The following is a 277,207-nucleotide window of genomic DNA, read 5'->3' on the forward strand; positions in this document are numbered from 1 at the left end:
GCCACCCCCCGCTGGGCCCACGCCACAGGGCTCATGCAAGAAAGGGGGGAGGAGGAGAGAGATGGGGAGGGGAGAGGGAAAGGGGGATTATCTCTAGTGAGATTGCAAAATGAAGGTAGGTCAAGTCAAGTCAAGTTTATTTGTCACATACACATACGAGATGTGCAGTGAAATGAAAGTGGCAATGCTCGCGGAACAACAAAACAACCAAACAAATTATAAACACAATCATAACACACATATTATTTTACGTAATAAATAATAGAAGGAAAAACGTTCTGTACAGTTAGTCCCTGGTGAGAAAGGCGTTTACAGTCCGAATTGCCTCTGGGAAGAAACTCCTTCTCAGCCTCTCCGTTCTCACTGCATGGCAACGGAGGCGTTTGCCTGACCGTAGCGGCTGGAACAGTCTGTTGCAGGGGCGGAAGAGGTCTCTCATAATTTTGTTTGCTCTGGAGTTGCACCTCTTGTTGTATAGTTCCTGCAGGGGGGTGAGTGAAGTTCCCATAGTGCGTTCGGCCGAACGCACTACTCTCTGCAGAGCCTTCTTGTCCTTGGCAGAGCAATTCCCGAACCAGATGGTAATGTTCCCGGACAAGATGCTTTCCACCGCTGCTGCGTAGAAGCACTGGAGGATCCTCAGAGACACTCTGAATTTCCGCAATTGCCTGAGTTTTAGAGCTATTATATTTTCTCCTCCATATGAATAATATTAAATAAGAGAGTCAAGAGTAAGAGAGAGTCAAGAGTATATTTAATTGTCATTTGGACCCCTGGAGGTCCAAATGAAATGCCGTTTCTGCAGCCATACATTACACACAAATAGACCCCAGACACAACATAATTACATTTTACATAAACATCCATCACATAGCTGTGATGGAAGGCCAAATAAACTTATCTCTCCACTGCACTCTCTCCCCCCCGATGTCAGAGTCAAAGTCAAAGCCCCCGGCTGGCGATGGCGATTGTCCCGCGGCCATTAAAGCCACGCCGGGTGGTGCGAGGTCGCACACCGGGTCTTGATGTTGGAGCCCCCGGCGTGCGCTCGCAAAGTCCCGCATTCCAAGCCGCGCGGGGCAGTGATGTCAGGCCCCGCTCCAGGAGCTCTTCGACCCCGCAACTCCTGCAACGGCGGGAGAAGTCGCCGTTGCAGGAGCCCCGAAAAGCGGTCTCCCTCCAGGGACCCGCGGGCTCCCGGTGCCGCCGTCCGCAGACCCGCAGCAGCAGCCTCCGACTCAGCAGCAGCAGCGGCGGCAGCAGCAGCAGCAGCAGCAGCAGCGGCAGCGGCAACACTCCTCCACCGCTCCACCCGCTCCGGTCTCGGCCAGCTCCGCGACGGTGAGGTGAGTCGGCACCTGAGTCCCCGGCTTCTTCCTGTTGGAGGCCGCTCCTCGTTGCGGCCCCAACGACAGCTGAGACCCGACGAGAAAAGGTCGGGTCTCCAGTGCAGGGAGAGATTCAGATAATATCAAACAATTGGAACTGCTTTCGTTTCCTTGATAACAATACTGAAAAATATGAATTCCATAGTTTGTGACATAAAGACACATTTTAATGGGATCATTATATACAGATGTAACATTTCCATTTCGAGATCGGGGGGTTGGGGGCAAATATGCGTCAAGCCGATAGCCTAATCATTAAAAGAGTTAAAAGATAGTCTAATCGATAAAGAGCTGAGAAGAGGAATCGGAGCTGCCAAGGAAAGGTACTCTGAGAAGTTGAGGAGCAAGTTCTCAGCTAATGACTCTTCTTCAGTTTGGAAGGGCATGCAAGAAATCACCAGCTATAAGAGGAAAGCCCCCCCGCGCTCTTTGGACAATCGTCAGCAGACGAACGACCTGAATGAGTTTTACTGCAGGTTTGAAAATCAGAAACGTAACCCTGGTACCCCTTCCCCAACAAACACAGCCAGACCCCAATCTGCAAAGAATGGACCCTGCACCCTCTCCTTCCCATTCACCTACTTAAGGCAAGACTCCAGCATGAAAAGAGTGGACCCTTTCCCACCCCAACCAACACTTCACACCCACTCACAGCCTGACCTCAGTCTGCAAAGACTGGGCCCTTCTACACCCACCCCACTCCAATCACCACTTCACACCCAATTACTCATTTTTAACCAGTCCCTGCAAAGATGTACTGTCCCTGCCTGCTTCAAAGTCTCCACTATTGTCCCTGTAACCAAAAAGATAAGGATTACTGGTCTTAATGACTACAGGCTTGTCGCATTGTCATGAAGACCGTTGAAAGGCTTGTGCTGGCCAAGCTGAAAAATATCACAATCCCTCTGCTGGACCATCTGCATTTTGCATATTGGGCCAATAGATCTGTGATGACGCAGTCAATCTGGGCCTGCACTTCATCCTCCAGCACCTAGACCGCCAGGGGACCTATGCGAGGATTTTGTTATTATTGATTTTAGCTCTGCATTCAACACCTTTGTGCCAGAGCTCCTACGCTCCAAACTTTCTGAGTTGACTGTGCCTGAACCCCACTGTCGGTGGATCACCAGCTTTCTGACAGTCAAGAAGCAGCATGTGAGGCGGGAAAGCACATCTCGGACCCGCAAACACTCAGCATAGGAGCACCGCAAGATGCGTACTCTCCCCTCTCCTCTACTCTCGCCACACCAATGACTGCACCTCCACAGACACCTCTGTCAAGCCTCTCAAGTTTGCAGATGACACAACCCTGATTGGACTGATCCAGGATGGATCTGTACTCTGTACTCTTTTCAGTTTGACATCTTTCCTATAGAAACATAGAAATTAGGTGCAGGAGTAGGTCATTCGGCCCTTCGAGCCTGCACCGCCATTCAATATGATCATGGCTGATCATCCAACTCAGTATCCCGTACCTGCCTTCTCTCCATACCCCCTGATCCCTTTAGCCACAAGGGCCACATCTAACTCATCTAACATACATCTATAACATGGTGCCCAGAACTGAACACAATATTCTAAATGTGGTCTCACCAACGTCTTATGCAACTGCAACATGACCTCCCAACTTCTATACTCAATACTCTGACTGATGAAGGCCAAAGTGCTAAAATACTTTTTGACCACCTGATATACCAGCGACACGACCTTCAAGGAACCATGCAACCATTCCTCTGCCCATCTGGCTAATTGATCCAGATCCTGCTGCAATCTTTCACAACCACCTTCACTATCTGCAAAACCACTCACTTCTGTATCATCAGCAAACGTGCTAACCTTGCCCTGTTCTGTGATGTTTCACAGAGTGCTGGAGTAACTCAGCGGGTCAGGCTGAGTATAGAAGTTGGGAGGTCATGTTGCAGTTGCATAAGAAGCTGCCAGAGGAGGTAGTTGAGGCAGGGACTATCGCAACATTTAAGAAACAGAGGTACATGGATCGGACAGGTTTGGAGGGATATGGATCAAACGTGGGCAGCTGGGACTAGTACAGATGGGACATGCTGGGCCGAAGGGCCTGTTTCCACACTGTATCACTCTATGACTTTATCTTTCTCTCTCAAACCCATTCTCCTGCCTTCTCCCCATTACCTCTGACACCCATATCAATCAAGAATCTATCAATCTCCTCCTGAAAAATGTTCATTGACTTGGCCTCCACAGCTGTCTGTGACAATGAATTCCACAGTTCACCACCCTCTGACTTAAGAAATTCCTACTCATCGCCTTCCTAAAGGAATGTCTTTTAATTCTGAGGCTATGGCCACTGGCCCTAAACTCTCCCACTAGTGGAAACATTCTCTCCAAATCCACTCCATCCAGGTTTTTACCAGGCTGGGACAGACGGCAACAGCTTCACACCGTGTCCCAAAGCCTTGTGTCCTGTCCTGCATCACCCAAGGCAGCAGAGATGTTATAGGAGAGGGCAAGCACCATAACAAAGTAGCTCACGATGGTTTGAGTAACATTCAGGAATGTCTATGCATGTCACATCATGAATATTACTGAAGAACGGTCTTGACCCGAAATATAATCTATACCTTTTCTCCAGAGATGTTGCCTGACCCACTGAGTTACTCCAGCACTCTGTGACATGTCACCTATCCATGTTCTCCACAGATGCTGCCTGACTCGCTGAGTTACTCCAGCACTCTGTGAAACGTCACCTATTCATATTCTCCGCAGATGCTGCCTGACCCACTGAGTTACTCCAGCACTTTGTGACTATTTTCCCTTCACCCATCTGCCCAAGACCACTATCTCCCCTCCTTTCCTATGTTCCTTTCCACCCATAAACCTCTCTCTACCTTTACATTTCACTCCTCTTTCAAATCTGCTCTACTTATCTACATGCATTTTAATTCTTCACTTTTTAGTCATAGAATGATGCAGTGCGGAAACAGGCCCTTCAGCCCAACTTGCCCACACCGACCGACATGTCCCATCTAAACTAGTCCCACTCACATGCGTTTGGCCCATAGCCATCTAAATCTGTCCTATCCATGTACGTGTCCAAATGTCTTTTAAACATTAGGATAGTCCCAGCTTTAACTACCTCCTCTGGCAGCTCGTTACATACACCCAGCGCCCTTTGTGTGAAAAAGCTACCTCTCAGATTCCTGTTAATTTCTGAAATATTGGTCATAAATTTGGTGCAGAAATGCTCCAAATTGAGGCTCAGAATGCATCTTGTACCTGCCACAACTACTTCCTCTGGCAGCAAATTCCATACACCTACCACCTTTTGCGTGAAAAAGTTATCCCTGTGGCGGGGGCTCACAGGAGTCCAGCCAAAAGCTAGTCAGACACGGGTTGTGTGCACTAGACGTGTTTATTCGCTCCTTACCCCTCTCCGGACACGGGCGTTGCCCGGCCTTAAATACCAACTCAGGTATCGACCTCGTGACTAGCGCCTCCCACACCAAGACGCCGCCCTATAGAGCCGATGGTTCGTTGTACCCTTGGGCTTCCACCAGGTGCCGCCACATGGCCCCCCCAGAACCAGAGGCACCGAACCGGACGGGACGCTGCACAATGCGGCCCGAATGCGTAGATGCAATCCCGCGCCCCGGGTGCTTGCTCGATTCGGAAGAATCTCCGAGAGCCCGGGCCGGCGGACGCCCGCGACGGTGAGGTTGAACCAAATAGACTGGCTCGCTCAGGTCCAAGTGGGCCAGTTTCAAACGAGCCACAGACAGTTTCACGCCTGCCTCCCATGTCTAAATCAAATGTAGTGGGCCCGTGCTGCAGCACGTGAAATGGACCTTCATACGGGTGCTACAAGGGTGACCTGTGGGAGTCGTGGCGAAGTAAAACGTATGGGCAGCCCATCAGCGGCAGTTGCACATGGGAAGGGGCCACTCCATTACGTGATGTTGGGATGGGAGACAGAGCGCCAACCCTCTCCCGCAAGCGGATCAGCACCGATGACGGGGGTTCCTGGGACCCATCAGTAGCAGGGACAAACCCGGGGACGGTGAGCGGAGCACCATATACCAACTCCACGGAGGACAATGACAGATCCTCCTTGGGGGCTGTCCGAATCCCCAACAGGACCCATGGCAACCCATCGTATCCACCCAGGGCCTGTGAGATGAGCCTTCAGGGCTGCCTTCACGCAGCGATGGAACCGCTCCACCAACCCACTTGACTGGGGATGGTACGCTGTCGCGTGGTGGAGCTGCGTCCCCAACAGTCAGGCCATTTGGAACAGTCGTTTCAAAACGCCGCCGACGGCAGAGTCCGAGGCATCCACGGTAAGGGCTGTGGGGGCATCGGCAGACGGATGCATGAGCATAGTTGCCCGAGCTAAGGCCTCCTTCGCCCCTTCAAACGGCGCCATGGCGACAGCGTCCCACTGTATCTGCCGCTGCTTGCCCATCAGCAACTGGAAAAGCGGCAGCAAAAGTTTGGCAGCCGCCGGAACGAACCGGTGATAAAATGTGACCATCCCTACGAACTCCCTGAGGCCACGTACCGTAGCAGGCCGCAGGAACTGGCGGATTGCGTCAACCCTGTCCAGCAGAGGCAGCGCTGCTCCGTGCCCTGTCACCTGATGCCCCAGGAAGTTGATGGACCGAAGGCCAAATTGGCACTTGCCAGAATTAATTACGAGGCCATGGTCACTGAGGCGCTGGAAGAGTAGACGCAGGTGGGCGCAGTGTTCCTCACGCGAGTGACTTGCCACGAGGATGTCGTCCAAGTAGACAAACAGGAAGTCAAGCCCGCGCACCACTGTGTCCATCAGGTGCTGAAAGGCCTGGGTGGCGTTCTTAAGACCGAAGGGCATCCGCAGGAACTCGAACAATCCGAACGGGGTGATAATTGCCGTCTTGGGGACATCCTCCGATCGCACAGGCATCTGGTGATATCCCTGGACTAGGTCGATCATGGAGAAGAACTTAGCCACTGCCCAGAAGTCCTGAAAGTCCTGTATGTAGGGAATAGCGTAACGGTCAGCGGTCGTGGCCTCGTTAAGGCAGCGGTAGTCCCCACACGGCCTCCAGCCGCCAGACACCTTCGGTAGCATGTGCAGCGGGGAGGCCCATGGGCTGTTGGAGTGTTGAACGATGCCCATGGCCTCCATACTCTGAAACTCCGCCTTTGCTATGAGGAGCTTGTCAGGAGCGAGCCTACGGGCGCGGGCGTGGAGCGATGGACCCGATATCAGAACATGGTACATGACACCGTGCCTCAGGCTGGCTGAGCCAAAATTGGGGGTGACAATGTCCAGAAACTCAGCCAGTACCTGGGCGTAGACATTGTCCACTGTCGCAATGGGGTTGCTGACCGGTGCAGTGGGTGCAGTGGAGCGCAAGGAGATCTTCAGGTATTCCGCCTGCTGCTGATCGGAGAGCCACAGCTGATCAGCGTGGCCGCTAGCTGGTTGGGATCTTCAAAACTCTCTCACGTGGGCATCCGGTCGCCGAGCCCGTCCATGTTAAGGACCTGACAGGCGCGCTGCATTTGGCTCGGCCGTAGATCCGGAGCAGCAGCTCCCTGAGCCCTGTGTATTTACCCACGACCAGCCTGTTATCCAGGTAAGGAATTACCCGTCCGGCCGTCTGCTGGTCAAGGAAGCTTACCACATAATGATAACGAGTCTCATCGGCTGTAACACCGCGGATGTAAAATTGGGATTCGGCCTGTCGAAACCAAACCCCCGGCTGCAAGGTCCAAAATGTAGGTAGCTTTAGGGAGACTGCATCGAGTCCGGTCTCGGCGGTGGCAGCGGCAGAATGCACTTTTGAAATTTACACTCCTGGGCATCGGGGTCACCAGTGTAACGGGGACTCGCAGGAGTCCAGCCAAAAACTAGTGGGACACGAGTTGTGTGCACTAGATGTGTTTATTCTCTCCAATACAGCTCCCTACTCCTCTCCGGACATGGGCGTTGCCCGGCCTTGAATACCAACTCGGGTACCGACCCCGTGACTAACGCCTCCCACACCAAGGCGCCGCCCTCTAGAGGCGATGGTTCGTTGTGCCCTTGGGTTCCCACCAGTGCCGCCACACCCCCTAGATTCTTATTATATCTTTCCCTCCCTCACAAACCTATATCCTATTGTTATCGATTCCCCCTACTCTGGGCAAGAGGCTCTGTGCATCAACCCGATTTATTCCTCTCATGATTTTATACACCTCTGTAAGGTTACCCCTCATCCTCCTGCGTTCCAAGGAATAGCTCAACCTTGCTCAACCTAACCTCGAGTTCTGGCAACATCCTTATAAATCTTCTCTGCACCTTATCCAGCGTGACAATATCTTTGCAATAACATGGTGCCCAAAACTGAACACAATACTCGAAATGCGGCCTCACCAACATCTTATATAACTACAACATGACCTCCCAACTTCTATACTCGATGCTCTGACTGATGAAAGCCAATGTGCCATAAGCCTTTTTGACCACCCAATCTAATTTCAAGTAACCCTTGGATCACCCTCTCTCTCCATTCCACCCCCACCCTCGTCATCCATGTAGTTTCACTCTCTGGGAAGGAACAGCAGATGCTGATTTAAAACGAAGATAGACACAAAAAGCTGGAGTAACTCAACAGAGTGTCTCCAGAGATGCTGCCTGACCCGCTACTGCAGCATTTTGTGACTATCATCTAGTTTCATTGTTTGTATCCATTCATTATCACTTCCACAGCCACAATGGACCATTGTGTACACCATCTTTCCTTGAATAGTTTAGTTTATTTTAGTTTAGAGATACAGCGTAGAAACAGGCACTTCAACCCACCGGGTCCGCGCCGAATAACGATTCCTGCACACTGACACTATCCTGCCCACACTAGGGACAATTTACAATTTTACCAAAGCCAATTAGCCTAGAAACCTGTACATCTTTGGAATGTGGGCGAAAATTGGAGCGCCCGGAAATACCAACGCAGGTCATGGGGAGAACGTACAAACTCCATACAGACAGTACACGCAGTCAGGATCAAACCCGGGTCTCTGAGGCTGCAAGGCAGCAACTCTAACCCTGTGCTACTGTGCCACCTAACAATCAACGTTGCTGGCATTGATTTGTCCTTTTCATACCTTTCGCTCTTTTGTTCTTTGTACCTATTAAAATTTCTCCAGTTTCCTTCTGCCCCGACACTGACTGAAGAACGGTCTAGACCCAACAGGTCACCTATTCCTTTTCTACAGAAATGCTGCCTGACCCGCTGTTTATCCAGCATTTTGTGTCCATCTTCTGTTAATGGGACGTTGACCAGGCCAGCCACCCAGTCCAACCTCCTCCCTCCGGGGCAGTCTGCAGCCGATACCCAATGCCAGGTGTCCTCAGGCAATGCCAACGTGATCGAAGAAAAGTAGCTGCTATGTTTTAACCTATTTTTATATTTCATATGATATGCTCTGATATCAGTTTAGTTTAATATTGCCACTTGCACCAAGGTAAAGTGAAAAGCTTTTTGTTGTGTGCTGTCCTGTCAAAGATATAAACCATTTAATTAGATATTTTTTATATTTTATGATATGCTCTGATATTAGTTGGTCAATTTATTATTGGCATGTGTACCAAGGTCGTTTTTTGTTGCTTGCAATCCAATCAGTCTATTTAATTATATGTTTCATATGATATGCTCTGATATTAGTTTAGTTAGATATTGACAAGTGCACCCAGGTATAGTGAAAAGCTTTTTGTTGCATGCATTGTAGTCAAAGAGTCAAAGATATAATCTATTTCATTTTATTGTTTTATATTTCACACAATATGCTCTGATATAATCTATTTAATTTTATATTTTATATATGTTCTGATATCATCTATCTAGTCTAAAGTGACCTTTCCATCCCAAGGTAGAATTCCACTGTCAAGTAAGCCTGCAGGTTGAAACTGAATTGAAGTGTAAAATTATCCTATAGTCCTTGCATTTCTGGTGAACAGAGGGGGAGATGTTATGTGGAATCTTACAGACGTTCAATTTACTTCAGCACTGTGCGTCTTTTATTTGTAAACCAGCGCCTGCACTTGCTTTAATCTATTATCTGGCATTGTTGGTTAAACTGTTGACCGTTTGGTCTGAGCCCAGATATACATCACATTTGACCTATTGGTTGACATGACTGTCAATAAAGGTTTTGTTTTACAAAACCAGGATCTGCAGTTATCCAAAGGCTTTGGTTTAAGAGGGTTCCGTCAGCACTATTATAGACATGGTTCTCAAACTCACCCTCAACCTAATACTTCCAAATCAGTCCCCACCCCAGCTTCTAAACAAATATCATTGCTGAAGAAAGGTTCCGACCCAAACCATTGCCTATCCATGCCTATCCATGCCCTCCGGAGATACTGCCTGACACTGTTATTTCAGCACTTTGTGTCTTTGTTTGTAAAGCAGCACCTGTAATTCCATGTTACCGCCACTCTGTTCTCTTTCAAAGCGCAGGCAATGGTCCTTGAGCCCAGAGTATTTGTGTGCGAGGTATTCCTTCATCAATGGTGAACCCATTCTGCGTTCTTCACAGTGATTCACCATTGCAAGCTAAAATAAAACCGTATAAATCTTACTGCCTTATAATTCTTACATATATGCATCATGTATCCTCAGCCAATTGTCCCAGACACTTTGCTTAATGACTATTGACTTTCTAACGAATTTAACTACATTTTACAACTTTGATGCAATCATATAAACCAAATTCGTTTTTTTTGAAACGATGCTTTTTGAGCTGCATCTCTACAGAGCTTTTTACAACCTGAGAAAATCCCGACCATTAAATAATAAAATACTTTATCATAATGATCAAATCATTAGTTGAGTAATCCACAACTGCTTAGCCAGCGGGAAAAATGTGGTAACAGGAAAATTTAATAAATTCAGTTAATAATTAAATCTGGAATGAAAAGTCAGCATCTATTTTGGTGACCTTTAAGCCTTCCCGACAATTGTAAGAGATGTTTATCATACTAATGTTTATTTTAATCACAGGAAAAAAAGGCATTTGTTCCTTGAAGACTACTCCACCATTCAATACAGTCATGCTCCCAATACCACGGTCCTGTCCTCTCCCCTTCCCTCACCAAGGCTTTTCCATTGCAAAATCCAGCTAACGTGCTTGAATATATTCAATTGCTTGGAAATAATTCCACAGGTTCACAACCCATTCCATGAAAAGATTTCTCATCTCAGTCCTGCCTTAAAACTAAATTGGTCACACCCGCCCCCACCCCTTTCATAGACCTCTAGGAAGAGTAGACATTCTCCCTGTAATCATCTGTCTAACCCAGTCAGAATTTTACATGTTTCTGAGAACACCTCTTTCATTCCAAAATGCTCTAGTAATCGCAGCTCAATAGGACCCAATCTCTGCTCACACTTCAGCTGTGCCTTTTCTTCCACAGGTCCTGCTTGACACGTTGAGGTCCTTCAGCAGCTCTCCCTCTTATGTTCCAGGTTGCGGAATCTGCAAATTCTTGTGCCTTGTTAGAAATATTTTAATTTGATTAAGTCAACCAAACCAAGTCAAGTCGAGTTTAGTCAAGTCAAGTCAAGTTTATTTGTCACATACACATACGAGATGTGCAGTGAAATGTCAGTGTCAGTGTCAGGTGCACAAGTACGGTGCGGTGAAGATACAACATAACACCTGCTTGCAGTGGCATAACAGGCGCACAAACTCCGACAACACACAAAAATATAAATTCTGTAGAACAGTGAAAAGTAAAACATGCAAAATATAGACATTCACGTAATGATACACAAACAGAAAACAAGTCTACGGTAGTGCAGGAGGTGGTCCACAGAGTTCTGTTACTGAGGTATGTTTGTGCATGTGTAAGAAGGAACTGCAGATGCTGTTGTTATATCGAAAATAGACACTAAATGCTGGAGTAGCTCAGTGGGTCAGGCAGCATCTCTGGAGAAAAGGAATAGGTGACGTTTCAGGTTGGAACGCTTCTTCAGTATCGGGAAAGAATGGGGCCTCGCTTTGACAGTGGAGACCTTGGACAGAAAGATCGGTAAAGGAATGTATGAGAAGGAGAGTTATCAACTAGGAGATCCAGCAAGCCTTGCGAAAGTGTTTGATGGAACAGACACTGAGTCCACGCTTGGTCTCGCCGATGTAAAGGAGACCACATCAGGAGCATCGAATACAGTACATGAGGTTAGAGGAGGTGCATGCTGTCTCATGCACCTCCTCTAATAGTAGTATATGCTGACATGCCATAATTAAACATTGGCTTATTATTGTGAGTAGCTGGCCTCTTATTCTACATACTACCTTGAAGACCTGGTTATTCCTACTGATTCCTGTCTATCAACTAATTTAGATGTATGTGAGTTTATTACTCTGAAAGCTGCACACAATGATTCTGCACTTACCTCCTATGTTGTACTTCATCAAAGGTCTTCCTTAGCTATTTGACCAGTTATAACCTCAAAACCTTCAATGTGTTCATTATGTTCAAGAAGGAACTGCAGATGCTGGAAGATCGAAGGTACACAAAATTGCTGGAGAAACTCAGCGGGTGCAGCAGCATCTATGGAGCGAAGGATATAGGCGACGTTTCGGGCCGAAACCCTTCTTCAGACTCATAATGTGTTCATTATGTTGGTTTTCCCTTTCTTAACTCCATATAAACTTTGCCTAATCGTGTAGGTATTTTCCAAGTGGCCCATTATCACATCCTTTAAAATTAAATCCATTATTTTTATCCATCTCTGAAGTTAGGCCAAAAGGTAAATATTTCACTATTCTCTCTCTCCCTCCTTACTTTTCCCACTCCTCAATCTGCAGGAGCTATTCCATAACCTATTAAATTTGGAGAATAGTGACTAATGTCTCCACTGTTTCCATGGTTACCTCTTTTGGTGAAAAAATAAAGTGCTAGAGGAGCTTGATGAGTCAGGCAGCATCTGTGGAAGGATTGGACAGGCAAAGTTTCATGTCAGGCCCTTCTTCAGACTCTCTTAGTACTTAGACATGCAGATTATCAAGCATGGGGATTTATTTGCTTTCAGTTCCATTGATTTCTCTAGCACTTCATTTTTTAAATCTACACCAGTAGTAATTTCTTCCAATTCATCCTTTCCATTATTCACCCAGATCCCTAGCATTATGGTGAAGTCATTTTGTATTCTCTTACTTGAAGATAGAACCAAAATACTTTATCTCAACTTTCTTTTAACTTTTCTGCTGTTTCTTTGTTCCCTGTTATAACGTCTCCTGTTCCTAGTTTGGGTGTCAGCGGTTATGGGGAAAAGGCAGAAGAATGGGGTTAGGAGGGTTATCAGCCCTGATAGAATGGAAAAGTAGACATGATGGGCTGAATGGCCCAATTCTGCTCCTATAACTGTAATGGGCTAAATGAGATAATTTGCCATATTTACCAGTCTGGTCTTATATGCGGATACAGACCAATAACTGTGCTGTTGATTTTCAATTGCCTCTCTGTAATGCCCTTACAATTCGGTCACTTCAAAGTCAATTAATGATAGTTATCATATTAATAATTGGTATAATTTAATTGCCACACAACCAAGGTCGGTGGAATTTGGGTTGCCAGTAGCGGTACAGTAATAAAGAACACACAACCATATCTCCACATCTTATTGATTGAATACATAAAAACAGTATTCACTGTTGTAATGTTGCCAAGCTGTTAAACTGTACATCATGTTCCCTTGCAATGATAAGAACCAAAATCTCTTTTAGCAATATCAAATGAATGATAAATATTGACCACAACATTGCACTTTGATGGAGCATTAAGGGCTTTTCTTCTCCCCTCCCCCCCCCCCCCTCCCCTCCAATGGTGGAGTAATTCAGCATTTCAACCTGAAGTAAGCACTTGAGTCTATACATTAAGCTTGCACTATGGAATGGTTTAGCACTGATACCACCATCAATTGAGCATTTTATTAATAACAGCAATGTTGATGTTAAAAAAAACAACTATGGTTACAAAAGGGGACATTTATCCAGCCATTGGGACATCTCAAAATGGCCACATTCAAGGAACTGTATCCATTTTGTATCCTGTGATTGATTAGCTGGTTAATTAGTCTTCCCATCTGACCAAATTAAATCCAGTGATCAATGATAAATTCAGATTCAGATTCAGATTCAATTTTAATTGTCATTGTCAGTGTACAGTACAGAGACAACGAAATGCATAAAAATGGGTGAATAGCCTTTGATCGGTGTATTCATAATGCCATTAACACCTGGAAAGTCACGAGATCAGGGCCAGTGACTCACCTCCAGGCAAATGCAAAGAAACATGTCTTCAGCTGTACTGAGGCCTCATCATGTCTAGAAATGTATTCAGTCGGAAACACCTCGCTACAGACTGGTGTGCAATGATTCACCAGAATAAATCTAGGACTTTAAAGATGAAACTTGGAAGACAGCTGTGTTCCTGGAGTTTAGGAGATTGAAACATGATTTAGTAAGCATGTCCAAATTGTGAAATTATTTGATACATAAGGACCAGAGAAATGATTGAGTCTCACGGGGGAATTACAGAACAAGGGCTGGCGTGTCATACAGCATGGAAACAGGATCTTCAGCCCAACTTGCCTATGCTAACCACAATGTCCCATCTATACTAGTTCCACCAGCCTGCATTTGGCCCATCTCACTCTAAACCTATCACATCCATGTGCCTGTCCAAATGTTTCATAAGTGGGACCATTCAAGAAAAAAAAAAATCAAAGTTACAACTGAAATATTTATGTTGTCAAGTCAACCCAACCCATCCAAGTTGTAATTTGCCAAAGTAGGGTGGGGTGCTGGTACAATTAAAATGTTGCACCAGCTTCACAGGCACAAACCCAGACACAAATCATACATAAATTACATACAAATTCTATAGGACACGTAAAAGACTGCAAGACATTAATAGAATAATACAAATCAGAAACAATACCATGATAGTGCAAGTGGTGGCCCATAGTGTTCTGTTGTCAAGGTAGGATTAGGGTTGTGCAGGTTAGTTCAAGATTCTGATGGTGGTAGGAATGTAGCTTTTCCAGAACCTGGTGTGGGGCCTCAGGCTTATGTACCTTCCATCCAATAATGGTAGTGAGAAAAGGGCATGGCCCAAACAGGGCCTGATACGCAATGATGCAACAAGTGCATCGGTAGAAATTTGTCAGAGCATTCAGTGCCATGCCAAATCTCTTTAAAATCAATAGATAGCTTAAATAGAATTGACATGTGGATCAACCATGATCTGATTGAATAATGGATGAGACTTGACGGCCTGACTGTCTTTTTCTTATCCAATGTTAAAAGCCACCTAAGATGGAGAAAATAAATCCCAAATAGTTTGGAAGTGAATTGCTGTCATGAGCACAGATTCATAAGATCATGTGATAGGAACAGAATTAGGCCATTCAGCCCGTCAAGTCTACTCCGCCATTCAGTCATGGCTGATCTATCTCTCCTTCCTAATCCCATTCTCCTGCCTTCTCCCCATAACCCCGGACACCCGTACCAATCAAGAATCTATCTTTGCCTTAAAAATATCCATTGACTTGGCCGAAACAACCTTCTGTGGCAAAGAATTCCAGATTCACCACCCTCCTCACCTCCTTCCCAAAGGAATGTCCTTTAATTCTGAGGCTTTGACCTCTAGTCGTAGACTCTCGCCCTAGACTCTCCCACTAGTGGAAACATCCTCTCCACATCCACACTATCCAAGCCTTTCACTATTTGGTACGTTTCAATGAGGTCCTCCCTCAATCTTCGAAACTTCAGCGAGTACCGGCCCTGTGCCGTCAAACCCTCATCATCTGACTTTTCTTCCCCGCACATGCAATAGTGTAGGATTTTATAAAAAAATGGATTAACGAGAGCTTAAACACAGTCCATTCAAGAGAGACTTAGTTATGTTGGGAGAAATGTAACAATATTGTTATTGTGGCTGGGTAAAATGAGCTGGAAGAATTTCTTTATCCTAACCCACTAGCGGAACAGAATACAAATCCAAACTCTGAGCATCTTTAAGAATGAAGCTATTGAAGTTGGTGGAGACCGTTTAATGACCAGAAAATATTGCCCAATTGACAGGCAATAGTAAATCTTCCTCTCCTACTGCTGCTCCAGACTAGTGCAAGCATAGTACTACGGTGATATCACTGGACTAGTCACACAGAGACTCAAATGAATAACCCTGAGGTGTTAATTCAAATCCAAAAAGTTACTTAAATAATAAAGGCAAAATAAAAGCCAGCAGCAACACTGGCATCCATAAAACTACTGGATTGAATTGTGATAGATGGACTTTCATAAATGGCATTTAGGGGAGAAAACCAGGCTATATGTCTTCACCTTGAGTGGCTTAACTGGCCTCAAAGCAATCCACTTATTGTATGGGCTGTTACAGATTCTATCTGAAGATGCGCTCAATGGCAACAGGCAATGGCATGGAAGATAGGTCAGAAACAGTATCGTTTTCTGAATTTTCCATTACATTTTCCTCTCCAATGCTATGACAAAAAGACTTCTGGAGGCATTTAAGGTTTCTGTTCAAATTGAAATAGCTGTTGGAAAGAATAGAATAGAATAGAATAGTTTCTTTATTGTCATTGTAACATGAACCATGTACAACGAAATTAAAAAATGTCAGCCAGTCAGTGCACCATTCAAACATTTCTAAAAGCTAACGATACATACAACGTAAAATATTAAAAGATAAACAACTAAAATAAATATCACGAAAATATCACGCATAAACACCCAACCCTCCATCCTTCTGCCAATTCCACAGTGTACCACAGTCCCTTAGTATGTCTCGCCCCTGCGTTCCTTGGCAGCTACATTTAGTGCTTTTATAGCAGTGGGGTAAAAACTGTTTTTTAGTCTGTTCGTCCTTGTCCTTGTAGATCTGTACCGTCTGCCTGACGGCAACAGTTCAAGCAGGGAGTCTCCGGGGTGGGAAATGTCCTTTATGATACTCTGGGATTTTTTGGTGCAGCGGGAACTGTGTAAGTCCTCCAAGGTAAGGAGAGGGCAGCCGACAATCCTCTGGGCGTTGTCAATGGCCCTCTGGAGCGCTTTGCTCTGAGCCGCTGTGCAGCTGGTGTACCACCCGCATATACAGTATGTTAGTATGCTCTCAATGGAGCACCGATAAAAGTCAGCAGCAGTCTCTGAGTGATGTTATTCTTCCTGAGCACCCTCAGGAAGTGCAGTCTCTGCTGGACCTTTTTCAGCAGCACAGTGGTGTTCACACTCCACGTCAGGTCCTCCTCAATATGGATTCCCAGGAAGCGGAAATCCGCCACCCTCTCCACACAGTCCCCTCTGATAATCAATGGTACCATGTCCGTTTTGTTCTTCCTGAAGTCTATTATTAATTCCTTTGTCTTTAAGGTGTTGAGGAGCAGGTTATTTTCTTCACACCACACTGTCAGCTGCTCCACCTCATCCCGGTAGGCGTACTCGTCCCCCCTGGAGATGAGTCCCACCACCGTAGTGTAATTCGCAAATTTGACAATGGTGTTGCTGTGGTGGGCGGGGGTGCAGTCATGTGTGTAGATGGTGTAGAGCAGGGGGCTCAGTACGCAGCCCTGTGGAGAGCCGGTACTGAGGCTGAGGGCCGTGGATGTATGATGGCCCACTCTGACTCTCTGGCTGCGACCCGACAGGAAGCTATTTATCCACGTGCAGGTGGAGTGTGGAAGTCCCAAGTCCCCCAGTTTGTCCACCAGTTTGTGGGGAAGGATAGTATTAAAAGCAGAGGTGTAGTCCACAAAGAGCATCCGCACGTAGCTCCCCCGCTGCTCCAGGTGAGACAGTGCAGCATGGAGAGCTGTGGCTACAGCGTCCTCTGTAGATCTATTTGCTCTGTACGCAAACTGGTGGGGGTCAAAGCTTCGGGGCAGGAGTGATGTGATATGACCCCGGACCAGTTTTTCAAAACACTTCATCACCACTGGTGTGAGTGCGACTGGCCGGTAGTCGTTGAGGCTGGAGATGTTGTTTTTTTTGGGCAAAGGGACTATGGTGGAGGACTTCAGACAGGGTGGAACAGTGGACTGGGCCAGAGACTGGTTAAAAATCCTCGTACAGACTCCAGCCAGCTGGTCTGCGCAGTCCTTCAACACGCGTCCAGAGACGCCGTCAGGTCCAGTAGCCTTCCTTGGATTGATGGCCCGCAGCGTGCGCCTCACCTCATGCTCCTCTATCTTGAGGGTTAGGCTGCTGTGGACCATGTGCTGTGATGTGGCTGTCTCGGGTGGCTCCACTTCAAAGCGAGCAAAGAAGTGGTTCAGCTCCTCTGCCAGCGAGGCGTCACCTTCAACAGCTCCAAGGTTGGTCTTATAGTTGGTGAGATACTGGATCCCCTGCCACACCTGCCTGCTGTTATTACTGTCCAGGTGGTCCTCTATCTTCCTCCTGTAGTTTGATTTGGCCTCTCTGATGCCTCTCTTCAGGTTAGCTCGGGCCGTGCTGTATAAAGCCCTATCGCCAGACCTAAAAGCGGTGTTCCTCTCTTTCAACAGACTGACATTAAATGAGAGTAATGTCTTTTTAATTACAGTGCAGGAAATATTCAGCAGGTTGGGCAACATCTGTTGAGAGGGAAACAATGTTAATGGTTGCAGTCAATTATCTTTTCTCAGTGCTTTGCATCAGAGCAGGGTTTGCCCTGAAGAGACAACGTACTGAAATGTTAACTCGGTTTCTCTCTCCACAAACCACTCTGTGAAAGGGCAAAATGGCACTGTGGTAGAGTTGCTGCCTTACAGAACCTGGTCAATGTCATTGTAGAATAATTGTTCAATAATTTAAATCAAATTTGGATATATAGTTGAAAAGGAAAATTGTGCACGAAAATGAGGAAAACACAGGGAAAAGGGAATTAATTATGCAAAGAATTATAGCAATTCAGCATAGAAACAGGCAACCAAATTGACCCTGACCATCCATTTATACTAATCCTAGTTTAATCTAATTTTTATTCTCCCTTCTTACCCATCCACTTCCCTAAACTCTACCCCACTTACCTACTTAACTAGGGTCATGTTACAGTGGTCAATTAACCTACTGACCTGCATGTCCTTGGGATGTTCAAGTTCAAGTGAGTTTATTGTCATGTGTCCCTGTATAGGACAATGAAATTCTTGCTTTGCTTAAGAACACAGAAAAAAAAATAGTAGGCATTTACTACAAAACAGATAAATGTGTCCATATACCATGATATAAATATATACACACATGAATAAATAAACTGGTAAAGAGCAAATAACAAAAAGTGGTTATTAATAATCAGAGTTTTGTCCAAGCCAGGTTTAATAGCCTGATGGCTGAGGGGAAGTAGCTATTCCTGAACCTGGTTGTTGCAGTCTTCAGGCTCCTGTACCTTCTACCTGAAGGTAGCAGGGAGATGAGTGTGTGGCCAGGATGGTGTGGGTCTTTGATGATACTGCCAGCCTTTTTGAGGCAGCAACTGCGATAAATCCCCTCGATGGAAGGAAGGTCAGAGCCGATGATGGACTGGGCAGTGTTTACTACTTTTTGTAGTCTTTTCCTCTCCAGGGCGCTCAAATTGCCGAACCAAGCCACGATGCAACTGGTCAGCATGCTCTCGACTGTGCACCTGTAGAAGTTAGAGAGAGTCCTCCTTGACAATCCGAGAGGCGCTGATGAGCTTTTTTGAATGTGGGAGGCAGGTGGAGCACCTAGGAAGCCAGGGGGCAGTCATGGGGGAAAAGAGACACTAACTCCATACAGACAGCACCTGAGGTCAGGATTGAACACAGATCACTGGAGCTTGGCAGCAGTAGCTCTGCCTGCTCCACCACCGTAGCAGCACAGATGCGCTGCAGTAGAATTGCTGCATTAGAGTCAGGGCCGGCCCTAGGCCGATTGGACAGATTTTTCCAAATTGGGCCCCGTGTCCAAGGGGGGCTCCGCGTCAATTTTCCGTATTTCATATGGAAATACAAGTTCGCTTTGTTAAATAAAGATGAAAATAATACATTTGCCATACGGATTTTGTTACTTGTGTTAACAAGTCGTTATCCAATGCGTCATCAATGCATGGATCCACACTTCTCAGTAAATGTGTAATTGTGTTTTAGAAGAAGTATTAATGACGCTGCGTTCCTTTGAATACAATTCACGCGGCGTCTTTAACCCTTCTTCAAAACATAATTACATTTTACTGAGGAACGTAGATTGATGCATTAATGACACATTGAATTTCTTAAAACTCATCATCATGAGCAAAGATCTTATAGCTCCGCTATAAGATCTTTGATCATGAGTGAGCACTTCCTCTTGGTCTGCAGCAGGTTAATCGTTCAATTTACCTACAGACCCACGTTGTGTCTCTGTTTTTCACTCTCTCCCTCCCTCTATCTCTCCCGTGCGCTCTATCTCTCTCTCCCGTTCCCCACCTCTCTCTCTTGCTCTCTCGGCATTCCCGGAATCATTGACGTTTTGCGGTAGACAAAAATGCTGGAGAAACTTAGCGGGCGAGGCAGCATCTATGTAGTGAAGGAAATATGCAACATTTCGGGTCGAAACCCTTCTTCAGACCCGGCTATTTCCTTCGCTCCATAGATGCTGCCTTACACCCGCTGAGTTTCTCCAGCATTTTTGTCTACCTTCGATTTTCCAGCATCTACAGTTCTTTCTTCGACGTTTTGCGGTGGTGGCTGCATCTGCGGTTCCTTTCTGTTGGGGGGGGGAAGAGAGTCTTGGCCCGTGGCGGCTCCTGATAAGTGATATGTTCCCTCCGCAGGTGCTGCCTTGCCCGCTGAGTTTCTCCAGCGTTCTGTATTTTTTGTTTGGCTCTGAAGTTGAAGGTGGACCCCCCATGTTTACCTTCAACTCCCTGTCTGTGGTGGCTCAGCGGGACGGGCAGGGGCACTGGGGAGAGGGTTGCGTTTTTCTGGTCGAGACCCTTCTTCAGACAATCACAAGTACTCTCACCGACGAGAGTTCAGTTCAGTCCGAAGAGAGGTCTTCTCTCCAGAGTCGCTGCGCTGCCTGCCCTGCTGAGCTACTCCAGCTTTTGTCTATCTTCAATTTCAGAGTTAGATAACATTGCAGACTTGATTTTTTAAATTTCAAAATGTTGTAACATTGCTGGAAAATGTACCTGCATCTTGGAGGCTGAAGGTTAGGTTGTTAGCCAAGAAGGATGGACTTCGTTATCCCTCAGTACAGCACCATCAAGAGCGATGTTGCTGTACTGAGGTATAGCCAAGTCTACCCCTCATTGCTAGCAGCTGATGGGAAGCGGCCACAATGCGGTGGCGCCCGCAGCAGTGAGTGAGTGTTACTGGCATGAACCCGACCCCCTCCTTATCAACGCTCATTCCCTCCCCGTAACTTTACCCCTGGCCAGACTCCCCACACGCTGTGAAAAGAACTCTCCCCCAAATTGTCATGTTACTCACGACACGCGACTCATTTATAATTATTTTAAATATTTCAACGGAAAACAATTCCCAATTGGGCCCCGCACCTCCTAAGGCCGGCCCTGATTACAGTGCCAGAGACCTGGGTTCGTTCCTGACTCTGGGTGCTTGTCTGTACAAAGTTTGGACGTTCTCCCCGTGACCTGTGTGGGTTTTCTCCGGGATCTCCAGTTTCCTCCCCTACTGCAAAGTTGTACAGGTTTATAGGTTAATCGGCTTGGTATAATTGTAAATTGTCCCTTGTGTATAGGATAGTAATAGTGTGGGAGGATCGCTGATCGGCATGGACTCGGTGAGCCAAAGCGTCTGTTTTGTGCTGTATCATTAAACTAAACACTGTGCTGCCTAAATAATCAGCACAAGACCAGTGGACCAATTTGCCTCTTTCTTTCTGCAAAACGTTTTGTTCCCCACGTCTGAGAAGAAAAGAAAATGACTACAATAGTCTGGCTGTTTCAAGAACATATGTGAAGCTGGTAAATCAGGCCCTCGAGGGTAGCTTCACATATGTTTTTAGGACAGCTAGAAGCAACAGCAGCACCATTTTCCATTACGTTTACCATGGGAGTAGCTGAAAGACACAAACCAAGCATTTCAGCACTAACTTTGTACAGTCTTTCTGAGATAAGACACAAAGCATCACTGGAAAACATGGATAGGTGATGTTTCGGGTTGGGAACCTACTTCAGACTGGGGTCCTGACCCAAAACATCACCTACCCATGTTCTCCAGTGATGCTGCCTGACCCGCTGAGCTACAAAAGCACTTTGTGTCTTTTTTTGGAAACCAGTATCTGCATTCGCTTGTTTCTAGTCTTTGTGAGATGCTGTGTTACACATCATGGAGTCCATCAGTCAAAACTATTCGCCACAAGCAACCCTAATTTAATTTTGTACATTCCAGTCTCAAAATGAGATGTGCAGCAAGCACTTATCTTTAATATTTCTTTCAATTGCTCAAACACTGGCAAACCGATGGATTCTGTGTGACATTTAATCACATTACAGGGTCATTACTGTGGCAGTAAATCTGGCATGGATATATTATAGAATGTGGATAGCAAGCTCATGTGACCATCTCTGAAGCAACAACCGTTGCCTACTTATTTGTAAGGGGGAGGATAAGAACTTTTATACTCTACTTCAGAGCAATTGCATTTGAAAATTGTGCTTTACTGTTATTTTTCCCCAATGCATCCCCAGGAATGCTTTGCACATTTTCAAAAAAATAATTGTTTAAAGTTACTGCCCTTTGTTTCTTCAAAGCATAAATTGATGTAGGAATTCAGCAGGTCTAGCAGCATCTGGGAATGGAATGGATAGGCGATGTTTTGGGACGAGACCCAACTTCAAATGCTTTTCTTGCGTTGCCCTCGTGCTGGATTCATTAATAATGCACTACATTACACCACAAGGCTTGGAGTCTTCTCAAGCTTTTCATTTTATCTTTGTGCAATAGTGTTTGCAAAGTCAACTTCCTTCCAAAACACTCACACTAGAATTAAACAGAACAGTCAGGGTGGCACAGAGGTAGAGCCGCTGGCTTACAGACCCAGAGATCCGGTTTCGATCCCGGCTACAGATGCTGGTTGTACGGAGTTTGTATGTTCTCTCTGTGACCCGTGTGGGTTTTCTCCGGGTGCTCCGGTTTCTATTCACATTCCATAAATGTGCAGGTTTGTAGGTTAATTGGCTTCTATAAATTGTCCCTAGGGTGTAGGATAGAATTGGTGGACGGATGATCATTGGACAGCGTGGATTTGGTAAGCTGAAAGGCCTGTTTCCACGCTGTATCTCTAAAATGAAAGCTAAAAACTAATGTCATTTCTACCTCTAAACCCTCGAGTCTGCAGAGTTAGAGGGAAGTTACCCACCTTCACCAGCCAGGGTCTCGGGTACCCTTATGCTCCATTAACCCAGTCTATCACACAGCCCAATCCATCACACAAGCCAGCCTTTCCCTCATCGACTCCATCTATAGTTCATGCTGCCTCATAAAATAAACCAACTTAATCAAGGACCATTTACACCCCTGTCATTCCCTCTACTCCCCTCTCCCATTGGGCAGAGGTTACAAAAGCTTGAAAACATGCACTAACAGATTCAAGAACAACTTCTTCCCCACTCATAGCAGACTACTGAACTGGGGTTAAGAGGGAAAGATAGATCAGCCATGGTTGAATGGTGGAGTAGACTTGATGAGCCGAATGGCCTTTTTCTGTTCCTGTCACTAATGAACTTATGTCATATGCTGAGAGAATGGAGCAGTTAGGCTTGTATACTTTGGAGTTTAGAAGGATGAGAGGGAATCTTATTGAAACATATAAGATTATTTCAAGTTATAAGGGTTTGGACACGCTAGAGGCAGGAATCATGTTTCCGATGTTGGGGGAGTCCAGAGCCAGGGGCCACAGTTTAAGTATAAGGGGCAAGCCATTTAGAACGGAGATGAGGAAACACTTTTTCACACAGAGAGTTGTGAGTCTGTGGAATTCTCTGCCTCAGAGGGCGGTGGAGGCAGGTTCTCTGGATACTTTCAAGAGAGAGCTAGATAGGGCTCTTAAAGATAGCGGAGTCAGGGGATATGGGGTGAAGGCAGGAACGGGGTACTGATTGGGGATGATCAACCATGATCACATTGAATGGCGGTGCTGGCTCGAAGGGCCGAATGGCCTACTCCTGCACCTATTGTCGGAACATGGCTACTCGGTGCACTGTTCCAGAAGATGATCTGCTCACAATCAGTACACTCTTACTTGTGTAAGAGTGTGCTGTTATATAGAGTACGATTTGAATGGGTTGCAAGCTTTTTACTGTATCTCCATACACAGGACAATAATAAGCTAAACCATAACAGCCTCCTAGTGGTCACTGTGCAGAATGTCACAGACTGGTGGTTACTTTTTGCCTACAGATGTTTACATTTGCTGTATAGCCATTAATTCTTACCCACTTCACCTTCTTCATAACCTGTTAAAACAAAAACTTGCAACAAAAATACATCAAATACCCAAATGGTTCAATTATTTATTTCATACAATTCATTTCTGTACAGCACTATATCCCTCCACACAAAAAACACATTCATTTTTTTTAAAACGTGAAATGTTCAAACTATTCCTGGCAATTTGGCATGCATTAGGCTCAACTTTATTGAGCATAGTAAAATTAATGAAGCAAGCATCATTTTTTCATAATTTTGCTACATGTTCAACATTCATCTTGTTTTTATAAAATATCCATAAAAAGTGCAAATTTGTTCTTGGAAGTCATTTCCAGCTCAAATTCTCATCCATAGGATAAGACACGAGAACTGCAGTCTTTGAGAAAGTTTCCTTTATTCATTAACAGGTTGGTCAGCTCGACACCCATTTCAGTTTCAACTGTCAGAACTATATGTGAACTTGGCCAACAATCTCTTTCCACTGAAGATCAGTTCTTGACAATGCGTTTTGTACAGTAAAGCCGCTGATGGAATGACAGAGAATTAAACAGGTCATGAGAAATCCTGATAGTTTCTCTGAAATACCAGGATCTCTTTTCTCCAGTTCAATGAATCTTGAATTAACATTTTAAACTACAGCAAGCCTCCAATAATGGAGCAATACAATAAAATATTGACCTATTGTTATTTTAAAAATATATGTATATGAAATTTACAAGCTTTAAACTTTGTGAAGACTGTTCCCATCTACTGAATTTTACAATTAGAAGTCAAGTTACTGTATCAAGTGCATTTCATTATTGCTTAAAGTAAAAAGCGATGTCTTTTATTTAGGGGAAAAAAGTAATTTTGTTTGTCTGCTTTTCAACATACATGATGAAACATATGTACCTACACAAGGGGAGCCAGACATTGGGAGTAATATTGCATAGTTAAATGAAGCACACAGACATATAGCAGGAGCACATAGGTTAAGTGGGTGCATTTTGTGCATTGAAGATCAAGCTTGTGCACATTGTCACACTGCTTTTGGGCAGGTTTATGGTCCAGCCTCTGAAAGTAGCACTGAAGCTAAATTGCTCATCAATAAACCAACAGAGCTGATGAATAAGTGACCAACACCCCCACCTTCTAATTCCTTGAACCAAGAAATAGGGAGATGTACTGAAACACAACTCCTTTGAACAGATTTATACCCAGTGGGCTCCAATGAACAAGATGCTGTGTGTCTTAACATTTTAATTCGTCTCAATTACATACTGGTGACTAGGCTTGGTGGCTCGCATGCCAAGCTGGAACTGGAGCATGATTATTCTTAATTGAACTCACTTTATTGTGAACACGTATAAATTATTGGTTTTCAGCATTTCCGTGGCAATGGATGGAGATCACTTTTGGACTGATCATGATTCTAAATCATACCCTTCACTGAGTTATGAAATGGACAAATTAAATTGAGAAATTAATCTGAGTGAGATTGCTCCACGGGCAATAGTTAAGCTACCAATTTGAATGAAAATGGATGGACTGTTGTAGAGTGGAGGAATGAAGACAAGTCCCATACTTATGCACCTGGTCATCTGATGGACTGCACGGGAAAAAGACAGATGAAACAGAAGGTCAGTTTTGTTTAAATTGGAACAGCTACCACTTTCTATTATGTTCTTACTGGAACCAAGAAGCAAGGTACAAGTCAAATCAAAAAAGGAAAAGATTTAATCTTGTTCCAGAACACAAACCAATTTCAAAATTGACTTCTAAATGGTGGATTCTCTTAAACTTCCAAAAAGGTAACATTGCTTGCATTGTTCCAGATGACCCTGTTCCAATATGCAACATCAACACACATTCAAATGATGGTCCTGACCACAAGGCAGAAGGTTATTAGCCACGAGGTCTCAAGGTATCAGCATCTCAATTTCTGTCCTGCAATTACCATCTAGGGAACACTACTCCTCTCAATCCACAGTTAGTTTTCAGCAGCCACGCTCACAAGACACATCGTTTGAATGAAGTTCTGCTTATTCTGGCTGGCAGAAGTTCTGCCATCTTTTAAAAGTAATAATTAAATGATGGGAGCTTTGGAATGCTCATTGTTTATGTTGGCAAAGCAGAACAGCTGGTAGCACAAGCAGGTTGGAGGTAAATGCCAGCAAGTGTTATTGGACTTCTGGCAATAGAGGAAACCTCGTAATCTGGAGTCAATTGGGAAGGCCGGGTTTGATGGGATTAAAGATTAATTGCAAGCATGTGTCTGGCAATAACTGTATGGGATGCCTAGTGGTGCAGGTTTGAACATGAAGCCAGACTAGCTTCTAATTAGTTTGTTAGTCATGTGAAGCTCTGCTCACATCAGTTAATGAGAAAATGAGAGGCAACAGCCAAGTAAGTGCATGCCTACTTCCTCAACCTGCTTTTATTCCCGACAGTTGCCAAAGATCCATTTTGCATCCCCCACACATTTCTCCTTTACCACGCTAATTGCCGTTACTTCAATTTCTCCTCAATCATTCCTCATTTTCAACACCAGTCTGAAAGCTTGGGGCTAAAATAAGGCCCGAATAAACTGTCCAAGCACTTTGTGTAACTGGATAACTTCTACTTTCAGTCTTGGGGGCTGGGGCTGGCGAGGATCAGTCATTTGGATTGCTTTCTCCCCACCAGCCCATCACCCACACCCACACACAAACAGTGCCCCTGAGAGAGAGAGAGAGAGAGATGGTGAACGCATGATAATTACACTAGAGGGGGCAATAACCATTCTTGGCCAAAACCCGCAGCGAACACCACCACCATTCATTCCCACCTCAATAAGAACAGGTCACCCACGACTCCCACTGCATTTGCACTGTGATTGTGTATTTTCTTCTGCCAGTGATTCCCTATAGGTACAAAAGTAAACATTTACTTGCATTGTTTTGTTTGATAAACTCGGATCTTCCCTGAACCTAGATACTATTTTAACACTACGACTCGGGTCAGGGAGTGCAATCAGAGAGATCTATCAGAGCTGAGTTTAATACGTTATAGTTTCCCTTTGCTCTTTTCCCCAGATAAAGGCCAGCGACATCGGACCATTCTGCCCACTAGGCAAAGCTGCTGGAACTGAGGCACTGAAACTTGTCGCGCAGAGTCTGCACAATGTTCTGCTGACTGGGGGAGGGTTCCCGCCAGAGGTAGTGGCTCAGCTGGTCGGGCTCGCCCAGTGCAGACAGGGAGCCGGGAACACCCTCTCCCCCTCCCCCTCCCCCTCCCCCTTCCCCGCTCAACAGCGGGGTGCAAGGCTGGGGCTCCGACGTGCCGCTGTTTCGCAAGATGGTGGTGGCGGCTTCAGCTGCCAGGCTGCTCTCGTCCAGGTCTTCGTAGTCCTCATCCTCGGAGCGGATCTCCACATAGTCCTCGTCATCCTCGTCGGCATCGTTGAAGTTGGCGAGGTAGTTGCGTGCGGCCGAGCGTGCGTCGAGGGCTGGGGTCCCGCCCGCCAGCACCACCTGCCGCGGGTCCCGCAGGGTCAGCTCGGGCCGCGGCACTTCGACGGAGTGGCCGACCGCCACGGAGGGGGAGGACAGCGACACTCCCCGTGCCCCGCCCTCACTAGCCAGCCGCCCCAACGTGCCGCAGCCCCGCATCGGCGAGTAGCTCGGCACGTTGGGTGGCATCACCAGGGCGCTCCAGCGCTGCTCCGGGGGGCGGCTGGTGGCTAATGTAGGGGACGGGCTGGCCAGCCCAACCCTGGCCTACAGCCGCGCCCTCATCTCCGGTGAGGTGTACTTGGTCGCCAGCTCGTGGATGTCCGGCCAGGCCACAAAATCGGCCAGCTCCCCGTTACTGTAGGTGGAGTGCAGCAGCCAGTCCTCAGAGTCCAGGCTGTGCCCGTGGGAGCTGCAGGAGGACAGCAGCCCTTGGGGAGTGCTCCTCGCCCACACCTCACTGTCTGTCGATGCCGTGGATAACCTTGGGGGAGTTTCTCGGAACAAGAGCTGGTCGTACAGCTGGGAGTATTCAGCGATGCGGGCACCTGAGAAAGCAGAAAAGGGAATGTTAGATCATTAAACAGATTGCTCTACCTATTGTATGTAATTGCATTGTATTATCTGATCTGATTAAACAGCATACAACACAAAGCCTACTGTACCTCGGTACAAATGACAATAATAAACCTAATTCTAAATCACACTAAAATTGAAATGACAAAATATGACCGTTTGCCAAGACTCTTTGACAAACTCCATGTATCTCTTCAATAAACTCATTCACGTTTGTGTGAAATTACCTTCTGCAGACAAAACCATGTCTGCCGTCTGCCTTCTTACCTTCCACCACCTGCAACCTCCGGCAACCACCTTTAACTATCACCGCAACTGGCTTTGACTAAAAAATGCCCGATTTTTAAAATGGCAACCTGTTTTTAGTTGCGGCCGGCTTTGAACTTTTTGAAATAATCGCCGGAACATAGAAGAAGCGGAAAGCACTTTCGACCATTAGGGAGACTGACAAAAACCTCCAGGAACTGCGTGGAAACCTTGGGTGGGGCGCAAAGTCTCCAGAGGTTTCCGTTCAGGTTTCCTAAGTGGGACAGAGGCATTATACTCAAATAACAACTGCGCACAATTTACTCTCCCTCGCTTCTGCCTAATAATACTGTCATCTGCTTTACCCCAATTTAGTATTTTCCCCAGATTTATCCTTGCTGAAAATAATCTTAACCCATATGGAGTTGTGATCATCGTTTCCAAAATGCTCTTCCATTGGTACACCAGTCACCCGGCCAGGCTAGTTTCCGAATACAATGTTCGGCACGGTCCTTTGCCGAGTTCCAACACACTCCTCAACTTCCCTATATTAAACCATCTACCAAACTCTTGTCTCAAACAATGAGTGGATTTAGAACTTCTCCCCTAAACCATGTGCTAATCTGGGTTTAGAGAAACAGGATAAGTAGAATTTAAGGCACATGCACAGTTTTTTTAAAAGAAATCTGAAGAAGGGTCTTGACCCGAAACGTCAACCATTCCTTCTTTCCAAAGATGCTACCTGTAACTCCAACATTTTGTGTCTGTCTTCATTTTAAACCAGCATTTGCAATTGCTTCCTATACAGTTTAAAAAAAAAATTATATTTAGGACTGTAATCAAATTACTTCTCGATTGGAACTATATTTTATTCCACGGGCCAGTTTGATTCACAATCAGTCGCAAGAGTTCATGCCTTCTAAAAATAAACTGTACATTCTCTCCTTATACCTCTCCTGTCCCGCCTGCAACTGGTCCAAAACGCCGCAGCGAGACTCCTGACAGGCACCCGAAAAAGGGACCACATCACCCCGATCCTGGCCTCTCTCCACTGGCTCCCTGTGCGGTTCCGTATAAACTTCAAGATACTCCTCCATGTCTACAAAGCCCTCAATGGGCTTGCCCCCACCTACATAAAAAGTCTTCTCACATTTCTCGCATTTGCGGTTGCAGCCCCTAGGCTGTGGAACAGCATCCCCTTTCCCATCAGAACTGCCCCCTCCATCGACTCTTTTAAGTCAAGACTAAAGACTTATCTATACTCCCAAGCCTTTCCTGACGTCCTCTGAGTGAGGGCTACATGTATATATGTATGTAGTCTGTTTTGTTGTGCTATTTTTATAACAAATGTAAAGCACTTTGGCCAACGAGAGTTGTTTTTTAAACGTGTTATATAAATAAATGTGACTTGACTTGACTTATACAGCCCAAATCTGCACTGGAGTGATAACATCATCACTGCCCAAGCTCATTAAAACAGGAACAATGAAGAGATGACATTATAGCCTAAATTACCAAGAAATGCAATGGGATTAACCACTCCTTAATGCGAGGAAACCTGACAAAGCCCATGCAAGAACAGGGTGCTGCTGCAAAAGATCACCTATGATCGTTCTGAATGACAGAGCAGGCTTAAAGGGCCAAATTGCCTATTCTTGCTTCTATTTCTTTAGTTCAAAAGTCTCAAGATAAATAAATTATGTCATAAAGAGTTTATTGTTGATTAGCTCATTTAAGACGTCAGTAATTTTCAATATTGCTAGATTTTTTTCACACATATTGTCTGCCTTTCGTGACAAGTCTCACCAAGCATTCTGGATTAGGGCAGGGTGTATCTCTAGGCTCACAAATCAATTTTACAACTAGCAACAGATAAAAGAGCTCCAGAAGAAATCAAACAACCTCTCCTAATCTAAACAGACTAATCATGTCATAGATAGAGCATAGAAACATAGAAACATAGAAATTAGGTGCAGGAGTAGGCCATTCGGCCCTTCGAGCCTGCACCGCCATTTAATATGATCATGGCTGATCATCCAACTCAGTATCCCGTACCTGCCTTTTCTCCATACCCTCTGATCCCCTTGGCCACAAGGGCCACATCTAACTCCCTCTTAAATATAGCCAATGAACTGGCCTCAAATACCCTCTGTGGCAGAGAGTTCCAGAGATTCACCACTCTCTGTGTGAAAAAAAGTTCTCCTCATCTCGGTTTTAAAGGATTTCCCCCTTATCCTTAAGCTGTGACCCCTTGTCCTGGACTTCCCCAACATCGGAAACAATCTTCCTGCATCTAGCCTGTCCAACCCCTTAAGAATTTTGTAAGTTTCTATAAGATCCCCTCTCAATCTCCTAAACTCTAGAGAGTATAAACCAAGTCTATCCAGTCTTTCTTCATAAGACAGTCCTGACATCCCAGGAATCAGTCTGGTGAACCTTCTCTGCACTCCCTCTATGGCAATAATGTCCTTCCTCAGATTTGGAGACCAAAACTGCACGCAATACTCCAGGTGTGGTCTCACCAAGACCCTATACAACTGCAGTAGAACCTCCCTGCTCCTATACTCAAATCCTCTTGCTATGAAAGCCAACATGCCATTCGCTTTCTTTACTGCCTGCTGCACCTGCATGCCTACCTTCAATGACTGGTGTACCATGACACCCAGGTCTCGCTGCATCTCCCCCTTTCCCAATCGGCCACCGTTTAGATAATAATCTGCTTTCCCGTTTTTGCCACCAAAATGGATAACCTCACATTTATCCACATTAAACTGCATCTGCCAAACATTTGCCCACTCACCCAGCCTATCCAAGTCACCTTGCAGTCTCCTAGCATCCTCCTCACACCTAACACTGCCCCCCAGCTTAGTGTCATCCGCAAACTTGGAGATATTGCCTTCAATTCCCTCATCCAGATCATTAATATATATTGTAAATAGCTGGGGTCCCAGTACTGAGCCTTGCGGTACCCCACTAGTCACTGCCTGCCATTGTGAAAAGGACCCGTTTACTCCTACTCTTTGCTTCCTGTTTGCCAGCCAGTTCTCTATCCACATCAATACTGAACCCCCAATGCCATGTGCTTTAAGTTTGTGTACTAATCTCTTATGTGGGACCTTGTCGAAAGCCTTCTGGAAGTCCAGATACACCACATCCACTGGTTCTCCCCTATCCACGCTACTAGTTACATCCTCGAAAAATTCTATAAGATTCGTCAGACATGATTTACCTTTCGTAAATCCATGCTGACTTTGTCCAATGATTTCACCACTTTCTAAATGTGCTGCTATCCCATCTTTAATAACTGACTCTAGCAGTTTCCCCACTACCGATGTTAGGCTAACTGGTCTGTAATTCCCCGTTTTCTCTCTCCCTCCCTTCTTAAAAAGTGGGGTTACGTTTGCTACCCGCCAATCCTCTGGAACTACTCCAGAATCTAAGGAGTTTTGAAAGATTATTACTAATGCATCCACTATTTCTGGAGCTACTTCCTTAAGTACTCTGGGATGCAGCCTATCTGGCCCTGGGGATTTATCGGCCTTTAATCCATTCAATTTACCCAACACCACTTCCCGACTAACCTGGATTTCACTCAATTCCTCCACCTCCTTTGACCCGCGGGCCCCTGCTATTTCCGGCAGATCATTTATGTCTTCCTTAGTGAAGACGGAACCAAAGTAGTTATTCAATTGGTCCGCCATATCCTGGTTCCCCATGATCAACTCACCTGTTTCTGACTGCAAGGGACCTACATTTGTTTTAACTAATCTCTTTCTTTTCACATATCTATATGTGAAGGGTCTTCCCAACCTGTCCTTATCCACCAAATTGGATTCTGGCCTAGTCCTAATTTCCACCAAATTGGATTCTGGACTAATCCTAATTTCTCTAAACCAATCCTATAGGAAGGAACTGCAGATGTTTGTTTAAATCGATGATAGATACAAAATGCCGGAGTAACTCAGCAGGACAGGCAGCATCTCTGAAGAGAACGAATGGGTGACATTCCGGTGGAGACCCTTCTTCTGATTAATCAGGGGAAAGGGAAACGAGAGATATAGACAGTGATGTAGAGAGATAAAGAACAAATGAATGAAAGATACGCAAAAAAGTAACAATGATAAAGGAAACAGGCCATTGTTAGCTAACAAGAGCATAACTTCTTTAAACTAATTGAATTGTGGTCACTGGTCCCAAAGTGCTCCCCCTTTGACATATCAGTCACTTCCCCAACCTTGTTCCCCAAGAGGAGGTCCAGTGTTTCACCCTCTCCAGTCAGGTTCCTTTTACATAGATTAAGGAAGCTTGGATACATTAAACAGTCCATCCTGTCCAAACCCTTTATACTATACACTATGGGAGACTTGGTCAATATCAGGGAAGTTGAAATCTCCCACCAATACTACCCTATTATTCTTACAGCTATTTTCAATAGAAATACATCAAATGAATTTAAAGATACAAAGGTATTTTATTGGGATATTTAAACTGAGTTACTAACATCTACACATTCAGCAGGCTTGATTAGTCATTGTTTTATCTAATTGTGTCTCTTATTCTTGGAATAGCCTTGTCAGCATATGCTTTTTTTCCCCTCTCTGGAGAATTGTGAGATTAGATGTACAACTGGTGCCCTGGACCACAATGTGCTGTTGGAGCGTCTCAGATCTGATAGTCTATTCGCTAAAACCCTTCTTTTCCTAATTACATAGAACTGGGAGTGGTGGGAGAGAGGAGACTGGCAAGGCGAACTGAAGAAAATTGAAGGTCCAGACAATAATACGAGATAACAAAATAAAACTACATTTTTAAACACCACTGTCAGGGTAGCATTTTCAATACAAGATGATATACTCTAATTAGTCAGACCAGGGAAAGATGGTATAATGACAAAAAATGAAGATTGTATTTGGATGAACACAGCATTCATAACAAGAGATAGAAACATAGAAACATAGAAAATAGGTGGAGTAGGCCATTCGGCCCTTCGAGCCTGCACCGCCATTCAATATGATCATGGCTGATCATCCAACTCAGTATCCTGTACTGCCTTCTCTCCATAACCCCTGATCCCTTTAGCCACAAGGGCCACATCTAACTCCCTCTTAAATATTGCCAATGAACTGGCCTCAACTACCTTCTGTGGCAGAGAATTCCAGAGATTCACCACTCTCTGTGTGAAAAATGTTTTCCTCATCTCGGTCCTAAAAGATTTCCCCCTTATCCTTAAACTGTGACCCCTTGTTCTGGACTTCCCCAACATCGGTAACAATCTTCCTGCATCTAGCCTGTCCAACCTCTTAAAAATTTTGTAAGTTTCTATAAGATCCCCCCTCAATCTTCTAAATTCTAGCGAGTACAAACCGAGTCTATCCAGTCTTTCTTCATATGAAAGTCCAGACATCCCAGGAATCAGTCTGGTGAATCTTCTCTGAACTCCCTCTATGGCAAGAATGTCTTTCCTCAGATTAGGAGACCAAAACTGTACGCAATACTCCAGGTGTGGTCTCACCAAGACCCTGTACAACTGCAGTAGAACCTCCCTGCTCCTATACTCAAATCCTTTTGCTATGAATGCTAACATACCATTCGCCTTCTTCACTGCCTGCTGCACCTGCATGCCTACTTTCAATGACTGGTGTACCACATGACACCCAGGTCTCATTGCATCTCCCCTTTTCCTAATCGGCCACCATTCAGATAATAGTCTACTTTCCTGTTTTTGCCACCAAAGTGGATAACCTCACATTTATCCACATTATACTGCATCTGACATGCATTTTCCCACTCGCCCAGCCTATCCAAGTCACCTTGCAGCCTCCTAGCATCCTCCTCACAGCTAACACTGCCCCCCAGCTTCGTGTCATCTGCAAACTTGGAGATGTTGCAATTCCCTCGTCCAAATCATTAATATATATCGTAAATAGCTGGGGTCCCAGCACTGAGCCTTGCGGTACCCCACTAGTCACTGCCTGCCATTCTGAAAAGGACCCGTTTACTCCTTTCTTTGCTTCCTGTCTGCCAGCCAGTTCTCTATCCACATCAATACTGAACCCCGAATACCATGTGCTTTAAGTTTGTATACTAATCTCTTATGTGGGACCTTGTCGAAAGCCTTCTGAAAGTCCAGATATAACGCATCCACTGGTTCTCCCTTATCCACTCTACTAGTTACATCCTCAAAAAATTCTATAAGATTCGTCAGACATGATTTACCTTTCATAAATCCATGCTGACTTTGTCCAATGATTTCACCACTTTCCAAATGTGCTGCTATCCCATCTTTAATAACTGATTCTAGCAGTTTCCCCACTACCGATGTTAGACTAACTGGTCTGTAATTCCCCGTTTTCTCTCTCCCTCCCTTTTTAAAAAGTGGGGTTACATTGACTACCCTCCAATCCTCAGGAACTACTCCAGAATCTAGAGAGTTTAAAAAAATTATCACTAACGCATCCACTATTTCTGGGGGTACTTCCTTAAGTACTCTGTGATGCAGCCTATCTGGCCCTGGGGATTTATCGGCCTTTAATCCATTCAATTTACCTCCCGGCTAACCTGGATTTCACTCAATTCCTCCATCTCATTTGACCCCCGGTCCCCTGCTATTTCTGGCAGGGGACCAGGGGACCAAGGGACAGATGAATTGATCACACAGATGTAAATGGGAATGATTTAATTGTCTTGCCAGATTCATGCCTAGTTTGGAATTATTCTGGGTTATTTAATGAAGAGATGAACAAAATAAGAAAAAGAGGGGTGGACCTGATAAAGAGCGTGGGCAGGCAAGGTGATAAAAACACGCCCAGCTCTGAAAATTGCAAGTACTTCAAGAAATGGAAAGGTACACAGTATAGACACAAACTGCTGGAGTAACTCAGCGGGCAGACAGCATCTCTGGAGAGAAGGAATGGTACACAGTATGTTGGCTTTCATTGTAAGTTGACCTGAATGTAAGGTGACCTACTAATGCTGTTATTTTCTGGTGCTTTGTGCATGTTCAAGATAGAATTTGATACATCTCTGGATATATATGGTATATATAGAGGATAGAAAAACAGTATAGTAAAGTACCATAGGGGAAAAAGATAAGCCACAATTTTGTTGCACTGTGGAATGGCCGGGTAACCAACTACTTTAATGTTTTACATTCTTGAGGTGAGCTGTTGTTATTTGAGACCAGTGAAGCACAACTAAGGGTCAGAGAGAGATTCTACGCACCAATGGCAGAGCCTCCTTGCTTCTTTTCCTCCAGAATAGCTGCCAGGTCCTTACACTTCCTCTTGGGCTGATCAGACGGCGTCTGTTCTCCCGCATTCTTCATCTTCAGGAGCTGGTTGGCCTTCTTGATCTTCTGGCTGTACTGCCGTGCCATATAGTAGACCTTGCGCTTGGTGCGGTCCACGATGTCCAGCTCCTGCGGACCCACCGCCTCCGTGCTGCCCAGAGGGCTGTCCGCCTCCAGCCCCTTGTCCTCGGGGAAGGCGGCAGCTCCGGCGCCCAACGGCGAGGCCAGCTCGCTCGGCTCGCCGCTATCAGTCTCGATGTTGGTGGTGCTCATCCTGCCGAGCCTGCTCTCCTCCACTTGGAGGGACACCGGCCACTCGGAGAGCGGGCGAGCAGAGGGCCTGAGCCTCCGGCGGGCCAACGCTCCCAGGTCGTCCTGGCTGACTGGGAAGGCGGCCGGCAGCCGGTCACGCCGGGTCTCCTCGCTCCTCCTGATGTAGTCCTCCAGGTCGTTCCAGATCTCGTCCACCTCCTCCGACAGTCGGTCAGGCACCGACTCGCGCGACGCCGAGTTGGAATTGGAGGAGCTGCCGGTCCAGGCCGGCCCGCTCTTGGCCGGCGACCGGCTGCGATCCGAGGCCTCGTCGCCGCTGCACCGCAGGCTCTCCTCGGAGGGGAAGTTGCCCAGGCCTCGGCAGGCCGTCTCGGCGTCCAGGCCCTCCCAGTCGTTCTTCAGCTTCTTGTGGGCCGTCTGGGACGGGGCTGGCCTCCGGTCCACCACTGGCAGCTCCCGCTTGGGCGACGCCGCGGTGCCCGACAGCGCCGGCATCCCAACTTGTGTGCGTTCTCGCTCTGGGCCAACTGGGCCAGGGCCTGACCGGGGCTGCGCTCTGCCGGTTGCCGGTATTACCGACCCTTCGGCCCGCTGCAGGCCCGTCGCCGGGCGCCCCCTGTCGCCCTGGGCCGCCGGTCGGTACGTCGAGCGGTTCTCTCCGGCGCTGCTGGCCCGCCTGACCACCCTGCGGTCCGGTCCCACGGCCTGATGCTCCCGGACCCCCGGGAGACGGCGACCACAGGCCCCTCGGGACGGGCTAACCGGCGTGGAGTGAAGCTCGGGGGCAGAGGCGGCCGGAACAAAGACCCGCCGATCGCTCTTCTCCAGCATCCTGCCGGGTAACAAGGCCCGTCCTGCAGTGGGCTGGAAACGCTCGCTTCTCTCCACTCCGCCGCCTGGGGCCACCGTTACATCCTCGTCCCATCCCGCAGGTCGGCCCACCGAGTGAATGGAGAAACGTTGGCTTTCCTGCTGCACCAGAGATGTGCACGCTACCTAAAAGAGCAGAAACAAAAACCCATGGGTTACAACATAGAACAGTATCTCTCAGGAATGGCCTTTTGGCCCACAATGTCTGTACTGAACATGGTGCCAAGTTGATCTAATCTTCTCTGCCTACACATGCTCTATCTCCCTCCATTCCCTGCATATTCTTGTGCCTAACTAAAAGCCTCTTAAATGTCACTATTGTACCTGCTACCTCCACTACCCCATGCAGCACATTCCACGCACCCACCACTCGCTGTGTAAAACCACACTTGCCTGGCACATCTCTTTCAAACTTCACCCCCCCCCCCCCCCCACCTTAAACCTATAGCTTCCAGTACTTTACATTTTTCACCATGAGAAAGAGGTTCTGACTGTCTACCCTATCAATGCCTCTCATAATTTTATATATTTCTGATGGAAGTCTCCCCTCTGCCTCCATCGCTCTACAGAAAACAATCCAAGATTGTCCAACCTCTCCTTTTAGCTATTACCCTCTAATCCAGGCAGCATTCCGGTAAACATCTTCTGCAACCTTGGAAGGGGTCAGCGGAGATTCTGCAGTTAAAATTCCCCAGTGAGGGAACAGAGGCTTGAAGGCCAGGTCGCGTATTGTAGGTAGAGGCATGTAGGGGGGAAAGCCAGGAGTACGTCAATGAAGGATTTAAAGACAGGGAAGGAGGGAGGCATGTCTTTTATCTTAAATTGGGGGTGGGGTGGGGGCGGTGGAGGACTCAGAGCAACAACAGTTCTGAGTCACTTGGTGAGTGACACAATTCTGGATCTGCTCAGGTTTGCAAGGACGTTAATTAGTCAAGTTAATAAATCTTGCAAACCAGCCTCCTCTCCCAACCCACCCTTCAATCAACTCCATCTGCACGTCACCCTACCTTGGGAAAGTAGCCATGGTCCATTTATACCCAGGCCATTTCCTCTTCATATGATCATTTAGATGAGAGAGCTGTTTTGGGAGGATCTGATAGTGCTCAATACAGTCAAGCCATACAAGGCAATAATTGATCAATTATTCACCTTAAGTATATTTAGTTTGCATTATTTGATTTAAAGGACGATTGGGGATCTGCCTGTGGATATTACAGGAGAATGGTAAAGACAAGCAGTTTTATTGATGCAGGCAAAGTGAACAAGGTGAAATGAAGGTGTGATTGAGTTTCCTCCATGGCATAACTGATAGCAAACAATTCCTCCTCATCCCATACTCTTCTACCAATGAAAGTAACAGTGGAATGGGAAGTGGCATTGGGTGGGAATGGAGCAGCCATGCGATGGCAAGGTTGCGAGGAATTTCTAGGGATATAGGAAGGAGGATTGATATTCATGGAGATTTAGGCGGAATGGAAGTGCAGGGAATTCATGAAGGAGCAAAACTCAAAAGGGAATCAGAAACATACAATGTGTTATCGAAGAGAACATGTTTTGGACTTGGTAGGGTGGGGGGGGGGAGGGTGGGTAGAATAATTTTTAAATTGTCAGATCACACAAAAGGGTATTAGGATGAGCAATACAGGGGATAATGAAAGATTGGAGAAATATATAAATAGGCTTTTGGAATGACAGATTAAGTTTAATGATTTGCATTCTGGTAAGAAGAATGAGAAACAATATAGGATAAGGGATCTAGGAGGATGTGTCATTCATTTGAAGCAGCAGGGCAGATTGAGTAGGTGGATAAAAAGATGCACAAGTTCTGAGCAACCGACAGAGGGATAGAGTACAAAAATCAGGGAAGTCATGCCAGACCTTTAAAAAACAATGACTCAACCTCAACTGGTTTATTCTAGTCTATTTAGACTTTAGAGATGCATGCAGAAGAAGGCACTTCGGCCCACAGAGTCCGTGTTGACCAGCGATCACCCTGCACACTAAATTCACTGAATTCTAAGTTATGTTGTAATCTGAAGAAAAATATTGCCCAGTGTTTCACCAGACTTTTACTGCAGTGGGGTTTCAACCACTAGGTGTCACCAATGCACTAAATTCAGTGAACTGTACTTTGTATTAGAGAACCAACTCAGTAAGAGCAAGAGGTTTGTGATGCGTTCAGTTAATGAGGGGGATGACATGTTTTGTGCCTTCGGGCGATGCTGTGGTGTAAGGGCAACACAATGGCGCAGGGGCTAGAGCTGCAGCCTTCCTGCTTCAGGAACCCATGTTTGTTTCTGACCTCAACACTTGTCTGTGTGGAGTTTGCACGTACTCCCTCTGATAGTGTGGGTTTCCTTCAGGAGCTCTGGTTTCCTCCCACATCCCATAGACATGCAGGCCTGTCCCACTTTCACGACCTAATTCACGGCCTTTTTTACTCGTGGACATTTTTCATCATGCTAGAAAACGCCACGACCTACTTGATGCCACGAGTACCTACGACCTACCTACGACCTATCTCCTGATGACCTCGTGACAACCATGCAGCGAGTACGAGTCAAGGGCAAACTCGGCAGAGGTCGTGAATTAGGTTGTGGAAGTGGAACAGGGGCTTTAATTGGCTGCTGTAAATTAGCCCTAGAATATGGATGATGGGTGGAGTTGACAGGAATGTGGGGAGAATAAAATAGGATTAAACGATGGTCAGCACGAATTGGATGGGCCAAAGGGCCCGCTTCCATGATGTCTCTTTTTGTAAATACTTCAATCAAAGAAGACATAACAAAGAGAGCAAAACTTCAACGTGGACATTCTCACTCACTTTTCCCAATTCATTTTCATCCCTGCCCGACTCCTACAGCATTCCTCCAGTTCTGAGCAATCCTGATTATTATCGTCCCACTATTTGCAGCTCTGCCTTCAGCTGTTTAAGCCTCAAACTGTCAAATTCCCTCCCTAAACCCTTCTCTCCTTTAACTTAAAGCCACTGCTTTGATCGAGCCTTTGTGTCTCAGTGTAAAACTGTTGTGGAACAGGTCTGCGTAGCACCTTGGTATATTTGACTGCAACTCATAATAGGAGAGGGTCTGCGTGCACACATTCATCCTTGGGTGATATCGCTAAATGCAGTACATTGTAGCAGCTGCACATTCTACTTGCGAAGTTCGGCCCCAGCAGCTGTTGGATAGCACATTTAGCACCAGCAAACTAGGATGAAGTTCTCAGCACGCAAGCAGACAAAGCATGGTCTATTTATAGCCAACAGGATGTTTAACAGCAATTTGTAAACAATAAATTACTCAAACAAGGAAATACGGCAATCAATTTCAATGCAAGTCCTCGTGTTTTTTTTGGTTCTGTTGGTATTGGTAGACAATAGACAATAGGTGCAGGAGTAGGCCCTTCGGCCCTTCGAGCCAGCACCGCCATTCACTGTGATCATGGCAGATCATTCACAATCAGTACCCCGTTCCTGCCTTCTCCCCATATCCCTTGACTCCGATATCTTTAAGAGCTCTATCTAACTCTATCTTTAAATCATTCAGCGAATTGGCCTCCACTGCCTTCTGAGGCAGAGGATTCCACAGATTCCCAACTCTCTGGGCGAAAATGCTTTTCCTCATCTCCGTTGTAAATGGCCTACCCCTTATTCTTAAACTGTGGGCCCCTGGTTATGGACTCCCCCAACATTGGCAACATGTTTCCTGCCTCTAGCGTGTCCAATCCATTAATAATCTTATATGTTTCAATAAGATTCCCTCTCATCCTTCTAAATTCCAACGTATACAAACCCAGTCGCTCCATTCTTTCAACGTATGACAGTCCCGCCATCCCGGGAATTAACCTCTTAAGGACTGAGCATTGGCTCTGACACAGGGGCACTTCAACCACTCTTCCTTGACCTTGGATCTGTTGTGGTTCAACTAGGGGAGAAGATAACATCTCCATTTATAGTGTAACCTCGTCTAATGTGTTGATCCAACAAGACAGCATTCCCTCAATATAACCCAGGGAGTGCAAGGGGGATGGCACGGTGGCGCAACTGGTAGAGTTGGTGCATCACAGCGCCAGAGACCCGGGTTCAATCCTGACCTCAGGCACTTCTGGGTGGAGTTTGCACGTTCTCCCTGTGACCCCGTGGGTTTCCTCCTGGTGTTCTGCAACCACATCCCAAAGACATCCCTTTGTAGGTTACTCCTGGTGGGTTTCCTCCTGATGAGAAAGTGAGATAAAATAGGAGCGGTTTGAACCACAGGACTCCCACAGTCCCAAACAAAATAGACATAGAGCAAGTTAAGGGGGGACCTGTAGGTTCTTTTAATTGGAGAGGGTAAACAGAGTGCTCCTGGTGCTTTTCCCTTTGAGAATAGGGCAGAGTGAAACAAGACGACATGACTTCAGAATTAAGGGACAGAAGTTTGGGGGTAACATGAGGGGGAACGTCTTTACTCAGAGAGTGGTAGCGGTGTGGAATGAGCTTCCAGTGGAAGTGGTGGAGGCTGGTTCATTGGTATCATTTAAAAATAAATTGGATAGGCATATGGATGAGAATGGAATGGAAGGTTATGTTACGAGTGCAGGCAGGTGGGACTAAGGTGAAAAAAATTTGTTCGGCATGGACTTGTAGGGCCGAGATGGCCTGTTTCCGTGCTGTAATTGTTATATGGTTATATGGTTATATAGGACAGCTCGAGGAGAATGCTTGGATATTATCAGGTATGTGTTGGAAGGAACTGCAGATGCTGCTTTACACCGGAGATAGACACAAAATGCTGGAGTAAATATCTGGATATTATCAACAATAAAGCCGTTCTTAACCTGTTCAACTTCCTCTTCATCGTCAGCGTCAGTCTGGTCCAAGGTGCGTAGATGGAGGCTTTCTTCGAGGTCGCTTGGATAGGCCGGCTCCAACGACTCCTGTGATTGGCTGACACTGTCTTCACGGGAGAGGGCATTGACTTCGCTCTTGCAGTCAGGTGTAGTTTCATTGGATAATGATTCCACAGGAGAAAGGAGTGATCCTTCAACGCTTGCACGCTGTCAGGGGGGAAGGAAATATCCATCACACACTGTTCAAACATTCATTGTACATTTACACCAGAGAGAATGAACAAGATCTCATGTCGAGCATTCAATTTCCAAATAGAGGAACAATTCGTAAAAGCAAGTTACTTCTTTGAATATCTCCAAGTTGAAACGTGGAGAAAATAATTATATAAATGCTGAATATTTTTTAAAAGAATAGCTAGTTCTGAACACAGATTTATCTGACAATTCAGCATGGATGGATAACCATGACTGGGACCATCTTAATAACATCATTTCCTCTTTTCTCATATCCTAAAAAGTTTAAGTATTTTGCTCTATAACGTCACTATCACCAAGTTGGTGTGCACTAGGTTATTTAATAAATAATGCCAACTTCAAATGGTAGCATTTATGACACAAGAAAGCCACAAAATATCACACCACAAAGCCTGTATCCGAGTCACCCATACTGTTTGTACTTTACTCATAAAAGAGGTGTGGTTGGCACAAAACGCCACAGGAGATCTGTACAACTCCTCCCCCTTCTGTCGTGGGGTAGGCTGACTCCCCCCACCACCCCCCCCCCTAATAAATCTTTGCACATCCCCAATCCTGGGTTTTCCACTCATCACTTTAATTTCATGTCTCAAGTATCTTGTTGTATTTTATGACCAATTTCCCTCCTGGGACAAATAAAGTTCTATCGTATCGTATTAGATACTCCAGAAAACTTCAACTTTCTTCTCAGATCGGGTGAGTAAAATCCAAACGAAAATTTATTTCTGGAAAATTATTTATATGGATTATTTCTTATAGGAACATATAAAATTCTTAAAGGATTGGACAGGCTAGATGCAGGAAAAATGTTCCCGATTTTGGGGGAGTCCAGAACCAGGGGGTCACAGTTTAAGAATAAGGGGTAGGACATTTAGGACTGATGAGGAAAAGCTTTTTCACCCAGAGAGTTGTGAATCTGTGGAATTCTTGCCATAGAAGACAGTAGAGGCAAGAGATAGGAAGGGGAGGAGACAGCAAGGGCTAACCAAATTGGGAGAACATTGAATTCTTCCAATTTTGTTAGCCCTTGCTGTGTCCTCCCCTTCCTAACTCTCCCTCTGTCTCGGGATCCTCCTCCTCCGGGCTCCTCCTCCTCCCTTTTTCCTTTCTTCTCCCCCCCACCCTCCATCAGTCTGAAGAAGGGTTTTGGCCCGAAACGTTGCCTATTTCCTTCGCTCCATAGATGCTGCTGCACCCGCTGAGTTTCTCCAGCATTTTTGTGTAAACTACTGATTTTAGATGAACAGCCATGATCATATTGAATGGCGGTTCTGGTTCTAAGGGCCAAATGGCCTACCCCTGCACATCTATCTATATTACTAAAAGTCTGATCTTGACCGCTTTTAGCCGACTGTGCTGCGATTTCCAAGAAAACTCCGCCACCTACGGCCGTCATTTTTGGCCACCTCGTTCAGAGCCCCCCTCCGTCTTCCGGGACCAGAGGATTTTTCCCATGGACGAAACATCAGAGAGATGTTAATGTTTTTTAAACAATTGCCATTCTCCCTGCTACCCCTGCTGGAGGGAGGGTGAGGGACTATAAAACCAGGAAGTGGTGTGCCTCACTCAGTCTCTGCAAGATGGAGGAAGCCATCTCTCTAAGCTCTGAATAACACTGAACACATGTCTACTCAACTGTGAGTGCCCTTAATGTGGTTTGAAAATGAAAATATGGTTGGTTTGAAATAAAAAGGCACTGCCTGCAAATGGTTGTTTGGGGGGTTTGGGTTGAAGTAAAAAGGCACTGGCTGCAAATGGTTGTTTGGGGGGTTTGGGTTGAAGTAAAAAGGCACTGCCTGCAAATAGTTGTTTGGGGGGTTTGGGTTGAAGTGAAAAGGCACTGCCTGCAAATGGTTGTTTGGGGGGTTTGGGTTGAAGTAAAAAGGCACTGCCTGCAAATAGTTGTTTGGGGGGTTTGGGTTGAAGTGAAAAGGCACTGCCTGCAAATGGTTGTTTGGGGGGTTTGGGTTGAAGTGAAAAGGCACTGCCTGCAAATGGTTGTTTGTCTAAACTTGACAACTTCCTGTTTGCACTATATTGATTTTAGATAAAACGCTACCACTTACGGCTGTGATTTTTGGCCATCTTACTCAGTTCCCCTCCTCTCATCAGGTGCAGAGAGGGTTTTCCCATCAATGAAAAACAAAAGTGTTATTAGTGTTTAAAAAATGTTGAGAATCTCTCTCCTGTCAATCACGCCATGAAGGCCACACCTTTTCCGGTGGGAGGGATTATAAAACCCGGAAGTGTGGGTGTGGCTCAGTCTCTGCATGATGGGGGAGGGAGAGGTCACAACTCTGTCTGAGCTGTGAATCAACTGAAGACACCGAATGTCTACTGTGTGGTTTTATGGTGGTTTCACCCTGCTTGAAATAGTATGAAACTGCATTTGAATGTGGTGGCCTTGCACGAAATGGTAGGAAACTGCATTTGAATGTGGTGTCGTTGCACCCTGCATGAAATGGTATGAAACTGCATTTGAATTTGGTGGCCTTGCATCATCCTTGAAATGGTATGAAACTGCACTTGAATTTGGTGGCCTTGCACCCTGCTTGAAGTGGTAGGAAACTGAACCTGAATTTGGTGGCCTTGCACCTGCTTGAAGTGGTATGAAACTGCACTTGAATTTGGTGGCCTTGCACCCTGCTTGAAATGATAGGAAAATGGATTTGAAGTTGGTGGCCTAGCACTTTGCTTGAAATGGAAATTCAAGGAATAGCCGTGAGTCAACTGCCAGCCCACCAGCCGTGAGTGAGCTGCCAGCACATCAGGCTTGAGGGACTGAGCTGCCGCCTCAAGAATCCATTTGGCCCACAATGTTCACACTAGCCCTCTGGAGACCCCCCCACCCCCCCCAATATTGGTCGCCAGTCACTCTGGCCACCAATATTGGAATTGATGGAGAGATGGAATATTGCGTCGAGGGACCAGCCCTCCTGTGTGAACATGGGACCCAACGGGTCCCACTTAGTCTATTTTTTGCTATAAATGAGCAATATTTATTATTCAGCTATCTTTGAAGCACATTATCTGGCTATTATCACATTGCCGCCTCTAAAACCCTGCTGTGTGAATATGGGTGTGGTGTTTCCTGCAACAGCGATCACAGTTCAAAATAGTCCATTGACTAAAACACTGACGTTTGAAGGTCATCAAGATAGTGAACGGGTAAATACAAATAATTTTATTTTCTCAACTACATTATACCACCTTCCTGCTTCCTTTGCAAGCCGCACCCCTCATGCCCCCAAGGCTGTGGGAAGACAGAGTGTATGGAGTGATCAAAGTGTTGAGAGCAGTATAAAGTCAAGCAAGTGAGCGCTGTACAGCAAGACAGAGGCAGTGAATAAAAGAACAACGGTGGAAGGGAGGAGGAATGGAGAATGAGGAAAGAAATGAGAAACTGTCACAGGACAGTACAAATTTTGGCATGAAAATATCTTCACACAAAATCAACGATTTTACAATCTCTAAGGGATTGCGGGGCGGCTCAATACCAATATGGAATGCTCATTAATTTCTAAAATAAATGCAGCTGCACCCATTAAATTTTAGTCCCAACTTGCTTTCAATATCGTGTTTAAGAAGGAACTGCAGATGCTGGAAAATCGAAGGTACACAAAAGTGCTGAAGAAACTCAGCGTGTGCAGCAGCATCTATGGAGCGAAGGAAATAGGCAAGGTTTCGGGCCAAAACCCTTCTTCAGTCTGAAGAAAGGTTTTGGCCTGAAAAGTTGTCTATTTCCTTCACTCCATGATGCTGCCGCACCCGCTGAGTTTCTCCAGCATTTTTGTGTACCTTTGCTTTCAATATCGGCAACTCAAAATGTCCAGGTGGGGTTCTTGCATTATTATGAGTTTTTAGCACAGCTGGAAGGTATGAAAAGTTCCACATTGCACAATAGTGCAGTGGTAGAGTTGCTAACTTACAGCGACAGAGACCCGGGTTCGATCCTGACTATGGGTGCTGTTTGTACGGAGTTTGTACGTTCTCCGTGTGACCATGGGTTTTCTCCGGGTGCTCCGGTTTCCTCCCACACTCCACAGACATACAGATTTGTAGGTTAATTGGCTTCGGCAAAATTGTAAATTGTCCCTCGTCTGTGGGAAAGTGCTAGTGTATGGGGTAATTGCTGCTCGGCACAAACTCAGTGGGCTGAAGGACCTGTTTTTGTGCTGCATCTCTAAAGTAAAGTCCAAATGCAAATCATCTTTATTTTTCCGACTACTTTCTACTATTTGAATAATAGGAATTGTCTTGAATCAAACAATCTTAACTGAAATGTCAGAATTCAAATATGCATCTTTTGAAAATACTTTGTATTATGGCATAAAAAAATTCCTAAACCTCCCCAGTTTACCATCTTTTTAAAGAAAAGATTCAATAAATCAGTAAACACAGGCCTACCTTGTCTTGTCTTGTTGCTGAATTAGGAAAAGGGCAATAAGAAAAAGAAGAATTGTTAGAAGGCCCAACTTAATATGTGCAAGCATTTAACTGCTTACAAGTGTAAACTTGTTTAGCAGAAGGTACTGTAGATTACAATATAACAAACAAATTAGAAGTTTTGTTACTGACCCGCTTGTTTGGGAGTTTTCATTCTTGCTGATGGTTCTGCAAAGAAAGAAAATTAGGATCAATAGAGGTATTTGCATTCAACTTAATGCACCGGCTCCAGTACGCATCCACTTCTGCAGTCAACTGTAGCATGTTCCCAGTCACGTACAGCTGTTTCTACGGTCATATACTTTCATTGGGAGTATTTATACGTCTTTTTTTTTTAATGCACTCCAGGGACGTGGCATCATTGGCAGACTGTTAATTACTGCCCATTCCTATATACATTCATTCTGGTGGAAAGACACTTTTGTCAACTGCTGACAATTGCAAATGCTGTTGCATGCAATAGGTTACTAGGGAGCTCCAGGAGATTGGCCCAGCAATAATAAAGAGATTGACAAATTGTCTTGTCTGGTTTCTGGGCAGGTAGGGATTTTCTAATGCCATAATGCAAAGTATTTTTAAATGATACATCTTTGAATTCTAAAATTCCAGTTAAAATTATTTGATTCAAGACAGTTGATAAAATCAAGATGCTGTCTGTTGAATCTGTGGTGAATCTGTACAATTCATTGCCACAGAAGACTGTGGAGACCAAGTCAATTGATATTTTTACGGCAGAGATAGTTAGATTCTTGACTAGTATGGGTGTCAGGGGTCATGGAAAGAAGGAAGGAGAATGGGGTGAGAGGGAAAGATCGATCAGCCAGGATTGAATGGCAGAGTAGACTTGATGGGCTGAATGGTCTAATTCTGCTCCAACCACGAGCTTATGCTGCAAATTTGAGAGTACAGTACTTTTTATCTTTACTCACCCAATTGATGGAGTTCATGAGTTTGGGGCAGTACCTTGATACTATGGTGACTGCCATGGCTCTACACATCATTTTCAACCATTTGACAGTACAGAGCAAAGATCCTATAGCGGAGCAAGATAGAGCACTCCTGCTAAATGCAATGGACTGATGTGTAGTATGCAACGGAACGGAACGTGGCCCTTTTTTATGATCCATTTCCGTAACCGGACCGGACCGGACCCGACCCGACTCGCAGTTTAATCAATGTTGCGGGGGAACAGTTTGTGTTAATAAGTTAAAATTCTGAAAATGAGGGGAAGATTTTTACCAAATAATTTTTATTTTTACGAGGATGTTTCTGTAACCGGCTTCCGTCAATGCATTAGTATCCTATGGGATCTTTGGTGCGGAGACGGAAGTCGGTTACGGAAATGGGGCCTTAAATTACCCATGAATCTGCCCATGACCGTACTATGTCTTTTTCGTCGAGTGGACCATCTTGCTCGCTATAGGACCTTTGGTACAGAGGGCAGTACTACTGCCCAGTACCTCTTAAGTCTCACCAGAATCAACTTTAAGCTGAGACCCATTCCAGACACAAATCATTGGAAATCCCATTCCTGCCTTTGGGGAACTAGTACACAAGTGAGTCACATGCCTCAGCACACGGGTGGCAAGGCATCTCAGGTTAACTATGTAAACAACAGATGCAAGCCACCCCAAACACTCATTATTTTGTGCAAGATTTCAGTGTTATACCGGACTTCCTTCGGACTCTGCGAGGCGTGATTTTATCCTCCATGTCTGCCTTCCTCTCGCCCTCTGGACTGTAGTGGAAACCAGGGTGATCTGCAATAGAAATAATATTGTGATGAATACATTTACTCCTGATTTCTTCCTTCCAGTTTTACTCATGTACCAAGCTGGACCCCACCACAGGTTTTTTTTATAACTTAAGAGGAGGAGGATGCAGGGAAAAAAAAAAAGTGTAGTAACGTTTAAACAGAGTTAAAGGAAAGATGTTTGGAAATAGTGATTTCACAAACTGGATGGAAATTGGTGCTGTAAGTTTGTAACTTTCCTTTCTCCTCCCCAAATGGAAGCTACTAACCAAAGTGAGAGACACTTTCATAGTTCCCTCTTCTTTTCAGGGGTCCTGTGTGTGGGTCCCTCGAAAGTGAGTTGCAGATTGCAGTTGTACCTGGTGCTGTTCTTATCCTGCAACCAACTCACCGCACTTTCTACCCGTGGCTGAATCATGATCAGAAGAAGAGCCCAGGATCGCTTAATCTTTAGTCGCCTGCTACTGGTTAAAAAACCAACTAAACTCCACTGGATTAGAAGTAGACAGCATCAAGTGATTCGTGAAAATTTAAGTAGTAATATTAACCATGCAGGAAATTGATATAAGGTATAACAATGTGTGCACGGAAACAGGCCATCTCGGCCCTGTGTGTGTGTCCGTGTGTGAACACATTTTTGTGTGTGTGTGTGTCCCACCTGCCTGCACTTAAATCATACCATAACCCTCCATTATGTATTGATCATCCATCATGCCATCAATTCATTTTTTATGTATGCATATGCAGGAAATTGATTTGTAGATTGTGTGTGTGAGAGAAACAAATGTGTGTGAATCCATGTGTGTGTGTGTGTTTTTTTGTGTTTGTGTGTGTGTGGTAATCAACATTAGACAGCACTCTGATTTTATAATTCTTGCTCTCTTGTGACCATAATATTTTGATGATGATGGTTATCTGTAATCTAATGGTTCAATGGTAACTATATGCTCCTATATATTATTTTCATATTTTATATTATGTATTGGGCAGATAATTGATCAATGGGAGAAACATCCAATTGATTTGATATGTATAGCATATGCACATGTTATATATATTTGATGTAGAAAGCAGGCTTGAGAGAAACAAATGACTTTGAATCCATGTTCTACCATTGTTTTTTTTAATTTTCAGCGTCTGGTAATCAAGATGGATTAGTCAGCAACTCTGATGTTGTCCTAATTCTTGCTCTCTTGTGACCATAATATTTTGGTGATGATGGTTATCTGTAATCTAATGGTTCAATGGTAACTAGTTGCTCCTATATAATTATTTTCATATCATAAAGTGAATCCGAGTTAGGAAACACCATTATCATACCGCAGGGCAGATATGTATTGAAGCCACCCCAGTCCTGGATGAAACAGATAATCAGCTTTGAATTGTTCTGACAAAAAACAAAATCAAGGTAGTAGGTCAACTGACCCCCATATCATGCAAAGTCCGCTGCGGCTGTTGCTCTGCGGAACAAAAAGACCCACCAAGTGGCCTGGCCTCTTTCCATACAGCTGGAAGCAAATTGTCCAGACTGCTTGCCCTTAACACTTTATAATTCAGTTTCCTTCTTGATAATCCCTTAAGAATAGAATAAAAAATCTCATTCTAGTCCTCTTGCTTAGGTCAGTTCATTCCTCCCCTTCCAACAACCCCTGACAAAAAAGGTACTAACGCCTTCCGATTCTTATATCCTATATGCTTTCCTCCAACTCTTGACTCTAATGCCGCCACCTTTTTGCCCAATCACTGGCGACTGTCACTTCAGTGGAAGACTACACACCAAACCACATAACCTCAACTCCTATTTGGCCAAGTCCTCTTGAGAATCTGCTGTGTCTCCCCCTCCCAATATTCTCTTCTGCAATCTGCCAACTACATGGGAAAATGTTATTGAGATTAAATAAATAAATAAATAAAAAGCAGGTTTTAGTCATGTTGCGTCCGTTGCAGCTAAAATTGGTTCCCACAAATGTGAAAGGAACAATGTAATACCTAGAACCAGATAAACTCACAAGGGTCTACTGACTGATTGTGAGACAAACAGATAAACACTCGTACAGAGTCACAAGAAACTCCAGATGCTGGAATCTGGAGCAAAACACAAAAGTGTTGGAGGAACTGAATGGTCATGCAGTGTCTGCGGGTTAAGCAGCATCTCTTGAGAACATCACCCATAACTTCTCTCCAAAGATGCTGCTGTCCCCCTGAGTTATTCCAGCATTTTGTGTCCACCCTTGAATGTAACGTAAATATTCGTCTAACTGTTCTCATTAGGCAATTACCATCTATTCATGTACCTTATTTGGTATTAAAATAAAATAATTAACCATTTTATAATAGAATATGGCATGCGATTTATGAAGTGCAAGGTTTGAGGTTATAACTTCTTCAAATTGATTTATTCTGTGGGTCTGCACTTAAATCAACATGGAAAAAAAAGCTTAATTGTAATCTGTTGCTATATTTACAACATTTTCTTATGTTAGCAAAGTGGTACTGAGTGTTTTGATAAGTTGGCTTTGCCGAGGATAATCACTTTATGCTTGGTGTGGGGAGTTACTGAATAAGGATTTAAGAGAGATTTAGATAGAGCTCTAGGGGCTGGTGGAATCAAGGGATATGGGGAGAAGGCAGGCACGGGTTATTGATTGGGGACGATCAGTCATGATCACAATGAATGGTGGTGCTGGCTCGAAGGGCCGAATGGCCTCCTCCTGCACCTATTGTCTATCTGTGATGGGAATGGACAGACGACATTTTGGTTTGGGACCCTTCATCGGTTTAAGGGAGGGTTCCAACCTGAAACCATCTGTCCATTCCTTCCACAGATGCCGTCTGACCCACTGAGTTCCTCCAGCATTTTGTGCTTAACATTCAAATATATGGACCACCCAATTGACATGGTTATTCTTTTTCTGCAGCTAGATCTCAACCAAGCATAATAACTAAGGCTTATTCCGAAGGAGAATGTTTCCCCAAGAGTGCGTTGCTGTGTATTCTGGGAATTGGGTATTGCAGTCAGGCTGTGTGACAGTTCAGATGTGACTCTGACGTAATATAAACAGGGACTTGTTCACCTTCAATGCATAAACTAGGTCAACATTAATATCCAGTTAAAGTACAAGCCAACCAATAATTTAGCAGCACCCGTTAAACAAATCGATTCAAACAATACTTACGGATGGCGTCCATCTCCAGAATTGCTTGTTTAGCCTGTAAATAAAAACATTCATTATTTAGCCACTAAACAAAACTGAGCCAACTATCAACTGCAAGTTGCTGACGTCAGAAACAGGAGCAGCTGAAAGCAGCCGTATAGTTACATTTGTGCAGATCCCACCCTTCGGAAACATACAAGAGACGCAAGGGTTTGAAGTGAGTAAACAGAGCTCAGGAAACAAGGCCAGACTTGAATGGAAACAAAGCTTAAAAAGGCGAACAATTCCAAAAACCATTAAGAGGTATCAGCAACAACCTTGATTATTTTGTCTATCCACGGCAGACACTGAGCCAGCAATATGGAATTAAAAATAAATCAAGTTAGTGACAAAAATAATTACTAGATAAACTATAACCAGAGGTTATAGCCAGGTGGATGCGGCAAACACATAATCCTACGTGGAACAAAGGTCTCCTAAATAATTTGCCTTTGGCTGCGCAATTAGCAGCCATCATTTCACAAATTGGAATAACAAGCTAAGACTCCAGACACCATGTTCTGCCTGTGTTCATGCCAGAGCTTGTGGTCTTGGTGCATAGTAGATTTATTTCACTCCTACAGCATAACTAGTCTACGTGCAAACTCAATCTGCGGTTCCCACCAGGTTCAAGGCAAGGATTCCAGAAAGACTTAATCTGGATCAACCTGTCATTTGCAAGCCAGGTAATAACATTTCCACACGATTGATTAATAGCTGCCAGTGACATCTGCAAGAGAACAGATGCAATTGTTGTAAAGACTGTGGAATTTTAAGTGTGAGTGAGGCAAGGCCACACACCATACACCAGTGTTCCCTTTGCTATTTTATATTGGTACAAAAGGTCCTTCGCAAAGGCAGGTTCTGCACACAAAAAAACTGGCCACATCTTCTAATGGCCAGTATCAAGTAATTTCAGCCAGAATTATTCACCATATTGGGTGTATTCTTGGTTCTTAGATACACAGGTATTCATGGCTCACATAAAGAACGTGGTACGTGCATCTCAATGAGGACTAGCAGTTGAAGTCTGACCCAAGTCATTTGCTTCTCATACAGTTGTACAGCGTGGCAACAGGCCTTTCGGCCCAACTTTCCTACAACGGCCATCATGCCCCATCTACACTCGTCCAAACTTCCTACGTTTGGCTCATATCCCTCTAAACCTGTCCTATCCATGTACCTGCCAAATGTTGTTTAAACATTGTGATATTGTGATCGCACCTGCCTCAACTACCTCTTCCGGCAGCTCATTCCATATACCTACCATCCTTTGTGTAAAAATGTTGCCCCTCAGGTTCGTATTAAATCTTTCCCCCTTCACCTTAAACCTATGTCCTCTAGTTGTCAATTCCCCTACTCTTCCATTTACTCTTTCTATTCCTCACATGGCCTATAAGAACACCCCTCTTCCTCCTGTGCTCCAAGTAATAAAGTCATAGCCTGCTCAACCTCTTCCTGTAGCTCAGGCTTTCTAGTCCTGGCAATATCTCGTAAATATTCTCCGCATCCTTTACAACTTAACATAGAAACATAGAAACATAGAAATTAGGTGCAGGAGTAGGCCATTCGGACCTTCGAGCCTGCACCGCCATTCAATATGATCATGGCTGATCATCCAACTCAGTATCCCGTACCTGCCTTCTCTCCATACTCACTGATCCCCTTAGCCACAAGGGCCACATCCAACTCCCTCTTAAATATAGCCAATGAACTGGCCTCAACTACCCTCTGTGGCAGAGAGTTCCAGAGATTCACCACTCTCTGTGTGAAAAAAGTTCCTCATCTCGGTTTTAAAGAATTTCCCCCTTATCCTTAAGCTGTGACCCCTTGTCCTGGACTTCCCCAACATCGGGAGCAATCTTCCTGCATCTAGCGTCTTTCCTATAACAGGGTGACCAAAACTGAACACAATACTCCAAATTTGGTCTCACCAATGCCTTGTACAATTGTACCATGACCTCCCAACTTCTACACTCAATACTCTGACTGACGAAGGCCAATGTGCCTCCCTATCTACCTGTGATGCCATTTTAAAGGAACTGTGCACCTGCACTCGTAGATCCCTCCATTGCCATTGCCATTCGCTGTCATTCAAATGCAACACTTCTCTGTATTAAACTCCATCAACTATTCCTCAGCCCACCTGTCCAATTGATCAAGATCCTGCTGCAATTTTTAACAACCATCTCCACTATCTACAATTACACCTGCTTTAGTATAATTTACAAACTTAATGATCATGCCTGGTATGTTCTCATCCAAAACATTGATATAGATGACAAACAGCAATGGGTTAGCACTCAACCCTGAGGAACACCACGTCATAGGCCTCCAGTCTGAAAAACAACCTTCCACCTTCACCCTCTGTTTCCTTCCATGAAGCCAATTTTCTATCCAGCCGGCTAGCTCGCCTTGGATCCAATGCAATCTAACATTCCAGAGCCTACCATGCTGAACCTTGTCAAAATTACTCTGTCCTACAGCTGAAATTAATTTGGATTCAGTTTAAAGGTGTCAAATTTCACTGGGTTACTGTAGAACACTACCCAAACCAGCTGCCTCATCTGAGCATAGGTCAGAGCCAGTATATATCAAACAGTAATTAACTACCATTTACAGTAATTAGAGGATTGTTTTACGCTAAGCTTGCAAAGAACCAAAGTGAATCTCTATTTCAGAAAACATGTGCGGCACAGTGGAGCAGCTGGTGGAGCTGCTGCCTCGCAGCGCCAGACACCCAGATTCAATCCTGGCCGACAGTGCTACCTGTGTGGAGTTTGCACGTTCTCCCTTTAACCACATGGCTTTCCTCTGGATGCTTCCCACATCCCAAAAATGTGCGGGTCTCTTGATTAATCGGCTTCCGTAAATTGCCCCTACCTAATGTGTAGGGTGTGATGTGAAAGTGGTCTAACATAGAACTAGTGTGAACGGGTAATCGATGGTCCGTGGAGGCCTGGTGGTCTGAAGGGCCGGTTTCCGTGCTGTATCTATAAAATTTAACTAAACCTTATTGTCAACACAACTCAGGCACATTTTCACATTCAGACTCTTTGATGCATTTGGTGCCAGAACAGATTAGTAACTTTAAAATGAGTATAAAAGGTCCCTAAAGAATATGAGAACCTAGGATTATCCTACTTCACACCTTGGCAGGGATCTTGGCTGGATGATTTTCAAGAATAAGCCTCTTCAGGTGAAGAATCCAAAGCCTCTTGTCCTGCATTGACTTGGCCTGCAAGAAAATATGACAAGCATGAAGAGAATTTGGGATGACTTGATATCATATAGAAACACCTTCAGAAAGTATTTTTTGAAAAACTTAATCCATAATTCCACATCACATTTTGTCAGAACTAAGGGACTCTTCAACTGGCCCTTTCCTCATACTTACCAATCATAACCCCACACAAAAGTTTAAGACATAGATTTGTATATTTTTGATATTACAAGCATACCAAGGATACAAAGCGCTGGACTTTGCAGCAGATTGGGCAGCATCTCTGGAGAACATGGATAGGTGACGTTTCAGGTTTGAACTTTGTGTCCTTTTATATAAAGCAACTTCTACAGTTCCTTGTTTCCACAAGTATACCAAGGGATTGTAGATAAAAGGGAAGGCAATTGGATTTGGGAAACAGATCAACCACCATCTAATCAATGCTAGGTCACGTCTAAGGGAATAAATACCCTGTTCTTACTCTTATGCAAATGTGATTTCAATTTTGGAGACGCAAGGAACTGCAGATGTTGGAATCTTAAGCAAAAAAAAAGAGCTGGAGAAATTTAACAATTCAGGCAGCATCTGTGGAGGGAAACGGACAGACGGTATTTCGGGTCAAGGCTCTTTTTCAGACTGAATATTTCTTTTTCGTCTGGACATCATCTGTCCAGTTCCCTCCACAGTTAACCCACCGAGTTCCCCCAGCTTATGATTTGAATTATTATTATAAAATATATACATTCAAGTAAATGCCTGGCCTATTTCTGGAACCCAATCAGGACTTCCTTTTCCACTTCATGAAGCACTGGTAGCTGAATCTTCGTACTTTAACCCATATAAGAGGCCAGACAGTCCTTTTTGTGGAATAACTTGCATACATTAGAAAAATTACAAAAAAATGTCAAAATGTGACCACTAAATCAGAAAAAAGATTGGAGAAACAAGCTGAAATGCTGAGTGAAGGAACTTATTATGCATGCTTCAGGGTGAGTAATTTAAGCTTTCCAATATTGGTATTGGTTCTTTACTGTCTCATGTAATGAGATACAATGTACACCTGATTTGCGTGCAAGATCAAGTGAGTGAATAATTCATGAGTGACTCATCATCTGATGAGTACATTAGGTAGTGCAAAAGATATTAAAAAAATTTAAAATAGTTCAGAATATCTAATTACAAGCCACACAGAAAGTGCAGTAGAAAGAAGAACAAGAGTCACAATGCGATAGATTGGGAGCTCAGGATAACAGCCTGAGCATGGGGGGTCCTGTCAATAGTCTGATAACAGCGGGAAAGAGCTTTTCATCTATCTGATAATTCATGCTTTCATGCTTTGTATCTTCTGCCCGATGAGAGTAAGAAGAGGTAATGGCTGGGGGGTGAGGTAAGTGATCTGTGATTATGTTGGCTGCTCTCCTGGGGAATCGTGAAATGTAGATGGTTTTGAGGGGGTGGGTGGCTGCATACTCTGCAACTTCTTGCATTCTTGGGCAGAGCAGATGCCAAACCAAGTTGTGATGCATCCCGATAGGATGCTTTCTGCAGCACGTCAGTAGAAATTGGTAAGAGGCATTGGAGACATGCCAAATTTCCCTAATCTTCTGATGAAGAAGTGGCGTTGGTATGCTTTCTTGGCTGTCGCGTCAATGTTTGTATAGCACATCTACAGCTGCTGCCAGGAAACACCTTCTCATCTCCTGCCTGCTGTTTATTCATGAAGCCATGCCACGCTTACCCTGTAGAACACAACGCGAGGTTGTCCTACCTGAACTGTATGCTGCATTTTGGGATTCTTGTAGTGGAAAACACTGAAACCAAGATGCTCCTTCGGTATAACCTCCACCAGCATCAAGTTACAACACTGGAAAGGGAGAGAACATGACAACTTTAATTCAACCAGAGCTCAATATTTTATTTACACATATTATTAGCTACCCCCCCCCCCCCCCCCCCCACACACACATACACATCTCAACTGGAACTGGAAGTTGAGAAAAAAAATCCAACAAGTAGCATAAAATCGGAGCATCAAGGTCAAAAGTATTGGTTTTACATTGTGCATTTACATATCCCAGCGTGTCCTTAGGAGGAACACTCAGACCAAAGTCATCTCAAAGCCACATTAGACTACGTGACCTGCCATGGCCTTTGTAGATTTTGTTTTTGGGGGAAGGAAGGAGAGGTAGGATTCCAGGGGGAAAGTGCAGATGGCTAATAGCATGGCTGCCAGTGGTGGCATATAAAGTTGTGGGTTTAGAAGAGTCCAAAATCGCAGAACATTTCAGGCCTCACATGTTATTTCAGATATAAGCCATTGATGGTGCAATAAGCATTTGAGCAAAGGATGAAAATCTTAAATTTGGGGTGACTGGGCTGGGCAGCAAAGTAGCACAGCTAGCAGACGGTCATGGTGGCGCAGGGGTAGAGCTGCTGTCTTGGATCGAATGCAGCACCGGAGACCCAGGTTCGATCCTGACTACGGGTGCTGTCTGGACGGAGTTTGTACGTTCTCCCCGTCACCTGCATGGGTTTTCTCCGAGGTCTTCAGTTTACTTCCACACTCCAAGGACGTACAGGTTTGTAGGTTAATTGGCTTGGTAAATGTAAAAATCTCCCCTAGAGTGTGGAGATAGTGTTAGTGTGCGGGGATTGCTGGTCAGCGCGGACTCGGTGGGCCGAAGGGCCTGTTTGCGCACTGTATCTCTAAATTAAACTAAAAACCTGCTGTCTCGCAGCTCCAAAGCCGTGTGTGTGGTGTTTGCACTCTCCCACTGGAACCATTACGCTTCATCTGGATGTTCCAGTGTTTTCCCACATCCCAAAAGATGTGTGGATTGGTGGGATAATTGGCCGCTGCATATCCCCCCATGGGGAATGGGTGCGGATGTGAGGAGAATAGGTTATATGTAAATTTGGAATAGCATCACAGGTCCTCCCCAGTGTACAACAGGATTCCATTCCTGAGAGCTCTTTGTAATCCAAGTCGGAGATGCAGTCACAAACTGTGTCCCCACGTGGCTGAAGATGTCTGCAAGCATAAAGCAGCCAGTAATCCATCCATCCCATGGTCTCTCAAAACTTTGTTCATATGTATAGGCTATACACAAGATGTGCATTTGTAACCTGGATAGTGCCTGTACTGTATAAGCTAGCATGGATTCATTGGGCTCCCCCGATATCGTATCCAGATATTGTGTGTGGGCATTCAGTTACCAGAAGCTGGTGAATTATCTATTGTTTAAATGGATAATGTGGGATGAAAGAATAAATATGAGGGTGGAACTCTGCTTACTGATGTTGTAGATGACTGCAAAGCAAGCCTTTCAGGGGAACATTTCAGGATAGTACTTCCAAAAGCAAACCATCGAACTTTCAGGTAAAAAGTAAAGGACCCATATTAAAATAAAACAGTTCTTACCAAAATATGAGCTTTATAAGCATAAGTTTCTTCCCTTTTTTTAGTGATGAGAAGAAGTTTATCTAAAAGAAACAAAGTGCGTTCATTTTTGGCCCGCTGAAAGCGGAATGTTCCCTCTAAGACCAGCTCTCCATAGCTGGTCAAGTCTGGACCTTTCCAATTTGTCAGCAGGCTTTGTATCTCCTTAACAAGAACACAGATAAATAATCAAACAACAGCAGTAATAAAACAGATCATCTAATGCAATCAAAACACTGCAACTGGAGTAACCCTTCCCAACCAGCAGACCTTTGTCAGTCAGAATTGGTCATAACATTTCCTCTATGCAGGTGCCTCTCAGGATTGTGTGCCCAGTCCCTTGCTCAACTCCCTGCACACCACCAACTTTAGTGTGGCCAAGTACAATGCCAACTTTATCTTTAAATGCACCTATGATACCACTATTGTCTGCCAGATCAACAATAACAATGAAAGAAAAGTACAGGAAGAACCTTGTGCCTTAGTGTCAGGCCGACAACCCAACCCTTAATGTAAGCAAGACAAAAGAGTTTGTTGGTGACCCGAGGAAATGAGGGGGTGAACCTCTCGTCATCAGCGGAGCTGCTGTAGCGATGGACAACAGTTTCAAGTTCTTCAGGAACCATATAACTGGTAACATAATATGGTCTGTTCACAATGATGCGGTGATCAAGAAAGAGCATCATCGTATTTACTTCCTTAGGCATCGGAGAAGATTCAACGTGTTCACAAGAATACTCTCGAACCGCTTGATGTTTTGTAAAAAGTATTCGGTCGGGATATCCCTCAGCCTCAATAGCAACTGCTCTGTTCCTGACTGTCCGAACCTACAGAGAGGCAAATACAGCCCAGCCCAGCACGTTTACATCACTTCCTTCCATCCAGTCTCTCTTCACGGTGCATTGTTTCAGGAAGGTTGGTCATAGGGCAAGGATTCCCACGACCGCAGCCATTCCACTTTCTCACTTCTACTTTGTGGGAGACGTACAGGAGCTTGAATGCTCAGTGTAGCTTCTTCACCACCGCTATCAAATACGGAACTTTTAGTTTAATTTAGTTTAGAGATGGCCCTTCAGCCCACCATGTCCACGCCAACAGTGATCACCCATACGCTGTAATTCTATCTAGACACTATGGAAAATTTACAGAAGGCAATTAACCTGCACATCTTTGGAATGTGGGGAAACCCATGCGGTCACAGAAAGAATATACAAACTCCATACGGGTAGTAGCCGTAGTCAGGATTAAAGCTCGGTCTCTGGCCCAGTAAGGCAGCAACACTGCCACTGCGCCACCGTCCTGCCCCACCATCTTTCACCAGTTTGCACTTGTTATTTTATCTATTGCTCTACCTTTCATTTCTCTGCAGGTTTCGTGTGAAGTCGGAATTTCATTGCACTGTGGTTTATATGACAATCAACTAATCTGAATCTAATCTGAATCAGAGGCCCATTCCATCGTTTAGTAAGATCAAGACCAAACTACATCTTCAAGTGAATTACTTTCCTTGATTTTAGATTCCTTAAATATATTATATATTATCCTACTAAAATCTAATGTTCTCAGTTTTGAAATCTGCAAAACATTTAAGCAGCTAATCTATTACCCAGTGCTTAATTTTTCCTTTTGGAACTGGGAGAATGTTTATGTGTGGCTTTTTATTATTGTCAGAGGTTATGGGGAAAAAGCAGGAGAATGGGGTTTGGAGGGAGAGATATTTCAGCCATGATTGAATGGCAGAGTAGACGTGAAGGGCCGAAGGGCCTAATTCTGCTCCTATCACTTACGTATGATCTTTTGATTTTGATGGCATTCACTGGTGCATTGAGTGAAATAGCACACACAGGACTCCACATTTTGGTGGAATCAGCTCCCAAACCATGGAACATACCAACCTGCCCATAAAGGAGCAAGACTGACTGAACTTCATTGCCTTCCATCACAGTGATCACTGTGGTGGATGTTTATGTTAAGTTCCATCATTCTTTTTAGTTGTATTGTGTTCTTTTAATTGCATGGCTGCATGGTAACTCAAATATCACTGGACCTCAATTGGTGCATGTAACAATAAATGTGAATCTGGATCTGAAGATCCACTGCAGCCAGGATCTTATTCCTCTGCTAGGCTTTGCAGGAAGCCACCGAGCAGATTAATCACAGTACAAGGCTTTTTATGACCCATGAACGGAAAATGTGTCGGTTTGAAGCTGGACATATTATTTACATTTAGGGGTTGCCAAATTCATATTTTAAGTTTCCATCCACTTATTCTGGACTCTAGAGAAAAGTGTGTCAATTCTTCAAACACTTTTAACGCATCCTTAATACTGGCCCTTAAAATCTATGCTCAAGGTAATGCAAGTTTAGTTTGTACTCAGCTGTACTCAGTCTCTTTTAGATCCAATCTAGCGTACATTATGACAATCTGCACTGCCCGTGGTATCCTTCCCACCATGTCTAGCACTGAACACTTATTCCAACTAGGATTTAACCAGAACTCCTATTAACAATAATAAAGGAGAAATGAAGTCCACATTCTCATTGTATTTTGGGAATTACACACAAACCCATCTCGTCTCACCTGTTATTAATTTGCAATTTATTCTTGCAGTTTAACTGCACCGTGGTTTCTCAAGCTGTTTGATGAATCCTATGACATCTCTCTACTAGTTATTGCAATGACCCATAAGATGGGTTACATGTTACCATGTTTACATATTGTGTTGTGCTACTGCAAGTAAAAGTTTCATTGTTCAGTCTGGGACATATGACAATAAAAAAAATTTTGACCCTTGACTTGACAGGCACTCAATGAAAAGTGTCCTTCCTAGATTATCCCCATTGCTGCTCTCTATTACTCACATTAAATGGATGGATCCTTGAGACAAGACATTTTTGGATGGACAGGCTTACTGTGTTTTTTCAGCTAAATATTAATCTCTCAGATAATTGCCACTCTGAGACATTTCGGCAAAACGACAACGTCTTTCGGAGAGGAGGTTGTCTCTGGTTGATTTAATTTCCCCCCAATCCCTAAGGCCACTGAGGCTCATCGAAGATAAGTATCTTCCAACCCTGAACTAGAAACTGGGAACTTAATCTTCACCTGTTGGTAAATTAACAACTGGCTCCTGGGGCATGGGTACGGGCAATAAACTCTGTCTGCAGCATTATCCCCTCACATTGAATGTATTCTTTAAATCCTGTTGGCGATTACCTGCAGTCTTACTGCATGCTCGTGTTTCCTCTTCATGTCATTAATGTGCCAAGCCACCCTCTGCATTGTGTCAATGGCATCCTGCACCACATCATAACACTCTGTATCCTTCTCCAGATGACTAACTATTTCCTGTAAACAATAGCCAAAGGATAAAACAGACCATTAAAGAAACATCACAACATAGAACTGAAATCAATGACGACCAGTTCTCAGACAATTTATCATAGTGTGTGTGTTGGTCCAGTGATGACTTACACTATTGAGGGTGCCCAATGAGCAATGACATTTACTTCACGTTCAAAGGGAAATAAGCTTGTTGCAGATAAACAAGAAATAGGTTTTGATTGGAGATGGAATCTGGAGAGAGGTGGGGGGGGGGGGGGGGGGGGGGGGGGGGGGGGGGGGTCTGTGCCAGGAGTGGTGTTTGGTGGGGGGGGGGTGTGTAGGCGGATGCAGAGAAAAAATAACAGGCCAGCAGAACTCTGGAGCCAACTTGCATTTGGAGAAAAAGGATCATTGTCTGACAAAATCTGGAATCTGGCAAAAGGTAATATATATGCTTTCAAAAAAGATTATGTGGATGTGTAGACATTTTTTATATCAAATAAATGTCTTCCCTTTACAGCACCATACACAAATAAATCAATTTCCTCTTTGGTGATTAATTGTTTTTCTACTTCAAAAGCAAGGAAACCAAAATACTTCCCCTTCTCCATGAAGGCAATATGACCCTGTTACAAACTGTCATACTAATCTTCAAGGGTAACTAATTATCTCCACATTTATGACATTGGTTCAGGCGTCAGAAGCCATAGACAGTTGATGAAGGGCATCAAATGATACGGTGAGAAGGCAGGAGAATGGGGTTGAGGGGAAAAAATAGATGAGCCATGATTGAATAGCAGAGCAGACTCGATGGTCGAATCCCCTCACTCTGCTCCCATGTCTTATGGTCGTATGAAGATATTTTTTATGAAGCCGTTACTAAGCATTTCAATAAGTAACACAAATAGCATTTTGGATTTTACATTCTTGCTGTCGACAGACTGATTCATGTTTAGGATATGTACCGACATGTCATATTGAACATTTGTACACATAGTGATAAATACCCAGATTATGATTGAAACCTCTAAAAGATGAAAGCTCGAGAGACATTCAAGGATAAATGAGGTAAATTAAGTTAGGCTGTGTTGATCGCTTGTACTATTAACATTGCTGTACCCCTACAAATGCTGTATGTTAAAAGGGGACGAAGAGGTAGACATTTATTAATTTGGGCCTGTTCCTCATACGCTTCTAATGACAAGATAACTTATAAATGAAAGGCAGCATCAATTGCCACTAAAGTCATTGCAAAGTGTTGGACATGGAGAAAAAACAGCAGGTAACCACATACATGCAAGAGAAGATGATACTTTAGGATACGTTGCACAGGCTTGAGAAGGTAGGATCCCAATGGGAGTGAGTGTTTCAAGGTCTCCTGTCGCTCTCTGAAGAATTTGGCAAGCACTTTGTTCCTCATGCATTCCGTTAACACAGCTACGGACCTGCAAGTAACATAAAATGATCAGAGGCTCTGGTAAAACCTTGGTTCTTGTACAAGACATCTGGACTAATCTTCATCTTGAATGTCATAATGATTCCTAATGATTGCGTACAGTTTTGGTCTCTAAATCTGAGGAAAGACATTCTTGCCATAGAGGGAGTACAGAGAAGGTTCACCAGACTGATTCCTGGGATGTCAGGACTTTCATATAAAGAAAGACTGGATAGACTCGGCTTGTACTCGCTAGAATTTAGGAGATTGAGGGGGCATCTTATAGAAACTTACAAAATTCTTAAGGGGTTGGACAGGCTAGATGCAGGAAGATTGTTCCCGATGTTGGGGAAGTCTAGGACAAGGGGTCACAGTTTATGGATAAAGGGGAAATCCTTTAAGACCGAGATGAGAAGAACTTTTTTCACACAGAGAGTGGCGAATCTCTGGAACTCTCTGCCACAGAAGGTAGTTGAGGCCAGTTCATTGGCTATATTTAAGAGGGAGTTAGATGTGGCCCTTGTGGCTAAAGGGATCATGGGGTATGGAGAGAAAGCAGGTACGGGATACTGATTAGCCTTGATCATATTGAATGGCTTGGATGATTAGCCTTGATCATATTGAATGGCGGCGCAGGCTCGAAGGGCCGAATGGCCTACTCCTGCACCCATTTTCTATGTTTCTGTGATGGCTACTCTCCAGAGACGCTGTTTAGTTGTTTTCCTTCTTTCGATATTTTGCTTTGTCGCTGGGACATGGAACACCAGATATAAATATATTAAATGATATAAGCAGTATCATTGCTGCTCATGGGCAAGGAGAACACCGGATCTCTTGTGCCACTGTTTCCCTCAAGAGCTGCAGAACATCAAGTTCCAAATCAGGCGAAATCCATGACAGGGTGCACATTCTAAACTCTGAGTACACAATTAAAGACCTTGATAGATCTGCATATTAATCATTTATCCAAATATTTTCCACCATTTATTTAACAAACATCATGCTGTATCAGTTGTTTTGTTTTTAAAAATTAGAAATTCTGGGCACCATGTTATAGGATAGATGTTGTCAAGTTGGAAAGGGTACAGATAAGATTTACAGGATGCGGTCAGGACCCGAGGGTCGGAACTATAGCGAGCAGGTTGTGACTATTCCCTAAAGCGTAGCGGGATGAGGGGTGATGTCATAGAGGTGTACAAAATCATGAGAGGAATAGACTGGGTAGACACACAGAGTCTCTTCCCCAGAGTAGGGGAATCAAAAACAAGAGGGCATAGGGTTAAGGTGAAGGGGAGAATATTTTTATCGGAATGGGAGGGGTAGCTTTTTCACACAAAGGGTGGCGAGGAGTAAGTAGTTGAGGCAGGTATTATCGCATGTTTAAGAAACATTTAGACAGGTACCTCGATAGGACATGTTTAGAGGGATATGGGCCAAGCGCACATGTGTGGGTAGGTGGGACATGTTGGTTTGTGTGGGCTAGTTGGGTCGCAAGGCCTGTTTCCACACAGTATGACACTATAAATTAGACAATAGCCAACCAACCATATAATCATTGCACAGTGGTACAGCAGTTAGTGAGCATTGTTCAATCTATTCTTCTATATCAGGTGCTGTCTGCGTTGAGTTCTCGTTGTGAACGTGTAGTACTCCTCCACCCATCCGCGCACACCACAAAGGCATGATGGTAGTTTTTTGGCCGCTGTTAATTACCCCTAATGTAAGTGAGCGTCAAGTGAATAAAGGGTGGAGTTGACGGGCATGCAAGAAAGAAGTTACAAAGGAAAGAGTGCAGGAATGGGGATGTGTGATTGCTCCCAGTCAACACCGTCTCAGTGGGCCAAATGGCCTCCTCCCATGTTTGAGAATATGAAATCAAACTGTTCCAGAATCTATCATTATTCCATCAGCTGAGTGTCACGTTTAGCCCCAGTGCAGCACTGAGAGAATGGAAAGGATGCAGGATAAATTATGGCACAGCTCCCATGGACAAATTCACTATTTCTTCAAAAGGAACCGATGCACAGCTCAAATTACAGAATGCCTCCTTGATACTTTGGGGGCAATTTTAATCTAATTGAATAGCTGGGAAACACAAGATTGGTTTTGACCCAGGTTGAAACAATAATACTCATCATTAAATTAAAACTAGGTGGAATATTAAAACCAGCATCCACTGATGCAGCAGCTTCCTTATGTTGCAATTTCCCTACAAACTAGCAACAACCTCAGTACTATCTGATGATTTCAAAGCTTTAGTGCAACGCATGTTTGGCCTTCACACTTGTGATGCTGACCTACCTGGGGTAGTTTGTGCAGTATTGTGTATAAATGTGGAACTCTTCACTCTGAAAATCAGGAAAAAAACACAAACACATCAGACCCTATTCATTTATCAAAAGCTCCACTAGTTCGATTCGTTTTGGCAGATCGGTAATGACAGGTTTTAAACAAACTACTGCCAGTGAAGACTTGGTCACATCAAGATTAGACGGCCAGGATTTCAGTTAGTTCAACTATACTGGACTAGCAACAGGCTAGATAGAATAGGCTTCAACATTAAACTGATGTGCCTAAGGTGGTTAACGCAATCCCATTGGGGTGGGGAGAAAATACTATCTCCTTTGGTAGGCAAATTCAGAACACAGGCACATTATTTATGATTTAGAGATAGGATGTTGAGGGGTAATATCAGTAAACATTTCCACCTAAAGTATGGGAAAATACTCTTCCAAACACCTTGAGGGGAGGGATCTATGAGAAATGGGTATCAGGGGTGACGAGGAGAAAGCAGGATAATGGGGTTGAGAAGGAAAGATAGATCAGCCATGATTGAATGGCTGAGTAGACTTGTTGGGCCAAAAGGCCTAATTCTGCTCCAATCATTTATGAACTTATGAATAATAAGTTGCAGAGCTACAAGAAACTGAGATGGGAAATGAGAACGATGGGATTGTCTCTTTTGGAAACAGCAGGAACACATTGGATCAATAATCTTCTTCTCTGTTGTTATATGGTAGCAAAATGCATGTAGTAAGCAAAGGAATTAACCCTTACGGCAGTCTTGCGCTCACACATAATTTAAAGTGAACCTGAAAGTAGGGTTTGTTGTTCTTTCCGGCTTGCACACTGAATCTGAAGGCACGGTGACATTTACCTTCGCTACAAAACATTCCGCAATTCCAACTGGGTCACTGCCGCAGCTCTCCAGATCTCGAAGCAGTTCACTGTAAATAGAAAGCAAAGCCAAGTTTTAAATGAATACCCACAGATCTTGCAGGTGGCTCCTGATCAGCAGTCTGGAGCTCGGTACTGAATCAGATGCTTGAAGCACCATCTTAAAAATACGACGACTGCGCTTTTCATAACCTCAAGGAAGCCATTGGTCTTTGTGATCCCGAAATATTTTGAAACTACAGACGTGTTATAATGCTGCCAATTTGCAGGCCACAAGTTTCACAAACATCAAGCATTTCACAACCATTTGGTTGAGAGAAATGTTGACCAGTAGATAGGAGGGAATGTGCTTGCTAAATATTAGATCACTCAAGATTGCATAATGTGAGCGGTAATAACTATCTCCAACAAGAGTTCCATCACACTTACCCTGGACGACAATGGCATCACCACAGTTCTCAACACCAACAACCTGGTGGGGGGGGTTCAACATTGACCAAAAAACACAATGGGTCAGTCACATGTACAGTTATATTACAATGCAGTCAGTGAGAAAACTTTGAGGTTGATTCATATCAGATGTGGTCTTACCTCAAAACTTCGAGGAAAGACCACATCTGGAGTATTGTGTACAGTTTTGGTCTCCTAATTTGAGGAAGGACATCCTTGCGATTGAGGCAGTGCAGCGTAGGTTCACAAGATTGATCCCTGGGATGGCGGGACTGTCATATGAGGAAAGATTGAAAAGACTAGGCTTGTATTCACTGGAGTTTAGAAGGATGAGGGGGGGTCCTATAGAAACATATAAAATTATAAAAGGACTGGACAAGCTAGATGCAGGAACAATGTTCCCAATGTTGGGCGAGTCCAGAACCAGGGGCCACAGTCTTAGAATAAAGGGGAGGCCATTCAAGACTGAGGTGAGAAAAAACTTTTTCACCCAGAGAGTTGTGAATTTGTGGAATTCCCTGCCGCAGAGGGCAATGGAGGCCAAGTCATTGGATGGATTTAAGAGAGAGAGAGAGATAGATAGAGCTCGAGGAGCTAGTGGAATGTAGGGATATGGGGAGAAGGCAGGCACGGGTTATTGATTGGGGCCAATCAGCCATGATCACAATGAATGGCGTGCTGGCGTGCCTGCACCGCCATTCAATATGATCATGGCTGATTATCCAACTCAGTATCGGCAGCTGGGTTCTCTATCACATCACCCTTGACCATCCAAAGGCCCCAATTAGCAGCATGAAAGACCTCGCCCACAACTCCAGCATGGGCCACATTGAAACTCCCTCTTAAATATAGAGCCAAGTGAACTGGCCTCGACAGACCCTCTGTGGCAGAGATGAAATGTTTTAGTCCAGAGATCTCACCACTTTCTGTGTGAAAAAAATCTTCTCATCTCAGTTTTAAAGGATTTCCCCCTTATCCTTAAGCTGTGACCCCTTGTCCTGGACTGTACTCCTATTCCTTATGACCTTAATTCCAGGATCACACAAGACAAACACCCCATTTTGTTTCCCATCCACCAGCCTCTCCACCACCAGTGAACTACGACAGTAGACTGCACCATCTGCAAAACATAGAAATTAAGTGCAGGAGTAGGCCATTCGGCCCTTCGAGCCTGCACCGCCATTCAATATGATCATGGCGGGTCATCCAACTCAGTAACCCACACCTGCCTTCTCTCCATACCCCCTGATCCCCTTAGCCACAAGGGCCACATCTATCCAGTCTTTAGATAGCCAGATAGATAGCCTTTGTATTGTCATTCAGACTTAGTCTGAAAGAAATTGCAGCAGTCATTACTGTGACCCCTTATCCTGGACTTCCCCATAATAAGAATACAATAAGACATGAAGAAATCAGTCTGGTGAACCTTCTCTGCACTCCCTCTATGGCAATAATGTCCTTCCTCAGATTTGGAGACCAAAACTGTACGCAATACTCCAGGTGTGGTCTCACCAAAACCCTGTACAACTGCAGTAGAACCTCCCTGCTCCTATACTCAAATCCTTTTGCTATGAAAGCTAACATACCATTCGCTTTCTTCACTGCCTGCTGCACCTGCATGCCTACTTTCAATGACTGGTGTACCATGACACCCAGGTCTCGCTGCATCTCCCCCTTTCCCAATCGGCCACCATTTAGATAATAGTCTGCTTTCCTGTTTTTGCCACCAAAATGGATAACCTCACATTTATCCACATTATACTGCATCTGCCAAACATTTGCCCACTTACCCGGCCTATCCAAGTCACCTTGCAGTCTCCTAGCATCCTCCTCACAGCTAACACTGCCCCCCAGCTTAGTGTCATCCGCAAACTTGGAGATATTGCCTTCAATGCCCTCATCCAGATGCACTAGTGTTATTTGTCCAAGCACCATCTATTGACAGCACTTCCCAAACCCATAAACCCGACCGTCAATGAGGACAGGATAGCAGGAGGAAAGGAATACCACACCACCTGTGCTCCCTTCTAAATTACACGTCATCCCAAATTGAATATAATTGCCCGTTCTTTTGTCACTGCTGGGTTTAAACCATGGGACACCACATCAAATAGCATTCTTGCAGCATCCTCACCAAAAGGACCACAACAGTATAAAGCAGAAGGTCACTACCAGTTTCTCAAGATCAATTATGATTCAGCAAAATGAAGGTAGCCTTTGGAGTAATTCCCACATTAATTTCCCTGAAAAATGAATAAATCCCTTTCCAATGGCGAATATTCACAATTAAATACTATTTACCTTCACGAGCTAACTCAATCAATATTTGGCACAAAGTGATGGATTAGCAAGTTGTGAGAAGAAACAAAGAACTTGCAAAAAGGGATGTTGGTTTGTTAAGTGGATCCCGAAGCACTCATCCATCTCCACTTTGGCACCATTGACACTGAAGGAAGCACGTGCACCACCTCACTGCCAGACGTCAATAGCTAGCTCCTTCTTCACAGCGCAAATGATTCTTAGGAATCGCTCAAAACACAGGTGTTCAGGAAGGCACTGCTGTGAAGCTGCACCTCGGGCAGAGCTCCACATTCAGTCATTTCAGAACTGAGCACTGGAGTGGAAATCAGCCAACTTCAGCTCCAAAGCATCTGCCCATAAAGAATGTGTCTGGTTATATTTTTCTGCATGCACAAATTTGTAGCACTGCTTTGTTACTTTCTTTGCCCATTACGTTAACTACTGAACAGCCATTGTTGTGATGTCGGCATTTCCATTCTTTTGTTTATGTCACTTGAGAAAAGCGTGAAAACCTGAGGCCCCAGCACAGATGTTTGTGGTACCTCGTGTAATTGGCGAATTAACCTATTAAAGCCAACTCATAAGTTTCCACCCCACCCAGTGTTATTCTTCAGGGAGACATGGTTCCAGCTGAGGTGCTGTTACTATTACACAGGTTTTGCAGACTGCAGAAAACTTTAATAAAAGGTTTGGTCGAAGTGCAACTGTAAACAGATCGTGAAAGAACCCAAACTGCCACCATTAAAACGGCACAGCTGTAAATGGGTTTGCTTTCCAAGCAGTGCTCAGATTTCAATTAATTATAACAGTTTATACTGGTGGAATCAGGTGCCTCTCAGTCTGTTATTTAGACTGTAGAATCAACCAATCCCCGTCTACTAATACTCTCCGGAGCTGGTCCTTACCCTTAATACCTTTTTTTGATTCCTCCCATTTCCTCCAAATACAAGGCGTAGCAATGCCTGCCTCTTTGTAGGGTATGTCGAACAATCCTTGTTCGAGACGAACCGTGGCCCTATCCCCGAACTCTACCTCTGCTACAACGATAACTGCATTGGTGCTACCTCCTGCACCCACACACAACTCACTGACTTCATCCATTTCACTATTAACTTCCATCCGGCACTCAAATACACCTGGACCATTTCTGACATTTCCCTACCATTTCTTGACCTCACTATCTCCATTGCAGGTGATAGACTTCCGACCGACATCCACTATAAACCCACTGACTCCCATGGCTATCTGGACTACACTTCTTCCCACCCAGCTTCCTGTAAGGACTCCATCCCCTACTCCCAATTCCTCCATCTACACCGCATCTGCTCCCAGGATGAGGTGTTCCATACCAGGGCATGGGAGATGTCCTCATTCTTCAGGGAACGGGGGTTCCCCTCTTCTACTATAGATGAGGCTCTCACCAGGGTCTCTTCTATACCCAGTGATTCTGCTCTCACTCCCCATCCCCCCCCCCACTCGTAACAAGGGCAGAATCCCCCTTGTCCTCACCTTCCATTCCACCAGCCGTCACATACAACAAATAATCCTCCGACATTTTCGCCACCTCCAACGTGATCCCACCACTTGCCACATCTTCCCATCTCCTCCCCTGTCTGCTTTCCGCAGAGACCGTTCCCTCCGTAACTCCCTGGTCAATTCATCCCTTCCCACCCGAACCACTCCAGGCACTTTCCCTTGCAATGCTAAACTTGTCGCTTTACCTCCTTCCTTGACTCCATTCAAGGACCCAAGCAGTTTTTCCAGGTGCGGCAGAGGGTCACCTGCACCTCCACCAACCTCATCTATTGCATCTGCTGCTCTAGGTGTCGGTTGCTCTACATCGGTGAGACCAAGCGTAGGCTTGGCGTTCGCTTTGCCGAACACCTCCGCTCAGTTCGCAATAACCAACCTGATCTCCCGGTGGCTCAGCACTTCAACTCCCCCTCCCATTCCGAATCAGACCTTTCTGTCCTGGGCCTCCTCCATGGCCAGAGTGAGGACCACCGTAAATTGGAGGAGCAGCACCTCATATTTTGCTTGAGCAGTTTTCACCCCAGCGGTATGAACATTGACTTCTCTAATTTCAGATAGTCCTTGCTTTCTCCTCCCCTTCTCAACTCCCCCTCAGCCCACTCTTCCTTTCTTCCCGCCTCCCCACCCCCCCACCCCCCCCCCCCCCCACCCTCACATCAATCTGAAGAAGGGTCTCGACCCGAAACGTTGCCTATTTCCTTCGCTCCATAGATGCTGCATCACCTGCTGAGTTTCTCCAGCATTTTTGTCTACCTGTTATTTAATGTTCCAGTCTTCCAGCTCTCCACATGTATCAACATGTTCAAAACAACAATCTGTTTTATATTTTCAACGTCAGCTTTGCCCCACTCTCCCACCCAAATCACAAAATTGAAAATTCAATCCTTATTCCATTAGTCTTGTACGCTTGATTCCACATGTTCGTGTAGTGGTGAGAAAGTTCTGCGGGAGCAGGAGGAGGAGTCTTCCTAAAAAGACCTTAATCTGGAACGTAACTGTTCTATGTTCGATAGGCAGGTGGGATTAGTTTGGCATCTTGATTGGCAAAGGCATCATGAGCCGAAGGGTCTGTGTGATGCGTTGTTCCATGTTCAAGCAGATGTGGAAGATAACTATGCATCTTCAACTATTTAATCACCTGCTGTTCCATTTGTGCTTGGAGCACAATACTTCAATGTACCTTACATTCAGAGAGATTCTTCCCAGAGAATCTAATGGAAGATTCTTCCCCCCGGTCTCCTCCTCAATATCTGCTTGTGCTGCATAAATACTCTTTTTTAAAATCTCCTTGTGGCTCAATCAAAGTCACAGCATAGAGCACAACTATAAATGATCATTTAAGTTCTCAGCAAGTTATAACAATCTGGCAGTCATTACGGGAAGTGTGTCAGAAGCAAATTAAAAGTAGATTTGCTAAAATGGATTGTACAAAGCTCAAAAGAACAATGAGCAGGGAGCATGTGGCAAAGACAGTGGAGGGGATTACCTCCACAGAACCAACATCAGTCTGCATGGCTCTCTCTATATCAGATTCAATAAAATGTCAGGTGTCAGAAGTTATGGGGAAAAGGCAGGAGAATGGGGTTGGGATGGAGAGATAGATCAGCTATGATTGAATGGTGGAGTAGACTTGATGGGTCAAATGGCCTAATAATACTCCTATCCCATGACCTTATGGAACAGTTGTTGCAATGAAGTTGAATCTACAATCGCCGCTGTTTCAAAGAATTAAAAGAAACACAAAATAAAAGGGGCTACAGATAGTTAGAAATGCTGTTGTTTGAAAAGAGGTTTCAAAGAGTGGAGCGATTGCAATGAGTAATTGCACATCCACCTCGGACCAGCATGAAGAGAGTCAATAGACAATAGGTGCAGGAGTAGGCCATTCGGCCCTTCGAGCCAGCACCGCCATTCAATGTGATCATGGCAGATCATCCCCAATCAGTACCACGTTCCAGCCTTCTCCCCATATCCCCTGACTCCGCTATCTTTAAGAGTCCTATCGCGCTCTCTCTTGAAGGTATCCAGAGAACTGGCCTCCACCGCCCTCCGAGGCAGAGAATTCCACAGACTCACAACTGTGAGAAAAAGTGTTTTGTTGTCTCCGTTCTAAATGGCTTACCCCTTATTCTTAAGTCGCCAGGCTTGGGTGCCATTTTTGAATCCCAGGCTTGGGTTGCCTGCCATTGCATCTCATTTGGTTGGGGAATAGTAGAAACATCAATTGGGATTACTTAAGCCCTTGAGCAGATTCATAAAAAGCACTGAAGCGGATTGTTAAATTGGGAATAGCTTACCTGTTGAAACGATAGATGTCCCCAATGTTCCCAAACAAGGCCAAGCGGTCTTCTATCCCCAGGGGGAGCCTTGACTGTTCCGTGATGCAGTCTAGATAGTCCTAAAGAACACAAGAACAGGGTATTACGACAAAACAAGATACAGACCATGACACTACCCAGGCCCAACCTAACAATGCTATCTTCCCAAAGACAGACACAAAAAGCTGGAGTAACTCAGTGGGTCAGGCAGCATCTCTGGAGAAAAAGGAATAGGTGACGTTTCGAGTCAAGACCCTTCTTCAGACTGGAACGAATGACCCTGGTTTCTTCCAAATTGCATTCTCCCATCACTGTCCCCTGACAAATGGGTAATTAGTTCTTCAAACTTTCTTCTATTTCCCCTCACCCCCTCCCTTCTCTAACAGTGTTTTTATCCTTCTACCCAACTAGAACCAATGTCAAACATCAATTAAAGAGATTAAGTCCATCCTGAACTTGCAGTATTGCAGAATTTATTCTGAAGAAATTGGCTATTTAACCAACAGGTCGATCAATTTTTAAGTTCAGACCAGCAATCTCCCATTCTTTGTCTGCACACCCTTCTATTTCTTTGTTCCACACACTTGCCCACGTTCTTCAATAATGGATCAATACTATTTGCCTCAGTTAAAAATGAACAACTTTTACATTCCCCATTCGGAATTCAGGAGCTTCTCCTGCATCTAATTTTAGCAATACTTTTCAATTTACTTGAGGAATTTAATGTCCATTCAAACAAATCCTTTCATAATTTAAAAATTCTTTAGATAACCTTTAAAAGAAAATCCAGAGAAACAAAGGCCCAGCGTGTTCAGTGCTGTCTGCTGGAATCAAGAAGTTACAAGCCGCCTGGCCCTTGTGAATCAACTTCCTTTTGCTTCTATATCCTTTATTAAATCTGCAGACCAGAACTATGCAGAGTATTCAAGAGCTCGCCAAGGTTCAATGTTTGCTTCCAGATGACACAGCTGGGTTTCATTTACTGGATCAACCCAAAATAGAATTGCGAGAAAAGGAGAAAGTCAATCAGGCCGTCAAGTCTGTGTTGGCTCTCTGAAGAGCAATCCAATGAGTTGTCTGGTGGAAGTAGGTAGCTGCCAAGATGGAAATAAAGGCCAATCAGTCCAGAAAGGAGCAAGCAATGATGAAGTGTATCAGGCCTGCACACAACAATAGGGGTTCTTGCACGGCCCAGAGCCAAGGGCTGAGGATTGGTATGGAGTGGAGTCGAAATACACAATTTTATTGTGCACCCCATTATTCAATTCAATTATACTTTATTATGCAATGCTTTGTTTTGCATACAACCCAGTAAAATCATATAGCAGACCTCACCTAGGCAGTACGCGAGTGTTGCCACGTTTCTGGCGGTGACAAAGTTACAAAAATTCACCGAACATTCTCCCTGCATTCTCGGTGCCCAACCCGGGTTCATTATGCACTCATGAGCAAGCATCACGCAGCGTTAGGGATGTCCGTTTTTGGTAAGAATCTCCCCCCCTCCATGGATCCAGGATCTCCCTCGATACAGTTCAAAGTCCTCTCACCAATTTATTATCATTTAACCGACACTTGATCTGGGCACCATCTTGCCTTAGTTTGGAAAGCGAGCTGCGTACAAATTAGTTTCCTTCCTAAAAACAGCGAGTACACTTCAAAGTACTTCATTGGCGGTGAAGCACTCTGGGATTACCATGAAAGGCACTGCGCAGGACACAAGGCTTTAAGTCTGCTTTACTGTTTCAGAGATGACAGCCTCGCAGTCTGTTCTGATAACAAATTGTTCCTTCCAACTTATTTCGTCTAGGATTTATAATTACTTCCACATCTTTTACAGGCGTTCTTCTACATCAAGTTTACTTGTAATGTACAAGATCTTTCATGCATCAACATTAAGTTTAGTTTATCATTTGCAAACTTTGTCTAGACTCCTCGGTGGCTTCTGAGTATTGAACCTGGGACTTTGATTAACAATTCAACATCAATCATGCCACATTGTTCCTTTCTCAGTTTTTTGCCAAACTTCTTTTGTCCAATTGATTTTCCTCATGTTCTTTATAACCATTTTCTGTTTAAAAAGAAAGAGCAGTTCCTGGTTTATAAAGTGTCAATCCTCAAAAGAGTTGGAGACCTGGATTGATTACTGCTTTGGTTATGGGTGTGGAGTTGGCAGTAAATAGAAAAGAGGAACTAAAGAAGATGATGCATTCCGATTTGAGTTCATTACAACTACCAAGGGCAATTTCTGACAACTTTTATAACTGTGTGGTCTACATTGCAGTAAGCATTTTAGAATATGACCCACAACATGCAGTCAATTGCAGTGTGATAATTCACAAGGAATTTATGCAACTTTTTGCTTTGGCTTTAATTCTACACTGATCAAAACCAACTATGCCGATGACATTGACCCCATTTGTTGACACATATGCTGCTTCATTGAACAATGCACAAGAGCACATTTTAATTTGATTTGCAACCAATTTTCAAAAGATTTTGAGAAAGAGTCAAAGTCATCTGGAAAAAATAACCTAAAATGCTGGAGTAATTCAGTGGGTCAGACAGTATCTCTGGAGTACATGAAAAGTGACGTTCCAGGTCGGGCCCCTTCTTCAGATTGGACCACCAAGGTTAAGGGACAATGAAAAGATTTTGTTGCGTGCTAACCACCCAACGGAAAGACTATACATAATTACAATCAAGACATCTGTGCACCATTTCAATGTGCAGACACATGATAAAGGAAATAACGTCTAGTGCAAAATAAAGTCCTTTTAAGTCTGATTACTGATACTCTGAGGATCTCCAATGAGGTAGATAGTAGCTCAGGAGCACTCTTGAGTTGTTGATAGGGCAGTTCAGTTGCCCGATTAGTGCTGGGAAGAAACTGTCCCTGGATCTGGAGATGTGCATTTTCATACTTCAGGGCTCTCAACTAACTTTTTTTCAGCCGGGCAACCTAGGCAGCTTTTTAGGTTGCCAAATGGCAGTTTAAGTGGTTATTTAAGACTGCTTGTATGACACGTGCGATAATGTTCTCGGACGAAGTGCGTAGTTACCAGTTGGAATTATGCTCAATGAAGCATTCACATATTATTTCTGCTTCAAATAAAGTCACAATCTAAACATATTCACCAAACAAGACATGATAAATGACATGCAGCAAAATTACAAAACAGTATCGCAACTCTTTTTACACGTTGCAATGAATGCAATTTTTATTATTTCTTTCCACTTCCAAACAAAAATGTGGTTGGATTATTCAGCGTGTGATCAAGCTCGGTCGGTGAGACCAAGCACAAGCTTGGCAATCGCTTTGCACAACACCTCCACTCAGTTCGCAATAACCAACCTGATCTCCCGGTGGCTCAGCACTTCAACTCCCCCTCCCATTCTTAATCCGACCTTTCTGTCCTGGGCCTCCTCCATGGCCAGATTGAGGCCCACCGTAAATTGGAGGAACAGCACCTCATATTTTGCTTGGGTAGTTTACACCCCAGCGGTATGAACATTGGCTTCTCCAATTTCAGGTAGTCCATGCTTTCTCCCTCCTTCCCCTCCCATTCCCAGCTCTCCCTCAGCCTACTGTGTCCACCTCTTCCTTTCTTTTTCCCGCCACCCCCCCCCCATCCCAACATCAGTCTGAAGAAGGGTCTCAACCCAAAACGTCACCTATTCCTTCGCTCCATAGATGCTACCTCACCCGTTGATTTTCTCCAGCTTTTTTACCTACCACCCATTCACACAAGTTCTGTTATCCCACTTTCCTCACCCACTCCCTACACATTAGGGGCAATTATACAGAGACAAGTTAACCTACAAAGCCAATGCATCTTTGGGATGTGGGAGGAAACCTACACGCTTTCAGAGAGAATATGCAAATTCAACACAGACAGTGCTGGAGAACAGGATCGAACACAGATCTCTGGCATGTGAGGCAGCAAGTCTACCAGCTATGCCACTATATTTTGTTTTCCAACACACAAACAATTATATGTTGATAATTTTGGTTACTAAAAAGAATAAACTATCTATTTTCAGTCTTAAATCTCTAAGACACTTTATGTCCCCCTTTATAGCTACTGTGGGGTTTAATTCAGTTCAAGACTATGGGGCAGTACATTGGCCATAAAGTTGCTGCCTAAAAGTGTCAGAGACCCGGAATTGATCCTGAATATGGGTGATGTCTGTATGGAGTTTGCTCCTTTTCCCTTTGATCGTATGGGTTTTCTCCGGGTGCTCTGGTTTCCTTCCACATTCCAAAGGTGTGCAGGAACCCATTTCAGACCCAACCCAAAACGTAATATGTTCCTTTTGTCCAGAGATTCTGTCTGACCTGTTGAGTTACTCCAGCTTTTTGTGTCTATCTTCAGTTTAAACCAGCATCTGCAGTTCCTTCCTACACACACAATACTATACGATAGAACTTTATTAATCCCAGGAGGGAAATTGTGTGTGTGTGTGTGTGTGTGTGTGTGTGTGTGTGTGTGTGTGTGTGTGTGTGTGTGTGTGTGTGTGTGTCCACACACACAGTTTTATATAATAATAATATATGTATATATATTTATATAGTTATATATTCATATATAAATATACACTGTTTTGTTTTCTCGTTTATAGCATTGTTCACAGAGTACGATGTTTACATATTCTGTTGTGCTGCTGCAAGTAAGGATTTCATTGTTCTAACTGGGATGTGAGAGAATAAAACACTCTTGACTCTCGTCGCTAATGTGTGGGATAGAACTAGTGTACGGGTGATCAGTGGTCGGCGTGGACTCGGTGGGTCAAAGGGCCTGTTTCCACGCTGTATCTTTAAATTAAACTAAAAACACTAAAACCAGAGGGAGTCTAAAGAAGGGTCTCTACCCGAAACGTCACCCAATTTCTTCTATCCAGAGATGCTGGCTGTTCCATGGAGTTCCCCTGCACAATTAAAGCATGGAATAGTCTTTACCCTACCATAGTTACCCAACCAGACGCAACTAAATTTAAGGTAGCTCTTTTTTCCCCAAGAACCCTTTTTTGCTTAAGTCTAAGTCAAGAGTGTTTTATTGTCATGTGTCCCAGATAGGACAATGAAATTCTTGCTTGCTGCAGCACAACATAATATGTAAACATAATACAGAACAGGAGATAAAACTTCAGTGTGTCTATATACCATTTCCCATATATATATACACAATAAATAAACTGATAAAGTACAATAGGCTGTTATTGTTCAGAGTTTGGAGTTTGGTGGTGGACCCTCCACCACCTCCAGTTTAAATTCCATTTGGAATATTTTTGGAGGACCAGGAAACCAAGATGCAAGTGTTACTCCAGGGAGTTACTCCAACTCCAGGGAGTGAATCTGCGTTGGGTTTCAGCGATCGCGGTGAGGCGGCGACCGGACAGCAATGGCGACCAGATCTCCCACAATGCAAAGGGAGGGAGAAAGTGCCCGGCGCCGACCAGTTGCCGTGGCAATGCGCATGTGCAGGGCGGCTGATGATGTGCTGGCCGTGGCAGTGCGCATGTGCAAGGCGGCCGGCCGTGCCGGCGGATGAGGAGAGGCCGGAGTGCGGACACTCGGTGGCCCGGACATGGATGGCGGGCGGACGGAGAGTGACAAAGAGAGAGAGAGAGAGAGAGAGATAGAGAGGGGGGCCCGCTCAGAGTCTATCGATAGGTGTCCCGAGTGCTTGCCAAGCCGGACAAAATAACACGGCTTTTAGGTTGCCCGGCGGGACTTCAGGTGGCCATTGGCACCCGGGCAACCGTTAATTTAGAGCCCTGTACTACTCTACTTCTTGTCTGATGGGACAGGAGATAAGTGGGTGTGACTCAGCCTTGATTATGCTGGTTGCCTTGCCGAAGTGCAAATGGAATAAATGGAAAGAAGGTTCGTTTGTGTGAAGGTCTGGGCTGTGTCCACAATTCTCTTGAATTTCTTGCAGTCTTGGATAGCGCTGTTCCCAAACCAAACTGTGTTGCAGCCCAATAAAATGCTTTCAACGTTAAATCGCTACAAGAAGTTGGTGGGAGTTGTTGGGGATATGCCAAACTTCCGAAGGAAGCAAAGGTGTTGGTGTGCCCTATTAACCATTTGTTTTGTGGAGCTTGAAGCCATGATATTCTGGGCATAGAGCTGCCCACTGAACTAAATATCAAATAATGGTGCAATGGAGTACAGGAAGGGGAATGAGAACTTTGTGACCTGGTGTCGAGACAACAACCTTTCTCTCAATATAAACAAGACAAAGGAGATGGTGATCGACTTCAGAAAGCCAAACGGTGCACACACTCCAGTTTGCATTGATGGTACCGAAGTAGAGATGGTCGAAAAATACAAATTTCTCTGAGTTAATATCACCAACAACTTCTCCTGGACCACTCCAATTTGAAGCAATGATCAAGAAGGCACACCAACACCTACTTCCTTAGACGGCTTAGGAAGTTTGGCATGTCCCTTACAACTCTCACAAACGTCTACAGATGCACTATAGAAAGCATTTTATCAGGATGCATAACAGCTTGGTTTGGGAACAGCTCCATCCAGGACCGTAAGAAACTGCAGCGAATTGTGGACACAGCACATGTCATCACACAAACCAACCTCCTATCTATTGATTCCATTTATAACTCATGCTGCCTCTGCAAGGCCAGCAGCATAATCAAGGACGAATCACACCCTGGCCACTCCCTCTTCTCCCCTCTCACATCTGGCAAAAGATGAAAAAACACACACCACCAGATTCAGGAATGGTTTCTTCCCAGCTGTTATCAGGCAGCTGAATCATCCGACCACAACCAGAGAGCAGTGCTGAATTATTATCTACCTCTTTGATGTCCCACGGACGATCCTTGATCGGACTTTGTTGGCTTTACCTTGCACGAAAAGTTATTCCCTTATCATGTATCTACACTCTGTAAATGAATTGATTGTAATCATGTATTGTCTTTCTGCTGACTGGTTAACACGCAACAAAAGCTTTTCACTGTACCTTGGTACACGTGACAATAAATTAAACTGAACTGAAACGTGCCAACACTAAAATTCAGCCATCCAAAGACTACATAAATACCCCAGTTGCCGCTCTGGTGAGCATTAACATGCACTATGCAGTCTGAAAGCTCCACTTTAGATGTCGCTCATTAACAGTTTGCAGTATCCAGTAAAGTGTCCTTAATTAAGGGGTTAAAATGCCATAGCTGTGTAATGAAAACATTGGATTCAATCTGTCTATGGTGCCAAAACAAAAGCATTTATGTCAAACATTCCAACTGACATCTATTCCAGGCAAGGAGCCAACTAAAAAAAATAGAACAGCTGTATAGATGGATTCTCTCAGAATTAGTGCACCCTGTATTCTGATATCACACCATGCCACCGACCCATTCTCCTCCCATCCCTGATCCTCGCTAGCTAACCTGCACAAACTTCAGATCTAGTAAGGCCCAGCTTACAAGTCAAGACATAAAGGATGTGGAAGCTCCCACAACACTATTGAAGAGCGGCATGGTGGTGCAGCGGTAGAGTTGCTGCATTACAGCGCCAGAGATTTGGGTTAGATCCTGACAAAATATATACTTTTCGAGACCCACTCAGTATAATCTCCAAATTCAAAGTACATTGAGTTTATATATATTTTAAACAGAAATACACCAATAAATGACTAACTACAGTTTCAATGGCTCTAATTGTCTACTAGGCTTTAACATTTTGATTGTAGACAAGTAAACTTCATAGAAAGTACATATTTACAATGGGAGTATATTGCAGCTGCCAAGCTGCCTCTGAATATCCAAAACCTTTGCTGGACAAAGTGATTCATATGGATGGTCTCAAGGCTTCTAAGGGCAGAGAATCCAGTCACCCAAAATTAGGGCCGACTCTCTTGAGTACACAAATACCCCATCGATTGGTATGCCCATGACATTGAGGCGGCATGGTGGCACAGCAGTAGAGTTGCTGCCTTGCAGTGCCAGAGACCCGGATTCTATCCTGACTAAGGGTGCTGTCTATGCGGAGTTTGCATGTTCTCTCCGTAATAGCCATCAGGCTATTAAACCTGGCTCGGACAATTTTCTGATTATTGTGAACCCATTTTCTGTTATTTGCACTTTATCAGTTTATTTATTCATGTGTGTATATATTTATATTATGGTATATGGACACACTTATCTGTTTTGTAGTAAATGCCTACTATGTTCTGTGTCCTTAAGCAAAGCATGAATTTCATTGTCCTATACAGGGACACATGACAGTAAACTCACTTGAACGTGAACTTGAACTTGGCCGCGTCGGCTTTCTCCTTAATTAGTCGGTGCTCTGGTTACTTCCCACACACCAAAGATGTACAGCATTGGAGGTTAATTAGCTTAGGTAATCCCCAGTGTAGGATAGTGCTAGTGGACTGGGATCGCAAGTCGGCGTGGACTCAGCGGACGGAAAGGCCTGTTTCCACATTTCTAAACTTAACTCCCATTCTAAAGAGAGCCACATGCACACAGTAATGCAGTTCCAACATTGCCCCTCACGTTATTCCCTTTATCATGTATCTGTACACTGTGGATGGCTCGATTGTAATCATGTGTTTTCTTTCTGCTAACTAGTTAGCACACAACAAAATCTTTTCACTGTACCTTGGTAAATGCAACATTAAACTAAACCAAAGTTTGTGATATTAGCACAACAACCTACAACTCCAGTTTACAGGAGTGCTACAACTGATCCACAGCAGATAACCAGTCTGGGATTTTAATTCACAATTTTAATCCACACGTATAAGAATGGAAAGTATGTTGAATGTATAGAAAACATTGGTGAATGCTCTATTGGAATATTGCATGCCATTTTGAGCATACAATTATAGGTGGATGGGCATGAGAAAGAGGGGGAGGGGTGGGGGATTCAAACAAGCAGGAGCGAGTCAAATGAAGGGGCAACAGAAAGCTCAGAACTGGGAGACAACAGAAAGCTTGGGACTAGGGTATGAAAACAAACCCTAGTCCCAAGTTTTCAAATGGAGAATTGTTTTCCATGGGCAAGTATTACCACCTTCATTAGAGGTCAGAAGAAAATGTTTGCACATAGTTATTAATTAGTCACTGTAGAATTACCCTGAAACATAGGTGAGTAAGAGCATTTGGGTTGGAGAGGTAGAGATGATGAGAATGTGGGGTGAACCAAAATGGGATTAATGTAGGATTACTGTAAATGATTAGCACAGCCACGGTAACCAAAAAGACCCGTTTCCGTGCTGCATGTCTCCATGACACGGAGTGCATTAACAGATAGTTCTGGCATGTAATCTAAAAAGGAATTAGCCAAACACTTAACCATTGAGATCCAAGCCAAGGCAATGGAATTAGGAACAGGATCTGGAGCATAAAGGTTTTAGCAGAGGATTAAGCACTAACACAGGTGTGGTGGGTCCATTACAAGTTTGAATCATTGCCTGGGATATTAGAAGTACTGCTGTTTTGGACCTCCTTTTGTGCTGAGCAAGTTGGATCAAAGATTGTGCCAACATTACCCAACAGCAAACCTTGCTAATTTTGAAACTCAGGCATGTAACAGTTGAACTTATTTGAACTGGTAGTTCATCAGCTTTGCATGTAATGTGGTGGTTTTCAGACACTAACTAACACCTCACCGATATCCAACCATGCTGATAAACCACTGGGTGCTAAAACTCTATGCAGCTCAAACCAACAGGCTTGCACTGAGTGATTTGCGGGGAGGAAACAAGGAGAATGGAATTCAAGAGCATTCCCAGCTTCCACTGATTTCAATCTGGCTAATGTCAAAGCCAGATACAGAGGGGAGGAACAGGATTTCTGTTTATTTCTCCACTAATGATGGCTTTGATAGCGTAGACAAAGCAAACTCTCGGTGGCAGGAAACTCAGTAAAGATCAGACAGATTAGAAAGAGCCAGGATTGGGCAAGGATTGTAAGGCAAGAGGTTGGGGAGAAACAAGAACTTAAAAGACGAGAATTAAAACCATTGAATTCACATTTTGACAAATAATAATGCGAACAGGTTCAATAGGATTTGCAAGAGATCTGGTTATACACAAAGAAAAGATTCCAAGGTAACAGCAATAGGGAACTACATCAATATATCAGCAGTCAGATTAGACAGGATGGGTCTGAAGAAGGGTTTCGGCCCGAAACGTTGCCTATCTCCTTCGCTCCATAGATGCTGCTGCACCCGCTGAGTTTCTCCAGCATTTTTGTGTACCTTGGGTCAAAGAAGGTACCTCCTCCTCCATTTTAAGGTTATGTAAATTCATTTATCAACTTCATTTCATAAGAAGATTCTTCCAGGTCCTTAAATATCGGTGACAAAATGGAAAATTTTCAATTCCAAAGCAGAGAGGAATCGGTGCCAAAAAGACAATCACCCAGTCTTAGACTGGATAGGATTCAACCAGCTGTTCAATGACAATTCTTTGTCCAGACCCAAAGAGTCTGAAGGGAAATTCTGAGTTCTTTGGGGAACAATATACATCACTAACAAACATCCAGATACACACACGATTAATCAAGTATCAAGTTAAAACATTCGGATTTTAACCAAGCATGCTTCTACTTCTAAAACACAAGTTCCATTATAATTACACCGTCCCATAAATCCATTTACATTTTATTGAGTACAATGGAAAGAATTAGAAATGGAAAACAATGCCCTTATTTTCATTTGAAGATCAAAATACAAATTTGTGTTCATGCCGCTGCTAGAAACAAACACGGCTCCAGATCACTCCAAGTTCATTTGTGTCAGCATCAAGCTGGCAATGCAAGTTTACAGCTGAAAATGTTGAAACAATCGGCACTTCTTCCAAAATGCAGTGAAACTCTTGACAATCTGACCCCCTTGAGGACATTGCAGTGCCGACTGGCAAATTTCAACACCATTCCAAATGCACGAGCCAAATACTGCAGACGCTATAAAATGGTCATGCAGATCTGTGGATGAAAGTTTATCGCAGACTTATTCGGCCCGAAACGTTGCCTATTTCCTTCGATCCCATAGATGCTGCCGCACCCGCTGAGTTTCTCCAGCACTTTTGTCTACCGAGGAAAGTCTTTCTCCAGATCGAGAAAAGTTAGAAATGTGAAGAGAATTGTGATGGAAAGAAAAGATAGAGATGGAAAGATAAACACACAGGGAATATCTATGACAGATTGGAGGCAGGGTTTGTTAACAGCATGAGGCAAAAAGGGAGCGATAATCAGACACAATATTAATATGTGTAAGAAGGAACTGCAGATGCTGCTTTACGCAAAAGATAGACACAAAATGCTGGAGTTACTCAGTGGGTCAGGCAGCATCTCCGTAGAAAAGGAATAGGTGACGATTCAGGTCGAGACCCTTCTTCAGAGCTGCTGCCTGGCCCGCTGAGTTACTCCAGCATTTTGGTTCTTTTCTTGGTAGATCGGCACCTGCCGTTCTTTGCTACTTCATCATTTTTACCTCCTCCCTCCCTGCTACAGTGCCCCTGCACGGTAAAGCACTGAGGCCCCGGATATTGTGAGAACCAGGTGAATGGGCAGGTGCTTCATCAATTTATGTATACAGGAAGGTTGCAGTGGGATTAGGACGGTGTATCAGGAATGAATGGAAAGTAATTTACATAACACAAGATGTCCTTTCAGAATGTCCAGAGATGATGGTGTTTCGTGATGTTGTTGTTGGAAATGAAGGATATAATACAATACAATAATATACAATACCGTTTATTTGTCATTTGAACCTCACATGAAGTTCAAACGAAATTTGGTTTCTGCAGTCATACAAGAAAAGAACCAAGACACACACCAACACAATTCACACAAACATCCATCAGAGTGAATCTCCTCCTCACTGTGATGGAAGGCAAAGTCTTGTCTCTCCCCTGCTCTCCATTCCTCTCCCGGTCAAAGTCAAAGCCCCCGGCGGGCACTAGCAAGTCCCACGGATGAAGATAAGGGGTGAAGGGCGAGCAAGAATCTGGGGAACTCTGCTCTGGAAGGAAGTGAGAAGTTAAGGAAATAGAATGGACATAGCCATGGTTTTTTTCAAATAGGTTCAATATAAAGAAGGGGCTCATGTTGTCGACCTCCACGTGGTGAGCCCTGTCAACTGACCTCAGTCAGGCGAACGACAACAAACAGAGACAGCGCAGCGCCGCAGCTTGGCGCCAACCCGGAGCATGCGCCCTCTTTAGGGCGGGCACCTACGGATGTCGAACCGGATGGCATCACCCTGCTGCAGACTTCTGCTGCCTCAAACGCAAGAAGAAGAAGAAGTATAAATAAGATAAATGTTTAAAATGCTGATTATAGAAGGTGGCATAATCAGAGCACGTTCGACAAAGAAACCAGGAAAACAGAACAGAATCCTTACAGTTAATAGGATTAGGAAAATGTCCAAGTCTGTGGGTATCAGTGGGATGATTACGTTGCTCATTGCATAAGTTCATGAGTCACAGGAGCTGAAGTAGGCCAATCGGCCCACTCCACCATTCACTCACTTATCACCAGAAGTGGGAGAGATGTCAAAGAGTGGACAAATTGGACTGGGTAAAGATGAGAGAATGGGGATGTGTCCAAATAATTCTGCTGTTGAGCATGTTATTTCCAACAATTTCAGCTGAATAAAAGCAGTGCTTCAGATTGGAAATATATTGCCATTTTTTTCATCGTCTCTGGCTCCAAGTTGTGGAATTTCCCACGCAGCAGCAGCATGGGTGCATCTTCACCACAGTCTGCTGGGCGTCAAGTAACAATGCCAACACAACCTTGCCCGCAATACACCATGAATGAAGAACTGTCTCTGAAAATACTTCAGGTCTCCCTTTCTTTGTAATACCTATTACCATTATAGATCTGCAAGTGCAATCCTAATAGCACTGTCCCACAGTACGAGTTCATACCAAGAGCTCTCCCGAGTTTAAAAAAAAATCAAACTCGTGGTAAGCACGGAGAATGAACGTAGCGGGTACGTCGGAGCTCGGGGACGTCTTTTAGCGGCACGTAACGCTAACGGCAGGTACTCAGGAAGACTCATTAATGGCAGGTAAGCATGGGAAGACTCGTGAAGATTTTTCAACATGTTGAAAAATGTCCTCAAGAGCCCCGAGTACCGACGAGTGGCCATTACCGTAAATCTCCGAGTTCGAATCAGGGCAAACTCGGGAGAGCTCTTGGAATGAACACGTACCGTGGGACAGGGCTTTAACCCGTAAGCTCATCTGGTTTCATCCCTGTCACTACTGCCCCACTTCACCTTCTCATCTCCCGATGGAGTAAAGCCAAACCGAAGTGGCCCATCACAGATGGAGTTAGTTGTGGATTATTCAGCAGTTATAGAATTATGTGGCAGCAGTGGCCATTAATTAAAAAACAAAAGAACCAGTCTTCTGAATATCTGTACTAATGTATATTGAAAGCTGTAATCAATTTGAGATTAAAAAGACAGCTTTGCAAACTGGCAACTCACATGACCATGACTGGTTCTAGTATTCATAAGCCAAACGCAAGATAATGGGGTATGTTAATTGACCTAAATCAAATCATAAAATCTTCAGTTCAAGTTATTTTACGCCACAATGATACAGATGGAGGAATCTTCCAGAGCAGACTTATTGAGTTCTTGGCACATCCAGCATGTAATAGGCATATTCAAGAGTGTTTTATTGTTAAATGCCCCAAATAGATTAATGGAATTCTTACGATAAGTGTGTGTTAGTTTTCAGACTCCTACATCTTCTTCCCGATGGCAGGAGTGAAATGAGTGTGTGGCCCGGGTGGTGTGGGTCTCTGATGATGCTGGCTGCCTTTATAAAAGCAGCGATTTCTAAAAATCCATTTGATGGTATGTATGTATGTATCTATCTATCTATTACCATATTTGTCAATCTATCAATAGATGGGGTATTTGTGCACTCAAGAGAGTCAGCTCTCACAACACTAATTCTGGATGTCTGCATTCACTGTCCCCAGAAGCCTCGAGACCATCCATATGAATCACTTTGCCCAGGAAAGCTTCGGATATTCAGAGGAATCTTGGCAGCAACAATATACTCCCGTTGTAAATATGTACTTTCTATGCAGTTTACTTGTCGACAATCAAAATGGTAAAGCTTAGTAGACAATTGGAGCCATTGAAACTGTAGTTAATCATTTATTGTTGTCTTTGCATTTAAAATATATTTGAACTCAATGTACTTTGAATTTGGAGATTATACCGAATGAGTCTCCAAAAGAATGTCTATTTCTCTTGATGAATAAAGACTTTCATATCAACCAGCTTCAGCCTCTGAATGGCTTAGTACACAAGTCACAAGTGTTCTCAAATAAACTGCTACTCCAGTTGATGCTACTATCTTTCCCACCTAGTATAGGCACAGGGAACTGCAGAGGTTGGTTTACAAAAAAAGACACAAAGTTCTGAAGTAACTCAATGGGTCAGGTAGCATCCCTGCAGAATATGGATAGTTCAAGTTTCGGGTTTGGACTCTTCTTCAGACTGGTTGTGAGGGGAGGGGGGGGGGAAAGGGCAAGAAAGAACAGAAGGTGTGAAAGAAAAGAATTGAAGAGTTGTGAATGTGAAAGAATGTGGGTGAAGGAGATGGTGTGAATCCAAACTGAATATGTGCCACAGGTCAGTCATCATTTACTGTTTAGACTAAGTCAGATTTTCAGCCAGAAAACCTGACGAGAGGAATCACACACCAGATATCCAGAATTAAATACAAAGCTGCCTCAATGATTTTTGCACAGCAACTTTAGAGACACAACATACAAAACACAAGAAAGTAGGAGCAGTAGGCCACTCAACCACTCATTCCTGCCCATGTTTCAGTATGATCATGGTCGATCTATACAGGCCTCAACTCCTCTTCTGTGCCAGTTCCCAACTCTCGATCTTTCAAATATTTATCTATCACTATCTTGTGTATCCAGCGATCTGGCCTCAACCCCCAATTATAGAGATTACTACCCTCTGAGTATTTTTAAAACTTCTGTCTGGGAGTCATGTGGATGCTGTGGTGGCGTTCGTGACCAAAGGACAGCAATTATTTATTCCAAAATAACAGTACACTTGTCAGTACACTTTATAGCTTTGTGTAGGACCAACTTAGAGAGAGTTAGCTAGAGCTCTTAAAGATAGTGGAGTCAGGGGATATGGGTGAGAAGGCAGGAACAGGGTACTGATTGTGGATGGTACACAAAAATGCTAGAGAAACTCAGCGGGTGCAGCAGCATTTATGGAGCGAAGGAAATAGGCAACGTTTCGGGCCGAAACCCTTCTTCTGACCCGAAACGGTTTCGGCCCGAAACGTTGCCTATTTCCTTCGCTCCATAGATGCTGCTGCACCCGCTGAGTATCTCCAGCATTTTTATGTACCTTTGATTTTCTAGCATCTGCAGTTCCTTCTTAAATACTGATTGTGGATGATCAGCCAGGACCACATTAAATGGCGGTGCTGGTTCGAGGGGCCGAATGGCCTACGCCAGCACCTATTGGTTATTGTCTATTGACTTGTGTTTTTATGATTTCTCCTACAAAAATGTTTAACTGATTTAAGTGTACTCTCCATTGTAACGTGTAATACACCCACAATATTACAACCAATTTCAGGTGGAAATGAGGCACTCAATCAGTTTAGTTTAGTTTTTAGGGATACTGCCTGGAAACAGGCCCTTCAGCCCACTGTAATCGAAATGTGGCCTGACCTGCACATTATAGAGCCTCAGCATTACATCCCTGTTTTTTGTATACATGCCCTCTTGAAATAAGTACACGTGGTACACCTGACAATAAACTAAACTCAACTAACTACACCGAGGGCTCACCAAAAATCAAGCATTCCACCGTTCTTCGCAAAGGTTAATAACTCAAGAAAGATCAGTCAGGTTATTGTCCTGCACAGCTTGCAGTACTCTGCCCAGAGACAGAGGCAGGCAGACCACCAGCTCACTGAAGGGCTCTTGAGACAGTCACCACCTGTTGCACTGACCCCAAAACAAAACTTCATCCAAGTTCTGAGTATAGAAGCTGGGATGTAATGTTAAAATTGTACAAGGCATTGGTGAGACCAAATCTGGAGTATGGTGTACAATTTTGGTCGCCCAATTATAGGAAGGATGTCAACAAAATAGAGAGAGTACAGAGGAGATTTACTAGAATGTTGCCTGGGTTTCAACAACTAAGTTACAGAGATAGGTTGAATAAGTTAGGTCTTTATTCTCTGGAGCGCAGAAGGTTAAGGGGGGATTTGATAGAGGTCTTTAAAATGATGAGAGGGATAGACAGAGTTGATGTGGACAAGCTTTTCCCTTTGAGAATAGTGAAGATTCAAACAAGAGGACATGACTTCAGAATTAAGGGACAGAAGTTTAGGGGTAATATGAGGGGGAACTTCTTTACTCAGAGAGTGGTAGCGATGTGGAATGAGCTTCCAGTGGATGTGGTGGAGGCAGGTTCATTGGTATCATTTAAAAATAAATTGGATAGGCATATGGATGAGAAGGGAATGGAGGGTTATGGTATGAGTGCAGGCAGGTGGGACTAAGGGAAAAAAAGTTGTTCGGCACGGACTTGTAGGGCCGAGATGGCGTGTTTCCGTGCTGTAATTGTTATATGGTTATATGGTTATATGGTTATAAGTGGGTTGCCTACGTTACTTTCACTAATTGCAGCCACCATATGGAGCCCAAGCAAAAGTGGCAGGGTTCCTTGTAAAAGTTTGTCGCCCTTCAGATTAAAATCAGAGGAAAGAAGTCCATGATTTCAACTACCTCCCAATCAATGCCTGCAAATGTGACCATCCCTTTTTTTGATGAGGGGAGGGGCAGAGGAACGAAGAAATGAAGGGAGAGAGAGAGGGGAGAATAGGCGATGTCACAGCCATGAAGAACTTAATTCAGAGAGCAAACGTGCACTCTTCGGAATGCGATAGCATTATGAATGAAAAAATCTCAAATGTAGATATCCGCAGTAAGAAACATGTTAATAAGATACAGCAATTCCAACATCATTATGAAGTGGGGGAAGAGCAGTGTTTGGGATGGTACATTATAAGTTATAAGAATCATGAGATGTTCATGGAATTAGAAAACACATTGCACCACTTGTATTGCATCAGAGCCTTAATTATTAAGTTTCCAGCAGGAGAACATTTCCATATCGTCCAAAAACAAGCTCCAACAGCATAAAGATTTGATCGAGTCAATTCAGCACCCAACCAAAACCTGTGGTTGGTTTCCCGAAAATTGTACTAAGAGAACAGTATCGGGGCAGCAAGGTGGCGCAGCGGTAGAGTTGCAACTTACAGCACTTGCAGCGCCCAAGACCCGGGTTCGATCCCAACTAAGCTGTCTGTATGAAGTTTGTACGTTCTCCCCGTGACCACGTGGGTTTTCTCCGAGATCTTCGGTTTCCTCGACACTCCAAAGACGTGCAGGTTTGTAGGTGCATTGGCATGTTATAGCGTAAATTGTCCCTAGTGTATGTAGGATTGTGTAAAAAATGTGCGGGGATCGTTGGTCGGAGCAGGCTCGGTGAGCCGAAGGGCCTGTTTCCGTGCTGTTTCTCTAAACGAAGGAGGCTGGCAATATCTACATTAAAACACATCGCAGGTGATCCTACAGTGGAATCTGGTGGCAGTGACAGGCGTTCATTATACCAGGTCATGACACAGTTGCCAACAGCACCTTAAATCCTCCACATTTACACTTCTTGTGCAACTAGTTCCCCATCATCCACCCGCCCCAATGACTCTTCACCTTACGATATACCTCGTCCTTTCCTGAAGTTGTGGATCGTCACCAACCCTCATCCAAAGTGGGCATCGACCACACAGAGGTCAGAAAAAACTCCAGAAGTCTCACCACTCTTCTGAAATGTTGCCATGACCCTGTCAGTAACCTGCTACACCCCTACAATCAGCAGGCCATTCTTCCTCCATTGATGGCCTTACTCTTCATGCTTAACATTTAATTGGCTGCCAATGGCATTTCAAGCTGTAAAATAGCAGGATGGAAATGTCTCAATTAATACCCCTTTAATATTGATAAGGAGAATTATCCAACTGACATTTTTATAACGGTATATGACCAATAAGCAATCAACTACCAGCCTGGGAAGGAGTGAGTCCAATGACCTTCGTTTCATTTTTAATCAGCAATTAGGTAAATACCTTGACAATGCTCTGCAGATCTTGAACATAGGTCCGTTCTGTCTCCAGGATTTCCTGCACCACCCTATCCACGTAAAGCAGTTTGGGACTTCCAGATGCCGCCAGTGGAGAAGTTGCACGGCTCTTCGGGATTCCCCTGGAGTCGAGTCTCTTAATCCCACCGATTGCCGGCCTCTTCTCCGCCACCTCCCCAGGATTCACACACCCCGCCTTGCCCCTACCATGCGGCTCCTCTGCGGATAACTGCCGCGTCGGAATCAACTCCAGCCGGATGGCGCCGGCTTCCTTCTCTTGGCCTGCGAGGCCCAAGTGACTGTTGGAGACCAGAGTCATGCCGCTGCTTAAGGAGCAACGGCTATCCCTGGAGGAGGCCGAGGACGAAGTGGAGCTGTAGCTGACTGGGCGGTCCCGATCATACGAATCCATGCTCCTCATTCCAAAGTAGCGTCGATTCTCCCTGGGTCCAGTCAAGGCTGCTCTGTGGGAGGGAGTATCTCGAACAGGTGGGAGGATATCTGGGAACTCATGGTACTCATCTGCAAGAGGAGAGAAAGAAAAAAGTCATGACATATGCAGAATAATTGGACATTAACTACCATTATTCATAGAAACATAGAAAATAGGTGCAGGAGGAGGCCATTCGGCCCTTCGAGCCAGCAACGCCATTCATTGTGATCATGGCTGATCGTACCCTATCAATAACCCGTGCCTGCCTTTTCCCCATATCCCTTGCCTCCACTAGCCCCTAGAGCTCTATCTAACTCTCTCTTAAATCCATCCAGTGATTTGGCCTCCACTGCGCCCTGTGGCAGGGAATTCCATAAATTCACAATTCTCTGGGTGACAACGTTTTTTCTCACCTCAGTCTTAAATGAGCCTCCCCTTTATTTTAAGACTGTGGCCCCTGGTTCTGGACTTGCCCAAAATTGGAAACATTTTTCCTGCATCTAGCTTGTCCAGTCCTTTTATAATTTTATATGTTTCTATAAGATCCCCCCTCATCCTTCTAAACTCCAGTGAATACAAGCCTAGTCTTTTCAATCTTTCCTCATATGACAGTCCCGCCATCCCAGGGATCAATCTCGTGAACCTACGCTGCACTGCCTCAATCACAAGGATGTCCTTCCTCAAATTCGGAGACCAAAACTGTACACAATACTCCAGATGTGGTCTCACCAGAGCCCTATACAACTGCAGAAGAACCTCTTTACTCCTATACTGAAATCCTCTTGTTATGAAGGCCAACATTCAGAAGATATGGAAGGAAAATGTCAAGTATGTATCATTTAATCCAAACAGTTCAATGTGTACTTAACGATCAGCCAAGAAATCATGCTCGAGGCAACTTTGAATCCCTTGATACTGTATCTAATAAAACCGAGGGCTTTTGTGGCAGATGTACAATTTTAAACAATCAATGGAAGAGCTCTCACATCACATTCAGGCAGATGAGTAGAGTGGATGATCCACCTCAGTCTCCTCCTAGAATTGCCCATCATCTTCGCAGACAATCTGATTTAGTTCATCAGGAGATATCAGAGACTACTGGATGCAACAAAGTTATGAGACCAGAAAACATCCCAGCTATAGTAACTGAAGAACCATTTGTGCCTCTAGCTAAGCTGCTCCAACACAATTACAACATTGGAATCTACCTGTCAAAGTAGAAAATTGCCCAGGTATGCTTTGCTCACAAAAAACGGGACTAATCCAATTTGTTTAATTATCACCCCATCTATTCCCACTCACTTTGGTGGAAGCCATCGTCATCATTAGTTCTTGGTTCTTGGTTTCTTGGTCCTCCAAAATATTCCAAATGGAATTTAAACTGGAAGTGGTGAAGGGAGGGCTTAAGCCAGAAAGGGTTATTGGGAAGAAAGAGCTACTTTAAATTTAGTTGCATCTGGTTGGGTAACTATAGTTGGGTGGAGATTATTCCATGCTTTAATTGTGCGGGGGAAGAACGAATTGCTGTATACATCTGTCTTTGTAGCTGGGATCACAAATTGGATTGAATACCCTCGTCTGCTCCTAATTGGTTTGGGTTTGGTGTAGGTCTTGTAGTCTACGTCGAGCTGACCATTTAACATTTTGTAAAAACAGGTCAAACGGTGAGCTTCACGTCTGTCTTGGAGAGGGTTCCACCCCAGAGAATTCAGAATTTCTACTAACTAACAACCAATGCCCATTTTGGGTTTTATCAGGATCACTTTGCTCTTGTTTCCAACACAGTGTGGAATACTTAATCTCAGACTTGGAGAAAGTTCCAGATCAAGAACATTCCAGAAAGTTCCAGATGTGATATGATTCAGATTCAGATTCAGATTCAACTTTAATTGTCATTGTCAGTGTACAGTACAGAGACAACGAAATGCATTTAGCATCTCCCTGGAAGAGAGACATAGCATATGATTTGAATAAATATTTACATTAGCATATATACAGACATAGTGTTTTTCCTGTGGGAGGAGTGTCCGGGGGGGGGGGTGATTGGCAGTCACCGAGGTACGTTGTTGAGTAGAGTGACAGCCGCCGGGAAGAAGCTGTTCCTGGACCTGCTGGTCCGGCAACGGAGAGACCTGTAGCGCCTCCCGGATGGTAGGAGGGTAAACAGTCCATGGTTGGGGTGAGAGCAGTCCTTGGCGATGCTGAGCGCCCTCCACAGACAACGCTTGCTTTGGACAGACTCAATGGAGGGGAGCGAGGAACCGGTGATGCGTTGGGCAATTTTCACCACCCTCTGCAATGGATATCAAGGAAAATTGAGGTTCATAGGAATCTAAGGGAACAACAAGCCAATGTTTGGTGTTGTGCTCAGCAAATGAAGAAGGCCATGCCTGATGCAACTGCCCTAGGATTTGGATGGTGGTGATGAAGGACTTGCAAATCATAATGGCATGCACCATTCAGGCATGAACTGGTAAATGCCATGTAACAAACATTCCATAAGTGTCAGGCAACAACCATCGGCAATTACCATAGCAGGTTCCTGACCATAACCACTGAATACAAACTCAGCTAGACCTGTACTTGACCATATAGAAACAGGGAACTGCAAATGCTGGAAGGGTCTCCGCCCAAAACCTCAACTATCCATGTTCACCAGAGATGCTGCCTGACCTGCTGAGTTATTCCTATACATGACCATTATGGCTGCAAAGCAGGTCAGGGGCAGGGAGCCCTGCTATAAGCGGCTCACCTCCTGACACCCCAAAAACGTTTCCCCAATCTACAAAGTCAGGAGTGTGGTGGAATACTCTCCGTTAATAATCTGGATGAGTACAACGCCAACAATTCTCAATGGCTTAAACCCCACCTAAAACGGACCTCCTCCAAAGTTGCACGCCATTATGATTTACAAGTCACCACCATTCAAATCCTAACCAAAATTTAACCCCTTACTCAATTGCAGACTTTACCATAAAGACTGCAACAGATCACCATCACGTTCAAGGGGGATTAGAAATGATGAAATACGTTGCCTTACCAGCAACATACAGATCACAAGAACTAAAAATGTAAAGAAACCAGAGGAGCATAATGTGGTTTTCCTAATTAAAATTAGACTTAAACAGCATATTGTTTCCCAGAAAATCTGGGGCTTTTTTGATTGAAAGATACAGCATGGAAACAGGCCCTACGGCCAACTGAGTCCACACGGACCATTGATCATCTATTCATACTAGTCCTATGTTATCCTACTTTTGCAACCACTCCATACAACTAAGGGTAATTTACAGAGGCCAGTTAACCCACCAACCTGCATCTTTGGGATGTGTACTTGTAGTATTGAATTGAAGCAGCAGGGAAAGAATAGCGAGGAGCCAAATGGTTGTTCATCTTTTGAAAGTTAGCTAAAGGGCCTAACAACCTTGGCTGGTGTTGCAAAACCCTAATCTTCCACTTGGGATCAGCTGTAGGAGTTCATTTTGTGCCTCCTTTGGATAACCAATTTTTCCATCATGACAAGGCGATAAGATGTTGTGGACCAAGTCCTTGGGGACAATTTGCTGCTCTCAAAAGGCATTAACTCCTTGATTAATTATGGTTGGCCCCTAGTACTTTTAAATATGGTTGGCCCCTATTACCTTGACCATTATCTACTCGTACACCACATCAGCCAGTGGTGGCCAGCTACTGAACTACAATGGGCTTTGTATCCCAATCCAATTTTGTGCACTCAGCTAAAGCCCATTGATGCTTCATAACCAGATTGTACAAAAGAATGCAAGAAACAAGAGTAGGACATTTGGCACCTGGTATCTGATCCTACAATTAAAAAAACATTGCTGCTCTTTTACGCAAGGGCCAGATTCCTAAACTGATCCCACATTCTTTCATGTCATTCACTCATTCAATCTCTGGCTCAAACATACTCAATGACAAAGCTTCCACGGCACCCTTGGCTAGAAAATTCTGCAGATTCACTACTCTGTGGGTGCAAACAGATCCTTACCTCAGTCCTGAACAGTTAGTCACTTACTTTTAGATGCTGACCCCTAGTTCACCCATGCCCAGAACTATCTGGTTCTTGAACCAATCTGCACAACCCTAATCCTATCTCAGCAAATGAACACTGTGGACAATTTGTGTAAGAAGGAACTGCAGATGCTGGTTTAAACTGAAGATAGACGCAAAAAGCTGGAATAACTCAGCGGGCCAGGCAGCATCTCTGGAGAGAAGGAATGAGTGACATTTCGAGTTGAGACCCTTCTTCAGGTCGAGACCATTTCCCCAACTACCATCGACCTTCTGTTATAATTGTGTTTTTCACTGATGTCTTGTTTCTTTGCCACAGTCTTTCTTCTTTTCATGGTCTTGCAGAATTTGTGTGTAATTTATGGATAATTTATGTGTTGTCTGGGTCTATGTGCCTGTGATGCTGCTGCATGATTTTCATTGTACCTGTACTTCACCATACATAAGACAATAAACTTGACTTGAAAATATAATTCCAACCTTAACGTCACACCCTGTAAGAAATTACAGTATTTCCATGGTATCACCCTATGTCCTAAGATCAACAATAGAGGCCTTGCCAGAGAAAGTGACATACAACACAGAAACAGACTCGTCCACGACAACCAAAACGCCCCATCAAGGCTAGCACCATTTGCCCACATCTGGTCTATTTGTTTCTAAACCTTTCCTGAACACAATCTCTCACACACAAAAAAACAATCCCTCATCAACCCATATCTTCCCAATTGCATGTATACCTTATCCCTCAGAATCCTCTCCAAATTTCCTACCATGGATGTCAGGCTTACTGACCTATAGTCTCGTCACTGAATGAAGAAGCCGTGCAAGAATCAATCTGGTCGATTTTTGTTGCACTCCCCCTCTGGTCATAAACCTGTCTTTCCATAGTTCAGGAGATAAGAACATTATGGAGGGATGGGAGATCAGATATGAAAGAAGTGGTAATAGCATTCCCATTCCCATATTGATAGTTATATGGATGGGAAGGGAATGGAGGGTTATGGTCTGAGCGCAGGTATATGGGACTAGGGGAGATTATGTGTTCGGCATGGACTAGAAGGGTCAAGATGGCCTGTTTCCGTGCTGTAATTGTTATATGGTTATATGGTTATTTGCATCTGCTGCGCTTGGTTTACCAGATGGCGGTTCTTGGGAGCTTTCAAGGTTGAAGTTGGTGAGTTGCTGCAGCATTTAGTTTAGTTTAGGGATACAGTGCCAGCTCAGCTGCCGAGCTTCAACAGCTAAACTGCGAGTCTTGTCACCCGTGCAACAGACTGCAGATTGGTTCATTGAATGTGACCTAAAAATGCTTAAAAAATCTCAACGACCTCAGGGGGACCTCAGGGGGTTGAGATTGCTGCAGTTTTCAGATCACAAGTGGCGGATTTATGGAATAAGTCACAAGAGGAGGTGGCAGAGGCAGGTGCAATTACAACGTATATTAATCATTCGGACACGTACATGGATAGGAAACGCAAATGGAATTAGTTTAGATATCTATTTTAATCATCGTCAGGGCTGAAGGGCCCATGTCCATGCTGAACAATTCTACAAAATAACTGACTCACCTGATTTCAACTAACTAAATGCACACCATGGAGTGAACCTGGTGTGACCTGGTAAATCGGTGGATAAACTGGAAGGCTTTATCCTTATAGGGATTACCAGAATACAAAACTATTTTGTGAAGAAAGCTCCACTGTTCCAGTTGCTTAAGATCAGCCAGAAGTCACTTGCTTCTACTCACTTGGACCTATTGTTCCGAGTTAGATTTTACCCTTCAGTGATTGGCACAGACCTTTGTATCAAAATACTTAATGCCATATCCTGAACCTTTTTTCTTATGAATGCATTACAGTTCACCTCGACAACTTCAGGTGGTAGCAATTTTTTTGCATTCACTAGTCTCCAGGTTCTCCCGATTTCTTACGGATTCATTTGGGACTACCACCACCACTGAATGCATGACACTGACCTCAAGTAATTTCCACGGGGAGTTTACGCATTCTCTATGAACGCATGAGTTTCTCCTGGATATTCCAGTTCCCTCACATAACACCCAAAACATCTTGTTGGTAGTTTACTGGATTACTGTAAATTGCCTGAATTGGGTGGGGGGGAGGGGGGCAGAGTTGATGAGCAAGCAAGAGAAAATTATGTTATAGGGAAGCGGCGAATGAGACTGATGAGAATTCGGAGAGCTTGCACACTTCCAATGGGCCACATGGCCTCCAGCAATATCATAAGGTAGAAAAAATAAATTATACTTATGATGCCTAGTTTGGTTGCTATCCAAGTGGAAACATAGACATGTTTGCCTGCTTAAAATCCTTGCATCATTTCAAAGACATCTAGAAATAAGGGAGATGCTCTGATAAAAGTTAAAAGGCCCAGACTGTTCTGTGTGTCCAGATGGCAGGACACCACAGTGTCGTCTGTGCACATATTTCTTGTAAATTCTCAACTGGCTCATTCTTTTTATAATATGGAGATTTGAACAGGTGCACGGCATTTTCAGTGTGGTCTAAAGTGAGACACGTTAAGTACAGATGAGCCATTAAATATTCTCTCCATCCTCTTGTGGTTGTTATTGACCGTATAGTGGGGACGTATATTCGGGGCGGCATGGTGGCACAGCGGTAGGGTTGCTGCCTTACAGCGCCAGAGACCCAGGATCGATCGTGACCATAGGCGCTGTCTCTAAAGAGTTTGGACGTTCTCCCCGTGACCTGTGTGGATTTTCTCTGGGTGCTCCGGTTTCCTTCCACACTCCAAAGACGTACAGGTTTGAGGAATACTTTATTGTCACATGTGACAAGGCACGGTGAAATTCTTAGTTTGCATACCCATGGTTTGCAAATAGTGTCCACCTATGGCGCTGACAATTTGAAATTGTCCCTAGTGTGTGTAGGATTGTGTTAGTGTGCAGGGATCGCTGGACGGTGTAGACTCGGTGGATCGGAGGACCTGTTTCCGTGCTGTATCTCTAAACTAAACTAAATGCTGCAGCAACTCACCAACTTTAACAAAGTCTTGAAAGCTCACAACAACCATCATGTAGGAAGCCAAGAGCAGCAGATATGAATGTGAATGCCATTACGTCTTCTTTCATATCTGATCTACCACCCTTCCAAGTATGGAAGTATGAACAGTAAGTATTCCTTCCTCAACGTTGCAGGAGCAGTTAGAAATTGGTAAGTATGATGTTGTGGGAAGTACAGAGACATGGCTGCAAGAGGATCAGAGCTGGGAACTGAATATTCAGGGGTATACGTCCTATCGAAAAGACAGACAGATGGGCAGAGGGGGTGGGGTAGCTCTGTTGGTAAGGAATGAAATTCAGTCCCTTTGAAAAGGTCCCACACAGGAGATTAGTGGGCAAAATTAGAGCACATGGTATTGGGAGTAGGGTACTGACATGGATAGAAAATTGGTTGGCAGACAGGAAACAAAGAGTAGGGATTAACGGGTCCCTTTCAGAATGGCAGGCAGTGACTAGTGGGGTGACTGAAGGCTTGGTGCTGGGACTGCAGCTATTTACAATAGACATTAATGATTTAGATGAAGGAATTAAAAGTAACATTAGCAAAATTGCAGGTGACACAAAGCTGGGTGGCAGTGTGAACTATGAAGAGGATGTTATGAGGTTGCAGGGTGACTTGGACAGGTTGGGTGAGTGGGCAGATGCATGGCAGATGCAGTATAATGTGGATAAATGTGAGGTTATCCACTTTGGTGGCAAGAACGGGAAGGCAGATTATTATTTGAATGGCGTCAGGTTAGAAAAAGGGGAAGTACAACGAGACCTGGGTATCCTTGTATATCAGTCACCGACAGCACGCAAGTACAATAGGCAGTGAAGAAAGCTAATGGCATGTTGGCCTTTATAATGAGTTTAGTGCAGGAACAAAGAGGTCCTTCTGCAGTCGTACATGGCCCTGGTGTGACCACACCTGGAGTATTGTGTGCAGTTTTGGTCTACTAATTTGAGCAAGGACATTCTTGTGATTGAGGGAGTGCAGCGTAGGTTCACGAGTTTAATACCCAAGATGGCGAGACTGTCATTTGATGAAAGAATAGAGCGACTGGGCTTGTATTCATTGAAATTTAGAAGGATGAGAGGGAATCTTATAGAAACATATAAAATTATTAAGGGATTGGACAAGCCAGATGCAGGAAACATGTTGCCGATGTTGGGAGAGTCCAGGACCAGGGGCCACAGTTTAAGAATAAGGGATAGGCCATTTAGAACTGAGATGAGGAAAAACCTTTTCACACAGAATTGTGAATTTGTGGAATTCTTTGCCTCAGAAGTCAGTGGAGGTTGATTCACTGGATTAATTCAAAAGATAGTCATATAGAGCTCTGAGGGCTAGTGGAATCAGGGGACATGGGGAGAAGGCAGGAACGGGGTACTGATTGTGGATGATCAGCCATGACAATTAAATTGAATCTTGAATCTTAAATCTTGAATGATCACATTGAATGGTGATCTGGCTCAAAGGGCCGAATAGCCTACTCCTGCACCTATTGTCTATGTATCTATGCGTGTCGTGTGTGCTGTAGTGATCAAGGTCCATCCACTACAAAAGGCACCCAGGGATATGTGATTAATGCTGGTCTTACCAGCACGGGGACCGCCGACATAGGCAAAGGCAAACATCCATTTCTTCTTCCCTTTTGGCAATCTCACCATTTCCACCTCCCACAAGACCCATCTTACCAAGGTACAATAAAAAGCCAATGAACTGGCCTTGACTACCCTCTGTGGCAGAGAGTTCCAGAGATTCACCACTCATTGTGTGAAAAAAGTTCTTCTCATCTCGGTTTTAAAGGATTTCCCCCTTATCCTTAAGCTGTGACCCCTTGTCCTGAACTTCCCCAACATCGGGAGCAATCTTCCTGCATCTAGCCTGTCCAACCCCTTAAGAATTTTGTAAGTTTCTATAAGATCCCCTCTCAATCTCCTAAATTCTAGAGAGTATAAACCAAGTCTATCCAGTCTTTCTTCATAAGACAGTCCTGACATCCCAGGAATCAGTCTGGTGAACCTTCTCTGCACTCCCTCTATGGCAATAATGTCCTTCCTCAGATTTGGAGACCAAAACTGTACGCAATACTCCAGGTGTGGTCTCATCAAGACCCTGTACAACTGCAGTAGAACCTCCCTGCTCCTATACTCAAATCCTTTTGCTATGAAAGCTAACATACCATTCGCTTTCTTCACTGCCTGCTGCACCTGCATGCCTACTTTCAATGACTGGTGTACCATGACACCCAGGTCGCGCTGCATCTCCCCTTTTCTTAGTCGGCCACCATTTAGATAATAGCCTGCTTTCCTGTTTTTGCCACCAAAATGGATAACCTCACATTTATTGCCACCAAAATGGATAACCTCACATTTAGATGTGGCCCTTGTGGCTAAATTGATCAGGGGGTATGGAGAGAAGGCAGGTACAGGATACCGAGTTGGATGATCAGCCATGATCATATTGAATGGTGGTGCAGGCTCGAAGGACCAACTGGCCTACTCCTGCACCTATTTTCTATGTTTCCATGTCTCTATACTCATCCAGGCAAGTGGAGAGTCTCAAATTGCACACATTGTAGATCAGGGAAAGACTTTGCAAGTAATAATAGGAGAAACATCCAGATTGTCCTGGATATATTGGCAGTATTTTATTCCTTAATCAATTCCTTAAATGGATCAGCTGGATAGTCACATTGCTATTTACGGGGCTCGCTCTTTGTACACAATTCTGTGCAATTCTGCAATGTCCCAAGGACGTGAAAGACACGATACAAATACATTTGACTGACTGTGGCTTCCACGAGCCCTGGTAGAACAGAAGTCATTAGGCATTAAAGAGAAAATACTCCAATCAATGGAATCGTACATTGCACAAAGGATGATATTTGGGTAAATCTTCACATTCCCAGTACTTTACTGTAGGCTTTCCTCAAACAATGCCCCAGGATCAACCATCTCTGTTTGCTTCAATAACCTCCCTTCTCCACAAGGTCAGACGAAGGGACCTTCACTGAAGGTACAATATTCCATTCTAATTGCAACTCAGCAAATTAAGTAACTCATGGCTGCAAGCAGCAAAGCCTGGGCAGCAAGCAGCAAAATTTAGATAGCAAACAGGCATGGGCTGAAGTGGCAATTTATATTCACATCACAAAAATGCTAGGCAACAAACCATTTAACAAGAGAATCTAACCTCTTAGCCTTGAACTTCAAATGGAATAATGAGAGGAATAGATAAACTAAATGAATAGTCTTTTTCCCCACCAGTGTAGGTGTATCAAGTACTAGAAGGGATAGGCTTAGGTGAGAGGGGAAATATTTTATAGGAACGGGAGAAGCATCTTTTTCACTCAGAGGGTGATTGATCATTGCCAATGGCACTCCATCAGCGTCCTTCGAGTTACCACTGACCAGAAACTCAACTGGACAAACCACAAAACCTACAGCATTTCCCACCTCCCTCAAGGCAAGTCAGGAGCATGGTTAAATACACTCTACTGTCCTGGCTATATGCAGTACCAACGACACAGGAAACTCAACATCATCCAGGAGAAAGCAGTCCTTGAAAAGCACCCCGTCCTCCACCTTATTCATCCTCTCCACCACAAGCACATAAATGGCTGAGGTGCACACCATCTACCAAAGGCATCACATTACTCACCCAAACTACTCCTTCAGCACTTCCCAAACCCACCACCACCTAGAAGGTCAAGATCAGCAGTCTCATGCAAAGACCACAACCTACTGGTTTCCTTCCAAGTTGCACACCATTGTAATTTGCACATTTTTAATCCCTGGGTCTGAGTCATGGAATCCCTTCTCAATGGAGCTGTGGGAGAACCTTCACCAGTAGGACTGCAGCAGTTTAAGGCTGCAGATCAATGGCACATTAGGGAACTTGGGAGTTAAAACAATACAAGTCCTCCGAGGTTACAAACACCTGACTTACACAAGGCCCATACATACTAACAACCATTTGGGAGACTGACGGGATGGATTTGCTGGTTGTTGCCGGGTTGCGGACATCTTCTGCTGTGTGGAAACTCTGTTCTCAGCATTATCTAAATGATTGAGCTAAACGCCCTGGTTTAACTATCCAGTGTCCTTGACTGGCCAATGTTTTTACTTAAATATATTGCCAGGCGACAACATTTCAAGTCAAGTCAAGTTTATTCGTCACATACACATACGAGATGTGCAGTGAAATGAAAAGTGGCAATGCTCGCGGACTTTGTGCAAAAAGGCAAACAAACAAACAACCAGACAAACTACAAACAGAATCACATATTCTTTTACATGTTAAATATCGTGGGCGGAAGGAAAAAGGGGAAAAACAGCAATTTAAAAAAAAAACAGTAAATTAGTCCCTGGTGAGATAGGAGTTTACAGTCCTTATGGCCTCTGGGAAGAAACTCCTTCTCAACCTCTCCGTTCTCACAGCATGGCAACGGAGGCGTTTGCCTGAACGTAGCAGCTGGAACAGTCCGTTGCAGTGGTGGAAGGGGTCTCCCATGATCTAATTGGCTCTGGAGTTGCGCCTCCTAATGTATAGTTCCTGCAGAGGGACGAGTGAAGTTCCCATAGTGTGTTCGGCCGAACACACTACTCTCTGCAGAGCCTTCTTTCCGACTTGCAAACTGCTCGGGTAATGAATCTGGGATAGGAACCTGGGGCGAATCATTAAATAATGGCCTTGCCAGTGGCAAATCGGTTTCTGAGAAATGAAATGCATTGAACACAAGATCCTCGTGTCAAAATGCTTTGATGCAAAGGGCAACTTTAATTCCTAAGGAGCAGTGCTTATTAAAACACAGCTGCATTGCATCGGCCTTTACATCTAAACACATTGCTACCTTTATCAGGATCTGCAACCCGTCAACATTGGAAATTCGATGGGCATATGTTGTGAGAAAGATCTGGATGTGTTAAGACATCGCTTTTCCAATTCACAGAGGAAAATGTGGATCAGGAGGCAAACAAATGGCAGCTGCTCTGTGAGACAGGAATCGTTTCTTCCAGCATTTCAACCCCATGCAGCAGGTTGGAGCCATGTCTGGGTAGAGTCACAGAGGCAAACAGAATGAAATAGGTCCTTCAGCACAACTCATCCATGTTAACCAAGATTATCCTTCTAAGCTCATCCCATTTGACCCATGTCACTCTCAAACTTTCCTATCAATGTACATGTCCAAATGTCTTTTAAATGTTGTCTCAACTACTGTCTCTGGCAGCTCAATCCATATACCCCTCACCCTCTGAATGAAAAAGATGCACCTCAGGTTTGTATTAAATATTTCCCCTCTCACCTTAAAACTATGCCCTCGAGTTCTTGTTTCACCTACCCTGGGACAAAGACTATACATTTACCTTATCTATTCCCTTCATGATTTTATACACCTCCATAGGATCACCCCTCAGCCTCCTTTGCTCCAAGGAATAAAATCCTATCCTGCTCAACACCTCTCTGAAACTCAGACCTTTGAGTCCTGACAACATCCTTGTAAATCTTCTCTGCACTCTTTCCAGGTTAATGGCATATTTTCTATAGCAAAGTGTCCCAAACTGTACACTCACTTCAATGTCTTGAACAACTGTAACATAACATGCCGACTTCTATGTAGAAACAAAGAACTGCAGATGCTGGTTTACACCAAAGTCCAGTCTGTAGAAGGGTCCCGACACAAATCGTCACCCATCCTTTTTCTCCAGAGATGCTGCCTGACCTGCTGAGTTGCTCCAGCACTTTATGTCTATCCCAACTTCTATACTTAATGTTGAAGGCCAATGTACTGAAAGCCTCAACCATCCTCTCTAACTGTGATGCAACTTTCAGAGAACTATTTACCTGTACTCCCAAATCCCTCTACTCTGCAACACTCCCAGTTCACTCTGAAGGTCCTGCCCTGGTTTCAATTCCCAAAATGCAACACCTCACACTTTTCTGAAATAGACATTAAACCTATGACCTCTTGTCTTTGATTCACCTACTCTAGGCAAAATAAATCTGGGCATCTACCCGATCTATTCTTCGCATGATTTTATACACCTCTATAAGATCACCCCTCAAACTCCGGCGCTCCAAGGAAAATAATCCCAGCCTGCTCAATCTCTCCCTATAGCTCAGTCCTTATAGTCCTCACAATATCCTCTTAAATCTTCTCTGTACCCTTCCCAACTTGACAATATTTTTCCTATAATATGGTGCCCAGAACAGAACACAATACAGACTCACCAACATCTTATACAACTGCAACATGACCTCCCAATTTTTATATTCAATTCTCTGACTGATGACAAAGGACAGCAATAATCAGCAAACAGACCTCAAAAGCAAGTGAAGATATTTTCTGTAAAATGGTAATTTGATGAGGTGAATTGCCTGCATAATTTATTGCATACATGAACTGCAGAGAAAAATAGTGCTTTTCATTTTACCCTCATGACCGAGAAACTTGAGTATTTTCAGGTTACATTCAAATCGCAAGCAGTATATTTGCCAGGCCACAAACTCTTATACTCACGATAGACACAAAATACTGGAGTAACTCAGCGGGACAGACTCATTGTATTCCTATTGATAAGAACTTCTCCACGTCTATAGCACCTTCCATGACCTCAGGACGTCTTAACATCCTGTACTGCCAATGAAGGCCTTAAGTGTAGTCAATGTTGTTGTAGTGGAACATGACAGATAATTTGCACACCAAAGGTCCCACAAACAATATGATAACAGTTAGGTAATCTGCATTGGTGATGTTAACCAAGAGATAAATATTGACGAGGGACCCAGATAGCTCCTTATCTTTACTTTTCCACTTTTCTGTCCACTCGAGAAAGCAATCTTGGAGAACGCAGAAGCATCTTATCCCAAAGACATGCCTGTGGCAATTCATCAATGTATCCACACTTTAGTCCATCAAGGCAAATCTTGATCTAGCTTGAGGAAGGACAACAATTGGTGGAAAGAAAATGATCAAGGATCTGACCCAAAACGTCACCCATTCTTTTTCCCCAGAGATAAGTTCATAAGTTATAGAGGCGGAATAAGGCTGATGCTGATCTATCTTTCCCTCTCAACCCCATTCTCCTGCCATCTCCCCATAACACTGACACATGTACTAATCAAAAATCTATCAATCTCCGTCTTAAAAATAGCAATTGACTTGGCCTCCACAGCGTCCTGTGACACAGAATTCTGCAAATTCACCTTCCTCGGACTAAAGTTATTCTTCCTCATCTCCTTTCTAAAGATACATCCTTTTATTCTGAGACTATGGCTTCTGATCCTAGACTCTCCCACTGGTGGAAACATCCTCTCCGCACCCACTCTATCCAGGCCTTTCATTATTCATTAAGTTTCAATAAGGTCCGCCTTCATCCTTCCAAAACAGTAACGAGTACAGGCCCAGTGCCGCTGATGCTGCCTGACCTGCTGAGTTGCTCCAGCACTTTGTGTCTATCCCAACTTCTATACTTAATGCTTATATTTGATCAAATGAGATGCAAATCACTACAGCAGCAAGTATTCTTGCAACACATCTGTCTGTCAAGTCCAGTCATTGGGACTTCAGCTCAATCTTCCAACTTGCATTTGAATGGCATTGTGTAGGAAGGAACTTCAGATGCTGGTTAAACCGAAGATAGACACAAAGTGCTGGAGTAACTCAGCGGGACAGGCACCATCTCTTGAAAGAAGGAATAGGTGACCTTTCAGGTTGAGACCCTTTTTCAGACATTATGGCATTATTGGGCCAAGGTAGTGGTTAGTTTTTAATCCAGAAATAGTAAGTGCCATTAAAAAAAACAGGCAGACTTTTGGAAACTGCCCTCCCAATTTTTTTTTTGACAAAAAAAAGATTTACCAGATAAATCATTGCACTGTCATTCTCAGCTGCTGCCAGTAGCAGAATTGTCGGATGCCAAGAGACACATTTCTGAATTATACAATGTACAAAAGCTCTCTTCACATGAGAAACGGTATACAGATGCAGAAGAGCATTATTTTTCTGACTCCTCCAAAGTAACAGTTTCTATATTCCCCAAAAAAACTACAGGCTTTCAAAATCGATTCACAAAGAGATTTTCAACAGATCTTAAGCAGAGCGCTAGAGCAACATACCAATCTGGAGGTCTGACATTTCCCTTCAACACCCCATCTCATATTGTGAAGGAAAAGTAGCTGCTCAGCCTTTTAACCCTCCTCCAGCTGATAGGACCACTTTTCACTCTCGCCTGCCTAGTTTGACAATGATTTGAGGCGCTCTATTCCTGAAAGTGCACTCAGGTAGAACGCCTGCCCGAGGCCTTATTTTCCAGTCACCGGTAACAAGGCAAAGGTATTGTTAATTGATTTGGGCATGTGAATAATAGTTCCCCTAACCCTGACCCCACCCCACCCCCCAATTCCTTGCAACAGTTATTTTGGAGAAATATTCTGGTGCATTGAATAAAAATACATTTAGGTTTAGGTTTAGGTTTAATTTTATAATTGTCATGTGCACTGAGGCACAGTGAAAACATTTATTTTGCATGCTATCCAATTATATGAAGAGTCCAGAGAGTGTTTTATTGTCATGTCCCACATAGAACAATGACATTCTTACTTGCAGCAGTAAACAGAAATATTGTATAATAATAATAACTTTATTTATAGAGCACTTTAAAAACAACCACTGTTGCAACAAAGTGCTGTACATGACTAATCATGGACAAAAAATTATTACACGACAATAAAAACATTAAAAGGGAGAGTAAAAACAATCAAATTAAAAACATTAAAAGCACTAAAACAGGAGCAAAGTCTCAAGCAGAGTCAAAAGCCAAGGAATATAAATGTGTTTTAATACTGGTTTTGAAGATGGACAGTGAGGGGGCCTGTCTGATGTGCAACGGCAGAGTGTTCTATAGCGCCGAAACAGCAACAGAGAAGGCTCTATCCCTTTTGAACTTCCGCTTAGACCTCGGTACCTATGTTTATACATTTGTTTATACCTATGTTTATACATATGAAATCAGATAAGACTATATATAAATGCATCAAGCCGAACTCAAGTATTATTGAACGAGCAAAAGGGAAGATACAGAGTGCAGAATATAGTTCTTAGTACGGTAGCTAGTGCATTGCCGTACTAAGGACTATATTCTGCACTCTGTATTTTCCCTAATGCACTAGTTCCAGAGACAAAGTCCAATGAGGAGGAGGTGAATCAAGGAGCCGTTCAAAAGACTGATAACAGAGGGGAAGTCTGGTGGCACTGGTGGATTCTGCTTGTAGCAGAGACAGAGGACATCGGATTAATGGGGACGGAATAATAAATTGCAATGCACTGCCGAGTAGGATGTGGCAGGCGAGCGAGTGGCACGAGTTTCAAAAGAAACTTCAATAGAAACCTCTTTTTAAGAGGGGTCTTGGGAAAATAATCTGAGATTTTTTTTTTTAAAACACCGCTGTGAGGAAAGTGCAGGAAATGGGGTCTCCTTGAACAGAGGCTGAGAAGTCTCCGGCTGTGTGTGCCATCTCACAACACGGCACATTTATACCGTTAAGACATGCTCACAATGAAAGAACGGCGACATTTGAGCACTAATAATAATCTAGTCAGAGGCATTCTCTAGAGATGCCCTTTGCCTAAATCGGCCACCTGTCACGAAAGCTGACATACCTCGCTCCTCACAGCGTCCGCGCCGTCAGTTCTCCAATGATACAATGCAACTAACTTGTGGAGAGAAGACACAACATTGAAGAACCCCCCTCATGGACAATGGCATCTGGTGACCAAAGCTCTCCCCCTCTCCCGCACTCACCCCACGTGGGGCTTCCACACAATGAGCAGCCGGCGCCGTGGATCACCCAAACCTCGTTGCTTTTGTTCAGCCAAGGACTCGGGAGGGGGAGAGGAGAAAGGAGGGGGGGAAGCACCAACACTAGCACTAGCGGCTGGCCTCAAGAGCAGCGATGCAGCCGTTGCCACTGGCGACGGGGGGGGGGGGGGGGGGGACTGCGCCGAGCCCGCCTCAGCCGCCGGGTGTTTGAGACGGGACGAAGGTCACGGAGTGGAGTCGCTCCCCCCCCCCCCCCCCCCCCCCCCCCCCCCCCCCCCCCCCCCCGGACACTGGCGACTACAACTCCAGCTCACTAGACTAACGCACAGCGGTGAGGGTCAATCACCGAGCACCATTCCCCATTCCCCATCCCTATCCCTCACCTCGCCATAGAGGGGGAAAAGGACAAAGTCAATTTGGAAAGGAAAACTGGATCTGAAATTGTTGATTGTCATTTGCATAATCTTTTTAGGGGGGAGACTTGCTTTCTGTTGGTACAAATAACGAGTGTCTTCTCTCCACGATGTAAAGAAGTAAAGGCTGTCTACGCCACATTTGCACGTACCTCCCTCTCCCCTCCCCCCAGGCTTTTGGGACGGGGAGAGGTGCAATGCAATCCCATTCATCTCTCAACCTCAACCTCGATTCACCTCTCGGCTCGGGCACAAATTACTGGAGTAACACAGCGGCTCAGGCAGCGTCTCCAGAGAACGAGGATAGGTGCCGTTTCGGGTAGTCATGTTCAAAGATCTTATCCGCTATAAGATCTTTGGTCATGTTCATTTCCATGTTCCCCACAGATGCTGCCTGCTCCCTATAGGATATTTGCTGCAGATGCTGGTTTACACCAAAGATAGACGCAAAAAACGAGTACAGAACAATTCAGAGCCGGCACCAGTGGCCAAGGCGCTCGCAATGGTTTAACAGTCTGAAGAAGGGTCTCGACACGACACTCATCCCTTCTCTCCAGAAATGCTGCCTGTCCCGCTGATGTACTCCAGCGTTTTGTGTCTATCTTCGATTTAAACCAGCATCTGCTGCAGTTCTTTCCTACACAATGCTTTATTGTTGGTTGTTGAGGAGGTGATAAGGAAAGGATACAAACGGTGAAACTAACAGGACGACCGGGGTGGGGGAGGGACGGAGAGAGAGGGAGGATGCAAGGGTTATTTGAAATTAGAAAAAACAATATCATACCGCTGGGTTGTAAGCTGCCCAAGCGAAATATGAGATGCTGTTCATCCAATTTGCAATGTGGTCTCACTCTGACAGTGGAGGAGGCCCAGGACAGAAAGGTCAGAATGGGAAGGGAAGTTAAAATGTTTGGCAACCCGAAGATCGTGTAGATCATGGCAGACTCCGTGTCCTTTCGTGTAAGCCAGCATCTGCAATTCCTCCATTTAACTCTTTCTTGATTCACCTCTCTCTCCCTTGCACTCTAACACTTCTGATCTCTATTCTGGTGGACAGCTTGTTCAAAGGAAGTTGACATACACATTCCCTCTGCACCCCCGTAACCCATACACTGGAACTATTTGGATGAAATTGTGCCAGGATTTAAAGAACACTGTTTATAGCGTAATCATTTGATATAGGTACAATGTATTCTTTCACCATGTCTCTCTGGTCTACAAACACAAGGAAACAAATAGCAAATCACTATAGTTCCAGTTTTTTTAATTTAGTGTTGTCATGGTGGCTATGGTCCACGATTTTCCCAGCAGTATCCAGAGTAGTGAGTTACTGATAAACCCAAAGAACTTTGTGGCTGGGAATCCAAAAACCCAATGACAAAAGATGAATTAATAACACGACCCAACAATGACAATCTATTTGGTCTCCATTTGTTGATAAAAATCGCAAAGAAATGGGAAATGGTGCATTGCATTTATTACTTTGCAACAATGGAAGTGGAAAAACCCAGCATCCACTGCTAACGCGAAAGCCCTCTGTCAGTAGAATAGGCCGCCATTTATAATTGAGCCTTTGCTGTCACAATGAATGTTGGAATGGCTTTTGGTGATATAGAAAACCCAAAAGCAAGAGAGAAACCAATTGCAAACCATCCCATGAGCCTTCAAAGGCCCATATGCATTATTGCCACTTGGTTAAAAACAAATTGGTAGATAACCAAAAGTTAGCCAAATGACAATTTTCAGGGTATGTCAGATGGCTGCAGACGTTCGAGACAGAGATGGAGACAGAGAAGGCTCTAGCATTGGAAATAGGAGATATGCACGTGGCCTTGGAAATAGGAGATATGCAAATGGCCAGAAATCCCGCTGACTACAGACTCTCCTATCACTATAGCAATACAATGGCGCAGCGGTTATGTTGCTGCCTTACAGCGCCGGAGACCCGGGTCCCATCCTAACTGTGGGTGCTGTCTGTATGAAGTTTGTACGTTCTCCCTGAGACCGCATGGGTTTTCTCTGGGTGCTTCGGTTACCTCTCCCATTCCAAAGACTATCAGGTTTGCAGGTGAATTGGCTTCGGTAAAATTGTAAATTGTCCCTAGTGCTCATGTACACAGACCTGGTGGGCCAAAGGGCTTGTTTCCCCGCTGTATCTCTCAACTGTAAAGATAGGAGAATCTATAGTTGGGGGGTAGACAGTAGATCCTATGGTTGAAAATGGGACTCTAGGATGGTGGTTGCCTTCCTGGTGTCTGGGAGCAGATTTCTCAAAGCTGCTGCAAAACATTCTCATGGGAGAGGTTGAGCAACTAGAGGTTGTTGTGCGCGTACCTTTATCTACCAACGACATAGGTAGATAAAGGTAGATCCTATGGAGGGAATATAGGGAGCTGAGAGTGGTTTAAAAGCACGTTCTCAAGTGTGGTAATCTCTGGATTACATCTAATGCCACATGCTAGTAAGGACTAGATTAGAATGATAGGTACGGTGAATACATGGCTGAGGAACTATGCAGGAGACAGAGGTTCAATTTTTTGGGATCATTGGCAAATCTGCTGGGGACGAGTACAAGAGAGACGTGTTGCATCTGAACTGGAGGCGTCCAATATCCTGGGAGGGTGATAGATGTACTAGTGCTACTCGGGAGGGTTTTCAAACCAGGACAGGACTTGTACAGTAAACATTGGAGATGGTTGCTGAACAGAGAGATCTACAGCTTTTTGCATGGTTCCCTAAAGGTGACGTCAGGTGGAGAATGTGGTGGGAAGGGTATAGAGTACAAAGGTTGGCACATCATGATGCAGCTGTACAAGTCGTTGGTTACACCACACTTGAAGTTATGTGTGCAGTTCTGGTTGCCTAGGTATAGGAATTATGTCATTAAATTGGAAAGAGTGCAGAAAAGATTCACCAGGATTTGAGTTGCAGGGATGGGATGGCATCACTGGGATTTTTTTGTTTTGGAGCGTAGGATGCTGAAGGGCACATCATCATGAAGGGCATGGATAGAGTGAACATTCAGTGTTTTTCAAAGGACTTTAGAGATACAGCATGGGATCTGGCCCTTCGGCCCACCAAGTCCACGCTGGCCAGTGATCACCTGTACACTAGCACTATTCTACACGCTAGGGACAATTTAATATTTACAGAAGTAAATTAACCTACAAATCTGTACATCTTTGGTGTGGGAGGAAACTGACCTAAGGGGATCAGAGGGTATGGAGAGAAGGCAGGTACGGGATACTGAGTTGGATGATCAGCCATGATCATATTGAATGGCGGTGCATGCTCGAAGGGCCGAATGGCCTACTCCTGCACCTAATTTCTATGTTTCGATGTTTCTATGAAGCACCCGGAGAAAACCCACATGGTCACAGGGAGAGCGTTCAAACTCCTTACAGACAGCACGATCAAACCCCAGTCTTTGATGCTGTAAGGCAGCAGCTCTTCCGCTGCACCACTGTGCCACCCCTACCTCAATAATCTATGACGTAGATTGCAAAAAGTGCACCTCAACTGGTTAACAGTGGGATTGTCTCAACTGTCTTATTTGACTGTAATCCAGTTCACACAAGAAAGATACCAAAAAGACTCACGGTAGACATCTTAATGACATCATTGGTCAATCTCAAAATAACAACCCCAACCAAAAGTAAAAATTCTAGATAGATTTACAAGGTCAAATGCTGCTTACATAATATTTATGGACTTCTTGCAATTGATGACTTACAAATTAATCAAATGGCTTATCCAGCAGGAAAACTATTTATAATGGGTTTAAAAAAAAAACTCTTGGAATATTAATAGTGTTCTGCCAATTTGACGCATTTATCTGAATTTTGGGAAGCAATTCAGAGAGCAAGCTGAACTAATATTTTGTGCCTTTTATAGACCACCACCAGCACTGCAAATGAGATCATCAAATTAAAAGCTAGTGCATGCATTTGATATATTAAATAACGGCAAGCACCATATGTAGTATTATCATCTACCATTTAACAAACATCATGCACCTTCAGAAACCAGGTACTTTAAAGGAAAATAAAGCTGAGCCAAGGAGCATCTGGGTTCTATCTGACTTCCTTTGGGAGTAAGTACGATTTGGGAATCATTGTATGCAAAGAGAGAAATAGCAATATTTGACAGACAGAACAAGAGACCAAAGCACCAGATTCTGAAAGGCTCCAGTCTCCACAAGTCACTTAGATCAACTTTCCTTACAAAATGCCAACAACTCAACAGATGTACTGAGAAACGATTTACTTATAATGCACCAAAGACCTTTTGGATTCATGAGACCTCCCAGAAGAACAATGCCAACAGTTTCCCTCACCTTTTTTCACTGTACTGCAGTTTATTCTCTCACCTTATTTTAAGTTTAGTTTAGAACTAAACTTTATGAGGAAACAGGCCCTTTGGCCCACCGAGTCCACTCGACCAGTGATCCCCATACATTTGCACGATCCTACACACTAGGGAACAATTTGCAATCTTTACCAAAGCCAATTAACCTACAAACGTCTTTGGACTGTGGGAGGAAACCGGAGCACCCAGAGAAAATCCACGTGGTCATGGGGAGGACATACAAACTCCAGACAGACAGCACCCGTAGTCAGGATCGAACCCGGGTCTCCGGCGCTGTAAGGCAGCAACTCTACCGCTGTCTGGCCCCGACCAAAAGGAGAAATTCTAGATAAATTTACAGGAGTCAAATGCTGCTTGCATAATATTTATGCTCTTCTTGCAATCGATGACTTGCAAATTGCTCCTGTCCACTTACCTATACTGAGAGGTAATTTACAGTGATCAATGAACCTACTACCACATTTTTGCCAAGAGAGAAAAAAACCAGAGCACCTGGAGTAAAACCACTGGTTACTGGACTGCACACACACTGCATCGGAGGTCAAGATTGAACCGTGGACCTCGGGAGGACTGAAGCAGCGATACTGACAGCCATGCCACAATCAGCAGGTAGCCTGCCATTTTCAAATGTTTGACACTTTAAACTTTAGACAGTCGTGGTCAGGATGGAACCCGGGTCTTTGGCGCTGTAAGTCCGCAACTCTACTTCTGCACCACTGTGCTGGTGGAAGACGAAGACCAGAAGGAAGCAGATTCTGCACTATATCCCCAAACTCAGAATCTCTGCCAGCAAGAAGATTGATGATATCACTTCCAATTCACACAACGTTAACATGAGACATTAACAACGCTATTCTTTATTGCTGGCCATTTCTCCCAATTGCTACTTGTCCTCAGCAGCTCATAAATGAGTAATGCAAAATGGAAAAGTCCCAAGTTTATATTGACGATGAAGATTCCAAACTAATCCTGATTTAAGAGACAACATTGGGTCAGTCAGTAACATCTGCAAACCCAAAGTTCCAGCACTTTGTGCATAAAATCTAGGCCAACTTCTCCTATCCAATGCCAAGGGAGTTCAATGCTGTTTGAAGATGCTGCCTTCTAAATGATACATTAATTCAATACTCTGCTTGCTTCTCCAGCCCCCACTCCCCAAGGGAGTTGTAAATGATCCCAAGAGTTCAAGCATATGGGTATTATTCCCCCATTCCCTGGCTATAATTTATTTCTTGGTTACCAATAAAGATGATCTGATCATTATCACATCATTCTTTGTCAGATCTTGTTCTGTACAGCTTGCCTGCAAAACCACAGTCTTTGCAACGCCTGCACTTCAAAAGTACTTGTTTAGGAATGAACTGCAGGTGATGGTTTACACCATCATGGTGATGATCGTGATGATGGTTTACAAGATGGACACAAAATGCTGGAGTAATTCTGTAGGACAGGCAGCATCTCTGGAGAGAAGGAATGTGGACATTTCAGGTTGAGACCCTTCTTCAATGTTTTAGTTTCTTCTCTCCACTCTGATTGCCTAACACCAATTTACTGTGGAAACAAAGAAATGGATCAATCTGAAGAAGGATCCCGACCCAAAACATCACCTATCCATGTTCTCCCGGCCCGCTGATCTATTCCAGCACTGTGTCTTCTTCACCAATTTACAAATGACATTGAATAGAAGGCAATTATTTTCAAAATCGCTGTATCTACTGATTAAATTGAGCATTAAATTACTATTTTAACCGAGGAATGCTAGAATGCTTTTGAATGATTGAAATATGCAATTTTAGCCTTTTCAAGAGAACATTACCATGTTTGCTTTTGACAGCCTCCTCCAATTTTTTTTTTTGATAACCTGGCTGTAATTGCTCTAATTTAGACAATATAAATATGATCCATGCTTCCAAATTGTCTTCTATAATCCTTCTGAGTTACACAATCTTTTGGCGGCACCACAAACAATGAAAATGAGCGCACTGTCTCAACTGAACATATTTGCTGGAAGCTGACTCAATGATCAAGAGCCAAAGTCCACTCAAAATGCTGAGTAGGAAGGAACTGCAGATGCTGGTTTATGCCGAAGATAGGCACAAAGTGATGGAGTAACTCAGAGGGTCAGGCAGCATCTCTGGAGAAAAAGTATGGGTGACATTTTGGGTCTGTGGAAAGGTCCCGACCCAAAACGTCACCCGTCCTTTTTCTCCAGAAAGGCTGCCTGGTACAGTTACTCCAGCATATTGTGTCAATCCATTTAAAAAGCTACTTTTGGTGGTGGTGAAATCTGGAAGCTCTCTCTCTCACACAATGTGGAGTGCGAGGTGCCAGAGTTGTGACGATAGAATAGCAAATACCAAAGGAACATTTAAGTCTTGGGACTTAGGACATGAACCCTCATCTTTGAAGCAAAGTCATGACCTGCTGAACCGTGGCTGACATTGATATTTGGCACCTTCCAAAGTATTTGAGGCCAACAAAAATAAAGTCTAGACTAACCCAACGATGAGTATCATCAAAAAGCATCAATTTCAAAACAATCCCTGGATCTTACTTTCAGCAGGTCTAGCAAGCAGCCTATTAAGGTTCTGAAAAATGGAAACTTTTTACACTTTAAGAGGCACTTCATTCCCTCCATATCACCAGTTCATACCATCAAATAGTTGTTGAATCAAGGCCACAATGATGTTTTCTGTGAGGATACTGCTCCGAGCCTGATCACAGATCAAGGATACCACATACGTGCACATTCCTTCTGACAATACATATGGATATGGGAGGCGTGCACTTGCTCTTAGGTCATTGCCTTCCTTTTCCCACCCTCTTTGGCAAGTTTCAAGTCTGTAACTCCTTTTTCCTCCCGGTCACAAGGGTTGTGACTTCTGCAGTGAGTCAGCTCCTCGTCACCAATGCCCAAAGGATGGAATTCACAGTTTATATTCAATTATAATCTTTCCAACATAACAATGACATTTGAGGGAATAGAAATAACTGGATCCTCTCCCACTGCAGTAAAGCAATGTAGGACGAGGGGGTGCAAGGAAAATTAGATGGTTTAACATCAGCTTCTCACTAAACTTGCAAATCTCTTACAACCAGGAGAAAGACCGGCGAGCAGAAACAAATCTAAACTTCAGGAATCCTTTTGTACATTCCTATTTTCCAGCTAAAGCTGCGACAAAGCAGATTGCTTGCTTTTCCAGCTGATTGCTCAATGCAGTGTGAAATATCCGGATGAAAATTGCTTCTTCAAATCACGATGTCACCCACACACAAAAATGAAAACTCCGAGGTAACAAAACAAAACCCAGTCCCTTTACATCATTCCTCTCAATCATTCATCCGTGCAATATCTCGCTGGATAATGAACCAAAAATATGGGGCAATTATTCAGGCTGGGAGCACGCCTAGGGCAGTTATTACTACTTTGGTAGCTCAACGCGAGCCTTTAAAAGGAAACAGATTTGGGACTTTGTTCTTCCACTTAAAAAAACATAACGATAAAAAAAACGCGGAAAAACAGACAAATACACACTTACCCTAAGGATTGGCATCCTTGCAACCTGACCACACGTCCTTAGTTAGACCCCGAATATGAAACACTGCGGGCCGTTTATTTTGCCATTCCAATTCAAAGCATAGCTTCGTTTTGCACTCAGGAATTAGAAGCAAAAAAAAAGAGAAAAACTCTCAAACGCCAACCATCCGCAGAGGGGAGAGAGACAAAAAGCCAAGAGGTTTTCTTCAAACCGACTGTGTGGGAAAGAGAGAGGGAGAGAGAGAGAAGGGAGAGGGGACGCGCGGCGGCGCTCAGTGCACGGTGCTGGCAGCCAGCAGCCTAGGACCGCTCGGCGGAAGGTGGATGGACAGCCCACTTCCATCGGCAGCGCTTTAAATTTAGGCGAGAGGATTCAAGTGAGAGCTGATAACACAAGGTGGCAGCACGCCAGCACTGCAGGCAGCATTTCTATTCAAGACACATTCCCCCGCAAAAGCATTTAAAGGAGCCCTCCCCTTACAAGGTTTCAAAGACAGAGCAGGGCTGGGGGAACAAACTCACTCGCTTGACCCAGAAATTGGGTCACCACCACCGATTCTCGGCGAGCAGTCAACTGTGGCATTGGGAGGTCAATGGGCCGGCCGGGGTTGGGGGGGGGGGGGGGGAGGAAATCTCCACCCGGTTGTTGCAAGTGCCGCTGATCATCCATCTATCACCCCAAGGGTTAGCGGTGAACTGCCCGGCGGCCGGGAGACTACGGGACCGATACCGCCCGGGGGCCGTGCAACGCGGATGTCATTTCATGCGGGGCACTCAACCTCACTTCACATTTAGACATCCCATCCAACATTAGACGTCCAGCAACTCAGAGTGAACCTTTGACAACCGAGCCAGCCGGCTGTCAAACTTCCGTAGTGACATTTGGACAGACCCAGTGATCCCACGGGAAGGTTAGAGTCATACAGCGTGGAAACAGGCCCTTCGGCCCAACATGCCCACGCCAAGTTGATGCCTCATCCACACTCGTCCCACCTGCCTGCGCTCGGCTAATATCCTTAATGTATAGGAATAGGTACATTTTCTACTCATGTACCTGTCAAAATTTATGTTATAGTACCTGCCTCAACTACCTCCCCTGGCAGTTGGTTCCATACCCACCACCCTCTGTGTGAAAACATTGCCCCTAACGGCAATTTCCCCATCTCAGCTTAAACCTATGTCCTCTGGTTCAAAGACTGCATCTACCCTATCTATTCCCCCTCACGTACACCATGATAACATTACCCCTCATCCTCCCGCGCTCCAAGAAATAAAGTCCTAGCCTACCCAACCTCTCATTTCAACCACTCAGCCTTTCAATTCTTGGCAACATCCTCACAAACCTTCTCTGCACTCTTTCCAACTTAACAACATTCTTCTCATAGCAGGGTGACCAAAACTCAACACAATACTGCAACTTTGACTTCACCAACTGGATTCTTGCAGGAGGTTCCAGGAAGTCAGTCTCCTGTGGACAGTCTCGGCAAGCTAGGCAGCATCAAGTTGGCTGAGTTTCTCCAGCACTTTGTTTTTGCTCGCGATTCCAGCATCTGCCGTCTCCTATGTCTCTCAGTGGATGGTTCTCTGTATACAGGCAGGTCAGTCTATTGCCATGTGTACCTAGGTACGTGTAAATGTGTAGTCACAACAGCAAAGTCAACTGCACTGGGATTCTACCCTGGAAGGCCTGGCCCCTGATGAGGAAAAGTAAACCATCTCACGTGGGACAATCTCCGACTGAAATAGGGGAGATCCCATTAAATACAGGTCCCATACCATTGTGATCTATATGGTATACCACCTATCTCCCATTATTACAACCTGGGCCAACCCAGCCACAATTCCCCACCTGGGAAGTGGGAAAAGGAGGAACTGTGGATCACAGGGAAGATGACGAGTGAAATGGAATTGCAACAGATCACTTGGGAAGATTAGGCAACTGAGGTTCAGGTTGGTTGGAACAACCAACAATACGCCATTGAGAGAGACAAATTGCTGGGGTACTTAAGAGGTTCAGGCAGCATCTCTGGAGAAAAGGAATAGGTGATGCTTTGCGTCGAGACCCTTCTTCAGACTGTGAGTCAGATGCAAAAAGCCATTACCAGTCTGAGGAAAGAATTCCATCCTCTGCCCATCTGTTGTAGCAAGAATGTGATGCATGGTGATTAACAATGTAGGAGAAAATATGTAAAGGATTTTTTTCCTTCTCCCCCGCCCACCACCATTTTCTTATATGCTTTCCATGTAGGACATTGTGAATCAATGGGCAATCACAGGCTGATTTAACAGGCGAATAAACCCTTTACCAAAAACATCTCCATTGCAATTACGATCTACATCCCAGCCAACGAGGGTGGTTTGACCAATATGTCGCATCGACTGTTGTGTTTTGGGTCTCAGTTCCAACATTGTACATTCCCCCAGGGAAATCGGCTACGTTTAACAACATTCGAATCTGGAGCATTGTGTTTTCAAACTTCTGTACATCTTGCCTCATGAGAGAGGGGAGAAGAGGGGGTAAGACTGGTCTATGATGGCGGCCTTGCCAAGGCAGTGTGAAGTGTAGATGGAGTCAACGGAAGGGAGGTTGGCTTTTATGATAATTGGGCTATGTTCACAACTCTCTGCATTTTCTTAAGGTGTTGGATTTAGCGGTTCCCAAACGAGACGGTGATACACCGCAACAAGATGCTCTCAACAGCACATCTGTAGAAGTTGGTGAGGGTTGTTGGGACGTGCCGACATGTTTACTTTCTAACTTTGTCATTCTGACAATTAGGCCATTGACTTAAAACAATAACAATGTTTCTCTTTCCACAGATGCTGCCTGGTGTGCAGACAATAATGGTGGCACAGAGGTAGAGTTTTTTGTATTCGATTTATTGTCATTATCTCATAAGAGACAACAAAATGGATTTTCCTTACAGTCAAGTAACATAAAAATAAATAATAAATAAATAAAACAAGTCAGAGTTGCTGTCTTACAGCAAATGCAGCGCTGGGGACCCGGGTTCGATCCCGACTATGGGTGCTGTCTGTATGGAGTTTGTACGATCTCTCCGTGATCTGCGTGGGGTTTCTCCGAAATCTTCGGTTTCCTCCCACACTCCAAAATCGTACAGGTTTGTAGGTTAACTGGCCTGGTAATGTAAAAATTGTCCCTAGTGGGTGTAGGATACTTCCAGTATAGTCCTTGGTGGACTCTTCAGGAGTGATGACCACAAAACAAGACAACCAGCATGTCCTGTTTTAAGGAGGATTTCAATGCTGAACCCTCAGACTGCACTGGTCCCACTCCCACTAGAGGTTTTGAACCTGATTATCTTTTCATTTATAAGAACGTCTGCAACTGAGATTCACGCTAAGGCAGAAGCAAGAAAGAATAACATGGGGAAGGCCAATTTCCAATTCTTTGCCCCCCAGCCCAAGAAAAGCAAAGGAGGCTCCCCATTTAGAAGCCATTATAATTATCGCATGGCGAGACTCATTGTAAAATATAATCCAATGCAAATTTGTGGTTTGCAACATGTTATACTGCACCCAAATTTGTACAAACATGTTCTTAAAATTATTTTACATCCACTCCTTAGCCTTGCAATTAAATTTAGCTGCACACCATCTGTTCCACATTACTTGCTCACGTTTCATACACTTAAAATGGTTGGTGGCTTGGGGTGCAGAATGTCTTACTCCAGAGTAAAGTATAATTCCAGAGTATGGGTAGGACTATAAATAGATGTAGAAAAACGACATTAAAACGGTTTTATTGAGACTGACTGGTGGTTGAATGTACCAGGGAGAGGAAGGGAGAGGAAGGGAGGAATACACACTGTGGGAGGCAAAAAGGAATGAACAGGGAGGCTGTGGTTATAATTACCAGTCTAGTAATCCAGAAGCACATTCAGATTTATTTAATTATCATCTGGAATTAAGTAGAAATATTTCTACTCAATTTTATATTTTTCAGTGTATAGTTTCTTACTTGTCAAATATGAAACTACTCAGGTGACATTAAATCCATCTGCCTCAGTGCCTCATGGAGGACAACTGCCACCCTAACTTGGTCTGGCCTATCTGAAACCCAAGAACCATCATAATGTGGTTGACTCCTAACCACACTCCCAAATAGCCTTGGTAAACTGTAAGAAAAATAACAAACTGCAGTGATAATAAGGTTATAAGGTCATAAGTGATAGGAATAGAATTAAGCCATTCGGCCCATCAAGTTTATTCCGCCATTCAATCATGGCTGATCTATCTCTCCCTCCTAACCCCATTCTCATGCCTTCTCCCCATAACCTCCGACACCTGTACTAATTAAGAATCTATCTATCTCTGCATTAAAAATATTTACTGACGGCCTCCACAGCCTTCTGTGACAAAGAATTCCACAGATTCGCCACCCTCTCACAAAAGGAATTTCTCCTCATCTCCTTCCAAAAAGAACGTCCTTTATTCTGAGGCTATGACTTCTAGTCCTAGACTCTCCCACTAATGGAAACATTCTCTCCATATACACTCTATCCAAGCCTTTCACTATTCTGTGTATTTCAATGAGGTTTAAACTCCAGCAAGTAGAGGCCCAATGCTGATAAACGCTCATCATACGTTAGTTAACCTACCCATTCCTGGGATAATTCTTGTAAACCTCCTCTGGACCCAGAACCAGCACACCAATTCCTCAGATATATATATATATATATATATATATATATATATATATATATATATATATATATATATATATATATATATATATTACTAAAGTCTGATCTTGACCACTTCTTGTTGTTCTGTGTATTGATTTTAGAAAAAACGCTGCCACTTACGGCGGTGACTTTTATTCATCTTACACATAGTCCCCCTCTGCTGCGCAGGCCAAGAGGATTTTTCCCATCGATGAAAATAAAAGTTATTAATGTTTAAAAAATGTTGAGATTGTCTCTCCTGAAGGTCACGCTCTTTCCGGAGGGATTATAAAAACCGTAAGTGTTAAGTGCCTAAGTCAGTCTCTGCAAGATGGGGGAGCGAGAGGGTCATGTCTCTCTGTTTGAGCTGTGAATAACACTGAAAACATGTCTACTAAACTGCGAGTGGTTTTACTGCCCTGTCAGTGCCCTTAATGTGTTTTGAAAATATAGTTTGGAAATGCTAAAGCTGTGTTGCCTTGTGTTTGGAAATGTTAAAGCTGTGTTGCCTTGGGTTTGGAAATGCTAAAGCTGTGTTGCCTAATTAAAGTTGCCTTGCCTAATTAAAGTTGCCTTGCAAAATTAAAGTTGCCTTGCCTTCTATATAATTAAAAATCTAATCTTGACCACTTCCTGCTTGCGCTTTATATTGATTTTAGAAGAAACGTGACAATGTACGCCGGTGATTTTTGGCCATCTTATTCAGAGACCCCCTCTGCTCATCAGGTGCCGAGGAATTTTCCCATCGGTAACAAATAAAAGAGTTATTAGTTTTTTTTTAATGTTGAGATTCTCTCTCCTGTCAATCACACCATGAAGGCCACGCCCCTCCTGGTGGGGGAGGGGCTATAAAACTGTGGGCGTGGCTCAATCTCTGCAAGATGGAGGAAGGAGAGGTCATGACTCGCTGTTTTTAGTGGCCTTGCACCCTGCTTGAAATGGTATAAAACAGCACTTGAATTTGGTGGCCTTGCACCCTGCTTGAAGTGGAAAGAAACTGCACTTGAATTTGATGGCCTTGCATCCTGCTTGAAATGGAATTTCAAGGATTAGCCGTGAGTCAACTGCCAGCCCACCAGCCATGATTGAGTGAGTTGCCAGCACAACAGGCTTTAGTGACTGATCTGCCAGCCAAAGAATCCATTTGGCCCACAACACCCCCCCCCCCCCACACTGGCCACCAATATTGGTGGAGAGGTGGAATATTGCGTTGCAAGACCAGCCCTCCCGTGTGATGCTGGGACCCAACGGATCCCACTTAATCTAATATATATATATATATATTAGATTAAGTGGGATCCGTATATATATATATATATATTACTAGACTAAGTGCAGTTGTGGGGGGGGGGGGGGAGGCGGCATGCAGCGTCACACACTAACTAACCCCCCCCCCCCACACTCACGCTAAATACCCCCCTTGACATTATATTAATATTATTAATTTTCTCCTTTTACCCCATAACCACCCTATCTACTGACGCATAGCCCCCAACTTGCAGTCACATCTAGAGGGGGGAGGGGGGGAGTAGAGAGTGAGGGCAGAGAGAGAAGGGGCAGAGACAGAGACACAGAGAGAGGGGCAAGAGGGAGAGGGGGTGGCGAGGAGGAGAAGAGGGAGGGAGGGGGGGGAGGGTGGGGGGGAAAGGTGGGGGTGGGAGGGAGGAGAGAGAGGGGGGTGAGAGTGAGGGGGAGAGGGGGGGGGGAGAGGTGAGGGGGAGAGGGGAGGGGGGAGGGGAGAGGGGAGAGGTGGGGAGCAGGGAGGGTGGAGGGAAGGGGGGGTCGGGGTGTGTGGAGGGGAGGGGGGTTTAGGGGAGGGACGGTGGGGGAGGGGTTGGAGGGGAGGAGTGGGAGAAAAAGAGGGGAGAGAGAGGGGGGGAGAAAGAGAGAGAGAGAGTGGGGGAGAGGGGGGGGGGGGGAGGAGGGGGGGAGAGGGGGGAGGGGAGGGGGGGAGGGAGAGGGGGGGAGGAGAGGTTGAGGAGAGAGGGGAGAGGAGAGGTTGAGGAGAGGGGGGGGCTGAGGAGAGGGGGAGGGAGAGTGAGGGGGTGTGCTGAGAGGGGGGTGAGGTGAGGGGAAGAGAGGTGGGGAGCAGGGAGTGGGGAGGGAAGGGGGTAGGGGTGTGTGGAGGGGGGGAGGGGGGTTTTGGCGAGGGACGGTGGGGGAGGGGATGGAGGGGAGGAGGGGGAGAGAAAATGAGGGGAGAGAGAGGGGAGAGAGAGAGGGGGGGGAGTGAGAGGGAGTGGAGAGGAGGAGAGGGGAGGAGGAGAGGGGAGGGGAGGGGAGGGGAGGGGAGGGGAGGGGGGGGGAGGGGAGGAGAGGGGGGGAGGGGGGGAGGGGGGGAGGGGGGGGGGGGGAGGGGGGGGCGGGGGGGGGGGGGGGGGGGGGGGGGGGGGAGGAGGGGGGGGGGGGAGGGGGGGGGAGGGGGAGGGGGGGAGGGGGGGGGGAGGGGGGGGGGGGAGGGGGGGAGGGGGGGAGGAGAGGGGGGGAGGGGGGAGGAGGGGAGGAGGAGGGGGGGAGGAGAGGGGGGGGGAGGAGGAGGGGGGAGGGGGGGAGGAGAGGGGGGGGGAGAGAGGAGGGGCGAGGGGGGGGGAGATGGAGTGCCTTTTTATTTCAACCCAAACCTCCCAAACAACCATTTGCAGGCAGTGCTTTTTTACTTTAACCATATTTTCATTTTCAAACCACATTAAAGGTACTTACTCACAGTTGTGTGCACATGTGTTCAGTGTTATTCACAGCTCAGAGAAACGTGACCCTCTGCCTTCCTCCAGCTTGCAGACACTGATTGAGGCACACCACTTCCTGGTTTTATAGTCCCTCCCCCCTGCCGCCAGCAGGGGCAGCAGAGAGAATGGGGAATTTTGTAAAATCATTAATATCTCTGTCATTTTTCATCGACGGGAAAAATCCTCGACACACATATGGCGGAGGGGGGCTCTGAGCGAGGTGGCCAAAAATGACGGCCGTAGGTGGCGGCGTTCTCTCGGAAATCGTAGCACAGACGGCCAAAACCGGTCAAGAACAGACTTTTAGTAATATAGATGACAATATATTATTATTATAAAACTTGTGATTATGACTCATCATATGTAATTATGTATAATTATACTATATAAAAATAATATAATTATTATGAGTGTGTTTTTTGAATGAGACTGCCGCAGAGGTCCGGCTCCTGAACCAGCCTAATTAATGGGTGAGGGCAGTTACTGTGGGTTCCCATGTTTACTGAACCCCACTGACTGCCAGTGTGCAGAGTGGGGGTCACTTCTATAGTGGAACTGGGGCAGTGACCGGCTGGGGGAAGGCTAAGGCATCTTCCACTGACTGGAAAATTCGTAACCTTAACTCGCCCACCTTCCAGAGCTGCCCACGACTGGAGCTGGAGCCGCTTTGGGACCGGCTATGCGCTCCGTACGTGTGGCCCCACAGTGCGTCCACCTCGGCCCGCATGCTCTTCTGGATCATCATAGTGATGATGGTGGGGAGCAGCACTGCCCTGCACGCCGCCCGGGCTGCCTTCAGCACCACCATAGCACCTGCTCGCTCGCTGCAACACCGGCCTACCGCCCGCCCGACCCCTCGCAGCATCCACCAGCGGCCCAGCCACTCTCACCATCCACCAACGGCCTGGCCACTCTCACCACCCACCGGCGGCCCGTTGGCCCAACAGCCTGACCAATCCTCCACAGCATCCATTTGCCTACCGACAGCGACTGTCTTCGACCTTCAAGCTCGAGGGCACTTGCCTGGAAAACCTCGCGCTGGATCGTCAGCGATGAAACCGCGAGCTGGATCGACTGACCCCGCGTGCACACACACACACACACACACACTGCAAAGGCAGGGGCCAAGGAAAGCAGGGGAGCGCTGTCTGAAATTCACATACACACGTTGAACAGGAAGGTAAAAGAAGGCTGCACTGTATACGGTAATTCCTTTAGACAGCGCGGGGGGAGGGGGGAAGGAGAAGGAGAAGGAGAAGGAGAAGGCACTTTTAAGAAGCCAGCCAACTTATGATAAAGTTTAACCTACCGGTCGGTTTTCCTTGGACCTGAAAACTCCATGAGCCAATTAAAATGCCCGGTCAGCGAAGGAGATAGCCTACGGCTGCCCCCAACTGCCTGTAACTACATAGTGACCCCACTCCACTGCACTACGAGTTCAAAAGAACCATGCCGACCAGTTTTTACCTGGGGAAAATTTTTCAATTTGCTGAAAACTTTCCTTGACCAAACTGAGGCCGCGAGTATGCGGGAACTTCCCTCGTGTCGACCATGCTGCGAGTTTGAGTCGAGGGCAAACTCTTCTAAACTCGCAGATTAGGTCGCCGCAGTGGGACAGCCCCTTAACCCTAACCATTTATCATTTTTATTTGACAGTTCACATCATAACTTTATAAGGATAAATCAATTGAAAAACAAAATGATCTGCAAGGTTAGCATTACCTTTATTCCTTGGAAACCTAGCTATTGTTTTGATGTAATGAGGAGGCAGCCATGATCCCAGGGTCCTCGCTGCTTAGCAACCATAAAACAAAGCGCGGGATTGGTCAATTTGCGTCCGACCTCAATGTCAAACGTAATTGGACAATTACCACTCGGAAAATTGGAAGTTTTTCTCATATTTAAATAAAAATGTGCAGATTTTGGTCTTGACGAGTTTCAGGTATGATTTATATAATATTTTTACACAATATGTTAAAAATTCAGGTAGTTCCGTGAATTGGGTCACAAACTTGAATGAAAAAGCTCCTTGGCCCACAGCCTATACCGAATCGACTTGCAGATCAACTTTTTGGGAATCGTTTGCCAGTACTCCCAAGTCCCTTTGCACCTCCAATTTCTGGATTCTCTCCCCATTTAGAAAATAGTTACACCTTTATTCTTACTACCAAAATGCATGACTCCACATTTTGCTACACTATATTCCATCTGCCACTTCTCTGCCCACTCTCTCAGTCCCTGCTTTCTGTACACTACCTGCCCTTCCACCTATTTTGGTATCACCCGCAAACATGGCCACAAAGCCTTCAATCCCCTCGTCCAATTCATTAATATACAACGTGAAGAGTAGTGCCCCCAGCGCCGACCCCTGCAGACGTCCACTAGTCATCTGGCAGCCGATTAGAAAAAGCCCCCTTTATTGCCAATCTTTGGCTTCCTCCATCCAACCAACCTGCCATCCATGCAAGTATCTCCCCTTTGATACCCTAGGCTCTCATCTGCCTCAGCAGCCTCACATGTGGCACCTCATCAGAGGATTTCTGAAAATCTACTGACTCTCCTTTGTCTGTCCTGCTATTTACATCTTCAAAGTATTTGCATATTTGTCGAGCAAGACCTCCCCTTCACAAAGGTTCAAGGTGATCCGCTGCTCTCTCTTCACATTGCGTTTTTTGATTTTTTGTCTTTGGAGCGATTTCTGTCTTTAATTTGTGTATTGGTGATGTCCTTATTATTCTTTTTACTCCGACTATATGTTTTTTTCTCTTCTGTTCATTTCTGTAAGGTGTCCTTGAGACTTTGAAAGGCGCCCGAAAATAAAATGTATTATTATTATTATCCTCAGCGCCACCTTTTCTGAAGGGCAATTCAGTCACAATACTGGCCTTCCAAATTGCATAAGCATCATGTAAAATGAATATAGAGGTAGTTTCCAGGAAGAGTGAAAGTGAAGGTGATGCTGATCGTGGGAGAGGAGCCCACAATTGTGGAGATACCGAGGATAAGCGAAGAATATAAAGGAGTACAAGACGGAATGTTGTTGTTTAAATTCTCAGGGGGGTGGGGGAATGTTTGACCAACTAGGCCAACTAGTTTGATAGTCAGACATTCAGGGCCGACCTTAAGCCGATTGGACCGATTTCTCCCAATTGGGCCCGGCGCCTAAGGGAGCCCCGCGCTAATTTTCCATATTTCGTAAGGAAATATGAATTTGCGTTGTTAAATACAGATTTTTTTTTAGAACCACTTGCCTTGTTAAATACGGATTTTTTTTTAAACGAACATGGATAAAAACCGCTGCACCGGCCATCAGACAAAAACGATTTGCTAACTACCACTATTAGCACTTGTTAACAGCCAGTAGTTAACACGTAGTTATACAATGTCATCAATGCATTGATCCACATTCCTCAGTAAATGTAATTGTGTTTTGACCAAGTATTAATGATGACGCGTTCCTTTGAATAAAATTCACGGGACTCCGGTGACTACGTCATTAATACTTGGTCAAAACACAATTACATTTACTGAGGAATGTAGATCGATGCATTGATGACACAATGAGAATTTCTTAAAACTCACTTGTGTCATGATTGAGAGCTCCAGACTCCTCTCTCTCGCTCGCGCGCATGGGCTTCTCTCTCTGGTCTCTCAGGCCTAATCATCTGTACGTTCACAGTATCGACCCACTTTGTTTGGGGGGGGGACCCTCTTTCTGTCTTCCCTCGCGGGTGCTTGCCTGCTGAGTTCCTCCAGCAGTTCCTCCAGTTTTTTATTTGGCTCTGGAGTTGAAGGTGGACACAGGGGGCTGTGGTGGCTCAGCGGGACGGGCAGCGGCTCTCTCTGGTCAAGATCCTTCTCCAGACAATCACAAGTACTCTCACCGACGCGAGAGAGTCAGTTCAGTCTAAAGAAGGGTCTCTCACCAGAGTCGCTCTCTGTTGTCCTGCTGAGTTACGCTTCAATTTCTGATTTAAATAAAAATTTCTCATTCCCGGAGATCATCTCAAGACGATTTGCTGTACTGAGTGATAGCACTGCCCTCATGCTAGCAGCTGATGTTCTTTTGGCTGTAAAAGGACAGGGGGGGGGGGGGGGGGGGGAGTTCCTTTCACAGCGTGGCCCGTGGCGGGTTGCCAGCCAGGTGGTCCATTCCCTCCAGGGTGCCGGCGGCTGCTTGCTGATGGAGCTGAGTTCCTCCAGCAGTTTCCGTCCCCGGCCACAATGCGGTATGACGCGCAGGCAGCGGTGACATGAGTGGGTTACTGACCATGATCCCCTGACCCATTTTACGGAGAGGAACTTTACCCCTGGCCAGACTCCCCACATGCTGTGAAAGGAACTCTCCCCAAAATTGGTCCCTTGAACTAACAATCTGCGCATGCGCAGTTTAAGATTTTTTAAAAGCCGACTGACTGCCTACCCTGAGTAATTACTCACGGCACGTGCCTGAATATGATTTATAATTATATATTTATATTTCTATGAAAATTGTTCCCAATTCGTTTCCCCGCACGTCCGAAGGCCGGCCCTGCAGATGTTGATCCACTTAGTAAAGATTGGATTGATAATCAGGAGAGGCAGCAAGCTACTCATACACTTGACCCTGAATTAAGTCTGTTTGGGTTTTGTGTGTTGCGTTGACTCTACCATGAATTCCATTCCAGTACTTCATACAGATGGGGAGGTGGGGAGAAGGAAGGCGTTTCAGATTCACAAAATTGGGTTTGTTTTCAAGATTTGTGTTGATGTATGAAGTGACCTCCAGTGACATTCACACACCCTGCTCAGCCAGCCCACTGATTCCCGAGCTATCCACAGATAGTTGTCCACAGAAGCTGGGAATCATTTGATTTGGCAATATATCTTTTCATCCATGTTGCTGACCTAGATAAATGGAGAACAACTAAAAATAAAGTCCTTTCACATCTCCCAGGCCCCATTTCCCTCTAATAATTTAACAAAATTCGATTAAGACGAGGCAATGATTCTTCACTGAGAAAACATTTACAATTAAATAAATGGGGTTGTCAGCAGGAAATCGCTAGAGCTCGATTAGAATGTTCTGTTTTATTCCCTCGGTGGAATAAAACAGAGGGAAGAAATACATTTCAATTAAAAAAAAATAAGCCAGGGTTGTTTTCTCCAGGAATATAAAAGTTGAGGGACAACCTGATAAAATATGTTAAAGTTGCAAAGGGGTTCAACAGAGTAGATGAATGGAAACCAGTTGTCAGCAGTAGCATATTTCAGGAGAAAAACATGATAGTTTGCTTTTGTCGTACTCAGGCCCAGGTTGTGCAGGCACTTATAACCACTAATGAAGCCCAAATGGAAAGAGTAATTTCTGGCAAGTGAAGGAACGTGGGCCAAATGTGCAACCATTTTTGACAAATTTCTAGCTTGTGAAGATATCGTGGTTGATAAGCTCCAATACAACTGGCCACTGTTCCACACCCCCTCAACATGATTAATCCTTAATTGTACTTCCAAGTCATTTGATTGAACACAGGAGAGCTGAGATGGCCAATAAATAGTTAGCCATGCTTGCATCCCCAAAATGAAATCTCAGAAACATTCTACCACCGAAGAACCCAGCTAACAAGAAAGAGCATTGAAATATAGCATTGTACCTCTTCAGTAGATAAGGTCCAGCAGTATTGGTTAAGGGAATTCTCCTGCAGCTAACCTATTTCCCTCCCAACTCACCATTCTCATTTCTGCTGAAGGAATAACATTTAACAGAGCTGCACAAGTTTACATTTGCCGTGTTTGAGGATGGGGCAAAGGAAAGCAGAAACTTAAACTTACCCAAAATTGTTTCAAAAATAGCATAGCCAAGATCTCCATCTCTCCAAGTGCCCTCATCAACAACCTGTGAGCCAGATGAAATCAATTCCAACTTATTCCCTCAGCAGCCCTGGACTCTTGATATATGCCTTTGTTCTATCCACTCTCCCCATACTATCTTGTAACTTCAAAACAAACTTTTCTTTGTTGTAGAAACTTGGCACTGCAGATGCTGGTGTACATAAAAAGACGCAAAGTGCTGGAGTAACTCTGGTGTATCTCTGGAGAACATGGATAACTGCTGCCTGCCCCACTGAGTTACTCTAGGACTTAATGCCTTTTTCTATCTTTCCCATTTCTGGGCGAGGATATCCACTGTGAAATGTTACCCTTTCCTCTTTCGACAGATGCTGCCTGAGCAACTATTTCCATCATTTTGTTTATATACCCAAGTGAAGCAATGCTTAACAAAGATCCCCCAGATCTTCAATTTCCTCCTAAGACGTACAGTTCTGTAGGTTAATTGGCTGGGTACAAATGAAAAATTGTCCCCAATGTGTGTAGGATGGTTTTAATGTGTGGGGATCACTAGTCGGGGCGGACTCGGTTGTCTAATGGGCCTGTTTCCACGCTGTATATCTAAACTAAACTAAAGGGAAAAAAGCACATTTTGATTGATTGAAAGATACAGCATGGAAATAGGCCCTTCTGCCCACCTAGTCCAAGATGGCCTTTGACCACACGTTCACACTAGTTCCACGTTATGCCACTTTCCCATTCACTCTCCACTTCTGCAATTTTACAGCAGCCAATCAACCTACAAACCTGCACGTTATTGGGATGTGGGAGGAAACGTGCGTGCAAACTCCACACACAAACAGCACCCAAGGTCAGGCTCCAACCCGTGTCTCTGGCACTATGAGATAGTGCTTCTTCCAGCTCCACCACTATGGTGCAGGAACTGTGGATGATGAGCCCTATAGATTGTCCCTCACCACTTTGGTCCAAGTCTTGTTGGGAGCAGGGGAGAGGGGAGAGGGCAAAGATTGGATTTGACATAGTTACAGTAGGTTACTTTAACGGCAGCATTGTGTTCAGGGAGGCAGGAGAGTGGGGAGAGGTGAGTTATTTGGCTGGGTAGGCTGGCACCCACAGGGGCAGAGAGAAGGTCTGTGGTGCACAAGGTATATGGAAGAAAAGTGGTTTGTGAAGCTAGAAGTGTCGATGGACCCTGATGGACTGTTCACATTCCTAGATCCTCCGAGCCCTTTATATGAATGCAACATTTCTTTTGACTTGTCAAGCAATTATTCCTACAATTTTGCTCATTTTCCCTGATAGCCTAGTTATTCTCCATGACCTTGAATGTGCACCAAGGTGAATGCCATTATTGCAGTACACCATCTATTTTAAAGTGGCCTAGAATGTAAAAAGACCCCTTGCGACCATTTTGAAGCGGCGAAAAAAGGTTAGTCACAAAGATCACCTGATCATTTCACATTGGTGATTGGAGTAACGGAAGCCTGTTGGTTTTGCGACTGGGACGAAATGGTTCTCCAGTAGCACTATTAAAATAGAGAATTGCTGTCATAAAAATAAACAATTGTGGCAGCAGACAAGTTCTTTCTCAAGTGCCGTTGTTACACCGTGTTGTGAAGAAGGAGAATTCCATTAGATACAATAATCACTAGAACGCATGGACCAAGGAGGTATCTTAATTCAAAGAAGTGAAGTAATGCCAAGATTAATGAATGGAAGTGGCAGAAAAACTTTGATCTGTGTGCTTTGCACATCATTTACAATACATCAATGCCAGCATGACTTGAGGTGTATGTCTTTTATACATTAAAGATATTGAGCAATATTTAGGCTTTAACGCACACAACCTCATTCACCACATCCTTGTCAATAAGGTTTTGCGCTACTTTTACAACTTCAAACGGTTTCAACAGCCAATTAAATATTTAAATACGAGCTGTGCAATATTTAATATGGACATAGCCAACAAAATTCTTAAGGGGTTGGACAGGCTAGATGCAGGAAGATTGCTCCCGATGTTGGGGAAGTCCAGAACAAGGGGTCACAGTTTAAGGATAAGGGGGGGAATCTTTTAGGACCAAGATGAGAAAAACATTTTTCATACAGAGGGTGGTGAATCTGTGGAATTCTCTGCCACAGAAGGTAGTTGAGGCCAGTTCATTGGCTATATTTAAGAGTGAGTTAGATGTGGTCCTTGTGGCTAAAGGGATCAGGGGGTATGGAGAGAAGGCAGGTACAGGATACTGAGTTGGATGATCAGCCATGATCATATTGAATGGCAGTGCAGGCTCGAAGGGCCGAATGACCTACTCCTGCTCTTAATTTCTATGTTTCTCTGTTTCCCTCTCCTCACCCCTCTCCCTCTCCCACCCATCCCTCTCTCCCCCACCCCCCTTCCCTAAGGTACCAGAATGAGATAATCCCTTTGCCTTTCAAACTCTTCTGAAGATGCAGGGTTTGTTGGGCGTTACATTGCCAGTAACCCCTTTGGTTTGTTGTGTGACTGGCCCACAAGGCCATCTTACCCCTCATATTTGGCTAATGTTCCATTCTGGTCACACTGGTCAAAATAGAGAAGGGAGCTCCTTTGTTCTATCAATGTAATGCCATAAATTCTTTGCCATCCACCATAGATTATTTTCCATCCATCCTATGGTGGACAAAAAGGAATCTATGACAGGAGTGGAGCATTTCCTCAGTAACGCATGAGATAACATGGTACCCGAGCCACTGAATAACACTGGAGCAAGGGTGTTGCCATTGTTTGATATCTACTGCTGATATCTACTTATAACTGCAGCAATTTACACGGTGACCGAGACCTTCGGGAAGATCAAAGTTAATTCACTTTGGTCCTTTGAACACGGAATCCAACAGTTCAATGCCCTGATCCCACCCACTGCCGACATAAACAACAATCATGTGGCACTGAGATAAATCAGGAGATTTGCATCAGTCTGACTCTGGGAATGAACTTTGTGACTACAGGACAGAGACGAAGGCATGGGCGTTAACTTGCAGTCACATATCCTTAACATACAGGGGAAATAAACACATGGTGCACTCATAAATACTAACTAAGTGAATGAAAATGTGAAGCTAATCAGGAACAAAGTTTGGTTTTTGAGAAAGGGGATTTCCCAGCCTGGGAAAATAATAGTGCGGCTGAAGATATTTTTCTTAATGGTGGCAAATGGCAAACATTCAAAAGACCCAAGGGATCATCTGAAATTGCCTTATCAAGCCAGAGACCTGTACCTTCAAGTCATTGCAAAGACACTTGAGAACCCAAGATAGTATGGTAGTTGTTGGTGAGGGATTAATAACCCAACATGTTAACACTTTCCTTCTCCGCAGCTTTTTGTGTCTATCTTCGGTGTAAACCAGCATCTGCAGTTCCTTCCTACACAGGCTTTGCTCGACGATTGTTGCAATGCTTTAACGATGCCACGGTGGCGCAGCTGGTAGAGCTGTTGCCTCAGCGGCAGAGGCCCAGGTTCGATCCTGACCTCAGTTGCTGGCTGTGTGGAGTATAATGTTCTCCCTTTGACCGTGTGGGTTTCTTTCAGGTGCTCAGGTTTCCTCCCACATCCAAAAGATGTGCAGGTTTGTAGATTAATTAAGGGCCTGTCCCACGGGCATGCGACCTGCATGCGGCAAGCGCAACCTAAAAGGCCGGTCCCACCAGCATGCGCCTGCATGCAGCAAGTGCGACCTAACGGGGTCGCTTGAGCCGTACGGCCTCGCGGGGCCGGTCCCATATCGATCGCCTGAGCCGTATGGAGTTGTGCAGAGCTGGTCCCGACATCGCGCGGGGCTCCGAAAATCTGACTGCGTTTAAAAATTCCGCACGGCAACGGCCTGCCGGTTCGCAGCCGCCTCGATGCCGTGTCACTCACTCAACTTCCGCGCGGCTCCCGCTTCTGGTTTGGTCACGCGTGCCGCATGCCGTACGGCTCAAGCGACCACGTTAGGTCGTGCTTGCCGCATGCAGGCGCATGGGTGGGAACGGCCCTTTAGGTCGCGCTTGCCGCATGCAGGTCGCATGCCCGTGGGACAGGCCCTTAAGCCTCTGTAAATTTCCCCAGTGTGTAGGGATGAGAGAGTGGGGTAATATCGAATGGATGATCGATGGTTGGCTTGGACTTTGTGGTCATCACTGGTTTTATCTTCCGTGCAGTCCTTGGAGAACCATTTTTGTCTTATCCTAACCCTTCCCCTTGTGCAACCCACACTAAAGATGTCTTTATGCCTTTTATTCCAATTGTTTGCAACAGTGAACTGTCTACACTGGCTGCTTTGTTTCCTCATTTATTTTAGTTTAGTTTTGAGATACAGTATGGAAAGAGGCCCTGCAGCCCACAAAGTCCATGCAAACCATCGATCATCCGTTCGATATTATCCCACTGCCTCATCCCTACACACTGGGGCAATTTACAGAGGCTAATCAACCTCTAAACCTGCACATCTTTGGGATGTGGGAGGAAACCTGTGAAAGAAACCCACACGGTCAAAGAGAGAACATTATACTCCACACAGCCAGCACCCGAGGTCAGGATCGAACCTGGGTCTCTGCCGCTGAGGCAACAGCTCTACCAGCTGCGCCACCGTGGCATTGTTAAAGCATTGCAACAATCGTCGAGCAAAGCCTGTGTAGGAAGGAACTGCAGATGCTGGTTTACACCGAAGACGGACACAAAATGCTGGAGTTCCTCAGCGGGACAGGCAGCATCTCTGGAGAAAAGGAATGGGTGACATTTCAAGTCGAGACCGACATTTCAAGTCATGGCCGATTAGGAAAAGGGGAGATGCAATGAGACCTCGGTGTCATGGTACACCAGTCATTGAAAGCGAATGGTATGTTAGCATTCATAGCAAAAGGATTTGAGTATAGGAGCAGGGAGGTTCTACTGTAGTTGTACAGGCTCTTGGTGAGACCACACCTGGAGTATTGCATACAGTTTTGGTCTCCAAATCTGAGGAAAGACATTCTTGCCGTAGAGGGAGTACAGAGAAGGTTCACCAGACTGATTCATGGGATGTCAGGACTTTCATATGAAGAAAGACTGGATAGACTCGGCTTGTACTCGCTAGAATTTAGAAGATTGAGGGGGGATCTTATAGAAATTTACAAAATTCTTAAGGGGTTGGACAGGCAAGATTGTTCCTGATGTTGGGGAAGTCCAGGACAAGGGGTCACAGTTTAAGGATAAAGGGGAAATCTTTTAGGACCGAGATGAGAAAAACAGTTTTTACACAGAGAGTGGTGAATCTCTGGAACTATCTGCCACAGAAGATAGTTGAGGCCAGTTCATTGGCTATATTTAAGAGGGAGTTAGATGTGGCCCTTGTGGCTAAAGGGATCAGGGGGTATAGAGAGAAGGCAGGTACAGGATACTGAGTTGGATGATCAGCCATGATCATATTGAATGGTGGTGCAGGCTCGAAGGGCCGAATGGCCTACTCCTGCACCTATTTTCTATGTTTCTATGAGACTGAAGAAGGGTGAGTTACTCCAGCTTTTTGTTACACCAGTGGTGAGTTACTCCAGCACAGCCTGTTGCAAATGTAAAAATATTCACTCTGGGGTGAAGAAAGAAACTTAGACCCTCAGAACACCTCACGATAATAAAACAAAACTATCTGAACTTAACCAGGTTGTTGGAACCTAATTACAAGGTTACAATAGCACAGAATATAACAGACACTTAACCCACTGGGACAGTTGACCCAATTTAGTGCACCACTTTGACACACGTTAGTCAAGTAACAATCCATAGTTGAATACCACATGACGAAAAGAGCAAGTTACAGAATGTGGAGCAAGTTATACCAAGTGCCGTCTTAATGGCCTAGGATCCAGGACAAGGGAAAGGACCACTGGTGCACTGGGAAAAAAAGTGGGATTGGTCCAAGACATTGTGTACTTACGACATGACAACTAGAATAACATGGGATGCGGGAAGCTCAATACAAAGAGCACAATGATTGAGAGACAGAGGGCACCAAAGCAAGGGAGTGTAAAAATAGGCATTCGTGTGGATCAGACATACTCTGGAGTAAGTGACTGACTACCCAGTACATGCTGAGGTTTTTTTCTGTTCGCACCTGTCCAGGTTTTAGGGGAGGACAAGCTTAGCATTGTAAGAATACCAATGCAATACACAGGAGGGTCTGTGCAAACACCAGTCTCCAGGATATGAGGCCGCAAGTAAATCCCAGGCACAAGGATGCAAGGGGCCCTGTTCAAACACAGGACTACTTTTTCTCTGTCTAACAAAAATAAATTGCTCAAACAGTAGACCCCTTGGGGAGAAGCAATTGAATCTCTTCGGAGCAAACCATTTGCCAAGTTAAAGAATTCACCACTTATGAAAGGGATCCAGCCCAGACATTCATGTAGTTTAGATTAAAGAGCTACTAAAAACAGGCTGTAAAAAAAGTTTATCTTCAGAACTCAAACATGCAATCCGATAAATATCAAACTTCCTTTCTGTGACCCTCACTTTATATATCTAACTCTCATCTTTTCTGTGCTCATGTCTTTTGAACTTTTCCTGATTATTCCTTACTTTGGAATGTTAAAGTCTGGAGGCCCAGTATCCTAAAACATTCATTTCAAATTATTTCTTCTCCTTCTCTCAAACCACAACAGGAAACAAATGCAGCAAGGTTTGGAACCTGAAGCATATGAACGGCGATTTGAAAAAAAGAAATGCTTCATCAAACCTCCACTGTAATAAACAAAGTTCACAGCTGTTAAAAACTGTTTCCCAAGATCTCCTTTCAATGGAAATTAAAATGCTGCTCATTGGGAATTACATTCCTGTTATTTTGAGATGGGGTGAAAATCATATTATCTAAAGCATATCCAAAAGTTTTTTTTAAAGTTTTAAAAGTGTTCATTTTACTTCTATCTAAAAGGGTAGCACAAATTGCCGATCTATAGCTGACAGGCCTGTTGAGAGAGTAACAGTTACCGTAACGAGCTTGGGGAATGCAGAAGTAACACATCTGGAAGAACAACTGAGCTTTCCAGACTGATTTGCCTTCGCTTCCCCAAATGTATTATAAATAGGATTTCTAGTCTATTTATAGTTCTGGGTATGTCTTGTTTCTCCATTTAGGAGGGCAGAATTAGAATGCGAACGGTAACCCACTTCCTGACAAAGTTCACAGGCCTCCACCCACGACTGAACATGGTAACTCAGAAGTGAAAGATACCAAACAGATTCATGGGCGAGGATATCAGAAAACAGGGCCAGTATCATTTACATTCTTGGTTTCTTGGTTCTTGGTCCTCCAAAATATTCCAAATGGAATTTAAACTGGAGGTGGTGGAGGGAGGACTTAAGCCAGAAAGGGTTATTGGGAAGAATAAAACGACTTTAAATTTAGTTGCATCTGGTTGGGTAACTATAGTAGGGTGGAGATTATTCCACGCTTTGTGTGGGGGAAGAACAAATTGCTGTATACATCTGTCTTTGTAGCTGGGATCACAAATTGGGTCGAATGCCCTCGTCTGCTCCTAATTGGCTTGGGTTTGGTGTAGGTCTTGTAGTCTATGTCGAGCTGACCATTTAACATTTTGTAAAAACAGGTCAAACGGTGAGCTTCACGTCTGTCTTGGAGAGGGTTCCACCCCAGAGAATTCAGAAGTTTGGTGACACTCGCTTCTCTCTCATTGGTGTTAGTAACAAATCGAGCTGCCTGTCTTTGGACACGTTCGATGGAAGAAATGTTTTTATTTGTGTATTCTGAATTCTCCCAGTACATTCTTTCAGTCTGAAGAAGGGTCTTGACCCGAAACGTCACCCATTCCTTTTCTCTAGAGATGCTGCCCGGCCCGCTGAGTTACTCTAGGTTTTTTTGTGTCTTCGGTTTCAACCAGAATCTGCTGTTCTTCCCTACTTATTTACATTAATATGCATTCAATACAAGCATATTAATGTATGAATATTGGGAGATTTAGTAAGTCTTACGTGATGCTTTGTTACAAGACAGAGCTTTGTGAAGGACACAAAAGATCATTGCTGGGTGATGATCAAGGTCCATCCAGCTCAGTTCTGTCATTGCATGATAAGTTCAGCAGTCTATTAGACCACAACAGATTCGGGCACATGGCAAGGAAACACCATCAACACAACGCTTTGCAAACCAAAGGCACCTTTTCATATTAAGTACTCACCATAAGTTGCCTCTCAAGTTACTCATGCATTGTGCACATAGACATCTATGCAAGTAGTTGATCTTCCATTTATACATTGTAACAGGGAGGGACATTTTACATCAACGTTTTTGGCTGGTTGAATCTGTTATTCACTTGTCACGGACACTTGAAATGTAATATTGTCGCATTGCAACAGATATTGCTACATGACTACCTGTATCTCTGGACAGGAGAGAAGGGACCAGAGTTGTACAACAGCTGGACATTTGTGCAAGAGGAGGACAGAGAGAAGACAAAAGTTATCTTCGATAAGTTTGAAAAATACCTCGAACGAAAGACTAACCATCACATACATCATTATAATTTTCAAAGCAACTAAAGACAACACCATGGGTGGCACAGGGGCGCAGCAGTAGAGTTGCTGCCTTACAGCGCCAGAGACCCACGTTCGATCCTGAGTATGGATGTCGTCTGTACAGAGTTTGTATGCTCTCCCCGTGACCGAGTGCATTTTCTCTGATGCTGCAGTTTCCACCCACACTCCAAAGAAGTACAGGTTTGTAGGCTAATTGGCTTAGGTATAAAAATAAATTGTAAATTGTCCCTAGTGTGTAGGATTGTGCTAATGTTCAGGGCGATCGCTAGTCGGTGCGGACTCAGTGGGCCGAAGTGCCCGTTTCCTCATTGTATCTTTATTAAACTAAACTCAAACTAAAAAATAACATGGTTTTGCTGGTGGTTCCAACCCGAAGTGTCGGAGCTCAGCCATAAGTTCCAGCCCACACATTTTAAAAATGTGCATGCCAGAGTCTTAGTAAAAGACAAATGGCATCTCATCTGTCACTTTTATTCCATCACCGCACTGTGGGGAGTCGCAAGCCCAGCATTAAATGGGGATGGAAAAGAATGAGGAGAAAATGTTAGAAAGCCCACAGGATCATAGAACACAGAGCAGTGCCACAAAAGAACAGGCTCTTCGGCCCACAATATCCGTGCTGAACATGAAGCTGAGCTAACATCTGTGCCTGCATGTGATCCATTTCCCGCAATTCCCTGCAATGGAAGGAAATGGAAGAAGTAAGCCCCCAGTGTCCAGTGCCAGTTAAATGCAAGGCCCCATCCAATGCACTGGGCGTGTGGTTCTGTAGATTAGGCAGAGGCACAGGCATGTAGAAGTTTTATCAGCTATTAGTTACAGAGAAAGGTTGAACAAGTTAGGGCTTTATTCTTTGGAGCGCAGAAGGTTAAGGGGGGACTTGATAGAGGTTTTTAAAATGATGAGAGGGATAGACAGAGTTGACGTGGAAAAGCTTTTCCCACTGAGAGTAGGGAAGATTCAAACAAGGGGACATGACTTGAGAATTAAGGGACTGAAGTTTAGGGGTAACATGAGGGGGAACTTCTTTACTCAGAGAGTGGTGGCTGTGTGGAATGAGTTTCCAGTGAAGGTGGTGGAGGCAGGTTCGTTTTTATCATTTTAAAATAAATTGGATAGTTATATGGATGGAAAGGGAATGGAGGGTTATGGTCTGAGCGCAGGTATATGGGACTAGGGGAGATTATGTGTTCGGCACGGACTAGAAGGGTCGAGATGGCCTGTTTCCGTGCTGTAAATTGTTATATGGTTATATGGTAAGGGTCGTGACCCAAAACATCATCTGTCCTTTTCCCTCTATGAAGGCTGCCTGACTTAAGGGCCTGTCCCACGGGCATGCGACCTGCATGCGGCAAGCACGACCTAAAGGGAGCGGTCCCCATTGCGCGGCAAAAACTGACCGTGTTTAAAAATTCCAAGCAGCAATGGCCTGCCGGCCCCCAGCCGCCTCGACGTCGTGTCACTCACTCGACCTCCGCGCGGCTCCCGCTTCTGGTTTGGTCGCGCATGCCGCATGCCGTATGGCTCAAGCGACCATGTTAGGTCGCGCTTGCCGCATGCAGGCGCATGCCCCCCTGCAGGAACTATTCATCAGAAGGTGCAACTCCAGAGCCATTAAAATCATAGGGGACCCCTCCCACCCCAGCAACGGACTGTTCCAGCTGCTACGGTCAGGCAAACGGCTCCGTTGCCATGCTGTGAAAACAGAGAGGATGAGAAGGAGTTTCTTCCCAGAGCCCATTAGGACTGTAAACTCCTATCTTTCCAGGGACTACCTTTACTGTACCTTTTTACTGTTGTGTCTTTTTTTTTAAATGCTGGTTTTTTTTCTTTTTTTCCTCCCACAAATATGCAATATGTGAATATCCGTTTCTGTTCCATTCTGTTTTGTCGGTTTTTTTGCACAATCCGCGAGCATTGCCACTTTTCATTTCACTGCACATCTCGTATGTGTATGTGATGAATAAACTTGACTTTGACGTTTACTTTGATAAATGCAGCTCAACTCTGCCTGTCTCGCCGGGTTAACCTACAGCCCTGCCTGGACTGATGGGACACCAACCTGGAATCGTAGAGCTAGCACTGCTTCCCCGCACTGGATGTAAACCTGGGCTGTCGTTCCCGTAGGTCCAGGCAGGGCTGTAGGTTAACCTGGCGGGACAGGCAGAGTTGAGCTGGGTTTAGCGCTGCTTCTCTGCGGTGGCTGTGGGCACCGCTCCCGTCTAACAACCCGACATCTCTGGCGACTCCCGGGCGCGGGGGGCACTCGGGTGGGGACGGGAATGGTCCAGTGGCGGTTCGGCAGCGATTGCAGCGCCGGAGACCGGGATCGATCCTGGCTGTGGATGAGGCGCAGGTCTGTGTCCAGGGCTGCCGAGTGTGTTTTGGCAAGTCTCCCTCCTCCAATCACCTCTATCCTCAGTCCCACCCCCCCCTTCTTCCACCTCTGACGGACACCTCCCTCCTCCAATGATCGCGCTGAATCATAATGTCCCACCTCCCGTTGCCTGCTGACCGACATCTCTCTCGTCCAATCGGATCGTACGATGTTACACGGGTGGACTGCTTAAGTCTCCTGTTCCTTGGTTAAACTGCATTTTTCTTGCAAATTGCAAAAATGATGGACATGATATCACCGTAGGAAAACTTCACAGGGATCCCTGGTTGAGCCTGGCTATATATGGCTTCACTGTCAAGATTTAAGGAAAACAGGAGCTCCAACGTTATTCCAACATCTCCCAAGTCTCAGAACTCGGAATGGAAGACAAATTCTTCCCGAACATCACCAGCAGAATAGATTAAAAAAAGAGTGTTACTGTTTCAATACCATGACCAGTGTAACAGGTGCCCAGAGGCAGCATATCTTGCGGCAGCGACAGGTTGGATGTTCTGCTCCATCCTCCAACTCCAGAGGTACATGGTCAAAGGGCACGAGGGAAACTCATGGGAACAATGGCTACCTCGGGTTAAAGAAACAGTGCTAAAATCAGATGAATCAGAGTTCATGTTGCTCGACAAAGAAAAACACAAAAATCAGAGGAGAACCGAAAACATCCCACAACAATTACCTACTGCTGGTAGTGAATGGCAGACTCAAATTGCTTCGTTTCTGGGATCCAATTCCTTTGCAGGGACACAAATTGCTCGGTTCATAAAATACCAGAGACTTTTATTTTGTTACATTTGCAACGAAGTACAGCCCCTGAGAGAGGTTGACAGCAAGCCCGTTCCTGTAAACAGTGGCGATTCCCGACATGGCAACTCCCTCACCACAAATTGCTGAATTTGAGAGAAAACATCCACCAGTCAATAACAGAATGTGCCTTTGATTTGCCATTATTTTGTCTGAGATTCCTGGCCCCAAACCTATTGCTTGATAAAAAAAAGAAACCTTGTGTAGATTTTGCGAAAATATTTTCTTAGTACTTAATTCGGGATGACTTCAAGATGTCTTGGATCCCAGACCACAGGCTACAAGAGCCACAATGGCTTGCCTACAAGGAGTCTCTCAATCACAGGCTGCTTGCATTCTTCAAAACAATTACAAGTAATAATGGTCCGAAAAAAGGGGATATTAAAAACATAAAAGCTCAAGGCTCATCTAAAAAAAATTACATGTTATTTGATGATTAGGAAAAGGCAGGGCTTTAAGATATAAATTGGAGTTTCAGTTTGAGTTTTATTTCTTGTCACATGTATCGGGGTACAGTGGAAAGTTTTTATTGTGTGCTAACCAGTCAGCAGAGAGTCAATACATAATTACAATCAACCATCCACAGTGTACAGAAACATGATAAAGGGAATAACGTTTAGTACCAGATAAAGCCAGTAAAATCCAATCAAAGATAGTCCAAGGATCTACAGTGGTGTAGATGGTAGTTCAGGATTGCTCTCTAGTTGTTGGTAAAGGGCACAACTATATCCGAGGACAGGATGCAGTATCTTTCCCTTTGTGTGTTGTGGACATGATCCTACCCCAGGAAATTATTTTTCACACCACTACACACCTACGAACTTTTTATAGGGGGACAATCGAGAGCACATTAACCTACGGCATCACTTCCTGGTTCGGGAGCTGCAAGGCATACGAACGGCACCAACTAGACAGGATTGTGAAGACCGCCAGCAGGATTATTGGTGCTCCACTCCCTTTCCTGCTGGACATATACAGGAAGAGATGTATCAGCAGAGCCATCTCCATCATCAAAGACCCCTACCACCCATCGCATCACATATTCTCCATCCTGCCATCTGGGAAGAGGTACAGGAGCATTAGCTGCAAAACCAGCAGGATGCTCCTCAGCTTCTTCCCGCAGGCTATAAGACTGATAAACGGACTTTGCCCCTGCCAAAGTATCGCGCACCAACCACCAACCTGGACACACTGCAGCAGAGCCACTGTCGTGCCGCTGCCGATCGGAACGCCTGTTGATGTTTAGTAGAGAGTAGAGTGTTTAATTTGTTCATGATATATGTATTTTTATTTCTATTTATTTTTTACTGCACACCGAATGGACACTGGTTGAGCAACGTTTTTTTGTTTCCTCTGGTTATGTGAGTACTCAGGAAAATGACAATAAAGATATACTATACTATGCTATAATAGAAGAGAATTTAACTTTTAAGATACTTTTTTTCCCCCTGGAGCTCAGAATAATGATTTAAATATTATAAATTAGGGAAATGGAAACAACCAACTCTGGTTGTCACGTGGAGGTCAAGGTTAGGGTGGGGGATGTGGGTGCAAGTTTAGCTGAATCGCTCTGTTTCAATTTCCCAACGTACATCAAGCTGCCATTTGTCAGCTTGCACCCAGGCTAACATTACAAATCATTACAATGGGGATTCATTGTGTGTTAGCGAATGGTATGTTAGCATTCATAGCAAAAGGATTTGAGTATAGGAGCAGGGAGGTTCTACTGCACTTGTACAGGGTCTTGGTGAGACCACACCTGGAGCATTGCGTACAGTTTTGGTCTCCTAATCTGAGGAAAGACATTCTTGCCATAGAGGGAGTACAGAGAAGGTTCACCAGACTCATTCCTGGGATGTCAGGACTTTCATATGAAGAAAGGCTGGATAGACTCGGCTTGTACTCGTTAGAATTTAGAAGATTGAGGGGGGATCTTATAGAAACTTACAAAATTCTTTAGTGGTTGGACAGGCTAGATGCAGGAAGATTGTTCCCGATGTTGGGGAAGTCCAGAACAAGGGGTCACAGTTTAAGGATAAGGGTGAAATCTTTTAGGACCAAAATGAGGAAAAACATTTTTCACACAGAGAGTGGTGAATCTCTGGAATTCTCTGCCAGTTAGTTGAGGCCAGTTCATTGGCTATATTTAAGAGGGAGTTAGATGTGGCCCTTGTGGCTAAAGGGATCAGGGGGTATGGAGAGAAGGGTACAGGATACTGAGTTGGATGATCAGCCATAATCATATTGAATGGCGGTGCAGGCTCGAAGGACCGAATGGCCTACTCCTGCACCTATTTTCTATGTTTCTCTGGTTCATTAAAGCAGACTTGAATACAAGCAAGAAGTGAATTAATAACAAAAAAGAAAATGCTGGAGAAACTGGGGTATCAGGGAGAATGTGTCTCGGCCACACCACATCAGGAGCTCTGCTTTCTGTTTTGGGCATAATATCTGAGGCATAATGGACCGTGGAGCAGGTGCAATGTTGTCAAATGGATGAATCAGGCTATTGAATTATGAGGATATAAATAAAATGGGAGAGAAGACTGATGCATTTAAAACAATTGAAGTTCTCACTTTGGTCTACTCAAGGAAGTTAGAGCAAGGGGGGCACAATCTTGAAAGTATAATTTGAAATTATTCTTCCACACTTAGGCTAACAGACAACATAGACGTCTATCCTGAAAAAAAAGATGTGGTAGCAGGGATCCATTAAAGCTGTCAAGTGTTGATTGATTTGTTTTGAGATATTCAGGAGCACGAGATAATAGTAACAGGCCCATGGGATGTGAAAGGCAGGTAAATGGATTTGAGATGCACATCAGTTATCACTATAATTACAAAAGCAAAACTGGTCAAGGTAGCTGAATAAACTTCACCAAGACCAATGTTTTTATTTGTTTTATACAATCCAAAGTAAAAAAATATATACACCTTAAAAATAGGTTCTTTGTCTTCTTTTTTTGGTATTCATCCAAAGAGTGATTCATTGATTATAATCATAAAAGTCAATCAGTTGCCACTCAAGTCTTTATGGCACATCAAACAAATGGCATTATTGCTTAACCAAAGGGACTGGCTTTGGTCGTTTGGAACCTACCATTCACAGATGTGAAACCCACAGGATGAATGATTTTCTTTTCAATTGGACACAATGCTCATCAAATCCACGTGAATATTGCTTTGAATTAACTGTGTGGGACCCACTAATATCGGAAAACAAATCCCATCATTTTCTCAGCCTGGTAAACTGGCTTTGGATTGTTCAGACTCGGTGCAATTGCAATGAAAGTGGAAACTTTATTCCACAAGTCTTTGTACACTACAGATCACTTCACCCCTTTCTTGCAAGAATCATTAGCATGAACATCTCTCCACAGATGCTGCCAGACTTCCTGATGACCTCCAGCATTCTGCTTTTATTGCGGATTTCCAGTATCTGCAGTACCGAGCTGCAAGAAAAACGAGTTGCTCTTGATTTCAGTAAAGGAGTAAAGAGGTTCTTCTGCAGTTGTATAGGGCTCTGGTGAGACCACATCTGGAGTATTGTGTTCAGTTTTGGTCTCCTAATTTGAGGAAGGACATCCTTGTGATTGAGGCAGTGCAGCACAGGTTCACGAGATTGATCCCTGGGATGGCGGGACTGTCATATGAGGAAAGATTGAAAAGACTAGGCTTGCATTCACTGGAGTTTAGAAGGATGAGGGGGTATCTTATAGAAACATATAAAATTATAAAATGACTGGACAAGCTAGATGTTCCCAATGTTGGGCGAGTCCAGAACCAGGGGCCACAGTCTTAGAATAAAGAGGAGGTCATTTAAGACTGAGGTGAGAAAAAACTTTTTCACCCAGAGAGTTATGAATATATGGAATTCACTGCCACAGAGGGCAGTGGAGGCCAAGTCACTGGATGGATTTAAGAGAGGGTTAGATCTCTAGGGGCTAGTTTAGTCAAGGGATATGGGGAGAAGGCAGGCACGCGTTATTGATAGGGGACGATCAGCCATGATCACAATGAATGGCGGTGCTAGCTCGAAGGGCCGAATGGCCTCCTCCTGCACCTATTTTCTGTGTTTCTATGTTTCTATGTACTCGTGACCCAGTCCAACTGCTCTCCTTGTTAAGTAGTTCCACGTGCTTTATCATCATCAGAATGAGGAGTCCTGCACGTCGTGTTAGGTAAACAATGCAATTAGTTGGCCTAGCCTGTGCTCCAAACAAATCCTAATGCAAAGTAACATTGTTTAAATTTGTATTCAATAAAAATAATTTGTTTTTCCAATTCCAATGATTTTTCTTATTTTGTTTTCCATTGGCGATTTAAAAAGGTCAGATTGCTGGAACCTTCGGAACAATTGCAGATGGTTGGCAATTCAAGGAAATTCCCATCATTTTAGAAACACCAGGATCCTTTGATCACCAGCCAATGTCATAAAAACTGAATAAATGTGGTACATTTATTGAGTGTGCAGTCCACACTTCAGATTGTGCAATTATCGGCAAATATTGTCTGAGGGAATAGAGTCCACGGTGCAAATTACTGACTAAGCAAGTGCCTCTGCTTACACCCTTCTGCGAGTACAGGAGATGAAAGCGTTTAGTCGGAGAAACACACCCAATGCCTCAGGCTTGCTGGCTGACTCTCAACATCCCCTTCCCCTAACTGCAACCAATCCACCCCACAGCACGCAAGCATGGAGTTCCCCCTTACTACAATTTGACCAAAATCTGAACAATAGGAATGGGTTTTGAGCAGCAACATGTGCTCCTGCAATCTTTTACATCACAAACATAGCCAATCCGCAAATTTGGCCGTGAGCCCAGGACAAACAACTGATCACTGGAATTTTCCACTAATTGTGCTCTTCTGCACAGCTTCAACGAGGCTTTAAAAATGTCAGATGGGATCCAACAAGAGATTTTTTGTGATTTTAATTTTAATTTTGAGAAACTAACTAGCATGTCCGTAGACAACAGTATATTTCAATATATTTTAACGTTGCTCAATGATGGAGCAAATTAAATTGCTTTTTCTAAGCTGAATCAAGAGAGTTTTGATTCTCTCAAAGCACTTTTTTTTTTTTAAATTCTAACATTTGTGCCCTGTATCTTGGGAAATAGTGCATTCTGCAATATGCAATGGAAATGTGGGAGGGGCAAGCAGGAAAACAGGGTAAAAAAAAAATGACAAAACAGGTGTGACTTGTAAAGAAGGATTTGGCAAATAACCTGATACAAAGCAGCAAACCCAAAAACTGGAAAATTCTTCTCTCTGACCTCCATCTGTAATGGAAACCAGACCACATCAAATTGACAATGTGTTTGATCTCTGTTACAGGAGATTTATAACAAGATTTATGCTTGGCAATGTTTCACATGGAGAACATTAGCAGATCAAATTTGACACCCAGCCAGATAAGTCGATATTTGCACAGGTGATCAAAAGTATGGTTAGAGGTCGGATGCAAAAGGTGTTCTCGGAATAGAGAAGTCAGGGAGGAAGGGAGGGGATTGCAAATGGCAGAGAGCGATGTCCAATAGTGAAGAGAAAGAGCACGAGGATATGCTACACTTGGCGAGCAAGGGTTTGACAGGATTGTAGACCGAGAAGTACGAGCTCAGGAAGTGATGCTATGCTGCAACTGGAAGAGGCAGCATAGGTTGAGGTTATAAAGAGAGTTGACAAGAGCCAGCAATATGAAAGGAACGCCTGTTGTACGCCGAGTTGTTGTTGACAAAACTGCGGTTCTGAAGGCGTAAGAAAATGATGATGGGAATTGAGAAATTGCTGGTTTGGGAACATGGGCACAAGAGTGTGATGGATAGACATGAATTTCTGCAGGTTGATGATTAATCCATTTCAATTCTACATAATGAGATCTGTAACCAAGAACTGGCTATTTTTGTTTTGGACCAAAAATGGTGCTTCATTACTATAATGACATCCAGACCGGTGTGGCAGGAGAGGAGTCCCACTGAGACTGGAGACACACGTTCACATTAAAGCAACTGGCAACAAGCAGGGGGGTTGTAAAAGTTAATGAGAAGAAGAAACAGCCATGAAATTGGAAGGAAATCAATGAAGATGGGAAACAAATGTTCTCTGTAGAGTAACAACATTAGGAAGGGAGAGGGAGATCGAGAAATCAAAAGCTGCTGCAAACAAAGGACTCGGAAGGAAACTCACAAACTTGTTTTAACAGCTCAGTCTAAAGACACCAACTCTAACCAACCAAAGCCACAACACAACCTCACAACTCCACAAAATGACCATAACTTTCAGCTTCTGTCGTTAACATTAAAACCAAAAGAGAAAGTTCGGCCAAGAGGGGAGTCCTCTTAAGCATCATCTTCATTGTTTTATGAAACAAAAATCATGTGTGACAAATTTGTTAAAACTCATTAAAGATTTGCTTTAGTTTATCGACATATACAATTTTCCCAAGCCAATAAGTTTCCAAACGTGTATGTCTTTGGAGTGTGGGAGGAAACCGGTGCTCCCAGAGAAACCTCACACAGGTCACGGGGAGAACGTGCAAACTCCGTAAAGTGAGCACAAGTAACCCAGACAGCAACTATACCGCTGTGCCACCATGCCGCCCCAAATGATGTCATGAGTTAATGGAAGGTAGCCTGTAGTATTGTGTATTTTCAGGCATTTGATAAAGAGCTGCATAAAGGCCTGGTGCACCAGATTATACCTCACGCCATTGAGGCTAGATTCTGCAACAGGATAGAGACAAGTTGAAGGAGTGGACAAAAACCTGGCACATTTAGGTATTTTTAAAAAGTGTGAGGAAATGCATGAGAATAGGAGGAATCAAAAGGCAGACTATATTGACCTAAAGGAAAGAGACTGCAAAAGAATGGAGGGTGTGTGTTCTTGTGTGAGAAAATGTTGAAGAGTTAAAATGCAGTTGGTACTTAGGAAGGCAAATAGCACATTGACGTTTATTGCCAGATGGCTAGAATTTGCAAATTGCAAAATACAGTTATGATGATAATCATTGATGGCGAGGATGCTCCTGGAGGTCAGAACAGAAAGAGATCGGCTGCTAATTCCAGGAATGTGATGGTTGTCTTTACAACAGCTAAAAACAATTGGTTCCATGTTCATCAATGTTTAAAAGGGGGGGGGGGGGGGGGTAGTAGAAGGGTACAGTTCTAAGGGAGAATTATTGTAAAGGTTAAGATACTTCCACTTGTATGAGAGTCTTGCATGAGGGGACAGACATACAAGATTAGGGTCCAGTCATATAGAACATACAACAGTACAGCACAGGAAGAAACCTCTCGGTCCACATTGTCCGTGCCGGACATGATGCCCAGTTAAACTAATCTCCTCTGCCTGCACGCAATTATATCCCTCCATCCCTCCATCTCCGGCCATGGTTAGCGAGTTTCCTTCGGAAGTCCCGATGAGGGTACGATTTGCGGCCTGGCGCGGGGACGAGGCGCACTTTTCCCAGCAAGACTACGTGGCAGACAAACTGAAAGTTGTATTTCCTGTATCTGGCTCCACCACCACCTCTGGCAGTGGGTTCCTGGTGCTCAGCAGTCCCTGTGTAAAAGAAAAAACCTGTTCCACACAACTCCTTTGAACTTTGCCCCTCTTACATTAAAGCTATGCACCCTGGAACTTCAGCCTCAGATAAAGGTTCAGACTGTTTACCCTATCGATGCCTCTCATATTTATATATACTTCTATCAGGCACCTGAGGTACACAGCAATGTCTCGCAGAGGGCGATGAATCTTTTCAATTATCTCTCCTGGGGAGCTGTGGAAGCTTTGATCACTGGAGGTAGTTAGAAGGAAATGAATACATTTTTTTCTAAGACTGAGCAAATACAATTTGAATAGAACTAGTATGGAAAAAGAGTTGAGGCCTGGGGCAGAAGAGTCATTTTGTTTGAATGACAGGGCAGATTTTAGATTTGTTTAGTTTAGAAATACAGCACGGAAACAGGCCCTTCTGCCCAACATGTCCGTGCTGACCAGAGATACCTGCACACTAACATTATCTTACACACTCTAGGGACAATTGACAATTTTACCAAGCCAATTAGCCTACAAAAACCTGTACGTCTTTGGCGTGTGGGAGAAAACCGGAGCTCATGGAGAAAACCCACACAGGTCATGAGAACGTACAAACTCCATACGCACAGCATCCACAGTCACGATCCAACCAGGGTCTCTGGCGCTGTAAGGCAACAACTCTACCGTTGCACCACCTTGCAGATGTAGATGCAAGGAGCAAGGTGACCTACCTACCCGCTCCTGTGTGTTCCCATGTTTAAATGACTCCACATTTGTGTCCCAAATTAATAACAGTACCGCACGTCAGTAGGGAATCAGAACACAAAAAGGCTGCACCCAAAATCTTCTTAAGGATACAGTAGAGAGAGCGGAACAAATAGAAATACAAATAATGCATGGCAGTACTCAGACAGTAGGCATGTAAAAATGATGCAGTGGAAAACCAATCTAAAAGTAGTTCCACTGTCGCTGAACATACAAACACGATCAAGCAAGTCTGTCTTCTGTTAGTCAGTAATATCAGTGAACATGGAAAGCTAATCATAGCAGTCAATCTTGGTTTACAGTATACACAAAAATCACAAGATAAACTATTGTCTAAATTTACCGTTCTCCAAACATTTAACAGATAATGTCTCAAAAAGTTATAATTTTCAGACCCAACAATATCTCTGAAAAGAAGAGGCAGGCTGCTGGAGTAGGTCAGCGGGTCAGGCAAACATGGTTAGGCATCTTTTCAGGTCAGGACCCTTCTACTATCTCTGAAAATATTCACTTTATCTTTCCAATTGTCAAAACAACTTTAACATTAGAATTAGATTTGTTACAGAGACCACCACTGAGTCCAACAAAAAGCCCCCCACTTTCATCCCAGTCTCCAGCACAAGGTCCAGAGCATCAAGTCCAGCACATTTTTGGTGAGAACTGCCCTTTTCAGGAAGCAAACTCCAGATCCTTACCACACTTCGGGTGAGAAGTAGATTTAAAAGAAAATCCCCAGAATGATTTACTCCTCAAGTTTGAATGGTACGTCAGAGCCACAATCATATTAACAGGATGCTCCTGATGACAGGCATCATCCACCCAAAATGACAACACAGAAATCACATCTAACAGCATGAATTCAGCAATTTCATAGAACAGTGCAGCACAGGTACTGGCTCTTCAGCCCACAATGTTTGTGTCAAACATGATGCCAGGTTAAATTGATCTCATCCGCCTGCACACGACCCATATCCCTATAGTCCTTGTACTTCCATGTGCCTACTTGAAAGCCTCTTAGATGCCACTATCGTATCTGCCTCCGCCACCACCCCCAGCAATGCATTCCACCACTCTCTGTGTAAAAGATAAAACACCACCACACACATCTCCATTAAACTTTCCCCCTCCCTATGATCTCTAGTGTTGGACATTTCCCCCCTGGGACTGTCATGTGCAATTCTTAAAAATACGTCCTCACAGTGAAACGGAATAGCTAATTTTTCAAAGCTAATGCCTCAAAATCCAACAATCTACGATCATTGAAAATCTCTGCATGATAATTCCCCATTCTTCTTTGAAAATGAATATGTGGTGCTCATATGCAATTCTTCCAATAATTTATGTTTTTCAATGACTCATTTTCTAAAATTAAACTTATACCAAGACAACTTTGAGATTCTGGCGTCTTTGTACTCTGTACACCAAACTTTGGAATATGCTTGGTATTTACATCGACATTCAATTGCTTGGAAAGCATAGATAATTACGAGCAGTCTTTTAGATTCATGGTTCCATTTATCATGATAAATAAAACTTTGCAACTAAATGTGATCAAGTCTAACTCTATACAAAACAATGCATCCTGCTGATAATTTTTCCCCCTTCCCATTGTTAGGATTAATAATCTCATCTCTAATTTATTGGAGGAGAATAAAAATGTAAGTTTGAGTCACAAAATTCACACCAGAAGAAGGATTTTCTATTTGCTGGTGCAGCCACGGGGTGGGGAGAAATTAAATATCAACATTATAAAGAGCAACGCGATTCTACTGAAATGCACGGACAACCTGAACATTAGGCAATGTCTTGAAATAATACTTAGAGAAAATGTTGGACGAAGGCCAAAACTGAAGAAAGCACAGGTAAGTAGGATAAGACAAGGAAATAAAGACAGGGGTTGAGGAGAATGTCAGAAGCTCATGTTCTGCAATAATATTGAAAATAGGTGCAGGAGGAGGCCATTCGGCCCTTCGAGCCAGCACCGCCATTCATTGTGATCATGGCTAATAAATTCATGGTAATAGTGGACTAGCAAAGCAGGTACTGATTGACAAATCAGAATCCAGCAATGAATGCTATAATTGGGGACCCCAATCCTGGGTGACTGTGGGATGAATACTTGTTCTGGTTCATTACCCTAGGATTAATACTCAAAACATGGTCTTCTTGTACATACAGCGTTGTCGATCGGATGGGCAGGCTCCCATACCCCTAGGGTATTTGAGCATAATAGTGTAATGGATGATACGAGCAGCAGTAGGCTTTGGTGTTGCCAACTGGCCAGGACATTCCTTTCAGCATTAAGACCGTGGCAATTGCATATGTTTCTGGTTTTCTTTAGAACCTTATGTGCGTCAAACACAAAATATTAGAAATGAGGAATTATGCTCCTTAACAAACCATCAAATCAGATAGCAGTACATCAGCTCTTTCTGCACTTACAAAATAACAAGAATCAGCCACACTTCCCCTCAGCTCAACCACTTGATGCCATCATGGCTGGCATATTCTTGGATTCAGAGCCAGCCTTCACTTCTCTAAATTCCTCTGTATCAAAATTAATACCTCTATATTGAATCAGCTTCCTAGGGTGTAGATTATTAAATGTTAAGAAATCTGGGGTTGGGAGGTGCCATCAAAGTAGCCTTATATAGTAAAATAATAACATAGAAAATAGGTGCAGTAGGCCATTTGGCCCTTCGAGCCAGCACCGCCATTCAACATGATCATGGCTGATCATCCAAAATCAGTAACTGTAGTGACGTAGATGGCACACCAAGGGACATTTGGTATAGGATAGGGTACGCATCACGCATAGGATAGGATAGGGTACGCATCACGCAGCATGCTATCAATTAGATGCTGTCAAAATCAAGCGTTGTTGATGTTGATCTCATCAGGTTAGTAGAGTGCATTCCGAACACATCCCAGCCTCTGCCTTGTGTATAATGCTAAGGCTTTGTGGGTTATGCAAATTCACTTGCCATACAATGCACAGTCTCTGATTCGCTGTTGTACTCAAAGTATCAATATAACAAATACAATTGAAGTTCTAGTAAATAAGGGACCCCAGGAATATTGAGGGAAGGGGATTGAACAATGATAATATCATTGAACATCTTGGGGAGGTGGTTAGATACTCTTTTGCATCAATGTTAATGCCAGCTCAGTCTGATACTTTGCGTTGCAAATAAAATCTGCACCATGCCAAAAACACTGACCAGCCTTTGCTGATAGAAAGGAAGAAAGGAAGTTCATTGATGAAGCAGCTGAAGATGGTTTGGGCCAAGGACACTGCCCTGATGAACTCGGAAAATTGTTGCGCTATGGCTGGGATTTCAATTTCCCACGGCCACAAGCATGGCCTCTTGTTGCGCCAAATAATCTTTAACAAAATTACTCGACTTCTCTCAATAAAAGTCTTCAGAGTGTGAAAATAGGTGCCCGAGAGTCCAAAATTCCCAGCACACATGTTGAGTAGTTATTGGAAATGTTCTCCCCCTTGATGACCAATGCCTCCAGTTTTCCCAGGGATTTTTAATGCCACACTTTGACCAATACTGCCTTGATGTCTCGGGCATTTCTTTCCAACTACGCAGTTTAGCTCAGTCTGCATTTCACCCCATGCTATGACAAAGTCTGGAGCCAAGTGACCCTGACAAAATCCAAAATGGGCAGTGAATTGGTTGTTGGTACATAAGTATTATCTGACTATTTCTTCCATCATGATATTAATGATAAATTGAGAATGGTCTGATCTGGCAGCGATTACCCAAACAATTTGTCTGGCTTCCTGTGAACATATGATATTTATTGGGAATATCAAACTGTCTATTGAATTGCAAGAGGCAATAAACATGGATTTGAGCTATACAAAATAAATTACTAGATGGATTGAGCCACACCTTCTTGTACTCCACCAACACTTGCACACATTTCATTTTCTTTTAACTGCGCCCAAAACGATAAAAAAAGATTTTTCTTTAAAAATCCAATTATTTTCTTTAAAAAAGCAGATTCTTTGTGGCACAATCGAGGGATAGGCAATTCTTCCAGATATCATGTTCTCAATGTAAGCTGGACCAATGGGAATGTGGGGAGGAAAGGAAGCACCTTTTCCAAGGGCAAAACCAAAGACAAAGCGATTGTATCCTCTGCCTCTCCACCCACCTGCCAGATAACAAGCAGATCTTTCTGCCAATGTTAAAATGTAAGGCAGGGCAGCTAACATTAAACAATTTTTAATAAAATTCAAAATTAACATGACCTTGGGGCACAGGTGTGTGAATGAACAAAATAATTAGGAACAGCTATTTATGTCCAGAAATTCCAAGGAAACAGACTCAAAAGCCTCCCTTGTGCTAGGAATGGAATGACCAACATTCATTTAATATGCTAATATGTTTAATATATTGTGTGTGTGTGTGTGTGTGTGTGTGTGTGTGTGTGTGTGTGTGTGTGTGTGTGTGTGTGTGTGTGTGTGTATATATATAACACACACATATATATGTGTGTGTGTATATATGTGTGTATAAAATATATTATACACACATATATATATATATATACACACACACATATATATATACATATACATACATATACATACATATACATATATTGATATTTAATATAATAGCACCGCAAAATATGTCACAGGAGAGTGGTTACAATGGACTGATTTCTAAAAGGTATCAGGACAAAAACTATTGAAGGAGTGACATAAATGAGAAAAAATGGAAGAAACCAAGCCAAGGAATTCCAATGCGTCAACATTTTGTGGTTTAATACAGAGCCACGGATGGACAATTGAAAGTAGAAATGTTCAAGTTGACAGAATAGGAGAAGCCCTGAAGGAATGCTTTAAGGGTGGAGGTAACGGAGAACAAAGCAAATCCAAATCATACGACTAATAAAAGGGAATGATAACATTCCTCAGGAATTCCCCGCACAAACGCTAATTAAAAATGACTTAATTGACAGAGTGCAGAGAATGTTAGACACCTTTTAATAGCCAGCTACACATGAGTGTTCAGCAGGGATTTAATGAAAATATTTATTTTATCTATTATATAAATGATCAGCATATCATTTTGAGGTTAGGTGGGGTGGAAACAAAGTAAAAACACCAACTTTAGGCTATGTTTAAGCAGAGGGAAATGGGAAGGTGTGAGGTTTTGTGTCAAGTTTCCAAGGTGGATTTTCCAATTTCAATGACTGGTGAATCTCTTGAAACCACAAAAAATTAAACATTTAGTAATTAATCTTTGTACAGATAAGCTGTAGTGCAAATTTATTGATGGCAAAGATAAATATTGCTGAATGCACTGAAATACATTGAAGTCAAACAGGTGAGAAAAATACATTTGCATTCCATAGCACCAAAGTAATTCTTCATCGCCGATCGATCCTTTACTACGGGTGCTGTCAGTACAGAATTTATACTTTCTCCCTGTGACCACATGGGTTTTTCCCCAGGTGCTCCGGTTTCCTCCCATACTCCAAAGACGTACAGGTTTGTAGGTTGATTTGGCTTTGGTAAAAATTGTAAATTGTCCCTGGTGTGTAGGATAGTGGTGCTTTACAGGGATCGCTGGTCGGCACAGACTTGATGGACCGAAATGCCCGTCTCCGCACTGTATCTCTAAACTAAACCTGCAGTGCCTCTTCGATTGGTCATTGAACGATAGTTTCACATAGACAATGGTTGCCTTCTTACGTCTACAGAAGCAGTATCTCCAGGACCTGCTCGATGCAATCCTTCCACACATTGTAATGTTCAAACCTTTATCTCATTGCTCAGGAACCAGAGATCTTAATGTACTCGGCACACAACTGGTTTAATTGCTTATCAACTTTAACTACATCAAGCATTTTAGGTTGAGCGATCCCTCGCTAAAATCATTTTTTAAATTTCAAAAGGCATATTTTATTCATAATATGTACACAGTAAATATAACTGATGTGTTTCTCTGCATTAGATTCATTGAATCAATACATTTTCTTATAATGTATCAACAACACTCACTTAAAACTCCTTAAGCAATTGTCCCTGAAGTGCTTGCGAGGCACCTGACATGTCCCTAGACTGTAGTCCTTCCCCACAGAGCCTGTGTGGTGGCTGTATGGAGTTCAGTGCATCCCTTTACATGTATTCCTGCATCCAGGATTGTGACAGTCAGGAGCTTGTACTTCCAGACATCTTACTTTGGAAGTCAGCAAAGTGCAGGTGGACCACAGTGCATCTTTCACTGAGTCTCTGATCTTCCAGCAGCACCTATTCATTGCTCCTGGATCACCCTGGATCCAATGTAATGGCCAGCTTTGCACCACTCCCAAACATTATGGAGACATAGAGCAAAACAGCATGGAAACACACTCTTTAGCACAACTCATCCAATGCCAACTCCAAACGGAGCTAGGCCCATCTTCAGAAATCTCCCACATTTCCAGCTGCGGGCGGTTCACAGTTTATTTTATTAATGAGAACAGTCAAAAAGCTGGACTCAATTGCCACATCTCTCCCTCCTCTTGCCAAGGAAAAACCAAAGCTTGCCATTTTACCAAAATCCATTTTTTTCCTTTTAGAAACAGAAACATAGAAAACAGGTGCAGGAGTAGGCCATTCGGCCCTTCGAGCCTGCACCGCCATCAATATGATCATGGCTGATCATCCAACTCAGTATCCTGTACCTGCCTTCTCTCCATACCCCCTGGTCCCTTTAGGCACAAGGGCCACATCTAACTCCCTCTTAAATATAGCCAATCAACTGGCCTCAACTACCTTCTGTGGCAGAGAATTCCACAGATTCGCCACTCTGTGTGAAAAATGTTTTTCTCATCTCGGTCCTAAAAGACTTCCCTCTTATCCTTAAACTGTGACCCCTAGTCCTGGACTTCCCCAACATTTGGAACAATCTTCCTGCATCTAGCCTGTCCAATCCCTTAAGAATTTTGTTAAGTTTCTATAAGATACCCCCTCAATCTTCTAAATTCTAGCGAGGACAAGTCGCGTCTATCCAGTCTTTCTTCATATGAAAGTCCTGCCATCCCAGGAATCAGTCTGGTGAACCTTCTCTGTACTCCCTCTATGGCAAGAATGTCTTTCCTCAGATTAGGAGACCAAAACTTTTAAAGCTTCAAGATTCACCTGCCGCTCCCCAATCCCACCAACCACTGACCAACTAAATGACCAAGCACCACCTTTTCTTCCTAATGCCTGGCAGTGAATTTTGCAACCCATTCCTTCTGCTCATTGAGCCCACCTAGAACCCCACCCCAACCCCTCTACCCTCCCATCTCCACCTCCCCCTTCCCGTTTCAATGTTTACTCAGGTTTATCTTGAATACACTTGTGACAAATACGTTTTCTTTCAGCTGAACACATCTCCCAGACACAGGAGAGCAATGAACAAAACAGGAGAACAAGAAAAGTTTAGAGGCGAGAACGAGGCACTTACTGAACATGGTGGCCATATTGTCCAGGTCTGCTAAAATTCTCTCATTTGTTTTCATTTCATAAGCCCTTAGTTGCCTTCACAAATGACGCCAACATCAGTCCTGGTGAATTGAGGACCCCTTTCCCATGACCGGAAGCACAGTGGCAAGGCTGAGGTCACTGTCATGTGGAAACAAAGGTCCTGATTAGATTGTTCACACGTTTTAGTAGAATAAGGCCATTCGGCCCACCGAGTCTACTCTGCCATTCAATCATGGCTGATCTCTGCCTCCTAATTCCATTTTCCTGCCTTCTCCCCATAACCCTTGACATCCGTTCTAATCACTGTCTATCTCCGACTTAAAAATATCCACTGACTTGGCCGGCACAGCCCTCTGTGGCAATGGTTGTGTGAGAGAAATTGCAGATGCTGGCTTATACCAAAGATAGACACAAAGTGCTGGAGTAACTCAGCGGGTCAGGCAGCATCTCTAGAGAAAAAGTATGGATGACGTTTTGGGTCAGGACACTTCTTCAGATTGAAGAGGGTGGGAGGGGGGGGGGGGGGGGGGGGGGGAGAGGTAGGTGGAGTCAATGAGCAGAAGGGAGGAGTTGTGTTGCAATATTCTCTATCCTGATTAGATTTGTTTGTTCAAATTTTAAATTTCACTAAACGCACAGCCTTTAAACAGTTGCTTGTTACACCAGGCAGCAACGACGGATGCAGGGCTGTCAGAAGCGGCAGCTCTCAGTTAAGACATTATGCCATGGCCGCCTCTGCACCTGGATGGACATTGAAGTGTTTTGAGTGAGTTTACAAAGAACAGCGCAGAATCCCTCTGAAGTGTTTCTACCAACAATTATCCTTCCACCATTCATCATTATAATGTGACTGATGTGGAACTTGCTTTGCTTTCTACTTGGGGCAATGCCACTACAGACTATGTCATTGGCTTGGAACACCACAGATGGATGAAACGCTCCACGAACATACAATGCTTTCATTGTGTTGCCTTGGAAGCAAAGTATCCAAACTGGGGTTAGGAGGATGCACTGACATCACTTGGCAGCACTGAGCGTCAATGCAATTCCCAGGCTAAGTGCAAAATATATAAGACACCACTTTGAAAGAAGGATGCCTACGCCTTGATCAGCATCACAGGATGAATCAAAATGGAGCGTGGAAACGTATAAGGCTCTCAAAAGCAGCTTCTGAAAGCAAATGTCAAGGCTGAAGTTGGACACAAAGAGAAAAAAAATTGACGGTACATTTGAAGGCAGTCTTAACATTGAGTTCGATCAGCAATACCACCAGTGCTCTAATTGTTTTTCCTGATATTCCTGATATGCCAGCAACAGTGGATGGTTAAACCAGCTTTCATGGAAGAAGAGATTCAACCCTGGTGCTTGTGTTGGGACCCACTAATCAGGACACAGTTCAATGGTGATCTGCGCTGCTGAAGGGTCTAACATAGAAACATAGAAAATAGGTGCAGGAGTAGGCCATTCAGCCCTTCGAGCCTGCACCGCCATTCAATATGATCATGGCTGATCATCCAACTCAGTATCCCGTACCTGCCTTCTCTCCATACCCCCTAATACCTTTAGCCACAAGGGCCACATCTAACTCCCTCTTAAATATAGCCAATGAACTGGTCTCAACTCCCTGCTGTGGCAGAGAATTCCAGAGATTCACCACTCTCTGTGCGAAAAATGTTTTCTCATCTCGGTCCTAAAAGATTTCCCCCTTATCCTTAAACTGTGACCCCTAGTCCTGGACTTCCCCAACATTTGGAACAATCTTCCTGCATCTAGCCTGTCCAACCCCTTAAGAATTTTGTAAGTTTCTATAAGATCCCCCCTCAATCTTCTAAATTCTAGCGAGTACAAGCCGAGTCTATCCAGTCTTTCTTCATATGAAAGTCCTGCCATCCCAGGAATCGGTCTGGTGAACCTTCTCTGCGCTCCCTCTATGGCAAGAATGTCTTTCCTCAGATTAGGAACCTCCTACTAGATTAGGAATCTCCTACACACTGACAGTCACATTCTGTGATGTACGAGCCTCCTCATTTACTTGCCAAATACTCCTGTGCTTTCCTTGCCCTGAAAGATTCAGCTGTGACCATCGGAAATCACTCACACCAGCCCGGCATTCTGTCAGTTTTCTTCTTTATTCACCAGGTTTGGATTGGATTTACTAATCTCCACCAGCCCACTGGACAGGAACATTTCCTCTTTCTCTCTCCACATAGGCAGTGTTCATTTCAGAATTCCAGAACCCACAGTATTTTTCTATTGATTCGATTACCCTTTGAGTAAAATAGGCATGAATCCCTTTTCCATATGCATCAAATTGCTTATAGGAGTACTACACTGTTCCCACTTAGGATTCATCCTGTCATTTTAAAACCTCAGACTCCACCTAATACAAGTAAACAAGTGTAGGTAGAACAAGCCAAGGGAAAGCAAAGACATGAGTAGGAAGAGGGGGTGAGGATGAGGAGGAGAGGAGACACGAGGGGGTGAGAATGAGGAGGAGAGGAGATAAAGATTCATCATGAATCTGCAGACCAAGATTTTTAGAGCTCGAAACATTCAGGAAAATGCCACATTATCCGACTCAGAATAATCAGATGCATCTCAGAACCGCGACACATTGAGATAAACATGGAATGAAACATAATCTAATCAGCCATTTGTACCCAGGCCAACCTTTCCCAAGAGTCATCTAATTCACTTCTTTCCACAGAATCTTTTCCTATTAGCTTCTGAATATATTTTCCCCGCCTCGCAGAATTATTTATATCCCTTTCTTGAACAAATCTCTGAATATCACCTTTGCAAGCAGCGCATTAAAAATAACACACCTCTGCATTGACAAACTTCACCCAGTTTTTGCTCTGGTTTCTTTGCCAATCATATGCAATGAGACATCTCTAGTTTCCAATCCTTACATGAATGGGGAAAAAAAACTGTTTAGAAATCAAGCGCTGCAAACAGCAGAACAGACAGTATCTGTGGAGGCAGAAACAGAGTCAAGGTCACAGCATGATGGCGTTTCATCAGAACAACTCTGAGTGATTGTTAACCTGAAACATTTACATTATCTCTTCAAAGGTGTTAACTGATCTGATAACTATTTTCAACGTTTGCCATTTTATTTCAACAATCTTTTTGATTTCCTTCTTGTCTAATTAAATAAAACCATTTGTAACTTTGAATATCTGTTAAATCTCATCTCACCCCCTCCCTTCACCCCGCTCACCATCGACAACACCATAGTCACAGTCTGTGGAGTCTTTTAAGTTCCTAGGAACCATCATCTCCAAGGACCTTAAGTGGGGGGCTACCATCGACTCCACAGTCAAAGAGGCGCAACAGAGGATGTACTTCCTGAGGCAGCTGAGGAAGCACAATCTGCCACAGGCAATGATGGTCCAATTCTACACGGCCATCGTAGAGTCTGTCATCACCTTCTCCATCATTGTCTGGTTTGGCTCAGCCACCAAGCATGACATCCAGAGGCGTCAGCTGAGAAGGTTATTGGCTGCAACTTTCCCTCCATTGACGAACTGTACACTGCAAGGGCCAGGAAGCGAGAGGGTAAGATCATCTGACCCCCTTTCACCCTGGCCACTCTTTGAATCACTTCCCTCCGGAAGGTGACTCCGGACTGTCAAAGCTGCCACAGCCAGACAAAAAAAATGCTTTTTTTCCCCACGAGTAGTAGCTCTACTCAATAACCAAAAATCTGTAGCCTCCTTTTGCTCTGGTATTTTATTTAATTCACATGTTTAATCGATAATATTTTATTATTAATGTTTAATGTTGTATGCGTCATTCCTAACTGTCACTGTATGTCAAGTTGTCACTTGCGGGCGGAGCACCAAGGCAAATTCCTTGTATGTGAATATACTTGGCCAATAAATGTATTCTTTCATTCACAATGACCCCGGAACCACTACATTCCAAGACTATTCCACCTAGTCCCCTCTGCGCCTTTTCTGAGGCAACATTTCAACATTTAATGTCATGACATTAATATATTCGCGCTGGCCATCGTTTATTAACTCGATTGGATACTCGATTAAATATTGAATTGATATTTCTCAAAATAGTAATACATTAGGGTTACAGGTTTATCCCAATCCCATTTCTTGGATGACACAAATCTGTGGTGTCTGTGGGAGTAATCGATTTACACCAGTTAATTGACACCTGGACCCAGTGCACCATATCCAAGTTTGCCAAAGGCACAGTGAGTGGCAGTACCGGCCGTGAGGAGGACCAGGTGATGTTAAGTGAATGCACACGAATTTGACAGATGTAAGGCAAGGTGGGGAAAAAAAAGCAATTATAGTAGAAATTATTGCCCACTAAGGTGCAGGACAGACCCACAGGAAATCCTTCTTCCAAGTGGCTATCAAACTGTACAACTTCTCCTCCTTTTGTTGTGGGGTAGACTGAGACCGACTTCCCCTCCCCCCCATCACCCACCAATCTTTTCCACTTGTCACTTTCATTCCATGTTTCATGTATTTTGTGTTTATGTACCCCTCCTGGGATAAATAAAGTTATTTCGTATCGTATCATATTGTATCATAGAAAACGCCCAGAAGAAACAGGATATTTTCTTCAAATGGGGCAAATTTGATAGGTAAAAGTATTTGGAGGACCTGTTAACAAGCTACAAGCAATAATGAAGGCAAATGGTATTTGATGTGTTGTCAGGAACTGCAGATGTTGGTTGACACCAAAGATAGACACAAAATGCTGGAGTAACTCAGCGGGTCAGGCAGCACCTCTGGAGAGGAATGGGTGACGTTCAGAGAGTTCAGAGTCCAGAGTTCAGAGTCAATTTAATTGTCATTTGGACCCCTGGAGGTCCAAACGAAATGCCGTTTCTGCAGCCATACATTACATACAAATAGACCCCAGACACAACAATAATTACATTTAACATAAACATCCATCACATAGCTGTGATGGAAGGCCAAATAAACTTATCTCTCCACTGCACTCTCCCCCCCCCCGATGTCAGAGTCAAAGTCATAGCCCCCGGCTGGCGATGGCGATTGTCCCGCGGCCATTAAAGCCACGCCGGGTGGTGCGAGGTCGCACACCGGGTCTTGGTGTTAGAGCCCCCGGTGTGCGCTCGCAGAGTCCGCGGCCATTCCAGCCGCGCGGGGCAGTGGTGTCAGGCCCCGCTCCAGGAGCTCTTCAACCCCGCAACTTGGGCGGGAGAAGTCGCCGTTGCAGGAGCCCTGAGAAGCGGTCTCCTTCCAAGGAGCCGTGGGCTCCCGGTGCCGTCGTCCACAGACCCGTCGTTGGAGCCTCCGACTCTCCGGTAGCAGCAGCTGCAGCAGCAGCAGCAGCAGCAACAGCAACGACAGCAGCAGCAGCAGCGCTCCTCCACCGCTCCACCCGCTCCGGACCCGGCCAGCTCCGCGACGGCAACGGTGAGTCGGCACCTGAGTCCCCGGCTTCTTCCTGTTGGAGGCCGCTCCCCGTTGCGGCCTCAACGACACCTGAGACCCGACGAGAAAAGGACGTTACCAACTGATGAAGAGTTCCGACCGGAAAGGTCACCTATTCCTTTTCTCCAGCGATGCTGTCTGACCCATTGCATTACTCCAGCATTTTGTGTCTTTGGTCTTTACCTTGAGGATTTGTATACAAGAGTAATGAGACCTTATTGCATTTAAATAGATCCCTGGTGAGATCAGATCTGGAACAATGTCCCCGAGTTTGGTTTCCCTATACAAGGTATACTTCCAAAAAAGGAGACGAAAGTGGGAAGTGATCTTGTACCCTGCAGAAATCCTGTTTGACAGTGCAAACATCTACACAATATTTCCCTTGTCTAAGATGTATCCAACCGGAGGTCATGCTGTCAAAATAGTGATCAAGCCCTTCAGAATAAAGGTGAGAAGAACTCTCTTCACTCGGGAATCTTTGGAACACTCTACTCAGCAAGACTGTGGAGACTCAGTAGTTGAAGACACTGCAAAAGGTTTTTAAAGATTAAGAGAATCAAGGACATGCAGAGAATTGGCACTTGAAGCAAAAGCTCAACCAAAATCTTTACAAATGTTAGCATCAACACAAAACATAGAAACATTGAAAATAGGTGCAGGAGGAGGCCATTCAGCCCTTCGAGCCAGCAACGCCTTTCATTGTGATCATGGATGATCGTCCCCTATCAATAACCCGTGCCTGCCTTCTCCCCATATCCCTTGACTCCACTAGCCCCTAGAGCTCTATCGAACTCTCTCTTAAATCCATCCAGTGATTTGGCCTCCACTGCCCTCTGTGGCAGGGAATTCCATAAATTCACAACTCTCTGGGTGAAAATGTTTTTTCTCACCTCAGTCTTAAATGACCTCCCCTTTATTCTAAGACTGTGGCCCCTGGTTCTGGACTCGCCCAACATTGGGAACATTTTTCCTGCATCTAGCTTGTCCAGTCCTTTTATAATTTTATATGTTTCCATAAGAATCCCCCTCATCCTTCTAAACTCCAGTGAATACAAGCCTAGTCTTTTCAATCTTTCCTCATATGACAGTCCCGCCATCCCAGGGATCAATCTCATGAACCTACACTGCACTGCCTCAATCACAAGGATGTCCTTCCTCAAATTACAACGGCCAATAGCCTACTCCATTGCTTTATGTTATCAGAGAATCATAAAATGGCTAATCCAATGGAGCCCACAGTAAAGTTGCCATTGATTCAACAGCCAGAGAAACACATCTCCTGAATCAAATGGAATTCCTTCATGTTTGGTGCTTGCATCCATATGTTTAAACGGGTGTTTTTAATACATAATGTGCAGAAGCACCACTAACCTCACCAATGCTTTCATCAATGGTTACAAACTGAGGCTGTCAGACCAAGCAACACACCCTTTCCCCCTTGCGTAGGTACATCACACAGTGGCTTTGTCTTGACAAAGTCACCCTACGGAGAGAGAGGTTCCTCATGGGGTCAGGAGGCCAGGGTTCGAAATGTTGGACTGGTTCAAAATGTTCACGTAATTTAAAAATCCATAAATTAATAAAATATAGGCCGTTGCCAGTGTCGACCCTGTTAATAAATAGGTAACCGTTTAACATGATCATCGATTTAAATGTCATAGTTATGTGTAAAATCTTGAGCCCCTCAGCTACAGTATCATGGTGCAGCTCTCACTAGAGGCACTCCAGTATTAACCAGCAGCCATTTTGTTGAGTACTAAGAAAGGGACTAATCTGAGGAAAGTCCCTATATTATCATGACCGTGTGTGTTCTTTGACCCAAGAACATCTCATTATCGCAGTTCTCACCTTATTTCATTGTTTGAGGGACGTGGCCTGCCAGTGACATCAAACAACGTGCATTTTAATTGTGACTTTAATGGCAGTAAATGATCCAAAACAAACACTTAGCATAGGAATAATTGGAGAAAAATTGATGCAGAATCAAATCTGGTACCAGTGCAAGTAACCAAAGGTTTGGACAGAGGAACAATCTTCATCCTTCACCAACTTTACCAAAAGATGCAAGGATGGAATGAACTTATTATCACATGTGACTAGGCACAGTGAAATCCTTTGGGAAGGCAGGAATTAGCGTCAAGATGGCCAATGCCACAGACATCAATGAAGTCTGGAAAGAAAACCTTAAGATTTGAAGCACAATAATTCCTGAAGAGGATTGCATTGGGGGAAGCATGGCCATGGGAGAGACTTGGAAACATAGAAACATAGAAAATAGGTGCAGGAGTAGGCCATTCTGCCCTTCGAGCCTGCGCCGCCATTCAATATGATCATGGCTGATCATCCAACTCAGTATCCTGTACGAGATCTGGAGTTGGAGTTCTGCTTTATAAGAGAAATGACCATGAAAGGTCAACAAAAGGAATGATCAAGCAGAATTCAGCAAAGGTCAACCTCCTCATGGACGGATCAGAATTGGTGCAAAGAATCGGGGATTTGAGAAATCTAGGGCATGGCAAATGTAATGGGAAGAGGTGTGGATGGGCAGCTTGTGAGGCTCAGTGGTGTGGATGGTTGTGGCTGGCTTGAAGCTCAGTCATGGATTGAAGGAGACGCCACGAAGGAAGACTGAAGAATCAATTGATGGGGGGGGAGAAAAATACATTTTATTTACAGCAAGTTACTAGTCAATGTCAAGTTATTACTAAATCAAGCACTAGGATTCATCTCAAGGGCATTGATTATAAAATCATATGGTAATTTGACCCAGAATTATTTTTTGGCAAGGCCACATATGGAACACTGTGTGCCATTTTGACTCATTTATCTTAATATTTATTTTTAAACTATCAAGCAAAACTTTCCATTGGGGACAGAGGTAATTAGATTAGAATTCAATTCCTTAACAGCACCAAATAATGGAAAGAGAGTGGTATGGAATTGAATATTACAGAACACGAGGGTGAGGGTGAGACAAGAAGAGTGTGCCTCAGTCAATAATTGAATCAAATTCCAACCCTCTCCCTTTCTCACCCGTAAAATCATCAAATTTTGAATTAATTAACACATTTAAAAGTTTTGAAAGCATCGGTAATATTGGCTGTACAGAGTAAAGTCCCTCCTTAAAAAAAATCCAGTCAAGAAAGAAGTTGGAAGGAACTGCAGATACGGGTTTAAACCGAAGATAGGCACAAAATGGTGGAGTAACTCAGCGGGACAGGCAGCATCGCTGGAGAGAAGGAATGAGTGACGTCCCGGGTCGAGACCGTTTGCGTCAGATAAAGGGTCTCGACCCAAAACGTCGCCCATTTCCTCTCTCCAGAGATGCTGCCTGAGTTACTCCAGCATTTTGTGTCGATCTTAGAGATAACGCTGAGTTCATCTTGAAGAATTGAATACCTAATAGAAAATTGAAATCTCTGATCTAGGCTGGAAATTATTGTAGATTGAATTATCCTATTTAAAGGATGGTATAAACAACTCAAAAACCATACTTGTATTCATGCAAGCATGCACAAGCCAATGATGAATTAAAACCTGGACAGCAAAAGGAAGCAGGCAAAGGGAAATGGAAGGATTATGGTGCAAAGAGTTTGACGTTTCCACTCACATTTGTTTAGTTAGTTAGTTTTGTTTATTGTCACGTGTATTGAGGTACAGTGAAAAGCTTTTGTGGCAGGTTATTCAGTCAGCAGAAAGAATATACATGATTACAATTAAGTCATTTTCAGTGTATAGATACATGATATTGTGTTTAAGAAGGAACTACAGATGCTGGAAAATCGAAGGTACACAAAAATGTTGGGAAACTCAGCGGGTGCAGCAGCATCTATGGAGCAAAGGAAATAGACAAAGTTTCGGGCCGAAACACTTTTTCAGACAGGTATATTCAGACAGACAGACCTATAGATACATGATAACCTGGTATATATTTTTGTTTTAAAAGAACAGGATACAAATATATTCAAAGTTGTGAATCAAGACAACAAAAGAAAATGGGTTGATGAAATGCAGTGTCAGAATTAGTCAGTGAGGATCGATGAACAGCTTTAATCAGGGAGTTTCTCTTCTCCAAGAGGTGAAAGGAAATGTACAGAAATGTAATCAGGTGGATCATCTTTGGCGAGTTAGAATTCACTAGTTTTGGACAGGCAATCGGGAAGGGGGGGAATCACATGAGTTTTAGTTTCATCCTGGTCTTGGGAAGATTCCTCATCATGGAAAGGTAAGGAAATTCAGACCCAATTCATGGACAGTCAATTAAATCACTTGGCCTGACTTTGGGCATCTAATCCGGAGCAACTCACCAGGAGAGGAGATGGTTGCCCACCTCTTCACAGAGTGTGGCTTTGCCAAGAGGATCTGGAATGATGCAAGGGTCCGTGTTACAGTTCATCCCAAACAGCTCCATAAAAGAGCACTCTATGATTTACGGACTGTTCCCCCAGGGACATTTTGAGAGACGGGCATCATGTGCTGCTAGAAGATCATCAACTCGGTGAAAGACGCTCTTTGGTCTGCCTTAAACTTGTTGGCCTCCCAGCATAGCAAAATGTCCGTCAGGGAATGTTGCTGACTGGCCCGTTCCAGACTGCAGGAGTACCTGCTGAGGGACGCGCTGAAGCTTAGTGCAGTCGACGCCAAGGCTCTGGGGTAGGACCAAAGTCTAGGGTCTGCCACTGCGGGACAATGAGGTACAGAGATTGGTGCGGACACCCATCAAACAAGGGAATGAATATCCCCCCCGGGGGTGATAGTGGCAAGGGTTCTTGGTACAAGGATAGTTATGAACACTACTGATTATGACATTAATTAATGTATAGGCACTGACATTGCCGGAAGAGGTTTAGCACTGCTTTTGTTTATTTAATTGTTTTTTTTAATTAAAAAAAAGTTTATTTTTGGAAATATATTTTGAAATTTGACCAGGAGTAAGAGACAAACCAGATAAAACTCAAGTCCAAAGCTTTATTGGTATTGGTTTATTTATATCACATTTGCCAAGAAAAAGTGAAAAATGTTGTGTCCAGTCAAATTATATATTACACATCAGTACGGTCAAGCCACACACCAGGTAGCGCAACGAGAATAAAGTGTTGCAGCGATTTAGCATTGCATTTACAGAGAATGTGCAGATTGAAAAATGTGCAAGGCCAATGAGGTAGGCTGGAAGATTGGGACTACTTCCTCAGTTTATGAAAGTTCTGTTCAGTAGTCTGATAACAGTGGGGAAGAACTTCTTTTGGCCAAGGGGTAATGAAAAAAGAGATTCAGAGGGGATATGATGGGGACCCTTTTCACCCCAGGAATGGCAAGTACCTGGGTGATCGTTTGAAACTGGGTTGCTGCCAACATTTTCAAAGTATCTAGACGAGCATTATTTCAACACAGTAGATTATGGACAGTGCTGGATGATGGCACAGGGGTGACCATTGGTCACCATGGACACCATTGGGCCAAATGGCTGGTTTCCATGCTTATATGATATACTGTTATAGGTGACCAAAATTAAATGTTACACCGATCCCTACTACTCTCCACTTACTGTACTCTACAGGAGCAATTACCTGGTTATTATTACAGCAAGTTGCTGTACTTTTTGTTTCCTCTGCTCTCTAAAAGGATCATTTGAAAGAATTAGCTTCCCACAAAAGACAGTTATGTAACCTACCTTGTCATCAAGACATCAGAAGACATTGTGCTGGTAATAAATACAGCCGGGACTCTCTCCGCATTGAAATCTGGAGCATCATTTCCATACAGAGGACGTCAGAAATATTTATCAATTAAATGTTCAGAGCAAGTTCAATAGATTTTTGCGCAAAAGTGGCACCAGAGTGTGGAACCCTAACCCCAATGCACACTGGCTCCAGTAGAGGATCGACCTCATCCAATACCTAAACCAAGTTATGGAAATATGACTGTGAAACAGATAAAAACTGCTACAGAATTAAAATGTTTCAATTTCCTCAAAGGCTGTTCCAATTCTGCACTTCATATCCAATACCTTCTGCACTGAGGAAGATCAGTCTTGTGTAAAGGGCCTGTCCCACTTAGGCAATTTTTAGGCGACTGCCGCGACAATCAACGTCACCTGGCGTCATCCTGGCTATAACCTACGACAGGAGAAGACAGGCAACGTCAAGCCCACTGTCGCTGAAAGGTTTTGAGCATTTCAAAATCCAGCGGCAACAAGAAAAAGTTACGACACTTGAGGAGACGCCTCACGACAATACAGGCGTCACTCCGCATCAATGTGGCGACTGCCTATTTTCTGGCAGTTGCCGAAAAATAATCGCCTAAGTGAGACAAGGCCTAAAGGGCCTCTCCCACGAGGATGCGACCTGCATGCGGCAAGTTCAACCTAAAGGGCCTCTCCCACGAGCATGCGACCTGCATGCGGCAAGTTCAACCTAAAGGGCCGGTCCCCCACCAGCATGCGCCAGCATGCGGCAAGTGCAACCTAAAGGGCCGGTCCCACCAGCATGCGACCTGCATGCGGCAAGTGCAACCTAAAGGGACTCTCCCACGAGCATGCGACTTGCATGCGGCAAGTTCAACCTAAAGGGCCGGTCCCACCAGCATGCGCCAGCATGCGGCAAGCGTGACCAAACCAGAAGCGGGGGCGAGTGAGTGACATGAAGATCGAGCGAAGTCCGCGGGAAGTTCGCGCGTGATGTACGGCGTCGAGGCGGCTGCGAGCCGGAAGGCCGTTGCCGCGCGGAATTTTTAAACACGGTCAGTTTTTCGGAGCCCCGTGCGATGTCGGGTCCAGCTCCGCAAAACTCCATACGGCTCCAGCGATCTAAGTGAGACCGGCCCCGCGAGGCCGTACAGCTCAAGCGACCACGTTAGGTCGCGCTTGCCGCTTGGAGTCGCTTAGGTCGCGCTTGCCGCATGGAGTCGCTTAGGTCGCGCTTGCCGCATGGAGTCACATGCTCGTGGGACAGGCCCTTTAATGCCTCCGTGGGATTAGAACAAACTTGCATTTCCTCACAAACAGAACGAAAGCTTAGGTTTTCCACCCAATTTATCCAAGATATTAAATCATTGACGGCATTCTTCTTGAAAATGTAGAAGCAACCGGGTGCCACGGTGACGCAGCAATGGACTTGTGCCTCACAGCGCCAGAGACCCGAGTTTGATCCTGACCACGGGTGCTGTCTGCATGGAGTTTGTACGTTCTACCTGTGACCTGCGTGGGTTCTCTCCAGGAGCTCCTGTTTCCTCCCACACTCCAAAGACGTATAGGTTTGTAGGCTAATTGGCTTGGTAAAATTGTAAATTGTCCCTAGTGTGTGTAGGGTAGTATTAATGTGCGGGGATCGCTGGCTGGCGGTGGACCAAAGGATCTGTATCTGTACTGTACAGTGCATTCAGAAAGTATTCAGACCCTTTCACTTTTTCCACATTTTGTTACGTTACAGCCTTCTTATAAAATGGTTTAAATTCTTTTTTTTTTAAATCGTTAATCTACACGCAATACCCTGTAATAAAACAGCGAAAACACGCGTTTAGAAACTTTTGCAAAGTAATTAAAATGAAATAACTGAAATATCTTTTACATAAGTATTCAGACCCTTTACTCAGTACTTTGTTGAAGCATCTTTGGCAGCGATTACAGCCTCAAGTCTTCTTGGGTATAGGTGCTACCAGCTTGGCACACCTGTATTTGGGTAATTTCTCCCATTCTTCTCTGCGAATCCTCTCAAGCTCTGTCAGGTTGGATGGGGAGCGTCGATGCACAACCATTTTCAGGTCCCTCCAGAGATGTTTGATTGGGTTCAAGTCCGGTCACTGGCTGGGCCACTCAAGGATATTCACATACTTATCACAAACGCACTCCTGCGTTGTCTTGGCTGTGTGCTTAGGGTTGTTGTCCTGTTGGAAGGTGAACCTCCGCCCCAGTCTGAGGTCCAGAACGCTCTGGAGCAGGTTTTCATCAAGGATCTCTCTGTACTTTGCTCCGTTCATCTTTCCCTCGATCCTGACTAGTCTCCCAGTTCCTGCCGCTGAAAAACATCCCCACAGCATGATGCTGCCACCACCATGCTTCACTGTAGGTATGGTATTGGCCAGGTGATGAGCGGTGCCTGGTTTCCTCCAGACGTGACGCTTGGCATTCAGGCCAAAGAGTTCAATCTTGGTTTCAGCAGACCAGAGAATCCTGTTTCTCGTGCCTTTTGGCAAACTCTTAGCGGGCTGTCATGTGTCTTTTACTGAGGAGTGGCTTCCGTCTGGCCACTCTACCATAAAGGCCTGATTGGTGGAGTGCTGCAGATATAGTTGTCCTTCTGAAAGTTTCCCCCATCTCCACAGAGGAACTCTGGAGCTCTGTCAGAGTGACCATCGGGTTCTTGGTCACCTCCCTGACCAAGGCCCTTCTCCCACAATAGCTCAGTTTGGCCGGGCGGCCAGCTCTATGAAGAGTCCTGGTGGTTCCAAAGTTCTTCCATTTAAGAATGACAGAGGCCACTGTGCTCTTCGGGACCTGCAATGCTGCAGAAATTGTTTTATACCTTTCTCCACATCTGTGTCTCGACACAATCGGTCTCGGAGGTCTACGGATAATTCCTTCGTCTTCATGGCTTGGTTTTTGCTCTGACATGCACTGTCAACTGTGGGACCTTATATAGACAAGTGTGTGCCTTTCCAAATCATGTCAAATCAATTTAATCTACCACTGGTGGACTCCAATCAAGTTGCAGAAACATCTCAAAGATAATCAATGGAAACAGGATGAACCCAAGCTCAATTTTGAGTGTCATACTTATGTAAATGTGACATTTCTGTTAGTTATTTTTAATTACTTTGCAAAAGTTTCTAAACACCTGTTTTCGCTTCTTCATTCTGGGGTATTGTGTGTAGATTGATGATAAAAAATTAGGATGATTAAACCGCGTGCTTGAGAATGTGAGAAAAAAACAAAAAAGAAGGAAAGCAAAAAGAAAAGAAAACAGGCCCCTAAGAAAAGAGGGCCTTAGAGAAGGGAAAGGAAAGAAGTAAAAAATCCAAAGGTAGAGCTAAATAAAAAAGAAAGGGAATGTGACTAATTCATTTTTTGCAATCAGCCATGATCATATTGAATGGCAGTGCAGACCTGAAGGGCCAAATGGCCTACTCCTGCACCTAATTTCTATGTTTCTATGTTTCATAACGATTCACACCCATCACCTAGTTCTAAAACAATAACTTTCTAGGGTTACGCTGCACCATATTATGCTTGTAATGAATATTTTCTGAATGCACTGTATCTCTAAACTAAACTAAACTGAATTGAATTGAATTGAACTAACCTGAACTAAACTGAAGAAGGGTCTCGAACTGAAACGTCACCTATTCCTTCTCGCTGGAGATGCAACCTGTCCTGCTCAGCTACTCCAGTTTTTTGTGTCAAACTTCTTTCTTAAACTAAACTAAAGATCATGGGTGTTCCTGTGAAGGCCAGAGAACATGTTCATCCACTGGAGGAGTACTCTGTTGGATGATTAATAAACCAGGGCCTCACACAGCTGAATGTCAAGATTCCTGAATTGAATTGAATAACCTTTAATAATCCTTTACAGGAAATTACAGTGCCACAACAGCTTCAAGACAGACATAACCACACATTTCCACAGACAGTTTCAATACTTAATAAGTTAAAATACAATGAATGAATACTAAAAAATCCCAAATTATTTTTGTGCATTATAAAACCCTATAGCAGCAGGTATACAAGACTTCCTATATCTCTCCGTTTTGCACATTGGTGCAATCAGTCTCTGACTGAAGATGCTGCTCTTGATCACCTTCAGGGCGTGGAGTGGGTGAGCGGGGTTGGTCATTATTGAACCCAGTTTGTTCAGCGTTCTGGCCTCTGCCACCTGCTGGACCGTTAGTTGCTCAGCCCCAACCACTGAGCCGGCCTTCCTGATCAGCTTGTCCAGTCTGTTTTTGTCCGCTATGCAGGCGCCTTCTCCCCAACAGGCCACAGCAAAAAACAGAGCACTGGCCACCACTGAATGGTAGACACTGCACAGTAGGGGTTGGCAGATGTTGAATGACCTTACCCTCCTTAAAAAATACAGTTGACTTTGTCCCTTCCTGTACACCGCCTCCATATGACTCTTCCAGTTCAGCTCACTGTCAAGCTGCACACCAAGGTGCCTGTGGTTGGCGACCACCTCCACCTCAGTACCCCTGATGATGATTGGTGTTGGTTGAGTCCTTGCTGCAATTTGAAAGAGGGAACTTTGCCTGATCTCTGACCGCAGCAATCCATCACCAAAATAGATCACTGACCATTATTCCCTCGGTTTGTGAGAGCTGGCTGTGGAAAATAAGCTACTTAATCTCTTTTACATTGACATTACAATAGCAACCGAACTTCAGAAGCACTTGGGTGCAAGAGGAAAGTGTCCCGAAAATGTGAAGGAAGTTTTATAAAAGCAAATCTCTCTCAACTCCTGCAGATGAAGCTGATGTATCTACAGCTCAGGACTTGCAAAGCTGTTCATTGTGGTAGCTCTAATGCTGAAAGGCATTGCAACCCAACACCATTGATCGCAAGACAACTTCAATGATTTTGGTAAAATTAACTCTCCCCTCCCTCGCACAAGTTGGTTTTGGATTACAGCTCTGCACATTTTAGGCTCTACAAAGTCGCTCACCTGCAGAAATGAGAAGCACTGCAAACAAAAGCAAATCCACCTCCTGTGCAGACAAACCGAGCCATTGAGCAATCACATCAAGTCAAGTCACATTTATTTATATAGCACATTTAAACAACTCTCGTTGGCCAAAGTGCTTTACATTTGTTATAAGAAACAAACAAACTACATACATATATACATATAGCCCTCGCTCAGTGGACGTCAGGAAAGCCTTGGGAGTACAGATAAGTTTTTAGTCTTGACTTGAAGGAGTCGATGGAGGGGGCAGTTCTGATGGGAAGGGGGATGCTGTTCCACAGTCTAGGAGCTGCAACCGCAAAGGCGCGGTCGCCCCTAAGCTTATGCCTAGACCGCGGGATATTCAGCAGCCCCAAGTCGGCCAAATGGAGTTCAACAACTTACAGAGTCAAGGAAACTATCACAGAGGAAAATTGACTGCATTTGTTTTGCAATATATGATGGATTCATTGGATTGAAGCTGACCTGGTCATATCTTCCCGCAGTTGAAGTTAACAATCCAGTTGTAGGATTTGGAGATGTTCTCCACTGATGAGACCAATTTGAGCAATATCAAAAAATTGAAAGGAAAATTTTATACATTTATAACAAATTCCCAGAGCAATTCTCCACAAATGCTGGCTGACTTTATATATTTTAGAGCTACAGCACGGAAACAGAGCAGGTTTTAATTTTACACCCACACATGGATGGCATCTCTGGATCACGTTAAGGTCATCTTTAGACTTTAGAGATACAGTGCGGAAACAGGCCCGTCCGCCCACTTTGTCCACGCTAACCAGCAATCACCCTGTGCACTAGCACATTCCTACACACTGGGAACAGTTTACAATTCACAGAAGCCAATTGACCTACAAACCTGTACATCTTTGGAGTGTGGGAGGAAAGTGAAGCACCCGGAGAAAACCCACGCGGTCACAGGGAGAACGTACAAACTCCGTACAAACAGCACCCTTAGTCAGGATCGAACCCGGGTCTCTACCGCTGCACTACTGTGCTGCCCTGGTGGATCATCCCAGATCCAGCTTGCCTTTGGTGATAAAGGAGGCACTAATTCAAGCCTTCGAGTTTCCACGTGGCACTGCGGTTAACTCTTGTCCATAGGCATGGCTATTATTTACCGGCCATTCTGAGTTACCCAGATCACCTGGTGCTTGGGAGGATTCTATGGCATTTGATTTTATAGCACAAATGGCAGCAAAGTGGCACGGCAGCAGAGTTGCTGCTGTACAGTGCCAGAGATTCCAGCACCAGAGACAGGTGTTCTCTGTATGGAGTTTGGACGTTCTCCCTGCGATCGTGTGGGTTTTCTCTGGGTGCTCCGGTTTCCTCCCACACTCCAAAGACATACCGGTTTGTAGGTTAATTGGCCTCAGTGCGTAGGATAGTGCCAGTGTACGGGATGATCGCTGGTCGGCTGGAATCGGTGGTCCGAGGGGCTGTATCTCTAAAGGCAAAACATCATGTTACATGTATTGTTTGGGAGGAACTACTCAGCCCATCAAATCTATGCTAGCCCACAGAGCCAGATTTAACTGATTTGTCACCTAACTGACATCAGCAGCGCACTAACTGTGCTCAGCAAGAGCCACAGAATCTCCAGGCCAGAACTAGAGCTGTCTTGGTAGCAAACCGAGGTTTCCATTACTGGACTAGTTCACATCTCTGGATTGCAGCAAATCCAGGGCTAGTGGACCCACAACCGCCTCATTTGAAAGGTTCCACCCCGCAACTGAGTATGAAAAAGCTACCATCACATAGAAACATAGAAAATATGTCTATGTTTAGACATAGAAAATATGTCTATGACTGCACACCTGTACATGGTACTAACACCATCATCAAGTATGCAGATGATACAACGGTGATTGGCCTCATCAGCAACAACGATGAGCTGGCCTACAGGGAGGAGGTCCAGCACTTAGCAGCATGGTGCGCTGACAACAACCTGGCCCTTAACTCCAAGAAGACCAAGGAGCTCATTGTAGACTTCAGGAAGTCCAGAGGCGGCACGCACACCCCCATCCACATTAACGGGACGGAGGTGGAACGTGTTTCTAGCTTCAGGTTCCTGGGAGTCAACATCTCCGATGACCTCTCTTGGACCCACAATACCTCTACTCTGATCAAGAAGGCTCATCAGCGTCTCTTCTTCCTGAGGAGACTGAAGAAGGTCCATCTGTCTCCTCAGATCCTGGTGAACTTCTACCGCTGCACCATCGAGAGCATCCTTACCAACTGCATCACAGTATGGTATGGCAACTGCTCTGTCTCCGACCGGAAGGCATTGCAGAGGGTGGTGAAAATTGCCCAACGCATCACCGGTTCCACGCTCCCCTCCATTGAGTCTGTCCAAAGCAAGCGCTGTCTGCGGAGGGCGCTCAGCATCGCCAAGGACTGCTCTCACCCCAACCATGGACTGTTTACCCTCCTACCATCCGGGAGGCGCTACAGGTCTCTCCGTTGCTGAACCAGCAGGTCGAGGAACAGCTTCTTTCTGGCGGCTGTCACTCTACTCTACTCAACAACGTACCTCGGTGACTGCCAATCACCCCCCCCCCCCTCCTTAAACAGTGACCCCTTGTGCTGGACTTCCGCAACATCGGTAACAATCTTCCTGCATCTAGCCTGTCCAACCTCTTAAAAATTTTGTAAGTTTCTATAAGATCCCCCCTCAATCTTCTAAATTCTAGCGAGTACAAACCGAGTCTATCCAGTCTTTCTTCATATGAAAGTCCAGACATCCCAGGAATCAGTCTGGTGAATCTTCTCTGTACTCCCTCTATGGCAAGAATGTCTTTCCTCAGATTAGGAGAGCAAAACTGTACGCAATACTCCAGGTGTGGTCTCACCAAGACCCTGTACAACTGCAGTAGAACCTCCCTGCTCCTACACTCAAATCCTTTTGCTATGAATGCTAACATACCATTCACTGCCTGCTGCACCAGCATGCCTACTTTCAATGACTGGTGTACCATGACACCCAGGTCTCGTTGCATCTCCCCTTTTCCTAATCGGCCAATCTATCACAAAGCTGATCATAAAGCTTCTGGATCATTTAGCTTTACGGTCCCTGGAGAGCAAATTACAGCATCCACACAAGTTAGTGCCAGCAACTGTTGTCAGAGGTAGGGAGAGTAATGTTATCAGGATGTTTTATTGGGATGCACCACAGCATGACTTGGGAACAGCTCCATCCAAGACCATACGAAATTAGAGTTGTGAATGCAGCCCGGACCATCACACAAAACAACCTCCCTTCCATTGACTCCATCTACACCTCACGCTGCCTCAGCGAGGCCAGCAGCATAATCAAGGATGTGTCTCACCTTGGTCACTCCCTAATCTCCCCTCTCGCAAGGGTTATAGAAGTATGAAAACGCACACTTTCAGATTCAGGGGCAGTTTTTTTCCAGATGATTTCAGGCATCTGAACCATCCTACCAACAAGTAGAGAGTGGTCCCAAGCTACTATGTACCTCATTTGGAGACCCTCGGACTATGTTTAATCAGGTTTTACCTTGCAGTAACCATTATTCCCTTAATCATGTATCTGTACACTGTGGATGGATCTATTGTAATCATGTATTGTCTTTCCAGTCTTAACTGGTCAGCATGCAACAAAAACATTTCCCAAGACTTTAAGCTAAGCTAACTAATGTTGTAGAGCTAGAAATAGGCAGGGTTTGTAGCCAAGATGGTTATTAATGTAGATCAAAAACCAACTGCAGCCCAGGCACTGGGGCACAATCTGCTTTTGTGTTCAATGCAATTTCCCATTTCAAACAGAACAGACTTCATATTCATCTCCCAACTCCTGTGGCCCTCAGTTCATTCAGAATTACATCTGGTGGAGTTTAGCCCAGAGCTTGGGTCTAAACACGTTGCAGACACCACCAGTTTAACAACCCAAAACTTCACCTATCCATGTTCTCCAGGGATGCTGCCTGGCCTGCTGAGTCACTCAAGCACTTTGTGTCCTTTTCTGTATTAACCAGGCATCGGCAGTTCCTTGTAGCTACCCATCACAACCTAACTTTCTTAGAGCGAAAATGGGGGAGATATTGAACAATTTTTTTTCTTCGGTATTCACCAAGGAGAAGGATATTGAATTATGTGAGGTAAGGGAAACTAGTAGAGTAGCTATGGATGCTATGAGGTTCAAAGTAAAAGAAGTACTGACACTTTTGAAAAATATAAAAGTGGATAAGTCTCCAGGTCCTGACAGGATATTCCCTAGGACATTGAGGGAAGTTAGTGTAGAAATAGCCGGGGCTATGACAGAAATATTTCAAATGTCATTAGAAACGGGAATAGTCCCCGAGGATTGGCGTACTGCGCATGTTGTTCCATTGTTTAAAAAGGGTTCTAAGAGTAAACCTAGCAATTATAGACCTGTTAGTTTGACTTCAGTGGTGGGCAAATTAATGGAAAAGATACTTAGAGACAATATATATAAGCATCTAGATAAACAGGGTCTGATTAGGAACAGTCAACATGGATTTGTGCCTGGAAGGTCATGTTTGACTAATCTTCTTGAATTTTTTGAAGAGGTTACTAAGGAAATTGACGAGGGTAAAGCAGTGGATGTTGTCTATATGGACTTTAGTAAGGCCTTTGACAAGGTTCCTCATGGAAGGTTGGTTAAGAAGGTTCAACTGTTGGGTATAAATGCAGGAATAGCAAGATGGATTCAACAGTGGCTGAATGGGAGAAGCCAGAGGGTAATGGTGGATGGCTGTTTATCAGGTTGGAGGCAGGTGACTAGTGGGGTGCCTCAGGGATCTGTGTTGGGTCCTTTGTTGTTTGTCATGTACATCAATGATCTGGATGAAGGTGTGGTAAATTGGATTAGTAAGTATGCAGATGATACTAAGATAGGGGGTGTTGTGGATAATGAAGAGGATTTCCAAAGTCTACAGAGTGATTTAGGCCATTTGGAAAAATGGGCTGAAAGATGGCAGATGGAGTTTAATGCTGATAAATGTGAGGTGCTACACCTTGGCAGGACAAATTAAAATAGGACGTACATGGTAAATGGTAGGGAATTGAAGAATACAGTTGAACAGAGGGATCTGGGTATAACCGTGCATAGTTCCTTGAAGGTGGAATCTCATATAGATAGGGTGGTAAAGAAAGCTTTTGGTATGCTAGCCTTTATAAATCAGAGCATTGAGTATAGAAGCTGGGATGTAATGTTAAAATTGTACAAGGCATTGGTGAGACCAAATCTGGAGTATGGGGTACAATTTTGGTCGCCCAATTATAGGAAGGATGTCAACAAAGTAGAGAGAGTACAGAGGAGATTTACTAGAATGTTGCCTGGGTTTCAACAACTAAGTTACAGAGATAGGTTGAATAAGTTAGGTCTTTATTCTCTGGAGCGCAGAAGGTTAAGGGGGGACCTGATAGAGGTCTTTAAAATGATGAGAGGGATAGACAGAGTTGATGTGGACAAGCTTTTCCCTTTGAGAATAGGGAAGATTCAAACAAGGGGACATGACTTCAGAATTAAGGGACAGAAGTTTAGGGGTAATATGAGGGGGAACTTCTTTACGCAGAGAGTGGTGGCGGTGTGGAATGACCTCCCAGTGGAAGTGGTGGAGGCAGGTTCATTGGTATCATTTAAAAATAAATTGGATAGGCATATGGATGAGAAGGGAATGGAGGGTTATGGTACGCGTGCAGGCAGGTGGGACTAATGGGGAAAAAAATTTGTTCGGCATGGACTTGTAGGGCCGAGATGGCCTGTTTCCGTGCTGTAATTGTTATATGGTTATATGGAAAATAGGATCAGGTCGCAATGCACAGCAGCTTAGAGGCAATTCTGTAACTTCTCCACTCAATACAAGCTGGGCCCCTTTGATTCAGAGTTAGAAGCAAGGAATCCTTGCAATTGTCAACCTTTGATATCAATTGCAACATCACAATAACTATTCCTGCAAGGAAACAGGAAATATTAGCAGCGTGTTCAGCAGGGAACTGACTGAACAAAGCAAAACTGGTGACCTCTGCATCGAGCATCTGGAGCTGCACTGACTCACTCAGGAGCATCACAAACATGAGCTTTAGTGCAGTGCTCACACCACAGGTGGCAGATAGTTGGGGAACCACCAGGTAAAGTAAAGGGGATTAGCCCTGTGGCCATTGCCGCACCAACATGCATCTCTCCACGCCCTTCTCCCTGACCTCTTGCTCTCCACCTCTACATTCTCTCCCCTGCCTGTCTGAAGAAGGGTCCCAACCTGAAATGTCACCCATCGCTTTTCTCCAGTGATGCTGCCTGACCCACTGAGTTACGCCAGCACTTTATGCCCATCTTTGATGTACAACAACCTCCGACTGCTCACACTTCTGCTTCAGAATATTCAGCAGCCACTCCGAGAAATCCTGGACCCTGAAGGAAGTCTACCATCCTGAAGTCTCGATGTATTGAGTCTCCCATGATATAGTTGCTCTTGAATCCACCCTCCACTGGTTTGCATCATAGAAACATCGAAAATAGGTGCAGGAGTAGGCCATTCGGCCCTTCAAAGACTGGCATCAAAACCAGTCATAGTGCACTGACCTGGATCCTGCTCTCCTCTGAAAGATCATCCCTCCCCCACAACCCCAATAGATTCAACAACATAAAGATAGACTGCCACAGGGCTTCCTGACTCATACTAAATGTCCAGACCAGTGAAGGCAAGCATTCTATACACCTTCTTTACCCCGCTATCTGCTTGTGTTGCCACTTTCAGGGAGCTATGGACTTGGACCCCAAGATTCATCTGTACATAGAAGCCGTGAAGGGTCTTACCATTGACTGTACACTCCTCCCATTATGCATGCTGGCAAGAGTACAGAAAAGATTCACGAGAATGTTACCAGGTGTGGAGGGTTTGAGCTGCAGGAAAGGCTGGTGGAACATAGGAGACCGAAGGGTGACCTTGTGGAGGTTTGTAAAATCATGAGGGGCGTTGATAAGGTGAAGAGTCATTGCTGACATTACCCCAGAGTATGGGAGTGGAGAGCATATATTTAAGATGAAAGGGTAAAGATTTAAAAATGGACCCAAGGGGGAACTTTATCCACTCAGAGCGGTACGATGGCACAGCGGTAGAGTTGTTGCCTTACATCGCTTGCAGCACCAGAGACCCAGATTCGATCCTGACTGGCGGGTGCTGTCTGTATGGAGTTTGTACGTTCTCCCCATGATCGTGTGGGTTTTCTCCGAGATCTTCGGTTTCCTCCCACTCTCCAAAGACGTACAGGTTTGTACGTTAAATGGCTTAGTATAAGCGTAAATTGGCCCCAGTGCATGTAGGATAGTGTTCATTTGCAGGGATCGCTGGTCGGTGCAGACTCAGTGGGCAGTAGGGCCTGTTTCTGCACTGTATATCTAAACAAAACTAAAGTGAGCATGGTGGGCATGTGGAATGAGCTTGCAAAAGAAGTGAGGAGGTAAGACGTCCAATTTCAATCTCATCAGGACTTCCGCACTAATATGGTGTGATTCACTAATATGCTGGCAGATTCAGTTCCATAGCCAACTTCCGAGGCCGACTTTGCAGGCAAATATCTCGGTTGCCCTCCGCCATGTTCCAACCTTTCAAGTACCATTGGACTCCACTCAGAGCCCATAATCTCTGTTCATCCAGCAAAGCAGATAATCCAGAAAGCCTCTGGAACAAAGGGTGCTCGAAAATCAGTGGTGGACCTGTACAAGATGTCATTTAAAAGACCTGGATAGAAGAGGTTCCGGCCGCAAGAATGTGGGACTCCTTCATTTAGACATTTTGGTTGGCATGGGCGAGTTTAACCGAAGAGTCTGCTTCCACGCTGCATACCTCTACAACTTTATTAAACAAATTAGATCATCTCAATGGTTAGGCAATCAAAGAAACAACAAACTTTGACATTGAGCCCATAAAGTCAAGGTAGAATCGATAAACAATCGAACTGTAAGCCGTTACAAAACAATTTAGCTTGTCATGCCATAGAAACAACATTTCACATAGTCATACAAACTCCATGAGTACTCAATGAATCATTCAACACAAGGTAGCTCCCCCACAAACAAATGACCACATGCCCATTTATCAGTAGAATTGAAGGCACCCTCCAATTGCAAATCAACTTTTGAAAAAAAACCTTGCATTTTATTTGAAGGGCACGCTTCGTTTTAATTTTCACACTGAGAGATAATTACAAAATAAAGACAGTGAATTTGTCAAAACTTATTGCCAACTCATGATGGACACAAAATGCAGGGATGACTCAGTGGGTCAGGCAACATCTTTGGAGACCAGTGATGCGATGAGTTACTACAGCACTTTGTGTCTATGTTCGATATAAACCAGCATCTGCAGTTCCTTTCTACACTTTCTTTCTACACTTAACTCAAATTGCCAACTCAACCTTATAATCAGCTTTATATACCAAGCAGCAATGGGACTGTGGTCCAGTTGCTACCCACTGTTTCAGAGATCCTACTCTCTGCCGATTAAAAGTAAAGGAACATTGCTGTTCACAAACATAGGAAGACAATCAAAAACCCAAGAGATCCCACTGAGTACTGACCTTCACTTCTGGAAATTGCCTCCAGTGCCTTATCTGGCATCTCAGTGCACTGCAAGCTAATGGAACCTGAAGGCAAGAAAGGATAGAGATCTTAAACACAGTTCATATCGGCCTGCAAGAGATTACACATGGATGCAGTTTCTGTCACTCTCATCTTAACAAACGGAAAAATATCAAGTTCACTAAAAAGACTCAAGCACCATCTCAGCTGATGACTCAAGTTGGCACGGAGAATGCAGCACTGACAGGAACCTGCTCTCAGAAAAGCTGTTAAACTGGGTCAAAGACAAGAGTTCCCGTAAAGCAGGGAAACTCTGAGATGGTGATCCATCTAACAATTGATACTCCAATGAATGATACTTTATGAATTAATGAATGATCCTTTATTCTCACTTGTTCTGTTGGATTGTGTTTTCTACCCTAAGGATTATTGGGATGTTAAGAATTTTTTTAAATTTTGTTTAAACAACATAGAGGAAGATCATTCCCCTCGGACTCGACATCAGTTCTCAGTGGAAGCACATCAATATTGCTCCCCCATTAACCCATCCTCTCTCACTTGCCTATTAACTTTGGCTGGTTGTCCTGCCACCCACTCAGGCTCGAGGTGATTTACAGTCACCAACTGACCCAGCAAACTGCAAATCTTCAGGCCATGGCAGGAAACTAAAGCACCCAAATGGAAAGAACTTGCAAAAGCAACTACATCAAGATCAGGATCAGAAACATAGAAAATAGGTGCAGGAGTAGGCCATTCGGCCCTTCGGCCGTTCAATGTGATCATGGCTGATCATCCACAATCAGTACCTCGTTCCGTCCTTCTCCCCGTATCCCTTGATTCCGCTAGCCCTAAGAGCTCTATCTAACTTTTGAATGCATCCAATGAATCGGCCTCCACTGCCTTCTGAGGCAGAGAATTACACAATTTCACAACTGTGGGTGAAAAGGTTTTTCCTCATCTTAGTTCTAAATGGCTTCCCCCTTATTCTTAAACTGTGGCCCCTGGTTCTGGACTCCCCCAACATCGGGAACATGTTTCCTGCATCCAGCGCGTCCAATCCCTTAATAATTTTATATGTTTCCAAACGATTCCCTCTCATCCTTCTAAATTCCAGCCATTCCATTCTATCATCATATGACAGTCCTGCCATACCGGGAATTAACCTTGTGATCTACGCTGCACTCCCTCAATAACAAGAATGTCCTTCTCAAATTTAGAGACCAAAACTGCACACAAAATTCTAGGTGTGGTCTCACCAGGCCCTGTACAACTGCAGAAGGACCTCTTTGCTCATATACTCAAATCCTCTCGTTATGAAGGCCAACATGACATTAGCTTTCTTCACTGCCTGTTGTACCTGCATGCTTACTTTCAGTGACTGAATCACAAGGATACCCAGGTCTCGTTGCACTTCGCCTTTTCCTAATCTGACACCATTCGGATAATAATCTGCCTTCTTGTTATTGTCACCAAAGTGGATAACCTCATTTATCCACATTATACTACATCGTCCATGCATCTCTCCACTCATCCAACCTATCAAAGTCACCCTGCATTCTCTTCACAGTTCACATTGCCACTCAGCTTTGTGTCATCTATAAATTTGCTATTGTTACTTTTAATTCCTTCATCTAAATCATTAATATATATTGTAAATATCTGCGGTCCCAGCACCGAGCCTTGTGGCACCCCACTCGTCACTGCCTGCCATTGTGAAAGGGACCCATTCATTCCTACTCTTTGTTTCCTGACTGCCAACCAACTTTCTATCCATGTCAATACCCTAACCCCCAATACCACGTGCTCCAATTTTGCCCACTAATCTCCTGTGTGGGACCTTATCTAAGGCTTTCTGAAAGTCAAGATACACTACACTGGCCACTGGCTCTCCCTTATCCATTTTACTTGTTATATCCTCAAAAAATTCCAGAATATTCAGACGAGCACGTGGTTTAAAAAAAAAGTTATATAAATATATATATAGCGGTACAGCAGGTTATTAGTTCATCGTTACCGCTTCCAAGACTGACCAGTGTAGGAAGTAGGTGTTAGAATGAATCATACAGTAAGGTGGGGTTAGTGATGGTATTCTACTATGATTGGTTCAAGTGCAATAACCAATCTACACTTTCTATTCAACTGCTGGCAAAACTATCTACAGATGCATCACAGAAAGCATTTTATCAGGATGCATCACAGCTTGTTTTGGGAAGAGCTCCATCCAAGACCGTAAGAAATTGCAGCGAATTGTAGACGCAGCCCAGACCATCACACAAACAAACCTCCCTTCTATTGACTCCATTTATGCCTCGTGCAACATCTCAGTAAGGCTAGTAGCAGAATCAAAGAAGTCGCACCCTGGCCATTCTCTCTTCTCCCCTCAGGCAAAAGGTATAGAAGCGTGAAAACGCACACCATCATATTCAGGAACAGTTTCTTCCCAGCTGTTATCAGGCAACTGAATCATCCTACCACAACCAGAGAGCAGTGCTGAACTACTATCTACCTCTTTGATGACCCTCGGACTATCCATGATTGGACTTTGCTGGCTTTACCTTGAACTAAAAATGATTCCCTTATCATGTATCTATATACTGTAAAGGGGTCGATTATAATCATGTATTGTCTTTCTGCTGACTGGTTAGCTTGTAACAAAAGCTTTTCACTGTACCTTGGTACACTTGACAATAAACTAAACTGAAACTATTTTAGCTTTTGACCATGTTCATAGGGAGAAGAAACTTTTAAGAAGCATTTAGTCATGTACATGGATAGGACAGATTTAGGTGGGTCTGGGCCAAATGCAGGCAGGTGTAACTAGTGCAGATGGGGCATGTCGGACAGTGTGAGCAGGTGCGGCGGATGGGCCGGTTTCCACGCCGTATGACTATGGCTCTATGAAGAATTTTTTAAACTGAAAAAACATTCATGACCGTGAGTATGGAATGGCATTAAAATAAATGGGTGCTCAATGGTTGGCATGGGTGTGATGGGCTGAAAGGCCTGGTTCCTGAATCTTTGACTTTGAATTCCTTGATTTGCATTTTTGAGATGATATTGATTCGGTTCAGTCCTAATTAATGAAAAAATTAAATGAAACATAAACGCTAGCATATTCTTGTTGCCATCTCAAATGAAATAGGTTACATATATAATTGGGCTCATTACATTGCGATCATTGCTCAGGGGTAGAACAGGACGGTGCAATACAGTTAGTTCATTACTTGATGATTAGAAGATGATGATTCCCAATTGCACAAGTTTTTATCAGAACCACTAACCGACATGTTCATGGTTCAATGCAGACTTAATGCCACACTTTATCAGAAGGACATCTATTTTTTTTTTTAAACCATCAAGGCCTCCACTATCCCACCTCAGATGGTTGCAAACGATCCCATGACACTAATACATAGATTTGCTAAATGTTATATCTGGAAGCAGGAGCAAAATAGTTCATCTTGTCTAGCCAAGGGAAACAACACTCGACACAGCTACTCACTGCTGTGGGAAATTGTCCCCATCTCCCAATCCCACAGGTATCCTGGCCAACACCGATCCCCAGCTGACTACACCAACAGTAACATACAGTGGAACATGTTTGAAATGTACCCAATTTCCCCCATATAATAGACAATACGTGCAGGAGTAGGCCATTCAGCCCTTCCAGCCAGCACCGCCATTCACAGTGATCATGGCTGATCATCCACAATCAGTACCCCGTTTCTGCCTTCTCCCCATATCCCTTGACTCTGCTATTTTAAGAGCTCTATCTAACTTGCTCTTGAGAGCATCCAGAGAATCGGCCTCCACTATCTTCTGAGGCAGAGAATTACACAGATTCACAACTCTCTAGGTGAAAAAGGTTTTCCTCATCTCCATTCTAAATGGCCTACCCCTTATTCTTTAAACTGTGGCCCCTGGTTCTGTACTCCCCCAACATCGGGAACATGTTTCCTGCCTCTAGCCTGTCCAATCCCTTAATAATCTATATGCTTCAAAAGATTCCCTCTCATCCTAAATTCCAGTGTATGCAAGCCCAGTCGCTCCATTCTTTCAACATATGGCCGTTCCTCCATCCCGGGAATTAACCTCGTGATCCTACGCTGCACTACCTCAATAGTCCTTCCTCAAATTTGGAGACCAAAACTGCACACAATACTCCAGGTGTGGTCACACCAGGGCATGTTCATATACTCAACTCCTCTTGTTATGAAAGCCAACATGTCATTAGCTTTCTTCACTGCATGCTGTAACTGCATGCTTAGTTTCAGTGACTGATGTACAAGGACACCTAGTTCTCGTCGTACTTCCCCTTTACCTAACACCACCATTCAGATAATAATCTGCCTTCCTGTTCTTGCCACCAAAGTGGATAATCTCACATTTATCCACATTAATCTGTATCTGCCATGCACCTACCCACTCACCCAACCTGTCCAAGTCACCCTGCATCCTAATAGCATCCTCCTCACAGTTCACACTGCCACCAAGCTTTGTGAAGCTTTGTGTCATCTGCAAATTTGCTCATGTTACTTTCAATTCCTTCACCTACATCATTAATGTATATTGTAAATAGCTGTGGTCCCTGCACCGAGCCTTGCGGTACCCCACTAGTCACTGCCTGCCATTCTGAAAGGGACCCGTTAATCCAAACTCTGCCAACCAATTTTCTATCCATGTCAGTACCCTACTCCCAATACCATATCAACGACTACCGCCCCGTCACACTCACCCCCACCACCATGAAGTGCTTCGAGAGGCTGGTCTTGAGGCACATAAAGACCCTCCTGTCCCCCCGCCCTGGACCCCCTGCAGTCTGCGTATCTATCCAACCTCACGACCGATGACGCCATCACCACCGCCCTTCACCTAGCACTCACCCACCTGGACAAAAAGGACACATACGTCCAAATGCTGTTCATAGACTTCAGTTCAGCATTCATTCAATACTATCACCCCCCAGCACCTGACCGGGAAGCCGAGCCTGCTGGGCCTGAACACCTCCCTCTGCAACTGGATCCTGGTCTTCCTGACGGGGAGAGAGACCACAGACAGTCCGGATCGGGAGCAACACCTCCAGCACCACCACACTGAGCACGGGGCCCCCCAGGGCTGTGTGCTCAGCCCACTGCTGTTCACACTGCTGACTCACGACTGCACAGCGCTGCACAGCTTGAATCATATCATCAAGTTCGCCGATGACACGACAGTGGTGGGTCTCATCAACAAGAACGAGTCCGCATACAGAGAGGAGGTGAAACAACTGTCAACTTGGTGCAAAGTCAACAACCTGTCTCTGAACATAGACAAAACCAAAGAGATGGTTGTTGACTTTAGGAGAGCACAGAGGGACCATGCGCCACTGGACATCGACGGCTCCCCAGTGGAGATTGTGAAGAACATTAAATTCTTTGGTGTCCACCTGGTGGTGAACTTAACCTGGTCCCTCCACACCGGCTCCACTGTGAAGAAAGCCCAGCAGCGTCTCCACTTCCTGAGGAAGCTGAGGAAAGCCCCCCCCCCCATCCTCACCACATTCTACAGAGGAACATAGAAACATAGAAACATAGAAAATAGCTGCAGGAGTAGGCCATTCGGCCCTTCGAGCCTGCACCGCCATTCAATATGATTATGGCTGATCATCCAACTCAGTATCCTGTACCTGCCTTCTCTCCATATCCCCTGATCCCTTTAGCCACAGGGCCACATCTAACTCCCTCTTAAATATAGCCAATGAACTGGCCTCAAATACCCTCTGTGGCAGAGAATTCCAGAGATTCACCACTCTCTGTGTGAAAATTGTTTTTCTCATCTCGGTCTTAAAGGATTTCCCCTTTATCCTTAAACTGTGACCCCTTGTCCTGGACTTCCCCAACATCGGGAACAATCTTCCTGCATCTAGCTTGTCCAACCCCTTAAGAATTTTGTAAGTTTCTACAAGATCCCCCCCTCAATCTTCTAAATTCTAGCGAGTACAAGCCGAGTCTATCCAGTCTTTCTTCATAGGAAAGTCCTGACATCCCAGGAATCAGTCTGGTGAACCTTCTCTGTACTCCCTCTATGGCAAGAATGCCGATTCTTGGGACTATAGAGAGCATCCCGTGTAGCTGCATCACTGCCTGGTTTGGAAACTGCACCCGCATGGACTACAAGAACCTGCAGCGAGTAGTGAGGACTGCCGAAAAGATCATCGGAATCTCTCTCCACCCCCCAAACCCCCTCCACATCTCAGACATCTACACCATCTACACCAAACACTGCATCTGCAAAACAACCCCCTCTGGGGGAGGTGAGGAGAATGTGGGAAGTACAAGATGGGATTAGTGTAGGTTCAATGCAGATGGAGGGTCGGTGCCAACTCGGTGGGCTCCAGGGCCTGTTTCCCTGCTGTATGTCTCCATGACGCCAATAAGGCACCAATGCATAATAATTTATTAAATGTAAATTGGACTAGTAGAAGGAAGAAAAAAACTAATTGCATGGTAAAAGAATGCATGCACCCATTGTACCTCTCGAACTGTAAATCCGAGCAAGCTCAGTAGCTTGCTGTGAATTTGGCAGCAATTCAATCAGAGCTTTCCAACTGCTAACAAAGGTGGGCGCCATCCAATCATAAGCTTTAATTTGGCTGCAGTGCATGCAAGGTGTTAAAGACATCTGCAGTGTCATTAAAATGCAGAGTCAGCAGGACATTTTTGACTTTGTATGTAACCAGAAACGATCAGAAATACATGTACTAAACAAAACAACCTTAGTCCATCTTGTTGTAGAATACAGCAATAAGGAAGCTGCTGACGAACCAGTCTTTCGAAAAATCTTTATTTTTTATATTACAAATCAAGATCAATTGACATATTACATCCTGCAACATGTACTGATACTTCCAGATGATGCCACAAAGAAAGAATAAGAATCAACCCTTTATGGGAAAAAAACCTTCTCTAGATACTCAACCCATTTCCAAATCTGAAATCATAAGCTAGAAGCAAAGAACTGATGATGTTGGTAATACACAACAGTGCATAAGGTTCTGGAGTAACTCATCAGGTCAGACAACATCTCTAGAGAACATGGAAAGGTGACGTTTTGGGTTGAGACTTTCTTCAGACTCAAGAAGTATATTCTTCAGACTCTGAAGAAGGGTCACCACCCAAAACATCACCAATCAATGTTCTCCAGAGATGCTGCCTGACTCGCTGGGTTACTCCACCACTTGTTATCCTTTTCTAACCTCTCGGTTAATAAGAAAAGGCTTGTTACCTCCACACACTTCTGCTTGAGCTCTCAACCCCTTTTCCTCTCCTAAAGTCTACAACACACCATTGTCCATAGGATCCATTCTCACCATCCCATCGCCAAATGTACAGGCTCTGTCACTGATGCAAAGTGCCCCATCAAGTATAAAGAACTATATACTGATTTGTTGCAGTAACAGAAGCTCAAACACTCATGTATTGCGAGTTTTGTGTTTAAGAGAATTTACCTCACCACTGCTGCAGACTTTAATGTAGCTCACCTCATAATCCTTCCAAAACCCTTCTCCACAGTAATCCAGCAACATAGGACTCAATCTCCCTGGTTTCATTATCCTTCCAGTCACACCTTCCAATTACAGGTGATTACCTGTAATGGCTTTGTCTCCAGTCATCAATTTGCTGAGAGACGGCCTTTGGTCTGCCCGAACCTTATTGATCTCCCAGCAGAGCGAGATGTCCTTCAGGGAATGTTGCCGACTGGCCCTTTCCAGACTGCAGGAGTACGTGCTGAGGGACGCACTGTGGCTTGGTGCAGCCAACATCAAGAGTCTATGGGGTTGGACCACATCGTGGGTGACAGAGTGCGATGGAGATGCCCCTCAAACAAGGGAAGGGGTATCACCCCAGGGGGCGACATGGGTGACAAAGGTGCCCAGTATAATGCTTTTGAGAACCCCGCCAAATACAACGCTAATGAAGGTATGTATAGCTGCTGAGAATGATGGAAGATTATATATTTTTTATTCTGAAGAAAGGTCATTTTTGGAAAAGAAAGGTTCATAGAAACATAGAAAATAGGTGCAGGAGTAGGCCATTCGGCCCTTTGAGCCTGCACCGCCATTCAATATTATCATGGTTGATCATCCAACTCAGTATCCCGTACCTGCCTTCTCTCCATACCCCTTGATCTCTTTAGCCACAAGGGCCACATCTAACTCGCTCTTAAATATAGCCAATGTACTGGCCTCAACTACCTTCTGTGGCAGAGAATTCCAGAGATTCACCACTCTCTGTGTGAAAAATGTTTTTCTCATCTCGGTCCTAAAGGATTTCCCCTCTATCCTTAAGCTGTGACCCCTTGTCCTGGACTTCCCCAACATCGGGAACAATCCTTCTAGGAACCCATGTGGTCCCAATGTTATGCAAAAGCACCGCAGTTTCCTCACGCACTGTGACTTCGTCCAACTTGTCCGTACTGAATTTCTCATCTACTTGTTTTACTTCCCGCAAAAGATTTCTTTCACAGTTAAGAACTTGCCGACTTTGCAAACATTGGATGTCTGCAGGATCTCCAACTTGTCAGACTGCCTCATGGATTTCCAGTGCTAGACGAGCCAAATTTTCCCTCCAACCATATACTGGAGAAACCCCTCACTCTGGCCATGCGTAAAGTCTTCGCGGATTGAACCAATTTTGTTTGCATACCACAGAGCACAATTAACCACAAAAAGTTACATTTGGACAACACTACTGCATCACCACCAAGATTGCTGGCACCATCGCTTTAACATCACCCAGGCATCTTGGCTCAAGTCCTCTGTAAACAACGTCATCTTAAAAACTTGCTACATGTGTCCCATATCGTTCACCCACTTCCCCTGTCCCTGGTTATGCCTCAACTTTAAAATGCTCAGCCTTGCATTCAAAGCCCTCTTGGCCCTGCCTTTGCCCATGTCTAATTTGAAGGCCATGATATTTGAATTCTGCAGCAGCCAATCTATAAACAAGCGATTACCACCAATGCCAGCACTTCCCTTCAGCTGCCAAACAGCTGCTCCACTATAACATCCCCAAAACATCCATTCTCTCTGCCTTTAAAATCCCCATCTTTGTTCAGTTGCTTCAATACTTTAGGGAGGCTTAGTTGTAAACGCCCTGAGAAGTGCCTTAGGATGTTTACCATTAGGGTTATATAAATTAAATTTGTTACATTAATACAAGATCAGATACTCCTATGTTGGGACCAATATAGGCTACTGTGGGGTATTCAATAGTGATACTGGAGTAAGTGATGCAGCAACAGTGTCTGCTGCCATAAGGCTGCAGACTTGGGTTCTCGGCTGGCCTGGATTAACATCAACTTGGAGTTTGCATGTATCCCAGGTGACCACACTGGACTACCAAAGGCGTGCTGGCTGGCAGCTTAATTGACTGTTGTAAATCTAAGCCCAGTGTATAGGTGGGGGGGTAAAGATAGTGATGCAAATTGTTGGCCACGAGTGAGAGACGAGGATCGTTCTAACAGCCGGCACGGACTTATTGGCGCCAAATTGGCATCTACCATGACAGAAGAAAGTGTGGAAACAAAATCATTAGATTTTGCAATTATCACGTTCACAAATTATAGGAGTAGAATTAGGTCATTCAGCCCACCATGCAATCATGGCTGATCTCTGCCTCTTAATCCCATTTTCGTGCCTTCTCCCCATAACCCTTGACACCTGTTCTAATCAAGAATTTGTCTATCTCTGCATTAAAAATATCAACTGACATGGTCTCCACAGCCCTCTGTGGCAATGAGTTCCAGAGATTAACTACCCTCTGACTAAATAAACTCCTTGTTGGTGAAAGTATATACATAATATCATCTTTATACCGGCACAAACATACGTGAAGGTTAATACAATAACTGCACCAAGTAAAGAGACAATATTCAAACTAGAGTCTTTACTGCACATTTCCTGTTCTCAGGCCGATAGCAGGAGGCAGTACTGAGTAGTGCCCAGGTCAGAGAGTTGGTACTGGTGACATTCACGTGTTCCTGGAATACAAATTTATGATGGTTTGAGAGAGATTTTAATAGTTACAGTAATTGGCAATAAAACCTCTGAAAGCGATAATAAATTTATATCATCAGATGCTTATCTACCTAATGCCCGTCCCACTTAGGAAACCTGAACGGAAACCTCTGGAGACTTTGCGCCCCACCCAAGGTTTCCGTGCAGTTCCCCGAGGTTGCAGGTGGTTGCCGGAGGTTGCAGGTAGTGGAAGCAGGTACGGAGACTGACAAAAACCTCCAGGAACCGCACAGAAACTTTGGGTGGGGCGCAGTCTCCAGAGGTTTCCGTTCAGGTTTCCTAAGTGGGACAGGGGCATAAGTTTAACTGATCTGGGCAATTCCAATCCCTCAGTATATCTTAATTGCAACTGGGGTCTTCTGAGGCAGGGCTTAACAAGTCACTGGGTATTCCAAGTGTAGGGGCCAACCCATCACATCAAGGAAGCTGGGGGCAACAAGCCAGGAAATGACTTTACAGAAAGATGGCTAGAAGCTGCTTCAAAATACTCCAAGCAACCAATTCTATAACACAGTGGGAGACACAGATCCAGAGAAGATGGAAGTGCAAATGAACAATAATGGAAACCTCACTCCTAAATACTGTGAACCTAACTTTGTCAACTCCAGTTGCCCATGATCTCCAACTGTGATTCTCTCTCTGCATTCTGCTATCGTTGGCCAGCTGGCATCCCCACTGGTGACTAAATTCCCTGCCAATTGTAAACAAACCCAGCTAGATGAATTTAACAATCAGATACCACAGCCCCACACCATCCATCCAAATGAACAAGAGCCATGTCCATTTCTATGTACAACCTCCAACATAGCAAAACCAAAGGGTGGCAGTCTGGTGCAATGGTAGAGTTGCTGTCTTGCAGCACCAAAGACCCAGGTTAGATCCCCACCATCGGTGCTGTCTGTACGGGGTTTGTACGTTCTCTCTGTGACCGTGTGAGTTTTCTCCGGTTTCCTCCCACATTCCAAAGACGTGCAGGTTCGTAGATGAATTGGCTTCTGTAAATCGTCCCCAGTGTGTAGGAGAGTGTTAGTGTACGGGTGATTGTAGTCGGCATGGACTCGGTGGGCCGAAGGGCCTGCACTGTGCTGTATCTCTAAATTACTAAAGTTAAGGTCAAGAAAGGCACATGATAAATCAAAGTCATGTAGCATGACAATAACGAGGATGATTCGAAAATTCATCAACATTAAGTAAATCAAAGTGAAGTCGAAAGTGTTTGATAGCTTGAAGCACGAATGTCAGCGGGGCAACTTTGGAATTTAGAAATGAGCAAGATGGGAAAGCTACAGGCATGCGGTTTCAATTGTTGAACTCAATTTGATTTCAGAAATGGAGCAGAGATGACTCTGGAGAGATGTGAAAAAAATGATGAGAATTACAAAGAGATTGCTTAACCAGGAGCCAATCATCAGTAAATTATTTTTAATTTACAGTTCCAGAAAACGGCTCAATGATTCCAGTTGCCTTGCTACAGCAGTAGCTAGGAGATTTATCTCCAATTCCTGGAGATGTGTGTACAATCCTAGAGAGTTGGCAACGTCAACTGGAACGGAAACAGTTCTCTACAGCAAAATAAAAAGAAGTTGTTTTGGAGAGGTTTGTATGTTAAAAGACTATTGTTCCAATAGCACAAATCATTCCAGGAACACAGCCAACTGGATATATCAAAGGGGATTTCCATTTTCTAATGGCTCAATAACATTCACAAAGGCTGCTTGACCAGTCTCTCGAATAATTTACTTTTAAACTATTTGTTTAGTTTTTGGCTGCTGGCATCGCCAGGCTTCATTTCGTGGGCACAGAGTGTACAGTTACCTTTAAATCAAACACCATTTGTTGATGCACATATACAAAAAGACTTTACATCATTTTGAAGCAAATTTATTATGATTACAAGCAACCTTTAAGCAGCCTGGTTTAATTTAGTATAACTGTATTCAGGAGGTGCTCCAATGTGTCTGTACTTGAATAAAGAAACAATTCACAGATCCGTTTTATAGTGGCACCCAGACGGTTTTAATGATTTTTGTTTTCACACAGCCAATTTTTTTTTTAGTTTAGTTTAGAGAGACAGGCCCTATGGTCCACTGAGTCTGAGCCGACCAATGATCCCTGTACACTAGCATTATCCTTCACATACTAGGGACAATTGATCATTTTACCAAAGCCAATTAACCTACAAACCAATACGTCTTAGGATTGTGGGAGGAAACCGGAGCACCAGGAGAAAACCCACGCAAGTCATGGGGAGAACATACAAATTCCGTACCCACAGCACCCGTAGTCAGGATCGAACCTGGGTCTCGGACGCTGTGAGGCAGCTGCTCGGCTGCTGCACCACCGTGCCACCCCAGGATTGAACCAGGGACCTTTCAATCTTCAGTCTAACGCTCTCCCAACTGAACATTGAAACAGAACCAGCAAACATTAGATTTAGGCCATGGATGACAATCTTTACATGATGAAAGATTATGACTTTTGAAATCTCCCACCCTACAAATTTCAGTATGTTTTGGGTAATTAAGTAAATTAAAAGTAATTTGAAACTGTACCAATTCCGATACAGTTCTACACCTTTTAAAAAAAAAAGGAACCAGCTGCAGAACTTTCTCCTGCCACTGCAATACATAAAAGATGCCCATACACATAAAGCCAATGACTACACTCAAGTGATCTCTTTGCCTCTCCTCTCTTCCACTCGGGGAAGGTTCAACAAACCCACTACCACCAGCAACAGTGAACATCTCCAGTAGTTTTAATCCTCATCCAGTGTGACCCGAGATAACTCTACCCTTGACAATCGCAGATTAAAGGGCCTGTCCCACTTGGACCGTCACTTACGCGACAGCATCTGGAGAGAAGGAATTGATGATGTTCAGGTCGAGACTCTTCTTCAGTCTGAAAGAAGGGTCTTGACTCAAAACGTCACCCATTCCTTCTCTCCAGAGATGCTGCCGGTCCCGCTGAGTTATTCTAACATTTTGTGTCTATCTCCAATCGTCTTGGCCCCATTCTGGGAGTAGGAGTGGGGGTGGATCCAGATCCGCAACGGCCGTGAGCCCCAGGCCGAGCTCGACAATCGTTTGCCTGCTTCTGCTGCTGTTGGAGGTGAGACGTTGCACCGCGCCAGGGTCTTGGGCCTGTCCCATTTTCGTCGTCAATTACGCGACAGGCCGGTGGCGAGCGAAGATTTCGTGCAGGACGAACTCCACACTCCTCCACAACACTCCATGCGCCCGTCCCACGCTACCCACACGCTAGCAGGTCGCGTAAACGGCGCGCGATAGGCAACCAAGTGGGCCAGGCCCTTAAGACAGAGAAAAACAACAACTAACCCATTAAACATACACACCTTTTAAGCATTCTTTTCCTGTTCACAACCAATAACCTACCAAGAAAGAAAAAGTTACCTCAGGCAAATCCCCAATGAAGCTGAAGTCTTTAAAAAGAGTATTTTACTTTCCAAACAATTGCCATTTAAACATGAATCCGGGTCTCTTTTGGTGCCTCAATCTTTTCGAATCCCCTTTTGTCCTAACACAGAACAATCACTTTTGTGTGATTTTGGAGTATCAGATGTTGCAATAATTGAATGCAAGAAGAGGCAATAATTACTGAAGATTACCCTTTTAGTCACCCACAGCTCGACCATTACAAACTCCTGCACAGAGAACCGATAGCCAACATCAATAAAGAGGAAATATGTAGGAAGGAACTGTAGACGCTGGTTTACACCGAAGATAGACATGAAATGCTGAAGTAACTCAGCAGGACAGGCAGCATCGCTGGAGAGAAGGAACGGGTGATGTTTCAGATCAAGATCCTTCTTCAATCTGAAGAAGGGTATTGCTCTGAAACATCACCTATTCCTTTTCTCTGGAGATGCTACCTGGCCAACTAAGTTACTCCAGCATGTTGTGTCTATTATCAATTGAGAGTATGCTTCTTAAAGGCATAGCACCAACAAACTAAACTAAAAATCTTTCAAATGAAACTTTGCAGATCAAACTGAAAAAAGTGTTCAAGGCAAAGGAGCTTCGAAGCAGACTTGCCCCTTCAGTCAATAGATTGTTATGGAGGAAGTTTGTTCTTACTAATTATCTGCTATCCATGCTAAACAAAGTTCACGACAATCTTTTTAATTAGACTGAGAATGGAGATCGTGGTAACTGAGGGAAAAATAAAATGCGGGCCTCATATTTCCTTTAAGTTGTGTCTTGCATTTATGTAAAATCAAGGAACTGCGCATGCTGGTTTACCAAGTTAGGACACAAAATACTGGAGTAACTCAGCGGGTCAGGCAGCATCCCTGGAGTCACAGAGATAGATTTTGAGTATTCGGGAAGGCTTTAGAAACAGAGTTTTAGGAAGGGATTGGAATGGTGTACCCAGCAAAGATGATGAAATGGTGGCATACTCCCAGGATGGTGTGCACCTTGGAGAGAAACTCCCACAAGCCTGCTGTTCTTGGCCTAGATACAAGATTCAGAAAGATACAGCACAGAGAAAGGTTCTTGGCTCACCGAGTCTGCACTGACCATCAGTCACCCATTTACAGTTATCGTACATGGGAGGAAACTCATGTCGTGAAAGGGAGAACACTCAAACTCCACACAAACAGCACCAGAGATCAGGATTGAACCCAGGTCTCTGGCGCTGTGAGGTAGCGACTCTACTAGCTGTGCCACTGTGCCTCCTTCAAAGAAGCTACAAAGTCAAAGAAGGCTCGACATGGAAGTGCAGGACATTTTGTAGCCATTACGCACAGTGGCCACACTGACCAGGAGACGGAGGAAATGAATGCACAGACTGACACAAAAGATGATAACTTCACCATGTTAGACAAAAAATGCTGGAGAAACTCAGCGGATGAGGCAGCATCTATGGAGAAAAGGAATTGGCGATGTATTGGGTCGAGACCCTTCTTCAATCTGAAGAAGGGTCTCGACCTGAAACGTCGTCCACAACTTCTGATAATCATAATCAGTTTTATTCGTCACTGGCACATAAACTGCAAGTGAAATGAATTTGCCAGCAACGTTACATTCATCACTGTGGTGCAAGGCACAAAATTTGGCAGGTCCTCCGCCATTATCCCCCATGGTTGGGACCTCAACCCTCCGCAGCCGCCACTGCGGGTGTCCAGATGTGTAGACAAGGTAAAGTCCAGGTAAGTCCTGAATCGGTGCCTCCCCACCGGAGACCGCGGCTTCAGGTTGGTGTAGGCCGCAGGCCGGCGGGCGAAGATCTAAAGTCCCCGCCGCGCCGCAGCCTGAAGCACCGCAGGGCCGGCGGTCGGAGCTCTGATCTGAAACGTCGACTCTTTTCCTCCTTTCACAGATGCAGCCTGGCTTGCTGAATATTTCTAACATCTTCAGATTTTATTTCAGGTGCGTAGGTTTTGGTAATGATGATGCCACTGAATGACAAAGTGAGCTCTCTCTTGTTGGAGACGATCATTACATGGCACTGTGTGACAAATGAGCTCATAGTAGTAGCCAGCTGACCAAATTGTAGCTTTTGCATAATTGAAATAGTCAAAGCATGAACAGATGTATTTAGATTGCCTGAGGTTTGTAGGAGTCACACCATTAGTTTGGTGTGTACCCTTATTGAGTACACACAGGCCCATGGACATGCCCCTTGCCAAGGAGGTACAATTCGGAATTAGACAAAATAAATGGAGAAAATAAACTCAAACACAATAAGGAACCTTCAGTCTATGTCTTTGCAAATATAAACAGGACTGAAATTAGCAAAGCAACAGGACTAATCAATGGCCCCATCTGATATCTGCTTATGGGACGCAAGGCTATTCAACTAATTAAGTTCAGCAAAATAAGATAAGACAATGGAAGGAGACCCAAGTGTTTGTTAAGCTGCAAATAAAGTATATGGGATCTCGACCCGAAACATCAACCATTCATTCTCTCCAGAGATGCTGCCTGTCCCGCTGAGTTACTCCAGCTTTGTGTCCATCTGAAGTACATGGGGTGCAGGTACCTGACAAAGAGGAACAAGCATAAAGGAAAACAACCAGTCCGGTATGAGAGAATAAGGTGGAAATTAAAAAGAATTGCTGGAAATCTAACATAAAAATCAGAAAATGCTACACTCGCTCAGTAGGTCAAGCTGGGTCTGAGGGAGACAAAAACTGAGTCCATGTTTCAGATTGGAATCCCTTTGTCAGGTTAAACTGCAGGGAGGGTGACGGAAGGGGATTTTTCCATTAGGACAAAATGGCAGTGACCATGGGGTTAAACTGTAAACTAATCAAGTGGTCAATGAGTGAATTGGAGTGCTGAGAGAGCGCGGACAGAAAACAAAATAACATTAAAAAAAAAAATGGAGCAGTTGTGAAATATTGAGCAAGAAGACCTGCCCCCACCTGCGGGCACGACCTCCACTTCCATGGTAGGAAAAAAAGCTGAGCCAATCTCACAGATGGACAGATTTAGTACAGGCAGAAATTAAGTTACCTGAAGGCGTGGTGTTGATCCTTAAGCTTGTCTTTGGCAGTTAACCACAATGATTTCTCCACTACATACATCTTCTGAACCTCTGTGTCTGCCACCATGGTGAGATTGCTGTACATCTAATAAGCTTTATGTTGTTCAGCTACATGCTGAAATAATTTAATGAGTGGGTTATGACTTGTGCTCTAACATACTAAAGTCATACAACATGGAAACAGGCCCTTCGGCCCAACGTGACCACAGGCCCTTTGGCCCGGCCAATATGACCCATCTACACCAGTTTCACATGTCTGCATTTGGCCCATCCCCCTCTAAATCTGTCTAATTGTTTCTTAAACATTGCAATAGTCCTTGCCTCAACTACCTCCTCTCGAGCACGTTCCATACACCTACCACCTTTTGCGTGAAAAAGTTACCCCTCGGGTTCCTATTAAATCTTTCCCCTCTCACCTTAAACATATGTCCTCTGGTTGTTGATTCTCCGACTATGGGCTTCACAACCAGATTTGCTGCGAATGAGAATTACCTTCCACTTGTGAGACACAACTTCACATTCCATGCTTTTATGTTGTCCTGTTGTTGCTAAAGATTTCAAAGGACGGCTTGGTTATCTGAACTGCTCTGACTAGAAGTGTGTTCAGTCAGGAGCTAACATTCCTGTTTCAGGTCTTACAATGGAGGAAAGGTCACTGGTGAAGTAACTGGGGAGTGTTGGACATAAAACGGTAGAATGCATTTAGCAATTGTGACCACCAAGGTCAAAAGAATCTTGACCATCTTTCTTTGTACAAGGCATGACCATAGCTGCTGGAGTGCCTTCCATTCAATGCCTAACGCTGAGTTTCTCCAGCATTTTTGTGTACCTTCGATTTTCCAGCATCTGCAGTTCCTTCTTAAACACAATGCCTATTTAATCAGAACTTATACTGCCTTGATGTCAAGGGCAATTACTTTAATCTGCCCTCTGAGAATCCTTCATCATCCTTAGAATTAGAGAGTCATACAGCATGGAAACATACCCTTTAGCCCAACATGCCCACATCGACCAACATGTCCCATCTTCATTAGTCCCACCTGCCTGTGTTTGACACATATCCCTCCAAACTTACCCTATTAATGTACCTGTCTAAATGTTTCTTAAATGTTGCATTAGATCTGCATCAAAAGAAAACCATTGAGAAGTCTCCCCTCTAAAAGAAAACCAAACTAGAGCTGTCGGTCCCTCTTCATGTCAGGAAGACACCAGTGCTGGCGAGCGAGCTGGGGGGGGGGGGGGGGGGGGGTCACTTCCCGTGCACTTGGTGGGTCTCTGGGTGCTCAGAGGTTGGCTGTGAGAAGCCCCCCCAGTGAATGGAGTCGGAGTGTTGACGGTGCGAGATGAGGTTCAGTGCATTCGAGGGTCGAGACGTCCGAATCGAGGCGTGGCTCGAGTGGGCCACTAGAGGCCCTTGCGCAGCCTGGGGCTGGAGTAGATCAGGCAGCACTCCAAGAAGCCGAGTGCATGGGTTGGATGCCGCACGGTGCAGTGGGGGACAGCAACAACATCAAGGCTAATCAGGTCGAACAACTCCGACCCAGTGCTGCCGACAGGACAGCGAGCTTTTATAGCCAAGTTAAGACTCGATGTCTTATAAAAATTTCGGACTTAAATCTTACAAGATGGCGCCAGAAATATGGAAACAAGTACTGTCTCAGTGTAAACTATTATTTCTACACTCTTATACTTAAGTATGATTGTGCTGTTGTATAGTATGATTTTTTGCTGAACTGTATGCATAAAAGGAATTTAACTGTACCCAAGTACATGTAACAATAAAGTACCATTGAGCCATTAGAAAGACTGTAACCACATAGGAATTCTTGATCTCCAGGCCATTACCTCAAACACCATCACGGGCTTCATCACTTCCGGCTCCCTGCCCTCCCAAGCCTCCAGCCTCATCATTCCCCAGCCCCGCACGGCCCGCTTTTTTTTCCCTTCTCCCCTAAATCCACAAACCTGATCCACCCCCCCCCCCCCCCCCCCCCCCCCCCCATGTCAAATCCCTCCCTACTTATGTCCAAGACACTTCACATGCTCTTCACCGCCTCCAAGACTTCCGTTTTCCAGGCCCCCACTATTCCTTCACTCCATAGATGCTGCCCACTGAATCATATAACATGGAACATACAACTCACCAACTGAGTTTCTCCAGTATTTTTGTCTACCTTGGATCTCTTTACTTTTACTACCATGCTGTTATCGTCAATGAGGGATTTCAGAACTTTGTTAATGGAGACCAAATTGAACAATGTCATTGCGCGAGTAACTACTTTTTACTATTCTGAGAAAATAACTAATATCACTCACTCCCAGCTACCTCGCCAATGTTCAGTAATATCTGAGAGATTGGCACGAAATGTTACTGCAATATCCTCCCATACTTCCTCAATAATAATCAGACAATCCTTATCTGGCCCATGAGATTATTTTAATTTAAAATTTGTCGAGATGTTCAGCAACCATTCCGGTAACAGTACATCACAAAACAACTCCCGGATACGTTGCTCCTTTCCAGGTTGCAAGTTACCCAACTTCTCCGTAGTGAAAGTAGAGCAAAAACATCCGACTTAGAACTTCTGCAATTTTGTAGAAACAAAGACTTGCAGTTGGTGGTTTATACCCAAGATAGATACAAAGTACTGGAGGAACTCAGCTGCTCAGGCAGCTATTCTGGGTCCCAACCCAAAACTTAATCCATCCTTTACCTCCAGAGATGCTGCCTGACCCACTGAGATACTCCAGCACTTTGTGTCTTCTTCTGCAACCTTGACAGGAAGATATCAAACCTTCACTTGGTTCCAATTCTGTACTTGTTTTGCTACATCTCTTTGCACAAAACACTTTCACATCAAATATTTTCTTGATCACTCTGCTGACATTTATTCATTTTGTACCTTTCACCTACACCCTTGAATCCTTAATTGCCTCTGAAGTTATTCAGTAGTCCCGAGCAAGTGAGTTGTTGGAGATGACACCTTAATAGAATATTTATATACATGTTATCTTCTGCAGTTCAACCACTAATTTAGTAAAACTCAATGCCCGCTCTGACAGAAGAGATAGAACAAGAGTTGGCAATTCCACCCTTCGAACCTGCTGCACCATTCAATAAGATCACGACTGATCTCCGACCTCAGTGCCACTTTCCCACACCAACCCCAAATCTTTTGCTTGCTGAATATTTAAAGATCAATCAATTTCTTGTCCTCGGGAGAGAGGTTCTGGATTTAGCTGGTGGTGTCAACGAAACCTTGGCAAATAAATGATGTACAATTTCCCTCACGATTTCTCTTGAGAACATAAGTATTAATACGTACTCTTTGAGGGGATATTGTGCAAGCTTTGTAACCTCATCAGTTCGTGGAATCTCAACAATGACATGATGGCCAATAGTACATTCATTGTCCTTACTACTCATGACCACATTCAGGATTAATGTTTAGTCTTTTGCAAACTGAGTCATGGAGCAGTCTATTTAACAGAGAAAAAAAAAACATTTGGAAAGCAAAAAACGACATTGTGAAAGAAAGAATGAATGAATGAATCAAATCAATCAAGTAAGTCCATCCAGCACTACAAATTGTTGAGTAAGGAAGGCACAACAAAGGTCAAGACAGTTATACAGCTCACAAACCCTGCCATTATGTAAACAAACACTGCCAACTCTGGCTAAATCACAATTTGTGAGGGGCTTATGAAGACAAATTTCTGTCCACTTTATGCCCCCCAAAAGTAAACTTTATTCAGAATAATAAATATATACAAAACAAGAACTGTGCAAAAACTCTTCCGACATTCTCAGCGGCTTTACATACATTTTATTAGCGTTATAATTAGCATTAGGAATAAAGGCGCAGACTATTTTCTAAATGGGGAGAATGCAGAAATCGGATGTGAAAAGGGACTTGGGAGTGCTGATGCAGGATTCCTAAAAAGTTAATCTGCAAGTCAAATCTGTAGTAAAGAAAGCATACTCAATGCTAGCGTTTATTTCAAGAGGGCTTGTATACAAAAACAGGGATGTAATGTTGAGGCTCTGTAAGGCTTTGGTAAGGCTTTATTGCAGCATTTGGAATATTGAACAGCATATCTGATGAAGGATGTCCTGGCTCTGGAGAGGGTCCAGAGGAGGTATACAAGAATGTTCCCAGTAATTAGTAGGTTAATCTATGACGACTGCTTGTCAGCACTGGTCCTATACTCACTGGCGTTTAGAAGAATGAGGGGACCTCATTGAAACATACAGAATAGTGAAAGGCTTGGAGGGAGTGGATGTGGAGAGGATGTTTCCACTAGTGGGAGAGTCTAGGACTAGAGGTCACAGCCTCAGAATTAAAGGATGTTCTTTTAGGAAAGAGACGAGGATAAATTTATTTAGTCAGAGGGTGGTGAATCTGTGGAATTCTTTGCCAATGAAGGCTGTGTAGGCCAAGTCAGTGGATATATTTAAGGCAGAGATAGGTAGATTCTTGATTATTACAGGTGTCAGAGGTTATGGAAAAAAGGCAGGAGAATGGGGTCAGGAGGGAGAGATAGATCAGTCATGATTGAATGGCAGAGTAGACTTGATGGGCTGAATGGCCTAATTCTACTCCTATTCCTCGTGACCTTATATTTGGTGGTGCTCACTAAGCTGGCATACCAGGCACACTTGCCTGCTGCTTGTTCACAGTAACTTGCTAACATCTACTAAGGTAGACTGGTGTGGGTGCGGAGTTTTTAAACATACAAAGTAACGTGTGTGACTTATTCCAATGAATGTTGCTGTCTCTTATCGCTAATATTGTCACATTGTACAGCTGTTTAGTTAGAAGCAGCAGCAGCGTTTAACGCTATCAGCTGTTGTGTCTATCACTTCCTCCAGCCTCCATTCACTCTTCAGCCTGACCTGGTGCCCTGGTAATCATCACCTGCAACAAAGAATGTTAAACACTTTCCCCGACTGCAGCACAAACATTGCTGTGCAAACACGTCACCAAGACTGCGTCTACCCCACCTCCACCACCCTTGAGATTATAATCCTTGTTTCCTTTACCTTAACCTGGAGTGTCAACTGTGAGATAGAGAGATTTGAGCACTTAATCCGGGCTGCCATTCTGGCACAATGATAAATCAGTAGAGTGGTCCTTTGGAAAAGGCATTAACCTTTTCAGGTGGTTGCATTTAATCCCAATACACAATATCAATGAGCAAGAGAGCTTTCCCTGGCTCCCTAACTAATCTCTCAATCATCATCGTTCCAAAAACAGGTTATTTTAGCATCATCCCACTGCCATTTAAAGGGGTTTCAATGCACATATTTACCAAACGGCTTCCTACTTCACAACAATGCTAATACAAAAAGAATGTAATACTTCAAGAATGTACTTCATTGGCTGGAAAGTATTTTATGTTTTGAGGCATTGAATAGGACTATTTAGCAAATCCATCTTTAAGTCGATGTCATATTCATAATTACTCTTAAGTAGAACACCGGCGTATTTCACACAGGGCTGATAGCAAAGAAATTGATTTTGTTTTATTTAGTTTTAGTTTTAGAGATACAGCATGGAAATAGGCCCTTTGGCCCACCGAGTATGCGCCAAACTACAAACGATTACCCGTTGACATTAGTTCTGTGTTATCCCACTTTCGCATCCACTCCCTACATACCTGCATGTTTTGGGGATGCGGGAAGAAATCAGAGCACCCGGAGGAAAGCAACACATTCAAAGGAAGAAGTTGCAAACTCCACACAGACAGCACCCGGGGTCAGAATCGAACCTGGGTCTCTGCAGCTGTGAGGCAGCGGTTCTACCAGTTGCGCCGCATGGTTCCTTTGTACATTATTTCCTTTGCACATTATACCAGCCACATGGTATAACTTAACTGAAGAAGGGTTTCGGCCCGAAACGTTACCCATTTCCTTCGCTCCATAGATGCTGCTGCAGCCGCTGAGTTTCTCCAGCGTTTTTGTGTACCTTTGGTATAACTTAACGTTGGGTTATACTGGATTTCTAAATCAATCGCATGTTCTAGCCTCAAGCATTATTTTCCAAAGGAATACCACAGCTACAACTTTATCAGTGTAACTTTATCACAGGAACAACCAAAAGGTTCACCCGAAATAATGGAAGTACTCGATGTATTAAATAAGCTCTGTTTTATACTACAATTCATAAATAGGAATAGAGTATTACTTTCGAGATATAGTGCGGAAACAGGATGTACATACAAACTCCACACAGACAGCACCTAGAGTCAGGATCGACCCTGGTCTCTTGCACTGCAAGACAGCAAGTCTATGTTGCACCACTATGCCATGCTATTGTGTGGGGAAAAAATCTTGTTCTTTCGTTCCACTGAGGATTAGACTATAGATTTGAGAAACTGAACATGGTGTCCTGTTCCATAACATGGCATCAGGATTGGCATAGACACTGGGGGCTGAAGGGCCTGTTTTGTACGTTACTGTTTTATGTTCTATATCCTAAAATTGATAATAATACTGCACTAACTCATCAGTCCAATGACATACTCTATTTCTAGAGTAGACAGAACCCATGAGTGATACGGCCAGGACAGTGTTCTTGCTGATTCGTGAATGATTCCAGGTCACCTAAATAGTGGACAGAAAGCTCCTGTCTATAGAGGGGCTCCTGTGTTGTTGACATCTATTGTCTTACTTTTCTTATTAAACTTTCACCAAAATTGTTGCAGTTGGAGACACAAGGAACTGCAGATGCTGATTTACCTCAAATAAAGACACACAAAGTGCTGAGGTATCTCAGAGGCAGCACCTCTGGAGGACATGGTTTGACAATGTTTTTCAGAACGGGACCCTTGATTGGCAGAACCCCAAGGAATTTACTGATTACTTGCCAATGGCCTTATCTGATACATAGAATTTTATCTTTTTTTTTTAATTTTCTGACTAAATAACTAAATTGATAGGAGTTTGGAAGGTGCAGGAGAGTTTGATGTACTTTTCCCTGCAAGAGTGGGCAGATGCCAAAAGGGTTTGAACAAGGGTTTCGACCTGAAACGTTGCCCATTTCCTTCACTCCATAGATGCTGTCTCACCCGCTGAGTTTCTCCAGCATTTTTGTTTACCTTCATCCCCTCCAAGCTGGTTACCAGGTCTTGTTGAGGGCCTGGAATCCGGTTGCCATCCGGTTGCCATCGACTGGGGCCCCCCCTCCGCCGGTGGAAGGCGACGGCCCGGGCGTGAGAGCAGCCGGCCATTGTCCCGCCCCACCAGCCAGCCCATCACCGGCTCTGACCTCCCCAAACATCGAAGGGATCTATATCGCAGTCACTGCCTCATAAAGGCTGTCAACATCATCATAGACCTACACCATCCTGGTCACACACTCATCTCTCCGTTGCCATCAGGAAGAAGGTACAGGAGCTTGAAATCAGTAACATTCAGGTTCAGGAATAGCTTCTTCATCAGGCTATTAAACACATCAAATAATCTCTGAACAATAACAGTCTACAATTACTATTTCACTTTATCTGTTATTTATTGTGTACATATGGTCAATAGACACACTGAACTTTCATCTCCCGTTCTGTATTATGTTTACATATTCTGTTGTGCTGCAGCAAGTAAGAATTTCATTGTCCTATCTGGGACACATGACAATAAAACTCTCTTGACTTCTCTTGATCCATTGCACACTGAAGGAGGCAAGAAACCACTGACCCAAAGTATGGGGACAAGTAAAGAAGCTGAAAACCTACTAGTCGTAACACTCAAAATGCCCAAAGAATACAGAGCAGCAACAAGTAAAGAGGAATCCAATCTGAACTATATATTGGTGACACAAGGAGCTGCAGATGCTGGAATCACACACTGAACACAAAGTGCCAGAGAAACTCAGCGGGTCAGGCAACAGCTATGGAGGACATGGACAAGCAACGTTTCGGGTCGCGACTCTTCATCAGTCTGACCTTCTAAGATACTCCAGCACTTTGTGTTCTACAGAATTGCATGCTAGAAGCTGAACAAGAGGAGGTTATCTTCAAATTGTATAAAAACAGACCTGCAGTAATGTCTCACAATGAAACAATTGAGGCAACTCACAAGAAAAATGAGAAAAATCCAAGAATGTCACTTCTAGGGGGAAAAAATTGAGAAAATGGTTTCAAAAATGGGGCATTTGAAAGCTGGAGACATTAAACAGTGGAGAAACCCAAAATATAAATTAGAAACAGAATTCACCCAAAGTAACTGGGCGGCTGCTTTTATAGAGGCTAAAGCTCCCCAATTATTCTCACTGCCCTCCCCTGTCTTTCTCAATAGACTTTCATTTTGTATTTTTTCAACCATGTATCAATTTCCTCTTCGACCGTTTACTACTGGCAGTGTTACATCACCAGCCAAGCATTCCAGATCACAGAAACTTACTGTGTAAAAAATAACTTTATTCTTCTTCCTCCGTCCTGTTGCCAAAAACCTTAAATCTGCGTACTGTGTACAACCACACTCCAGCCAGTGGAAACAATTGCTCCCTGTCTACCCTTTCCACTATCCCCTCATAATTCAAAACATAACTATTTCTCCCCTTTGCTCTGGAAAAAAAAAATCGATTTCATCCAGTGTCTCAGTGTAAATCATCTTACAATTTCCCAAACACTAGAACCATTAGAGTAAATCTCATCCCATTTCTCTCCAGGCCATTTCCATCCTGCTTAATATTCTTTTTTTTCCCACATTAATATCCATTTAATGTCTTTTTGGCAGATGAACATCACTCTGTGACGGAATTATGTCTGTGTGCTGTTGCTCTGATCATTTACTGTCCTCTGACCCTCTGCCATCTGCTGAGACCACATTTCAGCAAAACAAGTCCATATGAGCAATCAGATGGGTCACTTGCCATACAAAGACACACTTGAACTGTGCTCTGCAGAAGTAAAGTCATGGAGCCCAGATGCTCCATAATGTGCATCCATCCTCACTTTAACCAAAGTTATATATTTCTGCAACTTTCTCCCACGTTTGCTCACCCAGCTTCCCTTGTATCCAAATACTGTATGCTACTAACCTGAAGATAGACACAAAAAGATGGAGTAGCTCAGCAGATCAGACAGCAACTCTGGAGAAAAGGAATGGGTGACATTTTGGGTCGAGAACATTCTTATGACAGAGTCGGGGGAAAGGGAAATGAGAGATATATAGACGGTGATATTGAGAGATATAGAACAAATGAATGAAATATATACCAAAAAGTAACAATGATAAAGGAAACAGGCCATTATTAGCCAAGGGCTAGGTGAAAACAAGTTGCAGATAATGAAACTTATAAAGACGACCTAGATGCTAGTACAACTTAGGTAGAGGAGGGATGGGGAGAGAGGGGATGCAAGGGTTACTTGAAATTAGAAAATTCAATATTAACCTCATCCTTTCACAAGTTTCACTTTCTTTTAGTTTACTTTAGGGACACAGCATGGAAACAGGCCCTTCGGCCCATGGTGACCAGTGATCACCCTGTACACTAGCACTATCCTACGCACGAGGGACAATTTTACCACAGCCAATTAACCTACAAACCTGTCCGTCTTCGGAGTGTGTGAGGAAACTGAAGCATCTGGAGAAAACCCACGCAGTCACAGGAAGAACGTACAAACTCCATACAGACTGCACCCGTAGTCAGGATCAAACCCAGGACTCCGGCGCTGTGAGGCAGCAACTCTACTACTGCGCCAATGTGCTACCCTCTCTCCACTCCTGCATTTAAAAAAAATGTTTCTCCTGAATTTTCCATCAGGGTTGATGGCTATTACCAAAACTCCATTGGGTTTAGTCGCAATTACCATTTCTGCATTAGGTTTAGTAGCAGCTACCAATTCTTCATTGGATCTGATGGTCACGGCCAGTTTTTCATTGAGTTTGGTGGCAACTACAAATTCTCCATTGCATTTCGTAGTTCTAACACATCGGACGGTAGAAAAAAGTGATGATGCTGGTTTATACCCAAATTAGGCACAAAATGCTGGAGTAACTCAGCGGGTCAGACAGCATCTCTGGAGAATAATGGTAGGTGATGTTTCTGGTCAGGATCCTTCTTCAGACTTCTGAGCCTTCATTTAGGACTCTCACGTATTTTGAAACATTTTCTCTCTGACGACACAATCAAACCACATATCCCTTCTAAAGACTTCTATTCGCATCCCTCGTCTCTTTGTGGAAGGAAAAAATAGTTCCAGTGTGCTCAATCTGATAATTGATAATTAACTGATAATTAAAACCTCCTGGGTCACATTTCATCCTTATAAACATTTATAAATTAATCATGCAGTTCTATGGAGCATTCCCCAGCACTCGTAACACTTTAAAGATTGGAAGGCTGGCTATAGTTCAGCTCCAGCCTGCAAATTTGAACCCTTTCTTCTTATAACCATGTACAACTTCACGTGACCAAGTTAACCAAACACCAGAGAAATTATGCAAAAATACTCGCTAATTGTTTGCATACGGACACGACTGAAGGGACCCACGGCAGATCTGAATCAGGGAAAACGTAGGGGGAGGAGAGGGTGGAAACGGCCATTGGTGGCTTCATGTTATTCCCTTTAAATTAGTAACAGGATGTAGGACACAGCAACCGATTCTCTCCCAGACATTCACTGCAAGGAGCCAGCTTGCAGTGATGGAGTGTTTGGAACACAGGCAGTACTTGTAAATACGGATGGGTAAACTGCAGAAATGGGAATGGAGGGTTATAGGAGCATCAGAGGTACTATTAACTTGGTGGTACAAGTTTAAATAATGATGTGGATGGAGAGACACAAAATGTTGGAGTAGGGCCTGTCCCACCAGCATGCGACTGCATACGGCGAGCGCAACCAAACGTGGTGACTTGAGGCGCACGGCCTCACGGGGCCGGTCCCACTTCCCACCGCAGAGCCGTATGGAGCTGGTCCCGACATCATTACTCACCAATCAGCTGGGCAGGAGGCGGGCTGACTGAATTTGGACGTCGCACGGTGTCGGGCGGTTACGTCATCGCGCAACGGCACGCGGGGCTGTGACGTCATCTCACAACGCCACGCGCTAGGCGTACACCGTCGAGGCGCTGTGTATGCCCGTCGAGGCGCTACATAAGCCCGTCGAGGCGCTGCGTATGCCCGTCGAGGCGCTCAATGCGGCTGCGGCTGCGGGCCGACAGGCTGTTGCCGCGCGGGATTTTTGGACAGTGTCAGTTTTTCGGAGCCCCGCGCGATGTCCGGACCAGCCCCGCACAACTCCATACGGCTCCGGCTATCGAAGTGGGACCGGCCCCGCAAGGCCGTACAGCTCAAGCGACCACGTTGGGTCGCGCTCGCCGCATGCAGTCGCATGCTGGTGGGACAGGCCCTTAACAGCGGGTCAGAGATGCTGCCTGACCCATTGAGTTACTCCAGCAATTTATGTCAATATTTACTGTAAACCAGCATCTGCAGTTCCATCCTGCACATGATGGAGGGACCCGGGGCAATATATTTAAACAAACCTTTGAATGTGGAAGAATAAACTGACGTGGTTATAGAAAAGAAACTGGCAAGGCCACAAATGGTGGCACAGAATACAAAAGCAAGGATATTACAACAAGCCTCTGTCAAACCCAGGTTACCTGGGGCGCAAAGTCCAATTTTGGGCATTACACCTCAGGAGGAGGAGAAGGCCTTAAAGAGTTTACAGAAGTTGCTTGGTGACATCAATAAGTGTGCAATGGTCTACGCACCTCCAGGGTTAAAGTCTGGTCCTGCATCACTACCTACCTGAGCTGCTGCTGGGGTGTCCAGCATCGAAGATGTCTTCAGAATGGGTAATTCTATCTCTGGTGAGATTGGGTCCCCTTGGAGCAAATGGAGCACAATCCCCATCACCCCTTCTACATGCCCATCTCTGAAAGCTGGCACCCCCTCATTTGTGAGATGCCCATGTCCCACAACCTCTCTGCCCTGGATATAGTTCCACAGGTCAGCAGGACTTCCCACTGAAGCCACTTCAAAGAGCGCAACTTGGTAAACTGTTGGGACTGATGGCAGATAAATCTCCAGGGCCTGATTGTCAGCTTCTCAGAGTACTCAAGGAGGTGGCCCCTATAAATCGTGGATGCATTGGTGATCATTTTCTAATGTTCTCTCGACTCTGGATCAGTTCCTGTGGACTGGAGGGTAGCCAATGTAACTCCACTTTTTTAAGAAAGGAGGGAGAGAGAAAACGGGGAATTATAGACCAATTAGCCTTATATCGTTAGTGGGGAAGATGCTGGAGTCGATTATTAAAGATGTTATGGCAGCACATTTGGAAGGCAGTGATCGGATCGGTCAGTCAGCATGGATTTATGAAGGGGAAATCATTCTTGACAAATCTTTTGGAATTTTTTGAGGATGTAACAAGTAGAATGGATAAGAGGGAGCCAGTGAATGTGGTGTATCTGGACTTTCAAAAAGCCTTTGACAAGGTTCCACACAAGAGATTATTATGCAAAATTAGAGCACCTGGTATTAGGGGTAGAGTATTGACATGGATAGAGAACTGGTTGGTGGACAGGAAGCAAAGAGTAGGAATTAACGGGCCCTTTTCAGAATGGCAGGCAGTGACGTGCGTTGCTGCAAGGCTTGGTGCTGGGACTTCATTTGTTTACAATATATATATTAACGATTTAGACGAGGAAATTAAACGTAACATCTCTAAGTTTGCAGATGACACAAAGCTGGGTGGCAGTGTGAGCTATGAGGCTCACTGGGTGGCAGAGAAGGATGCTATGAGGCTGCAGGGTGACTTGGATAGGTTGAGCGAGTGGGCAGAAGCATGGCGGATGCAGTATAATGTAGATAAATGTGAGGTTACCTGTTTTGGTGGCAAGAACTGGAAGACAGATTATTATCTGAATGGTGTCAGATTAGGAGAAGGGGAGGTGCAAAGAGACCTGGGTGTGCTTGTACATCAGTCCATGTTGGCCTTCATTGCGAGAGGATTTGAGTTTAGCAGCAAGGAGGTCCTACTGCAGTTGTACAGGGCCCTGGTGAGACTGCACCTGGAGTAAAGCGTGCAATTTTGGTCACCTAATTTGAGGAAGGACATTCTTGCTATTGAGGGAGTGCAGCGTAGGTGCACCAGGTTAATTCCCGGGATGGCAGGACCGACATATGATAAAAGAATGGATCGCCTGCACTTATATTTGCTGGAATTTAGAAGGACGAGAGGGCATCTTATAGAAACATAAAATTCTTAACGGTTTAGACCTTTTTTTTTTTTTAACTTTTTTTTTAAAATTCCTATCTTGCACTATGACTATGACCAGGCGCTAAACTGCATTTTGTTGTACTATACTTGTATCTGTGCAATGACAATAAAGTTGAATTGAATTGAATAGATGCTGGGAAAATGTTCCCCATGTTGGGGGAGTCCAGAACCAGGTGTCACTATTTAAGAATAAGGGGCAAGCCATTTAGGACTGAGATGAGGAAAAACGCTTTCACTCAGAGAGTTGTGAATCTATGGGATTATCTGCCACAGAAGGCAGCGGAGGCCAATTCACTGGATGTTTTCGAGAGAGAGTTAGATATCGGTCTTCGTGCTAACGGAATCAAGGGATACGGGGAGAAAGCAGGAACGTGGTACTGATTTTGGATGACCATGATCATATTTAATGGCAGTGCTGGCTCAAAGGACCTATTCCTGCACCTATTTACTATGTTTCTATGTTAACAACACCTCACTTTCCATCTGACCACTTCACAGCCTGCATTTCTCCACACCAAATTCTCCAACTTAAGATAACTTGCTCTTTCTTTCAGTTTATATCAAGACTGGCCTTATTTTCCTGCCATCTCTTTTTTTTAAACATTTCCATTCATTTGTATAGTCTGGTCTGCTAGGCATGTCCCAGTAGCCCAGACGAGACAATATAATTACAGACAAACGAGCTACAATGCTTCATAATGGTTAGATTATTTCGGGCTGTCAAAAGAATTCCCTTTGTCCTACCAATTGCCCCTCCTCCACCTTCTCTGCTGCTTCAACTAAATTGTTGTCCCTCTTTCTCAATTGTGACAAAGTGTGTCTGACCTGACATGTTAACTGCTTCTCTTTCCATAGATGCTATTTGGCGGTGAGTGCTTCCACGCTTCTTCTCTTATTACAGAACCCACTTGTAGGCCCGTTTGCAGTTTTCAGCCACACACCCGGAACCATACCCGGTTCCCGACTCCTGCATGAGGCTTCTCTGGAACAGAACCTCCAGTATAATTCAATCTCAGATGAACCCACAGATAACTGCAAGGATCGCCCCAAACATCAACTATCAACACAGAAACAGATAACTCATTGCTTTCTATGGAAAATGCGTTGCACAAATTGGCGACCACAACCTACATTAGAACCTGTCCCGCTGAGTTACTCCAGCACTTTGTGTTCCTCACAAGACAAACAGACTTTTATTGGGCAAAGGTATACAGCAATTGAAAAACAAAGTAGGTGAATGAAATTGGAATGCATTTCAGCCATGGGCTAACTGTGCAGTGGGAAGTCTCAAGGGGCTGAATGGCCTACAGCGGTGCTTCCATTACAGCTTTCCCTCAATGGCCCTTTCTTTACTTATGGAACAAAGTCAAACAAGATTAATCCATCATGTCACAGTTTAATTCAGTTTTGTAACTTTAGTCTTCTTGCAGCCGTTTCAGCAATCTCAGTAGGAAATGGCCTGATTACGCTTCGTGTTTCTACCGGTCTTTAAATTAGACTGCTTTCTTACTCCCAAAGTAATTCAAAACAAAGTCTATTTTTACCAGCGGCAGAAGGGTGGGCTGTGAATTAATCCATTTTGTAAAGGCAGGCAAGCAGACTCCAGCATTTAACTGGTGAGCCCTTTATTCAACTTTTATCAGCCTCTGCACCTCATCACTCCAGCTTGTATCAGCACCGTGCAATCAGGCCCACACCCTCCCTCTTTGTATTCTTTTCCCCTTGTGCAAAACATTTTAAGAATCAATTCGAGCAGTTTAACAAGCTTCTCTCCCTCGTCACCACCCCCGCCAACAGCCTTTCTTTGGCAACAGAAGGAAACCAGATGTTCCGTTCTGTTTTACACAATTAAAAAAAATCTTGTCGATCTTCCCCGCTCCATCAGAGGCAGCAAGCAGTCTGGTTGCTGTTCTTGCTGCTCCTTCTGATGAACAAATGAACATCTAAAGTCAGCGTCAACTACTTCAACTGTAGCATCCTTCCTGAAAGCAAACACCCATCGTCACACACTCCTAATGACCACACCTTGAGATTTGGGGGAGCTTATGTTACATAGTTTAATTGTGTGTTGCCTCACTCCAGTCACAACCACCACCATCCAGTTCTTTCATTAAACTCCAAACATTCGAGAACAATTTGGAAAGAATACCTTTTCTTAAGCAGAACTGTACCTGGAGGTATTTTTTAATCCAACTTTAGTTTGGAGTACGGATGAGTTGCCACGGTTACAAGACGGCAGTTGTAAAAAAAGGCACAGTACATTTTAGCCAGGAGGTAAGTTTGTGAGAAGAATTTCACTTAGAAAGGACTTAGGGGGAAAAAAAATCCCCTGCATGAAAAATGAGATGGATATGGTAAACATTTGGAGAGCCGTTAATGGGACACTGGGCAAACTGGTATGCAAATTACCTGGGTAAACCTGCTAAAGAATCGGCATCTTGAGAAATATTTCATCCTTGGCCAAGCAAACACCAAGGGCCTCAGTGCTAAGTAAATAATAAAACATCAATAAATAAAAAAACGAATAAACCAATTGACAGGCCAGTATTTGCAAGCAGCTGGTTCACTGCTTACATAAACCCGGCAGACACTTGCCTTGTTAAGGCCTTAACCACCGAGAGGGGTCAAAGCCAGCGATAAAAAAATACCACACCATCACCCCTACAACAAACTGTCCACTCCCACTGCCTGCTGTTGTTTATTTTACTGAGTGTCATGCAATCATACAGCACGGGGATAAATCTTCTGGCCCACCAAGGAAGTGCTGACCATTAAACATGCCTTCACTCTAATCCTATGCTCATCCATAGCGGTGTAGACTGACTGATCATCCATTGGGGAGTGTGGGGGGGGGGGGGGCCTCAATCTTTGCACATACCCAATCCTTTCCACTCGCCACTTTAATCTCACGTTTCATGAATTATGTGTTTTATGACTGTTGGCAGATCAATTTCCCTAGAGAATAATGACATTCTTACTTGCAGCAGCATAAGAAGCCTGCAAACACAACACATATGGATAATGTATAATCAACAGGGGGGGGGGGGGGATCAATAAATTTAGAACTTATGCAAAAAAAACCCTCAAAGTTTTTGGTGCAATCAAAGACAAGCCATAGTTGATAGTTGATAGGGGTGTGTAGAGTTCAGTAGCCTGATGGGAAGAAGCTATTCTAATTTTTGATTGTCATAGGTTTCAGACTCCTATACCTATTTGAGGCAGCACTTCCTATAGATCCCATCAATGGTTGGGAGGTTAGTAGCCAATAGACAATAGGTGCAGAAGTAGGCCATTCTGCCCTTCAAGCATTGACTGTGATTATTGCTAATCATCCACAATCAGTACCTCGTTCCTGCCTTCTCCCCATATCCCTTGACCTATATAACCATATAACAATTACAGCACGGAAACAGGCCATCTCAACCCTTCTAGTCCGTGCCGAACATGTATTCTCCCCTAGTCCCATATACCTGTGCTCAGACCATAACCCTCCATTCCTTTCCAATCCATATAACTATCCAATTTATTTTTAAATGATAAAAACGAACCTGCCTCCACCACCTTCACTGGAAGCTCATTCCACACAGCCACCACTCTCTGAGTAAAGAAGTTCCCCCTCATGCTACCCCTAAACATTTGTCCCTTAATTCTCAAGTCATGTCCCCTTGTTTGAATCTTCCCTACTCTCAGTGGGGAAAGCTTATCCACGTCAACTCTGTCTATCGCTCATCATTTTAAAGACCTCTATCAAGTCCCCCCTTAACCTTCTGCGCTCCAAAGAATAAAGCCCTAACTTGTTCAACCTTTCTCTGTAACTTAGTTTCTGAAACCCAGGCAACATTCTAGTAAATCGCCTCTGTACTCTCTCTATTTTGTTGACATCCTTCCTATAATTAGGCGACCAAAATTGTACACCGTACTCCAGAATTGGCCTCACCAATGCCTTGTACAATTTTAACATTACATCCCAACTTCTATACTCAATGCTCTGATTTATAAAGGCCAGCACACCATAAGCTTTCTTTACCACCCTATCTACATGAGATTCCACTGTCAGGGAACTGTGCAGTTATTCCCAGATCCCTCTGTTCACCTGCATTCTTCAATTCCCTACCATTTACGTCCTATTTTTATTTGTCCTGCCAAGGTGTAGCACCTCACACTTATCAGCATTAAACTCCATCTGCCATCTTTCAGCCCACTCTTCCAACTGGCATAAATCTCTCTGTAGACTTTGAAAATCTACTTAATTATCCACAACACCACCTATCTTAGTGTCATCTGCATACTTACTAATCCAATTTACCACACCATCATCTAGATCATTGATGTACATGACAAACAACAGTGGACCCAACACAGATCCCTGTGGCACCCCACTAGTCACTGGCCTCCAACCTGACAAACAACCATCCACCATTACTCTCTGGCATCTCCCATTCAGCCACTGTTGAATCCATCTTGCTACTCCACCATTAATACCCAACAATTGAACCTTCTTAACCAAACTTCCGTGAGGAAACTTGTCAAAGGCCTTACTGAAGTCCATATATACAACATCCACTGCTTTACCCTCATCAATTTCCCGAGTAACCTCCTCAAAAAATTCAAGAAGATTAGTCAAACATGACCTTCCAGGCACAAATCCATGTTGACTGTTCGTAATCAGACTGTGTTTATCCAGATGCTTATATATATTATCTCTAAGTATCCTTTCCATTAATTTGCCCACCACTGACGTCAAACTAACAGGTCTATAATTGCTAGGTTTACTCTTAGACCCCTTTTTAAACAATGGAACAACATGCGCAGTACGCCAATCCTCCGGCACTATACCCGTTTCTAATGACATTTGAAATATTTCTGTCATAGCCCCTGCTATTTCTACACTAACTTCCCTCAATGTCCTAGGGAATATCCTGTCCGGACCTGGAGACTTATCCATTTTTATATTTCTCAAAAGTGTCAGTACTTCCTCTTCTTTGAATCTCATAGTTTCCATAGCTACTCTACTCGTTTCCCTTACCTCACATAATTCAATATCCTTCTCCTTGGTGAATACCGAAGAAAAGAAATTGTTCAATATCTCCCCCATCTCTTTTGGCTCTGCAGATAGCTGTCCACTCCGACTCTCTAATGGACCAATTTTATCCCTCATTATCCTTTTGCTATTAATATAGCTGTAGAAACCCTTTGGATTTACTTTCACCTTACTTGCCAAAGCAACCTCATATCTTCTTTTAGCTTTTCTAATCTCTTTCTTAAGATTCTTTTTACATGGTTTATACTCCTCAAGCACCTCATTTACTCCATGCTGCCTATAATTATTGTAGATCTCTCTCTTTTTCTGAACCAAGTGTCCAATTTCCCTTGAAAACCATGGCTCTTTCCAATTTTTACTATTTCCTTTCAACCGAACAGGGACATAAAGATTCTGTACTTAAAATTTCACCTTTAAATGTCCTCAATTTCTCTTCCACATCTTTCCCATAAATTTTTATCTATCTTTAAGAGCTCTATCTAACTCTCTCTTGAAAGCATCCAGAGAGGTAGAGAATTCCACAGATTCACAACTCTCTGGGTGAAAACATTTTTCCTCATCTCCGTTCTAAATGGCCTACCCCTTATTCCTAAACTGTGCCCCCTGGTTCTGGACTCCCCCAACATCAGGAACATGTTTCCTGCCTCTAGCGTGTCCAATCCCTTAATAATCTTATGTTTCAATAAGATTCCCTCTCATCCTTCTAAATTCCAGTGTATACAAGCCCAGTTGCTCCATTCTTTCAACATATGACAGTCCCGCCATCCTGGGAATTAACCTCGTGAACCTACGCTGCACTCCTTCAAAAGCAAGAATGTCCTTCCTCAAATTTGGAGACCAAAACTGCCACAATACTCCAGGTGTGGTCTCACCAGGGCCCTGTACAACTGCAGAAGGACCTCTTTGCTCCAATACTCAACTCATCTTGTTATGAAGGCCAACATGCCATTAATGCCCTTCCCACTTAGGAAACCTGAACGGAAACCTCTGGTGACCTTGCCCACGACCCACGGTTTCCATGAGGTCGCCCAAGGTTTTGGTCACTCTCCTTAATGGTCGAAAGTGGCTTCCGCGTGGTCAAGGCTTCTTCTAGGTTGCTTCGATTATTTCAACAAAATCAAAACCAGCCTCGACTAAAAAAATGTTGCTGTTTGGTCGAAGCCAGTGAAGTGGGGTTGCTATTTACTTACAGGCAGTCGAAGGCAATCTCCTTCACTGACCGGCCATTTTGATTAGCTCATTGGAGTTTCACGATCTAGAAGGACCCACCGGAAGGTAAAATGCCCGCTAACTTTATTAAACTTCTTAAAACTGTCTCCACTCCATCCCCCCCCCTCTCCCGCGCTCTCTATAAGTCCTTTAGACTTACCGTGCTCTGTGGCAACTGTTTACCTTTCTCTTCATCGCGCAGACAGCACTCCTCCACTGTCCCTGGCCCCTATTGTGTGTACGTGTGTATGTGTGTGTGTACGTGTGTACGTGTGTGTGTGTGTGTGTATGGGTGCGTGTGTGTGTGTGTATGTGTGTGTGTGTGTGTGTGGGTGTGTGTGTGTGTGTATGTGTACGTGTGTGTGCGCGTGTGTGTGTGTGTGTGTGTGTGTGTGTGTGTGTGTGTGTGTGTGTGTGTGTGTGTGGTGCGTGTGTGTGTGGGTGCGTGTGTGTGTGTATGTATACGTGTGTGTGCGCGTGTGTGTGTGTATGGTGTGTGTGTGCATGTGTGTATATGTATGTGTGTGTGTGTATGTTTATGTGTATGTGTGTGTATGTGTGTGTGTGTGCGTACATGTGTGTGTGTGTGTGTGTGTGTGTGTGTGTGTGTACGTGTGTGTACGGGTGTGTGTGTACGGGTGTGTGTACGGGTGTGTGTGTACGGGTGTGTGTGTGTACGGGTGTGTGTGTGTACGGGTGTGTGTGTGTGTACGGGTGTGTGTGTGTATACGTGTGATTGCACGTGCGCGTGTGTGCGTGCGCGGCCAGGACAAAGGCCGAGGCTTTCCAGGCGAGTGACCAAAACCTCTGGGGACTCATGGAAACCTTGGGTCGCGGGCAAGGTCACAGAGGTTTCTGTTCAGGTTTCCTAAGTGGGACAGGGGCATAACTTTCTTCACTGCCTGCTGTACCTGCATGCTTACTTTCAGTGACTGATGTACAAGGACACCCAGATCTCGTTGCAGCCGTGTTAGTCGGTCAGTAACCATGACGGCACAGTCGATCACCCTGTGTAATCTCCTTCGTTCTTGGGCATTTTGAGTTGCTGAACTCAATGATGCAAACCAGTCAACATGCTCTCTTCCGTAAACCTGTAGAGGTTCAAAAGTGTATTGTACCACCTGCCTATAGGAGGAGCAATTTACAGTGGCCAATTAAACGACCTACCCGCAAGTCGGGATGTGGGAGGAAACAGGAGCACCGGGGGAAAACATGATCACAAAAAGAACTTGTCAACCCCACACAGACCGCACCAGAGGTCAGGATTGGATCCAGGAAACTGGAGCAGTGAGGTTGTGGTTCCACTGGCTGTGGCACTGTGCCTCCTTCAGAGATGAGTTTGAGTCTGTATCCAGCGATCTGAACATGCAATCCAGATTGATACTCGAGGTGCACACAATAATGCCACATAGTCAGGTGTCATTTTACAGAGACGGATCTAAAGCAAGGCTACCCTACCCAAGCAAAACACCGTGAACCTGGCTTGATAAAGAGCAGGCGAGCTTTTTCTTGGTGTCCCTGCCAAACTTTATCCTCAACCAGAAGAGCAGCGAAGATCACCCACTACTCCGATCCCACTCCAGCAATTATAAAGATCATGGCTCATCTTCTAAACAATTATCACCATATCCACTCATTTCCTTCATGACCAGAAATCTATCAATCTGCTTTGAATTAACATCACAGCTGGCCCTCCACAGCTGTCCATGGTAGAAATAAATATTCAACGGTTCACGTCCTCAGAGTGGAGAAATGTCTCTTCATCTCTGTTCCAAATGACTTGCTCCTTGTTCAGAAACTCTGGCAACCCCTTGGACTTGGCCCACACTCCTCAGGCAGAGAAAACAACCTCCCTGCATCAGGCTTGTCAAGACCATTCAAAATGTACAGTTCAATGAGATCACCTCTCCCTTCTTCTAAACTTGAGTGAATACAGTCCATTAAATGCCGTAGCAAAAGCTAGCTTCTTCCAGCTTCGGATGATAGCTAAAATAAAACAATTCCTCCAGTTTGATGACCTCGAAAAGATCATTCACACATATATCTCCTCCCGCCTCGATTACTGCAACTCCCTTTACACTGGCATCAGCCAATCTTTCCTGTCCCGCCTGCAACTGGTCCAAAACGCCGCAGCGAGACTCCTGACGGGCACCCGAAAAAGGGACCACATCACCCCGATTCTGGCCTACCTTTGAGGTTCCGAATATATTTCAAGATCCTTCTTTATGTTTACAAAGCCCTTAACGGGCTTGCCCCCACCTACATCAAAAGTCTGCTTACACACACCGCCTCCAGGTCCCTCAGATCGGCCGACTTGGGGTTACTGAACATCCCGCGGTCTAGGCATAAGATCAGGGGCGACCGCGCCTTTGTGGTTGCAGCTCCTAGACTGTGGAACAGCATCCCTCTTCCCTTCAGAACTGCCCCCTCCATCGACTCTTTTAAGTCTTTACTCTCAAGCCTTTCTTGACGTCCTCTGAGGGAAGGCTAAATGTATGTATGTACTTAATCTATGAACCACTGTTGTAGAACGTTAGTACCTCCAACATTATAAAGCACTTTTGGTCAACGAGAGTTGTTTTTTAAATGTATATATGTTTAAAAAGTCAATATAATTAAAAGATATTTTAACCATTATCACCCTGTGTTTGTGGGCATATGCCAAACACAAATATGTGTTTCCTACATGACATTAATTGCGAGGGTAGATTGTTGATCGTAAAGTTAGTTGTCTTGAGTTGTGAAAGCTTATTTTATTCTGCTCTTACATGCTTCAAAATGAAATGTATATATATATATTAATATATTTCAAATTAATCATTTTGAGTAGATTTGAAAAAGGAAACCACTTGAAAATTCTGGAGGCGTCTACTCCAATCATCGACATATCAATTCCACATAATCCTGTGCCATCAATAATAACAAAGTGCCTTTTTACAGCTTATTTAACAGAACAAAATACCCTTAAGATGTTCATAGGAATGCTGTCAAGCAGCACAGAGCCACATCAGAGCAGGTAGCATAAAACTCAACTCAAGGGAAGGTTTTAAAGAGTATCTTCAATTAGGAGGCGTAGAGAACCACAAAGGTTCGGAGATGAGGACCCTGAAAGCCATCACAGCAACAAATACAATGTGTTACAAGATCAAAACTGGAGGATTGCCTCTGACACCAGCTGGTAAGTACAGAGGAGGATAAGGAGGATACCTCAAAACAGTGACCATAATATTCGAAGTCGACGCATTTTTTAAACCAGAAACCAAAATAGACAAGGAGCATGGAGTCAAAGTGTGAGCACAACTAAGTGGTAGCTGGTGCCCAGGATGCAGATTTTTTTTTTGGGGGGCGGCTGCAACTTTACAGAGAACCAGGAAATTTGGCCAAAAGTTATAGCAACAAAAGAGACAACACGTATGGACAAAAGCACGACCAACCGTTTTAAATATATGTAAATGTATTAGATTGCACAAAGAGTAGGAAAATAATATCAGTGAAAACCAGTTATGCAAATTACTCTTATGCACGGTGTAACAATTCAATTTTCCTATCTAAGGTTTTAGAGGTGACCATTGTTAACAGCAGTACACATTAATTCTTGAGGGATTGCAGATCAACTTGGATGGCTCTGTGAGTGAATCAGCATGATACGATGGACCAAATGGCCTCTATCTTTACTGCAAGGTTGTAGCAGCACAGTTATAAGTAAATGATTGCATGAGACAAAAGCCAGGTCTTTGTTCAAATGACTTATTTTTATGAAATAACATTTCCATGATAGATGTGTGGCAATGATTCGCCAGGGATGTCGACCAAGACAGACATCAAATGCTGTTGGAAGATCACCAACTAAGTGAAAGACACCCTTTGGTCTGCCCGAAGCCTGTTGGTCTTGCATAATACTAGAAACCGACCATGACAATATATATTTTACTGCAATTGGTTTATGATTACCAGATTACCAAAGAGTACTCCAGAAAGTAAAATGAGAAGTAGATATGACAAAACAAGTGTGTGTACTGTGTAAAACTTTCCAGACATTGTAGATTTATCAGCAACAAAGATAAAGCTGTAAACACTCAACTTTCTCCGTCTTGAACAATCAATTCTTCTCTTCCCGCAGATGCAGCCTGACCTGCTGGGTGCTTTCTGCATTTTCTGATTTTGTTTCAGATTTCTATCATGTGCAGCTTTTTTGATTTTTAGATTTTCTGCAACGTCTTGTTTTCAGTAATCCTCGGGAAGAATGCTTACTTCTATGCGGAAAAGTTGGGACTTCCAGTTTCTTTCCAAAGACTTGATTATCTCTCAGCCAATTATTGAGTGCAGTAGTGAGGGAATGCTGGACTGTTGGAAATCCCTTCATTGGGAAGAGTCCTCAACCCAATCGGCTCTCATGGTTGGATGCAAGGGATGTTATGTTGGTAGTATATGGGACAAAACTGGAGTTCTTCCCAGCTACCAGAACAATAGTTATTCCTCTAAAATAACTGATCTGGAAATTTAAATCAACGTGATACTCAAAAAACAAAAAAAATCTGCTGGAAATCCAAAACAAAAGTAGAAAATCCTGCAAATACTCTGCAGGTCTTGCTGGGAAGAGAAACTAAGTTGATATTTCAGTTCAGAGACCCTTTGTTAGAACTGAGAAACCAAGCACAGATTGGTCCCTTCTGCGTGGAGTAACTGTTCAAACAGCTTCCTGTTGCTTGCCACTTGAATTCTCCATCCCATTCCCACTCTGACCTCTTATTCTACATTACACAGCTCCCACACTATTTTCTCTGAGGTCTTCATATCTATTTTTTCCACTTTCTTAATTGCTTCCATTCACTCATTGCCCTGATGCAGGATTCTTGAGGTGAAATGCTGATTAATTCCTCCCCCCCCCCCCCCTCCCCCTCTGCACAGATGTTGCTCATCCCACTGAGGTCCTCCAGCAATTTGCCTTTTGCCCCATTTACTCATCGATTGGATAAACTTGTTCACAACTAAATCTCCATGTTCATACAAGTTTACTCCCATCAGAGAATCCCCCTCCCACCCTTCCTGCAGAAGATAGACACAAAGTGCTGGAGTAACTCAGCGGGTCAGGCAGCATCTCTGGAGAAACATTCAGGTCTGAAGAAGGGTTCCGACACGAAACTTCACCCATCCTTTTCCTCCAGAGATGCTGCCTGACCCACTGAGTTACTCTAGCACTTTGTGTCTATCTTCGGTATAAACCATCATCTGCATTTTCATTCCACATTGCTGCTTTGCAGTTCCGGTGAGGGGTCTCTGACATGAAATGTTAGCTCTGTTCTCTTTCCACATGTGGCCTGATCTGCTGAGTATTTCAAAACGTTCTGTTTTTGATGTAAATCAACACCATTTGTTGTGGTTGTGGTTGTACCCCCCTGCAATACCACAGCGGTCAACTTCAAATATACTTATGTGTAGGAAAGAACTGCAGTTGCTGGTTTAAATCGAAGGTAAGACACAACATGCTGGAGTAACTCAGCAGGGCAGGCAGCATCTCTAGAGAGAAGAAATGGGTGATGTTTCGGGTCGAGACCCTTCTTCAGACTGATGTCAGGGGAGGAGGGGGGGGCAGAACAAAGATAGAATGTAGTCAGAGACAGTAATACTAATGGGAGAAGTGGGAGGGGGGAGGTGGATAGAGAGGAAAACCCGTGGAGCTGGAGACCACCACCCGACCCGTGGAGCTGGAGACCACCACCCGACCCGTGGAGCTGGAGACCGCCACCCGACCCGTGGAGCTGGAGAACGCCACCCGACCCGTGGAGCTGGAGACCACCACCCGACCCGTGGAGCTGGAGACCACCACCCGACCCATGGAGCTGGAGAACGCCACCCGACCCGTGGAGCTGGAGACCACCACCCGACCCGTGGAGCTGGAGACCACCACCCGACCCGTGGAGCTGGAGAACGCCAGGTAAGCCCCGGGGCTGGAGACCATCAGCAGAGCCGCGGGGCTGAAGACCGCCTGCGGAGTAACGCAGACGCGGAGCAACGGAGCGGCAGAACACCAGCGCGCACCAAGCCAGCTCGGCCCACCAGAAGCACCAACAGACGGCGACGGGTACGAAAACACCGCCGGGGACGCAGAGGTGGGTTAAAGGCCAGGTTAGAGCAGCGATTCCTAGCCTTTTCCTCGCCAACGTGCGCTCACTGGCAAACAAAATGGATGAACTCCAGCTAAGGATCATCTCCCACAACCGGATCAAGGACTGCAACATCTTGATCTTCACTGAAACTTGGCTCAACACTGACGTTCCTGACAGCGCCATCCAGCTATCGGGGCGTCATTTACTCCGAGCGGACAGGACATCAGACTCTGGTAAGACCAGAGGGGGGGGTCTGTGCATTTATGTAAACAAAGCATGGTGCACGGACTCCACCATCATCGAGAGTCACTGCTCAGCTAACCTTGAATTCCTCTTGGTTAGATGCAGACCGTTCTATCTGCCCAGAGAGTTCACCTCCACTGTTGTGACTGCAGCCTACATCCCTCCTGATGCTAATGCCAAGCTTGCAATGAAAGAGCTGCATACTGCCATTAGCAAACAACAGACTCACAACCCCGAGGCAGCCTTCATTGTTGCGGGTGACTTCAATCACTCCAACCTGAAGACTGTACTCCCCAAATTCCACCAACATGTATCCTTCCCCACTAGAGTAGACAAGACACTGGACAAAGTCTACACCAACATGGCTGAAGCTTACAAAGCCATCCCCCTCCCCCACCTTGGTCAGTCTGATCACGTCTCATTGTTCCTGCTCCCTAAGTACTCCCCACTCATCAGACGGGTTAAACCAACTGTAAGGACAGTTAAAGTCTGGTCAGAGGAAGCGGACTTCACACTTCAGCAGTGTTTTGGAAACACTGACTGGAAGGCGTTTGCAGCCCAGGCCACCCTTGACTCTCACACGGACATTGATTCCTATACATCCTCTGTTCTGGACTTTATAAACTCCACCATCAATAGTGTCACCTCCCTCAAACAGGTGACCATATACCCGAATCAGAAGCCATGGATGAACAGCGAGGTCAGGCTACTGCTGAAAGCACGGGACACCGCTTTCAGGTCAGGCGATGCTCGAGCCTACAGTTCATCCAGGGCTAACCTGAAGAGGGGCATCAGGAAGGCCAAGCACTGCCATAAGCTCAGGATTGAGGAGCACTTCAACAAAAACAACTCCGACCCCCGACGCATGTGGCAAGGCATCCAGGCCATCACGGACTACAGACCCTCCAACATCACCCCCACATCCAGCGACGCCTCCTTCCTTGAGGAGCTTAACCACTTCTATGGCCGCTTCGACAGGGACAATCTAGAGACAGCCATCAAGGCTGTGCTACCTGCCGATCACCAACCCCTCACACTCACCCCCTACGACGTGTACGTGGCACTGAGTAGGACTAATGCACGTAAGGCTGCTGGCCCTGACGGCATCCCCGGGCGCGTGCTCAGTGCCTGTGCTGCGCAGCTGACAGACGTCTGGACTGACATCTTCAACCTGTCACTTGCCCAAGCAGTTGTCCCCACTTGCCTTAAAGCCACCTCCATCGTGCCAGTGCCAAAACACTCCACTGCGGCAAGCCTCAACGACTTCCGCCCAGTTGCACTTACCCCCATCATCACCAAGTGCTTCGAGAGGCTGGTCCTGGCACACCTCAAAAGCTGCCTACCCCCCACACTGGATCCCTATCAGTTTGCCTACCGCAAGAACAGGAGTACGGAGAATGCCATCTCAACGGCACTTCACTCCGCCCTCTCCCACCTTGACAACAGAGACACTTATGTAAGAATGCTGTTCATCGATTACAGCTCAGCATTCAACACCATTATTCCATCAAAACTGATCACCAAACTCAGTAACCTGGGCATCGACCCCTCCCTCTGCAACTGGATACTGGACTTTCTAACCAACAGACCCCAGTCTGTGAGGTTAGACAAGCACACCTCTTCAACCCTCACCCTGAACACCGGCGTTCCTCAGGGCTGTGTGCTGAGCCCCCTCCTCTACTCCCTCTTCACCTATGACTGCACACCTGTACATGGTACTAACACCATCATCAAGTATGCAGATGATACAACGGTGATTGGCCTCATCAGCAACAACGATGAGCTGGCCTACAGGGAGGAGGTCCAGCACTTAGCAGCATGGTGCGCTGACAACAACCTGGCCCTTAACTCCAAGAAGACCAAGGAGCTCATTGTAGACTTCAGGAAGTCCAGAGGCGGCACGCACACCCCCATCCACATTAACGGGACGGAGGTGGAACGTGTTTCTAGCTTCAGGTTCCTGGGAGTCAACATCTCCGATGACCTCTCTTGGACCCACAATACCTCTACTCTGATCAAGAAGGCTCATCAGCGTCTCTTCTTCCTGAGGAGACTGAAGAAGGTCCATCTGTCTCCTCAGATCCTGGTGAACTTCTACCGCTGCACCATCGAGAGCATCCTTACCAACTGCATCACAGTATGGTATGGCAACTGCTCTGTCTCCGACCGGAAGGCACTGCAGAGGGTGGTGAAAATTGCCCAACGCATCACCGGTTCCACGCTCCCCTCCATTGAGTCTGTCCAAAGCAAGCGCTGTCTGCGGAGGGCGCTCAGCATCGCCAAGGACTGCTCTCACCCCAACCATGGACTGTTTACCCTCCTACCATCCGGGAGGCGCTACAGGTCTCTCCGTTGCCGAACCAGCAGGTCGAGGAACAGCTTCTTTCCGGCGGCTGTCACTCTACTAAACAACGTACCTCGGTGACTGCCAATCACCCCCCCCCCCCCCCCCCAATTATTATTTATTTTTATTCAAATCGTTTGCTATGTCGCTCTTCAAGGGAGACGCTAAATGCATTTCGTTGTCTCTGTACTGTACACTGACAATGACAATTAAAATTGAATCTGAATCTGAATCTGAAAAGCAAGGGCTATCAGAAGTTAGAGAAGTCAATGCTCTTATCGCTGGGGTATAAATTACCCAAGCGAAATTTAAATATATTTAATTAGCTTTAAAGCAGTTTGAAACACTCCGAGGCCAAGAAGGATATTCAGTACATACAAAATCTTCCTTTGTTTATCTTCCTCTCATTTATTATATTTTCTCTCTGTTTCCCCCATCCCCGATAGGCAAAGGGAATGCTATCCTTAAAGTACAATGGGATAATGATGTGCAGTATTATTGTTGGGATACAGTGCCTGTAAACACAGATCCTGTAAACTGGTCCTCATTAAGTAAAGATTTGCTCCTGGAAGATGCCAGGGCTAATATTCAAGAAAAATAACCAATCATGCATTGCCTATCCAGAAACAAGCAACATTTATTTCAATAGAACACAGTAACTACAGAGGGTGGAATTGTGAGCAAAAAGCAAGGTACTGGAGGAACTCACTGGATCAGGTGGCATATGTGAAGGGAAAGGACAGACTCTTCAGACTGATGGGGTAGGGGAAGAAAACAGGAAAAGAGAGATGGAGGAGGGCAAAGCCTGGCACGGTGGATACAGGCAAAGGAGCAGGTGATTGGCAGAGGGGTAGAGTAAGTTACAAAGGCTAAAAGTGGAAAGGAATCAAAAGGGTGTCATATGAGAAGTGGCATGTAAAGCAGGAGGGAGGGATATGGGTGAAAGGGGACAGATAGGAGTGGAAAGAGAGGGAGGGGGAAATGAGGAGGTAGGGGGTGAGCATACGAAGGCGGGGGAAAAGTGTAGTGCGACTAAGGTTTAGTTCAGTTTAGAGATTCAGTGCGGAAACAGGCCCTTCGGCCCACCGATCAGCGATCACCGCACACCAACACTATCCCACGCACACCAAGGACAATTTACATTTATACCAAGCCAATTAGCCTACAAACCTGTACATCTTTGGAGTGAAGATGGTAGGAGAAATGTGTTTGCACCTTGGCAGGGGGTGGGCAAATTTATTTCAAAGCTTGGCATCAGTTTCCAGGATAGCAAAACCCAGTTCTTCAAATTCTTTTACTTCACAGCAGCCTTCATCTGCGTTCTCCTACTTGCCCAGCCTCCCTCACAAACACACAAACACCGCTCAACATCGGGAACGGGGCTGCCCAGTTGGAGCGGTGGTTTAATTCCTGACTTATCCAGTTCTGGGGAAAAGAACACTCGGATTAAATGCGACCAAGTAAAATAATTCACAGAACTTCACGGTAAGGAACATCGGCTTGGATCAAATCATTGGGAGCTTATCATTGGAACCCCCATAGGGATCAGAGGCTGAGATCATCGGTATGTTGTTACATAGCTGTTTCGGAATTTGCAGGTTGAATCTGTAGACACAGCAAGAAAACAAAATATTCCTGACCTGGGAATCATTTTGTCACTGCTCAGACAGATTACCCTCAGAGATCACCTATCATTTGTGTAACCCGATACTGAAAGGAAAAAAAAAAATCAAATCTTGATGTGTAGTTTCATACTGGAAACACAAAAGATTGGACTTCTGTGAGCCATTTATTTGAAGGACATTCACTGTTGGAGGAAATGTGACAACCAGCCTGGGACTGAATGCTCACACAAACATCATTCTGGTCATTTGTCTTAATAATTTCAGTTGAGGGAACAACATCGACCATAAGTTTAGAGTTTAGTTTTGTTTAAAGACACAGCGCGGAAACATGCTCTTTGGCCCACTGACTCCACGCTGACCAATGATCACCCATACATTTGTTCTATCGTAGCGTGGAACACAGGCCCCTCGGTCCCATTTCTACACACTATCCTACACACCAAGGACAATGGACAATTTACAGAAGCCAATTAACCTACAACCCCGTACGTCTTTGAAATGTGGGAGGAAACCAGAGGATGCTGAGAAAACCCACAAGGTCACAGGAAGAGAGTGCAAACTCCGTACAGACAGCACCCGCAGTCAGGATCAAACTTGGGTCTCTGGCGCTATAAGGTAGTAACTGTACCTATGCACCACTGTGCCGTTGCCCTCGCACAGAAGGCAAGGAGAAATCCCCCCCTCCCCCTCCCATGCCACTACACAAAGGTAATTTCCGGCAAAACGATTCGCAGAACATGGTTTAATGGCTCATCATGAAGTTATACCTCCGACATTGCAGCACTCCCTCAGTGCAGCCCTGTAAGTGGAAGTCCAGATTTTGTGTGCTTATTGGAAGTCGGAGTTATGGAGAGATAAAACATTTAAACAAGCCTTTCCTCCCCCATCGAGTCCGTCCTGGCCATCAACCATTCATTTATACTAATCCTTCTTCGATCCCATTTTATTCTCCCCATATTTCCATGAATTCCTCCCAGATTCTACCATTCGCCTGCACTCGAAGGCCCATTTTTACAGTCCAAAAATCAAACTGCTGGAGTAACTCAGCGGGTCAGGCAGAATTTTTGGAGGGTAAATTTTGGAGGGACTGAATGGTCTAATTCTGCTCCTCTGTCTTATGGAAATGGACAGACGACATTTCAGATTCAGACTTTTCTTCGGACTCATCAGTTCGAAGAAGGGCCTGTCCATTTTCCTCCCAACGATTCTGCCCGACCCGTTGAGATCCTCTGGCAGTTTATCTTTGCTCCAAGATTCCAGCATCTGCAGTTTCTTGTGTCTCTGTGTGGACCAGTTATGGAGGCTAATTAACCTACCAACCTGTATATCGTTGGTATGTTCTGGTCAACAGTGAATCCTCAACCAAGATCATTGGATTAAATAACAAGTCACTTATCCCAGCCACTGCCTGTGGAACCTTGGCAGTCGCTACATTACAACAGGGACTCCCAATGGAAAAGTGCATCACTAGCTGTGGAGTTCTTTGGTGTATTGCAAAGGCACAATAACAAGTGTCTAAATACAGATTCTTTCTTTTGCCATAATGAGGATAATGTTCCATATGTGATGCAATTGTTACCTTGATGTTGTTTACAAAACCGACAGACACAAAAGAGTTTGGTACATAGCTTGGTTTTAGTTTAGTTTATTGTCTCGTGTCCCGAGGTACAGTGGAAAGCTTTTTGTTGCATGCTAGCCAGTCAGCAGAAAGTCTATACGCAATTACAATCGAGCAGTCCACAGGCCACAGATATACGATAAAGGGAATATGGTATAAAGACCAGTAAAGTCCGATTAAAGATAGTCCAAGGATCTCCAATGAGGTAGATGGTATTTCAGGATCGCTCTCTAGTCATTGATGGGATGGTTCAGTTGCCCGAAGACAACTGGGAAGAAACTGTCCCTGAATCTGGAAGCATGAATTTTCACACTTATATACCTCTTGCCTGACAGGAGAAGAGAGGAGAGAAGAGAGAGTGACCAAGGTGAGACTCATCTTTGATTATGCTGGTGGCCTTGCCGAGGCCGTGTGAAGTGTACATGGAGTGCATGTGAAGACTGATGTTTGAACTGAATGAGAATGGATCTCACATTCCTTCTCTTGGCCAGTTTTCAATAAGGAGAGTATGGGAGGGCTCAGTGGGTAAAATGTGGAAGGCCCAATCTTTTAACATTCTTCAGCGATCACCTGAATGGGAATCGGCCCACCCCTGGCCACCACCTTGCCACTGTCTGGTGACTTTCCTGGGTAAGAGCTGGACTAGTTTCGAGGAGAAAGAAAAATCCAAATTATTGAAATCATTTATTTTTCCTGAAAATATCTGCATTTTTATGAGAGAAACATTATTGTTTTTACCAATAATCCCAAAGGTAATCAATGCATAGCAGAACATCCATTGCCTTCACTGTGGTGTGGGAGGATGGGATGTGTGTGGTCGGGTAATGTTCTTATCCATGAACACCTTCAAGACCATCCTTGAACTCACCCCTTTGACCATGATTTTGGTCACCTGCTCCAATAACACATTGCATGATTTGATGTCCAACTTTGTCTATTGAGATCCTGGTATGTGCAGTAAGTCCATTTGTTCTGTTAAACAGTCTATACAAGCGCCATTTGTTCCACCACTTGGAATATGTTCTTCCACAGTTGCCCACCCTAATCAAGCCAGAATCTTTGAATAGCGTCCCAGAAAATACAAACCAATGTCCAGTTACAAAGCATTACAAATAAACTCTCAGTTGTATCTCAAGTAAGAAAAATAGATTAAAAGTCTTGTCCAAACCAAAGTGTAAAGTTGTCCCATTTGTTACCAGAAACTGAAACAGACACGTACTGTTCCAGCCTGGGAAGAAACCCATTAAATTGTTCTTTTATTTCCCTCACAATCAATGCTGACAGACTCCACATAAAGCAAATAAGTGCATCAATATAGCTTTAAGCTTTGAACTTTACAAAATACTTTGTGAAGTTCATTGAAACAATAGGTAAGTGGTCATCCCTGAAATGTAGCAGCAGATGTGCACGGGGACATCTTCACAAAAAGCAAAGTGATACTGAGCTATTCGTCAGATTTCCGTGATCAGGTCATTATCATTTTGCTTTTTGTTGGAGTGTTGCATGAAGAAACAAATTTTGATGGTGTCAAATTATTGCGGGCCATTAGTGATAACTTCCAGCTCACTTCAAAATACTAAAGAAGCAGTATTAAAGCTTGATCTAATATATCATCCAAAAGACATTGACAGTTCAACATTGTCTCTGGAGGAGCTTCAATGACTTGAAGCCACAACACTCAGAGGCTGGAGAGCCTCCAGCGAGTACTGCCAATATAGTTCTTGTGTGCATACTTAAAGCACCTTTAATATAGGAAAATAAACCAATACACTTTGCATGAGACCAAAAAAAAGGCAACCGGCCATAGAATTAGATGTTAGGAGGGGCAAACAAGCGTGAGGTCAAAGAGGTTGGTACGCAATTGCCAAAGGAAGATCAAAAGAGAAGTGACAAATGTGGGCATAATGGAGAGCTCTCAGCGGAACTGTAGGACTGGAACCATCAAAGGTGTTGAGGTTCAGGGTGGCTTCAATGTCTTAATACATGGATCCCCTAACATGCAGGTACTACTACAAGTAATTGGGAAGACAAACAACTTTACTCATGGGTACAAGAATACAGATGCCTAGCTTAAATTCTACAGAACTCCTGTTGGGATTGCACCTGGGATATTATATACAGGTAGGTTGAGTCACCCATGTGTATTATATGAAGAGAGATTAAGTGGACTGGGTCGAGGCTTTTTTGGGAAGAGTGGTGATCTCCTTGAGACATAGAACATTTCTTATGCGGCTTAATGGGACGAGGGAAGGTAGATGTCTGAAGAAGGGTCTCGACACGAAACGTCACCTATAAAGTGCACATTGTCAGATTTTAATAAAGGCCATTTTTATACATTTATGGTTCCACCTTGTAGAAAATTACAGCAGTGTTTATACATAGTACCCCCATGTCAAGGAATAGTAAGATTAAACGAGTACTTACCAGTACGAAGTTTGATCTGTATTTTATGAGGAGTTACGATGAGGGATTACGTGAAGAACCCACCCAGCGCGCAGGCGCGGCATACTTCCAAGCAGCGGTGTGGAATCACAGATAGACACTAGTTGAAGTAAAGATAGTGAAGACCAACGAGACATTAGTCCGAATTTGATCTATATAATGAGGGTGGGAGCGGAGGGCACGTAATCCCTCATCGTAACTCCTCATAAAATACAGATCAAACTTCGTACTGGTAAGTACTCGTTTAATCTTACTATTTTACTTCGGAGTCACGTGAGTGACTACGTGAAGACTTCAAAGGTCTGTGATTTCAAACCGTGTAACAGTTATATCACTCACTGCCGAAAGATCATCGAGGGAGGAAGTGGTAGCTAGAGACCAACAAGTTTGTTTAGTTATAAAAGAAATGTTTATTAACTATAACAAAAAACAAAATAGCTCCCATGGGCTTTAAATCATAACTTTGCGGTTTTTAAAATGGTATCCGCAAAGACGTCCTGTTCCATCAGCGGTTTCTTGTAAAATCGTTGGAATGTCGATTCCCTTGACCATCCCGCTGCTCTGAGGATGTGGTCTAGGGGAACCTGCATCCTATCCGCCGCTGAGGTGGACGCTGCCCTGGTTGAATGGGATTTAAAAACATTTGTGTTAATCCCTGCCATGCTGAGGACCTGTTTCAACCATCTGGATAATGTTTGGCTGGTTACCCGTCCAAAAGGCTTTCTGTGGCTAACCCATAAGGCTTTCTCTCTCCCTCTAAGCGTTTGGGTTGTGTCTAGATAATGATGAAGGTGGGTCACCACACACAGCCTAGGTTCTGGAGGGTAAGCCCGGAAGATCAACGGGGAGTTTGATGTACCTGGTCTACTTTGTTTTACCAACCCCGGCATGGTGAAAGTAATGGTATCTGGGGTGGTCACCATGTAGTTCAGATTTAGCTGATGGAGCGACTGAACCCTTTGAGCTGAGACAAGCGCCATGAGCATGAGGGTTTTATAAGTGGCCTGTTCCAGGCTCAGGGATCCCACCGGAGGCCAACCTCGAAGGTGTGTCAGAACTACACTCACATCCCACATGTGAGTGTATCTAGGTGTAGGGGGTTTGGTATTAAAGATCCCTTTAAGGAGTCTGATGACCAGAGGGTGGGATCCCACACTATGCTGTTCTATCGGCATGAGGTATGCGGACAGTGCGCTCCGAGCCGTATTGATGGCACTGTAGCTCATCTTGAGATCATGGTGCAGGTGGGCCAGGAACTCCAGCACATCCGAGATCGAAGCCGTCTTGTAGGATGTCCCTGCGTCCAGACAGTACTGTTCCCATTTCCTGATGAAGGTCAGGTACTGTTTCTTGGTGGAAACTCGCAGGGATGCCGACATGGTGGTGATTGTTCTGTCTGATAACCCCAATCCCCGGTAAGGCCTGTTCAAAATCTGGAAACCAGGAGTTTCAATTTTTGGTGGCATGGATGGCTAATGCCAGTTACCGGGTGAGTCAATAATTGGGGGTGGTGTTGAAGGACCATTGGTGTCTCTACCACCATGTCGTGGAACATTGGGAACCATGGTTGGGTAGGCCAGTCGGGCACGACCAGAATGCCAGAGGCTGAGTCTGCCTGAATTTTCTGGAGTACCCGACTGATGAGGCAGAAGGGAGGGAAAGCATAGAAAAAGAAATTTCCCCAATCCAGCGTGAAGGCATCTACCGCTGCTGCCTCTGGGTCTGGTTCCCAAGCCACATACATGGGTAGTTGGTGATTTAACCTAGACGCAAACAAATCTATATCTGGCGTACCATATTGCTTGACAATTTTAGCAAATAATTTTGGGTCCAACATCCATTCGATGTTGTCGTTGAATTTTCGTGACCTGGTGTCCACCACTAAATTTAGCTTGCCTGGTAAATAGGCAGCTGATAGCCAAATATGTCTCTCGACACACCATTGCCAGATTATAGCAGTTAATTTGTCGCATGATACTGATTTAATGCCACCCATGTGCTGGATATAAGATACTGCCGTAGTGTTGTCGATCATAATTCTAACATGCACGTGCCGCATATCAGATGCATATGCTTTTAGCCCATAAAAGGCGGCGAGCATTTCCAAAAAGTTAATGCCCAGTGATTGTAGTAGCGATGCCTCTGAGTTAGTCCATCTGCCACCTGTGCTGTCTATGGAGTTAGTAGCTCCCCAGCCTAAAGCACTGGCATCCGTTGCAATGGTTATGTTAGGATTGGTTACGGCGATAGGACTGTGACTGTGCCAAATATTGTCAACCCACCACTGAAGTTCTGATTTGGCTTCAGCGGGTAAATCCATTTTGCGATCATAATGCCCCCTATGAAGGCGTAATGCATGAGTCCTTGCTCTTTGTAGATTTTGATAATGCAAGGGCCCATGTTGGGCAGCCGGAAATGCTGCTACTATAGAGCCAATAACTCTGGCTACATGCCGTATTCTAGGTTGCGGTTTAGCAATTAAATGGCTACAAGCTTCAATGAGTGAAACTGTTTTGTTTCTGGGCAGAGTGACAGTCATGTGAATCGTGTCAATAGTGAAGCCTAAGTAATCCATGTTAGTAGTAGGCTCCAATATTGATTTATCTGGGTGAAGGATAAAACCCAAAGTTTCAAGGAGTTGTTTAGTGGCTAACACTCCTGCGACAGCTTGTTCCCGTGTTCTTCCTAATATGAGAACATCGTCCAGATAGGCCACTACTAAATGTTTTAGTTCTCTCAATTTCTTCATGGCCACTTTAAGAATTTTCGTAAATAGTCTGGGAGCTGTCGTTAAACCATTGGGCAAAGCTCGGTACTGCCATAGCTGGCCCCTCCAGATAAATTTCAGATATTTAAAGTAATCTTTATGAATGGGTACCAAATAGTAAGCATCTTTGATATCTATGCTTGCCATGTAGTATCCCTTGGAGATCAGTTGTCTGGCAGTGACAAATGTCTCCATTTTGAAATGTTGATACTCAACAGACTGATTGAGTGATGTCAGATCAATAATAATGCGACATCCACCATCTTTTTTGGTTTTGAGAAAAATATTTGATACAAATTCTTGCGGCTCGTGTGTGGTCATTTCTATGATGCCTTTAGCCACGAGCCGATCAAGTTCAGCTTGTCCTTCTACCTTCTCAACTGCCGAGGGAAGGAACACCCTTTGGGGCATGTGCTGAACTGGCGGTTCTACGCCTGGTTTGAACTCAATTTTGTATCCACTAATACTGTTGAGTATAAACTGATTGTTAGTAAGGGAGCACCAAACATGCTTGAAGAACCTCAAACGTCCCCCTGTTAATACTACACCCTTTGTCTGTGTATGTTGACAGGAACCAGACCCACCTACCTCCATGTTCACTTGTGGGGTCGTTTTCGGTGGGTCTGGCCCAAGGTTGTCCGTGTTGGTGCTGCGGTGGGGCGACGCATCTTCCCACGGCTCCGCCCTGGGCCCCGCTCTAAAAAAGAGCTCTGGGGGTAGTGGGAGGCGGTCACCAGGCTTTCACCAGCTCGGTATCTGCTGGTGGCTGCCGAGGCGTGCGGCCAACTGGGTGTCTTCACCCTGCTCGGTCCTGGCCCTGCCCTCATGAGGCCTACTGGTTTTGCCGCCTCTTCCAATTCCTTGAGCCTTTTGGCCAGATCCGCACCAAATAGCAGCGCCTGTCTTTCGGGCGCTGGAGCTTTACAGAGGCCGGCATATGTTGGGTTGAGGGCAGGCCTGATGTTGTCCCGCCGTAGGTTGTTCAGCTCATACGTGGTGCTGCACATCAGTGCGAGGGCATCCTGCTGGGGTATGGTCAGGTCTTCATCCCCAACGGACCGAGCAAAGGCGGTGACGGCTGCTGAGTGGAGCTTCAGGACTCGCTGCATTTTGACCTCCTGAGCCCTTATTTGCTGCCCCAGCTGGTTCCAGATCTGCCCATTGACCGTCTTGACCCTCAGTGCCTCGCAATTTTCTGGCGCGATGTAGTTGTCAAGGGCCTGCTGGACAGCCTTGTCCTGCAGCGGGTTGTTGGACAGCCTGTTTATAGTTGCCGCCATTCTGGGTGGCAACACCATCCCAGTTGTTGGTGGTGCCGCATATCGGCCCACTACACCCAGTAGCTCTTCTTCCGGCACGCCCGGCATGCTGATGATATCCTCCGCCTGCCCTTGGGATAGGCCAGCCCAGTCCTGGCCTCCCTTACTGCCCTCGAACATAGAGGGTACAGAAGGGTGTGGAGAGGAGGAGGCCAAAGCCCGTCCTCCTGGGAGATGCCGCATCTCCTCATTTATCATACGCTCGAGGAGCTGCCTCATGCAGCTGATCCGAGCGTCTCCCCTTTTCGGTGGGGGAGAGTGTTCCCGTTCCTCCGATTCATCGGAGGACACCGGCCAGTCGGTTTTATGTGTCGCCTTCCTCCCTGTGCGGGGCGTTGAAATCTGCAGCACTGGGGGCGGCTCGGTGTCGGGTGAGCGGGAGCGTTGAAAAGGCTCCTCCGCTGCGAGAGGCTGCCGTCCCGCTATGGACCCGTCCTCGGGTGGAGTAGGGCAGGCAGTCCTCCTGGCTGGTCGCTTGCGAGAGGCCATTATTCTCTCTAGCGCGACTCTGTAACAAAAAAGGCACTTACCTGAGGTCTTGTCCTTATGCTGCAGCTGGAGAGCCTGGCTCCAGCTGCTGCCGCTGTTGCACTGCTGACGTAATGCCGCGCCTGCGCGCTGGGTGGGTTCTTCACGTAGTCACTCACGTGACTCCGAAGTAAAATCTTAATGTTTGGGACACAGCAGTCATGTAAATGAAAGTAGTCATGTTTAGTATTTTGTTGCATATCCTTTACATGCAATGACTGCTTGAAGTCTGCGATTCACATACATAACCAGTTGCTCAGTGTCTTCTCTGGTGATGCTCACCCAGGCTTTTATTGCAGCCATCTTTAGCTTATGCTTGTTTTTGGGGCTAGTCTCCTTCAGTTTTCTCTTCAGCATATAAAAGGCATGCTCTATTGGGTTGATTGATTTGGCCACTCAAGAATTGACCATTTTTTAGCTGTGAAAACCTCCTTACCAAAACCTCCTTTGTTGCTTTAGCAGTATGTTTGGGATCATTGTCTTGCTGTAGAATGAACCGCCGCCAATTAGTTTTGAGGCATTTGTTTGAACTTAAGCAGATAGGATGTGTCTATACACTTCAGAATTCATTATGCTACTACCATCAACAGTTGTATCATCAATGAAGATAAATGAGCCAGTACCTTCAGCAGCCATACATGCCCAGGCCATAACACCCCCACCACCGTGTTTCACAGATGAGATGATATACTTTGGATCTTGGGCAGTTCCTTCTCTCCTCCATACTTTGCTCTTGCCACCACTCTGATACAAGTTAATCTTCGTCTCATCTGTCCACAACACCTTTTTCCAGAACTGTGGTTGCTCTTTTAAGTACTTCTTGGCAAGCTGTAACCTGGCCATCCTATTTTTGTAGCTAACCAGTGGTTTGCATCTTGCAGTGTAGCCTCTGTATTTCTATTCATGAAGTCTTGTGCAGACTGTGGTCATTGACTAATCCACACCTGACTGCTGAAGAGTGCTTCTGATCTGTCGGACACGTGTTTGGGGATTTTTCTTTATTATAGAGAATTCTTCTGTCATCAGCTGTAGAGGTTTTCCTTGGCCTGCCAGTCCCTTTGCAATTAGTAAGCTCACCAGTGCTCTCTTCTCAATGATGTTCCAAACAGATGATTTTGGTAAACCTAAGGTTTGGCTGATGTATCTAATAGTTTTATTCTTGTTTCTCAGTCTCATAATAGTTTCTTTGACTTTCATTGGCACAACTTTGGTCCTCATGTTGATAAACAGCAATAAAAGTTTCCAGAGGTGATGGAAGGACGGGAGGAAAGACTAAATGCTGAGAGCTCTCTTATACCTGCATTAAGGAGGCATTTAAGCACACCCGAACAATTACAAACACCTGTGAAGCCATGTGTGCCAAACATTATGGTGTCGTGAAATGGGGGGGGAGGACTATGTATAAACACAGCTGTAATTTCTATATGGTGAAACAAAAATGTATAAAAAATACCCTTTAATAAAATCTGACAATGTGCACTTTAACCACATGTTGTTTTTTTCTATTACAAATCTCAAATTGTGGAGTCCAGAGGCAAATAAATAAATGATAGGTCTTTGTCGCAAACATTATGGAGGCCAATTGGATATTCCTTCTGCTGGCTTCACTACTCTTTAGCAACTCTTTAATAATCTTTTGTCTTACATCTTGTCTTTACATTTCTGGCTTTTGTCCAACAATTTGCCTCTCATAAAACTTCCTTCACCTGGTTCAACCTACTACCCGCTGTACTTTGTACTGCCTCTCCTCGCTTCCAGCTTTCCTTCCAATCCCCACCATACAATCAGTCTGAAGGATCCCAACCAAGACCATCACCTGTCCATGTTCTCCAGAGATGCTACCTGACTCTGCAAACGCCGAGTTACTCCAGCAAGTTGTTTCGTTATTTTATTTGGTAAACAGCATCTGCAATTCCTTGCTCATATAATCCTTTTTTATTTACAGGCTACTGAGTTACAAATATTAGCTCACACCTCAGATGAACGCTTTTCTTTATATCAACTTTGCCCGTTGTCATGGGATTAGTTTTGTCCAAATTAAGCATCAGGCGAGGTAAGAGTTTAAAGTTTCACCTGAGAGTCAACCTGAAGATTGTCCGTCTAAAGCCTAGCCCTAAATGAAGTGAAAGCTGCAACTGGTTTGGGGCTCCAAACTTTAACCATCAAGTGACGCACTTGAACCGTTTTGTAGCTGGTTCTACTGTCAAATCCCAGGCTAGGCTTCTGAAAAGCAAGTCGTGCTAAAACCGTCAACGCGCAGTGTCTTCAACATGAAAGTCGTTCATTTAACACATCCGCTGACCTGGGAGAGATGTCTGCCTCCCTCACAGAAAAATCACCGCTTGTAAGCACAGACATCAAGCGAAGCTCCCCCACCCACACCCCAACAACAACAACCAGTGCATCGACTCCCAAGATAGGAGACGCTTCTCTGTTACTGCTGAGACTGCACTTCTCCGCTCACCCTTGCAAAATGTTTCACGCGTGTGGCAAGTTTTACATTCTATCTGGCTTGGTTGGATGAGCGGCCGCCGTGAGAAGGAAAAATCGCTGCGAACTTACCCAGCTCTTTAAACTCCGTCCAAAGCCTCTGCCGTGCTCCCGCAGCCGATTAACAATGAGGTACTTCTGAATGGTGGGAGAGCCGAGTCCCAATACACCGTGCATATCCTCCAGTCTACTGACGCCACTCCCTAGCTACAGTACAGCCTTTGGCTAGAGCAGCACTTTACTGAAAGGGCTTGGATCGGCCTCCCTGGCCTTCAGCCAGCTACACAGCTGAGTTGCAGTCACATCACCACTGCAGCAAAAGCATGAATGTCCCTGGGTCCTGAACACTTTCTTTTCTTTTTTCCACCATAACTATTTCCTGAAACCCCGAAATATATATATATATATATATATATATATTTTAAATACGTCAGCAGAAGAGTCTTTGGACCCTGGAATCTCAATCAGTGGTGCCTATTTTATCGGAACCATTGTGTTTTCGTTCAGTTGCTCCATTTTCGGGCTCTCACCCTGCATGCGAGCAGTGGTAGCCGAACAAGGCTGTATGTAGCCTGCACCCCGGGTTACCTCTAAAGGCTGCAGCGCCATTGCAAAGCACTAGAAGGCGCAAGTGAGCAATTGAAGCTCTCCAACAGCGAGAAGCTGTCAACATTTCAGATTACCAGACTGCAAAGGGTCTTGATCTGGTGCCAACCAGGAGCAAGGAGGCTAAAGAAACATGGCCTCATGAGGCAAACACTTCTTCGGGAGGAAGTAAACGCTGTTAATAAAAGATTTGCATTTATAAAAGTGCCTTTCACAAAAGAACATCACCTCATATTCTAATTTGGGAGCTTACTACCCAACATTGAATTCTTCAATATTAGGTAATTACATGACCCCCCCCTGAGCCCCACCTGAACTCACAGCTATTTTTCCCCTTTCATCTACATACCTCCATCCAACTCAGTATCCCATACCTGCCTTCTCTCCATACCCTCTGATCCCCTTAGCCACAAGGGCCACATCTAACTCCCTCTTAAATATAGCCAATGAACTGGCCTCAACTACCCTCTGTGGCAGAGAGTTCCAGAGATTCACCACTCTCTGTGTGAAAAAAGTTCTCCTCGTCTCGGTTTTAAAGGATTTCCCCCTTATCCTTAAGCTGTGACCCCTTGTTCTGGACTTCCCCACCATCGGGAACAATCTTCCTGCATCTAGCCTGTCCAACCCCTTAAGAATTTTGTAAGTTTCTATAAGATCCCCTCTCAATCTCCTAAATTCTAGAGAGTATAAACCAAGTCTATCCAGTCTTTCTTCATAAGACAGTCCTGACATCCCAGGAATCAGTCAACCTGCCCTCTCTTCGAGCTTTCTCTCCCCCCCCCCCCACCCCCCCCCCCCGCCAAAAGGAGACACTGGAAGAACCCGACCTGAACATACCTTACCTACCATGTTTATTTCTCACAAGCACCAGATATGAACTGGAAATGTTAAAAGTCTTACTAGTAGCAAAAACAATAAGTAAGTATACAACAAGATAACCAGTTATTCTAAGTAAACTGGATAATGACTTCAGCACTTTAGAGTGCAAGATCCAAGTGCATAGAACAGCTTGCTAGTGTAAAAAGTGCGTAGTGATTCAATGCTGAGTTTGGGATATGATGCGGGGTGGTTCAAGAGCATGGTGGTTAATGGGAAGTAGTCCAGAGTTCAAGCGATCACCCATTCATACCAGTTCTATGTTATCCCAGTTTGCGCATAATGAGATCCCACTTTACGCATAATGAGATCCCACAAAACTGCAGGGACCTGATTATTAGATTTATAAATGGTGGATGAAAGATAAATGTTGGCCAGGAAACTGACTTTGTTTTACTCAGAGTTCAATGTCTCAATTATCTCTGAATAAATGTTATGACCTGAAACGTTACCTATTTCCTTCGCTCTATAGATGCTGCCTCACCCTCTGAGTTTCTCCAGCATTTTTGTCTAACTTCTCAATTATCTCTGCAGTGCAGCACTCCTTCACTTCCAGGACAATGAGGTGAAATCATAAATTCAGCACTTTGACCTCTGGAGTGGAATTAGTCCTGATTGTCTTTGGATTTATGCTGGCACAAGGAACTGCAGATGTTGGTTTATGAAAAGGACACAAAGTGTGCAGGAGTAACTCAGCAGATTAGGCAGCATCTCTGGAGAACATGGATAGGTGAAATTCCAGGTTGAGACCCTCATTCAGAATCCAAATGTTACCTATCCATGTGTTTTTCACTTGGGTGGCCTACAACACTGGTCTGAGTGCAGGTAGAAGGGACTAGGTGAGAGTAAGTGTTCGGCACGGACTAGAAGGGCCGAGATGGCCTGTTTCCGTGCAGTAATTGTTATATGTTTAACAGTGGTATGAACATTGAATTCTCTAATTTAAAGTAATTTCTACTTACACTGCCCTCCCCTCCCCCTCACCCACCCTAGTCCTTTTTTTTTAACCAGTTTCACAGTTCTCCACATTGTTACCCTCTTGAGATCACACCTTCCCCAGCCAACAATGGGTGCATCAGGCACCGCCCCACCTGAGGTCATTTGTGGCTGGCCTTGATTGATCCTGGTCTTTTCTCACCTCCAGCTCTTCACTTCCACCCTCTACTTTCAGTCTGAAGAAGAGTCCCAACCCGAAACATCACCCATTCTTTTTCTCCAGAGATACTGCCTGACCCACGGAGTTACTCCTGCACTTTGTGTCTTTTTTTGGATTTGTGTTGATCAGTTTGAAACAGGTAATAATAATAATAATAATAATAATAATGGATGGGATTTATATAGCGCCTTTCTAGATACTCAAGGCGCTTTACATCGCATTATTCATTCACTCCTCAGTCACACTCGGTGGTGGTGAGCTACTTCTGTAGCCACAGCTGCCCTGGGGCAGACTGACGGAAGCGTGGCTGCTAATCTGCGCCTACGGCCCCTCCGACCACCACCAATCATTCACACACATTCACACGCAGGCAAAGGTGGGTGAAGTGTCTTGCCCAAGGACACAACGACAGTATGCATTCCAAGCAGGATTCGAACCGGCTACCTTCCGGTCGCAGAGCCGGTAGAGGTACAGACCTTCGTAGCTATTCCACACCATGACCTTCACAAAATGTAAATCACTGCACTAATTTAGTTTGTCTAATTAGTTCTTGTGCTTGAGAATACTTTCAATTTTTGAAAGATAATTGATTGTAAAATTGCACTACGGTGACCAAATTTAGAATTTTACGGTCCAATTCACAGTCCTATCATTTAACAGGTAGCAGAGGGACTTCTGCGGAAGTGACTCACAAGATAACACAGCACATCATTGTTTGGTGGTCATTGCACAATTATGGAAATGCCTCTTCCTTAAATGTGTTCTAAACTAAAGAACGCAACCTGTAGAGAATCACGTCCGATATAATGACTTACACAAATCTTCCAAATGCCTTGAAGTGCCAGTCCTGCCAAAGTGGCGTAGATGATCAGGAGCAGGAACAGGAACGCACCATCAGTCTCTTGGACTGCAGCCACCTCCCCACTAGGTCAAAGTTGATTTATACTTCAGTTGTGCATCCTAGTCTTTTTTAATAAATAATCCTTGATACCCTAACCTAACAAACATCTCAATCTTGATAGCTCCAATTACCTAGCAGCATCCATGTCCTTTTAGGGATGAATTCCACATTTCCAGTATCCTTTTCCTGAAAGGACTGGCTCTAATTTTAGGATCGTGACATCTTGCTCTGGATATTTCCCCACAAGAGAAAATAATTCCGCTGCACTTCCCCTGATCAATCTTTTTTATAATTTTGAGCACCACAATCATATTCCTCCTTGACCTTATAAACACATGGGAATAAATTCCACATTTATGGTATCTCTATTCACAATTTAACCCTTTAAGTCCTGATATCAGTCTAGGAATCATTATTGCACCTCCAAAGACCAATATACCCGTCGTGAAAAAAAGGACAGAATACTGGTGTAACAGCAGGTCAGTCGGTATCCCAGGACAGACAGGCGAGATTTGGGTCAGGACCCTTCAAAGAGTCCCAACCCGAAACGTCACCTGTCCATGTTCTCCAGGGATGTTGCCTGGCCTGTTGAATTTCTCCAGCACTTTGTGCCTCTTTTTGTAAGAAAGCACCTGCAGTTCCTTGTTTCAACTTCTATTCTCTTCCTGAGTTGTGGTATGCAGAGCTGAATGCGGAACTGAAGTATCACTTTCATGTGCCTTCCCACTCCCTTACAATAAAGTATTGCATTTCAGTGGCCCTCACAGTGACAGTGAATAGCCTGTGTGCCTGGACACACAAATTTGTCAGGTTGACCGTCATAAGATCAAGACAACACACCCTGTATCAGGAGTTTGAACATGAAATCATTGATTGTATCCCAACCTGCCACTGAATTCATCCAATCTGGAGATAGTCAGAGACATACAACACGAAAACATGCCCTTCGACCTAATACATCCATGCTGAGCAAGATGCCCCATCTAAGCCAGTCCTATTTACCCCTGTGTTTAAGAAGGAACTGCAGATGCTGGAGAATCGAAGGTTACACAAAAAAGCTGGAGAAACTCAGCGGGTGCAGCAGCATCTATGGAGCGAAGGAAATAGGCAACGTTTCGGGCCGAAACCCTTCTTCAGACCCCTGTTTGGCTTATACCCCTGAAAACCTTTCCAATCTATGTTTTTGTCCAAGTGTCTTTTAAATGCTGTTATAGTCCCTTCCTCAACTACCACCTCTACCAGCTCATTCTGTATACCACCACCCTCAGTGTAAAAAGGTTTTCCCTCAGGTTCCTACTAACTCGTGCCTCTCTTACCTTCTCTCCATCTCCAATCTTATTGTCAACAACCACACACTTACCTCCTCCAAGACACAAGTAGCACAGAGTTAGATTTAGCTCTTTGAGCTAAAGGAATCAAGGGATATGGGGAAAAAAGTGGTACTGAATTTAGATGATCAGCCATAATCATATTGAATGGCGGTGCTGGCTCGAAGTGCCGAATGGCCTACTCCTGCACCTATTTTTCTATGTTTCTATGCCCTGGGAGATGCAGTATTTCAACCGGTTCCCATGACCAAGAGAACTAACTTCTGGCACTCCCAGTGCAGCAATGATGGATCGTTGTGCTGTTGAGAATGTCATAATTGTGGAGCAGTCATTTTGTGAAACGTGTCAAATGTTAAATTTTAAATCTGTTATCTTGTCCCACGCATCATGATCATTCACGAGTTTCAGTCCGTGGTCCCTGCCTGCTTCAAAAAATCCATCATTGTACCGGTACCAAAAAATGCCTCCCCAGCCTGCTTGAATGACTACCGTCCGGTGGCCCTTACCTCGGTAGTCATGAAATGCTTTGAGAGGCTGGTGAAGAATCACATCTGCGCCTTCCTCCCTCGGAACATGGACCAGTTGCAGTTTGCATACCATCCGAACAGGTCCACGGACGATGCGGTCTCCCAGGTCTTGCACACCGCTCTCTCCCATCTGGACAGCCAGAAGGGGGGCTACGTGAGGATGCTGTTCATAGACTACAGTTCAGCCTTCAACACGATAGTCCCCACCAGACTGGCCGGGAAGCTACTGGAATTGGGGCTCAACACCTCCCTGTGTGCCTGGGTCCTGGACTTTCTCACTGCCAGGCCCCAGGTAGTCAAGATGGGAGGGAATACATCGAAGTCCCTCTCCCTGAGCACAGGATCGCCCCAGGGTTGCGTCCTCAGCCCCCTATTGTACTCCCTGTACACACATGACTGTGTGGCTAGGTTCAGCTCCAATTCAATAATTAAGTTTGCTGATGACACTGTGGTGGTGGGCCTGATCTCAGACAATGATGAGAGGGCCTACCGGGAGGAGGTGGCTGATCTAGCACTCTGGTGCCAGGAGAACAGCCTCCTCTTGAACATCAAAAAAACGAAGGAGCTGATCATGGACTTTAGGAGGGCACATCATCCGAGGACGTACACTCCATTGAGTATAAATGGGGATCCTGTGGATAGGGTGAACTGTTTTAAATATCTGGGAGTCCACATCTCTGAGGATATGACATGGTCATCACACGCCTCAGCACTGGTGAGTAAGGCAAGGCAGCGTCTTTACCACCTCAGGCAATTGAGGAAATTCAGAGTGTCTCCGAGGATCCTCCAGTGCTTCTACGCAGCGGCGGTGGAAAGCATCTTGTCCGGGAACATTACCATCTGGTTCGGGAATTGCTCTGCCAAGGACAAGAAGGCTCTGCAGAGAGTAGTGCGCTTGGCCGAACGCACTATGGGAACTTCACTCACCCCCCTGCAGGAACTATACAACAGGAGGTGCAACTCCAGAGCAAACAAAATCATGAGAGACCTCTTCACCCCTGCAACAGACTGTTCCAGCCGCTACGGTCAGGCAAACGCCTCCGTTGCCATGCAGTGAGAACAGAGAGGTTGAGAAGGAGTTTCTTCCCAGAGGCAATTCGGACTGTAAACGCCTTTCTCACCAGGGACTAACTGTACAGAACGTTTTTTCCTTCTATTATTTATTATGTAAAATAATATGTGTGTTATGATTGTGTTTATAATTTGTTTGGTTGTTTTGTTGTTCCGCGAGCATTGCCACTTTCATTTCACTGCGCATCTCGTATGTGTATGTGACAAATAAACTTGACTTGACTTGACTGACTTGACTTGACTTGACTTGAGTGGTTGATACCATTGTTGCTCTTTGTCCGCCAGTGCATGTTATGAATGCCCAGTATAAGGTGATTGGGAAGAACATGAAGCCCAGACACTTCTCAACAATTATTATAGACTCATCAATTAAAGATTCATCTTCAGCTCATCAATGACTTGATACATACCAACAACAAAAATAAAATGAAACTCTCTTTATTGTGGAATAAGATTAGAAGGAAGAAAATCATTTTTTTAATCTATTATTTAGAGTGCAGCTTTTTGAACGAGAAGCACAATATATCCCTTTCGTAGTCTTCCCATAGACTTAAAGATCTTTTACTTTCCAACTAAATATGCAATCCCTTTTGAACATGACAGACACTTTTTCTGCCAGTACATTCCAGACTGTATCATCTCATAGAAAACAGAAGGACACTTTGTGCTGTTATATATGTCAGGTGATTCAGTTGTGCAGCACAGTGGTGCATTAGTCAAGCCTCTGTCCCACAGCAGCAGAGAAGTGGGTTCAAGCCTAATCTTGGGTGCTGCCAAGCTGTGTGGAGCCTGTGTAGGTTTTCTCTAGGTGCTTCAGTTTCCTCTCACATCCCAGAGGTGAGTGGGTTGGTAGGTTAATCGACCACTGTAAATTGCCTTCCGTGTCGGTGAGTGGCAGAGTTAGTAGGAATATGGCGAGAATAAATTGGAATTAGTGCAGGATTTGCATAAATGGGTGCTTGATAATTGATGCCAATTCATTGGGCTCAAGGTTAGTTAAAACAAATATATGTCCCTTGCAGTCAGAAACAGGTGAATTGATCATGGGGAACAAGGACATGGCAGACCAATTGAATAACTACTTTGGTTCTGTCTTCACTAAGGAAGAAATAAATAATCTGCCGGAAATAGCAGGGGACCGGGGGTCAAATGAGATGGAGGAATTGAGTGAAATCCAGGTTAGTCGGAAAGTGGTGTTAGGTAAATTGAATGGATTAAAGGCCGATAAATCCCCAGGGCCAGATGGGCTGCATCCCAGAGTACTTAAGGAAGTAGCCCCAGAAATAGTGGATGCATTAGTGATCATTTTTCAAAACTCTTTAGATTCTGGAGTAATTCCTGAGGATTGGCGGGTAGCTAATGTAACCCCACTTTTTTAAAAGGGAGGGAGAGGGAAACGGGGAATTACAGACCAGTTAGTCTAACATCGGTAGTGGGGAAAATGCTAGAGTCAGTTATTAAAGATGGGATAGCAGCACATTTGGAAAGTGGTGAAATCATTGGACAAAGTCAGCATGGATTTATGAAAGGTAAATCATGTCTGACGAATCTTATAGAACTTTTTCGAGGATGTCACTAGTAAAGTTGTTAAGGGAGAACCAGTGGATGTGTTATATCTGGACTTTCAGAAGGTTTTCACCAAGGTCCCACATAAGAGATTAGTATACAAACTTAAAGCACACGGTATTGGGGGTTCAGTATTGATGTGGATAGAGAACTTGCTCGCAGACAGGAAGCAAAGAGTAGGAGTAAACGGGTCCTTTTCAGAATGGCAGGCAGTGACTAGTGGGGTACCGCAAGGCTCAGTGCTGGGACCCAAGCTATTTACAATATATATTTATGATTTGGATGAGGGAATTGAATGCAACATCTCCAAGTTTGCGGATGATACGAAGCTGGGGGGCAGTGTTAGCTGTGAGGAGGATGCTAGGAGGCTGCAAGGTGACTTGGATAGGTTGGGTGAGTGGGCAAATGCATGGCAGATGCAGTATAATGTGGATAAATGGGAGGTTATCTACTTTGGTGGCAAGAACAGGAAAGTAGACTATTATCTGAATGGTGGCCGATTAGGAAAAGGGGAGATGCAACGAGACCTGGGTGTCATGGTACACCAGTCATTGAAAGTAGGCATGCAGGTGCAGCAGGCAGTGAAGAAAGTGAATGGTATATTAGCATTCATAGCAAAAGGATTTGAGTATAGGAGCAGGGAGGTTCTGCAGCAGTTGTACAGGGCCTTGGTGAGACCACACCTGGAGTATTGTGTACAGTTTTGGTCTCCTGATCTGAGGAAAGACATTCTTGCCATAGAGGGAGTACAGAGAAGGTTCACCAGACTGATTCCTGGGATGGCAGGACTTTCATATGAAGAAAGACTGGATAGACTCGGCTTGTACTCGCTAGAATTTAGAAAATTGAGGGGCAACCTTATAGAAACTTACAAAATTCTTAAGAGGTTGGACAGGCTAGATGCAGGAAGATTGTTCCTGATGTTGGGGAAGTCCAGAACACGGGGTCACAGTTTAAGGATAAGGGGGAAGTCTTTTAGGACCGAGATGAGAAAAACATTTTTCACACAGAGAGTGGTGAATCTGTGGAATTCTCTGCCACAGAAGGTAGTTGAGGCCAGTTCATTGGCTATATTTAAGAGGGAGTTAGATGTGGCCCTTGTGGCTAAAGGGATCAGGAGGTATGGAGAGAAGACAGGTACAGGATACTGAGTTGGATGATCAGTCATGATCATATTGAATGGCAGTGCAGGGTCGAAGGGCCGAATGGCCTACTCCTGCACCTATTTTCTATGTTTCTATGTTTCTAAGGGCTTGTGTCGCTCTTTGATTCTTTGAGAATCTGCTTCTTGTTTAAGGTAAATTCACATGATGGTTGAAGCGGATATTGTAATAACCGGAGCAATTACAACACAGTCTGCTTTGAGGATGAGAAAGTCAACTTGTCCAGGATGTTGCTGGCATGCACTGCATACTTTGATGGATTGTCGCCGGAAATGATATATTACGTAGCACTTTGCACATGAGTTTTAGCCATCGTACACCAGCAGTGAGTCATTTTTAGTTCCAATGACCACCCATTCCACTGAACAAAATTCCAGCCTAATCGCTGTTGCTTGAATCAAGCATGCCTGTCAACCTAGCCTTGACAAAGTGCTGAAGGATGTGCACAGGGCCACGTGTATTAAGGGAACTGGAAAAGCTGCATCCTAGTAATGCCCCTGGGAACAATGAAGCAGCAACAGGACCGGAATCGCTCATGTAACAGACTTCCCTGCTCCTGGTCTGCAGCTAAAACCAGGATTCCTCTGAAGTTTTTAACCTCTTAAGAGATGGACTATGGACTGTCAGAAGTTTACATTTTCCAGATTTATGAACGCAATGATTGGAAATTTGATAACTTGAACCATGTTCTGTGTCTGTGAGTTAAGTGCTACTTGTACATTGCAATGATCCTAAGACCCCACCTTGTGCCTACAATGCACCTCATACTTTGATGTAATCATTGGAGTTTCTTGTTGCAGTTTCAAACCCAAAATCTTTCAATTATAATCTCAACAATGAGTTACTTCTGCAAGAAAGTTTGGCATGTTGGCATGTCATGTGGCATGTTGAGACTGGCATGTTAGCCTTTATAACAAGAGGAGTTGAGCATAGGAGGACACATTGGTCAGTGTGGGCAAGTTGGGCCGAAGGGCCAGATTCCATGCTCTGTGACTCTAAGACTCTAGGTCTCAGGAACAAGGTCCTGAGCATATAACCCAAGCTAGAATGAGTACAGTACAGAGAGAGTGTTATACTGTTGCTGATGTGTTGTGGATGATACAATAAACCAAAGCTTTGTCTGCCAGTCAGTTGGAGTAAAAGATCCAACAGCACTGTTTCAACAAAGAGGAAGGGAATTATGCTGTTTCCTGGCCAATATTTAATCAACGTAGTTAAACCAGATTGTGTGATCAGCATCACATTATCTGTTGGACCTTGCTATGCACAAACTGGCTGCTGTATTTCCAACATTACAATATAAGTAAACACATGAGACTCAAAAGACTACAGATCCTGTACTCTGGAGCAAACTTACAAACTGGAGAAACATAGCGGGTCAACCAAAGCCCTGCATTAAACTGGAATATCCACCATCTCTCTGCCTCCACAGATGCTGCCTGGCCCACAGCCAGTTTATTCTTTGAAGAAATCAGAAATTCACTGGTTCCGATGCACCTTGGGATGGCCTGAGATTGTGGAATGTTAGTGTCTTCTTAAATTCTTTCCCACCTCAAAGTAGAGAAGACAATACAAATCTCAAACTGAACCACAATTAAATGATCACAGAATATAACCACTATTGTCATACCTGGAAGGCAGCTTAAGTGAAAAGGCTGCATAAAATCTTATAAAACTAGAAGTTATGAGTGCTGTCAGATACAAGTCGGACTTTTAATATTTAGTTCATCACAAATAGCAGTGATAATTTTAGCAAGCCAAGCTTTAATTAGCTTGAACATAGCATATAAGCAAGAAAGCTATGGTACAACAGTTGGACTATAGCTGGAATACTGCGTGTAATGCTGGTTACCACGTTAGAACATGATTCCATTGGAGAGCGTGCAGAAGAGATTTACCAGCATGTTGCCAGAGATGGAATGTTTCAGTTACAAAGAGACTGGGTTTATTTTCCTTAGAGTGGAGCAGGCTGAAAAGGGACCAAAGAGGTATACAGATTTTGAGGGCACGGATAGGACAGATAATGAGGAACTTAGTGGAGCTATCTGTGACCAGAGGGTGAAGGTTTAAGATAAGGAGGAGGAGATTTAGAAGAGATGAGAGGAATAACATTTTCATCCAGCAGTTGGTTGAAACCTGTAACACACTGCCTGAGGGGAGAGTGGGGGCAGGTACTTTTATATCATTTAAGTATTTACATTTGGACAGGTTGGGTGAGTGGGCAGATGCATGGCGGATGCAGTTTAATGTGGATAAATGTGAGGTTATCCACTTTGGTAGCAAAAACAGGAAGGCAGATTACTATCCAAATGGTGTCAAGTTGGGAAAAGGGGAAGTACAACGGGATCTGGGGGTCCTTGTTCAACAGTCAATTAAAGTAAGCATGCAGGTGCAGCAGGCAGTGAAGAAAGCGAATGGCATATTGGCCTTTATAACAAGAGTTGAGTATTGGAGCAAAGAGGTCCTTCTGCAGTTGTTTAGGGCCCTAGTGAGACCACACCTGGAGTATTGTGTGCAGTTTTGGTCCCCTAATTTGAGGAAGGACATTCTTGCTATTGAGGGAGTGCAGCGTCGGTTTACAAGGTTAATTCCCGGGATGGCGGGACTGAGATATGCTGAGAGAATGGAGCGGCTGGGCTTGAATACTCTGGAGTTTAGAAGGATGCGAGGGGATCCTTGCACAACAGGCTTGAGTGACTATGCCACCAGCCCAAGAATCCATTCGTCCCACAATGTCCATACTAGCCCTCCGGAAACCAGTCCCTTCAGCCCACAACACCCATACTAACGCTCCAGAAAGCGCCCCCCCCACCCCACCGGCCACCAATATTTGAATTGGTGGAGAGGTGGAATATTGCGTTGGGGGACCTTCCCTCCCATGTGATGCTGGGACCCAACGGGTCCCATTTAGTCTAGTATATATATATATATATATACCAGGGCACGCCCCTAAGCCATGTGAAGACTTCTTCCTGCCAAACACAGTCACGTGACCCTGCCAGTCCTAAGGCCGAGGGTTCGCCCAGTAAGTGGCCTAACCACCAGGTGGCGCCACAGCAATAATCTCCCTGATCTATAGGCAAAAAATGTCACGGTACCTTGGTACACGTGACAATAAAAGAACCATTGAACATTGTCAGGACACCTAAACTTCTGACCTTTTGGTGAATACTACCATGAGATCTTCAGCTTCCACCTCAGCACACAGACAATTTAAAGCTTCATCGAAAGGACTGTTGCTCTGGCAGTGCAGAACATTCTCAGTACTGCAGAGTGTTAGTCTGGATGACGTGAACTCATGTCCCAGAACTATCTGGGAACCTCCAACCTTCTGACTTGGATAAAAGAGAACCACCAGGTTAATTAAATCAAACACTTAATGGGGATGAATGCAGTCAATATTGGAGGCGAGGGAGAATCCTAGATGTCACTTCAATTACCAGGCTAATCACCGATTACCAAAGACATGTGTCCTCCACAATCTCTGAGGCCGAGCGGTGAATTTGGTATTGACCTTTCTTCCACACTAGGGAAGACTAGATTGAGTTAAGTGGTGGCTGCAGTGAACAACATTCAGTTGTTATTCCATCTCCATTAGTCTGTGAAGTTCTAAGTTCACATCTCTCGGTTCAGAATGGATGATGAGGGTAAATACTTTTACAACATTTACCAAGAACTACATTTACATGTCTGTTGTGCTGCAGCAAAGAAGAATTTAATTGTTCTGTTTCGGGACAGATGGCAATAAAACACTCTTGACTCTTGAAGTATTCAGATCAACACTCAAGAGGCTGTAGACCACATAGACTATGACTATATACAGCCACAGATTATTTACAAGGCCTTGATTACTTATTGTACGTGTATTGTGCCATCAAGGGTTTCCTTTGTCAATTGTCAATAGATTTCTAAAATTACTAGCATATTTATTTTATAATTATATGACCTACTTATACACCAGTTCCTCTTCAAACTGTTCCTGTGTTTCTAAACCAAAGGCCAAATATTTGACCCATCTACGTGATGTTGCCTCTTTGAAAGCACTACCCAATAAGCCTCGATCCCTCAGTTATTCCTCTGAGCCATCACATTTTTCCTTGTTAGACTCTAACAGTCAGTTTTGAAAGTTATGAAATCCCTTTTCACAAACCTTCCAGGCAGCCCATGCCATATTGTTATAACATGTTTAATACAAAATAAAACCCTATCTTCCCTCTGGTTCTTTTGCCAATTATCTTAATCTGCAGCCTTTGGCTACCGACCCTCCTGCCAATGGAAACAATTTCTGCCTTCTGCTAAGACCCTCCAGGTTAGATTGATTTATACTTTGCTAATCAGAAGCATGAAGCTGCAAACAGCTCCAATTACGACTGCAGACACAGCAAGGAAACCTTAAGCCACAGTACAGAACAATGGGAACCAGCAAGAGTTAAATGACTGATGTTCATGGTGAGAATTGGACCTGGAAATTGACAGAGAACTTGTTTCCACCACAGAAGCGAGTTTACTGATTCTTATCTTCAGAGAAGCATTTTTGTTTAAGGGTCTTTGCTTAAGGCTGCACTAGCTTTCAAATATCCATCTATCCCAGAACAATTACCTATTCTTTCCTCGGTTCATGCATGGTTTGCTTTTCTCAATTTGGCGCTGATTGAGAGCCAGATGCTTCCTTTCCCTCACCCCTCCCAAACTCCTGTTCTGTAGTCCAGCCCTGATTTATGTCAAGGCGAATGGCTGCCTCAGTCAAACACAAAGCTGGGGCCAAGCCTCTGTTCCTCCCATTCACAGTGGTTGTGTCTGAAGAGTGCGCAACAAAGAGGAGAGCAGGGAACAAAAGAAATACCCAGCGAAATGCCTCATGGAATCAATCATCCCGAGAGATGAAGATAGGAGCTGAATTGGCCTGAACAAAACAAATTATGAAGACAGAAATGCTGATGGGGGCTCCGTTACAAGGAAGGGGGATGAAGGGAAGTTCGATCCATTCACAGCCTACAGACGTAATTAGAATAATAACAATCATAGTAAGAGCCTCAGATGCTTCCTTTTCCTCACCATATGTTATCGCAAGACACCGCTCACTTGTTTCCCATCTGGCTCGTACAAGTAGTGCCGGCCCAGTTGCATTACAGGAAAGACAACACTTGGAGACTAAAGAAAGATAAGCAGCTCGTAAACATAAAACAAACGTACCCCAAACTTCCTCATCTTTAAAGATGCCTGACGTTAAAGGCAAAAACAAGATCTAGAAAGCGATAAAGGGAGGGGAAAATGGAGAACAAATTCTCCTTGTCAAAAACAAGATGTACTTACATTTATATTCTTCTTCTTCTTCTTGTGTATGGCGTGCACAGCCTAAAGTTGTAGGTCAACTTGTTCTATTTGATTTTATTTGATTGTGCACGCCGGGTTGATTGCATTCGTCGAAACAGGGCGGACCACGTGAAGGTTGCAATCTCCCACCCCACATTTATATTGAAAAGGAAAATAAACTACTGGAAACGTGAATTAATACAGGAAACAGTGGAAATACCCAGCAGGTCAGGCAGTATCTGTGCTGAGACAAAGTGAATTAATGTTTCAGGTTGATGAAAATCACTGACTTTGCCTGCATCTTACATTTATATCGCAATTTTCACAACTTTGGAATATCTTGATACGCTTTACACCGAACAAAGCAATACAATCTACCCTCGTTATTATTGATCTGTTTATAACAGAGTGGCCTGTTGATGGTGGGGGTTGGCCGACAGCACACAGAGCCACGTTGGGCAAAGGAAAGATGGCAGCTGGGCGGGAGCGAGCGGTAAAACATTCTTGAAGAGCGTTGAATTGGGCACAGGTTTGCAGCGGCTGCAATCACGAGGGGTCCCGGGCTGTTGGATGCAGACATGGCGTTCACCTCTGCACCGTTGTCACCATACCTCAGTTGCCTCGTAGCGGCGCAAGGCCGCCATTGTACCGACCCCGCTTCCACCTGGTTACCAAACGAGCTGGCACCTTCTGGTGTGCTTCCGGTTGTGGAAGTGGAGAGAGCAAGCAGCATGAAGGCGGTGTGAGTACCAGACCCATCCCTGGAACACCACGTGTAGGGCTGGGGGTCTGTGGCTTCCTCCCCCTGGTTTAAGCATCACCAGCCACCCTCCTTATGCCGCACCTCTCCCGCCCACCCTTGGGTTAAACTAGTTAATATTGAACCTCTTTACTCAATTATAGCGGATAATCATTAATAATGGACATAATTTCCTTTCCCCACCTCCTATGGTCCATTATGACAAGCGTCTACTGTATTTGGAAGTGTGGTTACTGTTGTTATGTGAAAAGATGGTAATAAAATAGCACACAACATGTTCCCACAGACTGCAGTTTAAAGTGCCACCAAGTCAGCAAATCAAAGGCATTCGTGGAGGAATAAATATTGACTAGGAAATTGCACTGGTGATTCTTTATCCAACATGACAAAAGTAGACAAAACTACAATGTAATATCTCATCCAAACTGCAGGATTTCAGGTAGTTCAGCTCTGTAGCTTTTATCTCCAGGAACAGTTCTTTCTATATAAAAGCAATATTTTCATTAGCCTTTCTGAATATGCTCTGTGCCTATCCATGCCATATTATTGAAGTTCATGATTCTTTTAGTCTCTTTGGACTTCTTTAGCAGCGACTGTAGAAAGTGCCTATGCGTGGCTACCCAAAGATGTATGTACATATACTGACCCAAATAAAAGGCACAAGAACATGCATTTACCTAGCACCTTTCACAATATTCCAAAGAATTTTGCAGTTGATGAACCTGTGACCTTCTGACACAAGGGAGAATATTTCAAGTGTTAAAACTGAAAACTTTATTTTGACCATGTCAGAGGTGACGTCTGTCTCTCTTTCACAAAAGTAGCTGTGCAACCTACTCAAGGACGATCTGAAGACCGTTGACTACTTGGGACAAACACTCCCTTTGACTGTAAAAAGCTACCATTGTGTTAAAACTATGATTCCACTGGATCTTTAAAAGCCATTGCCCAATATCATAATAGACACAAAATGCTGGAGTAACTCAGTGGGACAGACAGCATCTGAAGAAGGGTCTTGACCTAAAACGTCACCCATTCCTTCTCTCTAGAGATGCTGCCTGTTCCGCTGAGTTACTCTAGCATTTTGTGTCTATCTTCGGTTTAAACCAACATCTGGAGTTCCTTCCTGCCCAATATTATAAGCCAAGTCAAGCCATCATCAGTGCTAATCTTCAAGCAGTCAAAGGTTCGATCCTGAGAATCTTGCTCTGCAGAGCACACATGTACTTACACCACAAGGCACAGACACAACAGACTAAAGGGTCTGTTTCCATGCTACATCTCTAAACTAAGCTAAACACTGCAACTTAAACACTGCAAAATATACCATCATGGGAACCATATTTATACAGCTAAAAAAGCCTCCATGAAATAATACACACACGCATACACAGTCATAGACTTCATTGGAGCAACACAAAATCATTCATCACATGCTCGATTAAATTCATCAATGAAACACATACAAAACAAAACCTACAAAACAGCACCACGAATGATACACAAATCAACAGCTGCAAACTTCACCACTGAACCACATATACCTTCAACATTTTACTTCCTCTCAAAGCTGTTAAACATAACAGTGAAAAGAGGGAAACACTCTCACAGGGAAAGCACACGACCATCGAACCACACCTCCAAAAGTCCATCATCATTCCCACACATCTTCAATGCTGAACTTATAAATACTGTGATCAAACCTCTCACAGACTTGCATTGTAAACACTGACATCATTTCACTCGTGTAGACTTTCATCCTGCCAAACCACCATAATCAGATATATCTTCCCACAGCCATGTCATCATCAATGTACAAAAGCTTGTTGACAGGAACAATTTGAGTACTAGCCTGGTTATCATGGCACTTACTGGACCACAGAAAATCTGGACTAGATAAATTGTTCCCTTATCATCTTCCTCTGAGGAACAGAACTGTTCTTTCTAAATACAGACATTCCCTGGGGGAATGCAAGGGTTCCAACAACCTTTCAGAAATACTGTCATCTGAGATCACAAAAATTGTAATGGTAGGTTAATTCGCTACAGGTTAGTACAGGTCTCAGTTAACTTTAGATCTTAATTTGAATTAGTTCATTAGTATAGATTCATTTCACAGACTCACAACATGTTGGACCAGAGTAGTTGCCAGATCTTAAAATGTTGGTGCAGAGAGTTACAACTTTAGGTTATTAAAGGTTTTAACTTGAGTGTGGCCAATAAGCCTACACATCTGTACGTCTTTGGAGTGTGTGAGGAAACCGGAACTTCCCGGAGAAAATCCACACAGGTCACGGGGAGAACGTACAAACTCCATACAGACAAGCACCCGTAGTCAGGATCGAACCCGGGTCCGGGCCTCTGACTGTAAGGCGGCAACTCTACCGCTGCGCCACTGTGCCACCCGTGACATGTTCAGATAAGACATGGAACTGGGTTTAGTAAAGCAGAACTTGAAGTCAGTCAGAAGTAAAGTGTTGGAGTGAAATCCTAGTCAGGGGGAAATGATAAGTCCGCCAGCACCAAAATTGCCTGGTACTTTGTTACCATCCCAATACTCATACCCGGGCCTTTGTAAATGGAACTGTGCCACCCGTATTTCAGATAAGACAGGAACTGGGTTTATCGCATAGAGCAGAAGTAAAGTGTTGGAGTGAATGGCAGTCAGGGGGAAATGATAAGCCGCCAAGCAAGGCACTGGGTTGTTACCTAAAATTTGAAAATGGAAATATTGCAGCTGGGCTTATCATAGGGATAACAAACAGCAAATAGTAGGTGTGAGATATTTATTAATATGGAATTGATAAAACTGCAGCTGCTGGAAACCTGAGCTAAAATCATAGCATCATACAGGACCTCACCCATGCCTTCCAGAGTTAGTCCAATTTGGCTATGTTTAGCCCATATTCCGTAAACATATCCTATGCACAAACCTGTCTACCTGTCTTTTAAACATTGTAATTATACTTGCTTCTACCCTTCCTTTGGCAACTCATTCCGTGTACCCACCATCCTGTGTGAAAATGGTGTCCTTCGGGTCCCTTCTAAATCTTTCCCCATTTATCTTAAATCTGCAGCCTTTAATTTTAGACTCCCCTACCCTGGGAAAAAGACTGACCATCCAACTTATCTATGCCTCTCATGATTTTTTAAAACTGTATGAAGTTACCGTGCACCTCTTTCCCTGCATGGAACACATTCCCAGCCTACCCAGTTTCTCCTTATAACTCGAGTCAATTCCTGTGAATCTATTTTGCACTATTTCTAACTTAATAACCTTCCTTCACAAAACACTCCGGGTGAATCTCATCAACGTCTTGTGCAGCTGCAACATGACATCACAACTGTACTCACTGTCCCACTGATGAAGGCAAGTGTGCCAAATGCCTTCTTTACCACCATCTCTATCTGTATTACTTCTTTCAGGGTACCTACGCCCTAGGTATCTCTGTTCTACATCATTTCCCAAGGCCCTCTAATTTTCTGTTGGTCTTGCCCTGATTTAAGGGCAGCACAGAGGCACAGCTTACAGAGCTGCTGCCTCGCAGCACCAGAGACCCAGGTTCGATCCTGACCTCGGATGCTGTTCGTATCGAGATTGCACATTCTCCCTGTGACTGCATGGGTTTCCTCCTGGTGCTCCGGTTTCCTCTCACATTGCCAAGGACATGACTCCATAAATTGGCTGTGATGAATAGGGAGTGAATGAGAAAGTGAGATTAAAAAATAACTAGTTTGAATCGATGGTTGGTGTGGACTCGATAGGCTGTAGGGCCTGTTTCCATGCCGTATCTTTCAAACAAATAGTCAAAATACATCATTTCGCACTTGTCCAAGGTAATTTCTGCTTGACATTCTTTTGTCCAATTGATTGACAATAGACAATAGGTGCAGGAGTAGGCCATCCGGCCCTTCGAGCCAGCACCGCCATTCAATGTGATCATGGCCGATCATCTCCAATCAGTACCCCATTCCTGCCTTCTCCCCATGTCCTCAGACTCTGCTATCTTTAAGATCTTGAGATTCTGTTGTAATCTTTGATAACTTCTTCACTATCCACCACAAATTACATTTTGGCGTCATCCACAAATTTAGTAACAGGTAATTCAATACTGATACCTGTAATGATAACTGGTCCAATCTGAAAACAAACTTAAGATAAAACGGCAGCTGAGCTGTGTACCCTGACCAAATCATAAAAATGGTAAATCTTTTCCCCATTTATATTTAAATCTGCAGCCTCAATACTCCCTACCCTGGGAAAGACAGAAGACCTCCAACTTATCTATGCCTCTCATGATTTTTTGGGCCTAACCTGTAATACGCAGATTATACCGCTGTTTCCTTCCTTTTGCAACACATTCCCAGCCTACCCATCCTTATCCTTAAACAACTTCGGGTTCCTGTGAATCTTCCTTGGCCCACTATTTCTCTTAATCTGCAACTTAATGTACCTTCCTTCACAAAACACTCCGGGGTGAATCTCATCAACGTTTTTGCAAATGCAACATGACATCATGCAACTGTACCCATGGTCCCACTCCCAAGGCAAGTGAAATGGGCACAATGCCTTCTTTTACCAGGTAAGGGAGGTGTTTGGCCACCCTTTTGTGCTCATTTTGGCTGGGGTTTCTTTTGTTCAGATAAGGACTGTTTTTGCAGGGGGGGGGAACGTGGGTTTTCTCTCTTTCATAACCTTACTTGCAACCACACGGTAAAATGGTTGGAGTGAATCTCATAGGTATCTCTGGTGATCAGCGGGAGCAAATCCAGGGGACTGGGAAGTCCTGATCACAAACTTGGTCTTGCCCTCTTTCAGGGCAGCACACTGGCACAGAACAGGTAATCTTGCTGCTGCCTCGCAGCACCAAAGACCCAGGTTCTCATCTGACCTGCTTAAGGGGGGGGACAAACAACAAAACAAAAAAAATAGTAGGTGTGAGGATATTCAGGGGGATCCTGTGGGCGCTTCCTAGCTTCTGTGCCCAAGACCCAGGGGTTTCCTGGTCCTGGCCTGGGCTCCGGTTTCCTCTCACATCCTGTGTGAAATGGGTGTCTTGCCAAGGCTGAGGAAATCTGCCTCCTTTAAATTGGCTGTGATGAATGGGGGGATGTGAATGAGAAAGTCAGATTGCCCAATAGGTGATCGATTTTGCATGGTGCTTGGGATAGGCCTAGGTCCAAATTGAAGGACCTAACCTCGAGTCAATTCCAACAATATCTGAATTTCTAACGAACGATATGGGAATAAAAATAATAGAATGGGGTTGGTGTTGTCCAATGTCCACTGATAATTTCTGTTGACTTCTTTTGTCCATTGATTGACAATAGACAAGGGAGTAGGCCATGGCCCCTTCGAGCCAGCACCAATTCCAATGTGATCATGGCCGATCATCTCCAGTCAGTAATTCCTCTTTGACTCTGCTAGTCCCATGTCCTCGGACTCTGCTATCTTTAGGGGGACTCCTGGGGGGGGGGGGGGCGGTGTGGGGGGTTCCAACATTCTGTTGTAATGAGAAGGGATACAGTTTGAATTGGATCGATAGGCTTCACTATCCACCTGTCAACAAATTAGTCATTTTACATCATTTCCACTTGTCCAAGTTAAGTACATTCTTTTGTCCAATTGATTGACAATAGACAATAGGTGCAGGAGTAGGCCATTCGGCCCTTCGAGCCAGCACCGCCATTCAATGTGATCATGGCCGATCATCTCCAATCAGTACCCCGTTCCTGCCTTCTCCCCATGTCCTCAGACTCTGCTATCTTTAAGATCTTGAGATTCTGTTGTAATCTTTGATAACTTCTTCACTATCCACCACAAATTACATTTTGGTGTCATCCACAAATTTAGTAACAGGTAATTCAATACTGATACCTGTAATGATAACTGGTCCAATCTGAAAACAAACTTAAGATAAACACAAAGAGCTGGAATAACTCAGCGGGTCAGACAGCATCTCTGGAGAATAGATGACGTTTTGGGTCGAGATCCTTCTTTAGACTGAGAATCAGAGGAAAGGGGAAATGAGATATAGATGGTGATATAGAGAGATATAGAACAAATGAATGAAAATTATGCAAAAAAGTAACAATGATAAAGGAAACACGCCATTGTGAAAATGAATTACAGACAATGAGACTCAACAAGATAACTTTGATGCTAGTATGACGGGTGGGGGAGGATGGAGAGAGGTGTGTGCAGGGGTTACATGAAGTTAGAGAAATTAATATTCATACCATTGGGCTGTAAGCTGCCCAAGCAAAATTATGAGGTGCTGTTCCTCCAATTTGCATTTGGCCTACCTCTGACAATGGAGGAGGCCCAGCACAGAAAGGTCAGTGTGGGAATGGGGAATTAAAGTGTTTGGCAACCAGTAGATCAGGTAGGTCCAGGCAGACTGAATGAAGGTGTTCAGCGAAATGATTGCCCAGTCTAAGTTTGGTCTCGCCAATGTATAAGGGTCCACACCTTGAACAATGGATACAGTAAGTGAGGTTGGAAGAGGTGCAAGTGAACCTCTGCCTAATCTGAAAAGACTGACACAGAGTCGAGAAAACCTCCCTGGCTCCACACCCATGCAATCTCACCTTCCAGACCAGTCTATCACATGGGACCTTATGAAATACATTGCCAATGGGGGCTCCTTCACCTGTACACTCCATTGAGGATAAATGGGGATCCTGTGGATAGGGTAAACTGTTTTAAATATCTGGGAGTCCACAACTCCGAGGATATGACATGGGCATCACATGCCTCAGCACTCGTGAGTAAGGCAAGGCAGCGCCTTTACCACCTCAGACAATTGAGGAAATTCAGAGTGTCTCCGAGGATCCTCCAGTGCTTCTACGCAGCGGCGGTGGAAAGCATCTTGTCCGGGAACATTACCATCTGGTTTGGGAATTGCTCTGCCAAGGACAAGAAGGCTCTGCAGAGAGTAGTGCGTTCGGCCGAACGCACTATGGGAACTTCACTTGCCCCCCTGCAGGAACTATACATCAGGAGGTGCAACTCCAGAGCCAACAATATCATGAGAGACCCCTTCCACCCCTGCAACGGACTGTTCCAGCTGCTACGGTCAGGCAAACGCCTCCGTTGCCATGCGGTGAGAACGGAGAGGTTGAGAAGGAGTTTCTTCCCAGAGGCCATTCGGACTGTAAACGCCCATCTCACCAGGGACTAACTCTACTGAACGTTTTTCCTTCCATTATTTATTATGTAAAAGAATATGTGTGTTTTATGATTGTGTTTATAGTTTGTTTGGTTGTTTGGTTGTTTGTCATTTGCACAAAAGTCCGCGAGCATTGCCACTTTCATTTCACTGCACATCTCGTATGTGTATGTGACAAATAAACATAGGGGACTGAAGAGGGAGAGTGAGATGCGTTTACATTGATCTTCTATTTTACAAGTTAGTGCCATTTTCAACTTTAAAAATGTCGTAGTCGCACTCCCACTTGCTGGCCGCGCCTGTGCAGTGGGGGGAGGGTTGCCGGGACTTGCGTCACATTGGGGATCTCTGGCGTCACAACGGGAACCTGTCACCCGCACCTGCACAGTTGGGGGCTTTGGGTCAGTGGTGAAATATTGGCTTGGGGGACAGGGCCCAACGGGTCCTCACCTGGTCTTGTGACTTTATAATCCTTTGCACACCAGAGCAATCAGTCTCAAACTTGTTGGATCTTGCTACCAAACTGGCACAGTACAAAGGGTGGCACAATGGCGCAGCTTTGCCCTCACAGCGCCAGAGACCTGGGTTTGAATCTGACTTTGAATGCGGACCATGTGGAGTTTGCACGTTGTGCTTGTGACCGTGTGGTTCATTTGTAAAAAAAATTGCCCCAAATGTGTAGGAAGTGGATGAGAAGGTGGAACTACATAGAACTAGCACGAACAGGTGATAGATGATCAGTGTGTCTTCAGTGGGCCGAAGGGCCTGTTTCCATCTGAAAACTGAAAAAACTAAATTAAAACCTCATGATGGGCACATGTGTGCATAAAATGCTGCATCAGAAAAGAGGCGCATTATCTTAAGCATGTCAACGTTTGTATAACAAATGCCAGGCTTACTGCTGTTACTCAAATCCCAAATTCACAAACATCAACCTCATTCCTAATTAGAAGACCAAACTTTTTATCACTGCCATTACCAAGGGGCAAACTAGACAGGAAGCAGCAAACATCAGGCACACACTGCCACCCGCAGGACACACAGGGTATTGTATACAGAGGAAAATACCAAAATGATACGCACTTTGACCAAGAAAGTTTTGCCTAGCCTCAGACTCCAGTGTCACAAATGCCACATCCATTATGCACCAGTTGAAACCTGGCATGGGGTGCCTGCAGTTATTCTAGGCAAATACAGCTGCAATTAAGTTGTCAGAAACTTACACAGGAGTGCTGTTGCAACAATTTTGTTACTTGTTGTGTAGCAATTCATCTTGTGTAGCAACTAATATGCGCACAAAGGCTCCCACAGATAACAATCAGTTAATGACCAGATCAGCTGCTTGCAAAATAAAACAGCAAATGGCAGAAACACGCAGTGGGTCAATCTGAACTAAAATTTGATATAAAGTAAGCTTTAAAAAAAATTAAAAACAGTGGTTTTAGAAGTGGCTTTTTTGGAGATGGTGTAAGTGTATACTCTTTTTAGTATAATTATAATAGTTCCAGAAAAATGTGGAATCATTGGTGAAAATCAGATATAAAAATACTAAAAACATTCAAGATTATGCTCATTGTTGAGTCCAGAAACTACAATGTGATTGTCTGAAGATTAGTTGTCATTCCTCAAGTTTTGATTGAGATCTGTTGGAACAATGGGAGACTTAGGACAAAATAGTGCAGATGAACAGTGAGACCAGTTCAGAGGTGATATAATCCATGAAGTAACAGGTGACATAAAGCTTGAGTTGTTCATTCTTGTATTTTCTGGTGGTGTTGGTTGAGGGATGAATATTGACCCTGACAGCAGGGAACTCGCGAGTGAAAAACAAAGTGTTGGTGGAACTCCGTGGGTCAGGCAATATTTGTGGAGGGCAATGGACAGACGATGTTTGGGGTTGGGTGCCTTCTTCAGAATAAAAGGTCCCGACCAGAAAAATCGTCTGTCCATTTCTCTCCTCAAATGCTGCCTGATCCGCTGAGATTCTTCAGCAATCGTTTGTTACTCAAGATTCCAGCATCTGCAGTCTCTCATAGAAACATAGAAAATAAGTGCAGGAATAGGCCATTCGGCCCTTCGAGCCAGCACCGCCATTCAATATGATCATGGCTGATCATCCAAAATCAGTACCTTGTTCTGGCTTTTTCCCCATATCTCTTGATTCCCTTAGCCATAAGAGCTAAATCTAACTCTCTCTTGAAAACCCTCGTGTCGCCAGGGATCTCTCCTTATCTTTGAAAGAGTGCCATGAACATAGAACAAGGAACAGTACAGCAAAGGGAAAAGGCCCTGCGACCCACAATGTGTTGTGACGAACATGATGCCAAATAAACTGCACTCATCTGCTTGTACATGATCCATATCCCTTTATTCCATGTACTTCCATGTGCCTATCTAAATGCCTCTTAAACACAGGGCACAATCGCAAGAGACCGAGGGAGAGTAGTGAGCGGGGGGGGGGGGGGGGGGGGGGGGGGGGGGGGGGGGGGGGGGGGGGGTCATGTCCCCTCCCATAATACGGAGCTTTTGCATTTTTCAGCTTGAAATTGTGCAATCTGGTGCATACTGTAGCAAGTCTTTTAACTTACACTTGAATGCAACATTCATGCTTTAAATTGGATTAGCTACGAATAAGGTTAGGCTAAATTACATTCCTAATTACCTACCGCAGTAGAGCCAGGCTCTGATCAACAGGTACAGCACATGAATGATTTTAGTGTATTCATGTATGGAAATCAGATTATAATCAAGCATTTGGCTCATGTTGACCAACCTGGGTCTCACTGCACATCTGGTACTACTCCTAATCCTGACTCCAGTTGCATACCTTCTCTCATTCCTGACCTTGAGTCCAGTCTTACAGCTGGCCCCCTATTCTACCCTGATCATAGCTGCTTACCTGCATAGGTTCCCAGTGCTGAACACGCCCATTGTCCCACCGGCCTCGGGGGTACCCGGTGAGGGAGCGGAGCGACCAAGTGGGGGGAGGGTGGCACAATTATGATTTTTTGATGTTGCTCGTCCTCCAAAATCTGGGGGATAACACAGGCCATCCCCCAACTCAAAAAGTGGGGGGATATATATTCCCCCCATCCCCCCTCCTCTCTCTCTCTCCCTCTCGGGGGCCGACCCTCTCGGGATGCACCCTCCCTTCCTCTCGGCGGCTAATCACAGCGCTTCGTCCACTGCCCCATATCTCGACTGTGAACCGCGCTGTGAGCGGCGATGATCGGAGGGGAGGGGAGGAAAGGTTTTGGGGGGGCAGTCGGTTTCTGTCACGGCTGGTCATGGTTTTGCTGCGCTCACTGTGAGCTTGTTCTGAGATTCTGGATGGCGGAGATCCTCAGAAGAAGCGACAAATATGCCTGCGGGCCGGATAATTTCAGGTTATGAAGCATGTCTCGCCAAAAAAGTGAAGGGGCTGCAGCTCCCTGGTTCTGCGGCCCATGCAGGAGGTATTAGTTTTGAAATTCTCGTTGATCACAGAATTTCTCAAGACAGAGCGTGAGAAATTCTGTGATCAGCGTGAGAATTGGGCGAAATGCGTGAGTCTCACGCTCATCCCCTACCACCCCTGGCAATGTGTTCCTGACTCTCACCTCTCTGTATAAAAACCTTGTCCTGCATATCTCCATTAAACTTCTCCCATCTCACCTTATAACTATGCCCTCTAGTGTTGGGCATTTCTACCCTGGGAAAAGGTTTTGACTATGTACCCTATATACACCTCTCATAATTTTATATACTTCTACCAAGTCTTCCCTCAACCTCCGGACCTATTTTTGCCTGTGTATTCCACAATCTAACTACGGTGTCACAATCTCTTGTGCACTAACAGTGCCTAAAAATATCTCCCGATTACCTCCCTTGACCCGTCTAAATTGTCATGTTACGTATCCAGCATCCAGTACTAGATGACCAAAACCTTTCCCAACTAAATAGGACAAAAGACAGAAGCCATTGTCTTCAGCCCCTTCCACAAACTCTTTCCCAAGCCACTGACTTTGTTCCTCTCCCTGATAGCTCAAGCAGACTCACTTTGCAAACAATATTCTTATTTGACCAAGGCAAGCTACTCGCCATATACAGCACCATCCATAATGTTTGGAACAAAGACTCATCATTTATTTATTTACCTCTGTACTCCACAATTTGAGATTTGTAATAGGTCCCAAACATTACAGCAGCTAGGGGCGCTGCATTGAAGGTGCCTCTATCTACAGTCTGTCAATTCTTTCCATCTATTTTAAATTTTAGTTTGTCTTAACAGTTTGTTTTGGGGATACTTTCGTTTTTTATGTGGGGGATGGGGGGAGGTTAAGGGGGAAACCGCTTCCCAGTTGCTTCCTGGCGGGGATGCGACTATTTCTCCAAGTCGCGTCCTCACCCCCCCCTCCTCATGGACATTGCGGAGATTGCGGAGATCCTGGGGCCCTTTGCCGAGGGCCGCCAGCGTGAATCTCCGCCCGGCACGGCCTGTGGACGTCGGGAGCCGCGGACTCTGAAGGGAAGCGGCCGATTTGGAGGTCCAAGCCGCTGAAGTTGTCCTCCCGTTCCGACGTCGGAGTTTCAATATCTCGGCGAGCGGGCCTGAGCGGCGGGCCGCCCATAGCGGCGACTACGGAGGGCTCCGGAGGCCCCGACCATGGGTGAACATCAGGAACAACGAGGAAGATGACTGACTTTGGTGCCTTCCCTCACAGTGGGAAACTTTGATTCTGCTGTGTGGAGATGTTCTATGATGAACTCTATCGTGTATTGTGTTCTTTATTTTTATTGTATGGCTGTATGGTGATAACATTTCACTGTGCCAACTGGCACATGTGACAAATAAATGTATCTTGTATCTTATCTTGTAGAAACAAATCACATGCAGTTAAAGTGCATTGTCAGATTTTATTAAAAGCCATTTTTATACATTTTGATTTCACCATGTAGAAATTACAGCTGTGTCTTCAGTAGTCAGGTGTAGACTTGTCAATGACCACTGTCCACAGATGACTTCATGAACAAAGACTTCAGGGACAGAAATAGAGAGGCTACACTGCAAGATGCAAACCACTGGTTAGCCACAAAAATAGGATGGCCAGGTTACAGTTTCCCAAGAAGTACTTAAAAGAGCAACCACAGTTCTGGGAAAAGGTCTTGTTGACAGATGAGACGAAGATTAACTAATATCAGAGTGATGGCAAGAGCAAAGTATGGAGGAGAGAAGGAACTGCCCAAGATCCAAAGCATACCACTTCATCTGTGAAACACGGTGGTGGGGGTGTTATGACCTGGGCATGTATGGCTGCTGAAGGTACTGGCTCACTTATCTTCATTGATGATACAACTGCTGATGGTAGTAGCATAATGAATTCTGAAGTGTATAAAGACTGCTCAAGTTCAAACAAATGCCTCAAAACACATTGGCTGGCGGTTCATTCTACAGCGAGACAATGATTCCAAACATCCTGCTAAAGCAACAAATTAGTTTTTCAAAGCTAAAAAATGGTCAATTCTTGAGTGGTCAAGTCTATCACCTAATCTCAGCTCAATAGAGCATGCCTTTTATATGCTGAAGATGAAACTGAAGGACTAGCCCCCAAAACAAGCATAAGCTAAAGATGGCTGCAATACAGGCCTGGCAGAGCATCACCAGAGAAGACACCCAGCAACTGGTGATGTCTGTGAATCAGACTTCAAACAGTCATTGCGTGCAAAGGATATGCATCAAAATACTGAAAATGACTACTTTCATTTACATGACGTTGCTGTGTCCCAAACATTATGGTGCCCTGAAATGGGGGGGGGACTATGTATAAACACTGCTGTAATTTCTACATGGTGAAACCAAAATATATAAAAATGGCCTTTATTAAATCTGACAATTTAACCACATGTGATTTTTTTTCTATTACAAATCTCAAATTGTGGCGTACAGAGGCAAATAAATAGATGATGGGTCTTTGTCACAAACATTATGGAGGTCACTGTATCCCCAACGTTAGGAAGACCACCTATTACCATCTCCACAATGTGGTTTAACTCTGCCTTGGCTCATATGCTGTTGAAACCTTCCATCACCACATCATTCATGACCATAATGGTGAAGCTACAAGCTGTAAGGGTAGCAAAGTGGTGCCTTGATCATCAAGGGATGGTAGTCAGAAAGAAAATCTAAATCATTTAAACACAAGGTATTTTACTTAATCCAGTCTTTTTGTTTCTTGATCTGAAGCCAGAAAAAAAACTTTCCTCCTTTATTTGGCTGCTTAAGTCATTCAGAAACACATTTTTAAATTGTCTATGCAAACTTCATAAACGTTCAAACCTTGCATGGGATCTTTACAGTCATGGAGTGATACAGTGTAGAAACAGGCCCTTTGGCCCAACTTCCCCACACCGGCCAACATGTCCCTGCTATGCAAGTCCCATCAGCCCGCGTTTGGTCCATATCCCTCCAAACCTGTCCTATCCATGTGCCTGTCTAACTGTTTCTTAAATGTTGGGAGAGTACCTGACTCAACTACCTCCTCTGGCAGTTTGTTCCATACACCGACCACCCTTTGTGTGAAAAAGTTACCCCTCAGATTCATATTAAATCTTCCCCCCTTCACCTTAAACCTATATCCTCTGGTTCTCAATTCCCCTACTCTGGGCAAGAGACTATGTGCAACTACCCGATCTATTCCTCTCATGATTTTACACACCGAAAGAAGATTATCCCAAATCCTCCTGCGCTCCAAGGAATAGTCCCAGCCTACTCAACCTTTCCCTATAGCTCAGACCCTCTAGTCCTGGCAACATCCTCATTGCCAGGACTAGAGAAAATGTGTTCAGTTCAGTACAAGTCAAAAAACCCTCGTCTTTCCCTTGGCACACATTACGACATTTCCAGAAAATGCCAGCAATGAACAATTATTTGACGCACTAATCTCAGGGAAGATTCTTTTTTACCTTTACATCTGTGCTTCAGTTTGATAGGTTTTTTTTGTTTCATGTGTAGATTGTGATCCTGTGATTTTAAAATCTCTTCCATAGATGAGAAACAGAAAAGCATGGAAATACTCAGGTAGCATCTGTGAAAAGAGGAACTGAGTTGGTTTAAGATAAAAATCTCTTCTTCAGGTACTCTTTCTCTTGCCATGATACTGCCTGACAGGTGAAAAATTTCCTGCATTTTGTTTCAAATTTCCAACATCTGTTGTGTATTTGATTTTCATTCCAAAGACTTAAGTAACAACATTTAGGCTGACACTCCAGTGCAACACTGAGGGGCTGCAACAACCACAAAGGTAACTGTTAAAGGTGCACAAAGAAGAGTAAGGTGACGTGCCTCAATGACTATCGACCAGTGGCACTAACGCCTGTGTCGATGAAGTGCTTTGAGAAGTTGACCATGGAGCAAATCAACTCCTACCTTGACAAAAACCTCGACCCACTGCAGTTCGCTTACCGCCACAACAGATCAACGGTGGATGCGATCTCGCTGGCCCTCCACTCTGCTCTGGACCACTTGGACAACAAAAACTCATGTCAGGCTGTTATTCATTGATTACAGCTCGGCATTTAACACAATCATCCCCTCCAAGCTCGCAGAACTGGGTCTCTGCGCATCCCTCTGCAATTGGATCCTCAACTTCCTCATTCACAGACCATACAGTCTGTTCGTATTGGTGGAAATGTGTGAGCCTCGATAACAATCAGCACGGGAGCACCTCAAGGCTGCGTGCTCAGCTCCCTGCTGTACTCACTCTATACTCATGACTGCGTAGCCGGTCACAGTGCGAACTCCATCATCAAGTTTGCTGACCACTGCTGTGGGACGTATCACTGATGGGGATGAGTCAGAATATAGAAGAGAGATCGAGCAACTGTCCATATGGTGCCAGCACAATAACCTGGCCCTCAACACCAGCAAAACCAAGGAACTGATTGTGGACTTTGGAAGGAGTAGGATGGGAACCCACAGACCCGTTTATATAAACGGGTCGATGGTTGAAAGGGTCAAGAGCTTCAAATTCCTGGGCGAGCACATCTCTGAAGATCTTTCCTGGTCCGAGAACACTAATGCAATTATCAAGAAAGCACATCAACGCATCTACTTCCTGAGAAGATTACGGAGTTGGTTTGTCAAGGAGGACTCTCTCTAACTTCTACAGGTGCACAGTAGCGAGCATGCTGACCAGTTGCATCGTGGCTTGGTTCGGCAACTTGAGCGCCCTGGAGAGGAAAAGACTACAAAAAGTAGTAAACATTGCCCAGTCCATCATTGGCTCTGACCGTCCTTCCATCGAGGGGATTTATCGCAGTCGCTGCCTCAAAAAGGCTGGCAGTATCATCAAAGACCCACACCATCCTGGCCACACACTCATCTCCCTGCTACCTTCAGGTAGAAGGTACAGGAGCCTGAAGACTGCAACGACCAGGTTCAGGAATAGCTACTTCCCCACAGCCATCAGGTTATTAAACCTGGCTCGGACAAAACTCTGATAATTAATAACCCATTATCTGTTATTTGCACTTTATCAGTCTATTTATTCATGTGTGTATATATTTATATAATGGTATATGGACACATTCTGTTTTTGTAGTAAATACCTACTATGTTCTGTGTGCTGAAGCAAAGCAAGAATTTCATTGTCCTATCAGGGACACATGACAATAAACTATCTTGAACTTGAACTTGTTAAGATGATTCATTTAAACTAGACCTTGTCAATTCTCTCATCTGGGCATAAAAGATTCAGTGATACTATTTCAAAGAAGAGCAGGGCAGACACCACAGTATTTTGTATTAATCTCTTACTATCACTAAAACGGGTTATCTCGTTGTGTATTCTTTCCAGGAACTTGCAGATTTCAGGTTGACTGCCACATTTCCTATCTTACAACACTGTCTGTACTTCACAAGAACGGCTCTAAAAGTGGTTTAGCATGCTTGCTGTGAAGTAACGGAAGATTTTTTTTGCACATTTGGTCGAGGTTGTGGAAAGCTGGGATGTAAAGGCTAATTCCATCGCCCACCTACATTCTGAGAGCCTCCCCTTACTAGTGTTGATGAGGTTGCTTTCAAGAAGCACCAGTGCATCGTTGAATGTATGTTAAGGCTTATGCCCCTGTCCCACTTAGGAAACCTGAACGGAAATCTCTGGAGACTTTGCGCCCCACCCAAGGTTTCCGTAGTGGAAGGTAAGACCTTTTTTTTACCCAGTTTTATTCCACCAGGGAGGCCTTACCTTCCACTACCTGCAACCTCAGGCAACCACTTTCAACTAGCATCGCAACCGGCTTCAACTAAAAAAATTTTAAACGGCAACATATTTTTAGTCGCGGCCGGTATTGAATTTTTTGAAATAATCGCCGGAACATAGAGGACGCGGAAACCACTTTCAACCACTAGGGAGACTGACAAAAACCTCCGGGAACTGCACGGAAACCTTGGGTGGGGCGCAAAGTCTCCAGAGGTTTCCGTTCAGGTTTCCTAAGTGGGACAGGGGCATTAATGCTTTCTTTCAAATTAGGCACCAATCAAGCCCACTGAGATGGATGCACAAGAATTCATGATCTGACCTGTAAAAGAATTTGGGTCCAAGAAGTCATGATGCAGCTCTATAGGAATTTGGTAAGACCTCATTTGGACCATTGCATGTAGTTGTGGTCACCCCATTACAGGGAGGATGTGGAGGCTTTGGAGAGGGTGCAGAGGAGGTTTACCAGAATACTGCCTGGATTAGAGGGTTTCAGCTGCAGGGAGAGGTAGGATAGACTTGGATTTCAAAGTCGGAGGCATAACTTTAAGGTGAAGGGGTTAAAGTTTAGAAGAGATTTGTAGGGCAGGTTTCATTTACACAGAGGTTAGTGGGTGTCTTAAACACATTGCCAGGGGTGCTGATGAAAGCAGATATGATAGTGTGTGTTTAAGAGGCTTTTAGACTGGCAGAAGATACAGAGTGCTGGAGTAGCTCAGTAGGTCAGGTAGCATCTCAGGAGAACATGTATAGGTGCCGTTTCGGGTCAGGATCCTTCTTCAGGTAGGCAACTGGATATGCAGAGAATTGAGGGCAACAGATCATATACAGGCAGAGATTAGTTTAGCTTGGCATTAGTTTGGCACAGACATCGTGGGCAGAAGGACCTGTTCCAGTGCTGTTCTATATTCTATATGGTAGTAAAAAAAGTACAATGCAGGTGATTCTCTGGCCTAATATTATAGAAAAGAATGGAATCAGATGAGTGGCTGAACAATGGGGGGGGAGGGGGGGGGGCACTGGAGAAGGTTGCTGTGGTCAGCTGCTTCAAGACTAATGACTGGCTTTGACAGATGAGGAGGAACATCCTTGTGAGTTGTATTTCAATCAGTTAAAAACATTTGGAGTAACTGAAAAGACAAATGAGAAAATAGAGATCAAACATAGTACAGTGCTTTGTATAGATGGGAGGTCAAGCATAGTTTTCTATAAAAGAAAAACAATTGAGGTTAGGAAACAGTTAACAATGTTAGAAACAAAGAACTGCATAATACACAAAAGACACAATGTGCTGGAGTAACTCAGTAGGTCAGGCAGCATCCCTGTAGAGGATGGATAGGTGACGATTTGGGTCGAGACTCTTCCTCAGACTGAAGTAGGGTCTCGACCTGAAACGTCACCTATCCATATTTTCCAAGTGAAAAAAAAGGGGAGTACGTTTTGATACAATGTAAATAAAAAGCCTGGTTAGATGGCATCTGGAGGGGGGTGTATCAATCCAGACATTACACATAGGCAGGATTCTGCTGTGTCAATGTTCTGGAATCTACGGTTCTGGAGGTGGGGAGAGGATTCCACTGCTCAAACTGCTGTATTATACCGTACATGGAAGCAACTTCATTCGCGATATTTTGGATTCTTAACTTAAACATAGAAGACTTAGACTTAGACTTAGATCCTTTATTTGTCATTCAGACCTTTCGGTCTGAACGAAATGTCGTTGCCTGCAGCCATACATGCAATAAAAAACAAAACACACAATAAACACAAATTAACATCCACCACAGTGAGTTCACCAGGCACCTCCTCACTGTGATGGAGGCAAAAATCTTAGGGTTACTGTCTCTACCCTCCTCTTCTCCCTCTGCGCTGAGGCGATACCCCACCGGGCGATGGTAATCAGTCCCACGGCTCACCGAGCTCCACGACTGGGCCAGTTCTCCGCGGCCGTAGCTGCCGCCCTCCAGTCCAGCGGACGCAGCTGTTGCCGCGGGAGCTCCGGAAAACAGGCACCAACCTGTGTCCCGCGAGTTAGACGATGTCGTCCACTGGCCCGCGGCCGAGCCCCGGATTCAGGTCGCCACCGCCAGAACGCCGCCTCAGCCACCGGAGCACCGTTTCAGAGTTTAGTTGCAAATATTGGTAAAGACGTACAGGTTTGTAGGTTAATTGGCTTGATGTAAATGTAAAAATTGTCCCTAGTGGGTGTAGGACGGTGTTAATGTGCGGGGATCGCTGGTCGGCGTGGACCCGGTGGGCCGAAAGGCCTGTTTCCGCACTGTATCTCTAAACTAAACTGGAGGTGAAATGGAAATGGAGTTAAATTCAGCCAAGTGCGAGGTATTGCATTTGGCAAGTCAAATGTAAGGTGAAAGTATACAGTTAATAGCAAGAGCCTGAGCAGCATCTATGCACAAAGAGATCTTTGGGTCTAGGTCCATAGCTCTCTAAAAGTAGCAACACAAGTAGATAGATTACGAAGAAGACATATGGTATTCTTGCCGTCATCGGGACATTGAGTATACATGTCTGCAAGTCATGTTGCACCTTTGGTTAGACCATATTTGGCGTGTGTGTGCAGTTCTGGTCACCCCATTGCAGGAAGGCTTTGTGGAGGCTTTGGAGAGGGTGCAGAGGAGGTTTATTGGGATGCTGCCTGGATTAGAGGGTATTAGCTATAAGAAGAGGTCGGACAAACTTGTTTTTCTCTCGAACACCGAAGACTGAGGGGAGACCTGATCGAATTATATAAAATTGAAAGAGACATAGATAGGGTGGACAGTCAGAGTCTTTTTCCGAGTGTGAAAATGTCAAATACCAGAGGGTATAGCGTTAAAGTGAGAAGGGGAATGTGTAGGGAAAGTTTTTTTTAATACAGAGAATGGCCTGAAATGTGCTGCCATCGATGCATTTAATTTTAAGGGCTTTTAATTGAGCACATGAATATGTGGGGAATTAAGGATATGGTTCATCTGCAGGCAGTTGGGATTAATTTAATTAACATAGTGTTTGACATAGTCATTGTAGGACAAAGGGCCTGTTCTGTTTAGTCGTGAACTGTTTCTACATTCCATATGCACTAATTCATACAAAAAGCATTAGGGCATGAGGAATTCTCCTTAAAATATTTCCAAACAGCATCATGACTTGGAATTTTTCCATAAATTTGAGAATCTAGGAACTCGGCTCCTCAAACCTGTACCACTATTTAATGCTGATACTTGGATGATCTTTATGTCATCTGTCTACTCACCATGTCCTTCAATATACTTTGCAATCAAAAATCATGGATTTTTAGAATCATTCACTGAATTGGCCTTGTATGCTTTGTATCCCCTCATACTTTTTACAATTCTCCTTTGCAACCCAAACTTCCCAAATTAACCCTTTACACCAATCCTTCCAAATAAGGACAATTTTATCATATCTTGAACTTCTCAAATTCTTAGTCAATCAGTCACCCCTTAACAATTTATATTTCAGATAAACATGCCACATGCATATATTCTCTCTCTCTCCTTTTGACTGATCAATCACCCAAGGCTAAGATTAAGATGCAATGACGAGAATTCTACATCGTTCTAAATGCCTAACTAGGCTCCGTAGCACTCCGTCAAAACTGAAATTTGATGACGCCTTTAGATGTCCCAATTATTGCAATTATTTCTTCAGTCAACCCTAAATTTTAATATAGAGGGCACACAAACCTCTTTGTTCCCAGTTTTGTGTCATTTAAAAAACTTCTTGAATCTATGCTTTGAGTAAAATGTGACCAGAAACTTGCTGAAATTGATCTGCCAGTTTCACACTCAATGTTTATATGTAATTTTATGTTCCCGTCGACATTACTCACTTTCCCACAGTTCTTCATCAATGGTATTCACGGTGTATGTTGATTCATTGTAGAGTACAATATATACAGTGTCCTCCATAATGTTTGGGACAAAGACCTATCATTTATTTATTTGTCTCTTGTGCTCCACAATTTGAAATTTATAATAGAAAACAACTCACATGCGGTTAAAGTGCACCTTGTCAGATTTTAATAAAGGCCATTTTTATACATTTTGGTTTCACTATGCAGAAATTACAGCTGTGTTTATACATAGTCCCCCCCCCCCCCCCCCCCCCCCCCCCCCCCCCCATTTCAGGGCACCATAATGTTTGGGACACAGCAACGTCATGTAAATGAAAGTAGTCATGTTTAGTATTTTGTTGCATATCCTTTGCATGCAATGACTGCCTGAAGCCTGTGATTCACGGACATCACCAGTTGCTGGGTGTCTTCTCTGGTGATGCTCAGCCAGGCCTGTATCACAGCCATCTTTAGCTTATGCTTGTTTTGGGGCCTAGTCCCCTTCAGTTTTCACGTCAGCATATTAAAGGCATGCTCAATTGGGTTCAGATCGGGTGATTGACTTGGCCACTCAAGAATTTACCATTTTTTAGCTTTGAAAACTCCTTTTTTTGCTTTAGCAGTGTGTTTGGGATCATTGGCTTGCTGTAGAATTAATTGCCTGCCAATGAGTTTTGAGGCATTTGTTTGAACTTGAGCAGATAGGATGTGTCTATACACTTCAGAATTCATTATGCTACCACCATTAGCAGTTGTATCATCAATGAAGATAAGTGAGCCAGTACTTTCAGCAGCCATACATGTCCAGGCCATAACTCCTCCACCACCGTGTTTCACAGATGAGGTGGTATGCTTTGGATCTTGCGCAGTTCCTTCTCTCCTCCATACTTTGCTCTTGCCATCACTCTGATATAAATTAATCTTTGTCTCATCTGTCCACAAGACATTTTTCCAAAACTGTGGTTGCCTTTAATAAGTACTTCTTGGCAAACCTGGCCATCATATTATTGCGGCTAACCCGTGGTTTGCATCTTGCAGTGTAGCCTTTGTATTTCTGTTCATGAAATCTTCTGCGGACAGGGGTCATTGACAAATCCACACCCGACTCCTGAAGATAGTTTCTGATCTGTCGGACAGGTGTTTGGGGATTTTTTCTTTATTATAGAGAGAATTCTTCTGTCATCAGCTGTGGATGTCTTCCTTGGCCTGCCAGTCCCATTGCAATTAATAAGCTCACCAGTGCTCTCTTTCTTCTTAATGATGTTCCAAACAGTTGATTTTGGTATGCCTAAGGTTTGGTTGATGTCTCTAACAGTTTTATTCTTCTTTCTTTGATGGCTTATTTGACTTTCATTGGCACAACTTTGGTTGGTAAACAGCAATACAAGTTTCCAAAGCTAATTGAAAGACTGGAGGAAAGACGGTGCTGAGAACTCTCTTATACCTGCATTGAGGAGGCAATTACAAACACCTGTGAAGCCATTATGGTGCCATGAAAAGGGGGGAAACTATGCATAAACACAGCTGTAATTTCTACATGGTGATTAGAAATAGGGATGTTTCTAAAAGAGTGATGGTGAGAGTTCAATGCATGCATGTTCCTGTTCGCCGTGACAAAAATTTGTGTGTCCTCTTGGGCCACTGGTGAGGTTCTAGTGGACTGGAGAACAGCCAATGTTTATCTAAGCAGGGAAGTAAGGATAGTTCAGGAAGCTATAGGCCAGAGAGCCTCACGTCTGTGGTAGGAGTCTTTGGGATAGGAATTATTCACATTTGGAAGAGAATAGGCTAATTTGGGACAGTCAGCATGGCTTTATCCAAGGCAGGTCATCTTTTACAAACTCGATTTGCATTTTTTGAGGTGATCGATAAAGGCCGGGCGGTGGATTTTAGTAAGGCATTTGATAAAGTCCCTCATGGTATGCTGATCCAGAAGATGGATGGGATCCACAGTGACTTGGTTGTTTGGATTCAGAACGGGATTACTTGTAGAAGACAGAGGGTTGTAATGAACGGATGTTATTCTGGTTGGATGTCTGTGACCAATGGAGGTCCGCTGGGAACTGTGGTGGGATCCCTGTAGTCGGGGATATATAGATGACTTGGGCGACAAGGTAGAGCTACTGCCTTACAGCACAGGAGGCCCGGATTCGATCCTGACAGTGGGTGCCTGTTTGTGCATTCTCCCCGTGATCTGCATCTGTTTTCTTGCAGATCTTCGATTTCATCCCACACTCCAAAGGTGTACAGGTTTGTAGGGTAATTGGCTTGGTATAAATGTGTAAATGTAAAATTGTGTAGGGTAATCTTAATGTGCGGAGATCGTTGGTCGGTGCGGACTCAGTGGGATGAAGGGCCGGACTCCGCGATGTATCTCTAAACTGAACTTAAATACATAAATGTAGAGGGGTTGCTTCGTAAGTTTGTAGACAACAGCAATATTGGTGAGGCTGCAGACAGTGACAAAGGTTGTCAAAGGGATAAATGATTGGCTACAGCAGTGGCAGATGATACAACTGCTAATGGTGGTAGCATAATGAATTCTGAAGTGTATAGACACATCCTATCTGCTCAAGTTCAAACAAATGCCTCAAAACTCATTGGCAGGCAATTAATTCTACAGCAAGCCAATGATCCCAAACACACTGCTAAAGCAAAAAAAGGAGTTTTCAA

General features: G+C 44.5%; 1 protein-coding gene across 1 annotated transcript; it reads right to left on the reverse strand.

Annotated features, from left to right (window-relative positions):
- Positions 1 to 23,143: 23,143 nt before the first annotated feature.
- On the reverse strand, positions 23,144 to 239,401 carry LOC129699345 (pleckstrin homology domain-containing family G member 1). Its single transcript, XM_055639024.1, is given in 19 exon segments — positions 23,144 to 27,809; positions 35,305 to 36,640; positions 41,336 to 41,554; positions 46,010 to 46,026; positions 46,181 to 46,216; positions 47,719 to 47,808; positions 50,978 to 51,011; positions 54,147 to 54,233; positions 55,987 to 56,082; positions 57,640 to 57,822; positions 60,875 to 61,006; positions 62,277 to 62,427; positions 64,719 to 64,765; positions 65,575 to 65,644; positions 72,176 to 72,276; positions 90,376 to 90,911; positions 156,776 to 156,933; positions 181,469 to 181,534; positions 239,076 to 239,401. Coding segments are annotated over 17 exon segments (4,122 nt in total). The 5' UTR covers positions 156,831 to 156,933; positions 181,469 to 181,534; positions 239,076 to 239,401; the 3' UTR covers positions 23,144 to 26,877.
- Positions 239,402 to 277,207: the final 37,806 nt, after the last annotated feature.

This window comes from Leucoraja erinacea, chromosome 8 (genome assembly GCF_028641065.1).
Source record: "Leucoraja erinacea ecotype New England chromosome 8, Leri_hhj_1, whole genome shotgun sequence".
NCBI classification, from domain to species: Eukaryota; Metazoa; Chordata; class Chondrichthyes; order Rajiformes; family Rajidae; genus Leucoraja; species Leucoraja erinaceus.